The sequence below is a fragment of the Piliocolobus tephrosceles genome, chromosome 1, assembly GCF_002776525.5.
Source record: "Piliocolobus tephrosceles isolate RC106 chromosome 1, ASM277652v3, whole genome shotgun sequence".
Taxonomy (NCBI): Eukaryota; Metazoa; Chordata; class Mammalia; order Primates; family Cercopithecidae; genus Piliocolobus; species Piliocolobus tephrosceles.
Window position 1 is genome coordinate 85,524,277 of NC_045434.1, and position 206,018 is coordinate 85,730,294.

Below are 206,018 nucleotides of genomic sequence, written 5' to 3' on the forward strand. Positions count from 1 at the left end.
CCCAAAAAAAAAAAAAAAAAAAAAAAAAGAAAAGAAAATAGATTGCAGTGGGGCAAGAGAGGATATGCCCTAATATGAGCAAGAGATGATGTTGGCTTGGACAAAGGAGGTAGCTGACAATGAAGGTAGGGAGAAATACGATGTGGGAGTAAAATTCCCTAACATATTATCTGTATTTGTTTTTTGTTTTCCTATGATTGTACTTTTTCGTTATATTAACCTTGCTTTTCCCTTCATCTTTCTCAGTGATTTACAACTATAACATGGCTTATGATGTATGAGGGGTGGGAGCAGAGGCATGGCTGGAACAGTATGGAAAAGCAACTCCCTAAAGGAGTCTGTATGTTATATTTATTCATTTCATCCAACAGATACTTACTGAGCTCTTACCATATGGTAGGCATCAGTCTACATACAGGGGTACAGTGGTTAAAGACAAACAAGTCTCTGTTCCTCTGGAACTTACCTTGTAATGGGATGAGATAAATATAAATAAACAATAAATTAAAATATCAGATACTGGTAAGTGTTATGCAGGAAATTAAGACAGGGTTATGGAGTAGAGAGTAACTGATTCAGTGCTTTAGATTTAGGGATAAGGGAAGGCCTCTCCGAACAGGTGATATTTAAGCTCATACCTGACGAGCAAGAAAGAACTAGCTATGTGAGGATTTTGGAGGGAGAATATTCCAGGTAGAGGGAATAGGTAGTGCAAAGGTCCTAAGGCAAGAACAAGCATGATGAAATTAAAATGTAGAAAGAAACCAACATGGTTGGCGCGTAATGATTGAAGGAAAGAATGATACAAGGTAAAGTTAGAGGGGTAGGGACCAGATGTTGAGTCCTGTAAGCCTCTCTAAGGTATTTATATTTTATTATGAATGTGATAGGAAGAAAACCATGACAAGCTGTGTTTTTTTTGTTTGTTTGTTTATTTGTTTTTCTTTTTTTTTTTGAGATGGAGTCTTGCTCTGTTGCCCAGGCTGGAGTGCAATGGTACAATCTCAGCTTACTGCAACCTCCACCTCCCAGGTTCAAGCAATTCTCCTACCTCAGCCTCCTGAGTAGCTGGGATTACAGGCACGTGCCACCACGCCTGGCTAATGTTTGTATTTTGGTAGAGACAGGGTTTCACCACGTTGGTCAGGCTGGTCTCGAACTCCTGACCTCATGGTCTGCCTGCCTCGGCCTCCCAAAGTGCTGGAATTATAGGCGTGAGCCACCGCGCCTGGTCAACCATGGAGAGTTTTAAGAAGGGAAGTAATGATGTGATTTATGTTTATGCTAGCTACTATATGAAAATAGATTGTTGGGGGTGGGGCAAGAATGGCCACAGTGAGACCAGTTAAAACACTAAAGCAGAAGTCCAGACAAGAGATGTTAGTGGCTTAGAGTATGGCGGTGGGGTGTGATAGAGAGATGTGGTTGGATTCAGGATATACTTTGAAGGTAGATCAAGTTATTGAGTACAGACCACCGTTGTCAGATTGGATTGCAAATAAAAAACATGGATTTTTTTACTGAAGAAATTTATAATTTAACACATTTGGCAAGTAAACCCCTGGGCCACTTTTTTTTTTTTAAAGAAATAGGGATTGGATTTAGATCACCTTTAATATGTTTGAGTCTCTGAAACAACTGAAATTTGTTCTTTCAAAACAAGTTTGCCTTGTTATAGGTCAAGTAGAGAGAGAGTGTGTGTGTGTGAGTGTGTGTGTGTGTGTGTGTTGCCAAGTGGAAAATGAAGTTTGAGATTGACCTTGGAAGATTTCATGATGCTCATGAAGTTTAAAACAGGATCTTAAGGCGCACATAAACATGTATTAGTTATAGAATGGTGGGAGGACTGTGTTTCTTCATTTTTATTGGGACATAATTGACAAATATAAATTATATATATTTAAGGAGTTACAGCTCGATGTTTGTACATGTATGTTGTGACGTGATCACCACAGTCAAGCTAATTAACATATCCATCATCTCGCATAATTACCTCTTTTCTTTTATGGTAAGAACACTTAAGATCTACCCTCCTGGCAAATTTCAAGTATACAATACAGTATTGTTAACTATAGTCGCAATGTTGTACATTAGATCTCCAGAACTTATTCATCTTGCATAACTGAAACTTGTACACTTTGACCAGTATCTTCCCATTTCCCCCACTCCCCAACCCCTGGCAACCCCCATTCTATTCTGTGCCTCTGTGAGTTAGCCTTTTTTTTTTTGATATGGAATCTTTCTTTGTTGCCCAGGCTGGAGTGCAGTGGTGAGATCTAGGCTCACTGTAACCTCTGCTTCCTGGGTTCAGGCAATTCTCATGCCTCAGCCTCCCAAGTAACTGGGATTACAGGCACTGGCCACCATACCTGGCCAATTTTTGTATTTTTATTAGGGACGGGATTTTGCCATGTTGACCAGACTGGTCTCAAACTCCTGACCTCAGGTAATCCACCTGCATCGGCCTCCCAAAGCGCTGGGATTACAGGCATGAGCCACCACACCCGGCCTTATTTTAGCTTCCACCTATAAGTGAGATTATGCAGTATTTGTGTTTCTGTGTCTGGCTTGTTTTGCTTAGCATAGTGTCCTCAAGGGAGGACATTTCTGATAGGGGTAATAGCATTCACTTTACTTCTGATGATCTAGTGTGTAATCTCTTTGTGCCACAGGAAAAGACAATGTTAAAATGTGATATTGGATATGTTAAGTAGGTATCCATGCCCTTACTGACCCTTTTGCTCTGTGTATCAGGTACTATTTGTTTTCCCTCATCATGAATTTGAGCCGTGATGCTTATGAGATTCGCCTACTGATGGAGCAAGAGTCTTCAGCTTGTAGCCGGCGACTGAAAGGTTCCGGAGGAGGAGTCCCCGGAGGAAGTGAAACTGGGGGACTTGGGGGACCAGGGACTCCAGGAGGAGGTCTGCCCCAGCTGGCTCTGAAACTTCGGCTGCAAGTCCTGCTCCTGGCTCGAGTTCTTAGAGGTCATCCCCCACTTCTGCTAGATGTGGTCAGAAATGCCTGTGATCTCTTCATTCCACTGGACAAATTAGGCCTCTGGCGCTGTGGCCCTGGGATTGTGGGGCTTTGTGGCCTCGTGTCCTCCATCCTGTCTATTCTCACCCTAATCTATCCCTGGCTACGACTCAAGCCCTGACCTTCTAGTACAGGATAAGGAGGGGACCTGAATTGGTGAGATGGAATCTTAGATCGTCCCCCATGTACCAGCCTCATTCGAATTCTACTCTTTGGTTAAAGTTAGAAATTCAGAGATTTAGGGGTGGAGGAAGAGCTTTGGGGAAGATGAGGTAAGGAAAGGTGACTTGTGAAGTTAATAGGATGTGTCTAATTTCTAGATGTGCCTGAGCTTCTGTTCTTTTCCTCTGTCTTTGTCTGTGTCTCTCTTGAATGTATTTACTTTGTGTCTGTTATGTCTATTTAAGGTTCTGTGTCTATGCATCTCTCTCTCTCTTTCTTTTTTTAACCTTCTCATTCTTCTATCCAGGGATTTAATCAGCAGAATTACTTTTTGGTAGGGGAGGTATAAGGTTTGGTCTGTAAGGTTCTAACTGCCTTCTTTTTTCTCACAGAGGTGGCTTATGGCAGATTTTTCCTCCTTCAGACTCCAAACATAATTTTTAATACTATGTGCCAGTGGACTCTTCCCTCATATCTCTGCACCACAAGTGGTTGGATGTTTCCTCTTCCTCCCTCATGTCTACCTCACCAGCCTCGCTCATGATTTGGCCCTTATCCTTCCTTGTACACGTACCTTCAGATTTCTGCTTACACTTTGATTTCAGAGCTTTATTCCCTAGTCTGTTCCCTAGTGTAGCATCTTGCTGTAAATCTTGTACAATGATTCTGTGTAAATAGCTGTGGCCTATGCCAATAATGAAGAGCAAGCCTTTCAGGTAAGCAAATTAAAGTTCAGTTTGCTCATCAACATTTAGTCTGGTCCCTCATTTTTTGGTCATTTGAGGCCCCTATTCCTGTCACTGTGGTTTGGGTTTTTCTTGGGATTAGCCACTAATGTCACCCACATTATTTTTATTGAGCACCTACAGTATGTAAAGCAAAATACTAAGTGGGCATCCAGAAATCTAAGAACCTCCACACTCCCAACTTTTAAGAAGTTTATAACCTAGCTGAGGAGTTGGGGTGGCAGAGGGGTGGTCTAATACTAAAGTTATTGTCCTGGCTCCACAAAACACATCTCATACCAGTTGATATATAATCCCTCTAAGAAGCAGAATGCCATATGACAGCATAGGCTAAGAGCCAAGAACAGAACTCAGTGGTGTGGGGCTGGTAAGGATTTGGAGCTGTGTCTTCACATGTTGGGACTCCCCTGGGTGGGTAGAGAAAATGATACCACTGCTGTCAGCTCTTTCATTTTCCATATTCCAGGTTGAGATAAATAAGGTTAGGAAGTAAAAAGAATCTATCGGCCAGGTGTGGTGGCTCACGCTGGTAATCCCAGCACTTTGGGAGGCCGAGGCAGGTGGATCACTTAAGGTCAGGAGTTCAAGACCAGCCTGGCCAACATGGTGAAACCCCGCCTCTACTAAAAATACAAAAATTAGCCAGGCATGGTGGCATGTGCCTGTAGTCCTAGCTACCTGGGAGGCTGAGGCATGAGAAATGCTTGAACCCAGGAGACAGAGGTTGCAGTGAGCCAAGATTGCGCCACTGCATTCCACCCTGGGTGATAGAGTGAGACTCTGCCTTAACAAAGAAAAAAAAAGAATCTGAACCTATCTCCTATCCCCCGGCCAGGTGCAGTGGCTCACTTTGGGAGACTGAGGTGGGAGGATTCCTTGAGTTCAGGAGTTCAAGACCAGCTTGGGTAACATGGTGAAACCCTGTCTGTATTCTCAATATAAATACTTTGTCTAAAAACTTTTAGATAAAAGTTTAAGATTCTTTTCTTATAAAAGAAGAATCCATCTCCCACTCCTGTTCCAAATTTGAGGAAAGCATTATTAACCTGGCAACAACAAACAGTAGAAAAAAAGAAATAGCAGAAATGGACCAAAAAAATATTCTCTGGATATAGAGATGAGGCCTCCAGGGGGCAGCACCAAGGCAGAGAAATAGACTAAGATGGCTCAGTTCTTTCCTTGGTCTGGGGCTCCCCACAGTTCCCCACCGTCACTCCTCCCATTCCTTCCAACTTTATTTTTAGCTGCCATTGGGAGGGGGCAGGATGGGAGGGAAAGTAAAGAAAACAGAAAAGGAGAGGGACAGACAGAGGCCAGAGGACTTCTCATACCGGACAGAAACCGATCAGGCATGGAACTCCCCCTCATCACTCAGCTGTTCTTGCCCCTGGTGTTCCTGACAGGTGAGGGAAGTTAACTTCTTGGTTTCTGGTGGGAATGGAAGATACATAGATCGTTTGCAATTGGGACCATTAGAGTTAAAATTCTTTGGGATTTAGGAAGCGAACACTGGTTCTACATTTCTTGTGATGTGTGTCTGTGTCCTTGTGCATTTTTAGGCCCTCACATATGACTGTTTCAATATTGAGACTGGCAGGGGCTAAAGCTGCCTAGGACCTTGTGTAAGATTTGTATCTAATAATAATCATTATAATTATTATTTTTTAAAGATAGGGTCTTACTTTGTTGCCTAGGCTGGACTGCAGTGGTACAACCATAGCTCAGTAGTCGGGACCACTAGGTGCGCGCCACCACACCCAGCTAATTTTTTTTTTTTTTTTTTTTTTTTGAGACAGGGTCTCACTCTGTCACTCAAGCTAGAGTGCAGTGGCATGATCATGGCTCACTCTAGCCTCAACCTCCCAGACTGAGGTGATCCTCCCACCTTGGCCTCCCGAGCAGCTGAGACTATAGGAATGTGCTATCACGCCTGGCTAATTTTTTTTTTGTAGAGACAGAGTTTTGCCATGTTGGCCAGGCTGGTCTTTAACTCCTGGACTCAAGCAATCCGCCCCCCACAGCCACCGAGAGTGCTGGGATTATAGGCATGAGCCAGCATGCTTGGCTGAGATTTGTATCTAAATATATAAAATCTTCATCCTAAGCCCTATAGGAGTAAGGAGACAAAAAAGAAATGTGATGTGACTTTCCATGTGGCTAGTCTGATTCCTATTATCCCCTCCCTAACTTCTTACCCTTGGTGGTCCCTGGGGCCTGAGGCATAACTGACTAACTATGTGGTCAGAACTCTGGGTTTATCTAACCAATGAGCTGCAGTTTCTAGTCATACAGCCCTGCCAGTTTTCTGGATGCAGAACTGCTCACATACAAAACACCTTTCTGAAAATGAGCATGGTTTGGGATAAAGCTATAGCCATTGGTAATGGTGGGGGGTAGCCTGAGAGGGGTTGCTTAGAAGTACAGAGCAAGACATAGTTGAGGAAAGGACCATGGGAAGGACAAGAGGCCTGGAATTTTTCCTTGGCAGTGCCCTGTAATCATTGTTTCCTAAAATACCAGCTCTGATTTTAAAGGCATTGGGGTCAAAAGAGAAGATCAGCCAGGGTCGGCCACCTTTAGAGTGGGCTAAAGGCTGAGGAAACCATGGAGGTCGGTGGTGGGGGATGGGGGGTGCAGTTGGGAGAGTAGATGAGTTAAAAAGGAGGCAGGTTGTGGGAAACTTCAGGGTGATGGGACCCTTGGCAAGGATGGATGGCAAACTATGTGTGTGGGCAGGCGGGTGGCCCCACCCAGTTAATTACCACTGAGATTGCCAAGGCTGGAATCAACCAGAGACCTAGACATTGGAAAAAGACACTGAGAGTGTGACAATGACACTGAGAGTCAGGAAGAGATAGAGAAGGCGAGAGCCAGACATGTGGTGCTTCTTAGCTTCCTTTCATTCCCCCTATGTTGGGGAGAATTGGAAGCAATGGTTGTTCTGGGGATACAGAAAGGCCCTCTCCCTCTTTTGACCCTCACAGTTTGTTGAGGAGTGTGTGGGGGAGGAATGTTGTGGAAAAGAGTAACTTGACCTTTTCAGACATGTCTGTGAATGAAATTTCAGAGGTGGGAATGGAAATACAGCTGTACATCAGCATGGCAGAGGGCCACAGGTTAGGCATCTGGACACAAACACAGGAAGGGGATCATCTTTGCCTGGGGCTCTGAGCACAAGACACTGAGAGAGGCCAGAAAAGCTTATGAGTGAAAAGGCAGGCAGAAAGACTGAGATTAAGATGCTCCCTCATAGCTTCTCTCTGGCTGTGCCTCTAGCCATTCACTACTTCATGCTAACCTTATGATCCTGGCCCCACAGGTCTCTGCTCCCCCTTTAACCTGGATGAACATCACCCACGCCTATTCCCAGGGCCACCAGAAGCTGAATTTGGATACAGTGTCTTACAACATATTGGGGGTGGACAGCGATGGTGAGGAAGAAACTGGAGTGCCAGCGGACTGGGACTGCAGTAGAGCTAACAAAGGGGAGGCAAGATAGATGGGACTCTAAACTAATCTGGCCTTTTGAAAGTGGCTGGGGCTCTAAACTTGCCACCTCCATGCTCTTTCCCTTTGGCCTATGTCAAGGGTCATGTTCGCCCTATGATTATATTCACATCCTCTTCCCAGGATGCTGGTGGGCGCCCCCTGGGATGGGCCTTCAGGCGACCGGAGGGGGGATGTTTATCGCTGCCCTGTAGGGGGGGCCCACGATGCCCCATGTGCCAAGAGCCACTTAGGTAAGAAGATGCCTGACCCTTCTCCTAAACCCTGACCTTGATACTCTAGAAGCTTCAACTCCCTATACCTCAGCTTTTTCACCCCTAAAATCCACATACTCCCTGTCCCCAATCTGATACCAATCCCTGCTCATTCTCCTCCAAAATCATATGAATTCAAGCACCCCATCTATGACACCATGATCTCATTCTCTTCTACCTCCTTCCAACCAGGTGACTACCAACTGGGAAATTCATCTCATCCTGCTGTGAATATGCACCTGGGGATGTCTCTGTTAGAGACAGATGGTGATGGGGGATTCATGGTGAGCTAAGGCAAGGGTGGTGGCAGTGTCTCTGAAGGTCCATAATAGAAAAAAGAGCAGTGTGGTAAGGGAAAATGGTCTGTGTGGAGGGGCCAAGAAGTTAAAAACCTAGAAAGCAAGGTAGGTAATGTCAGGGGGTGGTCTTCATGCCTCCTTCAACTGGGAGCATGTTCTGAGGGTGCCCTCCCAAGCCCGGGAGTAACTATTTTCCCCATCCCCAGGCCTGTGCCCCTCTCTGGTCTCGTGCTTGTGGCAGCTCTGTCTTCAGTTCTGGGATATGTGCCCGTGTGGATGCTTCATTCCGGCCTCAGGGAAGCCTGGCACCCACAGCCCAACGTGAGCCAGAGGAAGGCTGAGTACTTGGTTCCCAGAAGGGGATACTGGGTGGGAAAAAGATGGGGCAAAGGGGTATGATGCCTGGCAGAGGGCCTGCATGGCTGTCCTCATCGTTACCTAATATGCTTGCAAAAGCTCCATGTTTCCTGACAGATTAGAATTCAGACTCCTGGCCAGGTATGGTGGCTCATACCTGTAATCCCAGCACTTTGGGTGGCCAAGGTGGGCAGATCACTTGAGGTCAGGAGTTCAAGACCAGCCTGGCCAACATGGTGAAATCCCATCTCTACTAAAAAAGTACAAAAATTGCCAGGTGTGGTGGCTCATGCCTGTAATCCCAGCACTTTAGGAGGCCGAGGCGGGCAGATCATGAAGTCAAGAGATTGAGACCATTCTGGCCAACATGGTGAAACCCCATCTCTACTAAAAATACAAAAATTAGCTGGGCGTAGTGGTGAGCGCCTGTAGTCCCAAGCTATTCGGGAAGTGGAGGCAGGAGAATCGCTTGATCTAGGGAGGCGGAGGTTGCAGTGAGCCGAGATCGTGCCACTGCACTCCAGTTCTGGTGACAGAGTGAGACTCTGTCTCAAAAAAAAAAAAAAAAAGAAAAAAAAAACACAAAAGTTAGCCGGGCGTGGTGGTGCATGCCTGTAATCTCAGCTACTCGGGAGGCTAAGGCAGGAGAATCTTGCTTCAACCCAGGAGGTGGAGGTTGCAGTGAGCCAAGATTGTGCCACTGTACTCTAGCCTGGGTGACAGAGTAAGCAAGACACCATCTCAAAAATAATAATAATAATAACTCGGACTCCTTATCAGGAGTCCATGATCTGGCCTGGCACAGTGGCTCATGCCTGTAATCCCAACATTTTGGGAGGCCAAGGCAGGAGGATTGCTTGAGGTCTGGAGGTTTGAGACCAGCCTGGGCAACATAGACCCCATCTCTACAATAATAAAAAAATTAGCCAGGCATGGTGGTGCATGCCTGTGGTCCCAGCTACTCAGGAGGCCAAGGTGGGAAGATCGTTTGAGCCCAGGAGGTCGAGGCTGCAGTGAGCCATGATTATGCCACTACACTCCAGCCTCGTCGACAGAGTGAGACTCTGTCTCAAAAACAAACAAAATGTTCTCTACCCAAATGCCTCTCCTAATATTCTCTTCTCCTTAAATATTTTCAGTCTTTACTATCTTCTTAGTTGCTACCATGTTTCATTCCCCACCATCAGAACCAATCTGCTTTTGTTCCCCCACTGTACAGAGTCATGCTATGTTCCTACCTAGCATTTAATTCCTTCTTGTTTTTTAGAGCATTGTGTATATAAATTATATATGTATATAAATGTATATATGTGTGTGTTTATATACCTATATATGTATATATACACACATATACATTTATATATATACTTACATATACACAATTACTAAAGATTACTAAAGGAATCTTTTATTAATTTCTACACTTACACAGAGCCTGGCACAATACCTTCTTTGCATGTAAGAAGTGCCTTATAAATGTCTAAATTGAATGTGTCCTCCTGTGACCTCTTTCCTTTGTTGCCCCCAGCTCAATGTCTTCTACCTCAGTTTTCCCCTTCCTTCTAGGCTGCCCAACATACATGGATGTTGTCATCGTCTTGGATGGCTCCAACAGCATCTACCCCTGGTCTGAAGTTCAGACCTTCCTACGAAGACTGGTAGGGAAACTGTTTATTGACCCGGAACAGATACAGGTAAGAGAAGGCAATATGAGCTGGGTGCAGTTGCTTGTGGCACCTACTCAAGAGGTGGAGGTGGAAGGATCCCTTGAGGCCAGGAGTTCAAGACTAGCCTGGGCAATATAGTGAGACCTCATCTCTAAAAATATGAAAAAAAAAAAAAATTAGCCAGGCATGGTGGCATGCACCTGCAGTCCCAGCTACTCAGGAGGCTGAGATAAGAGATCAATTGAGCCCATGAGTTTGAGGCTGCAGTGAGCTTTCATCACACAGCTGCACTCCAGCCTGGGTGAAAGAGTGAGACCCCATTTCTTAGAGAGAGAAAAGCAATATGGATGGGCTTGGAAGGGGAGAGACAGAGAGAGAGGGGATAAATGTAGGTGTTGTCTTCAGTAGTATCCAGGTGTTCATCTCTCCTCTTCTTACATACTTTCTTCTTCCTCCTCTCCCCCGATCTCACATACATACATTTCATTTGAATGCGCTTTATTCCCAGGTGGGACTGGTACAGTATGGGGAGAGCCCTGTACATGAGTGGTCCCTGGGAGATTTCCGAACGAAGGAAGAAGTGGTGAGAGCAGCAAAGAACCTCAGTCGGCGGGAGGGACGAGAAACAAAGACTGCCCAAGCAATAATGGTGGCCTGGTGAGGCACTGGGAAGAGAGGTGTGGGACGCTAGAGCAATGAAGCCTTAGAAGAGTTAGGGCAGGGCTGGGTGCGGTGGCTCATGCCTGTAATCCCAGCACTTTGGGAGGCTGAGGCGGGCAGATCACCTGAGGTCGGGAGTTTGAGACCAGCCTGACCAACGTGGAGAAACCCCATCTCTACTAAAAATACAAAATTAGCCAGGCATGGTGGCACATGCCTGTAATCCCAGCTACTCAGGAGGCTGAGGCAGGAGACTCTCTTGAACCCGGGAGGTGGAGGTTGCGGTGAGCCGAGATCACGCCATTGCACTCCAGCCTGGGCAATAAAAGCAAAACTCCATCTCAAAAACAAAATAAAATAAAGAAATAAAATAAAACTTTCCCTTTAAAAAAGAAAAAAAAAAAAAACAAGAAGGAGAAGTTAGGGCAGGTTTGGAGTGCAGTGTATATATCCCAAGATGTCCTGCATACTTTCTTTGTATGTACACTAATAGTACACAGAGGAAGGCTAAGTGGGCTGTCATTGCACTCCCTCTCACTACATTTCTACAAAGTGTCTATGTCTGTGTCTTTCCATATTTCACAGACAGAAGTATCTTTCTATCCCTCCACTCCAACAGTGATCCTGGCCCACAGGTTCTCCACTACTGATGTCCTAGCCCACATTCCAAACATGATCCAAAACTCATCTCTAGGGGCACAGTGGTAAAATTGAAACAAAACAAAACAACTTATGTCTCGGAGGAGTCCCTGCCCAGACCATTCTCTTCTATTCTATATTTCCTTAGTATTTATCCTCCCAAATATAATATTTGTTGAATGAATCTGAGTGTATGAATGTTGTACTTATTTAGATTGATAAGCTACTCTGTATGTTCTATGACATTCAAACATTTGAGCTCTCATTCCATGCCATCTCCATGTTAAATACTCAAGGAATGGCCTAAAAGACAAGATGCCTGACCTCAGTGAAGTGCTGATGTTAAATCCTGTGTGTGTGTGTGTGTGTGTGTGTGTGTCTGCATTCATCTGATCACACCTCACTCCTTTCTCTTCTCAGCACAGAAGGGTTCAGTCAGTCCCATGGGGGCCGACCCGAGGCTGCCAGGCTACTGGTGGTTGTCACTGATGGAGAGTCCCATGATGGAGAGGAGCTTCCTGCAGCACTAAAGACCTGTGAGGCTGGAAGAGTGACACGCTATGGGATTGCAGTGAGAATTCACCCTGGATCTGGAAGAGTTGGGGGGTCACAGGGGGCAGTGTCTTGTGAACTGTCCAAGGACTGGGAACTTGAGGAAAACAAGGGCATTAACTACTTCCCAGACTTCAGCCTCATCATGTTAGTTGGCTGTGTTCTGTGCCAACTCTAACGCCTCATTCCTTGATCTTATGACCTCTTAGGTCCTTGGTCACTACCTCCGGCGGCAGCGAGATCCCAGCTCTTTCCTGAGAGAAATTAGAACTATTGCCAGTGATCCAGATGAGCGATTCTTCTTCAATGTCACAGATGAGGCTGCTCTGACTGACATTGTGGATGCACTAGGAGATCGGATTTTTGGCCTCGAAGGTGAGGATTACTCTGGAGAAATGGACAGAGCAGGAGAAGTTCTGGAGTGTAGGTGGGGCTCTGGAGTGAGTTCAGTAGGTAAAAGGGGAAACTGTCTTCCCCTGATATTGTCTCAATATTTTCTCACGACTAAGGGTCCCATGCAGAAAATGAAAGCTCCTTTGGGCTGGAAATGTCTCAGATTGGTTTCTCCACTCATCGGCTAAAGGTTGGACAGATTGACCCCTTCATGACTTCTCCCATTCTCTGACTCAGATAACTTCAACCACAGGGCCCTCCAGATTCCTCCTTTAACCAGCCTCCATGCTGACCTTCCCGTGCCTTTCCAACTGAGCCCAGCAGACCCTCAGTGATCTTTTCACTCCTGGAATGTTTTTTTCCCTTTATTCCCCACTGTCTTCTCAGTGACTCCATCTGCTTCTGTCCCACAGGATGGGATTCTCTTTGGGATGGTGGGGGCCTATGACTGGGGGGGCTCTGTGCTATGGCTTGAAGGAGGTCACCACCTTTTCCCCCCACGAATGGCTCTGGAAGACGAGTTCCCCTCTGCACTGCAGAACCATGCAGCCTACCTGGGTGAGTAGCAGAGAGTTGCAGAGGACTTGCAGCGTAGGGGAGGAAATACATCCCTAGTTGGGGGGGTATGAAATACTCCCTCTTAACTCATGAGGTTTCTCATTGACCTCTTGCTACTTCCCTTGGGACCTCCCGCTGTGCCTTTAGGGAACCCCCTACTCTGGACCCCATCTTCTTTTCCTTTACTACTCTGTTACTTTGCTCACTTCTAGGTTACTCTGTTTCTTCCATGCTTTTGCGGGGTGGACGCCGCCTGTTTCTCTCTGGGGCTCCTCGATTTAGACATCGAGGAAAAGTCATCGCCTTCCAGCTTAAGAAAGATGGGGCTATGAGGGTTGCCCAGAGCCTCCAGGGGGAGCAGGTAGGGCATCCAAGGAAGGGTGGGACCTTTGGATTCCCAGGGACCTCCGGGCTGTTGGGGAGGAGTGTAAAGTGGGTAAGAGGGAGGCCTGCAAAGTCTGTGCGGAATTCTGGTTGGCAGAGTCTGTCAGGGATGTAAGGAGCAGACTGGCAGGCTGGTGAGTGCTTCCCACTGAGTCCACTTGTCTACAGTCACCTTCCCTTTTCTCTGGGGTCATCATCACCCACCATTCCCCAGATTGGTTCATACTTTGGCAGTGAGCTCTGCCCATTGGATACAGATAGGGATGGAACAACTGATGTCTTACTTGTGGCTGCTCCCATGTTCCTGGGACCCCAGAACAAGGAAACGGGACGTGTTTATGTGTATCTGGTGGGCCAGGTGAGACTTGCTGGGACCCCCTGCCCTGGACTTGCGTTGTGGGGGTGAGGGAGGAAAGGAGGAAGGGTGCACATATTTGAGGGTTTGCTGAGAGGTTGGGGCTGCTGGATTAGCATCTTCTATCTTCTCTCCTCCACCAGCAGTCCTTGCTGACCCTCCAAGGAACACTTCAGCCAGAACCCCCGCAGGATGCTCGGTTTGGCTTTGCCATGGGTGCTCTTCCTGATCTGAACCAAGATGGTTTTGCTGATGTGGCTGTGGGGGCACCTCTGGAGGATGGGCACCAGGGAGCACTGTACCTGTACCATGGAACCCAGAGTGGAGTTAGGCCCCATCCTGCCCAGGTCAGGAGTACCCAAATAAAGCAGGGGCATGGTTGTAGGAAGAGGAGTAGGGGGATGCTCTTTGCTTGTCAATAGTGCCCTTGGCTTGAGACCCAAACTGAACAAGTGCTTTTATTAGTAGGCAAAAACATAAGGCAGCAGGGTAGAATTCAGGTTGCTGAACTAAGAACTCCTGAACACAGGCAAGTTTCTCTTATTCCCAGGACTCATGGGAGGATTATAAAGAGCAAGGCATGGCCGGGCGTGGTGGCTCACGTCTGTAATCCCAGCACTTTGGGAGGCCGAGGCAGGCGGATCACCTGAGGTCGGGAGTTGGAGACCAGCCTGGCCAGCATGATGAAACTCTGCTAAAAATACAAAAAGTTAGCTGGGCCTGGTGGCGCATGCTTATAATCCCAGCTACTTGGGAGGCTGGGGCAGGAGAATCGCTTGAACCTGGGAGGCGGAGGTTGCAGTGAGCCAAGATCACACCATTGCACTCCAGCCTGGGCAACAAGAGTGAAACTCCATCTCAAAAAAAATAAAAAATAAAAATAAATAAATAAATAAAATAAAGTAAAAATAAAGGAAGAGCAAGGCAGGAGGCCTGAGAAACTAGGTGTATGGGTCCCTGCCTTAGTCTCCTCTCTCTTCCTCTCAGAGGATTGCTGCTGCCTCCATGCCACATGCCCTCAGCTACTTTGGCCGAAGTGTGGATGGCCGGCTAGATCTGGATGGAGATGATCTGGTCGATGTGGCTGTGGGTGCCCAGGGGGCAGCCATCCTGCTCAGGTGAGGGGTCCCAGCTCAGGTAGCAGTGGACAGCGTAGCATAGCTGTTAAAGGCAAGGGCCTTAAAGTCACAGATTGAGATTTGGGTTTCTTGGTCAACTTACTCTGTGCCTCCATTCCTAGTTTAAAAAATGACAGTAGTAATAGTACCTACCTTATAGGTTTATTGTGAGGGTTAAATGAGATAATCCATATAATGATTTTAACACAGTGCCTAGCATATAAGTGCTTATTGACGTGAATCTAGGGCCGGGTACAGTGGCTCACACCTGTAATCCCAGCACTTTGGGAGGCCAAGGTAGGAGGATCATTTGAGGCCAGGAGTTCAAGACCAGCCTGGCCAACATGGTGAAACCCTGTCTCTACTAAAAATACAAAAAATTATCTGAGCATGGTGGTGGGCGCCGGTAATCCCAGCTACTCGGGAGGCTAAGGCAGGAGAATCGCTTGAACCCAGGAGGCAGAGGTTGCAGTGAGCTGAGATCGCCCCACTGCACTCCAGCCTGGGCCACAGAGTGAGCTCCATCTCAAAAAAAAAAAGATCAATGACGTGAATCTATTATCTTACTTCCGTCAGAGGGCTCCGGGGGAGGGTGACATATGCATTCAGCCCCTCCTTCTTTGTTTTGACCATGGGGAAGCAAACATTGGGCTTACACTTCTCAAGGGCTTACCTCCTACTGATAGAATTTCTTTTCCACACTGTTCCCAGCTCCCGGCCCATTGTCCACCTGGCCCCATCACTGGAGGTGACCCCACAGGCCATCAGTGTGGTTCAGAGGGACTGTAGGCGGCGAGGCCAGGAGGCAGTCTGTCTGACTGCAGCCCTCTGCTTCCAAGTGACCTCCCGTACTCCTGGTCGCTGGGATCGCCGATTCTGTGAGTGACTAAAGCGCATCACAGGCAACTCTCAATTCCTTGCCTGCCTTCCTCACTAGACCCCTTTCCACCCTCACTCTTGCCTCCTTCATTCAGACATGAGGTTCACAGCATCACTGGATGAATGGACGGCTGGGGCACGTGCAGCATTTGATGGCTCTGGCCAGAGGCTGTCCCCTCGGAGGCTCCGACTCAGTGTGGGGAATGTCACTTGTGAGCAGCTACACTTCCATGTGCTGGTAAGGAGAGGGCAGGAACTGAGAATGAAGAGAAGTCTGGGTCAGAGGAGGACTTTCAGCTGGATCAGCAAGAAAGCCAAAGCTGGGAAAATGAGATGACTTAGACTTTGGAGTCAGGGCTGATCTGGGTTTGAATCCTAGCTGTGCCATTTACCACCTATGAATTCTGGCAAGTCCAACCCTCAGTTTTCTTGTCTGCAAAGGGGTGATAATAATAATAACTATATCATAGGAGTTGTATTAAAATTAAATTTAGTAATACAGTTAAGATCTTAGGACAGTGCCCAGCATACAGAAAATGCTTCATAAATGATCACTACAATTATCACATGATCCTTGACTCTGTGACTGTTTTCCTTCAGGATACGTCAGATTACCTCCGGCCTGTGGCCTTTACTGTGACCTTTGCCTTGGACAATACCACAAAGCCAGGGCCTGTGCTGGATGAGGGCTCACCCACCTCTATACAAAAGCTGGTCAGCAGTGCCATGCCCTGCCCCTTGCTCCCAACACTGCCCTCTTTCAAGAGAAAAGGGAGGGAGAAGACATGAGATCATGGTGAAATCTGACCTGGCCTCCTCTAATAAAAATATACCCACTTTTGTCTTTTCACTTTTCCCCTATTCTATTCCTTTCCTCCTTGCTTTCCTCTCAACTCTTAGCCCCTTCCCTTTCTTCCAGGTCCCCTTCTCAAAGGATTGTGGCCCTGACAATGAATGTGTTACAGACCTGGTGCTTCAAGTGAATATGGACATCAGAGGCTCCAGGTTGGATGGACATGTACTGGGCAAACCAGGGTGACCTGAGACAGACTGGAAGGGACTCGAAGGGAGCTGGGGGTAGGGGGTTGTTTCTTACCCATGATAACAAAAGTGAGACTTTTGGCACTCCCCTCCTTCAACTCCTGGTCTCTCCCTCATTCATCATTCCCAGGAAGGCCCCATTTGTGGTTCGAGGTGGCCGGCGGAAAGCGCTGGTATCTGCAACTCTGGAGAACAGGAAGGAAAATGCTTACAATACTAGCCTGAGTCTCATCTTCTCTAGAAACCTCCACCTGGCCAGTCTCACTCCTCAGGTGCCCATGGAGGAGGGGGTGAGGGAGAAGGAAAGAAAGGAGGAGGAAGAAGGTTGGGGTACTGGCCTTAGCTGTGAGGTGTTCTAGAGAATGGCTCAGTGTTTAGAGGCTGTGGGTAGGACAGCAGTTGCAGGCCCAGCTCCAGCTTCCATCTCCATTCCCCTGCCCTCAGAGAGACAGCCCAATAAAGGTGGAATGTGCAGCCCCTTCTACTCATGCCAGGCTCTGCATTGTGGGGCATCCTGTCTTCCAGACTGGAGCCAAGGTGAGTTGGGGTCTAGGATGAAAAGGAGGTTCTAGGAGGGCAGAGGCTGGGATCTGAGGGTCCTGGGACTTCAGGGAAGGAGGCACACAAGGGCTCCTGTTCCTCTGTAGTTGTTCCATGAGGAAGACTCTACCATTACCCCGTGTCCCCTGCCCCTAGGTGACCTTTCTGCTAGAGTTCGAATTTAGCTGCTCCTCTCTCCTGAGCCAAGTCTTTGTGAAGCTGACTGCCAGCAGGTGAGAATGACGGAACTTTCTTCTAGACCTCTCCTCCTACTGAGTCTTGACTGGAGGGGTGGGGAGGAACAACACTGATTCCTCTATTAGCAGAGAAGGGTGTCTTCTGAGGAGGGGTTGAGATGTGAGCCTCTCCCCTCTGACCCTACAGTGACAGCCTGGAGAGAGATGGAACCCTTCAAGATAACACAGCCCAGACCTCAGCCCACATCCAATATGAGCCCCATCTCCTCTTCTCTAGGTAGGCCCAGCTTCTAGGTGAGACCTAGTTCTCTCCTCACACTCATACCCTTATGCTGCTTTCCTCCCTTTCCATGTGCCTCAGTGTTTCCAAAAACCCATGCCCTTGCGGCTGCTCAGTCTTTTTGCCTTGAATCCTATTCATGCTGAACCTTCCCTTTTAAGCATCTTACTTTCCTAGATACAAGGTTTTGCCAGGCCTTGGGCACTGGAGCTGGGATGAGGGGATATGGGATGTAGCCATAACGCTTGCATTGTCTGTGTCATGTTCTACTTCTGTCTTCTGCATGTACCCCCGTCTCTTTATCCATGTGTTGGCCCTGCCTCCTCTGAATCCATGTCTGTGTGCTGATCATGTGCCCCTGTGTCTGTGTCACGGCTGTGACCATGTACTTCCTGACTTGGTGTTCACACAGTGAGTCTACCCTGCACCGCTATGAGGTTCACCCATATGGGACCCTCCCAGTGGGTCCTGGCCCAGAATTCAAAACCACTCTTAGGGTGAGAAGCTGGAGGGGTCTTGGCATGAAGGGGAGGTGGGAGAACGACAGCTTTGTGGGAAAAGGATTGGAAGGGTCTCTCTTGGATTTTAATGGTAGCTAGGGTGAAGGGGAACAGATGAGGAAGGGCCTTCCGTCTCCCACTTCTTACTATTCCCAACCTTCCTCTTAGGTTCAGAACCTAGGCTGCTATGTGGTCAGTGGCCTCATCATCTCAGCCCTCCTTCCAGCTGTGGCCCATGGGGGCAATTACTTCCTATCACTGTCTCAAGTCATCACTAACAATGTGAGTCTGGTCTAGGAGGGCATGGAGTCCTGCTCCCTTGAGCTGGTGGACTCACTGAAGCTGGACACCACACCAGCTCCCTATCTGTTGGGCTGCTACTCTTGGGGCTCCTCTCTCTGGGGGGGGGCTTTCTTTTTACACATGTGGCTTATTTGGGAGAAGAAAAAGGGATTATTAGGGGAAGAACTGCAAGGTGTGGGTATGTTCCAGCTCAGCCTTGAGTGGCTAGCCCCACCTCATCAGGAGGGTCTTTCAAGTTGGATCTTCCCCTAGGCAAGCTGCACAGTGCAGAATCTGACTGAACCCCCAGCACCCCCTGTGCATCCAGAGGAGCTTCAACACACAAACAGACTGGTATGAGTCACAAGGGGGTGTCCGGAGTGGGAATGTAAGTGGAGTTGGGTGCCCTGGACAAGGGGGTAGGATCTGGAGCGGGGAAGAAGGGATCTTTCCACCCCAGGGTCTGATCTGGAGTGGGAATGAAAATGGAGTCAGGTGCCTTGAGACAAGACTGTGTGAACTAGAGGTGGGGAAAGAGGGTCTTTCCACCACAGAGTCCTGATCTGTCTGTCTCTCTCTCTTCTGTTAGAACGGGAGCAATACTCAGTGTCAGGTGGTGAGGTGCCACCTAGGGCAGCTGGCAAAGGGGACCGAGGTCTCTGTTGGACTATTGAGGCTGGTTCACAATGAATTTTTCCGAAGAGTAAGCCTTTCCTTTTCTACTACTCCCCTCTTCTGCTCCTTTCTGGAACTTTAGCATAGGTTTTGGAGGTAGACAGACCCATGTTGAAGTTTGACTTTTGCCTCTTACTAGCTATTTGACCACGAGCAAGTTATTTCATCTCCCTAAGCCTCTTTTTCCTAATCTCTAAAAGGGGAAGATACTACCAATTTCATGGGGTTGTTATAAAGAATAAATGAATAATGAGCTGGACATATGGTGAACACAAGTTATTATCCTTGTATTTTCCTCCACTGACCATTCCTTAGTGCTGTATCAATCAACATTTACAGGATACCTACATTTAATCAGTTAATAATCCATCAAGTGCCTATTATGTAAAAGGCCCTGTATTAGGCTGACACTGAGGAGAATATCTCCAACATTTAGCCCCCATGCCTAACTCATTGTAGGTGCTTAATATATTTTTGCTAAATGAATGAATAATTGATACTACATGCAGGATTTGTATTGGGGAGCGGTGGGAAGTAAGATTGTATAGGCGAGACGGATCTAGATTATGAAAGGCCTTTGAATCTAGGGAGAAATTGAACTTAATATGACAGGTAGTGAGGAGTCAGTGTGAGTTCCTCCTGGGCAGGGAAATGGCATCTTAATTGTAATGGCATTTGGCACTAAGGTTGATGTTGTGCTTTCCCATATCTACCTGGAATAACACAAGATCCCTGGGATGTCATCATATGTTTTAGGGAAGTTAAGTCCAATAAACCATCCTTCTCCAAGTCTCTTTGTCCTTCTTTGGTATCTTTTTTTCATTAGTCTATTCATGCTTTCAACAAAGATTTATTAAGAAACCACTTCATGGCTGGGCGCGGTGGCTCACGCCTGTAATCCCTGCACTTTGGGAGGCCAAGACGGGCAGATCACGAGGTCAGGAGATCGAGACCATCCTGGCTAACACGGTGAAACCCCGTCTCTAATAAAAAATACAAAAAACTAGCCGGGCGAGGTGGTGGGCGCCTGTAGTCCCAGCTACTCGGGAGGCTGAGGCAGGAGAATGGTGTAAACCCGGGAGGCGGAGGTTGCAGTAAGCTGAGATCCGGCCACTGCACTCCAGCCCGGGCGACAGAGCGAGACTCCATCTCAAAAAAAAAAAAAAAAAGAATGCATTTCAGGTAAAGCACCAGATGTACTGATTGTCCTTGGAAAACAAATAGCAGCAGCAGATGTGACCAGGGGTTTTCCATCTATTATCCTTCCTCTCTTTTCCCATTGGTCTTCAGCCTTTTCTTCTAGTCTTGAGAGCCCTTGAGGTTATGTCTCTCGGCCTCAACTTTGCTGTTGGGATTCTAAAGAACTACATCACCTGGTGATGGCTCATTTTAAATGTCTTCCTATCCACTTGTTCCACAGGCCAAGTTCAAGTCCCTGATGGTGGTCAGCACCTTTGAGCTGGGAACCGAGGAGGGCAGTGTCCTACAGCTGACTGAAGCCTCCCGTTGGAGTGAGGTGGGGCTGGAGACCGAGTTTGAGAGCTGTGAAAATAATGATGATGAGTATGGGATAGGGCCACCCGTGGGCTTTTCCAGAATGAAGGCATCTCCGTCAGGTAGCAGGATCCTAGTGTTCCACTGCTGCCATTCCTGCCTTAGTTTCTTTCCTTTAAGTAGAAGGAGGTTATTTCTTCTATTTGGGGGCTGGCTTTGGTATAATGTGGGATGAGACTAGCTGGGTTACAGGATGCATGTAGAAAACTACTCTTCTCTCCATACAGAGCCTTCTGGAGGTGGTTCAGACCCGGCCTATCCTCATCTCCCTGTGGATCCTCATAGGCAGTGTCCTGGGAGGGTTGCTCCTGCTTGCTCTCCTTGTCTTCTGCCTGTGGAAGGTAAGCACTGCTTTAGTGGGGAGTGTGGAGCATGGTGCCCATGAGTTGAAGAATCCTTTTTTTTTTTTTTTTTTTTGAGATGGAGTCTCGCTCTGTCGCCCAGGCTGGAGTGCAGTGGCCGGATCTCAGCTCACTGCAAGCTCCGCCTCCCGGGTTTACGCCATTCTCCTGCCTCAGCCTCCTGAGCAGCTGGGACTACAGGCCCCCCCCCCCACCACGCCCGGCTAGTTTTTTGTATTTTTAGTAGAGATGGGGTTTCACCGTGTTAGCCAGGATGGTCTCGATCTCCTGACCTTGTGATCCGCCCGTCTCGGCCTCCCAAAGTGCTGGGATTACAGGCTTGAGCCACCGCGCCCGGCCGAAGAATCCTTGATTATAGCAGAGAGCACAGGATTTGTGCTGGGCAGCTAAGCAGGCTGTGGATGTCATGCCCAGGTCTCCTTCACTGTACCCCACAAATGTTGGTTAAATTATTCTAAGCCAAATAAAATAAATTTGAATTCCATTTTTGGAAACAGAACAAAAGTGAAGATCTCAGATAAGTCTGAGAGCTACTGGCAAGGTTCCCAGTCTAGGCATTTGGCGATGACGCTTATCTTTTCCTCTACAGCTTGGCTTCTTTGCCCATAAGAAAATCCCTGAGGAAGAAAAAAGAGAAGAGAAGTTGGAACAATGAATGTAGAATAAGGGTCTAGAAAGTCCTCCCTGGCAGCTTCTTCAAGAGACTTGCATAAAAGCGGAGGTTTGGGAGCTCAGATGGGACAAGAAGCCGCCTCTGGACTATCTCCCCAGACCAGCAGCCTGACTTGACTTTTGAGTCCTAGGGATACGGTTGGCTAGAGAAGAGGCTTTACCTCAGACAAGAAGAGCTGGCACCGAAACTAGCCATGCTCCCACCCTCTGCTTCCCTCCTCTTCATGATCCTGGTTCCATAGCCAACTCTGGGGCCTTTCTTTGGGGTCCTTTTATCCCCAGGAACCAATCATTTTTTTGCCTAGGTGCCTGACTCCTTTCAGGTTCCCTCTTAATCTTCCCTCACAGTTTGGAAAGGATGAGAGTTATCTTCCTCGATTCTTCCACCCTCTCACCTTCCTGCCTGTTCCCCACTCCACAGGAGGGAGCTGACGTTGGCTTGAAAGGAGTAAAGTCAACATCTGCTGCTTTCCTGTGGACTCTGGTGATTCATAGAGCCGGATGGGGAGAGTCAACAGGAAAAAAGGAGGGAGGAGGAAAAGCCACAAGAGACATTCTGTACAATTCCAAGGAACAGAGAAGCCTTTAGACAGGCAACTGCCATCCCCCCTGAAACCTGAGACCTGTGGTGCACTCGCCCGCCCTCAGGTGTTGGTGAAACAGAGCTGCCCCCAGGCTTGCTGGGCATAGGCTTCCTGATTCCAAGCCTTTTCTGGGAGCAAAGCCAGGGCCTGGTGCCTGATTTTCTGTAGCCAGGAGCCCTCAGGTGGCTGGAGCTGGAATAGCAGGGAGGACTGGGTGTACCTAGGCAGTATTTTCTCTACTTCTCTCAAGTCTTATACTCACTCTTGAGCCCTCCTTAGGGCCTGCTTAGAAGGCAGACAGAAGAGAGAGTACTGCTGCTTGATGATGGGAAATGCTTTCACTTTACCAGCTTTGGGAAGCAGCAGCCGCATGGGATCTAACGTGAGGGGTCCGCATTAAGAAGCCTTCAAGAGTGGCATGGGACTGTGGGGAGCAAGCCCTTACTTGCTCAGCACTGGTTATACAGCACAAATAGCTCCTAGAAAGATGTTTCTGGGGCAACCCTATAGAACCTTGGTCATGTTTTGCAGGGTTTCTCTGGTGGAATCAGTTTGCCAGCCCTTGCTTGGTGTTTACTGGAAATCTCCAGGTTAATTTCTATCTCTGACCCCTCCCCAACCTACTCCATATTTGGGTCATGGCCAGTAAAGGCAGTTAGAGTCTCATAGACAACTGGGTAACTTATATTTCTTTGTAATCGAGACTTGAGATATCGAAGTCAGTTACTGATCTCCAGAGTGCAGCTCTGAGAGCCTTTTGAAGAATCAGCACTCGTTTAGAGCTGAGAAGAGAGAAGACCTGATTGGGTGGTTGACTAGCAGTCACAGAACCTGTCCTCCCAGGCTGTTCCTGAGGCCTGACCACAGTGTTTATTTTGACATGTCTCTGGCCTTCTGCAGAGGCCCACCCTCATGGGCATTGTCTCTGTTTCCCAGCAGGGTGGACGGTGTATCAGATGGTCAGAACAAATAAAGTTCAGTGTCAAATGCCCTTTGGCTCTATATGTGTTCCCTAGGATATAGACTGCTCAGTAATAGTGAGAGGTAGATACTTGTTTTGCCTGGGACTTTACAGAGTGGAGTCCCTGGAAGGCAAAGTTAAGAAGTATTTTAAATGTTTTCTGTGGCTGTCCCACAGGAGATGTATTCTAGCCTCCTGTAATTCTCACCTGCTTAAGTGACCAGAAAGTATAAAGGTCTGGGAAGCACAGAGGCTTGGATTGAAATCCTGTCTGCCATTTATTAACTATATGGCCTTCAGCAGGTCATAACGTCCCTGAGGCTCAGATAATAATAAGAGGCTGTGTCTTACAGTGGTTAACAATGAAGGCAGATTTGGGTTTAAATCTAGGCTATACAACTTAAAAAGTCCATTTCACCTAGGACAGACATAACTTCTCTAAGTCTTGGCTTTCTCATCTTTAAACCTATTAGGGTCATGAAGACAAAATGAAATAATCCAAGAAAAGTGAGCATTTAGTAAATGCTCAGTAAATGGTAACTATGATTATAAAACTATTTTGTCATAAAATAATCTACCGTATCATGCCTTGTGAGGATTAAGGGAGAAAGTATACTGGAGCACCAGGTGGTGGCGTTCCTGCTCTCTGACCCATCTCCCAGATCATGAAGGTGTGTTTCTTCTATGTGCTATTGTCTCATTCACTAAATCTTGTCCTATGCCTCATCCCCCTTTTTTTTGTTTGAGATGGAGTCCCGCTCTGTCACCCAGGCTGGAGTACAGTGGCATGATCTCAGCTTACTGCAACCTCCGCCTCCTGGGTTCAAGTGATTCTCCTGCCTCAGGCCTCCTGAGTAGCTGGGACTACAGGTGTGCACCACCATGCCCAGCTGATTTTTGGAGACAGGGTTCACCATGTTGACCATGCTGGTTTTTAACTCCTGACCTCACGTGATCTGCCTGCCTCAGCCTCCCAAAGTGCTGGGATTACAGGCGTGAGCCACTGTGCCTGGCCTGCCTCATCCCTTTTGAAATAAGCTCTTTGAGCTCTCTAAGGTGATAATTAGCTGAAGAATTTAAGGTTCTAATGGTAGGGATCAAATCTATTTGATTCCATTAAGCAGGTATCTTCTAGGCTCCTCTTGAGACACCCAGAGTTTTTCCACTATCCTGAGGGAACACGTGCACTTAAGCAATGGCCTTCTAGAGACCCAGTCTCTGCCTCTGTTGCCTAACCCTGAGAATTGTGGCCTGTCTGGCCTATTTGGCCTATTTGGCATGAACACCATTCTCTGTCAACCTGCTAAGTTGTTTTGTGACAGGAAAGAGTTTCCATTGTGACTCTCAGTGCACTTCATACAGGCTGTAACTTTATCAGCCTTTATGGAGCACAGAGTTTCTAGGGCCGAGACTGCAACCATATTATGTTGACAGACTCACCTCTCCTCTTTACCCTCAGTCAGTCCCCAAATGGAGGTGGGTTTCCTTGAGGACTGGTTCATCTAATTCTTACACATATATACATATATATGTATATAGATGTGAGCCACTGTGCCTGACTTCATGTAATTCTTTATCCATATGATTAAGAGAGCACTTTTAATGTATTTTTCCACCTAGAGATACCCCTCCTATCCATCCTCAGCACCAGACTGGGACTTTCTCTAACCCCAATCTTGTTATCCCTTTATTTACAATAGTATTAGTCCTTTGCTTCTTCATTAATGTTTTCATTTATTCATCAGATATCAAGCTCATAATATGTGCTTGGCAATGGCAATAATATAAAACACAACTACCATCAAAGAGTCCAATCTAGTAGCAGAAACAAACATGTAAACAAATAGTGGCAAATACAGGCTGGACGCAGTGGCTCACGCCTGTGATCCCAGCACTTTGGGAGGTCGTGGCAGTTGGATCGCTTGAGTTCAGGAGTTCGAGACCATCTTGGACAACATGGTGAAACCCCATCCTTACCAAAAATACAAAAACAATTAGCTGGGCATGGTGGTACGCACCTGTAGTCCCATCTACTTGGGAGGCTGAGGTGGGAGGATGGCGTGAGCCCAGGAAGTGGAGGTTACAGTGAGCCGGGATCACACCACCACACTCTAGCCTGGGTGACAGAGTAAGACACCATCTCAAAAACAAAAGCAAAAAAAAAAAAAAAAAAAATGGCAAATGCAAAGAGGTGATTGCTATATATCAACAAGTACTAGGAGTATGTCATATAAGAGGCACACTTTCTTGGGCAGTGGGGGTGGCAGGGTTGTAAGGGAAAACTTTATAGAAAAAAGAAATTTGGCCTGGGGGTTATTCTGTGCAGGAAACACGCAAGGGGAGAAGAAAAGACACACACACAATACCTTTAAGGGTAAACAAGCTTTATCCACATAAATGGCAATGCAGATATAATAAGCAAATGGCATAAGCAAATTGATATAATAAGCAAATTATATAATAAGCAAATGATATAATAAACAGATTGATATAATAAGCAAATTGCAATGGGAAGGGGAGAAGGGAAAATATATTTACACTCACCAGACTATGGAGGATTCACCACCAGACTGAGAAGCAACAGCCTGGGCTCCAGGGTCAGCCACTGGTCCATGCACAGACGAGGAGAGGTCTCATGAAGTTTTGGCACAGTCTAGGACCCTACCTCTTTTTGTAACGAGTTGTTTGGCTTGAGGCCCAGTCACAAGGCCCTTGGCAACTGGGCTCAAGAAACACAAAACGTTCAACTTATTTTTGCAATTGTCTATTGTTTTTCAATAACTAACGTATAGGAATAGATTGAAATAGAGATTTCTCCAAAACAGTGCTGGATGAACACCTCAAAAGGGCTCACACAACCTGTTCTGGGACTTGGTGACCATTGTTTCTGTCCACGTTCAATTGAGTTCAAATTTAATATTTAACTTTTCCACCACAGGGATCAAATGTGACAGGAGGCATTCTTGGGAGGATTAATCACCAGCTTCAAAGGGAATTATAAATTAGAACAGTTTGAGGCCTGGCGCTCTGGGAGTTGAGGTGAGGAAAATTGCTTGAGCCCAGGAGTTCAAAACCCATCTGGGCAACATGGTGAAACCCCGTCTCTACCAAATATACGAAAATTAGCTGGGCATGGTGATGTGCACCTGTAGTCCCAGCTACTAAGGAGGCTGAAATGGGAGGATCTCTTGAGCCTAAGAAGTCAAGGCTGCTGCAGTGAACTGTGATCATGTTGTCACACTCCAGCCTGGGTGACAGCGAGACCCTGTCTCAAAACAAATAAAACAAGGCCAGGCATAGTGGCTCACGCCTGTAATCCCAGTACTTTGGGAGGCCAAGGCAGGTGGATCACTTAAGGTCAGGAGTTTGAGACCAGTCTGGCCAACACGGCAAAACCCTGTCTCTACTAAAAACACAAAACTTAGCCGGGTGTGATGGCATGTGCCTGTAATCCCAGCTACTTGTGAGGCTGAGGCAGGAGAATTGCTTGGACCGGGAAGGCAGAGGCTGCAGTGAGTGAGCCACTGCACTTCAGTCTAGGTGGGAGGGTGAGGCTCTGTCTCAAAAAATAAAAAAATAAAATAAAATAAAAAAGAAACAGTTTGAGTGGCTCTTTTGTGTGAAAGTAATGAGAGATGGAACTGGAATAGAGGGCAGTATCATATGACTCCTGAAGAGCCTTGTAAACCACTTAAGAACTTTGGGCTTTACCCTGTAAGTTTTCATATGCATTTTAGTGAGCTCTCTCTGGCGGGGAGAGGAGAAAAGAGAGACAGGAAGACCAATGGGCGGAGACTGATTTCAAGAATTACCAAAAGCCTGAACTTCAAGGGCACTGGAAATAATGAAGACAGTTTTTTGTTTGGTTATTTTTTGTTTCTATGCGGAGGCGGGGGGGGGGGGGGGGGTGGCTTGAAATAAAAGTGCTCTCCTCGCTCTCTGCTCTTTTCTAATTCAGTAGTGCGTTTAAAAATTGAGCCTGGGCCAGGGACAGTGGCGGCTCATGCCTATAATCCCAGCGCTTTGGGAGGCTACAGTGAGGAGAATCGCTTGAGGCCTGGAGTTGAAGAGCAGACTGGATAACACAGCGACACTCCATCTCTTTAAAAAAAAGAAAAAGAAAAAAAAAAATAGCTAGGCGTGGTGGCGCATGTCTGTAGTCTCAGCTACTCGGGAGGCTGGAGTGAGAGGATTCCCTTAAGCCCACTAGTTGGAGGTCATGGTGAGCTATGCTGGCACCATGCACTCCAGCCTGGCCGACAGAGCGACAGTGAGACTCTGTCTCAGAAAAAAAGAAAGAAAAAATAAAATTGGACCTGATCCCCTTTTCTTGGGTTTTGTCCCCCAGGTTACCGTGGGCTGCGCATTATCCGTGATCTGCTTAGCACTACAATCTCCTATTTCCGAACTGCTCTCTTCAAATGCTCTTTTTTGCTTGGGTTTTTGGCAGAGGAATGGGGCGGGGTGGGGCGGGGGGAGTTGGAGGGGGCAGAGGTAACTTCGCCAGTGATTAAATGCAAATACGACAGTCCGTGAGACCGAAGCCCACGTTAGAAGCTGGGACCCTCCAGCCTCTAGCTACAGTTCTCCAAGGGGCGGGGCTGAGGCGGGGCTTGGGGCGGAGGCCCCACCTGGAACTGCGGGTGGGCCGGGGCCGGGGCCGGGCCCGGGAGAAGTCTCAGCCGGAGCCCACCCGGTTCCTTTCCTGATTGAGCAGGTCGGATCCCAGGGCGGGTTCAGATTTGAAGGGCGAGGTTTGAGGCCAAGCCCCCGTCGCAGCCTAAGACTGCGGGCTTTTCGCCTCTGCAGGGGCGGGGTAGGGCAGGGCCAGGGGCGGAGTTTTGAGCCCAGCCCTTGGGTTCTCGCCTCTGATTGAGCCGGGCGGGTTCTGAGGAGTATCTTGGGGCGGGGCACGCTCTGCTTTTTGACAGCTGTCTCTTGCACAGCCGCTGCCAAGTCCGGTGGGTTCGGGAACCTGTGGCCCGGCTCTCTGCGCGTCCCCGTCCCCCGTGGCCTCGACCCCGGCCATGAAGCGTATCTTCTCCTGCTCCAGCTCACAGGTGGCGGTAGGTGCCAAAATATGTGGGAGGATGGGGCTGGGGTCCCAGCTCTGTGGTGACAGAAGTCCTTAGTCCAGTCTCAATGCAGCTTCTAACTTGCCTTCCTCACCTCTGCCCTCCCCAAGGTCCTTTCCCCTGGCCACTTTCTTGTCCTCCTAGCATCTACACCCCCGATTTCTGGTAGGTTTTCTGCAGCTCTGTCCCCTTCCCATGGCCCTGCCCCTACTTCTGTTCTGTCTCCCAGTACCAAACCTTCCCCAAGCATCTTCCCCGGCCCCTGCCTGGCCCCAAGCTCCATTCTACACCACCAAGTCATGTCCCAGAGCCCCATATTTCATCCCTGTCCTATCCCCACAATCTTGCCTTCCCACGTAGCTCTGTCCTTGCTGTTTCCTGTTAGTTCAACAAGCACTCCCAGCCCTGTGCCTTCTGCTAACTCTTTTTCACAATCCCCTCTGTCATTGCTTCCCTCCTGCCCCATGCCACTTTCACTCCCATCTCTCACCAGCACTGCTGTTCCTCAGACATCACTCCAAACCTTTTTCCAATTGATGCTCCCACAAGAGCAACCTTCTGTTCTCCCCTCCAACCTCTGCCCTACTCTGCCCAATGGTCGCCAGTCCCACTTTTCCTCCTGCCTTCTTGCTGTGAGTTAATATTGCAGTCTGGTCAGCCTCACAGGCACTGCCAGAGGATGCACAGTTGCCTGACTGCTCCCCAAGGGACTGGATGAGTTGCCTGCAGAATCCACCCAAGCCAGTTCACTGCAGTATCTGATCATCAGACTGGTTCTTGGGCCAGTCAAGGCTCAAGGCCTTTCTGCCTGCTTTTCCCCAGATTATTCGTTTCCTGAACCCTTGCCCAGTTGTTTAGGAATGGTACTCTGTTTCCTTTGGTTGAGTTGGAGGAAAGTGATGATGAGAGAAGAGGATAGAGCAGACTCAGAGTTCCCAGTAGAAGTCACTCTATTCCCCATGTTCTCCCAGAAAAAAAAAAAAACCATAAGATTATAGAAGGTGGTGGCTTAGGGAGGATATTGCTTCTTCTTCTCTAAAGATCTCTTACAGAGAGCCCCCTTATCTAGAAATGGAATTTTCTGTAGAGGTTGGGGTTATGGCTAATTTAGAAGCAAATTAGCCATACTTGTAGCAATATTGCTTTGTTAACTTGACTTAGTGGTATCGTTCATAAGCAAATATGAGAAACGTTCAATTAGCTCATTCTGCATGGGCAGGTTACAGAATCCTGGAAGCAAGCTATGAGGCAAGAGTATGAATTCTGTTGAGGCCTGTCCTTGTCCCACTTACATTTGCATCTCTACTTAGTTTCCACACATTGATCAACCAATCAAAAGGCATTTACTATTCTACACCCCAGAAACTGAGGCTGCCCAGACTCAGTCTTAACTCATAATGACTTTTTAGAAATTCATATGGCCTCTTTCTTAGTTACTGAAAGTATTCAATGTTGCCTTTCCCTTACAGGTTTGTGCAGTCTGCCTGCTCCTTAGGAATGGGGAAACTATTTCATTCTTTCTGATCCTCCAAACCTTGGGAAAGTACCTCCTTCCCAAGGTGCTGGAGTGAGTGGACTGGCTTTTGGAATTTGGAACCGTCCCTCTGTCCTCCTTGACTCCAGTTGTACAGAGGTTTGACCATAAAGAATGATCACCCATTCTAAACTTTTAGTATAACAAGATCTTACTATAATGAGATTATGGGAAGTAAGTTGGATGGGTTTAGAATTATCTAGCTGGAAAGAAAACTGTTTCTTCAGATAGACTGGAGTCATAGAAAGCTTGCAAATAGGCCAGTTTCAGCTGTAAATTTGTTCCTCATGAAGTTTCCCCATACTTCTCATGATAAATTCCTCCACTGTTTTGGATGGCAAACTACTCTGGAATCATTTGTCAGAGAAGTAGTGTGGCAGTCTTTCTGGCCACTCCAAAAGCCTGGCTTCCCAGTCACACTGGAAGACTGCCTCTACCCATCTGCACTCACACACTTAGGTCCAGGGCCAGAGCCCTGCACCCTCAGTCTGAGTAAGGACTGAAAAAGCGGTGATCACTTTAAAGCTAATCTAAGTTATCCAGTATATAGGAAAATCCACAAACAAAAACCCAACTCCTATAATCCCATTTTATTTTAGTCAAGTAGAGGATATCCTTGCGGGTATCTTACATACGAGCTTACTCTGCCTAGGTAGACCAGAAGTAAACTAGAAGAGAGCTTTAAATAATTGGCATTGGATCATCTGGGCACAGTGGCTCAAGCCTGTAATCCCAGCACTTTGGGAGGCTGAGGCGGATGTAATCACCTGAGGTCAGGAGTTTGGGACCAGCCTGGCCAACATGGCAAAACCCTGTCTCTACTAAAAATACAAAAATTAGGCCGGGCGGGGTGGCTCAAGCCTGTAATCCCAGCACTTTGGGAGGCCGAGACGGGCGGATCACGAGGTCAGGAGATCGAGACCACCCTGGCTAATACGGTGAAACCCCGTCTCTAATAGAAAATACAAAAAACTAGCCGGGCGACGAGGCGGGCGCCTGTAGTCCCAGCTACTCGGGAGGCTGAGACAGGAGAATGGCGTGAACCCGGGAGGCGGAGCTTGCAGTGAGCTGAGATCCGGCCACTGCACTCCAGCCTGGGCGGCAGAGCAAGACTCCGTCTCAAACAAAAACAAAAACAAAAACAAAAACAAAAACAAAAATTAGTTGGGCGTGGTGGCAGGCACCTGTAATCCCAGCTACTTGGTAGGCTGAGGCAGGAAAATTGCTTGAACCCGGGAGGTGGAAGTTGCAGCGAGCCAAGATGGTGCCATTGCACTCCAGCCTAGGTAACAAGAGCAAGATTCCATCTCAAAAAACAAACAAACAAACAAAAAATTGGCACTGTCTACTGCAATTAAAACATTGAGAATTAGGTCTTGGTTCCTCCAGGATAGGCCTTCTGTTTCCGCTCACCTGACCTACAGCAGAAGTCATTCCTTCTCTCTCTACTTGCTGATGTGCTTCCATGTTATAGGTTGCTTATAGATACACTGTCAGAGAGCTAAGGAGAAGGTACATTTACTTCTACAAAAGACCTCTAATCTCACCTATAGAAATACAAAGCTTATACTTATTGAGTCTGCTGATTAATTTGGTGATTGCTCCCTTGAGGCTGTGATGGTAATCTAGTGCCTCCTTTCCAACGTGCTGGGGTAAGCTACAGACATTTGAAATGTCTGTACATTTAAGACATTAATGTCTGTCTTAACATTTGAAAGCATCTCTCTGTCCTTTCCTCCAGCTCTGCAGAGGCTTGGCCATGAAAAATTTCCACCCATTCTAAACTCTACTTAGTATAATGAGATTATAGGAAGTAAATTGGGTGGATTTAGAACTATCTAGCTGGAAAGAAAAGTATCCAGGCCAGGTATGGTGGCTCATGCCTATAATCCCAGCACTTTGGGAGGCTGAGGTGTGGAGGATCACTTGAGCCCAGGAGTTTGGGCAATGCAGTGAGACCCCATCTCTAAAAGACCCCATCTGCAGTGAGGCACTGCAGCCTGGGCAATGCAGTGAGACCCCATCTCTAAAAAAAAAAAATTATCTGGGTGTGGTGGAGCATGCCTGTAGTCCCAGCTACTCAGAAGACTGAGGTGGAAGGATCACCTGAGCCCAGAGGTTCAGGCTGCAGTGAGCTATGATCATGCCACTGCACTTCAGCCTGGGCAACAAAGCAAGACTGTCAAAAAAAGAAAAAAGAAATCAAAAGAAGTGGAAGGAAAAGTATCTATATTGCTAAGAAACATCTTTACCATCTATACAGCTTGACTGTTATTCACTGGCTAATATCAGCAAGATCCCTTCCACTCCCCTGGCTGGAGAATTCTGAGCCCAGGAACATCTAAAATGTGCCTAGGAAGGATGGGGATTGGAAATAACATTGATTGTGCATCTACTATGTGACAGACACAGAGCTAGAGGCCTTATAGGTTGTTATAGTATTAGGAAATTGAGGTTCAGAGATGTTGTCACATGCCTAAATTCACAGAGGCAGGCAGTGTTAAAGTCAAGACTTTAAACAGAGAACTGCAGGTTCAGGTCAGCGGATGGCAGCACCCTGTCGTGTGGTATAGTTCTAGTTTTCTGCTTTCCCGGAGGTGACCTGGTCTCCAAAGGGCATTAGGAAATGCGTTCTTACATGTCAGAGTCTGTTAGTATGTGGAGGAGTCATTTTGCTTATTTTGTCCTTTGAGAGTTAACCTGTTTGGAGACTCCGTGCAAGCAGTAGAGTCTAAGGGTGGGTGGCTTTGCCCTGGAGGCAACTTGAGACTGTTTATCTGGAAATAAGTAAGCCTTTTTCTATAGTTTGTAGTAGTGTGGTCTGGTGGTGAGAGCTAGGATTTGGCATCAGGTGGCCTGGGTTCTTTTTTCGTTTATTTGTTTGTTTGTTTGTTTGTTTGAGACAGAGTCTTGCTCTTGTCACCCAGGCTGGAGTACAATGGCGCGATCTTGGGTCACTGCAACCTCCACTTCCCAGGTTCAAGTGATTCTCCTGCCTTAGCCTCCTGAGTAGCTGGGATTACAGGTGCCGGCCACCACCCCCAGCTAATTTTTTGGACTTTTAGTAGAGATGGGGTTTCACCATGTTGGCCAAGCTGGTCTTGAACTCCTGACCTCAGGTGATTCCACCCATCTCGGCCTCCCAAAGTGTTGTGATTACAGGCGTGAGCCACCACTCCCGGCCGTGGCCTGGATTCTAATTCCAGTTTTGCCACTCTATTTCGTGATCTTGAATGGTTATCTAATCTCAATATACTTCCGTTTCTTCTGTCAAAGAGATGGTATAATAGCCCTAACTACTTTCCAGGGATGTTGAGAGACTAATTGAAATAGCACGTGAAAGGACTGTGAGAAGTTACAACTTCCGTACAGGAGCGTTACCTCAGAATCCATCTACCTTAGATAATTTTATGGTTTGGACATTTAAAGCTTTCCTGTGGTTGATTCACAATTTGCCCTGGCTACGTAAACAGTGCTTGAAAATGAGTTATTGGGCTTCCACAGACCCTATTTTTCTTCACCCCCTTCTATAGCCTCTTGTTAAGATTATACCTTGCCGGGCGCGGTGGCTCAAGCCTGTAATCCCAGCACTTTGGGAGGCCGAGACGGGCGGATCACGAGGTCAGGAGATCGAGACCATCCTGGCTAACATGGTGAAACCCCGTCTCTACTAAAAATACAAAAACTAGCCGGGCGAGGTGGCGGGCGCCTGTAGTCCCAGCTACTCCGGAGGCTGAGGCAGGAGAATGGCGTAAACCCGGGAGGCGGAGCTTGCAGTGAGCTGAGATCCGGCCACTGCACTCCAGCCTGGGCGACAGAGCGAGACTCCGCCTCAAAAAAAAAAAAAAAAAAAAAAAAAAAGATTATACCTTATAAAATGCTATGTGCCACCACCAACCCCCCACTACTTCCTGTTTTGCTACAAGGGTGCCACACATTTGTATGGCTCTTTACAGTTTATAAAGAGATTTTGTGTATATTAGCTTGTTTAATAGTCACAGCATGATGAGATAGTTGTTATTAGTCATATTTTATAGAAGAGGAAACAGGTTAAAGGTGTTTAATGGCTTACTCTAGGTCACATAGCCGAGAATGTAGCTGAACTAGGTCCCAAACTCAGGCCAGCCAATGAAATACTTGTCTGGCACACTTTACATCAGACCACAGATCTTTGCATCTATCTCTTCCTTTTCATTCCCTTCTCTGGACAAAACCAGGCTTTTCTGTACTTTCGGCCCTGGGTGTTTTTACCTAGCTGTCTCTTTCACGCCCTGTAGCACTTCAATTATTGTAATTACCCCACCACCCGCAAAACCCAAGCTGGAATGATAGAACAATGCATGCCCAGGTGTGGCTCTTGTCTAGACAGCTGCTCCCTGCCAGGGAAACTGGGAGGGAGGAGAAGGGGAGCTGCCTTCTTGCTGCTTCCTCAAGCATAGCTAGAAACCTCTTTGCCTTTTGGTTGTTGTTGCCACGGAAAGGGGAAAGACACTCACCAAAGGGCCTAGATATGATATGGGAAAACAGAAACTCTAGTTTCCTCTTTTAATTTTGGGGCCCAAAGCCAATGAAAAGAGATGGAATGGTTAGGTATTGGGACTCCTAGCTGTAACCTGAAGCTCGGTGCCTTGATGTACTTCTCAAACAACTGATGACAAAAAGCAGAGCAGCAGGGGTTCAGGGATGAAGGCCGTGGTGAGAGGCAATGTGAGCCCTCAAGAGTGGTCAGGTTGGTTCCATTTGCTCCAGCAAGACCTAGAGAGCAAAAGGGAAAGGATTGCTTTTAGGTTGGGCACCCAACAACAACTCGAATCGTAATGATGATAAAAGGACATTTGAAATACTATGCATTCAGCTTAAAATACTATGCATTCACTCAAAAGATTTTTAATTCAGTGGTCCAGGGTCCTTCTGGCTCAGGGCTGAAATAATGAGCAATAGTTCTTGGCGGCATATTAGCTGGTTAAGATTTAGCTAGGCCCACCTAAGAAGGACTAAATGATCTAGGATGCGTGACTTGTGGAAAAGAAAAAGGACCTCAGGGATGTTCCTTTTCTCTCATTTGACATCCTAACCATTTGCCTCTTTTCTTTCTCCACACTACCCCCATCCCCTATATTCACACAACTTGTGGCTCTGGACCAGGTGGAGAGATGGAACCGCCGTGATCAGAAGCTGCTGGAGGCAGTGCAGCGGGGAGATGTGGGACGCGTGGCTGCCCTGGCCTCCAGGAAATCTGCCCGACCCACCAAGCTAGACTCAAATGGCCAGTCCCCGTAAGTAAGTCCTCCTGCCCCTGCACCTTACATGTGGCTCCCTTTTGAGGCCCCCACATCCAATATAACATAGGACAAGGGAACGCCTACAGCTTCAGAGCTCTTTTCAATTGTCTTAATCAGCAAGTATATCAATAGTTTTTTGCTACATATAAGTTCTACACAAAGTGCGGAAAGAAAATACTGTTCCTGAGCTCCATCCATCTCTCAACCCAGATTGACACCAGTGACTTGTAAAGTACATAAAAGCCCATTAAACAAACAGAAAATGAATATATACACTAAGTAGAGTATTTCTTCATTGCACAAGTAGGAGGGTGTGTATGCTTGGGAAATTAGAAATGAAGTGGTAGCATAGGAGTCACATGGCTAGAGGGAGTAGTGATTAAGTCAAGGGAAATGTTATCCCTGGTCTCTACCCAAAGCCTTCGAATGTCCAGCCTTCTGATCTGCTCTGACTGACTCTTTCTGTGACCCTTCCACTTGTGCTAAGGGTTCTGTGCTCAGAAAGGCAGGTAATTATGTGTTCCCTAGACATCCCTGCAATAGTCTGAGATTCCTTGAGACCTGTAGCTCTTATTTCTTTCTTGCTTTTGGCACCCTTTATGATTGGAGGGTGTATAGACTTCTCTTTCTCAGAAATTCAAGCTAGGGGAGCTTCTTTTTCTGCTTTTAGGATTGGCTTTGGCGTAGGGAGCATAGCAAGAAGGGCATATCAAGATTCTCCCATTCCTCATCCTTGGTCCCTTTATCCTTCTGCCTCTCGGCCTTGATTCTGGCAGGTTTCATCTGGCAGCCTCCAAAGGACTGACAGAATGTCTGACTCTACTGCTTGCAAATGGGGCTGACATCAACAGCAAGAATGAGGACGGTGAGTGAGCCGGAGCCTGGGCCACGCTGCTTGCTTGCCCCTGGTACAGCAGCAGTCGGCGGCGGTGCTGGGCCCTGCTGGACGTTCCTACTGTGGTGCCTTGCTTCTCTCCTCAGTAAGTTCTGGTCATCATCCCTCCAGGAGTTCCCCTCCCTGTAAGCTGGGCACACCTCACCCCCACTCCCACCTTCATCACAGGTACCAGGCACTTGGGGAACAGGAATTTCTGGCCCTGTGTGGCTGAAAGCTTCTCTCCCTAATCTCTTGATTATCTGTGCGTCTTTTGCCTTCCCTCCCTGTGAGTCATCAGCATGCATGGGGCCACCTACCCTCCTTCTCCCCTTCTTTCTGTTTCCAGGAAGCACTGCCCTGCACTTGGCCACCATCTCCTGCCAGCCACAGTGTGTTAAGGTCCTGCTTCAGGTAAGAGCAGCCCCTTGATACTACTCTTGTGAAGGGAAGAAGTGGTCCCAGAGTTTTCTAACTTCATTTCATACCTAAAAGGAATCGAGCCGGGTGCAGTGGCTCAAGCCTGTAATCCCAGCACTTTGGGAGGCCGAGACGGGCGGATCACGAGGTCAGGAGATCGAGACCATCCTGGCTAACACGGTGAAACCCCGTCTCTAATAAAAAATACAAAAAACTAGCCGGGTGAGGTGGCGGGCGCCTGTAGTCCCCGCTACTCGGGAGGCTGAGGCAGGAGAATGGCGTGAACCCGGGAGGCGGAGCTTGCAGTGAGCTGAGATCCGGCCACCGCACTCCAGCCCGGGTGACTGAGCGAGACTCCGTCTCAAAAAAAAAAAAAAAGGAATCGTTGGCCAAATGTACTCGCCTCATATCCAATAGGAGGGCTGATAATCATTTGTTTGCAAACATTTATTTAACACCTACTATGTATAGGCACTATGTTTGATACTGCCTTTGAGGGCAGGTTATAAAGCAGAGTTGCCAGGAACTATCGATTTTGTCATTAGCAGAGCCACTGCAGAGACTTCCTGCTATGATGAGGGGCAAGAGGAAGGAGGACAGAGATATTCAAATTAAACCAAAGCCCTACTGTCTGTTTCTGAAGAGTTTATAGTCTAGTAGTATAAAGAGAAATATACATGTACAATGACATGTGGATAATTTATAAATGAGTTTCCAAAAGTACAAAAGGCAGTTACCAGCCGGGCGTGGTGGTTCATGCCTGTAATCCCAGACTTTGGGAGACTGAGGCGGACAGATCACAAGATCAAGAGATCGAGATCATCCTGGCTAACACAGTGAAACCCCATCGCCACTAAAAATACACAAGATTAGCCGGGTGTGGTGGCACGTGCCTGTAGTCCCAGCTACTTGGGAGACTGAGGCAGGAGAATCGCTTGAACCTGGGAGGCGGAGCTTGCAGTGATCCAAGATTACACCACTGCACTCCAGCCTGGGCAACAGAGCGATACTCATCTCAACAACAACAACAAAAAGCAGTTATCTTAACCAGCCATCAGGCAAATGGATGTTCTGCTTTTGTTCTTCCTAATCCTTTCCAAGTTTCACATTATGTTTCTAAAGTACCAGCCATGGGGACATTGGGTGTCATTTTCCCTAACACTTTTACTTATCTACCGTCTGATTTTTAACACGTTTACTTATCTACCATCTGATTTTTCTTAGCCCCTTGGTTTAGAAACCAGGGCTGATAATCAACGCTGCCTATCATCAGCAATGAATGAACTGGGCTTGCCTAGTAGACAGCCTTCTCCAAAGTGGACCTCCTGCCCCTCCTCATACTACCATGGAAATTGGTAACCCAATGGGGGTATGGGATGAGGATGTTAACACCAAGCTCCATGCTGCTTCCCTTTGTGGCCATTTGCAGCATGGTGCTAATGAAGATGCTGTGGATGCAGAAAACCGTAGTCCATTGCACTGGGCAGGTGTGTGCAGGGGACTCTTGGGAACAGGGCTGCAGGGACTACAGGGTGGGAAAGGGGAGGTGTGAGGAGGGAAGGGCAGCCAGGGCCAACCAATGAAATGGTTGGAAGGGATATTGGGTTATAGTCTGAGCAGGCTTTGTTCATGCTTCCCCTTAACCCAATCATCTCCTCCCCAGCCTCCTCTGGCTGTGCCTCAAGTGTACTCCTGCTGTGTGACCACGAAGCCTTCTTGGACGTGTTGGATAATGTGAGTGTCAGATGGGCAAGTGGGCAGTGTCCTACACAGGCAACCTGCTGCTCTCTCTGAGCTTGACTGGCCAACTTCCACGACCTAGGGTTGTGTTAGCACCACCCTTCTCTTCCTTCTCCTCCTGCTTCTCCTCTTCTTCCTCACAGAGAGGTTAAGCCTTATCTTCTGGAGAGCTTCTGACCCTCCAAAAGGGAGTGTTTAGACCCAAGATCTGGGCTTTTATTTTTTGTGGAGTGGTATGAGGGGAGGGGAGCCGTTAGGATTGTGTCAAGCCTCTGGCAGTCCCTGGCTCCTCATGAACCCCTTCCTACGATCTGTGCAGGATGGACGTACACCCCTGATGATCGCATCACTGGGTGGGCACACAGCTATCTGCTCACAGCTGCTGCAGAGAGGCGCCCGAGTTAATGTTACAGACAAGAATGACAAGTGAGCCCTCCTCGTTTACCCACCCCAATTCCCATGCCTGACCAATTTAGAAAGAAGCCAGTGGGCAACGTGAGTGTGTATATGTGTGTTGGGGAAGAAGTCAGGTTGGTCTTTGTGTTCTTGGGAACCTCATTCCTTCCCAGTGGAGGTTCTGAAGAACTCTGCCTGCTGTCACTACCGCCTTCATAGATAGATGACCCCGGAAGTAGAATCGATGCTCTGGACCCATTGGCTGAATTTACTGGTTTTCAAATTATCTTTTAAGCAAGAGGATCCTTTTTTCCAATAGAAATTGTATGTAGAATCCCTGTAATCCCAACACTTTGGGAGGCCGAGGCGGGCAGATCACCTGAGGTTGGGAGTTCAAGACCAGCCTGACCAACATGGAGAAACCCAGTCTCTACCAAAAATACAAAATTAGCCAGGTGTGGTGGCACATGCCTGTAATCCCAGCTACTCGGGAGTCTGAGGCAGGATAATCGCTTGAACCTGGGAGGCAGAGGTTGTGGTGAGCCGAGATCGCGCCATTACATTCCAGCCTGGGCAACAAGAGCAAAACTCTGTCTCAAAAAAAAAAAAAGAATCTAGTCTGGTCTAATGTTGGTCTGTTGTTCTCCTGAACCCCCTGAGTGAGAGCTTACCCTATGAGTGGAATGTCTGGAACCAGGACTTCTGGATTCCATGGGGGAAAGTCTATGCTCAGATTTGTCTCAATCCACAGATCGGCTTTGATCCTGGCCTGTGAGAAAGGCAGTGCCGAGGTGGCTGAACTGCTCCTGAGCCACGGAGCAGACGCTGGGGCTGTGGACAGCACAGGGCATGATGCTCTGCACTATGCTCTGCACACACAAGACAAGTCACTGTGGAGGCTGCTACAGCAGGCCCTGAACCGGCGGCGGCGGGGCGGTAAAGCCCTTTTGTAACTTCCAGGTTCTCCTTGATAGCCCTAGAATCAGAGAAGTTTCTTAGAGTCCCATTTGTTTCCATGGAAGTAATCTATCTGACAAATAATTGTCACCTGAGTTGACAGTTTACATATTTATTGCTGCTACTGTGAGAGGACCCTAAATTCCCATCCCAAAAGTATAATCACAAAATTCTTTAATGCAGCCTGGTCTGTCACTGAGGACAACCCTAGCTAGTGTTGTTTCTAGCGTTTATGAGTTGTAATTGTACGTCTATTTGTGTGATTTGTTGGTCACTCTCTCTTTCCTCTACCAGATTGTAATCCGCTTAGGTGACAGGCCATTTCTGTTTTGCTCACCATTGAAGTTCTAGTGCTTATTAAAGTGCTGGACACAGTGACCAGTAAATAAATGAGTGAACAAAATGAATGAGGTGACTCATTTCTGGGAGAGGACACCAAAGTTGCTGGATAGTTAGGGATCCACTAAACAAGATTGGCTTCTAGCACCAGGAAGATGTGTGGTAAGATTGATGACAGAGAGGCCACTTCTCTCAGAAAAAGTCTGAAGATAAGAATGTGGGCTAGAAGTACCTGGAACCTGTCTTCTCTCTCATTTTCCTCATATATTTTCTTATAGGTCAGAGGCTAGTCCAGCACCCAGATCTTGCATCCCAGGTAAGAACCTAAGTGCCTCCCCTTTTGCTTTTGACACACCCCAGGATATCCCACTGTGACTATTCCCAGTTGTCCTTGAGGTGTCAAGACATTTAAGAGAAAACAGGCACTCCTGGGGCTCAGTTTGTTGCCTAGTGGCCACACTTTACTATTCTGTTTCCAACATAGGCCTCTCCATCTGAGCCCCAGGCAGGTTCTCCACCTAAGAGCCCATGGAGAGCAGAGCCTGAAGAGGAGCAAGAGGAAGAGGAGGATGAAGACCCGTGCTCGGAGGAGTGGAGGTGGAAGTATGAAAAGGAGCAGAGGAAAGTTGTTCAGTTGGAGCAGGAGTTGGTGCAAAAGACAGAAGAGTGTAAGGCTCAAGCTGCAGCCTGTCTGAGACTTGAGAACCAGATTCGAGAGCAGGTGCAGGAGCTAGGGCTCTTCCTATCCTGGGAGCCCAGAGTTTCAGGAAGGCAAGGCTCTAGTCTCCGGCCTGGAGGGGATGGCATGGAGCAGGGTTGTCCTATGGACCTGCTGGCTGAGCGTATACAAGAGCTAAAGAAGCAGCAGCAGGCAGCAGCCACAGTAAATCCAGTATTAGCTCTGAAGAAGGCTGAGGACTCAGCCCCAGGAGAGATCCAGTATGAAGTCCATGGTAGGTCCCAACAAGAACAGGGGCCACCCCAGAGCCCAGAGTCTGAGACCATCAGGAAAGCCACAGGACAGCAACTGACTACCAGTGGTGCACAGACCTTTGGCCCTGATCATGCTGACCAGCTGCCTGCTGGCCAGAAGGAGAGTTCCCAGGTTCTGGGAGTTGAACCAGGAGGCACAGTGGCTGAACCAGTGGGCCCAGCAGCCATGAACCAGCTTCTGCTACAACTAAGAGAGGAGCTTGCTGCAGTGTGGCGAGAAAAGGATGCTGCCCGGGGAGCTTTGTCAAGACCGGTCATGGAGGGAGCCCTGGGGACTCCCCGTGCTGAGGCAGCAGCAGCTGCCTGGGAGAAGATGGAGGCCCGACTGGAGCGCGTGCTGGCAAGGCTGGAACGGGCAAAGGCAGGACTACAGGTGAAACCTGAGGTTCCTTCCCAGGAGTCCAGAGACGGAGCCCTAAAGGCAGCCCCAGGGAGCATCAAAGAGGATGAAGAGAAGGAGAAAAGGGTTCCTGGGGCTCGCGGAGAGCCTCTAGGCGCCCCCGGAGGGGAAAAGGCCCTGGGAGGCCTGGCAAAGGGACAGCTGGAGAAGGAGGTGTCAGCACTGAGACTGAGCAACAGTAACTTGGTGGAGGAGTTAGAGGCGTTGGGGCGGGAGCGGCAGAGGTTGCAGAGGGAGCTGCAGTCCCTGAGCCAGCGGCTGCAGCGGGAATTTGTGCCCAAGCCAGAGGCGCAGGTCCAGCTACAGCAGTTGCGGCAGAGTGTGGGGCTGCTGACGGATGAACTGGCCGTGGAGAAGGAGGCCACAGAGAAGCTGCGGAAGCTCCTGGCCGCCCAGAGCAGCGGTCTCCGAGGGCTGTGGGACTGCTTGCCCCCAGACCTAGTGGGCAAGAGGAGTGCACAAAGCAAAGCAGCGGAGCCCCTGGAGGAGCTGCGGGCCTGCATCACCACCCTGGTAGATCGGCACCGGGAGGCCCAGCAGGTGCTAGCTCGGCTGCAAGAAGAAAACCGGCAGTTGCGGGGGTCCTTGTCCCCATGTCGGGAGCCAGGCACCTCCTTAAAGGCCCCAGCATCCCCCCAAGTGGCCGCTCTGGAGCAAGACTTGGGGAAGCTGGAGGAAGAGCTGCGGGCAGTTCAGGCCACGATGAGCGGGAAGAGCCAGGAGATCGGAAAGCTGAAGCAGCTGCTCTACCAAGCCACAGAGGAAGTGGCTGAGCTAAGGGCCCGGGAGGCAGCCAGCCTACGGCAACACGAGAAAACTCGGGGTTCGCTGGTGGCCCAGGCCCAGGCTTGGGGCCAGGAGCTAAAGGCTCTGCTGGAAAAGTATAACACGGCCTGCCGGGAAATGGGCCGGCTGCGGGAGGCGGTGGCCCAGGAGCGCCGCCGGAGCGGGGACCTGGCCGCTAAGGCAGCGGAACAAGAGCGCCAGGCCAGCGAGATGCGGGGGCGCTCCGAGCAGTTTGAGAAAACAGCAGAGCTGCTGAAAGAGAAGATGGAACATCTCATTGGGGCTTGCCGAGACAAGGAGGCCAAGGTGAGCAGCTGAGGTAGCCCTGGGGAGCACTGGGGAAAGTTTCTGTGTATTTGGGAGTTTGCTAACCTGAATCCAGCTACCTTTGTTGCAGCAGTGGGTCAGATCAATACCCCAAACGGAGCACCAGTCCTTTGCAGGGACCACACTGCTATGTTCTGGTGGATCGGAGGGGGTCGGTGAGATTGGAGGTGAGGTAAGGTATAAGTGGAAGAGAGAAGGGGGCTTAGGTACTAAAATTTGGCACGCAGATTCAGAAGCAGTGTGCTCAGGGCTGCCGCCAGTGCAGCACCATCGTTCATTAGCATTTGGACTTGAATTACGTATTAGCCTGGGAAGAGGCCTAATAGCCTGATGGGTTGCTGTGGTTTCACTGAGGTTCTGAGGAGGTGACTCAGGAACTAATGAGTTAAGAAAAGTAGACCCAGGGATAGCTGCTCTTCTCCCCTCCACTTCAGAGTGGATTCTACAAAACGATGTCCATTGGCAAAGAGGACATTGGCCGCAAAAAAGCTTGAGGCCGAGCGTGGTGGCTCACGCCTGTAATCCCAGCACTCTGGATGCCGAGGCGGGCGGATTACCTGAGGTCAGGAGTTCGAGACCAGACTGACCAACATGGTAAAACCCCGTCTCTACTAAAAATGCAAAAATTAGCTGGGCGTGGTGGCACGCACCTATAATCCCAGCTACTCAAGAGGCTGAGGCAGGAGAATCACTTGAACCAGAGAGGCGGAGGTAGCAGTGAGCCGAGACTGCACCACTGCATTCCAGCCTGGGTGACAGAGCGAGACTCCGTCTCAAAAAAGAAAGAAAGAAAGAAAGAAAGAAAGCTTGAAAACCACTATTAGATACCAGAGTTTCCTAACCCTTGCTCTAAATGTGAGTCTACATGTTTCTATGAGACATGTTTTATGATCTCTAAATATCAATTTACACATGGATTCAGTAGTTCCAGACTTACCTGTGAAATGAATGATTTCAGACTTCTTATTAAAACTTGGATACATGGTCAAATTTAGAATGATTAAAAAATATAAAGAGACCGGGCATGGTGGCTCACGTATGTAATCCCAGCACTTTGGGAGGCCGAGGTGGGAGGATCACCTGAGGTCAGGAGTTTGAGACCAGCCTGGCTAACATGGTGAAACCCCATCTCTACTAAAAATACAAAAATTAGCTGGGGTGCTGGCATGTGCCTATAATCCCAGCTACCTAGGAGGCTGAGGCAGGAGAATCACTGGAACCTGGGAGATGGAGGTTGCAGTGAGCCGAGATCGCACCACTGCAGTCCAGTCTGGGCAACAGAGTGAGACTCCTCCTTCTTAAAAAAAAAATTATATATATATAAAAGAATATGTGTTTTCTATAGTTTGGAGTACATAAAAATAGAAGGAATGTTATCCAGAATAGGAATAAGTGCAGGTTGAGGTTAATTAAATAAAGTATTTTTATGTTGCACTGAAGGAGAAGATAAAAGTAGACAATTGGGTAAAAGCAAATATAGTGTCATGGTTAAGAATGTGTTCTCTGGACCGAGGTTGTCTGATCTTGGTCAAGTTATTTAACATCTCTAGTCCTCAGTTTTCTTATCTATAAAATGAGGATAATAAAATGGTTGTGAAGATTACATTAAATAAGAAATTATATTTATTTAAAAGATTTGGAACTCTTGGCCCATGGTAAGTACTCAATAAAAGGTAGCTATCATTATTCCTACTACCACTATTCCTATTACTGCTAGTTACCATTAACAGTGTTTGTGCCTCTGCCTCAATAAGCCACAAGGACTCATCTCCATTTCCCTTAGTGGTCAGTAGCCAGAAGTAGGTTAGGATCCAGAACCAAGTTAAGAGCATGGGCCAAGGAGTCAAAGAGATTGTGGTTCAAATAATGATTTCATCACTTATTAGCTGTGTGATTTTGACAAATTACTTAATTCAGTCTCTTTATCTACAAAATGTAGATAATAATACTTCCCTCAGGCGGAGCATGGTGGCTCATGCCCATAATCCCAGCACCCTGGGAGGCCAAGGTGGATGGATCGCCTAAGCCCAGGAGTTTGACACCAGCCCGGGCAACATGGCAAAACCCCAACTCTACAAAAAAATACAAAAATTAGCTGAGTGTGGTGGCACGTGCCTGTGCCTGCGCTACTCAGGAGGCTGAGGTTGGCTTGAGCCCAGATTTAGAGGTTGCAGTGAGCTGAGATCACATCACTGCACTCCAGCCTGGGTGACAGAGTGAGACTGTGCCTCCAAACACAAAACAGGCTGGGCACAGTGGCTCACGCCTGTAATCCCAGCACTTTAGGAGGCTGAGGTGGGTGGATCACCTGAGGTCAGGAGTTTGAGACCAGCCTGGCCAACATAGCAAAACCCTGTCTCTACTAAAAATACAAAAAATTATCCGAGTGTGGTGGCGCATGCTGCAATCCCAGCTACTTGGGAGGCTGAGGCAGGACAATCACTTGAACCTGGAGGCGGAGGTTGCAGTGAGCAGTGATGGTATCACTGCACTCTAGCCTGGGTGACAGAGCAAGACTCAGTCTAAAAAACAACAAAACAAAACAAACAAACAACCCCCCCACCCAAAAAAGAAACCCAAACTTCCTTCAGAGAAGTATTGTTCCTCTCAGAAGAAAAGTTGTTTATTTTTTTTTTAAGTTTTCAATGTTTTATCGTATTTGATAGCAGCTTTTTTTATTGGTTACAAAACCTAAGCCCATATACAAAATTAGGAACACATTTAGATGCCTCTTTTGAAAGAACGTTTTAGTCTTTTTAAACTGAGTTTAAAAAAAAATAAAAACAATGCAATTTTTAAACACTGTTTTGAAAACTTAAAAGTGCAGCAATGCCGGGCACGGTGGCTCAAGCCTGTAATCCCAGCACTTTGGGAGGCTGAGACGGGCGAATCATGAGGTCAGCAGATTGAGACCATCCTGGCTAACACGGTGAAACCCCGTCTATACTAAAAAATACAAAAAACTAGCCGGGTGAGGTGGCGGGCGCCTGTAGTCCCAGCTACTCGGGAGGCTGAGGCAGGAGAATGGCGTGAACCCGGGAGGCGGAGCTTGCAGTGAGCTGAGATCTGGCCACTGCACTCCAGCCTGGGCGACAGAGAGAGACTCCGTCTCAAAAAAAAAAAAAAAAAAAAAAAAAAAAAAAAAAAAAAGTGCAGCAATATACTTAGTTTCCTTTATCTAAGAAATGGTTCAATTCCAATTCAAAACTGGTCAGGTCACAAATTGAATCAAGGAAATGCATACAAATGTCTGCACTACTTGATGCTAATTTTCACTTAAATGTTAGTCTGCACTTTAAAACATGAGAGGAAATAGGAATCATCACAGCAGAGGCCCAATTTTAATCATAATGTCTGCAAATTGTAAAAGGTAACTGTCAATTAAGTAAAAGTCCAGAAGAAACTATACTGGAAGGTGTACAGTTCACAATATCAAGAAGATTTGGACTTTTAAGAGTTTCACTGAAGTTTGTGACCTTAATTAGCTTTTACATTGTTATTCTTACTTTTAGTGAACACCATGCAGAAGGAAAGCTGTTTTGAGTGTTAAATGAGACAATTTGTGTAAAATTGGCACATATTAAATACTCAGTAAAAGGAAGCTGACCTTGACCCTGGGTGGTGTTTGTGGGAGAAATGCCTTGAGCCTCATTGGTTGCCTCTTTCCTCTTGGCCTCAGATCAAGGAGTTGTTGAAGAAGCTGGAGCAACTCTCAGAAGAGGTTCTAGCAATTCGGGGAGAAAATGCTCGCCTTGCCCTGCAGCTGCAGGTATGTTTTGGCTGTCAGGGATGGTGCTGGAGAAGAATGTCGGCAGTGAAAGTGATGTATATGTGGGAGATATTCTAGGAATTACAGAGGCCTGGCTAGGCAGTGGTCCAGGATGGGCCAGTGATGGGCCAAGGAGCCCACCTGGTACTGCTGACCACTTCATTGTGTTGCTCCTCATGCTTGGGTGAGGGTGGACATGTGACTTCCCATTGATGTTCATTCCCAGGATTCCCAAAAGAACAATGAAGAGATCATCTCCACCTACAGGAATCATCTACTGAATGCTGCTCGGGTGAGCATGGTGGAGTTTTGAGGGACGTATAGACATAAAGCTGAGTACAGGGTATTGCATTTAGGGTCCCTCTCTCTTCTCCAGGGTCCCTGTACATACTTGCCATTTCTCAGAAAGCCAGATCCAGTGCCAGGTCTCTGATCTCATTTGGTAGATCAAGAGAGGTTGTGCATGAATGTGAGAAGGAGAGGTGTTTCCCCCTCCATTTCAATTCCCTGGCCTATAGTAAGGACTTTTCCTGTCCCCGATACCCTGTCTCAGTCTCCTCCTGGAGCCACTTAGTCCTAAACAGGGAAGAAGAGGTTGGTGTCTTGCTCCTTTGTTAAGAATAATAACTACAAAGAATGGAACACCTATTGTGTACCCGGTGCTTTGCTTCATATTCGTGGTTGTAGTCCTCACAGCAATCCTGAAAAGTAGACATCATTATCTTCCTTTTCTGTTCTTCATCTCCTTTTCTTCCTTTCCTGCCATCTACAGGGCTACATGGAACATGAAGTGTACAATATCCTGCTGCGAATCCTTAGCATGCAAGAGGAGTGAGGCAGCCTCACTGTGTGCCCTCAGGGATACGAGATTCTCTGTTGTGAGTTGTGGGTTAAGGGTGACGAGGGAAGGAGCTTGGGAGAAAGGGCTTGGGAAAGGAGGTGTATGGAATGAAATTGGTCCCTTTTGCCCCTGTGGTAGCTGACACTGGGGAGCCCTTTGGGCCATAGAGCATTTGAGGTGACTGAGAAGACAGAACATGGAGAATCACTGGGTGGAGTCAGGAATCAGTGAGCAGGTGGACTAAGGGGGCTGACTTATGAGATGGAGACTGAAAAGAGGGGTTGGGTCTGGATTAGGGAGATGCCAGTAAAAGATGAGTGATGGTTGGATAGTGGTACAAAGTTGTTCCTTAGGGCAGGACTCTACAAAATCCAGAATCTCTTCACTTTGATAACATTCATTCAAAGAACAGTCATCCCCCAAACCTCCCCCCACCCCAATGCAGATAGTCCCCTTCTCTAGTCCAGATAGATGAGGGTCCCTTTTCGCATACTGACATGAATGGGAGGAGACTGAGGATATGGAAGTGTGTGCATTTCATCCTTTAATTTCTTCTTTCAGGGAATAAGAAACGCTGCTTGACAGACGCTTCATCAGGCTGTGGTGGGTGGGGGTGTTGGCCACTAGGAAATGATATGGGCAGGGCTTCACCTGCCATTACAGACTTCAGATCTGAGAACCTGGACCCTGGAATCAGCATGGATGAGACCAGAGGAGGTGTGGATGGAAATAAGCTGTATGGAAAATAAAGCATGAGGAGGGAATGGGGCTGAGTGTAATTTTTTTTTTTCTAAAGGGGACTGGGGAAAGGAATACCTTTCATCCCTTTATTCTTTTTTTTTCCTGGAAAAAATATTAACAATATGTCTTTATTCTTAAAAACATTTTTTTACAAATAGATATATTTTTGAGGCAGAGTCTTGCTCTGTCGCCCAGGCTGGAGTGCAGTGGCACGATCTCAGCTCACTACAACCTCTGCCTCCTGGGCTCAAGTGATTCTTGTGCCTCAGCCTCCCAAGTAGCTGGGATTACAGGCGTGTGCCACCATGCCCGGGATACAAGTAGATTTCGTTTTTTATTTTACAAATAGACTTTATTTTTTAGAGCAGTTTTAGGTTCGCAACAAAATTAAGCAGAAGGTACAGAGATGTTCATATATCCTCTGCCCCCATACAGGCACTGCCTCCCCCATTGTCAACATCCCTCACTAGAGTGGTGTATTTGTTACAATTGATGAACCTACACTGACACTTTATTATCATTCAGAGTTCATAGTTTACATTAGGGTTCACTCTTGGTGTTATAGAGTCTATTGGTTTGGACACATTTATATTGAAATGTATCCATCATTATATTATCTTTTTTTGTTTTTGTTTGTTTTTTTTTTTTTTTTGAGGCAGGGTCTCACTCTTGCCCAGGCTGGAGTGCAGTGGTATGATCATAGCTCACTGCAGCCTCAACTTCCTGGGCTCCAATAATCCTTCAACTTCAGCCTCCCAAGCAGCTGGGACTACAGGCGAGCACCACCACACCTGGCTGATTTTTTTGTACATTTAATAGAGGCCAAGTTTTGCCATGTTGCCCAGGCTGGTCTCAAACTCCTGGGTTCAAGCGATCCACCTGCCCCAGCTTCCCAAAGTGCTGGGGATTACAGGCATGAGCCACTGTGCCTGGTCATCTCTATATTATCACACAGAGTAGTTTCGCTGCCGTAAGAATCCTCTGTGCTCTGCTCATCTCCCCATCGCTGCTAACCCCTGGCAACCACTGATCTTTTTCCCGTCTCCAGTTGTGATTAGTTGGAATTATACAGTATGTATCCTTTTCAGATTGGTTTCTTTGACTTAGTAATATACATTTAAATTTCCTCCATGTCTTTCCATGGCTTGATAACTCACTTATTTTTAGTACTGAATAATATTCCATTGTCTGAATGTGTCACAATTTATTTATCCATTCACCTACTGAAGGACATCTTGATTGTTTCCCAGCTTTGGCAATTTTTTTTTTTTTTTGGCAGAGTCTCACTCTATCACCCAGGCTGGAGTGCAGTGGCACGGTCTCAGCTCACTGCAACCTCCGCCTCCTGGGTTCAGGCGATTCTCATGCCTCAGCCTCTTGAGTAGCTGGGATTACAAGTGCATGCCACCACACCCAGCTAATTTTTTTGTATTTTTGGCAGAGACGGGGTTTCACCATGTTGGCCAAGCTGGTCTTGAACTCCTGATCTCAGGTGATCCACCCACCTCTGCCTCCCAAAATGCTAGGATTACAGGATTGAGCCACCATGCCTGGCCTTGGCAATTATTTGTTTTTGAGTGAAATTCACAAATGGCCCTATAAGTCACAACTTTTAAACTTTTTGATCCCTAGTAAGAAATAAAAAAAAAAATTTTGAGACAGAGTCTCAATCTGTCACCCAGGCTGGAGTGCAGTGGCATGATCTCAGTTCACGGCATCCTCTGCCTCCTGGGTTCAAGCTATTCTCATGCCTCAGCCTCCTGAGTAGCTGGAATTATAGGCGTGCGCCACCATGCGTGACTAATTTTTGTACTTTTTGAAGACACAGAGTTTTGCCATGTTGGCCAGGCTAGTCTCAAACTCCTGGCCTCAAGTGATCCTCCTCCCTAAGTATTGGGATTACAGGTATGAGCCACTGCATCTGGCCAAGAAATACACTTTGTATCTTGTGTATACATACCTCAAATAATACTTTACTATTTCTCTTCTATTCTTTGCTAATATACTCCATCAAAATGCATCCACTAATGGATGAAGACCCATGGTTTGAAAAATAGCCCTTAGTGAAAATGGGGTTTGACACTCTTCCTTTCCTCTTTCTCAAATCTGCCACAACTCTAATCTTTTTTCTTTGCCTTGGGACTACTGAATCCATGATTTTTTTTTTTTTTTTTTTTAAAGGGGAGATTGAGAGACCTGGATTTTCTTCAAGATATGCTATCTAAAATATTTTACCAAGTGTTAAACAATGTGTCTATATTTGACACACATGGTCTCACTGTTCTGTGTCCCAGGTTACAAAAGGGATGAAAAGTCTGATTCCTGGGTAGAAGATGAAGGGATACCCAAGTTTCATTTTTGCCTGTGATTCCTTTCTCAGACTGAAAAAAATATATCTATCTCTCTTGGCCACTTCCCCTGGGTCTCCTCCCCTTCCTGCCCTTCCACCAGCCAGGCTGCTAGGTGAAAATGAGGCAGTGAATTCCTCTAAAATCTGGAATTGCAGTTTGGTGGCCCACACGCTGATCCCTCCCCATTCCTTCTCTCAGTCCACCCTCTGCTGGGTTACACTGGGTCAGACAGCAGCAGTTTTGGCAGTAAAGAGGCTGGGTTGAGAAAAAAGAGTGGGGAGGGGCTGCCACGGAAGACAGGGGGCTCCAATAAGGGCTGCAGAGGAGGCTCCAGAGTTTGGCCAAGGGTGAAAAAGAGCATCTGAGATATCCGGATCAGATCTTAAAGAAAGTGCAGAGGTTTTATGTGGATAAGCACGGGACTGCTTTAAGGCCAGGAAAATGGAAAAAGGAGGGATTGATGGAGAAAGGGAGAAGAGGTGCAGCTATCAAAAAAAGATCATCAAAAGGGTCTCAGTCATTTCTATTAAGGGGAACAGAACCTCTCCTTGCCTTCCTGCTCTCAATTACCCACGCATATTAAAGGACTATTACATTTCTTGTTATATATGATGTGTGGGGTGGGGAGAATTAAGAAACTATAGAGAGAAGGGTCCAGAAAGGGGGAGATCACTGGGCTAAACTCAAGAATGAGTCAGGAAGCAGCTTTGGTAATGGAAGCCAGGCCTTTGGCTTCCTCTGGGGCTCCTGGAAACTGATCCCAGGATGGGCTGAGCTATGGGAGTGGTGAGCGATGTTTATGTTAACACAGAAGTAGAAACTTCCTTAGCCCCTGGTTTTCCCAATCTCCCTCCCCAAAACTCCACAAACTGTTACCTCAACAGCCCTAGTCTTAAAATTTTTCTTGAGTTCATAATTTTTTCCCCAAAGTAGCTCTAATCCTAATGTTCTCTTTATTCCTCCTGGGCTCTGTAACAGGACTTAGTAGGGACTTACGATTCCTGCTTCATCTCCCCACCCTATTCCCCAGGCTTCAGATGTAGGAGTATGTGGGTGAAAGTAGGTGAAACCTGGTTGACCATGATTGGGTTCAGACTATGTTTTTGAATGCCTTCAATCTGGAACTTTGCTTCTGATTCACAGTTTCCCTCCTTTGGTAACATTAACTTATTAAACAGATATTTAAGGAGTCTACTATTTGTCAGGCACTGGGAATAGTGTAGAGGCAGCACAGAAAACTTTCTTATCCTTTTGGAGCTTGCATGCAGGATAAGATTCAGGTGTCCCAGTTCCATCATCCTGTAGGGATGCTAGAACTCATAACCTCAAATTAACTTTTTTCCAATTTATTTTTTCTGTCTTTCAATAACTTTGCTAACCTCAAATTAATTATTATTATTATTTTTTAGATGAATTCTTGCTCTGTCACCCAGGCTGGAGTACAGTGGTGTGATCTCGGCTTACTGTGACCTCTGCGTCCCTGGTTCAAGTGATTCTCCCACCTTAGCCTCCCACGTAGCTGGGACTACAGGCATGCGCCACCACGCCTGGCTAAGTTTTGTATTTTTAGTAGAGATGGGGTTTCACCATGTTGGCCAGCCTGGTCTTGAACTCCTGACCTCAAGTGATCCGCCTGCCTTGGCTTCCCAAAGTGTTGGGATTACAGGCCTGAGCCACCATGCCTGGCCTTCAAATTAACTTTTTTGTTTGTTTGTTTGGTTGGTTGGTTGTTTTTTGACACAGAGTCTTGCTCTGTTGCCAGGCTGGAGTGCAGTGACACGATCTCAGCTCACTGCAACCTCTGCCTCCCGGGTTCAAGTGATTCCCCTGCCTCAGCCTCCCAAGTAGCTGGGATTAAAGGCACGTGCCACCACGCCCGGCTAATTGTATTTTAGTGGAGACAGGGTTTCACCATGTTGGCCAAAATGGTCTTGATCTCCCAGCCTCGTGATCCGCCCGCCTTGGCCTCCCAAAGTGCTGGGATTATAGGCGTGAGCCACCGCACCTGGCCCAAATTAACTTTTAAAGGAGATTCCTCCTTCATGAAATCACTAGAACTCAAGGTGAGGTTTTCTCTTAAATGTTTACAGCTTTGTTTTATTAATTTATTTAGAGACGGAGTCTTGGTTTGTCACCCGGCTGGAGTGCAGTGGTGCAATCTCGGCTCACTGCAACCTCCGCCTCCTGGGTTCAAGCGATTCTCCTGCCTAGCCTCCTGAGTAGCTGAAATTACAGGCATGTGCCACCACGCCCGGCTAATTTTTTTGTATTTTTAGCAGAGACAGGGTTTCTCCATGTTGGTCAGGCTAGTCTCGAACTCCCCACCTCAGGTGATCCGCCCACCTCAGCCTCCCAAAGTGCTGGGATTACAGGCGTGAGCCACCACGCCCAGCATTTACAGCTTTATTGACGTACAATTGATATATGCCAATATGTCTCTCCATGTAAAATGCATATATTTGAAGTACACAATTTGATGTTTTCATATGTATATACACCCGTAAAACCATTACACAATCAAGATAATGAACATATCCATCACTTCCCAAAGGTCCCCGCTTTGTCTCTTTTTAATTATCCTCCCTACCTTTCTGACTCTGCAACTACTGAAAATTCCCAGAAATACAAACTCTAGTAACTTTTGATCTAGAGGACTGAACAGAACAACAGCAAAAAAGATCTCAGGACCTGATGAAGACTCAGGTGTTGGAGGGGAGCAGCTGGAATTTAGAATTAGTTGAGTCTAAGTTTAGCCTGAAGCGCTCACCAATTTGGGTAGCAAAGCAGCACGGAAAGAACCTGAGTGTTAGGAGAGGGTGGCATCTTCCCTAGGGACAAAAACCACAAAGTCATTGGACCTAGTTCCAGTTCAACAGGTGCCTGGGAATATTGGTAGGCTGGAACCTTCAATCTTTGGCCTGGGTAGGGTCTTAGGAGGAGGATTATACTGAAGGCTTAAGCTAAATAAAAGGCTTCTTCCTATTTATCAAAGCACCTTTTTTGGTATGCTGATTATAGGTTTAACATGTCTTGTCCCTGCTGCTAGACTGTGAACTCCTGCAAGGCTTTTATGTCCTCAGCACCTAATGATCCCTGATAAGCACTCAAATATTTATTGAACAAATATGCAGCCAACTATAAAATGCTGTGAGTTTCTCAGTATGTAGTAAGGGTACATTTCCCTTAAGTTGGTATTTTCTGGGGCAGGCATGGCGGCTCACGCCTGTAATCCCAGCACTTTGGGAGGCCGAGGCAAGGCGGACGGATCACAAGGTCAGGAGTTTGAGACCAGCCTGACCAATATGGTGAAACCCTGTCTCTACTAAAAATACAAAATTAGCCGGGAGTGGTGACGCAGGCCTGTAATCTCAGCCATTCGGGAGGCTGAGGCAGGAGAATTGCTTGAACCCGGGACGCGGAGGTTATAGTGAGCCAAGTTGCGCCACTGCACCCCAGCCTGGGTGACAGAGTAAGACTCCGTCTCAACATAAATAAATAAATAAATAAATAAATAGGTATTTCCATGGCAACAGAAACAGATTTAATCTGGGGCCTGCATGTGAGTGATCAGCATGGTTGGGATGGGGCCTCTGGAGGGTCCAAGGCTTTGGAGGAAGGAGAGTGAGTAGGTAGTTCAGAGAGGGACAGAAAGATCCCTTTTGTTGGCAAGAAAACCCCTCTGTTCATCTTCAGCTACACCAAAGGTATGGGGGCTCTGCTGGAGGTATTGTGCACGGGTATCTGGAGTAGTTATGTTAGGTACACTTTAGATTCAGTAGCCCAGGCTTTGCCCTAGGGAGAGACAGTTGTCATTTCAAGGAAGACTGCTTTATACGGTCAGACACCTGGTTCACACGGCCTTAGCAGCCGCGTGCCACCACCCCAATCCCACACATAAGCGTGAGGGGTCATAGAGGTAGTGAGAATGATGGGATCCAAGAATCTCATCTCTCCAGATCCACTCATACCAGGAGTTAATCGCTCCAGCGCCGGGCTCTGAGTCCCTCCCTTTCTCGCCCGAGCTCCGCCTCCCTTCCCTCTCGGCGGTCCTGGCGGTCTTCCCGCGGAGGAGGCGGCCCCAGCCCGAGGCTAGGCCGGGCGGAGCTCCGGCCCGGGCGGAGCCGTGGCCGCCGCGTCCGGCCGCTGGACCGAACTTCTGCCGTGCGGACAGCAGGAGCGGCGCCGAGCCCCATGCCCCCACCTCTCCAGCCCGCCCTCTGAGCCTCCCGAACCCTCTCTCCATTTCCCACAACTGTGCTGGTAAGTCCCGCTCCCCGCACCAAACTTTTTTTGCTGCTGAGTTTGAGTCCTACGATCGGACCACGAGCTGCATTGTAGTTGGTGTGGGGGGGAGGAGGAGAGGGTGAATTGAGCATAGCTGTCTTGAACTGAATGCCGACTCCACGGCTTCCCTAAGACGGATCAGCGCTCGCCCATTTCCCGAGTTGGAAGACCTCTCGATTTTAGTTGCTTAAACTTATGTAGAGATGGAGATGAGGGTTTGCGCTCCAACTTCGCTACCCCCTCCCCCATTTCTCTGAGCTCTAGCAGTTCCCGATACTTTCCCTCCATCTTTCAAGTATCTTTGGCTCCCTAAAGGCTTGTCCCCTCCCAACTCTGCCGTGGCAAAGCCCCCCTCCACCAGGCACTTCGGGCCCGCCTCCTCTTCGTTGCCCTAGGGGACCCCGCGATCTTGGGGGCCATAAACTCCCTCCGGGGCTACGCGTCCTGCCAACCGGCCGCAGACGTGTAGCTGCTGGGTCCGCTGTGGAGGGAGGGGCTCAGGCTGGGGCTAGTCCGAAGCCCGGCGGGCGGGGCTGGGAAGGGGAGGTATAGGGGGCCGGACGGGGCGGAGCAGGCGGCATTTGCGGCCGGCGCCGGGGTGGAGAGTTGTGCGCCGGTCCCTGGGCCTGAGCTCCGGCTCCGGCTAGGGCGCCTGCGATGTCTCAAGATGGCGGAGCTGGGCGAATTAAAGGTACCGGCCCCCTCCCCCATCCCCATCTGGACTGATTCCGGCGGTACGCCGTGTCCGGGAAGCGACCGAGACTGGGTGCCGGGGCTCGGGTGGGCGCCGACGACGTGGCAGGCACGGGCTGCTGAGGATGGGAAAGAAGTGGCTGAGAGCGAGGAAGGGGCTGCGGCGGGGCTCCGGGGGCGGGGCTGCGGGGCAGATGTAGGGGTGGGGCCGAGGGGAATTGCAGCTGTTGGGGGCTGAGGCGCAGGGGGCGGGGACGAAGGGTAGAAGTCGGATTTACTAGTAGGGGCAGTTGTTGGGGTAGGGCCAGGGGGAAAAGCTGCTATAGAGGCACTGGGGGCTAGTCGATCGAGGCCAAGAGATGCGACAGTAGGGGGCAGATGCAGGGATGGGACCGCGGGGCAGATGTAGGGGAGGCTCCGGGGAAAAGGCAGCTGAAAGGGTAGGGTCTTTGGGGCTACTCTCGGGATCCGAGCTTTGGGAAATACCAGTAGGCGGCTGAGATGCAGGGGGCGGGGCTGTGCGGGCCGATACCTCGAGGGGTGGGGCAGAAGCATCCTGGAGGCTTCAGAGGAAGGTCCTGCCTTAGTGAATCGCGGTGTTTGGGCAGAGGCAGAGGCATGTGAAACTATGGGATAGAAAGGAGGGGAGTTATAGGGAAAGCTAATGGAAAAAATAAGACAGGACAGAGGAGATAAAGATGGGGAGAAAGAGGAGCAAGTTTCTCATCACATTCCACAAAAGGGGTCCAAGACAAAGCCTCCTGTGAGAATAATTGTGTAGGGCTAGCAAGCCCTGCCCATGACAGGATCTCCTAGAGAGTCACAGAAGGGAGTCCTCCCTCTAAGGAGAGCGCTCCCCTCCTTCTGCCACACAGAGTTTGGAGGGTGACCACGTCTGAGGACATCTCATAGAACCTTAAACCACCGAGTTCATCTCCATGCCTCCTGGTTTTCTTCTGCCCTTTGAAATGGAGCTATGGTCCTGGGCAGTCTGGAGGTCTAGCCACTGGGCCCAGCTACCTTCAGGGAATTTGCAATTCTGTGCCCTGACTCAGAGGCTTTTCCTTCATCCATCCAGGGTCTCTGTTTAGAGCTCTGCCCTCTCCTCTTCCACCCATGTAGAGGGGCTGTGGGTTGTACAGGAGTATTATTTTCTCTATGTAGGAGAGATGCCAGATAATGGTTCCTGGCAGACAGAGTAAACAGGCAGGATACTTGGACTCAGTGAATCACTGTTAATCTCCTCAACCTAAGTTTTGGTCCTGTTTCCCTTCCAGAAAAATAGGACTAAGTTGTGGGGAGGGGGCGGTTATATAAATGATTCCAAGAAAGGATCCAGGAGAGTAATGAGCATTGAACCCTGACCTGAAAACCCTGGCCCACAGAAGCTTCAGAGGCTTGGGGGAAATAGCCGAGGAATTAAGGTGGTTTGGAGGGGTGGGCTGAAGGGCACAATCCTCCAGCCACCTGGCCCCTTTCTTCCCCATGGGGCTGTCTGGCTTGAATCCTCTTGTCTCTCCCTCCTTCTCCCTGTCTCCTATCTTCCCAGGAGGCTGGGATGAGTTTGAGAGTCTGAGAAAGGGCAAGAGAGGAGATAAGCAGCTTAAAGGAGAGTCCAGACTAGAGGCAGGGATGGAGGCGGAAGGCTATATGAACTTGGAGGTGTGTCTGAGGGTGGCTTGCTGTCTGCCATTCCCTGCCCCACTCTGGCCACTTGCAGGCCTGGGGAGATAGACAGTGTTGCTCAAGCTTGGGGTGGGCGGGGGTTGGTGATGATGCTGACCTGATGGTTGCTAAAGTGGGACTGAGATGTCCCTTTGGATAGGTTGACTACCTGGCAGTAATCCACTAGCTGCGAAGCATCATCTTTCCCATTAGTGCTGGAGGGAAAAAGGCACTGCCCACCTGGTAGCTCAGCCCATGTCTTGGCAGGGCAGGCCTGTGCAAGGGAGGATTCTCAAGCTTCTCTGTTCTTCTCCACAGCACATGGTGATGAGTTTCCGGGTGTCTGAGCTCCAGGTGCTTCTTGGCTTTGCTGGCCGGAACAAGAGTGGGCGGAAGCACGAGCTCCTGGCCAAGGCCCTGCACCTCCTGAAGTCCAGCTGTGCCCCGAGCGTCCAGATGAAGATCAAAGAGCTTTACCGACGACGCTTTCCCCGGAAGACCCTGGGGCCCTCTGATCTCTCCCTTCTCTCTTTGCCCCCTGGCACCTCTCCTGTAGGCTCCCCTGGTCCTCTAGCTCCCATTCCCCCAACCCTCTTGGCCCCTGGCACCCTGCTGGGCCCCAAGCGTGAGGTGGACATGCACCCCCCTCTGCCCCAGCCTGTGCACCCTGATGTCACCATGAAACCGTTGCCCTTCTATGAAGTCTACGGGGAGCTCATCCGGCCCACCACCCTTGGTATGGCTCTTTGTGGTCCCTTAGTCTTCTGGACTCCCTACCTGTTCCCTAAACATTTCTTAGGCTTTAGTCCTATGGGATCAGCGACCTGGGATGGGGGTGATTTCTGTGGCTGCCTGTGCATGGGCTTGGAATAACTGCCCCTTTCTGTCCTCAGCATCCACTTCTAGCCAGCGGTTTGAGGAAGCGCACTTTACCTTTGCCCTCACACCCCAGCAAGTGCAGCAGATTCTTACATCCAGGTACATCTCTTCCAGTCTTCCTCCCTCATCCCTGGGGGATTACCCCTGGACTCTGCTTTCTGACTTTCTTCTCTTCTGCCCTGCGCTTTTCCCTATCCATCCTCCTGTACCTACTTGTCTCTCATTCTTTTGTGTGTCTCTTCTCTATCCTCCGGACATCTAACTTTCAGCCTCTCTGTGCGTTCCCCTCTGGGGGCTACATGCTGACATCTCTTCGTCTCCCTCCTTGTTACAGAGAGGTTCTGCCAGGAGCCAAATGTGATTATACCATACAGGTGCAGCTAAGGTGAGTTCATCCTCCTTATGCTGGGTACCCATTAGGGGTAGGAGTGAAGTAGGAGTATGACAGGTACCCTTACAAGATGTCCCTGCTCTGCCACTGCCTACAGCAGCTCTGGGACTCTTGTTGGATGCTGAGGGCTACAGACATCTATGACTGATTTTCTGGGGTTCCCTGTCTCTCTGCCAGATTTCAGCTAAAGAAATTTCTTCCCAGTCTTTCTTCCTTTCTCATCTCTTACCAGGTTCTGTCTCTGTGAGACCAGCTGCCCCCAGGAAGATTATTTTCCCCCCAACCTCTTTGTCAAGGTCAATGGGAAACTGTGCCCCCTGCCGGTAAATGCTCTCCCCTTCTTCTGTCAGTAATCCCTTACTGTTTCAGTTCATAAATATTAACTACAAACCTGTTCTGAAAGAGGTGTGCCTAGCACAGTGCGTGGCACATAGTAGGTGCTCAGTTTACTGACTGAATCAATATCATCTCAAGAGTATTAATATAGGGCTGAACAAAGGTTCTGTGAGAACTCGGAGGAGAACATTATTAGTTCAACCCGAGATTTAAGAAAGACTTTTTTTTTTTTTTTTTGAAACAGAGGGCTTGCTCTGTCACCCAGGCTGGAGTGCAGTGGCGCGATATTGGCTCACTGCAACCACTGCCTCCTGAGTTCAAGTGATTCTCTTGCCTCAGCCTCCCAAGTAGCTGGGATTACAGGTGCCCGCCACCCTGCCCGGCTAATTTTTATATTTTTAGTAGAGACGGGGTTTTACCATGTTAGCCAGGCTGGTCTCGAACTCCTGACCTTAGGTGATCTGCCCACCTCAGCTTCCTAAAGTGCTGGGATTACAGGCGTGAGCCACTGCACCTGGCCAGAAAGACTTATAAGTCATGACCCCAGAGCTGAGAGCTGGAAAAGGTGAGGCATCCTTATTCCTCCTCCTCAGGGACTCAGTGAGTGGGTTCCTTTTTTCTCCCCAGGAGTGAACCCCACACACAGCCCGAGACAGTGCTCCAGTTTTGTGAGCCACTGAATGGGCCTCCATCCCCTTGGTCAGTGAGTGAGGGAGTTGGCCTTCCCTCCAGTGAGTGAATAACCCGAGACAAGATATCCTTCGTTGAAAGAGCAGAGCCCCTTCCCAGAGCCACTTCTCCACTGACCGGTCCCTCCCTTCTCCAGGGTTACCTTCCCCCAACCAAGAATGGGGCTGAGCCCAAGAGGCCCAGCCGCCCCATCAACATCACACCTCTGGCTCGACTCTCAGCCACTGTTCCCAACACCATTGTGGTCAATTGGTCATCTGAGTTCGGACGGGTGAGCACAGCTAAAGCAGGGTGCCTGGAAAAGCCTGCTGAGGGTGAAGGGGAACCATCTCGTGTCCTGGGTTGGGGAAGCATTTTTTTCTTTATGGGTCTGTCTCTGGTCCTCATGGAACAAAAGTGGGCAGTGGTGGTATGAGAAGCAGAGGCTAATTGTCTACCCGCTACCTCCAAGTAGAATTACTCCTTGTCTGTGTACCTGGTGAGGCAGTTGACTGCAGGAACCCTTCTACAAAAACTTCGAGCAAAGGGTATCCGGAACCCAGACCACTCGCGGGCACTGAGTGAGTAACGTCTTTCCTCTCTTCCCGACCTGATCTGGATCCAAGTCTTCCTGGCCCTCCAGTCTTCATAATTAAACCCATACCTCTTTTTTGACAACTTATTTCCCTTCTCACATGAACCGCATCCCTCCCCGCTACCCCTGACCAGTCTTCCAGTCTTTATAGTTGAAGTTGGACCACTCCCAGGCAGTGAGTGACACCCTTGCATTTCCATTTATGTATCTGCTTTGCACCTCACAGTCCCTAACTCCAGCCGTGCTAGATTATGGGCTCTCTGGACTGGAAAGAATCTTAGGGATCCTCTAATCTAACCCTCACATGATGCTTCAACTCCTCCACATCATCTCTAACATAGCCACAGTGTCACCCAGCTATGTTTAAGCATCTTCAGGGATGGGAAAATCCCCTACACCCAGCCTTTATCATCCATATCCCAGACCACTCCATGTGACGTCCCACTGGCCCCCAAAGACGCTCCACCCAGCACCCTCTCAGCCAGAGCCATCTGTTCCTGGCCTTACCAGCTCCTGGGCTTCCTCCAGCCTTGCTGACCCCATGGCTCTGGCCTCACTTTTGTTTCAGTCAAGGAGAAATTGACTGCTGACCCTGACAGTGAGGTGGCCACTACGAGTCTCCGGGTGTCACTCATGTGCCCGGTGGGTAAAAGGGGAGAAGGGAACAGGGTGGGAAGGGAGTTGGGTTTAGCCTGTGGACTTTGATGAGGGTTCCTAGGAATACTGGAGTGAAGTTTTCTGGGATGAAACCAGAGTGGAGCCTCTGACAAGAGAAATTGCTTCTCCTCAGCTAGGGAAGATGCGCCTCACTGTCCCTTGTCGTGCCCTCACCTGCGCCCACCTGCAGAGCTTCGATGCTGCCCTTTATCTACAGATGAATGAGAAGAAGCCTACGTGGACATGTCCTGTGTGTGACAAGAAGGCTCCCTATGAATCTCTTATCATTGATGGGTAGGGCCATTTTGCTTCCTCTTACCTAGGACATCCACTAGGACCCTCTTTTCTTTGTTATTTCTTTTTCTTTTTTTTTTTTTTTTTTTGAGATGGAGTCTTACTCTGTTGCTCAGGCTGGAGTGCAGTGGTGCAATCTCGGCTCACTGCAACCTCCACCTCCTGGGTTCAGGTGATTCTCCTGCCTCAGCCTCCTGAGTAGCTGGGATTACAGGTGCGTGCCACCACGGCTGGCTAATTTTTGTATCTTTAGTAGAGACGGGGTTTCACCATGTTGGCCAGGCTGGTCTTGAACTCCTGACCTCAGGTGATCCGCCCACCTCGGCCTCCCAAAGTGCTGGGATTACAGGTGTGAGACACCATGCCCAGTCTATATTTCTTTTTTAGCCACCACCTCCTTTAGGGTTTTTAATTTATATGGCTTACTTCTCCTCACATGAACCCCAGTTCTCACCGTATCTATCTCTTTTGCCAATGTGTGTGTGTGTGTGTGTGTGTGTGTGTGTGTGTAGGTGCGCGTGTGTGGAGTGGGAGAGCAATATTAAGGACTTAGTATATACAAGGCATCTTGCTGAGTACTTTAAATGAGTTATCTCTGAATCCTCACAATAACCCTATGGACTGGGTGCAGTGGCTCACATTTGTAATTCCAACACTGGAAGGCCGACATGGGAAGATCATTTGAGGCTAGGAGTCTGAGACCAGCCTGGGCAACATAGTAAGACCCTCTCTCTATAAAAAATTAAGAAAGTTAGCCAGGCATGGTATAATAGCTCATGACTGTAGTCTTAGCTGCTCAGGAGGCTGAAGGGGGAGGAAGGTTTGAACCCAGGAGTTTGAGGCTGTAATGAGCTATGACTGCATTACTGCACCCCAGCCTGGGCAACAGATTGAGACCCTGTCTCGAAAAAAGAAAGAATCCTATGATTGGCTAGTGACACTCAGCCAGAAAAAAAAAAAAAGAAAACAAAAACCCTATGAGATAGGTAGTATCATTACACATGAGGAAACTGAGGCCGAGAGAGATCGAATCTTGCTGAAGGTTATATTGTTAAGTGGCAGAGCCGGTGTACTGAACTGTCATAGTATATCACCTGTAACAACTACCTGACTTCCCACTGAGCTTTGCAGTAAGGTTCTTTTGAGGGCCTGGAAGTTCTGATCTTTTGATCTTGCTAGTCTTAACCCCTTTTCGGAATCTACATTATGGTTCTTGTTCCCAGTACCCCCCGACAGTTTTTTTTGTGTTTGTTTATTTGTCTGTTTTTGAGACAGGGTCTTGTTCTGTTGCCAGACTGGAGTATAGTCGCACAATCATAGCTCACTGCAGCCTCGACCTCCTGGCCCCAAGTGATCCTCCCATCTTGGCCTCCCAAAGTGCTGGGATTGCAGGCATGAGCTACCATGCCTGGCCCAGGCTGGAGTGGTATGGCACAGTCTTATGATCTCGACTCACTGCAACCTCTGCCTCCCGGGTTCAAGCAATTCTCCTGCCTGAGCCTCCCAAGTAGCTGGGATGACAGGCATGTGCTGCCACATCCGACTAATTTTGTATTTTCGGTAGAGATGGGATTTCACCATGTTGGCCAGGCTGGTCTCGAACTCCTGACCTCAGGTGATCCACCTGCCTCGACCTTTGAAAGTGTGATTACAGGCGTGAGCCACAGTGCCGGCCTCTCGTTTTTCGCTGTTTTTTTTTTTTTTTTAGGCAGAGCCTTGCTCTCTGTTGCCCAAGGTGGAGAACAGTGGTGTGATCTAGCCTTACTGCAACCTCTGCCTCCCGGGTTCAAGCGATTCTCGTGCCTCAGCCTCCCAAGTAGCTGGGATTATAGGCATGTGCCACCACACCTGGCTAATTTTTGTATTTTTAGTAGAGATGAGGTTTCACCATGTTGGCCAGGCTGGTCTTGAACTCCAAGCCTCATGTGATTCACCTGTCTCTACCTCCCAAAGTGCTGGGATTACAGGCGTGAGTCGCTTCACCCGGCCTCAGATTGTATTTATTTTAAAACCTGTTACTTAGTTTGCAAAGCTCTTTTACATACCTTCTGTTATTTGATTCCAACAACTCAGATAGGTCCAGTAGGATGGATAATGTCCTTATTTTACAGATGAGGAAACTGAGGTACAGGAAGGTGAGTTATAGAACTCTCTGGCTACTGTTCCGCTCATCTCCCAGCCCCATGAATTTTCATCTCTCTCCTCCCCCAGTTTATTTATGGAGATTCTTAGTTCCTGTTCAGATTGTGATGAGATCCAATTCATGGAAGATGGATCCTGGTGCCCAATGAAACCCAAGAAGGAGGCATCTGAGGTTTGCCCCCCGCCAGGGTATGGGCTGGATGGTGAGTGACCCCCTGTTCCCCAGCTAAGCTAAATCTTGGATGGCCTCTTCTCTGAGACATAGTCTTCGTAATATCCGCAGGCCTCCAGTACAGCCCAGTCCAGGAGGGAAATCCATCGGAGAATAAGAAGAAGATCGAAGTTATTGACTTGACAATAGAAAGTTCATCAGATGAGGAGGATCTGCCCCCTACCAAGAAGCACTGTTCTGTCACCTCAGCTGCCATCCCGGCCCTACCTGGAAGCAAAGGGTATGAGAAAATAGGCTGAATCTACAGCAAAAGGGACAGGGGAAGAAGTCAGGAATGCTTTCTGATCATTGGACAAAGCCTGGGGCAAGAGAAATGTGGAGGGGACAGAGAGGGAACCTGGGGACCTGAGCTGGGTGAGGGCATCTGTGGTTTGCTGGCTGCCTCAGCTCTTCTCTACCCACAGAGTCCTGACGTCTGGCCACCAGCCATCCTCGGTGCTAAGGAGCCCTGCCATGGGTGCGTTGGGTGGGGATTTCCTGTCCAGTCTCCCACTACACGAGTACCCACCTGCCTTCCCGCTGGGAGCCGATATCCAAGGTATGACGTGGATCATAAGATGGACCCTGCACTGCCACACCCTCCCCAGAGCTACATCAGAACCCCTGTTCCTTCTTAAAGCTTCCTGCTTCTCCTGCAAGGGGCCACGGTCCACAGTGCTTTGTCTTTTGGTGGTAAAGGGGTCAGATAGGAGGTTGATTTTGATTTTTCTTTTCTTGCCAGGTTTAGATTTATTTTCATTTCTTCAGACAGAGAGTCAGGTAAGTGGTTCTTTCTTCAGAAAGTCTCAGATCTCTGAAGTTTCCTTTCTAGGCACTGATGGGACCCCTCCCTCTCTTATGATCTCTGGGGATGTAAATCTGCTTTTCTGTGAGGGCAGTGGGGTGTAGGTAGCTTATTACCCTCCTCAGCCCCACTGGTAGTTCCTGAGATTCCTACTTAGGCCTCCTTCCTAGATCCCCTGTTACTATTCTGCCCCGGCCTAGTCACCCCCACCCCCGTGTGCACTTAGAGCACCATGCCTGCTCTAACCGGACATTCCACACATTTCAGACACCCACAAAGCTAAGAACCTAGCAAGTTGGAGGAGCTCGCTCAAGGCAGGGAAAGGGGAAGGGTGTGGGGAAGTAGGGGAAAGAGGGAGAGGCTCTCTCTTTTCTCAGAGAATACCTTGGGATCCACAGGGGTTGATTGCCCCCATACGGCATTTCTGAGATGAGTGACTGGGAGGTGGGGAAGTCAGCATGAGATCTTAAACTATGTCCTTGATTATTCCTAGCACTATGGCCCCTCCGTCATCACCTCACTAGATGAACAGGATGCCCTTGGCCACTTCTTCCAGTACCGAGGGACCCCTTCTCACTTTCTGGGCCCACTGGCCCCCACGTTGGGGAGCTCCCACCGCAGTGCCACTCCGGCGCCCCCTCCTGGCCGTGTCAGCAGCATTGTGGCCCCTGGGGGGGCCTTGAGGGAGGGGCATGGAGGACCCCTACCCTCAGGTCCTCCTTTGACTGGCTGTCGGTCAGACATCATTTCCCTGGACTGAGTTCCTTGGAGTATGGAAACTTCACTGTCCCCCAACACTGAGCAAGTGTGCTGTGGAGTCCCAGCCCCAGCAACTCTGATCCCTCTGCTGGCTCTGGCCACGGGCCGGCCAGACCTTCACAGATGCCTACTTTTGGCTTCATCTCCGCCTGACAAGGCCAGCACCCAAAGGGTTAATATTTAACCTCTTTTTAAGGACATTGGGGTTTGTTTTTGGAAATGTTCTTTAGATGGTGGCACATTCCTTTGGGTATGTTAACCTAGGCAGTGGGAGGTAAATGGGATGGGATGTGAGCTGGGAGAAGGGCTGAACCCTCAGCCTCAACTGTGTCTAGAGCCTCTTGGGAAAGGGGCACCTCTCGAACCCCAAATGCTCTCTCTTCTTATCCCCCAAACCCATGGCTCTATTTCTTCTTCACATCCATTGTCTCTTCATGTCCATTCCATTCCCTTCCTTTCGGCCACACAGACAGGTGGAAAAACTGAGACAGGCAGTTTCAGAGATGGACAGAGAACTTTATTTTGGATTGTGGATGTGGATTTTTTTGTACATAAATAAGAAAAACCAAAATACTCCAAAGATGACTTCCCCTGCCTCCTACTCCAATATGAAAGAGGAGGATGTACGGCCTTAGCCATGATCCCCCAGTGGTTTGGGAGTCAGGCCCGGCCTATTGCTTGGGTCTCTCTCTATTTATATATTTAAGTTCACAGTGTTTCTTATTCCGCCCTAAGCTTCTAGAGGCTCATGGCCCTGTGGTTAGGCCTGGCTCATTCTGCACCTTTCCAGGGAGGTGGGAGGACCCTGTGCCCTCCTTCCCAATCCTCTTTTTCAGGCTCGTCCAAGGCCTGGGACCTATGTTGTAATTTTACTTTTTATTCCTAAAGTTGTAGTGAAGCTCTCACCCATAATAAAGGTTGTGAATGTTCTGTGAGTGTCACGGAGACGGGCTAGGGAGGGGATTTTACACTTCACTTTCCAGACCCCTGGTTTGGGGGAAGAGGGTCCATGTTCCATTCTTCCTTTGCTGGCCCTGGGTCCAGGTGAGCTGCACTTTTACACGGTGGGGGTGTTCCATGGAGGAAATCCCAGCGAGGCTGTCCTTCCTTCCTTTCCCGCATGCCTGTAAAAACTGGACCATTCCAGCCCAGTACTGTGGAGCTCTCCAGTCCTTTTTCACTTTTACCTGCCCAGATGTTGCAGCCAGAGCCTGAGGGCAAACTTGGTTCCAGTGCTGACTCTCTCTTTGCCCTCTGCCATGGTTGGGATCATCCGCAGCAGGGTGGACATGGGCAGGACCAGAGGTCGGGCTCTTCCATCCTCTTCTAGTTCCAGTGCACTGCATAGTGACAACTCCTGTTGGGGCTGTGCTTTGTAGCTTACAGAGAACTTACATGTATGTGAGGTTCCCGAATCCTCCCAACTACCACAGGAGGTGGTGGGTGTTGATCTCATTTGCAGAAAGGAAACAGGTTCAAGGAGGGTTAAATGACTTGCCCCTCTGTTAGAACTGACACTTAGACCTTCAGTGCTAGCCAGTTAGAGCACGAATCCTTGGGGTTTGATGGTCAGTGTCTTAGATCTCATGGACCTTCTTAATTATCACCTGACCCACTCTCTTTAAATCTCCCCACACCACCAAATTCCATCCTGAGGAGAGGATAGATGCTGTACTTCTCAACATGAATACGCTGGTGTATTAGAGGCTGAGGGAGAAGCTCTTACTTACAGGACAGAGGGTGGTAGGTCCTGGGGGAGAAGTCTGGGTGTCTCTGTCCCATCCTCTGTGGCAGCCACTGCAGCAGCTACATCTGGTGTCAGCCACATAAGGGCGCTCACCTCACTTGGGTTTGGTTGGATCCGGGCCTGGGGTCAGACATGATGACCCCTCAGTCATTGCCTCTCCCTGGGATGCCTGTTCGTGATCAAAACCTACCTGCAGTTTTCATGGAGGAAGGCAGGCGCGAGGGGAAAGGGTATTGCATGTTCTTGGTTATCTCTGACCACCACCCCCCTCCCCCAACCCCTGCCGCCCAGCTCCCAGTCACAGGCAGAACCAGGTTGCTTGGGCTCCCCTGAGCCCTGTTTCCTTCCCTCACTGCCAGCCCTACCTGCAGCTGCTGCTGTGATTCCTGGGAGATCACGAGTAGATACAGAACAATGTGATGGTATTTGGGTAAACCCCAGCTCAGCCTAGGAGGGTAGGCAGACTAGGAAAAGAAAACAGCAAAAGTGAGAACTTTCTGTCACTTTTTTCCTTTTTTTTTTTTTGAGACGGAGTCTCGCTCTGTCGCCCAGGCTGGAGTGCAGTGGCGCAATCTCGGCTCACTGCAAGCTCCGTCTCCCAGGTTCACGCCATTCTCCTGCCTCAGCCTCCCGAGTAGCTGGGACTACAGGTGCCCGCCACCTCGCCCAGCTAGTTTTTTGTATTTTTTATTAGAGACGGGGTTTCACCGTGTTAGCCAGGATGGTCTCGATCTCCTGACCTCGTGATCCGCCCATCTTGGCCTCCCAAAGTGCTGGGATTACAGGCTTGAGCCACCACGCCCGGCCTCCTTTTTTTTTTTTAGACGGAGTTTCGCTCTTGTCACCCAGGCTGGCGTGCAATAGCGTTATCTTGGCTCACTGCAACCTCTGCCTCTTGGGTTCAAGCGATTCTCCAGCTTCAGCCTCCAGAGTAGCTGGGATTACAGGCACCTGCCACCACGCCCAGCTAATTTTTGTATTTTTAGTAGAGACAGAGTTTTGCCATGTTGTCCAGGCTGGTCTCGAACTTCTGACCTCACGTGATCCGCCCACCACCTCGGCCTCCCAAAGTGCTGGGATTAGAGGTGTTAGCCACCACACCTGGCCCTTTCTGTCACTTTTTGAGACTTTGTTAATACAGCTTTAGGGTGAAACAAAATGGTGGCCAAAAGCTGAGGGCATGGATGGTATGGATGACACACTAGGGACATGGGTGAGGGTTGTGGATTTGGGGACTCCAGCCCACTTACGTGCTACTGTTTCCCTTGTAGCCAAGGCAGGTAGGGGCTGATCTATGGACTTTGGTGGGTAGTTGTTGAGGTCTGTTGGTTAAATATGGAGGGGCTTCTCCCAGCTCCTTGTCTCACCTCCCATAAACCCAGAGGGACCCAAGAGAACTGGCCCTGGGGCAGGTGTAGTCCACACTCTTCCCAAAGTTCTCGAAGCCCTCCGTCCAGCAGCTGGGAGTCAGAGAGGACACATCAGATTGGCCAGTGCCTGATTCCTCCAAGTCCTTCTGCTTGCCCCTCCCTCAGCCCACACCCAAGGTGGTCCTAGGCTTGAGTCTGGTGGCTCAGGTTGGATCAGCTGACTGGTTACCTCCTCCTCAAGTTCCACGTGCTCACCTGCAACAACAGCGGGGCCAATAGGTGAATGGTGGTGGTCTTGACCGGGGACCGCCCGCTCACTGTTGACATTTCTCTCCCGTCCAGTGGACACGGAGTTGCAGTCACTTGTGGCTATGAAGATGCCACATTTTGGGGCCCACTTTATCCTTTTGAGACTGGGGAAAACATTGTTGCGGGGAAAGGGCAAATTTCTTTTTTGTACGTGGGGCCTTGTCCCCAGAATACTCACCCGGGGGTACCCAGAGGTTGGGGGAAATGCTGAGGGTGCGTGCCCTTCTGGTCAGCAAGACGGCCTTGTCGCTGGACTGCAGAATGATGGCCACACCCAGGTCCACACCTCGATCTGTGGGCAGCTCAGCCCCAGGAACCCTGGGCCGCTCGTCCAGGGCTGCAAAAGGGCAGAAAGGGGGTCGCTGGCAGAAGGAATCCAGCTGGGTTAAGGCTTCAGAAGTGGGGCGGCACTGGGTGGGCGTGACTTTCAAAAATGGGGCTACCCCGCGCGTTGGAGGCGGGGTCCTCGCCGCCAGTTCCCACCCGATTTCAGTCCCAGTCTTCGGCCCTTCACTGCCCCCCCCGCTCTGGGGCCCCTTTCTGCTGACCTGGAGCGGAAGCCTAGCGGAGGCGCCTGGGAAGGGCCTGCTCGAGAGGACAAGCCGTCCTCGCTTCAAGCTGCAGTGAATGGGCCACGGCCCGAGCCCTGGCCCGGCTCCCAGGAGGCCACACACACTCCGTGCGAAGCTCACCGACTCCGGACGCCCGGACAGGAGCAGCTGTACCCGCGCCGCGGCCATAACGCGACTCGGGGGTCACTGCGGCCCGCCTGGCGCCCTCTGGTGGTCTAGCGACGCTTCCCCTTGGAGCGTTCCGCGGGGTCGGAAGGTAGCGGGGTTTCTGAAAGTCCCCGGGAAATCCGGGCACATCTTTTGAGGATGACCCATGGGTATAATATTAAACTACAAAGAATACCTCTAAATGCTCAGCTCCTATTTCCTTCCTATCTTCTCTGTTTAGGACAATGACCCCCAGACCGACTGACTTCAGGACTCACATGTTACTTCCTACCAGCCCTAAGCTGAACTGTAAGCACCCGCTACAGCACTGTGCACACCTGTTACAGCAGGCATCACTTTGAATTCATTATCTCCAAGCGAAACACGCCAAATAACATTTTCGATACCACTTCTCCTTCTTTCACTTCACCCAAATGGCAACCAAGTATGCAGATGATATCTCCTTAAACTTCCTCAAACCCATGTTCTCTCCAGCCTTCATTCATTGCCCTAGTTTAAGCCTTCCTCATATTTTGCCTGAAATATTATTGCAAGTCTCCAAATAGTCTTGCCCCTACTAGTTCATTCTCTACAGTGCTGCCAGAGTGATGTTTCGTTTTGAGAGTCTCGCACCACTGCCCAGACTGGAGTGCACTGGCGTGATCCCAGCTCACTGCAACCTCCATCTCCTGGGTTGAAGCGATTCTGGTGCTTTAGCTTCCCAAGTAGCTGGGATTACAGGGCGCCCACCACAACACCTGGCTTTTTTTCTTTTTTTGAGATGGAGTCTTGCTCTGTCACCCAGGCTGGAATGCAGTGGCGCGATCTCGGCTCACTGCAACCTCCACCTCCCTGGTTCAAGCGAGTCTCCTGCCTCAGCCTCCTGAGTAGCTGGGATTACAGGTGCACACTACCATACCTGGCTAATTTTTAAATTTTTTGTAAAGATGAAATCTCACTATGTTGCCCAGGCTGTTCTTGAACTCCTGGCTTCAGTTGATCCTCCCTGAGGATCAACTGTGTTGGGATTATAGGATTGAGCCACCATCAAAATTATTCTTTTAGCTGTTTTGAAATGTACAGTAAATTAATAACTATGCCACTCTGCTGATCTATCCAACACTAGGTCTTATTTCTTCAAACTGTATTATCTGTGCCCACTAATCAACCTCTCTTCATCCTCCCCCTCCTTCCTAGCTTCTGGTAATACCAATCTATTCTCTATTTTCTTGAGATCCACGTTTTTAGCTCCCATGTGAGAGAGAACATGCAATATTTGTTTCTGTGCTTGGTTTATTTTACTTCACATAATGACCTCTAACTCCATCCATGTTGCTGCTAATGACAGGATTTCATTCATTCTTCTGGCTGAATAATAGATACATTTTCTTTAGCCTTTTATCTATTGATGGGCACTTAGGTTGATTCCATGTTTTGGCTATCGTGAATAGTGCTGCAATAAACATGGGAGTGCAGGTATCTTTTTGATATATTGATTTCTTTCCTTTTGGAGAGAGATATATACCCAGTAGTGGAATTGCTGGAGGATACAGATCTATTTTTAGTTTTTTGAGGAACCTCTGTAGTCTTCCATGGTGGCTGTACCAATTTACATTCCCAATAGTGTACCAGGCAGGGCTCTCCTTTTTCCACATCCTCACTAGCATTCATTCTTTCTGCTTGGTAAAAGTAACTAATTGGGGTGAGATGATATCTCAGTGTGATTTTGATTTCCGTTTCTCTGATTAGTGTTGAACATTTTTTGATATATCTGTTGGCCATTTGTAGATCTTCTTTTGAAAATACCTATTCAGATCTTTTGGCTATTTTTAAGTTGGATTATTTGTTCTTTTTGCTATTGTTTGAGCTCCTTGTGTATTCTGGTTATTAATCCCTTGTTAAGATAGTTTGCAAATAAAGCATCCTCATCTTTCAAACTATACATTGTCACTTTCTCTGTGTTCCCTTTCCTGCCTGACCCTTTTCCCTTTCTGGCCTCTCTGTACATAGTGTTTACTCTTCTACTGTGGCACCTCCAATACTTCCTGGTACTTATGTACTTGTCTCTTCCTACTAGACGGTATGCTCAAAATTTATTCATCTTTATACCTCCAAGGCTTACGCCAGTACTTAGCACAAAACAGGTGCTTAGAAAATGATGGTAATTGGCTTGAGGGCAGAGATGGTGTCTTATCTCTTTGTATGTTGTGTTTAGTATGGTGGCTGGCAATTGTTTGGCACTCAAGTGTTTAAAGAATTAGAAAACACATTGGTGAGACCAAACTGAAAATATTATAAAACAACATTTAACTGTTTTAAATGAATTAAAGCTGCTGGGACAAATTATATCCACGATACTGAGAGAGACAATTTAGCATTGCCAGTTTTAAGGAACCATGAAGAAGAGGAAGGCACTCATTTACTGTATGCTTATCATATGCCAGGCATTGGGCTAGCTGTTCTACGTAGTTTCAGATGTGTTAGAAGCCTGGAGCTGGCAAATGTGGCTTTAGTCCACAGATTCTAGTGTGACGGCTTGGGACAATCCACCTGCTAACCCTCAAAATAACTTTTTCTTCTACTCTGTGATAGTCTTTCACATTCCCTACAGTGTGTGTGTGTTAGAAATTAGTTCATCAGCCTGGCAACACAGGGAGGCCCCGTCTCTACAAAAAAAAAAAAAAAAAGAAAACATTAGCCAGGTATGTGTGGTGCATGCCTATAGTCCCAGCTGCTCCAGAGGCTGACATGCAAGGACGCTTGAGCTCAGGAGGTCCAGGTTGCAGGGAGCTGTGATTGCACTATTATACCCCAGCCTGGGTGACAGAGTGAGATCCTGTCTCAACAACAAATTTTCTGTCTTACCTTATCTATCTATCTCAACAAAATAAAGAACAGGCATAGACATTTGAAAATAAAATTAACTTCTTAGGAAGAAGTTTCCTACTGCCAGGGATGGTAACCATAGGTGTGGGTAACTTCTTTATGGATACAGATGCATCTGATAGATGATTAATCCTGTTGATTTAAGGTTCTTCCCAGTGCCAAGATTTGATGAGGGGAAATTATAGCAATGGATCTAAATATGCCAAATTCTTTCAGGTGTATCCTGGGCTGCAGGGGATAGAGAGGGGGGTTTAGCTGAAGAATCTGCAACTTATCCCACTGCAAATAATGCATCCAGGCACTTCCTTTATTTTGCTTTCCATCCCCCGCCAGATCTTTTGAGGAAGATGCTTCTTCTGGATCACTGTCTCTTCGTGGTGCACTCAATGTAAGACTCCAGCAGGAAGATGGTTTCGTCCACCTGGATCTCACTGGCATCCAACCTGAGTGAAAAAGTAAAAGCATTTACCTAGACTGAATGTTCATTAGCATATTTAAGATTAGAGGCTAGGGTGGGTGTGGCCATGGATAACTGCTTGGTTACCCCTGAGAGTGGATGGAAAGAAAGCAGGAGAACCAGTAGATCATTTTGCCATTTACCAAGCATCTTTTATGTGCCAGACACCACGGAAACTGCTAAGAATGCAAAATACAGAGCCTCTGTCCCGGGGGAGGGTAGTCTTAATTGTTGTGGGATACAAAATCACAACACAAAAGTTGGTTGTTTTTGTATAACACTAGCAATGAACAATCCAAAAATGAAATAAGCAACCACTAACCTAGCATCCAAAAAAATACTTAGAAAGGCCAGATTTTTTTTTTTTTTTTTTTTTTTTATTATACTTTAAGTTCTAGGGTACATGTGCATAACGTGCAGGTTTGTTACATATGTATACTTGTGCTATGTTGGTGTGCTGCACCCATCAACTCGTCAGCACCCATCAGTTCATCATTTATATCAGGTATAACTCCCCAATGCAATCCCTCCCCCCTCCCCCCTAGAAAGGCCAGATTTGAGACACATTACTGAAGTAAAATTAAGCCAGTGCAGTGGCACTTGCCTGTAGTCCCAGCTACTTGGGAGGCTGAGCAGGAAGACTGTTTGAACCTAGGAGTTCAAGGCCAGTCTGGGTAACACAGCCAAAATCCCCTCTTAAAAAAAATTTACCAGTACTTGATGAACAAGAGAGTGTATATGGTGATGGCGAAGAAGCTGAGAACATCTTCAGAACTGCTAGTTTACAAAAATAGGTGGATTACATTCTGTTCAGTTAGCTGGAGAAGACAGTGAGTTTAGGTTTGCTCGTGCTAAGGTGGAGGGTTACAGATGTCAAAATGGATTTTCTGGATAGTATTTTGAAATGTAGGTCTGAAGTTTGTGATGCTTACTTGTTGACATTACGTTTCAGGGTCTCTAGCTGCTGACGTTCAGGAGCTGTGATCATCTCCTCTATTTCTTGTAACTGTGCTTCCTCTGCACCTGTAGCCTGCATAGATGCAATGATGGCTTCTACCCTCTGAGACTTTTCTAGTAGACGCCTGTCAAACAAACACAACTCTGAAACATGTTCCCTAACCTGGGAGATTCTCTTACCACGTATGTCTGAGGCACAGCCCACCACCCTTTTACCATTTTCCTGGTCAAAGTAGATAATGTTACCTTCTAAGGACATTTTCTAGAAACTTATTGGGAAATATAACTTTACTCCTGAAATTCTTACTGCCTCTCATTTGCACTTAAAGTTTGGTGCGTTTGTACATTTCTCATAAATTTAATCTGAAAAATTATTTCACTGGGAGCATGTTAGAAAAGTGTAGACTAATGCATGATTTATACTAATCTAAGCCAATGATTCAATACAAGTAGACTGGTTGCTATCTCTGTTGGTTCCTATTTCTCAAAAAAAAATTTTTTTTTGAGATGGAACGTCACTCTGTTGCCCAGGCTGGAGTGCAGTGGCATGATGTTGGCTCACTGCAAGCTCCACTCACTGGTTTAAGTGATTCTCCTGCCTTAGCCTCCTAAGTAGCTAGGACTATAGGTGCCCGCCACCACGCCCAGCTAATTTTTGTATTTTTAGTGAAGACAGGGTTTCACCATGTTGGCCAGGTTGGTCTCAAACTCCTGACCTCAAGTGATCCACCTGCCTCAGCCTCTTAAACAGGCGTGAGCCACCCTGCCAGGCCCAGCATCTATTAGTTCCTATTTCTAGAGGAAATTCCCCCCTTAGGCCCTTGACTTTGAAAAATGTAAATAACTCAGCTGAAAATGTTACTTACTTATTCTCTTTGGTTTCAAATTGCCTCCTTTCTATCAGGTTGGCTATGCTCTGAGGAAAGAGAAGACAGACCAAGGAATGTACATAGTTCTATTTCAGCAGCTCAGGGCGAAGTGGGCATATGAGGGGGACTTGTCCATGTGGAGTTACCTTATAGCACCTGTGCAACAACATTCGGGCAGCTGACAGGATGTTCACAGTATATAAATAGAAGGTCCTGGATGGGGCATGGTCTGGTGTTTTGGGAATTTCCTATTTGTCCAATAGAAAGAAAAATAACAGAAATTATACTGTTTTAGAACTGGCAAAGTACACACTCATTCCACCTGGAGTTACTCAGCCCTCTTTTTTACTTACACTTTCCTGTTTCCTAGTCATTCAGTACCTATGTTTATTTATTTATTTGTTTAGAGACTGGGTTTTGCTCTGTTACCTAGGATGGAGTGCGGTGGCGTGATATCGGCTTACTGCAACTTCTACCTCTGGCTCAAGCAATCCTCCCACCTCAGCCTCCCGAGTAGCCAGAACTACAGGCATGCACCACCATGTTCGGCTACTTTTTTAATTTTTTGGGGGTGGGGGGAGACATGGTCTCACTATATTGCCCAGGCTGGTCTTGAATTCCTGGGCTCAAATGAGCAGCCTGCCTTGGCTTCCCAAAGTGCTGAGATTACAGTTGTGCTCGACCCAGTCTCTGTGGTTTATGTCATAATTAGTCAAATGGAGAGCTGGGCTTCCCTGTTTTTTTATATGACTGTCAGCATCCTGAGCTGGGGAAGAAAGGGAAGGCAACTAACATTTACTGAGCAACTCTATGTGCCAGGTAAATTCTATTTGATCTTCACAGAAAACCATATTATTATTATTTTTGAGATGGAGTCTTGCTCTTTTGCCCAGGCTGGAGTGCAGTAGTGCAATCTTGGCTCACTGTAACCTCTGCCTCCTGGGTTCGAGCAATTCTCCTTCCTGTCTCCTGAGTAGCTGGGATTACAGACACACGCCACCATACCCAGCTAATTTTTGTATTTTTAGTACAGACAGGGTTTCACCAGGTTGGCCAGGCTGGTCTTGAACTCCTGACCTCAAGTGATCCGTCCACCGAGGCCTCCCAAAGTGCTGGGATTACAGGAATAAGCCACCGTGCCTGGCAACCATATTATTTTTATTATCACCATCCATCACTGTTTTATAGATGGGAAAAATGTAACTTGCTTAATGTAACTGGGTAAAGCAGAGCTCTAATCTGACTCCAAAATCCATTCTATTTACTCATAGGGTCTACTACATAGCCCTGCAGACTCAGTTAGATGTGTTGATAAATTTAAACTATTACAGAATTAAGGCTTAAGGAAGGACAGAAATAGAAGAGAAAAAAACAGGCAGGATGGGTTTGGGGTGACGTCCTGGCTGTGCCTCTTTTTTTTTTGAGACAGAGTCTCACTCTGTCACTCAGGCTGGAGTGCAGTGGCTCGATCTCGGCTCACTGCAACCTCCCCCTCTCGGGTTCAAAAGATTCTCCTTCCTGCCTCAGCCTCCCGAATAGCTGGGATTATAGGCGCATGCCACCAGTCCCAGCTAATGGTTTTGTATTTTAGTAGAGACGGAGTTATACCATGTTGGCCAGGCTGGTCTCGAACTCCTGACTTCAAGTGATCTGCCCACCTTGGCCTCCCAAAGTGCTGGGATTACAGGCGTGAGTCACTGTGCTGGGCTGCCTCTTTCTTACTAGGGCAGTTAAGGCCCCACATTATCCTCCAAGTGCTTGCTCCGTCTCTGTGAATCATGTTTTTCTGTCTCAGAGCTGGATACAGAGTTTGCTTGGGGGTTCAGTATGTTTCCCTAAGAAGTTTCTCTCACCCTAGGCCAGCATTGCTGGTTGGCAATTATTACACCCTTAGTTGGTTACCTGAAGTGACATGAAATTTTCTGAGAGCATCTTATATAGCATATCCTTTGCCTCCTTTGCAGGAATCATTGCAAAGTCTTCCACTTGCTTCTGCTCTAGGTGTTTCTTCTGCAAAACTAGACGGAATATTCTAGCACAGCGAGACCCAAATCTGGAAAGGAATGAAGAAAGCAAATGGCACGCTAACATAGAAGATTAGCTTTAGTTCCCAGTCATAGATGGGGTCGTTGTTCTATTCCATGTGTGGAGCCAGGACCAGAAAGGAACAGTTATCAGAAAATTATTCTACAGCTCCATAGGCTGGTGATGGTAAGGCATCACCAACTGATGTTAATTATAAGGCAGTCACCAACTGCTAACTCATTTGAGTGCCACAGTTCCTACATTTGTAAAGCAAAGGCTTTAGGGAGGCTGGTTAATTGGAATTAAACAGTAGGTTATTTTAGGGTAAAGAGCAGTATTAATGCGATCCATAGGAGTCCAGTGAAAAAATGGGGCAAAGTGTGCCAAGGTGTGGTTATACTGGTTGCTTACATAATGATCAAATTACTTCATTGGGGACAGGAAGTATGTGATCCCAAACCCAGTGTCCCCCTTACCTCTCCTGTACGACAGACTCCAGAGTGGCTGTGGCTAGGGATGCTAATGCCTTATGGAGGTCTTTACGTAGAGAATTAAGGTCACTCAGTAATGTTTTGGCCTAGTTATTGTGATCTGAGTTTTACGCCTAAGTTTCTAATTTATAATTAAATTTTAAAGCTATTTTGCTTTTCATGTTATAATTTATGGTTTCAGTTACGGTACATAAATATTCCAAAACTTTAATACAAGTGTTTAAGTAAGGGTTTTGCTTAACTACAATTTGGCTGATTGAAAGTCCTTTTTACTTCTTTTTTTTGAGACAGGGTCTCACTCTGTCACACAGGTTGGAGTACGGTGGTATCATCTCAGCAGCAACCCCTGTCTCCTGGGCTCAAGCGATCCTCCCACCTCAGCCTCCTGAGGAGCTGGACTACAAGCATGCATCATTACATCTGGCTAGTTTTTGTATTTTTTGTAGAGATGAGGTTTTGCCATGTTGCTTAGCTGATCTTGAACTCCTGGGTTTATGCAATTCGCCTGCCTCAGCCTCCCAAAGTCCTAGGATTACAGGTGTGAGCCACTATGCCTGGCTTCTTTTTACTTCTTTATCATCAATGCAGTTCACTGGAAATTAATAGAAAAATTTATTTAACAATTACTTCAATTTTCTAACTTATTTAGTGTAATAAACATTACCAAATCTTTCTTTCCTAAGGCACCATTCTGATTTATAGGTCAGGCTGCCTGACTCTAAGGAAATAACTGGTAAGGATACTGATGACATACATTCCTCCACCACTGTCGCCAGACTTTCCAACAAACTCTAGCTATTAAGAAAAAGAGAGAGTGTTAACTGAATGGAAAGTCCAGTGATTCTGTTTCCAATGGAACAAATCTGACCAAAAGTCTGCAGCAGGTAGCCCTCCCATCAAATGATGTGGAGAAATTGTCTGGGCTGGCTAGGTAGAGAATAACTCTACAGGAGAATGATACTAGATATCAGTGCAGAAGTAAATTATCAACAGTACAGACTAAAGAAAAAAGAAAAAAAGCAAAAACAGACTTACCGGATCATCTGCCAGCAGAGTGAGATACTGATCAAGAACTTGCTTAGAGATGTTATAGCCTACAGGTAGGGATCTGAAGATCTATGGAGCAAAAGACACTTAAAATGAGTGTGGGAACTTAGAACTCCTGACTTTACTGAAATAAAGATGTTTTAGGCTGGGCGCAGTGGCTAACACCTATAATCCCAGCACTTTGGGAGGCTGAGGCAGGTGGATCACTTTGGGTCAAGAGTTGGAGAGCCTGACCAACATGGTGAAACCCTGTCTCTAGTAAAAATACAGAATTAGCTGGACGTGGTGGTGCGTGCCTGTAATCCCAGCTATTTGGGAGGCTGAGGCAGGAGAATCGCTTGAACCTGGAAGGCAGAGGTTGCAGTGAGCCGAGATTGTGCCATTGCACTCTAGCCTGGGCTACAAGGGCGAAACTCCGTCTCAAAAAAAAAAAAAAGTTTCAATTTTATCACAAAACTGTCCAAAAATATTCATAGCAGGATTGTTTGTAAGAGTAAAAAACTAGAAACACCCAAATGACCAGTACTGAGGAGTACACTAAAATACAGCATGGCCATTAAGTGGAATATGATACGGTCATTATGAAGAGTGAGACAAATCTATAGAAACTGACATGAAAAGTTTTACATACACTGTCATATAAAAAAACAAGTTATAGAACAATATGAATAGGTTGGGTGCGGTGGATCACGCCTTTGTAACCCCAGCGCTTTGAGAGGCTGAGGTGGGCGGATCACTTGAGGTCAGGAGTTCGAGACCAGCCTGGCCAACATAGTGAAACCCTGTCTCTACTAAAAATACAAAATTTAGCCTGGTGTGGTGGTGTGTGTCTGTGATCCCAGCTACTCGGGAGGATGAGCAGGAGAATGCCTTGAACCCAGGAGACGGAGGTTGCAGTGAGCTGAGATCATGCTACTGTTCTCTGGCCTGGGTGAAAGAATGAGACTCTGTCACAAAAAAATGAAAGAAAAAAAAAAAAAGCCAAGCCAGTATGAATAGTCTCATTTTGGGGTTAAACAATACATACACCCACACATATGTTAGAGTATGCAAGGTCTGAATAAAGATATATATCAAACTTTTTTTTTTGAGACAGAGTCTCACTCTGTCTCCCAAGCTGGAATGCAGTGGTGCGATCTCAGCTCTCTGCAACCTCCCACTCCTGGGTTCAAGTGATTCTCTAGCCTCAGCCTCCCAAGTAGCTGGGACTACAGGCGCCCACCACCATGCCCGTCTAATTTCTGTATTTTTAGTAGAGATGAGTTTTCACCATGTTGGACTACACTGGTCTTGAACTCCTCAAGTGATCTGCCCACCTCAGCCTCCCAAAGTGCTGGAATTATATGTGTGAGGTGCTGCATCCGGCCTTTTTTTTTTTTTTTTTTTTGAGATAGGGTTTTGCTCTGTTGTTTAAGCTGTAGTGCAGTGGCATGATCACAGTTCACTGCAACCTCAAACTCCTGGGGTCAAGCAATCCTCCTGCCTCAGCCTCTCGAATAGCTGTGACTATAGGCATGTGGCACCACACCCAACTAATTTTTTTAAAAAAATTTTTTGTAGAGACGGGGGTCTGGTCTTGCCATGTTGCCCAGGTTGGTCTTGAACTCCTGGCCTCAAGGGATCCTTCTGCCTCAACCTCCCAAAGTTCTAGGATTACAAGTGTGAGTTATTGCACCTGGCTGTAGGATTTTAAAATAAACAATATAAAAATATAGGAATATTTAAGTAAATATAGTCATGCACCACAAAACATTTTAGTCAACAATGGACCGTGTACAGCTATGGTCCCATAAGATTATACTGGAGCTGAAAAATTCCCACTGTTTTGTGATTTCGTAGCTGTTGTAACATCATTGCACAATGCCGCTGTGAAACACATTACTCACGTTTGTGGTGAGGCTGGAGTGCAGTGGCATGATCTTGGCTCACTGCAACCTCTGCCTCCTGGGTTCAAGCGAAACTCCTGCCTCAGCCTCCTGAGTAGCTGGGACCACAGGTGCACGCCACCATGCCTGGCTAATTGTTTTTTTCTTTCGTATTTTAGTAGATGGGTTTCACCATGTTGCCCAGGCTGGTCTCGAACTCCTGAGCTCCAGCAATCCACCAGCCTCGGCCTCCCAAAGTGCTAGGATTACAGGCATGAGCCACCCCGCCCAGCCTGTTACTGTTTTTAATAAATACAGTGTAGCCTAAGTATGTAGACCTTCACATTCACATTTGCCATTCATTCACTGACTCCCCCAGGGCAACTTTTAGTCCTGAAAGCTCCATTCATGTTAAGTGCACTAAAGAGGTGTAGTTTTTTAATTTTTCATACCATATTTTTACTGTACCTTTTCTGTGGTTTAGATGTTTAGATACACAGATGCCACTGCATTACAACAGCCTACAGTATTCAGTACAGTAACATGCTGTACAGGTTTACAGCCTAGAAGCCATAGGCTATCCCGTATGGTCTTAGATGTGCTATAGGCTACACCATCTAGGTTCATGTAAGTACACCCTACGATGTTCACACAATGATGAAATCTCCTGACGACACATTTCTCAGAATGTATCCCTGTTGTTAAGTGGTGCATGACTGTATTACTATGAAACTAATATAAATAACACATATTGGATATATTAGATATCGGTATTTTAAATACAAGGGGTCAAATAATGTCCTGAATGCCAAGGCTCTCAGAATCCAAATCGTGGATTCTTAAAATGATTAGGAATAGGCTGTACTTGACGAACAGATACTTTGACTAAGTGAATAGTGTAGATTTTTAAAAGCTGGATCCTAAGAGACCAAACATTTCAGTGCTCACCACTTGAAGATAATCCCTGCTCCACATCAAACAAAACACCCTTCTCTATCAAGGCTCAGACCTCAACCCAAACCCAGGATCTGTGTATAATAAACGTTGTTAATACCCAAGAATCTGTCAGAAAGTTAGCGCAAGAACACGAAACTCACCTCATTGGAAGACAATGGCTGGGTGAAGGGAGCACTAGAGGAAGTGGTAATCTCACTCATTCGGAGCATGGTTCGCACAATCTCGCTGCTTGTCTGTTTGAAAAGTAAACTAGAATTCAGAAATCACAGTGCTGCTCCCGGCTCTCTGTGCCAATGGCCATATCTGACAAATAAGTAAATGTCCCTGATGACCAATGACAGACCCACTTAGGTATTACCTGGTCCATCCGGTTAGCGACTGCACTCACAATGGCTTGGTCACGGAAGTGTTGGTGGAATCTGTCAAGGTTGGCCTGCCAATAAATCCCATCATCTGGAATGGGCTGAGGAAGAGAAAAGATTTAGAGAGAAACATTTAGATATAATGTAAAGTTTTCTGGTGAGGAGCTTGGATTTAATGGTTCACCGTTTCTTTTCCTACACAGTAACAACTAAATTGGTTGGAGAAAAATCATTCAGTCATGTAGATTGGTGTCTAGACAAATCCCAACTTCAAACAGGTTCTCTAAGCTCATCTCGAATCTTTCTCTCCCTATTTTATTATTTTACTTTTTTTTTTGAGATGGAGTTTTGCTCTTGTCACCCAGACTGGAGTGCAGTGGCGTGATCTTGGCTCACTGGAACCTCTGCCTCTTGGGTTCAAGCGATTCTCCTGCCTCAGCCTACCAAGTAGCTGGGATTACAGGCAACCACCACTGAGCTAGGCTAATTTTTGTATTTTTAGTAGAGTTGGGGTTTTACAATGTTGGCTAGGCTGGTCTCGAACTCCTGACCTCAGGTGATCTGCCTGCCTCGGACTCCCAAAGTGCTGGGATTACAGGCGTGAGCCACCATGACCGGCCTTTCTCTCCCTATTTTAACTCTTCTCCATTACCCTCAAGTCTCCAACTTGACCCTTCTTCCTTCTCACTCCTGGCAGATGACTTTGCCTCTGATTTCACAGAGAAAATAGAAGCCACTAAGCCAGAAATTACTCAGCTCTGTGCACATCCTCACCACATTTCTTTCTTTTTTGTTCTTAACTCATATTTTCACTCACTTTTATCACAGCTGAAAAATGTTCCTTTTACCTAAGGTTAATGCCCATATTGGTATTCCAGATCTTACTCTCTCATTCATTCTTGGGGATCCAGCTCTATTTTACCCTGTCCTCTAACATCTTCAGGCTTTCCTTCTCTACTGCCTTCTTATCAGCCTTTACCCTGTCCAAGTCTCTTTTACTCTCGAATTCTCCTTCAACCCTATGCCTTCTCTTCTTTTCCTTACTGTCACAGGCAAGCTTCTCAAACAGTTGGCCATCCCAGCTGTTATCTTTATCTAGATTTACTTAACCCGTTTCCACCATTGTACTGAAATGTCAATTGTCACTTGCATTCCAGTGAAATTCCACAATTGTCCTTGAGGACTCTATGTTGTTAAGTTCAAATAATACTTTCCACTTCTGATCTTATTTAACCTTTTGGAAGCATATGACATGGTTGGACATTTTTTCCTTCTTAAAACTATGTGGCTCCTTGGATTTTATGACACCATTTTTTTTTTTCTTTTTAAAGACAGGGCAGGGTCTTTGTCACCCAGGCTGGAGTGCAGTGGTGTGATCATAGCTCACTGCAGCCTTGACCTCCTTGGGCTCAGGTGATCCTCTCACCTCAGCCTCCCGAGTAGCTGGGACCACAGGTGTGTGCCACCATGCTTGGGTAATTTTTGTATTTTTTGTAGAGACAGGGTCTCACCATGTTGCTCAGGATGGTCTCAAACTCCTAGGCTCAAGTGATCCGCCAGCCTTGCCCTTCCAAATTGTTAGGATTACAGGTGTGAGCCACTGGGCCTGGCTGACACCATTTTTTCTTGGTGCTACTTTGAACCTTTCTGGCCACCTTTCCTCAGTCTCCACAGATTTCTCTTTCAGATCCCACCTGTAATACTAGTGTTTTGTCAGGGTTCTGTCCATACCTTTCTTTTCTTTTTATTCTACACGCTCTACTTGGGTAATTTTATCTGCTCTCCAGGCTTCAACTACTGGTGCATTTCCAAATATGTCACTCTATCCTAGAACCCTCTCTCTCTTTTTTTGAGACGGAGTTTTGCTCTTTCGCCCAGGCTGGAGTGAAGTGGCACAATCTCGGCTCACTGCAACCTTCACCCTCCAGGTTCAAGCGATTCTCCTGCCTCAGCTTCCTGAGTAGCTGGGATTACAGGCCTGTGCCACCACGCCTGGCTAATTTTTGTATTTTTAGTAGAGATGGGGTTTCGCCATGTTGGCTAGGCTGGTCTTGAATTCCTGACCTCAGGTCATCCACTCGCCTCGGCCTCCCAAAGTGCTAGGATTACAGGCATGAGCCACCGCACCTGGCCTATCCTAGAACCCTCCATTACGCTTCAGATGCATAGACTCAGCTGCCTATTTGACACTGTCACCTTTTCTCCAAACTGTTCTGTTTTGTAAGTTTTCAGGTAACTGCATTATAACCATCCCAATTTTTTTTTTTTTTTTTTTTTTTTTGAGACAGGGTCTTGCTCTGTTGCCCAAGCTGTAGTGCAGTGGCACAATTGTGGCTCACTGCAGCCTTGACTTCCTGGGCTCAAGTGATCCTCCCACCTCAGCCCCTGAGTAGCTGGGACTACAAGCATGTGCCACCAGGTCTGGTGGATTTTTTTTTTTCTGGTAGAGATCGGGTCTATGTTGTCCAGGCTGGTCTCAAACTCCTGGGCTCAAGTGGTTCTTCTGCGTCAGCCTCCCAAAATGCTGGGATTACAGGTGAGAGCCACTGTGCCTAAACAATTTCTTTATTTCTCTCTCTCTTTTTTTTTTTTGGAGATGGAGTCTCACTCTGTCACCCAGGATGGAGTTCAGTGGCGCGATCTCAGTTCACTGCAACCTCTGCCTCCCAGGTTCAGGCCATTATCTTGCTGCAGACTCCCAAGTAGCTGTGATTACAGGCACCCACCACCATGGCCAGCTAATTTTTGTATTTTTAGTAGAGACGGGGTTTCACCATGTTGACCAGGCTGGTCTCGAGCTCTGACCTCAGGTGATCCACCTGCCTCGGCCTCCCAAAGTGCTGGGATTACAGACGTGAGTCACTGTGCTTTGCCGGCCAACCCAATTTCTTAAGCTACAAACTTGGGTATCACCCCTAGTCCCTTGCTGTCCATATCTACCATCCCATTACCAAGTTCTATCTATTCTTTATAGTTATCAGATATCTACTTTTCTCTCTCCTATCATTACCTTATTTCAGACTCTAAATCTTGGCCCATCTGGATTACTACAATAGCCTCCTAACTGGTTTTTCTTTTTTCTTTTTTTTCCCTTTAAAACATAGCACACACTACAAAAGGAGTAACTGGGTTTTCTCCTTCTAATTTTGTTTTGCATCATTCTTCCCATTTCTTAGAGTAGTGCTTTTTTTTTTTTTTTTTTAAACTGTTTTGGGTCACAGTTCCTTTGAAGAATGTAATGAAAGGTATGGAGAGCTTCACTGAAAAATGCACATAAGTACAAGCAGACTCTCTGAAATCCATGCATGGAGTAGTACAGGTTCGGAACTGCTATGCTATAATAATCTTTCTAACATATAAATCCAGTTACTTCATTTCCCTGCTTAAAATCCATCAATGGCTCTCCCTTGTCTTCAGGATAAAGTCCACACCTCTTAGACAAACATGTACACAAATAATAAATAATTCCAGTTATAAATATAAATGCTGTGAAGTATATGAAATGAGAAATGTGGTAGGGACCAGTGTAGGAGAGGACAATGGTGCTTGAAGTCTGAAAAGAGCATTTAAGACAGAAATGATACAGAGACCACTACATGAAGATCTGGGGACAAACATTTGAAGCCGGAGGCATGATAAGGGCCAAAGTCTAAAGACTAGAAAGAGTTTGACATGTTTAAGAGATAGAAAGTCAGCAGGGAGAACACAGTGAGCAAGACGGAGATGAGGCAGAGGTGAGGTTGAAGAGCCCTGTCTCCAACAGATCATATGAAGACCTAGATCATATAAGGCTTCCTAGCCCGTATCTTGGATTTCTTCTAAGAGTAAAGGAAAGCTATTAAAGGAGTTTAATCAGTGGATGTATTGTTTTGTTTTGAACTTAGAAAGTCATTTTGGCTACTCAGTAGGTAAGAATGCAGCTAAGGAGATCATTAATGAAAGGGTTAGGAAAGAGTTGATGAGAGATGGCAGATAAAAGATGAGAAATGGTTGGATTTGAGGTAATTTTGGAAACTGGGCTGATATGTTTTACTGTGAGATTAGAGGGATCCAAGGATTTTGGCCTAAGCAGAAATGGTGGTGTCCTAGGTGGCTGGCCTAGGTGGTAGTGTCTTTTACTAAGATGAGGAATCAATTACTCTGTTTTGGCCACACTAAGTTTGAGATGCTTACTGACATCTTTATAGGCATGCTAAGAAGGCACTGAATATTAGTTCAGGCCTATGTATAGTTTTTAGACCCATTTTTCACCACTGGTCCCTATAGTTTTTTAGGTTCTTGCTATATTGAGCAACCTAAACTTTTTCTAGGCCCCTTTTTACATAAGCTGTTACCTCTGTTCAATGAAAGAATTAAGGCTCAGAAGGGAGACAGTAATAGTTCCTTCTTTGTTAGTCTATTTCTAATATTTAATGAGGTTCATAATCCTACTGCTTCTTAGCTCAGGAAGCTTTAAGCTCTCTTGGGGCTTGTTATCTGAGTGCTCTTTCTGGCCTGCTTCAGGGTGAGGACTTCTAATCAAGAAGCCCCATTACCTCCTTGTTATCTGTAGTATGTTTTGGTCTCTTGGCCTTGGGTTCCCCAGCAGCATCTTCATCAGATGATCTGCGCCTTTTACCTTTTCCTGCCAAACAAACAATTGAACACTTAGACTGTATCTCATACGATGACAGCAAATGACCAAATATGAGAGCAGGTGTCTTTCATTCCAAAGACATCTGTAGCTGCCTCTAGATCAGAGTTGCTTAGGGGTCTGAAGAGCTATAAGAAACTCAAGTAAAGGATGAAATAATCTGAAACTCAACATGTTCAAAAAGAAGCTTATAGTCTTTCTCCTCCAATACTCTCTTTCATGGCCAATGTTATCACCATCCTCCCACATGTGCAAGTCAGACACACAAATGTCATTCTTAATACTTGTCTCCTTCACCCTCTGTTTCATTTTCCACCAGTCTGTCAACATTTACCTTTGCCCCATTCTCCCATCCTTTCTGTAGACAAAAAATCTTTTAAAAGTATAAATTAGATCATGTCATTTCCTTAAAAATCCTTTAGTGGTTTTCCTTTGCTCTTAGCATAAAGAACAAATGCTCTATAAGGTCTTACTTGATTTAGTCCCTGCCTGTCTCCCATGCAAGTACTAAGCAGGTCGATCCTGATTAGCTTCTGATATCAGACCCCTGCCTATCTATGTCTCTAACCTTATCTCATGCCTCTTTTGCTTTGCTTACAATGCCTTAGCTATACTGACATTCTCTCATTCCCTCAAATGCTTTTTTTTTTTTCTTTTTTGAGACGGAGTCTTGCTCTGTTACCCAGGCTGGAGTGCGACAGAGCTGGAGTGCAATGGCATGATCTCAGATCTTGGCTCACTGCAAGCTCTGCCTCCTGGGTTCATGCCATTCTCCTGCCTCAGCCTCCAGAGTAGCTGGGACTACAGCACCCGCCACCATGCCCGGCTAATTTTTGTAATTTTTTTTTTTTAGAGACAGGGTTTCACTGTGTTAGCCAGGATGGTCTTGATCTCCTGACCTCGTGACCCGCCTACCCCAGCCTCCCAAAGTGCTGGGATTACAGGCGTGAGCCACCGTGCCTGGTCTACAAAATGCTGTTTTTTTTTTTTTTTTTTTTTTTACTACATACTATTCCCTTTGCCAAAAATGCTTTTCCTCTGTTACCTCACTGTTAGCTTCCACTTTAAATCTTAGCTCAAATGTCACCTTCTCAAAGAAACATGAGGCCTAAACTCCCAGATGAATCCCGTCCCTCAGTATGTATTTTCCTCTTTTTTTCTGAGATGGTCTCACTCTGTCGCCCAGGCTGGAGTGCAGTGGCACAGTCTTGGCTCACTGCAACCTCTGTCTCCTGGGTTCAAGCAATTCTCCTGCCCCAGCCTTCCGAGTAGCTGGGATTACAGGCGTACACCACCATAACTGGCTAATTTTTACAATTTTAGTAGACATGGGGTTTCACCATGTTGCCCAGGCTGGTCTGGAACTCCTGGCCTTATGCAATTCGCCTGCCTCAGTCTCCCGAAGTCTCCATTATATATTTTCATAACACCTCATACTTTACCTTCATGGTACTTATCACAGTTTAAATATATATTGATGTGATTTTCTGATTAATGTATGTGTCATAATACTATGACAGTTCCTTCATAGGAATATTTCCTTCATAGTACTTATCACCGTTTAATGATATATCGATGTGATTTTCTGATTAATGTATGTCTCCTAAAGCCCCATGACAGAGACCATGATTTTTTCATTGTTATACACCACGATGTTTGACACATAGCAAATGTTCAGACTGATTGGTAAATCTGATTTACCAATGGTAAATGTTCAACTGATTCATACATTTGACAATCAATCAAGAAGAATCCACAATTAAGGCAAGTCACAGTTCCAGGGGTTAAAATTCCTTACCTATCAAGCTCAGCTTAGGAACCAGGTACATGTCCTTTTCATTAATGACAAGTGTGGGGGCAGGTGGTGGTGGCCCAGGGTCTGAATTCTCAGTGGTAGGTACTGAGGGGCAGCGTTGTACAAAGTGTGTGTCTGCCAGTCGTACAAATGTGTTTGATACTTCAGCATAGTCCATGGTCTTGCCATCTGTATAAGAGGAGGAAAAAGGCAGATGAGACGGCCTAAGATAGCTCAGGGTCCATTCCTGTAGCCAGCTGATCTATGCTTTTGTTAACAACTATGGATATAGTACTGACCCTCCATGGTCTCTGTGAGCCGGTCTGCCACCTTCTTCACAACAGCTGACATTGTCAGTTTGCCATTCAACAGAAGCTCCTCAACGATCAGTTCTCCAGTGTCACTGTACAGAGTTTTGGTAGTATAGATGTACCGGGGATATCTAAGCATTCGCAATACCCGGCTGCACTGGGCTTCATACTCCACCACACCACGTTTGTGCACTTGATAACTCACCAGGTTATGTTGGATGAGAACACACAGGGCTTTTTTCACCTAGATGGGACATAAAGAGAAGAGAGGAAAGACCTGAAGATATAGCTCATTACTGCTGGGAATTTTTTGTCCAACAACTTACTAAGCATCAGAAAATGGCTAGATAATTTCTGCACTTATTTCCTCTCTCCATTGGAGTAGCTAATAAGAATCAGACATCAATACAATAAATCAGGAAGATTCTTTGCTATATTTACTCTGATCCTTATCTTTCAAAACACAATTTACTGTCATCATTCTCATTCCTTAAAGGCAGTACTGAGATTAACAGACCTATTGTGAATAAATGAGGTATGGCATGGGAAGAGCAAAGATTTGCCTAAAAGCTGTGATGAACTAGGAACACTTTGAGAAACAAAATGTAGATGCCTAAGTCCTATCCTTTTCTTCCCCAAATAACATTGTTCTGCTCCCAGGGCAAGTTTTCTTCATTTTTCCTTTTCTGGGGTGAGAAGAACAATATTCAAAGGTGGGTGAGATAAATCAGTGAAATTAGAGAAAATTAATGTCATTTAGACATACCTGATCCAGTGATGTTCCTGTGTCATGGGCAATTACTCTTAGTGGCTGGCTGCCGGTTCTTATCAGATGGACTCCAATTTTTCCTACAATCTCTCCAAAATGCTCTTGCAGCAACAAAGAACACAGCTTAATTTCTGCTTGAGTCATGGTACTGGGGAGTCTGAGAGCTAGAGAAAAAACACCAAAACGGTACAATGGAAAGTCTTTCATGCTGGAAGCAGAGCTGCTGAGTGTAAATTCATGTATTCTTTATGGAGGGCAATTTGACAATACGTATCAAAAAGCCTTAAAAATCTTGCATATGTTTGAAACAACAATTTCTTTTCGGATATTGTGTCCAAAGAAAGAATAAAAAGCTAATAATAATAAATTCATTAGTCCTCTTTATAATACAGACTTACTGGAAACAATCTAACGTCTAACAATAAATGATAGCATAACCATACAATGGCATACTACGCCAACAAAGTTATTTAGTACCATATGTATTCCTGTAGAAGAAAATTATTCATAATAGGCCAGCGCTGTGGCTCATGCCTGCAATCCCAGCACTTTGGGAGGCCAAGGTGGGCGTATCACGAGGTCAGGAGTTTGAGAACAGCCTGGCCAACATAGTGAACTCCTTCTATACTAAAAATACAAAAAAAATTTAGCTGGGCGTGGTGGTGGGCGCCTGTAATCCCAGCTACTTGGGAGGCTGAGGCAGGAGAATCGCTTGAAGCCAGGAGACGGAGGTTGCAGTGAGCCGAGATCGCGCCACCGCACTCCAACCCGGGCGACAGTGCGAGACTCCGTCTCCAAAAAAAGAAACCCCCCCCCAAAAAAAAGAAGAAAATTATTCATAATATATTAAGTGACAGAAGCTGAAAAAATATAAAAATTCAATTATTGTAAAAAGAAAAATGTATGCATAGAAAAAGACTATGCATCAAATATACCTCTATGGGATTATGCATGATTCTGATTTTCTTTAAAGATTGGGAGTAGATGATTTTGCAGTCTGTCACAGACCTTAGTTTCTACACTTCATTGCTTGGAAAAATTAAGGTCACTGTTCACAGCCCGGTGGAAGTGACCAGGCAGTGTTATTCTTAGTTCATAAAGGAAATGATAATTTCGAAAAAGAAATTTAGGCGGTAAAGGACTGCTTCTCAACAGGGTGTGTCAAATAGGAGATGAGGTTACGTTGTTTGCAGGACAGTATTCAATTCTCAAACTTCTACTCCTTGACAAAGTTGACACAATCAGAAACGGACGTAGTTTATTACACGATTACTTTCTTATTACAAATTGCTACCAAGCATTACTTATTTCTTCCAATTCCTAAGAAGCCTCAGTATCACCAGAGACCTATTTCGTCCATCCGCGTATCTTTGGAGAAGCATTCCCAGATCCCTTGCCATCCTCGGAAAGGACTTCCAAGACGCTTGGCTCCTAGCTCTACACTCCCTTTACACAGGTTCCCATTCCGGATTTGGTCTCTTGGTCCAGTCAGTGTTGCCACGTTCAGACAGCATTTTCCACTAACCTCAGGATCAGCGCAGTTCAGAGGCACCAACCCCAACGCTGCTGAGCTTCCCGCGACGCCTTCCTGCGGCTCCCTCAGGCCTTCTGAGCGGAAGTTGAGCCCACCGCCCTTTCAAGGAAGAGGACGGCCACCGAAGAGGACGCGGAAAGGCAAAAAGCGCGTGCCGCTCTACCCCAGAGTTTCGGCGACTTCCGGGGACGCTCTTTCTTTCTTCTCGCTGGAAGGCTGGAGGACCAGCGAGGGGCTGTTTGTGGAGCCGGCGGGCGGGCGGTTTGCTTCTCCTTCCTGCGCTTATTTGGTGCTGGGAGGCGGGCCGCAGGGTTGCTGTTGGCGCCGCCGCCTCTCTGGGTCTGGCCGACTCACGTGACCGACGCGGGCTCTGAAGCGGTGGGCCGCACCGAGGCGGCGGTGGCTACTGCAGCCCGGGAGGTAGCGGCCTGGCGAGGGACGGGCCGGCTGCCCTCTAGGACGGCCGCGGCGGAGGACAAAAATGGCGGAGGCTTCGGCAGCCGGGGCGGATTCGGGCGCCGCTGTAGCCGCCCACCGGTTTTTCTGCCACTTTTGCAAGGGCGAGGTCTGCCCCAAACTACCGGTAAGAGCCCCCGTGTTCTCTGTACTTGGGAACCTCATAGATTCCTGGCCCCGATGTCCCAGAACTGGGTCTGGAGCTTTCCGCACACCCTTGACTCCCCGGACATCGGTCTGCCGAATACCTGCTGCCCACTTTTCCAGCCACTGGTCCTAAACCCTGGACGTCACGGCTCCGGCCCCGTACCTCCTGCCTACCTCTTAATTCATCCTGGGCTGCTTCACCTGATCTCACCTCTTTACCTCCCCTGTCCTTATTATTATTATTTTTTTCTTAGCAAGTTTCCCTCTGATAACTCTCCCCTCAATTTTCTTGCATTCTTTTATACCTGGTCTTTTCCCCACGATGACCTCCCCCCATACTCCTGTGGCTTCTCACCTTGCTCTACGTTCTTTTCCACTTTTCACTCCCCCCGCCCCCGCCACCTCCCTTGTCAGTGAAGCAAAATACCGGATTGCTGAGGATTGTCCCTATTCGGTTTTCTCTGGGGAAGGAAGGAAGCACAGAAAGGGGGTTGGATGGTATCTGTGAGGCGAAAAGGAGGATTTTGCTCTTCAGTGGTTTCCAGGGTCCTTGTGAAAGTGAAAATAGCAGCGTACTAATGACTTGCAGGACGGCCTGCACTCCTATCACTATTGAAGGAAATGGCTTTAGGAAGAAGGCAGGACGTACTGTTTCAACTTCGTTTATTTTAGTTGTCATGTTGCCAGTGTCTTTAATACTATTGTTCCGCCCCTCGCCCTGTCCTTTTCTTCACTTAAGAAAAAGAGCCGGGACAGAATGTTGGGGTTGCTTCCTCTGACATGAAATTGGTTTTCACGAGTTTCTGCCAGACTGTTATCTCCTTGAGAGGCAGTGCTGTGGTTGTGAAGAAAGCACTTTTGTAGGTCAGGCGCAGTGGCTCAGGTCTGTAATCCCAGTACTTTGGGGGACGAGGCAGGAGGATTGCTTGAGGCCAGGAGTTTGAGACCAGCCTGGGCAACACAGTGAGACTCCTCTCTACAAAAAACAAACAACACTTATGCAGCTTATTAGCCAGCACTAGCATCACAAACCCAGAAGCTGTTTTGGGTTGGGTTGTAGCTACTACGAGGAGCTCCCCCAGGGTGAATGTCAGTCCTGTCTTTAGCCAACTGTCTTCATGGTTGTTCCGTTCCTTAGAAGTGTCCAGGTTCAGTCTTACCATAGAGTGGCAACGTAATTTATGTTTATATTTATGGTGTCTCAGATACAGTGTAGGAGGAAGCCTTCTAAAGTGAGTCTGTATATCTTATTTCTTAGAAACAAATGGAGTCCAGTGAATAAGTGCTTAAAGGATGTTTTATGGTCTTCTCTCACTCAAAAGTTTTGTTTAAGGCATTATGATATATTCTATCCTCTCTACTTGCCTCACCCCCAACGTTGGAGTCATAGTTGCATATAAATGCACTTAGCTTTTTTTTTTTTTTCCTTTGAGACAGTCTCCCTCTATCACCCAGGAGCATGATTTTGGCTGACTGCAACCTCTACCTGCTGGGTTCAAGCGAGTCTCCTGCCTCAGCCTCCAGGTAGCTGGGACTATAGGCACGTGACCACTACACCCTGGCTAATTTTTGTATTTTTAGTAGAGACGGAATTTCACCTTGTTGGCCAAGCTGGTCTCAAACTCTTGACCTCAAGTGATCCGCCTGGCTCGGGCTCCCAAAGTGCTGAGATTACAGGCGTGAGCCACCACTCCCCGCCTAAATGCTAGTTTTGCTTGCTGATTTTGCTGTGTGTTTATGGTTTTCTTTTTTCTTTTTTGGCCATATTTCAGTGCTGGGAAGAGCAGGTGGCTAGTTTTTTTCCAGCCAACATCAGAGCCTGCAGAACTCTTTTACCATAGAGAGGGAGTCTGGAATTCAGCCAGTATGTGTGTGACTGACCAGTGGTGTGTTGTTGAATGTGATGCCTTGTTGAATATTGCAATCTTAGCTTTTTTGATCTTTAAGTTGCTGTTCACTATTTTGCCTTTAAGAGTGAGAAGTTGGCCAGGCGTGGTGGCTCACGCCTGCAATCCCAACACTTTGGAAGTCCAAGGCAGGCAGATCACTTGAGCTCAGGAGTTCGAGACATGCCTGGGCAACATGGAGAAACCCCATCTGTACCAAAAAATAAAAAAATCTGCTGTGTGTGGTGGCATGCATCTGTAGTCCCAGCTATTCAGGAGGCTGAGGTAGGAGGATTGCCTGACCCCAGGAGGTGGAAGTTAGAGTGAACTGAGATTGCACCATTGCACTCCAGCCTGGGCAACAGAGTGAGATCCTGTCTCAAAAAAAAAAAGAGAAGACAGTCTAAATTTCCACAATTGATTATATATTTTCTTCTCACCTTTAAGTCCTTACTTCAAAGGGATACTTTTAAAGGCTGAGTAGGTGTTTTTCTAAGCCTTACTTAATGCCTGGAGAAGTTTCTTGATCTTTTTGGTCTGATATATTATTTGTCATGTCTGATTTGTAAATTGAGGCCTAACACAATTGAATATAACCAGATTCTTCCTAAATATATCCAAGGTTCTCTACTGAGTGTCCTGGAGGTGATACGGAGCGATATGTGGTTCCTGACCTTAAGGATCTTACAGCTTTTGGGGAAAAACAAGGCAAACATGGAAAAAGTAACAACGTAAAGGGGTGAGGATGTGTGCTTCAGAATACAGAGAGGGGGATTTCATAGCATTGATGCAGCCAGTGGGATTTAAATTGAGTTTTGAGGGATAGGTACATTTCAGATTGAGAATTCCAAAGACTGTGAGGTAGCAAAAGGAAGGGGGGGTGATGAAGAGGGGAGAAGCATTTAATAAATCATGTTTTTTTCACAACTAAAAGTTGTGTACTGTATTTTTTGTAGTGTACAGTATGATTTGATATATGTATACGTGGAATGGTTAAATCAAGCTATTTAACATGCATTACCTCACATATTTATTTTTGTGTGGTGAGAACACTTAAATTCTACTGTCTTAGCAATTTTCAATTATACAGTATATTCTCTCCTTTTTTTTTTTTTTTTTTTTTTTTTTGAGACAGAGTCTCGCTCTGTCGCCAGCCTGGAGTGCAGTGGTGCGATCTCGACTCACTGCAACCTCTGCCTCCTGGGTTTAAGCAATTCTCCTGCCTCAGCCTCCTGAGTGGTGGAGACTACAGGCACATGCCACCATGCCCAGCTCATTTTTGTATTTTTAGTAGAGATGGGGTTTCACCATGTTGACCAGGATGGTCTCCATCTCGACCTCGTGATACGCCCACCTCGGCCTCCCAAAGTGGTGGGATTACGGGTGTGAGCCATCGCACCCGGCCTCCTTTTTTATTTTTAAATAGAGACAGAATTTATTCTGTTTTGTTGCCCAGGCTGTTCTTGAATTCGTGGGCTCAATCTATCCTCCCACTATAGCCTCCTGAGTATTAGTAGATAGGTGGGTTCCACCATGCTTCGCTAATTTTTTTTCTTTTTTGTAGAGATGGGATTTTGCCATGTTGCCCCGGCGGGTCTCAAATTCCTGAGCTTAAGCAATCTGCCTGCCTCAGCCTCCCAAAGTGCTGGGGTTACAGGCATGAGCCATTGCGGCTGGCCTGATATGTGGGTTTTTGTTTTTAATTCTGTTTATGTGATGAATCACATTTATTGATTTACGTATGTTGAACCAACCTTGCACCCCAGGAGTAAAGACTACTTGATTGTGGTGGATTAGCTTTTTATTTTTATTTTATTTTATTTTATTTTTGAGACAGAGTCTCACTCTGTCGCCCAGGCTGGAGTGCAGTGGCGCTATCTCGGCTCACTGCAAGCTCCGCCTCCCAGGTTCACACCATTCTCCCACCTCAGCCTCCTGAGTAGCTGGGACTACAGGCACCTGCCACCATGCCTGGCTAATTTTTTGTATTTTTAGTAGAGATGGGGTTTCACCGTGTTAGCCAGGATGGTCTCGATCTCCTGACCATGTGGATCCACCCGGCTCGGCCTCCCAAAATGCTGGGATTACAGGCGTGAGCCACTGTGCCTGGCCGCTTTTTATTTACTTATTTATTTATTTATTTATATATTTGAGACAGAGTCTCGCTCTGTAGTCCAGGCTGGAGTGCAGTGGAACTAGCTCAGCTCATTGCAACCTCTGCCTCGTGGGTTCAAGTGATTCTCGTGCCTCAGCCTCCCAGGTACCTGGGATTACAGGTTTGCACCACTAGACCTGGCTAATTTTTGTACTTTCAGTAGAGATGGGGTTTCCCCATGTTGGCCGGGTTGGCCTTGAAGTCCTGACCTCAAGTGATCTGCCTGACTTGGCCCTGCAAAGTGCTGAGATAACAGATGTGAGCCACCACACTGGCCTGCATTAGCTTTTTAATGTGCTGCTGGTTCGGTTTGTTAGTATTTTATTTAGGATTTTTGTGTCTGTGTTCATCAGGGATATTGGCCTGGAGTTTTTTTCTTTTTTCATTGTGTCTTTGCCAGGTTTTGGCATCAGAATGCTGCTGGCCTCATAGAATGGGTTAGGGAAGAGTCCCTCCTTGATTTTTTGGAATAATTTCAGTAGAATTGGTACCAGCTCTTCTTCGTGTGTCTGGTAGAATTTGGCTGTGAGTCCATCTGGTCCAGGGCCTTTTCTGGTTGGTAAGTTTTTATTTTTCATTATTTTTTGAGACAGGGTCTCACTGTGTTGCCCATACTGGAATTCAGTGGCATGATCACAGCTCTCTGCAGCCTCGACTTCCCAGACTCAGATGATCCTACCACCTTAGCCTCATGAGTAGCTGGGCCTAGAGGTATGTGCTGCCACACCTGGCTCATTTTCTGTTTTGTTTTGTTTTGTTTTTTGTTTTTGAGAGAGAAGATTTCTTCATGTTGCCCAGACTGGTCTCTCCTGGGCTCAAGTGATCTGCCTGCCTTTGTCTCCCAAAGTGCTGGGATTGTAGGCATGAGCCATGGCCCTGGCCAGGTTTTTTATTACTGATTCAATTTTGGAACTCATCATTGGTCTGTTCAGAATTTCAGTTTCTTCCTGGTTCAGTCTTGTGGGGTTGTATGTTTGCAGGAATTTATCTGGAATTTTGGGTTTTCTAGTTTGTGTGCATAGAGGTGTTTGTAATAGTCTCTGAGGGTTTTTTGTATTTCTGTGGAATTGGTGGTAATGTCAGTTTTGTCATTTCTGATTGTGTTTATTTAGATCTCTCTTTATTAATCTAGCTAGGGATCTATCAATTTTGTTTATCATTTGAAAGAACCAACTTTTGGTTTCGTTTATCATTTATTTGTATGGATTTTCACATCTCAATTTCATTCAGTTCAGCACTGATTTTGGTTATTCTGCTGGCTTTGGGATTGGTTTGTTCTTGTTTTTCTAGTTTCTCTTGGTGTGATGTTAGGTTGTTAATTTGAGATCTTTCTAGCTTTTTGATGTCAGTGTTTAGTGCTATAAACTTTTCTCTTAATACTGCTTTAACTGTGTCCTGGTGATTCTGGTATGCTGTATCTGTGTTTTCATTAATTTCAGAGAACTTTCTGATTTCTCCCTTAATTTCAGTTTTTACTCAAAAGTCATTCGGGAGCAAGTTGTTTCATTTCCGTGTAATTGTATAGTTTTGAGAGACCTTTTTAGTATTGATTTCTATTTTAATTGTGCTGTGGTCCAAGAGTGTGGTTGGTATGATTTTGGTTTTTTTTGCCTACGCACTTCTCAAAAGAAGACATATATGTGGCCCAATAAGCATATGAAAAAATGCTCAACATCGCTAATCGTCAGACAAATGCAAACCAAAACCACAGTGAGATGCCATCTCACACCAGTCAGAGTAGCTATTATTAGAAAGTCAAAAATAACAGTTGTTGGCAAGGTTGTGGAGTAAAGGGAATGCTTATACACTGCAGGTGAGAATGTAAATTAGTTCAGCCACTGTGGAAGGCAGTTTGATTTCCCAAAGAACTTAAAACAGAACTACCATTCTGCCCAGCAATCCATTACTGGGTTATATACCCAAAGGAATATAAATCGTTTTACCAAAAAGGCACATGTACTTGTATGTTTATTGTGGCACTATTCACAAGAGCAAAGACATGGAATCAACCTAGATGCCCATCAGTGGTGGACTTAATAAAGAAAATGTGGTACACATATACCATGGGATACTATGCAGCTGTTTAAAAAAAACCAAAACCGAAATCATGTCCTTTGCAGCAACATGGATGCAGCTGGAGGTCATTATCCTAAGTGAATTAAAGCAGGAACAGAAAGCCAAGTACCACGTGTTCTCACTTATAAGTGGGAGCTAACATTGAGTACACATGGGCACAAACATGGACACGAGGGCTTACTTGAGGTGGTGAGGGTAAGAGGAGGATGAGGGTCAAAAAACTATCTGTCTTGTACTATGCTCAGTTGCTGGGTGACAAAATCTGTACACCAAATTCCAGTGACGTATGTTTATCCATGTAACAAATGTACATATGTACCCCCAAACCTAAAATCCAAGAAAGATGTATAGAAAACAAAGAGCAAAATGAAGGACATAAAACCTAAAAACCATTTATAGTCAATATATAAAAAGGCTTAATACCCCAGTCAAAATCAGATATGGATAAATTTTATGAAAACAAAGTAAACAAAGAAGGTACTGACTCTTGTGATAGTTGCATACCAAGAACCATCACTTACTGGGGCATGCTGTGGCTCACACCTGTTATACCGGCACTTTGGGAACCCAAGGCAGGAGAGGATTGCTTGAGCCCAGGAGTTTGGTACTAGCCTGGGCAACAAAGTGAGACCCTATCTCTACAAAAATACAATGGTGCAAATCTCGGCTCACTGCAACCTCTGCCTCCCGGGTTTTCAAGCAATTCTAGGTTTCTTCACCCATTCAATGGGAAGGACTGTTTCAGAGCCATGATTGTGTTCAATGGGACTAGGTTGCAAGGTTTAATCACTCTTCTTTTTAAAATTTTATTATTTTATTACTTCATCTTTTTTTTTTAAAGCCACATGTAGACTGAATTCATTTAATTTCATAAAATAACACTCCTTACTGCTAATCCTGATCAATTCTAGCTTTGTGTGTCTTTGGGTTGGATCCACCCAGATAAGAGGACAAAAGAGGGCAGGGCATGGTGACTAGCACCTGTAATCCCAGCATTTTGGGAGGCCAAGGTGGGCAGATCACCTGAGGTCAGGAGTTCGAGACCAGTGTGGCCAACATGGTGAAATCCCGTCTCTACTAAAAATACAAAACTTAGCCTCATGTGGTGGTGGGCGCCTCTAATCTAAGCAATTTAGTGATTTGAGCTGGGCTCGGGAGACTGAGGCAGGAGAATTTCCCTCTTTCACCCTGGCTGGAGTGCAGTGGCACGATCTCGGCTCCTCCACCTTACAATTTCAAGCGATTCTCCTGCCTCAGCCTCCCAAGTAGCTGGGATTACAGGTGCCTGGCACTGCGCCCAGCTAATTTTTGTATTTTTAGTAGAGACGGGGGTTTCACCATGTTGGCCAGGCTGGATTTCTTCATAGCCTAATGAATAATAAAGGAGATAGCCTAGAGCAGTGCTTTTCAATTTCAGGTAGTTTTGTTTCCCAGGGAACATTTGGCAAAGTCTGTAGACAATTTTTTTTTCTCACTTTGTTGCCCAGGTTGGAGTGTGGTGGTGTGATCACCGGCTGGCTGCAGCTTCTACCTCCTGGGCTCGAGCAATCCTCCCACCTCAGCCTCCCAAGTAGCTGTACCACCATACCACCACCCCCGGCTAATTATTTAATTTTTTGTAGAGACAGAGTCTCACTGTGTTGCCTAGGCTGATGTCAAACTCCTGGCCTCAAGCAGTCCTGCTTGGGCCTCCAAAGTATTGGGATTGTAGGCGTGAGCCACCACACCCAGCCTGTAGACATTTTTGATTTTCATAACTGGGGGTTGTGAGGAGGGCTGCTACTGTTGTCCAGTGGGTAGAGGCCAGAGATGCTGCTGAACATGCTACAGTGCACAGGATAGCCCCCTCAAAGAATTATATTGGGCCCAAAAAGTTAAGAGGACTGAGGTTGAGAAACCCTGGGATAGCTAGAGGGATAGTCAGTGTCATCTTGTGCTAATGGTGTTTAAGGTTTGTTTTGGTGTAGGTTTGATTTTTAATTTTGGGATCCCATTGAATTTTCAGTAAGATAATTGAGACCATATAATTTTAGGCAAAACACTGATGGGAGAGATTGTTTAGAACAGGAACTAGGGTTCAGTTAGTGGCTGCAATTCCATTATAGCCATATCAGTTGGAGTCACTTTCTCTCTTTGGAGTTACTGAGACCAGAGGAATTGGATTACTCGTCTCAAGTTACGTACTGTAAGGCCGACTTCTAAAAGAAAACTATCCACATGTTTTGTCAGTTGGGAATTAATTGAGACAGTAACACTGCATGTAATTTAGTAAGACAGCTGGAAATCCCAGTTTGAAAACAAAATGGAAACAGACAACAAGCCTAACTTTTAGTTTTCCTTTCTGTGTTTCTCTTACAACTCTCAGAAGTTTCATGAGCTCTGGAAATTTTGTGTTTAACCTTTTAGTTTCTTCGAATTCTTGGTTGAGGGGGTATATTGGAGTTATTAATCTTTGTTCTAAAATTCTTCAGGTGCTTCTAACTGAGTCATCTGACCCTCTCAGTTTACCTAAGTATATCCCACTGTAAAATAATACTTAGGTGCACGTATTGGAAGCTTGAATGAGGAATCTATCTGTATAATCCTAATTGAAAGGCAGTGTAAGAATGATGAGCAATCCTTATTTGCGGAGAAATAGGGCCATTACCGTATTGGAAACGTTTTGGTTGTTGTAGTTTCACACACAGAAGTTTAGGTGCTGAAAAATTTTTCTTTTTAAAAAATTTTTTTCTTCAATTATTTGCAATTCAGAGTTTCTCTGAGGTCCCCAGAAGCATGTATATCAGTTAGAAGTAGGCCAGGTATGGTGGCTCTTGCCTGTAATCCCAGCACTTTGGGAGGCTGAGGGGGGTGGATCACTTGAGCTCAGGAGTTTAAGACCAGCCTGGGTGATATGGCAAAACCCCATCTCTTGAAGAAAAAGACAGAAGTGAGTTGGCTCTAGTGATTTCTAAACCAGGCATACTTTTCTTGTATGATAAGTAGACTGTTGGTGACTCTTTCCCCAAAACAGACCAGTTTTTTTTTTTTGAGACCTAGAGCCTCACTCTGGTGCCCAGGCTGGAGTGCAGTGGTGCGATCTTGGCTCACGGCAACCTCCGCCTCCCATGTTCAAGCAATTCTGGTGCCTCGACCTCCCGAGTAGCTGGGATTATGGGTGTGCGCCACCACACCTGGCTAATTTTGTATTTTTAGTAGAGGCAGGGTTTCACTATGTTGGCCAGGCTGGTCTCAAACTCCTGACCTCAAGTGATGATCTGCCTGCCTCGGCTTTCCAAAGTTCTGGGATTACAGGCGTGAGCCACCACGCCTGGCCAGACCAGTTAGTTTTATCTTCCTTGAAAATCTGTTAAGACAGATTAATCTGTCTCCTTGACAATTTGAGCAAGTGTCACAGGAAACTTCTTAGTAGACAAGGTAATGTTTACCTCGTTGCCACTCACTTTGATGTTGTATAGATTTGAATAGACTTTTAAGTCATAGTGCCATCTTCCAGAGTTTCATTTTGCTTACGTTTCACCATGCTTAGAATTTACATTCTCAAAAGAAAGAACAATTATAGTTACATGCTCTTTCTTACCTTTTGCTGGATTAACTGAGACCTGCAGGCGTCCTACAGTGATGCTGATCTTCTAGCCCGTTAGTTCTCAGACCTCTCAGATCCAGTGCCCTCTTTTTATAAGTATTTTGAAATACTCTCTTAAATGAAATCCACAGGTAATACAACTTTTCGACATATGTGTGTGTGTGTGTGTGTGTGTGTATATATATATATATATATATTTTTTTTTGAGACAGAATCTCTGTCAACCAGGCTGTGCTGCAGTGGTGTGATCTTGGCTCACTGCATCCTCTGCCTCCAGGGTGCTTCAAGCGATGCTCGTGCCTTAGCCTTCCGAGTAGCTGAGATTACAAGTGTGCATCACCACACCTGGCTAAATTTTTTTGTATTATTATTTATTCTTTGTAGAGACAGGGTTTCACCATGTTGGCCAGGCTGGTCTCGAACTCCTGGCCTCAAGTGATCCGCCCACCTCGGCCTTCCAAACTACTGGGGTTACAGGCGTGAGCCACCACGCCCGGCCCTACATATATAATTTAAAAAATTATCTTGCGGTAAGATGAAGGATAAATAGAAAACATTTCTGACAGATTCGCTTGACATGACAGCTGCCTGAGTAGACTGCTGTAAGGGTATTTGCAACTTAAATACCAGGAGAAGCAAACCAGTACAGTGAACAGTTCTTTGCAAATGTACAAATAAAACTCAAATATAGCTTCTTTCTTTCTTCTCCTTCTCCTTCTCCTCCTCCTCCTCCTCCTCCTCCTCCTCCTCCTCCTCCTCCTCCTCCCTTCTCCTTCCTTCTTCTTCTTCTTCTTCTTCCTCCTCCTCCTCCTCCTCTTCCTCTTCCTCTTCTTCTTCTTCTTTTTTTTTTTTTGGTACAGATGGGGTCTCACTTAGTTGCCCAGGCTGGTTTTGAATTAGGCTCAAGCTGTCCTCCTCCTTGGCCTCCCAAAGTGCTGTGATTACAAACGTGAGCCACTGTATCTGCCCCAAAGTACACTTTTCTCTTACTTTATTTAACAGTTGCTTTTCTGGACATTCAGTACGTATTAAAATTATGGACTGGGCACGGTGGCTTACGTCTGTAATCCCAGCACTTTGGGATGCCAAGGCAGATGATCACTTGAGCCCAGGAGTTGGAGACTAGCCTGAGCAACATGGTAAAACTCTGTCTCTTCAAAAAAAAAATTTTTTTTTTTTTGAGACAGAGTCTTGCTCTGTCACCCAGGCTGGAGTGCAGTGGCCGGATCTCAGCTCACTGCAAGCTCTGTCTCCTGGGTTTACGCCATTCTCCTGCCTCAGCCTCCCGAGTAGCTGGGACTACAGACGTCCGCCACCTCGCCCGGCTAGTTTTTTTTTTTTTTTGTAGTTTTTAGTAGAGACGGGGTTTCACCATGTTAGCCAGGATGGTCTCGATCTCCTGACCTCGTGATCCGCCCGTCTCGGCCTTCCAAAGTGCTGGGATTACAGGCTTGAGCCACTGCGCCCGGCCAAAAAAATTTTTTAAAAATTAGCTGGGAGTGGTGGCACATGCCTGAAGTCCCAGCTACCTGGGAGGCTGAGGTGGGAGGATTACCTGAGCCCAGGAGGTCAAGGCTGTAGTGAACCGTGATCACACCGCTGCATTCCAGCCTGGGTGACAGAGTGAGACCCTGTCTCAAAAAATAAATAAATCAGTAAAATTATGCGGAAGGATTTGGTGCCTTATATGTAGAATGGAATTAGGTTCTAGGCTTTGGTAATTATACAAATTTTAAAAATCCAGTTAACTATTCATAAGGAAGTTTGAGAATAAAGACATTTTTTCTTTGTGCCAGACTTGCCTATGCTTTCCTGGCCTCTGCCAATTGAATGTCAGTAACACTTTTTTTTTTCTTCAACTTTTATTTTAAGTCCCAGGGCACATGTGCAGGATGTGCAGGTTTTGTTGTGTAGGTAAATGTGTGCCATGGTGGTTGGCTGCACAGATCAACTCATCACCTAGGTATGAAGCCCGGCATCCATTAGCTATTCTTCCTGAGGCTCCCCTCACAGGTCCCAGTGTGTGTTGTTCCCCACCATGTGTCCATGTGTTCTTATCATTTAGCTCCTACTTACAAATGAGAATATGTGATGTGTGGTTTTCTGTTCCTATGTTAGTTTGCTGAGGATAATGGCTTCCAGCTCCATCCACATCCCTGCAAAGTAATCACTTGTTCCTTTTTATGGCTGCATAGTATTCCATGGTGTATATGTACCACATTTTCTTTATCCAGCCTCTCATTGATGGGCATTTGGATTGATTCCATGTCTCTGCTATTGTGAATAGTGAGAAGCACTTCTTAACTGCTGTGACAACCAAAGCACTTCCATAGATGTCCCAAATGTCCCCTAGATGATTGTATTGTCCTCATTAAGAATGACCTTAATGAGGTCATAACATCATACAGGAAAACATTTTTCTGTTTTATCATTCACTCTTGTCTTTTTTTCTTGCTTATTATTCACTACTTTAGCACAGTCTTTTAGTCTAAAAGACAAAGATTTACTTGGCCTTTAGACAATTCCTATATGTCTTCAAATTTCTTATATCCTCACCACTCTTATTATTGATGTTTTCTTTTTCATCAGTGTTAGGACAGTGCCTTGGTACATAGTAGATATTCAATTAGTATTTGTTTAATGAAGGAAACTTAATTGTAGGCTTTTTCTTCATGCAGCTTTCTTCTTTTTGTACCTGTTGAAAATGATGGAGGTACTAGTGTTCATAAAAACTTTGAAAACAGGCTGGGCGCCGTGGCTCACGCCTGTAATCTAAGCCCTTTGGGAGGCTGAGGCAGACGGATCACTCGAGGTCAGGAGTTCAAGACCAGCCTGACCAACATGGTGAAACCCCATCTCTACTAAAAATACAAAATTAGCCGGGCGTGGTGGTGCATGCCTGTAATCTCAGCTACGCAGGAGGCTGAGGCAGGAGAATTGCTTGAACCTGGGAGGTGGAGGTTGCAGCGAGCCGAGGTTGCAGTGAGCCAAGATTGTACTACTGCACTCCAGCCTGGGCAACAAGAGCAAAACTCTGTCTCCAAAAATAAAATAAAATAAAATAAAATAAATAAAAAATAAAAAAATTAGCTGGGTCTAGGTGCAGTGGCTCACATCTGTAATCCCAGCACTTTGGGAGGCTGAAGTGGGCAGATCACCTGAGGTCGGGAGTTTGAGACCAGCCTGGCCAACATAGTGAAACCTGTCTCTACTAAAAATACAAAAATTAGCTGGGTGTGGTGGCACACGCCTGTAATCCCAGCTACTCGGGAGACTGAGGGAGGATAATTGGTTGAACTCAGGAGGTGGAGGTTGTAGTGAGCTGAGATTGCACCACTGCACTCCAGCTCTGTCTCAAAAAAAAAAAAAAAAAAAAAAACAGTCCTTGAAAACAAAGCAACAAAGCACAGACCTGTGGACTGATGACTGAAGGGTTGGCTCAAAGCAGCAGTTTGATGGACCACTTACCATTTGTTAGTGGCCAATAGAGTGGAGCCTCTTGTGGAATATGGCTTTATTTCTGCATGTGAGAGCTTATAAGTAGAGGAGTCATCCCATAATTGCATGCCTTTCAGATAAACAGCTGATGGGCTTTGTAGGCAGAGTTACTTCATTAGTCATTAATAGCTGAATTTGTTGAATGAAAGCTTCTTTAGAGGATCTTCTCTAAGTACTAATGTGAGGTACTTTTACTCTCAAACTTATTAAACTGTTGGTTCCCTGATTTTGAATTTATGATGCCAATTGTTAGATCCTGATCTTGTAATATGGTCACTGCTAAATGTTTACAGGTATTAGTGTACCTAGTAGAGAAAAGTTAGGTTGAGGAATAGAAATTTTTGTATCTTAGCTTCATCGGTTTGAAAAAAAAGTAGTTATTTGGATTGCTGATACAGTGCAAAAACTATTTATAAATGGTACATTTACTTTTTAATAACATGTAAAAGGCAAACAGCAAATAATTTTCACTGCTAGTCTTGATTTGTATGTTTTAGATTAAAGAGTTGTTGAAATTATAATAAAAAAACAAATAATGGTTGGGCAAAGGACATAAATAGACATTTCTCAATAGAAGGCATATAAATGGCCAGCAGGTATATGAAACATCACTAATCATCAGAGAAGTGTAAACCAAAACCAGAATGAGATATCATTATACCCCAGTTAGAATGGCCATTATTAAAAAGACAAAAATAACAGATGCTGACGAGAATGTGGAAGAAAGGGAACTCTTAAACACTGTTGATGAGAATGTAAATTAGTGTAGTCACTGTGGAAAACAGAGTGGATATTTTTCAAAAAAACTAAAAACTACCATACAATCCAGCAATCTCACTACTGGGTATTTATCCAGAAGAAAAGAAATCAGTGTATCAAAGGGATACTTGCACTTCCATGTTCATTGTATTACTATTCACAGTAGCAAAGATGGAATCAGAGTATCCATCAATGGATGAATGGATAAAGAAAATGTGGTGTATATATATATGCAACAGAATACTATTTGGCCATAAGAAAGGATGAAGTCATGCCATTTGTAGCAACATGGAACTGGAGGTTATAATGTTAAGTGAAATAAGCCAGGCACAGAAAGACAGATATTGCATGTTCTCACTCATATGTGGGAGCTAAAAAAGTTGATTTCATGCAGGTAGAGAATGGAATGATATCTAAGGCTGGAAGGGTGTGTGAAGGTAGAGGGTGTGAGGTATGTGGATAAAGAGAGGTTGATTAATGGGTATGAACAAATAAGATAGAAGGAATAAGTTCTGATGTTTGATAGCAGAGTAGAATGACTAAAGTTAACAACAATGTGTATTTCAAAATAGCTAGATGAGAGGATTTCAGATGTTCCCAGCACATAGAAATGATAAATATTCAAGGTGATGGATGCCCTAAATACCCTGACTTGAGATGCGTGTACCAAAATATCACATGTACCCCATGAATATTTACAGATACCTGTAGCAATAAAAAAGTGGTTGAAAGTAATAAGTGAGAATCATAAAAATGTTTAATTTCCTGAATTTTTCAACCTTAGTTTACTGATCACTAAAATTGTTGGTTTATTATTCTCTATCAAGTGCAGGTGCTGATTGAATGGATAGGGAGAAGTTGTTTTAATATTATATTAGCATCTTGTTTTAATATGCAATCAGTATTAGATGGACAGATTCAGAGTTCCTAAGGTTTCTAATAAGATTAGCAGTATAATATAGGTCTATCTTGTCCTGTAACACTAGTGCTGTAAAAGGTTTCCAGAAGTATGTCTATTTCTATTCCTGAGTGATTGATTCTGGATATTTTCTTTGAGGACACACACATATACTCTATTTGTGAAGTACAGCACTTTGAATTTAGTTTGTATTTGATAATATTAAAATAACAGGCACTAGATTATGCAACAGTAACAGCAGTCCATTTTTATTTATTCGGTAACTGTATTGGTACCTTCTATATTCCAGGAGCTGTTCTAGGTACTTAGTCCATTTTGTGTTGCTTATAAAGGAATCACTGAAGCTGGGTAACTTAAAAGAGGTTTACGGCTGGGCGCAGTGGCGCATCACTGTAATCCCAGCTGCTCAGGAGACTGAGGCAGGAGAATTGCTTGAACCCAGGAGGTGGAGGTTGCCGTGAGCTGAGATCCTGCCACTGCGCTCCAGCCTGGGCAACAGAAGGAGACTCTGTCTCAACAAAAAATAAACAAATAAAAGAAGTTTACTTAGCTCATTACTCTGCAGACAGTACAAGAAGCTTTGCACCAGCATCTGCTTCTGGTGGGACCTCAGGAAGCTTGCAGTCATAGTGGAAGGCCAAGGGGAAGCAGGTATTCCACAAGGCAAGAGAGCAAGCAAGAGAGAAAGGGGAGGGGTACCACACTCTTTTAAATAACCACATCACTCATTCCTATAAGGACTGCACCAAGACATTCATGAGGGATCTGTGTCCATGACCTAAATACCTCCTACTAGGCCCTACCTCCAACATTGGGGATCAAATTTCAACATGAGATTTAGAAGGGACACGTATCCAAACTGTATCAGCTATATTGAGGAAGAAGTAAGGAGATTAATAAAATGTTGAGAAAAATGGGTAGTAAAATGAGGATTTAAATATTTTCTCCTCCTTTGGCTTTCTTTAAATTTAATATTTATTTATCTATTTTATTTTTTCGAGATGGAGTCTCTCTCTGTTGCCCAGGCTGGAGTGCAGTGGCACGATCTCAGCTCACTGAAACCTCTGCCTCCCGGGTTCAAAGATTCTCCTGCTTCAGCTTCCCGAGCAGCTGGGACTACAGGCATGTGCCACAATGCCCAGCTAATTTTTGTATTTTAGTAGAGATGGGGTTTCACCCTGTTGGCCAGGCTGGTCTTGAACTCCTGACCTCAAGTGATCCACCCGTCTCGGCCTCCCAAAGTGCTGAGATTATAGTCGTGAGCCACTGTGCCTAGACTTAAATTTCATATTTCATTTAAACATTATATTAATGTAGCTATCTCTGGATTAGAGCAAATGCCTTTTTGCCCATTTTAGATCTGAGATGTTGTTGTTGTAAGCTGTAAAACTAACAACTAGCCCTCATTTTGCAACTGTTGTCAGCCCTTTTTATAGCTGATTTTGTTTATTTTAATTATATATAAATAAAATATAATACTATGGGAAAAAATGTTTTATTTTAGCTGTTAAATTATTGAACCTTTCAGGGTGTTCATTTTCCTTGTCTGTAAAATGAGATAGTTGTGTTTATTCCTGCTAGCTACGGTTTAGTGATTTGAGCTTTGGCATATTTTTGGATTTTGTGTAAGGAAATTTTCTTCTGAGTTTTTCCACATAGATCATGTGGGAGCCACTGACATACTAGGATTTAGATTTTACTCCTGAAATAATCTGCTTCATGAGTTATAAACTATTATATTAGTACATATTTTATCTTATAATGATGAACAGTTTTGAAAATGTTAGGATGGAGGACATAATGCAAAGCAATGTCAAAGTTTTCCTTTTATAAATCAAACCAATAATGCTGGTAATGTTGACTAAATAAATTAAAACTTCATTTTTTTTTTTTTTTTTTTTTTTTTTTTTTTGAAGACTTGGGATTCAGTAACAGGTAAACTTGGCCTGGGATAATTTTTGTTTTTAGAACTGTTTTATGAATATTCTTTGTTTTGCTTTGAGGTTGCATTTACGTTGCTTTTGTTCTTAAAGTTCTATTCAGTTGACTAATTGTTTTCTTAATCCAATAGTCAGTGGCTACTGTTAACAACCAGTTTGTATGTGATCTTTCCAGACTTGAATATTCCTGCCGTGAATTGAATTAGATCATACTTGTGAAGTTCTCTTATGTCATTGATGGAAAGTCAGTGCTAGAATTCCAAGTATTACTTTTATTTTGATGAAGAGTTTTCAGTCAGAAGCTCTGATTGCTCTGTGGGTACATGGTAAAATAGTACTTTTCAAAGTGAAATGATGGTGATAGTAGATGGTTATTTAAAAAAAATATTTGTACTTGGCAAAATAAAAAAGCTGGCAATACATGCGGGTTTCCAGTTTTTTAATTTAAAAATCGAACTGCTTTATGGGAACCAAAAGTGTGGAAATCAGTAGTCTAGGTCAGTGTTTCTCAAACTGTGTGCCAGGAGATTTAATAGGAGTTCAGAATTATGGTAAAATATTGCATACCAAATTGTTTCCCTATCTCCATCCCTCCACTTCCCCTTTTGTGACACAGAATGGCATATTAATGGTTCTGAAAAATCATTCATTAAAGCAGCATGTTTGATATTTAGTTCAGGCTTTTCTAAATCTAGTTTTTTTCCCCCCCTTAACCACTGGTTAATATCTTGTGAAACATGGTTTGAGAAATATTCCATATCCAAATCACTCAGAATAATTTATTAGAATCTACAGTTTGTTGAGAATTTAGTATATTCCAGGTACTATCTCATTTAGATGAAGTAAGCTACCCAATCTCACACAACTGGTTGGTTATTCCGTGATTCCAGTCCAATTGTGTGTGTGTGTGTGTGTGTGTGTGCGCGCGCGCGCGCATGCATGCATTTAAGATGGACAACATGATGTTTTGAAGTGCACATACATAGAAATGATTACCAGTCCGGCTTTGTTTTGCTTCACATTCATTACTCTAACCACTTACGCTGTTGTGAAGCATTGCTCAGTTCTCATTTCGAGGCTAAGTACCTAAGACTAGGATATTCAGAAGTTCATTTTATATGCCTTTTGACTTCCCTAACTACTAGAATATGGTTAAGGGAAGTATGATTTTATCAGACCATACACTTTGTAGGTGATTTTAGTGACTTTTATTTAATTCCAGGTTATTTTTCTTTCTACATAATGCTTGGAATATACAGCTTAGAATTTTTGCTGAGTGAATGAATGTTGTCACTTTGTGAAAGAAGATTCTGTCGGCCTAAGCTAAAAGCAAGAAAATACGTTTTCTAAACGATTGTGGTACACATCAGAGCTAAACATCTATACTGTTTGGCTCAATTTATCATTTTATATTTATGCCACTGGGTTGTTTCCTTTCTTGCTGCCTTTAGTGTGAGCAAGCCAAAAACACTATAAATCTTTTCTGCTATATTATGTTGTCTGAGGTTAACATTTTCTCTGGTAATTCTTGTAGTCCCGTGTGTTTTTTCCATAGAAAATTTGGCTTCTTGACCATCTGATCAAGCTTGTATCAAGTAACACTTTGTCTTGTGACCTGATTTTCTGCTTTGGTACACAATAAGCTAAAGAAGCTTGGTTGATTATGCACTCCTGTTTGGAATCTGTAATGTCAGTGTTCAATCATGACCTGAATTAAGTAACAAAATGATAAAGGTGGCTGGGTGCGCTGGCTCACGCCTGTAATCCCAACACTTTGGGAGGCTGAGGCAGGTGGATCACTTGAGGTCAGGAGTTCAACACCAGCCTGACCAATGTGGTGAAACCCATTGGTCTACTAAAAATATAAAAATTAGCTGGGCGTGATGGCGGGCACCTGTATTCCCACCTACTGGGAAGTTGAGGTGGGAGAATTGCTTCAGCCTGGGAGGCGGAGGTTGCAGTGAACCGAGATCGCGCCACTGCATTCCAGCCTGGGCAATAGAGTGAGACTCCATCTCAAAAAAAAAAAAAAAAAGATAAAGGTTGTGAATGTGAATGTTACTATTCTTAGGGGTGAGACCATAAATAAATCAAGGTAGTTTTATTGGCCTGGAACTGAATCACAGCTCTTCAAACAGTATTTAAATTGTATAGGTATCCTTGTGTAACACTGAAACTGTGGCCTGTTTTCCTTTTTAGTAAACTGCTTTTCCTTATTAATAGCCAAGAGAACAATTGCTTACAACTCCTTGAGCTCAGAGAACTAATTTCAAAATGTTTAGACTGGAAACTTTCTCTTTCTTGTAATGAATGAGAGGTATGTCTTCCTTATTTTCTTGAAGGAGAGTTGAGAGAAAGAGGTCAGTGAGGACAGTATTTGTACTTTAGAAAGAGATTTTCACAGAGACCTTGAAGATAATGGTGGAACTGGGAACGGAACTCAGAAGTTCTGTTGTCTTTATTTTGGGGTTCATTTGATGCTTTTGAAAAGGGAGGAGGACGTATAACCTGGCTTGAAAAGGGAACCAGTCTCTAGAAAAAAGCAGGGTCTTTGACCTAGTGATGAGACTTAGCATCAGATTAAAAGTACAGTGGGTACTGGCCTAGAAGCTGTGATGTGTAGCAAACATTTTGTGTTCTTAATCCTTCTAATTAGGAATATCTGACTGTCTTGCCATGCCATACTGAAAGAGAATATAAACAATAGAATGTGACTAACTTAATATTGTGACTGTCAGACTAGACAGAAAATGGGCTTTTTTTTTTTTGACACTTTAATCACCATTGGAACTTCTGTTTTAGATGAAATAAACACTTTGAGTTGATAATGAAGAGGTAGAAAAACATAGCTGTGAAATTAGGAAATAAGTAGTAAGTCTTTGTATTACATTTGATGCACTGAATATGTATTGGATACAAACTTGTATAGGGTTCAGGAATATGTAAATTTCACATTATGTGACCTGATATAAATAGGTCTGAATTCGTAGCTCCTTGTCCTCTAAGATGTCACATATTGTGATAACTAATCCTTTGAAATACTGGAGGCAAAAGAAAATAATGCATTAAAACCACCCTTTTCCTTTCCTTCCTATATTTCTAGTGCTTTGTGTCCTCTTGGCCTGTTCTTTTTGTTGTTGTCGTTGTTGTTGTTGTTTGTTGAGACAGAGTCTTGTTCTGTCGCCCAGGCTGGAGTGCAGTGGTGCGATCACAGCTCACTGCAAGCTCCGCCTACTAGGTTTACGCCATTCTCCTGCCCCAGCCTCCCGAGTAGCTGGGACTACAGACGCCTGCCACCACGCCTGGCTAATTTTTTTTTTTTTTTTTTTTTTTTTTGCATTTTTAGTAGAGAAGGAGTTTTAACATGTTAGCCAGGTTGGTCTCGATTTCCTGACCCCATGATCCTCCCGCCTCAGCCTCCCAAAGTGCTGGGATTACAGGCATGAGCCACTGGGCCGGGCCGGCCTATTCTTTTATGTGGGTCAGCATCAGGGCTAAGCTATGCTTAGGGAGTTGTTCTTGATTCAGAACTTGCTACTGAGTATCTTCACTAGAGTTGTTTACAGTAATCTTTTAGATCGAGGGGGAAGGCAACTTAGTTTGCTGGAAACAATTTCCAGTGATTCTAGGTAAGTAACTTTGGTTTTTTGTTATGCTTTTCTTTTACAGATGGGATGACAGAAATGACTCGGCCGGGCGTGGTCGCTCATGCCTGTAATCCCAGCACTTTGGGAGGCTGACATGGGAGGATTGCTTGAGCTCAGGAGTTGGAGACTAGCTTGGGCAACATGGCAAAACATCTCTACAAAAAATTACAAAAATTAGCTGAGCGTAATGGTACATGCCTGTAGTCCCAGCTACTGGGGGGCTGAGGTGGGAGAATTTCTGGAGCCTGGGAGGCAGAGGTTGCAGTGAGCCGAGATCGTGCCATTGCACTCCAGCCTGGGCAACAGAGCGAGACCCTGTCTTAGTTGAAAAAAAAAGAAAGAAATTAGTTACTGAATTTTGAGGGGTAAGATTTTTTGACTGTATACATTGGAAATATTTTGGGGAGAGGTTTGTTGCGAAGACTTGACATATTAATATGTAAGTGTAGGATTTCCATAGTGCCTGACATATAACTGGCATTTGATTCATTATTATTCTTGATTTAGTGTTCCTTTAAAAGCATAGTTCTTTTCTTTTCTTTTTTTTTTTTTTTTTGACATGGAATCTCACTCTTTGGCTCACGGCAACCTCTGCCTCCTGGGTTCAAGCAGTTCTCCTGCCTCAGCCTTCAGAGTAGCTGGGATTACAGGCATGTGCCAACATGCCTGGCTAATTTTTGTATTTTTGGTAGAGACGGGGTTTTGCCATGTTGAGCCAGGCTCAAACTCCTGGCCTCGAGTGATCCTCCCTCGGCCTTCCAAAGTGCTGAGATTATAGGCGTGAGACACTGTGCCTGGCCTAAAAGCATAGTTATTTTCAATCAACATGGTGTAATGAAAAGAAGATGGAATTTTGGATTTAAGAAAGACCAAGGTTTAAAGCGCCTTTTCTTCTTTTCCTTTTTTTTTTTTTTTGAGACGGAGTCTTGCTCTGCGCTCCGTGCTGTGCCCAGGCTGGAGTGCAGTGGTGCAATCTTGGCTCACTGAAAGCGCCACCTCCCAGATTCACGTCACTCTCCTGACTCAGCCTCTGGAGTAGCTGGGACTACAGGCTTCCACCACCATGCCCAGCTAATTTTTATGTATTTTTAGTAGAGATGGGGTTTCCCCGTGTTAGCCAGGGTGTTCTCAATCTCCTGACCTTGGGATCCACCCACCTCAGCCTCCCAAAGGGCTGGGATTATAGGCATGAGCCACCACGCCTGGCTTAAAGCTCCTTTTCATCCCTTGGGCTATGTTCTGGTTTTCTATTATTGCCTAACAAGTCTATCCAAAATGTAGTGGCTTAACACAATAACTTATTATTATCTCATGTTTCTGTGGATTGACAGGGTTCAGCTGGACACTTCTCCCCTTAAGGTCTTTCATGTGGTTGTGGTCAGATGGTACCTGGAGATGGGGCCATCTGAAGACTCTGCCCTAGGCTGGATCTAAGATGGTTTTTTCCTTTTACTTGTCTGATGTCTCTGTGCTCTTTGAGATGGCCTGTCTATATCAGAGTAGCCTAAACTTATGTGGCTACTCAGGGTTCCAAGAGTTAGGAAGTAGAAGTTGCCAGGCAGTTAAGGGCTTTGGAACTGGCACAGTATTGTATCAAAGAAGTCACAGGGCCTCCCAGATTCAAGGGGCTTGAGAAATAGACTCCATGTCTTTAAAGGGAGTGGGAAGGTCACATTGCAGAAGAATATATGGGCTGAGAGATCTTATTAGGGCTGTCTCTGGAAGGTCATCTGGGCACAAGCAATTTTTTTCTTTCATTTTTTTGTCTGTAAAATAGCAGTAACAATATTTACCTCACAGAGTGGTTAAGTGGAATAGCACAGTGTCAAGCACAAAATGTGTTTAGTAAATATAAGTAGACTTCCCCCCTTAATTCTAACGTAACAAATTACTTCTGATCTTCTACTTTAAATGGCCACAAGTTTGCTCAGTATATGGTTTGGTTAACTGTTTCTTGACCCAACTATGTTTCTCAGACTGTTGTAACTTAACAACAAAACAAACTTTATCATGGAAGATTTCAGACACATCAAAGTAAAGAGAATACCACATTAACAGAATAAAGGACGATAACTGTATGATCATCTCAAGTGATGCAGAAAAAGCATTTGACAGATCCAGCACCCTTTCATGATAAAAACACTCAACAAACTAGAAATAGAAGGAAACTCAGCATATCAAAGTGCATTTATGAAAAGCCCACAGTGGCCTGGGCATATTGGCTTATGCCTGTAATTCCAGCACTCTGGGAGGCCAAGGTGGGAGGATTGCTTGAGTCCAGGAGTTTGAGACCAGCCTGGGCAACGAAGTGAGACCTATTCTCTGCAAAAAATAAACACAATTAGTCAGGCATGGTGATGTATGCCTATAGTCCTAGCTACGTTGGAGGCTTTTGTAGGAGGATTGGTTGAGCCTGCAGTGAGCCAAGATTGTACCACTGCATTTCAGTCTGGGCAACAGAGCAAAACCCTTCCCACCCTCACCCACCCCTCAACCCGACAAAAAAAAAAGCCCACAGTGAACATCTTATTCAGTGATAAAAGACCGAAAGCTTTCTCCCTGACATCAGGAACATGGCAAACATGCCCATTCTTGCCACCACTATTTCAACATAGTGTTAAGAGTCCTGACCAGAGCCAATTTAGGCAAGAAAAAGAACTTAAAAGCACCCAAATTAGAAAGGAAGAAGTAAAATTATCTTTGTTCACAGATGATATGATCTTATTTGTTGAAAACCCTGAGGCCCGTCGCAGTGGCTCATGCCTGTAATCCCAGCACTTTGGGAGGCCGAGGCAGGTGGATCACGAGGTCAAGAGATCGAGACCATCCTGGCCAATGTGGTGAAACCCCGTCTTTACTAAAAATACAAAAATTAGCTGGGCATGATGGCAGGCACTTGTAGTCCCAGCTACTCGGGAGGCTGAGGCAGGAGAATGGTATGAACCTGGGAGGCAGAGCTTGCAGCGAGCCGAGATCGCATCACTTCACCACCAGCCTGGGTGGCAGAGCGAGACTCCGTTTCAAAAAAAACAAACAAAAAACAAAACAAAATATAAATACTGCTGAAAAGAATTCAGGAGCTTACAAGTAAATAGAAAGACATCCTGTGTTCATGGATTGGAAGACTTAATATTGTTAGGATATGAATTCTGCCCAAAGTGATCTACGGATTCAACAGAATACCTATCAAAATCCCAACAGCATTTTTTTTGCAAATAAAAGTTTCATCCCAAAATTAATTTGGAATCTCAAGGTACCCCAATAGCCAAAACAGTTTTGAAAAAGAAGAACAAAGCTGGAGGACTCAAACTTTCTGATTTCAAACTATATTACTAAGCTATGGTAATAAAACTAGTGTGGTACTGGCATAACAACAGACATATAGACAATGGAATAGAGACTCCAGAAATAAACCCTTGCATATGTGGTCAGATGATCTTGGACAGGGGTGCCAGAACCACTCTGTGGAGCAAGGACAGTCTCTTCAACAAATAGTGTTGGGAAAACTGGACTTCCACATGCAAAACAAAAAGTTGGACTCATATTTTACGCTATATATAAAAATTAACCCAAAGTGGATTAAAGACCTAAACATAAGACCTAAAACTGTAAAACTCCTAAAAGAAAACTTAGGGGAAAGGCTTTATGACTTTGGATTTGGCAGTGAATTCTTGCATATGACACCATAAGCACAGGCAACAAAAGCAAAAATAGACAAATGGGACTGTATAAAACTTAAAAACTATGGTGCATCAATGAACACAATCAACTTGAAAAGGCAACCTGTGGAATGGGAGAAAATGTTTGTAAATTGTGTATCTGTTAAAGTATTAATGTCCAGAATGTAGAAAGGACAACAACTCAACAACAAAAGATCAAATATACAGATTAAAAAATAGGCAAATGACTTGAATAGTCATTTATCCAAAGATAATAAACCAGTGGTCAAGACGCATTTGAAAAGATGTTCAACATCACTAATCATCAGAGAGATCAAAACCACAATGAGATATCACCTCACACCCATTAGGATGCCTTCTATTAAAAAACAACAGGGAATTATGAGTGTTAGTGAAGATTACGAGAAATTGGAACCATTCTTGTGCACTATTAGTGGGACTGTAAAATGGTGCAACTGTGATGGAAATCAGCATGACAGTTCCTCAAAAAAATTAAAAATAGAATTACCATGTAATCCAGCAAACTCACTTCTGGATTTGTATCTAGAAGTATTCAATGCAGGGCCTCAGAGATATTTTCACACCTATGCTAATAGCAGTACATTCAGGATAGCTATGAGGTGAAAACAACCCAGATGTCCTTCATGAATAAATAAAATATGGTATATACACACAATGGAATATTATTTAGCCTTAAAAAGGAAATAAATCCTGTCACACGCTACAGTGTGGGTGAACCTTGAGGATATTAAATGAAATAAATTAGTCAAAAAAAGACAAATACTGTATGCTTTCACTTACGTTAGGTATTATTACTGAAACACCAGGGGTGTATTCTAGGTCATGCTGCTTGCTGCACAGAAAGCTAGTCACTGAGACAATGAGTATTGCCAGGGAAGGAGGTTTTAATTGGGTGCTGTAGCTGAGATGACGGGAACTCAGTCTCAAATCCATCTCCCAGGCTGACTAAAATTAAGGCCTTATATAGCAGGGAAGAACTGTAACTACATGTAGGAAAACAGGAATTTGGGAGAGATAAGGAAGAGAAGTTGGTCAACAGGAAGCAGGAGGTCACTTAGGCAATCATGATGGATTGAAGGGTCTGAGGTTTCATTATTTAGATGCAGTGACCTGGTAAGTTTCAGTTCCTTGATATCATCTGGGAGACCTGATGGTTTCCTGAGAAAGGAACTCAGATAAGACAAATGTAAGTTTTTCATGTTTTAAGACTGGGAGGGTCAATTTCTGTTTTTTTCAAAAGGAACTATAATCGTCAGTTCTGTGGGACAGTTGGGTTGTTGGTGTCATTATCAAAAATTATAAATTCATAGAAACAGAGGTAGAATGGTGGTTACCAGGGAATGAAGTGGAGAAATGGGTTGTTGTTGTTTAATGGGTATAGAGTTTCAGTTTTGCAAGATGAGAAGATTCTGGAGATATTTCACAGCAATGTGAATATACTTAACACTTCTGTTACACTTAAAAATGGTTAATGTGGGCCGAGTGTGGTGGCTCATGCCTGTAATCCCAGTATTTTGGGAGGCTGAGGCAGGCAGATTCCTTGAGCTTAGGAGTTCAAGACCAGCCTGGGCAACATGGTGAAACCTCATGTCTACAAAAAATACAAAAATTAGCCGGGTGCAGTGGCATGCACCTGTAGTCTCAGGAAGCGGAAGTTACAATGAGTTGAGATCATGCCTCTGCACTCCAGCTTGGGTGACAGAGGGAGACCCTATCTCAGAAAAAAAAAAAAAAGGTTAAGATGGCAAATTTTTATGTATTTTCTACCACAAAATGTGTAGACAGAATAATATAACAACTCTATATGTATACAGTTTCAACAATTATCAGCTTATAACCAATCTCATTTCTGTCCTCATCTAAAACCTTGTCTGTTGATTCGTTTGAAGCAATTGATAGAGTTTTTGAGCTCTTAGAGTGAAGGGGTGGACCCTTAACATAGCTGGAAATCATGGGAAAGCTAGTGACTTGTGTGAATCCAGAAGAAAAGTGGTACTAGTAAGTGGAGTGATATGAAGCCTTTATAAGGAAAATCTAGAAACAGGAAATATAATAACTTTAGAGTATCATTTTGGGGTTTCCAGGTATCTAAGAGGCAGATTAAAGAAACGGAAGTGAAATAGTTTTCTGAGACCAGACTTTGTTCTGAAATCAGACTACTAAAGTATGTAAGATACAAATGTGCATTTTTTTACTTAGATAATTAGAGAATGAAGATCTTGTATATTCTAAAACGTTCTCTGTTGTTCCTGTAATGTTGATTGCAGGAGGATAGTCCAGGTTGTGAGGTTTATAATTAGCTAGTTTTATCAAGAATAATTAACAGAGCATTTGGGAAGAGTTTTGGCTTTCCCTGAAATCAAAATATAACTATTTAGAAAGCTTTGATTGTTGCTTATAGATGGAAGGAGTACTTGTCAGTTCCAAATGACAGGAAGAACCATAGAGCACTTCTACAGTTTGATTTATATCTCTGAAGTGTCATGTTCCTGTGAAGGAGCTGTAGTGGTTGACAGCCTGGTTCCTAGAACTGAGAGGTGAAGCCAGCTGAGCTTCTGGATTGGGTGGGGACTTGGAGGACTTTTGTGTCTAGGGAAAGCATTGTAAATGCACCAGTCAGCGCTCTGTGTCTAGCTAAAGGATTGTAAACACACCAATCAACACAGTAAAAAGGTACCAATCAGCAGTCTATAAAATGGACCAATCAGCGCTCTGTAAAATGAACCAGTCAGCTCTCTATAAAGTGAACCAATCAAGCGGGATGTGGGTGGGCACAAATAAGGGAATAAAAGCAGGCCATCCTCAGCCCACTGCAGCAACCCGCTCTGGTCGCCTTCCAAGCTGTGGAAGGTTTGTTCTTCCGCTCCTGACAGTAAATCTTGTTGCTGCTCACTCTTTGGGGCCGCACTACCTTTATGAGCTGAAACACTCACCTGGAGGGTCTGTGGCTTCATTCCTGAAGCCAGGGAACCCACGAATCCACCGGGAGGAACAACTCCAGAGGCGCAGCCTTGGAGAGCCGCGACACTTCCTGCGAAGGTCTGCGACTTCACTCCTGAAGTCTGCGAGACCACGAACCAAACGGAAGGAATAAACTCTGGACACATCTGAAGGAACAAACTCCAGACACACCAACTTTAAGAAGTGTAACACTCACCGCCAGGGTCCGCGGCTTCATTCCTGAAGTCAGTGAGACCAAGAACCCACCGGAAGGAATACATTCCGGACACAGAACCGTGACTGGGATCACGTGAAGTGACCATGTGAAGTGGGGACTTAACGTGATCCCGATCCGAGATGACACCACTGCACTCCAGTCTGGGCGACAGAGTGAGACTCTGTTTCCAAAGAAAAAAAAAAAGAGATTAGATGTCTCTTGCCATGCAGAAAGTTAGGGAAATAGTGTTCTAGTTACAGGAAGCTTTTAGGCAGTGCTGAGCTTGATAAGTTCGAAGAATCAAAAGAAGGCTAGTTTGTGGCTAGAACACACTGAGGGAAGGGAGAGGTGGGTAGTTTAGAATGAGATTGTCAAGTTGAGCACAGACCAGCCTTGTAAATCGTGTTAAAGAATTTAATTTTAAGTGTTTTTGTAAATAATTGAAAGATTTTAAGCTGGGTAGTGACGTGGTCTGTTTTATGCTTTTAAAAAGATGGTTCTTTTTTGATTTTAGGTTGGAAAGGACTAAATGAGAAGCAGGACACGACTTAAGAGGGAAGATATTCAGGCTGGGCGTGGTGGCCCACACCTGTAATTCCAGCACTTTGGGAGGCTGAGGCAGGCGGATCACTTGAGATTAGGAGTTCGAGACTAGCATGGCCAACGTGGCGAAACACCGTCTCTATTAAAATACAAAAATTAGCCGGCTGTGGTGGCACATGCCTGTAATCCCAGCCACTCTGGAGGCTGAGGTGGGAGAATTGCTTGAACCCACGAGGCAAAGATTGCAGTGAGCCAAGATGGTGCCACTGCACTCCAGTCTGAATGACAGAGCAAGACTTCATCTCAAAAAAAAAAAAAAAAAAGGAAAAAGAAAGAGGGGAAGATATTTAGTGCCCAGAGCCAGTACTGAATTGGGTTAAGGTAGCAGCAGCGGCAGCGGCACAAGGAGTATGTGGATTTGGGAAATGTGTTTGTGTTTGGAGTACCAGGATTTGGTGGTGAGAGGTGAAAGAGAGGCGTTAGGAATGACCCTTGGGTTTCTAGTATGTGCAAACTGGTATGCCACGTCTCTAGAGGGTGTGTGTGTGTAAGAGAGAAAAAGCATGTGAGAGAGCATACGTAGAAGAGTGAGTGAGTCTGGAATTCAGAAGACTGGCCTGGGATAGAGATATACATTTGGGGGGAGTTAGCATATAGAGATACTTAAAGCAATAGGAATGAGTGAGAGAGGGAGAGAGAAGAGGGCCTAGCACTGTGATTTCATTTTGCTATTGACTCTTTTTTTGAATTTCATTTTAGACATTAGAATAGATAAGGTTAGCTTTCCAAAATCAGTCTCATTTGCATTCAGCATTCAGATACACTTGTGTGTGTATGTGTATATATGTGTGTGTGTGTGTGTGTGTGTGTATTTTTTGGATACAGGGTCTCACTCTGTCACCCAGACTGTAGTGCAGCACCATCACAGCTCACTGCAGCCTCAACCTCCTGGGCTCAAGCGATCCTTTGGCCTCAGCCTCCCAAGTAACTGGGACTACAGCCATGTGCCACCATGCCTGGCTAATGTTTAAATTTTTGTAGAGACGGGGTCTCACTATGTTGCCCAGGCTGGTCTCAAACTCCTGAGCTCTAGCAGTCCTCACGCCTCAGCCTCCCAAGGTGTTAGGATTATAGGTGTGAGCCACTACGCCTGACCAGATAAATTTCCTAATGGGAGAGAAAGGGATGGAGTTGCAGCTTTCTGGGAGGGTAGGGGATGAAGGAGTAGAGGAGGACTCAGGGATTTATGTGGTCCTCAGATTACTTTATTTCTGGAGTAGTTTACAGTATGCGAGTTGTGAATGTGTCTCATCCTTCATGTGTGTAGTGGAGAAAAAAGGTTGAGTTTCTGATCCTCAGGGTAAAGTTGATATTAATAATTATCTAAAGTTTTCTACATTCTGACCCCTATCTGCCTGTCTGCATATCCACATTCATACCACTCCCTTCCAACTTCCATGCATGCTGTTTTCTATCATCATGGTCCTAAACCTATTATTTCCTTTTTCATTGGACAAATATTTTAGGTCTCTATTTCAGTCAGAGCTTTCCCTAGTTCTCCCAGGCAAACTCTGTATTTGTTTCTGTTTCCAGTTTTCATTGATTATAGCAATTATTGTATTAGATTCTCTGTTTCTTGGTTTGACTGTCTCCTCAAGAAACTAATCTTTTTGACATGAGGGATTTTTTTTTTTTTCCTTTTTAAAAAGCACTTGAGGGCCAGGCATGATGGGTTATGCCTGTAATCCCAGCACTTTGGGAGGATCACTTGAGCACAGGAGTTTGAGGCTTCCATGAGCCGTGATTGTGCCACTGCACACCACTCTTCATGACAGAATGAGACCCCATCTCTTTAGAAAAAAAGCATTTGAGTGTTTGAATTGCCATCCTGTCTGTCTTTGAAGAGTCAAATACAGCTTACATCATCTTCAGGTAAAACAAAATTTAGGGTTCAGAAACTATAGGGCATAAGAAAATAGTTGAACTGGGCACAGTATCTCATGCCTGTAATTCCAGCACTTTGGGAGGCCAAGGTGGGCAGATTGCTTGAGCTCAGGAGTTCTTCCACACCAGCCTGGACAACGTGGCGAGACCTTATCTCTTCCAAAAGTACAAATAGCTGGCCATGGTGTGTGCCTGTGGTGCCAGCTGAGACCGCGAGGATTGCCTGAGCCCTGGAAGTCAAGGCTGCAGTGAGCCAAAATTGTGCCACTGCATTCCAGCCTGGGCAACAGAGTGAGATCCTGTCTCAAAAATAAATAAATAAATAGGAAAGAAAATGGTTGAAAATGTCTTTCCTGTGCCTTTGGAGTCCAGGATGAGGTTAAAAAAAAAATGTTTCCCAGATATATTTTCATAGGTAGTTAAAATATACTTTAAAAAATTATTATAATGCAGTTTCTAAAGTGTATTCTTGTCCCCAACGCTTGATACGATTTAAAATAAAGATTTATTATTGAAGGAAATAGAAATTGACTTAATGGAATTGTTTTGGTTATTTGAATTATCATTTCTGTAGGGTATTTGAGAATGTTAGGTTTTATTTGGAATCATTGATGAACAGAAGATAGATTAGAATAGAAATATTGTACTACTTCATTGTTCCTAGTCTACAAATTGATTTATACTGTTACTCAGTTTATGTCTCTCTCTCTTTTTTTTTTTTTGAGATTAAGTTTCGCTTTTGTTGCCAAGGCTGCAGTGCAATGGCGCAATCTTGGCTCACTGCAACCTCCGCCTCCCGGGTTCAAGTGATTGTCCTGCCTTAGCCTCCTGAGTAGCTGGGATTACAGGCATGTGCCACCACAGCTAATTTTGTAATTTTTTTTTTTTTTTAAAGTAGAGATGGAGTTTCTCCATGTTGGTTAGGCTGATCTCAAATTCCCGACCTCAGGTGATCCACCTGCCTGGCCTCCCAAAGTGCTGGAATTACAGGCATGAGCCATCATGCCTGGCCCAATTTATTTATGTCTCTTGTATGTATAGTAAAAAGTGGCAGTCTCTTTCTTTACATAGTAAAAAGTAGCAGTTTCTTACTTTTTTTTTTGAGACAGAGTCTGGATCTGTCGCCTAGGCTGGAGTGCAACAGCACTATCTGGTCTCACTGTAACCTCTGCCTCCTGGGTTCAAGCAGTTCTCCTGCCTCAGCCTCCCAAGTAACTGGGACTACAGGCACACGCCACCACGCCCCAGCTAATTTTACATTTTTAGTAGAGATGGAGTTTCACCCTGTTGGCCAGGGTGGTTTTGAACTCCTGACCTCAAGTGATCTGTCCACCTTGGCCTCCCAAAGTGTTAGGATTACAGGTGTGAGCCACGGCGCCCGGCCTAAAAGTAGCGGTTTGTATACCTGTCATTATCATAATATTTTACTGCTTTGATATATGTATATATATAGTGGAGCTTTTTTGTTAGATTTTTAAAGAAAATTAGATGATGAATTCATTCTAATTAAAAAAACCTAAATTTTAGGCCAGGAGGGGTGGCTCGTGCCTGTAATCCCACCACTTTAGGAGGCCAAGGTGGGCAGATCACCTGAGGTTAGGAGTTCGAGACCAGCCTGACCAACATGGTAGTACCCCGTCTCTACTAAAAATACAAAATTACCTTGGCATGGTGGTGGGTGCCTATAATCCCAGCTACTTGGGAGGCTGAGGCAGGAGAATGGCTTGAACCTGGGAGGTGGAGATGGCAGTGAGCTAAGACCGTGCCATTGCACTCAAGCCTGGGCAACAAGAACAAAACTCCGTCTTTAAAAAAAAAATAAAAATAGGCTGGGCGCAGTGGCTTACACCTATAATCTCAGCACTTTGGGAGGCTGAGGCAGGGGGATCACCTGAGGTCGGGAGTTCAAGACCAGCCTGACCAACATGGAGAAACCCCGTCTCTAATTTCTTTTTTTTTGTTGTTGTTGTTTTTTTTTTTGAGACGGAGTCTCACTCTGTCACCCAGGCTGGAGTGCAGTGGCCGGATCTCAGCTCACTGCAACCTCCGCCTCCCGAGTTTATGCCATTCTCCTGCCTCAGCCTCCCGAGTAGCTGGGACTACAGGCGCCCGCCACCTCGCCCGGCTAGTTTTTTGTATTTTTTAGTAGAGACGGGGTTTCACCGTGTTAGCCAGGATGGTCTTGATCTCCTGACCTCGTGATCCGCCCGTCTCGGCCTCCCAAAGTGCTGGGATTACAGGCTTGAGCCACCGCGCCCGGCCCCATCTCTAGTTTCTACTAAAAATACAAAACTAGCCGGGCGTGGTGGTGGTGCATGCCTGTAATCCCAGCTACTTGGGAGGCTGAGGCAGAAGAATTGCTTGAACCTGGGAGGCAGAGGTTGTGGTGAGCCAAGATCCCACCATTGCACTCCAGCCTGGGCAACAAGAGCGAAACTCTGTCTCAAAATAAATAAATAAATAAATAACCTAAATTTTAAAATAAAGAAAAAATCTTTGGCACTCTACCTTTCAGCTGTCGGTGGAAACCACTTAGGTAGCTATGAAGCAATTCTGCAAATATTTTATGGAATTCTGTATTTGCCAGAGTATAATAGAAAAAACTAGGCTGGTACTGGACTGGGCGCCGTTGCTCATGCCTGTAATCTCAGCACTTTGGGAGGCCGAGACGGGTGGATCACCTGAGGCCAGGAGTTTGAGACCAGCCTGACCAACGTAGTGAAACCCCGTCTCTACTGAAAATACAAAAATTAGCCAGGAGCCTGTAATCCCAGCCACTCGGGAGGCTGAGGCAGGAGAATCACTTGAACCCAGGAGGTGGAGGTTGCAGTGAGCTGAGATCACGCCATTGCATTGCACTCTAGCTCCTGAGCTCCTGGGCAAGAGAATAAGACTCCATCTCAAAAAAAAAAGGCTGAGTATGGTGGCTCACACCTGTAACCCCACCACTTTGGGAGGCCTAGGCAGGTGGATCAGCTGAGGTCAGGAGTTCGAGACTAGCCTGACCAACATGGAAAAACCTCATCTCTACTAAAAATACAAAATTAGCCGAGCGTGTTTGTGCATGCCTGTAATCCCAGCTACTCGGGAGGCTGAGGCAGGAGAATCATTTGAACCCAGGAGGTGGAGGTTGCTGTGAGCCAAGATCATGCCATTGCACACTCCAGCCTGGGCAACAAAAACAAAACTGTCTCAAAAAAAAAAAAAAAAAGAAAAAGAAGAAACTAGGCTGGGCTCAGTGGCTTATGCCTGTAATTCCAGCATTTTGGGAGGTTGAGGCAGGAAGATCAGGAGTTTGAGATCAGCTTGGGCAACATAGCAAGACCTCATCCTCTACAAAAAATAAAAAAAATTAGTCAAGCATGTTGGCATATGCCTGTGGTCCTAGCTACTCTGGAGGCTGAGGCAGGAGGATCTCTTGAACCTGGGAGATCAAGGTTGCAGTGAACCATGATCATACCACTGCAGTCCAGCCTGGGTGACAGATCACAAAAGAAAAAAGAAAATACTACTCGAGTCAGCAAGTACATACAGCATTTCAGAGCCTCAGCTTGTATACTGCATGTTATTCTGAAACTACAGATCTCACTTAACTTTCTAATTTTTGTTTCTTCCTTTCTTTTATAGGAATATATTTGTCCCAGATGTGAATCAGGCTTTATTGAAGAAGTGACAGATGATTCCAGGTATTGTACAAGCTCATGAATAAGTCAGACATTATATTATCAAAACTATTTTCTCTCAGCGTGGACTGAGTAAATTGAATTTGTTTTGTAACTTACACTCTACAGAGAGAGTGAGAGTGAGAGAGAGAGAGAAAGAGAGTGTCAGTGAGTGCGTGAGCTTGCACAAGAGAGGGCAGAAGAATGAGAGAGAAAAAAATGGGAAAATTTGGAAAGTAATAAGATAGCAGATGTGGTGATATGCACTGCTTCTGATTGTATGTGGCATTCTATGTACAACTGTACACATGTCAGAGTAAATCTGGTAAGTTTTCATTTATTATCTGAGACTTGGGGGCTTATCTTAGATTATTAGTTGGTTTTTAGTGACCACTCTGATGCCTGAAGGTAAACTGCTGTTGTACCTCTTTGGTGGGTTAGGGAGTGACTTCTGACATAGATACCTAATCAGGTAAACATTCTGTTCTAGCCAGGGAAGCTGATTGTTCCTCTACTTTGAGGAAGCCTTGAGTCTCTTGTTCTTATTAAGATTATTTGGCCGGTGTGGTGGCTCATGCCTGTAATCCCAACACTTTGGGAGGTCGAGGTGGGTGGATCACCTGAGGTCAGGAGCTCGAGACCAGCCTGGTAGCCTGGTCAACATGGTGAAACCACATCTCCTCTAAAAATACAAAAATTAGCTGGGTATAGTGGCGGGTGCCTATAATCCCAGCTACTTGAGAGGCTGAGGCAGGAGAATCACTTGAAACCGGGAGGCGGAGGTTGCAGTGAGCCAAGACTCCAGCCTGGGCAATGAGAGCAAAACTGTGTCTCAAAAAAAGAAAAAAAAAAGATTATTGCTGTCAAACTTAGGTCATCTTTCCAGTGTAATATTAATATATGGGTTTGCAATGCTTGGAATTTGTTCTTATTGGCCTTAGTAAAGGTATACGGCTGATAAAAAGGGGAAATATTTTTGGAAGTGACTTACATATTCTTTTTGTGTTTATGTGAACAAAACTATGAAATGTGTTTTCTTGTTTTTTTTTTTTGAGACAGAGTCTTGCTCTGTTGCCAGGCTGGAGTGCAGTGGTTCGATCTCGGCTCACTGCAACCTCTCCCTCCCGGGTTCAAATGATTCTTGGGCCTCAGTCTGCCCAGTAGCTGGGACTACAGGTGTCTGCCACTGTGCCCTGCTAATTTTTTTTGTATTTTTAGTAGAGACAGAGTTTTGCTGTGTTGGCCAGGCTGATCTCGAACTCCTGGCCTCAAGTGATTCGTCTGTCTTGGCCTCTCAAAGTGGTGGGATTACAGGCATGAGCCACTGTGCCCAACCTAAAATCTTTTTTTTTTTTTTTTTGGGACGGAGTCTCACTCTACTGCCCAGGTTGGAGTGCAACAGCACGATCTTGACTCACTGCAACCTCTGCCTCCCAGGTTCAAGTGATTCTCCTGCCTCAGCCTCCCAAGTAGCTGGGATTATAGGCACCCGCCACCACGCTTGGCTAATTTTTGTATTTTTAGTAGAGATGAGGTTTCACCATGTTTGCCAGGCTGGTCTTGAAGTCCTGACCTTGTGATCTGCCCGCCTCAGCCTCCCAAAGTGTTGGGATTACAGGTGTGAGCCACTGCACCTGGCCTAACCTAAAATTTTAATAAATTTTAAAATAGCATTGATAGGATGGCCTCTTTTGGTAAACACAATGGCACATTTGTTCTTTTGGGGCTATTTGGTTAAACATTGGTCTGAAAATTGAAGAAATACCGACTGGTCAAAAAGAATCTGTAATCTGAAGCATCTTAATCTTAGAGTGACTTGGGGGATTTTAATGGCAGTAGGTAATTCCTTTACTGTTACTGTTGGCAGAATCTAAAGTTGAAGGTCCCTTCCACAACCAGGAAAAACTACACATTTTACAGTATGTACTATTAGTTTTACTTTACTAATGATTGGTGATTATATGTGTAAAAAAGCTGAAGCTTCTGGGGTAATATGTGGCATGGGATCTATTTTGATACAGTTAAATATCATCTTGGTTTTAAATAGTACAATACCAACACTAAACCTTTAAGATTAGCATGACTGCAAAATTAGCAGTTTTGTGTGGATGGCATGCTAACTTGGGATAGCTTTTTGTTTGTGCCATTATAATTGCATCAAATACTTATTTCAGGCACTTATGCTCTGCATGTGCTAAATAAAGGATATATTGGTTGTGGGGGAACAATTAATGGGCTTATTTTTTGCCAAGTTTTCAAGTAGTAACCCTGGTTTCTTTAGGCAGATAGTACTTTTATGCAAATATGGTTATAAATGAGAATGAATAACTGTAAGATGAATCTTTGTCTAGCAGGGAACTATGGATTCTGTGATTTTTGTTCTTAATTCTTTTATGTGTCTTCGTAGATCAAATGTTGTCTTATATAGGTGCTATTGGTAGCAATTTACTCAAATACAAAGACTGGGTGTTTTGAAAGAGATTAATGTTTTACATGAAAGAAGAAATCTTTTTCTTAGAATCCTTGTTTTAGAGGCAGTATGGTATTTCCTTCTATAAAGTTCATAAATATTTGCTGATTTAAATATTTAGCAATTGCATTGGTAAGTAGTGGAAGGGTAAAAACCAGTAAGAGGAGGTCCTCGCATGTAAATATTAGATGATGGGCTCCATCTGCTCTTAAACTTCCATGTAGAGGAGCACATTGTAAGTTTTCTTAAGCTTTGTAACATTTCTCAGAACAACGTGGTGGTTTCTATTATCCCTTCTCTATGATTAGCTCTATTACTCTTAAAATGTAAAGGAATTGTAAGGAAAGCGAACGGTGAGGTAGCTTCAGGGAGAGCAGAACTCCAGAAGATAAGAGTTGCAGTTTCAATTACCAAGGATATTTGAATCCTTGAAACTGTGTAGTAAAGGCAGGAAGGAAGAGTCCTGGAAACCTGTCTGGGCTTGAGCAATCAAATGGATACATAGCCACTCAACTTAGTTTTTTATGGTATGTGGTAGTTCAATTAGCTGTTTATTTAACATAGATGTACAAGTACTTTTGGGCTTGTTATACATTTGGAGTGATTTTTACAAAAGTGGTTTTCTGAAATTAATAGAGGTATTAAATGGTTTCTAATCATGGAATAAGGCTTGAGAATGATTGCATAAAGAATGGCATTAGCTTTGCTTTTTCACTTTGGGTTTCAGACTAACTAGGGTGTGTTTGTTTCCTCAGTGAGCTCAGCACAATGCCTGGATTGGTATTGTAATCCTACAGATGAAAACTATTTGTAGTAGTTTGTGAACTTATCATTGGGGTGAGTGTTTGTATGTTTGTGTGCTTAAGTGTGTCTCTTGAGGTAAAAGTGGTATCCAGCAGTTCCTGTGATTCTTTCCATTCCCCCTTCCCGTATGTGTTAGCTTGTTTTCTTTGTTCTTTGCAAATTTCATGGGGACAATGGGATTTAATATTTCTCTCCACTCTTCAGGGTCTTTGGGAATAGATAGTTATTTTATCATTTTCACATGTGATTAATTCAACAACTTTTATTTTTGAGTATCAATATAGGATATTGACATTGCAGGGTTTTTAAAGATGATAGTACTGTGTAATGTCTGACACTTCATTAATGAACACTCTACGTTTATTTGAGAGGCATTAATAAATTGCAGTCTTTACCTCCTGAATTTATATTGATGAAGGAGGCAAATGGGTTGAAATGGATGCAGCAAATCCTAGATATTTATAATGCAAGGTAGGTTTTAGAATCAAAGTGAGAGTGCAGAGGGGTGTGGAAGAGTCTTATTTGGTTGGTGAGTACAGAAAGGCTTGATGGAGGAGGTAGCATTTGAGATGGATCCTGAAAGGTGGGTAGGGGGAGAAATGTTTATTGAATCCTTTTATAATGTTTTAAATACAGTACCAGGCCCCTTACGTTACTACATTTAATCATTCCTAAGAAATATTAACTATTGTAGCTGCACATGTTTTGTTCATCTGGTGGTTGAATGATTTTTTAGTGAAACATTTTGTTTTGTTAGTGTTTTTTGAGGATAAATGTTTTTCTTTTGAGAGGTCAAATCTGAATTGCATTGCTGGCTGTGGGTCCTTCTTCCTTGTCTATGGTGACTTCTCCAGTTTTTCACTGGATTTAGCCTTGAAAATCACTTGATTTTGTGGTTTATGATACTTCTCATAGATTAATTTACATGACAGTTATTCATAATTTCCTTTATAGGTGTTGTGTTGGGATGAGTTATTTTTCCTTATTGGGCTTTGTTCTCATTATGCCATTCTATATTTAGCTTCTGGGAGGGGAGCTTGTTCCTGGGAATAGAATCACCACTCATTCCTTTTCTCTTTAGTTTTTTAGGTGGTGGCGGCAGTCGGATAGACAATAGCACAACAACACATTTTGCAGAGGTAAGTTTTCCTTTAGCTATAGGAATTCTTTAAGAAGTGGTTAGGTGTTAAAATCATGGCAGATACTAATTTTCCAGTGTGGCAAAACATCAGAGTTTAACTGAATGTATAAGAAAAAATGTGGGCCAGAGTAACCCTTGGGAAGATTTGTATTTTCAGTAACTGGGGCTTGAGCATGTTACCTTTGATAAACCCTTGATTAGGAGAAAGTAATAGCCTCAAACTGTATTCTTTTAAACTGGTAGTGTTTTTAATTCTTGTTTTCTACTTTGTTATTGTACATACAGTGTGAGAATAAAAAGGTTGTGCTGTTTTTGAAATAACAGTGTTGCAGACTCTGCTTTAGTGGTGTGACAACCAGGTAAAGTGCAGGCCAGGATGAGTTGTCGAAGTCACAATGAAATAGTCTTCAGCCTTGTACAGAGGTACTGGTTTCCAGGGTTTACCTTTAGTCAGCACAGTCGTTTGGTGTAGATTAAGGATATATTTACTTGCCTTTCAGATCCCAAGATGGGGTCTGTAAATAATTTCTATGTCTTCTTATAATGTGGCGTCCATATTTTTTGCGAAAAATAAATCTTAACTGTGATTTGAAAATAGGATATTAGTCTTCATTCTTTTTTTTTTTTTTTTTGAGACAGAGTCTTGCTCTGTCACCCAGACGGGAGTGCAGTGGCCGGATCTCAGCTCACTGCAAGCTTCGCCTCCCGGGTTTACGCCATTCTCCTGCCTCAGCCTCCCGAGTAGCTGGGACTACAGGCGCCCGCTACCTTGCCCGGCTAGATTTTTGTATTTTTTAGTAGAGACAGGGTTTCACCGTGTTAGCCAGGATGGTCTCGATCTCCTGACCTCGTGATCCGCCCGTCTCGGCCTCCCAAAGTGCTGGGATTACGGGCCTGAGCCACCGTGCCCGGCCTGGTCTTCATTCTTGAATACCATTTTATATCAAATCCAGAATAATTTTCTTTTTTCACTTTGTCCATTGACCTAAAGTCTCTTTAGTTGTCTTTTTTTAAAAAAAGAAACCATTGTAACTATTTTTAAGTGTATAATTCAGTGGCATTAATACTCTCTGTTTTTAATCATTTAGAGACTACAGCCCAGAAGGTACAAACCTGCCAGCCTACAAAAAACACTGATGTTTTTCTTTTGCTTGTTTGTATGTGTACCCTATATTGCCATACACCTGTTTGCTCTAGAAAGCTGACAGATGCTAAAAGTAAGAAATAAGTTAAATCCCATAATCAGGATTTCTTTGTTTTAGGATCACATTAGCTTTTTCCAGAGATAGCTGAAGTGCCTAGAGAGATAGCAAAATATTTCACTGTTTGGTATGTAAATTGAAATTGTACTAGTAGTATATTTGAAAAGTGATATTTAAGAAGAAGCCTGTAAAACCGTAAGCTTCTTTCCCTTGTTATTTGAAAATTATTTTAAGACCTGTGTACCCCACATTTTGATGTTGTTAGGTTTATCAATATTGTGTGGGTAATGGTCCAGTTCTATTTAGGGTGGTTTTTCTGCTTATGGTCTGTACTACTTCTTAATATCCAGTATTAAGAGTTTTGGTTAACTCTGAACTGCCCAGATTGATTAGAGTGATTCCAGACAGATCATGTTTTGAAGTTCCATTTTTATTTTCTCATTTTAATGAATTGAAAAACGTTATTTAAAATGTATTCTGGGCCAGGCACGGTGACTCACGCCTGTAATCCCAACACTTTGGGGGCTGAGGTGAGCAGATCACCTGAGGGCTGGAGTTTGAGACCAGCATAGTCAACATGGTGAAACCCCATCTCTACTAAAAATACAATAAATTAGCTGGCATGGTGGCATGCGCCTGTAATCCTAGCTACGTGGGAGGCTGAGACACACGAGAATTGCTTGAACCTGGGAGGCAGAGGTTGCAGTGAGTCAAGATTGCACCACTGCATTCCAGCCTGGGTGACAGAGCGAGACTCCATCTCAAAAAAATAAAATAAAATAAAATGTATTCTGTTTGCCAGTCCTGGAAGCCTTTATGATTTCAGTATTCTTTTCCCTTGTGTGTGCTATTTGTGATAACACAGATTGTCACTTACTGATTATGCATATGCAGAAGAAGAAATTTCATTTGATTTTTCTTTAGTGTTCTCTTTTAGGTAATGGAAATAGATTGGTCTGCCAATTTTGTAGATATGACTCACCAGGAAGAGATGCATTGAGTAAGAAGAAAAATAAATATATGTAGTCAGTTTCCTAACTTTAGTAATGCTAAATCCGACACTGATGGCATGAGTTATTCTTCAGGTGTTAAAGTAATTTTGCTGATTCATAGCTTGTAACTTCGTGTTCTTTAGATGTTGCCAGGGATTTTTAAAAAATTAGCTAAGAAGTGTGTGTGTGTGTGCGCGTTTGTGTATGTGTGTATGTGTTTAAGAGATGGGGCCTTACTGTGTTGCCCAGGCTGGACTTGAACTTCTGAGCTTAAGTGATCCTCCCACCTCAGGTTCCCTAGTAGCTGGGATTACAGGCAGGTGTCACTGTGCCTGACTAAAAGTATATATTGAATGTTTCATACATAGCACTCTCCTAGAAATAGGGCCAGGAAGTAAATGTCACAGTTGCCTTGCCTGAAAGGAACTTAAAATTTAGTTGTGGAGCAAGTGAAACACTTAAGAAAACAGGGAAGGCTGGGTGTGGTGGCTCATGCCTGTAATCCCAGCACTTTGGGAGGCCAAGGCAGGTGGATCACCTGAGGTAAGGAGTTTGAGACCAGCCTGGCCAACATGGTGAAACCCTGTCTCTACTAAAAAATACAAAAAAATTAGCCAGGCATGGTGGTGGGCACCTGTAATTCCAGCTACTCAGGAGGCTGAGGCAGGAGAATCGCTTGAACCCAGGAGGCGGAGGTTGCAGTGAGCGGAGATTGCACCACTGCACTCCAGCCTGGGCAATAAGAGCGAAACTCTGTCTCCAAAAAAAAAAAAAAAAAGTGTACAGAGTATAATAAATTTATTGTGGGGTATATGTGATTAAGAACACAGCCTCCGGAACCAGATTGCCTGAGCTCAAATCCTGTGTCTGCCACTTATTGGCTGTGTAACCTGGGCAAAAGTTACTTAGAATCTCTCAGTGCCTCTCTTGTTTTCCTTGTCTGTAAATTGGGGGAAATAATCATCCTTTCCTCATAGGGATGTTATGAGGATTAAATTGAGTTAATACATGCTAGGTGTATAGACCCCAGTGTGCCTGCCATCTAGTGAGTGCTTGATACATTTTAGCCATTGTTAAGACTTCAAAGAGAAGGTAAAACTTGCACTGGAGACTTGAAGAGTAGGTGGAATTTAGATAAGCAAAGATGTGAAAATTATCTCAAAATAGTATTCATAAGCTGTAAGGTTTTATGCTTATGTCCCTGAAGAAAAAACAGAAATAAAATTATATATAGAAACTAAAGTTGTTTTTCTTTTCCCTGTTTTAGTTGGTAATTTCAGCAAAGACTTATGCTCAGATTTGCTCTATTTTTCTTTAGCCGGAGCTACTTGTACAATGAGGTGGTTATTTTCTATAAGTAACATTTACTGATAGCTGAATTCTTAAAATACTGACTGTATTAGAAGAGGCTCATTCCAAGAAAATTTCTGACAAAATCAGTATTGACTTTAAAAAAAAAAAATGAGACTGGGCTGGGAGATAAGAGACTAATGGGATAGTGAGAAGGTAGAGGGGAGGGTTGCCAGTTACATGGGAGCAATGTTTGAATAATGTATGAGGGCCAGTGGAGAGTGAATCTGAAAATGTTGCTAGCAATTTGTAGAGAGAAGACATTGCTATCCTAAGCTCCTGATGGTAATCTGGAAAGTGAGCCCTATAGCTACCTGAAGGTTTCATTGATTACTTGCACTTCTGACCATGACCTGGTGCCTGTGGGTCATCTAATCTTAGAGTCTCAGCTTACCTGAATGGATCACTTCAGTGCAAGAGTGGCTCTGGCGGCTGCCTCAGATTAGGAGAAAATAAGATACATGGCTTTCTGGAAAAAAGAGCTCTCAGGTATGCACAAGAGGGCAGGGTGCTCTGAACTATCTGATTTATATGTATTTAAATAAAATTTGTTTTTGTTACATAAGCAGCATTATAGTGGCAGTAAAAAAAATTAAAAATATATATCTTTAGTTTCACAATTTTTTTTTTTTAAGACAGAGTCTCACTCTGTTGTCCAGGCTGGAGTGCAGTGGTGCAATCTTGGCTCACTGCAACCTCCGCCTTCTGGGTTCAAGTGATTCTCCTGCCTCAGCCTCCTGAGTAGCTGGGGCCACAGGTGTGTGTCACCACGCCTCGCTCATTTTTTGTGTTTTTAGTAGAGACGGGGTTTCACCGTGTTAGCCAGGATGGTCCCAATCTCCTGACCTCGTGATCCGCCCGCCTTGGCCTCCCAAAGTGCTGGGATTACAGGCGTGAGCCACCGCGCCCATTAGAGTTTCACTCTTCTAAGAGCTCCCTTTTTCCATATATTTCCTTTCAGATTTTGTCCTAAGGCATAGATACTGAAAAATAACCTTAAGCTTTTTTGTTTTTGTTTTTTTGAGATGGAGTCTCGCTCTGTTGCCCAGGCTGGAGTGCAGTGGCATGATCTCGGCTTACTGCAACCTCTGCCTCCTGGATTTGAGTGATTCTCTCACCTCAGCCTCCTGAGCAGCTTAGATTACAGGCCCCCGCCACCAAGCCTGGCTAATTTTTGTATTTTTAGTATTTTACCAGGTAAAATAATTTATAATTTTTGTAATTTTGTATTTTACCAAGTTGGCCAGGCTCGTCTGGAACTCCTGACCTCAGGTGATCCTCCCGTCTTGGCCTCACAGAGTGCTGGGATTATAGGCATGAGCCACCGTGCCTGGGCCTAAGCTTTTTTAAAAATGAGAAATATCTGCAGGGTGTGCAGATCACATGAGGTCAGGAGTTCCAGACCAGCCTGACCACTGTGGTGAAACCCCACTATCTTTACTAAAAATAAAAAAAAAAAACCTGGGTGTGGTGGTGGGCGCCTGTAATCGCAGCTATTTGGGAAGCTGAGGCAGGAGGATCACTTGAACCCAGGAGACGGAGGTTGCAATGAGTTGAGATCGCACTACCACACTCTAACCTGAGCAACAGAGCAAGACTCTGTCTCAAAAAAAAAAAAAAGAGATATCCCATATTCTCATTACTTGATTATAGCTTTATGCATTTTTTAGCATACTTCTCATTTCTCATATGCATACCTCATAACTGTTTGGGTTGCTGTCATAAGAGTATATCGTATTTCTGCCTCTAAAAATTTACTTGGTGTTATGTCATAAACCTTTTACTTGTCACTCTATAGTTAATAGAATTATAGCTGGACATGGTGGCTCACGCTTGTAATCCTAGCACTTTGGGAGGGTGGAGGCAGGCGTATCGCTTGAGCCCAGGAGTTCAAGACCGGCCTGGGCAACATGGTAAAACCCTGTCTCTACAAAAATAAAAATAAAAAGTTAGCCAGGTGTAGTGGCATATGCCTGTAGTCCCAGCTACTGGAGAGGCGGCAGTGGGAGAGTCTCTTGAGCCTGGGAGGCAGAGGTTGCAGTGAGCTGAGATTGTGCCACTGTACCCCAGCCTGGGTGTCAGAGTGAGACCCTGTCTCCAAAAAAAAAAAAAAAAAATTTAGGACTTCATGTTCTTTAATGGCTATGCTATATTTATTAAACTATTTATCCTGTGTTAGGCATTTCTAGTTACATATGATGGTTGATCATTGATCATACTTCTTCTGCCTAAGTCTACAACATACTGAGAAATAAAACATAGAACACCAGACAGATGGATATAAAAATTTAATTTTTATTCAGCTGAATTGGAACACAAAGTTGAACTGTGGCCAAATGGACATCCTAAGTTTATACAGGATGACCTACCTGAGAATTAGAGTCTGCAGAGCAGGCACACATAATCAGAACCTCTTATTTTGCATTTGTGCAACTTCACTTGCTGGAGAAATGTGAAATCATTAGAGATTAGACTTTGCCATTCATTAATCAGCTACATCATTCCTCTGTTGAAGAGTACATACAATACGATGCCCTTTACATAAAATTCTAAAAAACGCATACCACAGAAAGATCAGGGGTTGCTTGGGGGTGGGGAGGGGCAGGAGGGAAGGATTATAAAGGCACACGAGGAAACATTTCGGAGTGATGAGTATCTTCCTTACTTTGCTTTAATGTTTTCACAAAATCGCCTGTGAACTTTTTCGAGATTACATTTCTAAGGTTAATAATTATAAAATTATTTACTCTTAATTGACTCATCTTTATAGACTCTAATATTATTTTTTGAGATATAATTCATATACTATGTAATTCACCCTGTTAAAGTATACAACTAAGTGGTTTTAGTATATTCACAGAGTTGTACAACCATTACCACTGATTTAGAACTTTTTCATCATCCTCAAAAGAATCCCCATACACCTTAGTAGTCACTACATACTTCTCCACAGTTCTCTCAGCCCTAGGCGACCACCAATCTATTTTCTGTCTCTATGGATTTGCATATATAGGATATTTGTTATAAATGAAATCATGTAATATGTGAACCTTCGTGACTGACTCTTTTCTACTTAGCATACTGTTTTCAGGATTCATCCATGCTGTAGCATGTATCAGTACTTCATTCGTTTTTATGGCTGCATAATATTACATTGTATGGATATTCCACATTTTATTTATTCTTCATCAGTTGATGGACATTTAGGTTGTTTACACTTTTTGCCTGTTATGAATAATAATGCTGCTCTGAATATTTTTGTACAAGTTTTTGTGTGATCATATGTTTTTAATTTTCTTGGTTATATAACTAGGAGTGAAATTGCTGGGGCATTTGGTAACTGTTTACATTTTTGAGGAGCAGACCATAATATTTAAAGAAGTGCTGATGTGATCATGGTTAGTGTAGAGCAAGTTCTGCTAAATGGAAGATATTGTCTATCCTGTTTTTTATTTTGAATGTGTAAGTAGTTCACCCCAAATATTTTCAGAAATATTTCAGAAATATTGTCATTGTACTTATATTCAGAGTAATGTTTTCAGGTTTTCTTTTTTTTTTTTTTTTTTTTTTTTTGAGGCGGAGTCTCGCTCTGTCGCCCGGACTGGAGTGCAGTGGCCGGATCTCAGCTCACTGCAAGCTCTGCCTCCCGGGTTTATGCCATTCTCCTGCCTCAGCCTCCGGAGTAGCTGGGACTACAGGCGCCCGCCACCTCGCCCGGCTAGTTTTTTTGTATTTTTAGTAGAGACGGGGTTTCACCATGTTAGCCAGGATGGTCTCGATCTCCTGACCTCGTGATCCGCCCGTCTCGGCCTCCCAAAGTGCTGGGATTACAGGCTTGAGCCACCGCGCCCGGCTGTTTTCAGGTTTTCAAGGCAAAACTTGTCAAACTCTCTGTGATTCTTTAGACTATTTTAGCAAAACTCTATGATAGTGTTCCCTATTAGTTTTTACTTATGTAAGCTGTGTCCTAAATACCCAGTTTTGTTGTATGAGCTTTTCTTTTTTTTCTTTTATGCTTATCTAAGTCTACTCAGAGACAAATGACCTGAAGCTATTTTTATCCTTAGTGCTGATTTGGTATAAATTTGTGAGGTGTGCTCTGCTGTCCTGTGTTCTTTGGTCAGGGTACACTATTATTTTGAGATTAAAATAGGCCACAAATACATTGACTGTTACTAATTTGCACTTTCTGTACAAGTTGAAAAATGCCTCATTATGATGTTGAAGCTGTTTTTAAGCATGGATCCTTTAGAAATTTTATATATTATTAGGTGTGGCATCTAGAAGTATGTTAGTATCAAAGCAGATTATTATGAACTTGGTGCTTGACTTTTCTTCCAGTCAAGATTTTAAATATTTTATTTTTAAGTTATAATGAAACTAATGGTTACTTTGAGAGTTGTTTTCTGTGAGCAAATGTTGTGGAATCGTATATAGTAAGGGAATCATAGATTTCTTCTTGTAATTCACCTTAGTGAGATAGATGATTGAGAACATGGAGGAGTCTGCTCGTACTTTTTCACTTATTGAAGACAAGTATAGTTTTAGGTTTTTAAATCTTGCTTTTACTTTGGAATTTTGGGTCAAGAAAATTCTTGTGTTCTAGACAATTTTTCAGACTAGAAACCAGTGATCTCTAATAGATGAAGACTGTAACTAGAAAGTAAAGGGAAATAAGGCAGATTTGATAAGAAGTGCAAGTGGCAGTTAAAAATGAAAAGATGTTTTATGTCACCAGTATTTAGAGAAATTTTTTTTTTTTTTTTTTTTTTTTTGAGACAGAGTTTCACTCTTGTTGCCCAGGCTGGAGTGCAATGGCGTGATCTTAGCTCACTGCAACCTCTGCCTCCCAGGTTCAAGCAATTCTCCTGCCTCAGTTTCCCAAGTAGCTGGGATTACAGGCATGCTCCACCACGCCCAGCTAACTTTTTGTATTTTTAGTAGAGATGGAGTTTCACTGTGTTAAGCTGGTGTTAAACTCCTCACATCAGGTGATCCACCTGCCTCAGCCTCCCAAAGTGCTGGGATTACAGATGTGAGCCACTGTGCCTGTCCGAGAAATCTAATTGATGTTCTTACTCTGCATATTACTTTTTGTTCTTCAGCTTATGTATTGAAATTTTTAAAACTTTTAAAACATGTTGGTCAGGCTGGGTGCGGTGGCTCATGCCTGTAATTGCAGTGTTCTGGGAGGCCAAGGTGGGTGCATCACCTGAGGTCAGGAGTTCAAGACCAGCCTGGCCAACATGGTGAAACCCCCGTCTCTATTGAAAATACAAAAATTAGTCGGGCACGGTGGCAGACACCTGTAATCCCAGCTACTCGGGAGGCTGAGGCAGGAGAATGGCTTGCACCTGGGAGGCGGAGAATGCAGTGAGCCAAGATTGTGCTACTGCACTCTAGCCTGGGCGACAGAGCGAGACTCCTTCTCAAAAAAAAAAAAAAAAAGTTGGTCAGTGTAGGGGTAAATGTAAGCTTTTATATTCTGGTAGGAGTCTAAATTGGTACAAAACTTTTATCATTATATATTGTTATAACTATTCTATTATTATTGTTAATTTCTTACTATGCCTAAGTTATAAATTGTTATAAGTTATAAATTAAACTTTACCATAGGTATGTATGTATATGAAAAAACATAGCATATAATTAGGATTCTGTATAGCTCACTGTAACCTCGACCTCATGAGCTTGAGCTCAGGATCCTGGATTCAAGTGATCCTCCCCATTCAGCCTCCTGAGTAGCTGGGACTTCAGGTGCATGCTACCACACTCACCTAATGTTTAAATTTTTTGTAGAGACAGGATCTCACTATGTTGCCCAGACTGTTCTTGAACTTCTGAGCTCAAGTGATCCTCCTGTCTTGGCCTCCCAAAGTGCTAGGATTACAGGCATAAGCCACTGTGCCCAGCCTGTTTTTGGATTTTCTATGTACACAAATTATTAGAATTATTAAGAGTTCAGCGTATTTTCTGTATACTAAGATCAGTATACAAAAATCAGTTGCATTTCTGTTACCAGGAATTAACTATTAAAATACAGAATTTTAAAAAAAGATACTAAGGCAATTAGAAAGTCAGTTCAATGGGAAAATGGACAAAAGACATGAAAGAAGAGAAGACATAAAAGAGAAAGAATAGAGATTTAAAACTGATTTAGTTGAAATAACTGATGAGTGCTGAAAAAGTAAACTCTGTGTGATTTAACAAGAATATGTTTTAAATTTAAGAAATAAATGTGGCTGGGTGCCATGGCTCACGCCTGTAATCCCAGCACTTTGGGAGGCCGAGGTGGGCGGATTACTTGAGGTCAGGAGTTTGAGACTAGCCTGGCCAACATGGTGAAACCCATCTCTACTGAAAATATGAAAAATTAGCTGGGCATGGTGGCACATGCCTGTAATCCCAGCTTCTCAGGAGGCTGAGGCAGGAGAATGGATTGAACCTAGGAGGTGGAGTTTACAGTGAACCGAGATCGTGCCACTGCACCCCGGCCTGGGCGACAGAGCAAGACTCAGTCTCAAAAAGGAAAAAAAAAAAAAAGAAAGAAATTTTTGGATTTCTAAAACATCAAAAAAAAAAAAAAAGAAAAAAAAGAAAAAGGGTGGTGGGGGCAGCAGGGAAGAGAAGACATAGGAATGGCTGGTAAATATTACGTGACAGGATATTTAGCCTTATTAGTATATTAGTATCAGGGAAAGCAAACTAAAACCACAGTGGCAGGGTGATGTCAGTGAAAATGGCAGAGTAGGAGCTTCTGGGGGTCATCCCTCTGCAGAAACACCAAACACCTTGACAAAAAAGTCAGAATCAAGCTTATCGAAATTCTGGAAAGATAGTCAAAGGTTTACAGTAGCCAAGCAAATACTTCGCCAGAAGAAAGGGCACTGAAACAAGATAAGAGATCTTTGTAGCATTTTAGCTTACCCTAGCCTCACCTCCCTTCCTGGTATGGCTGCAGTCTTGAAGATGAGAGCCTGTATTCCCCGTGCTGGTGCCTGATTCCAGAGAGTGAACCCTCTTCCTCCTAAGGGGTTGGTTGTGTGTACTGTTTTGTCCTTTCCCCAAAGGACTGCCACTAGGGGCAAAAATCAACCAACCAACCAACCAGCCAACCAACCAACCAACCAAACAAACAAACAAAAAACCAGGGCAAACAATAAGATATTGAAAGCCTGAGAGGAAAAGCTGTAGAGTGAGTTTTTGTGGAGGAATAGGAGCTTTGAAAAGCTATTGTGAATGAGAAACTGGAAAGCCAAGTGCACAGCTCAGGGCAGTATGCATGCTCAGAAAAGACCTGAGGCCATTAGCTTTCACCTTGGCTTATCTTTAGGTTCAGCACAAGCCGGAAGTGAATATTAAGGCCGATTTATAAAGGCCCTGGCTAAGTTTTAAAGGAGTGCCCCAGCAGCTAATCATCAAAGACCTGGCGAGCATTTTACTTTTCTTTTTCTTTTTTTGGGACAGAGTTTTACTCTTGTTGCCCAGGCTGGAGTGCAATGGCACGATCTCGGCTCACCACCACCTCCGTCTCCCAGGTTCAAGCGATTCTCCTGCCTCAGCCTCCCTAGTAGCTGGGATTATAGGCATGTGCCGCCATGCCCGGCTAATTTTGTATTTTTAGTAGAGACGGGGTTTCTCCATGGTGGTCAGGCTGGTCTTGAACTCCCAACCTCAGGTGATCCACCCGCCTCGGCCTCCCAAAGTGCTGGGATTACAGGTGTGAGCCACCGCGCCTGGGCGTCTTTTTCTTTTTTGTTTCTTTTTTTTTTCTCTTTGGTTTATTTGTTTGTTTTGAAATGTGGTCTTGCTGTGTTGCTCAGGTTAATCTTGAACTCGTTAACTCAAGCGATCCTTCCACCTCAGCTTCATGAGTAGCCAGAATTATAGGCACATACCACTGCACCCATCTCTTTTTGTTTTTGTTTTATTTTTTACACATTATAAATGTTCAGTTTTTTAAAAAAAAAATTATGAAGCATGTGAAGAATCTAGAAAATATGCCTCATTCACAAGAAAAAAATGAACAGAAACTACCCCGAGGAAGCACTAATACTAGAATTACTAGACAAAAACTTTAAATCAGCTGTCTTAAGTATACTCAAAGAGCTTAGAGGACACCATGGACAAAGAACTAAAGGGATTCAAGATAATAACATCTCAACAAATAGAGAATATCAATAAAGAGATAGAAGTTTTTAAAAGCAAGGAAATAAATTTTGGGGCTGAAGATTACAATAATTGAAATGAAAATTCACTAGGGGAGCTGAACAAAAGATATGAGCAGACAGAAGAATCAGTGAACTTGAAGATAGGTCCACTGAAATTATACAGTTTGAAGAGCACACATTTAAAAGATTGAAGAAAAATGAACAGAGCCCAAGAGATGTGTGGGATACCAACATATGTATCATGGTAAGGAGAGGGAGGAAGGTGCAGAAAACATGTTTAAGAAATAATTGCCAAAACCATTTCAAATTTGACAAGACATGAATATACACATCCAGGAAGCTCAGCTAACACCCAAGAAGGATAAACTCAAAAGACATCCATACAAGACAAGACACATTATAATTAAAATTTCAAAAGCCAGAAATAAAGAAAGAATCTTGGAAGCAGCAAGAGAGAAGCAACTTGTAACATATAAGAGATTTTAAATAAGATGAATTTCTGTTGATTTCTTAGCAGAAACCATGGAGGCTAGAATTCAGTGAAATGACATTTTTTAGGTGATGAAAGACTTGCCAATCAATAATTCTAAATCTGGCAAAACTATCTTTCAGGAATTAAGGAGAAATCATGACATACCCAGATAAACAATAGCTGAGGAGGCTTCATTATTAATAGACCTGCCCTGTAAGAAATGCTAAAAGAAGTCTTCAGGCTCACCACAGATCTATTAAATTTTCTTTTTGACATGGGACCAAAACATATGCATTTTAATTAAACATTTGTAATTTTTCTTACACAGCAAAACCAAAAATCCCACATTGGAAAATCATTTTCTATTCACCAGATTGTTAAAAACTTCAAAAAAAAAAAAAAGTCCTGTGATATCAAGTGCTTGCCAGGATGTAGCACAATAGAAACTCTTAAACACTTGGTGGGTGTGTAAATTGCTACAACCAGTTTGGAAAACAATTTGTCGCTACCCAGTAAAGTTGAAGATGTATGGATCATGTAATAGTTGTACAGACCAAAAACATAAAAACTCTTGTACCTCTGCAGCAGCAGACACATCCAGTAATATTCACAGTGGCCATTTGTAATATAAAAAACTGTAAACAATCCAGGTGTTTATTGATTGATTTTTCTAACACGTGACTTATTTCTGGTCTTTACTAGCTTTGGGGCCATTTGGATCACACGATGTTTTTTCAAGATTTTAGACCATTTCTAAGTGGCAATCCACTGGACCAAGATAATAGAGCCAATGAAAGGGGTCACCAGACTCACACTGACTTCTGGGGAGCAAGGCCTCCACGGTTACCATTGGGTCGGAGATACAGATCTCGAGGAAGTTCTCGTCCTGACAGATCTCCAGCTATTGAAGGGTGAGTTGTTGTTTTTAAAGTTATTTTTAAGGTAGTTTCAGTGAAGGACAAATTGGTGTAATCTAATCTTTATAAGGGTCTCATACTTACTACCTTTGCGGACAAGATGAACGTAAGTAGAAAGGATGAAAGTGAAGCTAAATTGAATGTTAGTACTCACCTGATGATGAACTAGAGAGTGAGAAATGTTATACGTTTCTGATTAACGTTTTTATTAATGTCTTAGATTAATATATAGACGATATGTATCTCAGTCCATTTTGTGTAGCTATAACAGAATGCCTGAGACTGGGTGATTTATAAAGAACAGAGATTCATTTCTTATATTTCTGGAGGCTGGGAAGGCCAAGGTTGAGGGATATACGTCTGGCGAGGGCCTTCTTGCTGTGTCATTCCATGTTTGAAGGCAGAAGGGCAAGAGAGCATGCATGAGCAAGAAAGAAAGGTGCCAGACTCATCCTTTTATTAGGAACTCACTCCACAATAACTAATCCACTTCTGAGATGAAGGCATTTAATCCACTCATGGGAGATTCATCTCTTAAAGTCTCTACCTTTCAACACTGCTCCATTGGGGATTAAGTTTCCAACACATGAATTTTTGAGGAGGGTACATTCAAACTATAGCCGTATATTTATCAAAATTTCAAAAGGGTATCAAATATATTAGGCATTAGGATTAAATATTTCAACAGATTGGAACAGTGGACTTAACATGAAATTGAATCAAGTATCTGCTTTTTGTGAAGAAAGGAAAAAAATGTAATAGGATAAATATGAAGTCTTGTGACTGTAAAAACATTCATGTAATACATGTTTGTTGAGTGTCTTTTTTGTATGGGGCACTGTACTGGACAGTAGGAGCACAATGATGAGTCAAATAGATGGTTTTGCTCATGGATCTCATTTAGTTGGAATAATAAACGTTAATTTTATTAAGTGTACCATATGTAGAGTACTGTGCGTCATGCTTTATCTGCTTTATGTTGTTTAATTTGTGTGAAGTAATAGGTGCTATTGCTGTTTTCATTTTATAAAATAATTAACTGAGTCTCAGAGAAATAAGGTAACAGCCATTGGTGGATCTAAGACTTGAATCTAGGGCTTTATGAATCTAGTGCAGCACTGTCTCATATGGTAGCTGCTAGCCACATGTAGCTATATGTTTACATTTAAGTTAACCAAAAGTTAATAAAACTCAGAATTCAAAGACCTCAATCCCAAATAGCTATATTTTGAGTGCCCATTGGCCACATGTAGCTAATAGTTACCGTATTTGACAGAACATATTATAGAAAATTTCCATTATCTTAGAAAGTTCTGTCGAACAGTGCTGTTCTAGAGCCTACACTCCCCGTCTCCCCCAGCACACACTTTCTAGGCTTTATTAACATTTTACTATACTTGCTTTATTACGTATCTATCCATCTAGCTCTCCATTAGTTCATCTTATGTTTTGTGCATTTCAAAGTTAGTTGCAGACATCGCTTCATGGAACAAATACAGGATATGGGAAATCTGATTTAATGAGATTGTCTAGGACAAAAATCAGTGAAGTCTTACATTGTTTTAATAGCTTATGGCACCCAGAGTTAAAGCTACTATATCCTGTGCCAGTTAAACTGTGTGTAGATTACTTTCCCTTTTCTACCTGTTTTGAGATTTGAGATCCCATTATTGAGTTTCTCACCTACGGTTCGTCTAAACTTTTACCTCCTGTGCATCTTTTTTTTTTTTTCCTCCATTCCACCCACTAAATGGCCAATTTTGGAGAAGTGCTGTGATTCACTTTTCCTTGCTCCTTTACTAGTGGATGGTTCAGTACTGCTTCAGAAAAGTCACATAAATGTTCCCAGTCGTACCCCTGCAGATAGTAAGGTGCATTTAATCTCCACTAGATTTCATGCTTTTGATTAGGCTTTTGTTTTGCATTCCCTCAACAGATATTTTAATTTTCACTAAATTTCATTCTTCAAATTTTCTATCCAATAGCTGATTCTCAGAAGCTGATTTATATTCCCCTTTATGAAAATTGGAGCCTTGGGCATGAACTGCCCAAATCCCTGTGCCCAGCTTCTCTGTATCAACATTCATTTCTCCTTCCAACCTCCTGAGATGAGGTGTCCTTTGTTTTTTTCTTTTCAAGGCAAGCCTATCAGCCCATGTTCTGACCCATTCTCTAGCTGTTTTGTCTGGGATTTTGTATCATCCATCTTCTTCTTCCTGCTTTCTTTCCCAGTTAATGCCCCTTGGCCACTGTTTTACTCTTTAGCTCTGTGTTTTTCAGTCCTGGCTGTACATCATTGTCACTGAGGATATCTTTTGATCTGGTACCTGGACTCCATCCCCAGGGACTGTGATTTTATTAGTCTGGGTGAAACCAGGCATTGGTAATTTTAAAAAGCTCCTAAAGTTATTCTTATTGTAGCCAGAATTGAGAATTACTGTTCCAGTTACTGCCTAGTAATCTTTTTCCTTTCCTGTTCAATCAAATTTCTTAAGAGTTGTTTGTGTTTACTTTTTTATCTTTCATTATTCTTCTACCTGCTGTAGTCTGGCCCTCCTTTCACTAAAATCCCTGGTGACTTTCTATTAATAATTGCAGACCCAGTGGATACTTTAAAATCCTTATTGTATAGGTCTAGTTCACTGAATTCAACCCTTTTAATCTTTTTTCTTCCCCCTTGAAATTACTTTTTTTTCTTCTTCTTCTTTCTTTCTTTATTTTGCAATAGAGTCTTGCTCTGTTGCCCAGGCTGGAGTACAGTGGTGTGATCGTAGCTCACTGAGCCTCAAACTTCTGGGTTCACACAATCCTCCTGCCTTAGCCTCCCAAGTAGCTTGGATTACAGGCATGTACCACCATGCCTGTAATGCTTGGCCAACTTTAAAATTTTTTTTGTAAAGATGAGGTCTCGCTATGTTGCCCAGGCTGGTCTCAAACTTCTGGGAGGATTGCTTGAGTCCAGGAATTTAAGATCACCCTGGGCAACATGGCAAGCCCTCATCTTTACAAAAAATGAAAAATCAGCTGAGCATGGTGGCATGTGCCTGTAGTCCTAGCTACTCCACAGGATGAGTGGGAGGATCGCTTGAGCCTGGGAGGTTGTGGCTGCTCTGAGCAGTGATTGCGCCACTGCACTCCAGCCTGTGCAACAGAAGTGAGTCCTTGTCTTATCTCACAAAAAAAAAAAAAAAGAGGCTCTTCTTGCTCCAAGATTTAAAATTTAATTTTTATATTTTCTTAATGCTTTTTATGGTTATGTTAGAACTCTTTTTGCTTACAAGTGATAGAAATTCAATTTAATATAACTTAAGAAAAAACTTACTGGCGGCCAGGCGCGGTTGCTCATGCCTGTAATCCCAGCACTTTGGGAGGCCGAGGTGGGCAGATCACTTGAGGCCAGTTCAAGACCAGCGTGGCCAACATGGCAAAACCCCATCTCTACTAAAAATTAAAAAAATTTAGCTGGGCATGGTGGCACATGCCTGCAATCCCAGCTACTTGGGAGGCTAAGGCAGGAGAATCGCTTGAACCTGGGAGGTGGAGGTTGTAGTAAGCCGAGATTGCTCCAACCTGGGTGACAGAGCACAACTCTGTCTCAAAAAAACTCAAAAAACTAGAATGTATTGGCTCACATAGCTCAAATGGTTGTTAGCTATATCAGACCCAGCATCTCCCTATTATAACAATTGTATTGTGATGCCCTCTACTATTCTGATTAGAAATTCATTGATAATATAAGCTGTAAAACATAATAAAAACACACACACACACACACACACACACATATATATATAGTTCTCCAATTAATATAAAGGAGAAATAAAAATAATATATGAATATATGTGTTTTAATGTATAAATGTCTAGCCATAACTATTATGGGAGACAAAATGAATAGTTAGGTGCTTGTTTCTGTATATAGAATCATTAAGATGATAGCTACAAATGCAGACAGTCCAAGAGGATTATATTTTACAGTTCATCTGCCACAAGCATTGTTGGTACAATGTTATGACTTTTCAAAATGGTGAAGAACTCTTAGGAAGTTTCTGGGGTTTGTGCAGAAGCATAAACTTCCATCAGCATAAACTTCACAATAGTTACATCCCTGGAAAATTCAGTATATATTAAAACCAAATGGAAAATAATTTGTGTTTATGTGTAGAATGGAGCTGGATTTAGTTTCAGTTAATTATAGGTAGTTTGTCACCAAATGAATGTCCAGGCAGAATGTTCAGAATATGCAGGTTGGCGGACAGTTCTTTATTGGGCCTGGCTGTCCTCCTGTTTATTGCAGGGTAGCTAGCACTCATTTTTCCTGCTTAGTAAATGTGAATGGTACCTACCATTTATTGTGACTAGCAAAACTGCTCCCTTGGATTTCTAAATCACTTCCTAGGAGTGACATTGAGAAGCACTGATGTAAATTAGAAGTCTATAGGTGGATCTAGATGGTCAGTCAATGTGTTATGTTCATCTGTCTATCATTCTTTCTCTCTCAAATCTGCTTTCCTGTGTTATCATGATGGCTCTGTCTTTGTGAAATGAAAGATAACTGGTGGTGGCTCCAAGTTTACAGGAATTATGGAGGATTCCTCCTAGAGGATATGTCCATCTGTCAACTTTTTTTTCTTTTTTTTTGAGACAGCCTTGCTCTGTTGCCCAGGCTGAAGTGCAGTGGTGTGGCCTCAGCTCACTGCAACCTCTGCCTCCCAGATCCAAGCAATTCTTGTGCCTCACCCTCCTGAGTAGCTGGAATTAGAGTCTCATGCCACCATGCCTAGCTATTTTTTTTTTGTATTTTTAAGAGAGATGGGGTTTCACCATGTTGGCCAGGCTGGTCTTGAACTCCTGACCTCAAGTGATCCACCCATGGCCTCCCAAAGTACTGAGATTACAGGCGTACCCATCCATCGACTTTTGTGGAAGGTTTCTGGCCCTGATTGGGCGTTATGCCCAAATCTCTGGTGGGTGGGGAGTATTTTTGTGTATTTTTGAGTTAAAGATCTAATCTCCCTCATATGCGTATCCAGTTATTTACAGCATAATATATAGCATATCTGATTTGAAATGTCACCTTTATTATGTATACATTTTCATACTTACCTTTCTCTTTCTGGATTCTCTGTTATGTGCTGTAGATCTTTATTTTTGTATTCTATTCATGTACCATTCTGGTGTACGTACTACGATTTTATACTGTGATCTGAAAACTGGTAGAGAAGGTCCACCTCATTATTGTTCTTTTCTTAAAAAAAAAAATTCTTAGTTTGTTTGCAAGTTTATTAATGCTTTGCTTGTGTTTACCCTTCCAAATGGATTTTAGATGCAGTTTTTCAATCTCTGCCCCTTTTCCCATCCCATTAGGATTTTGATTGGAAGTGCATTGAATTTATATATTAATTTGGGGACAGTTGGTACTTTGAGTTTTTTTTTCTTTTCTTTTCTTTTTTCAAAAACAGGAACATTTTAATGTTTACAATTTAATAAATCTCTTCATTGCAGACATGTATGGCTGTTTGGTAGTATTCAGAAACATCACAGTAATGGCAGTTTTTTCAGTTGGTGTGTAGTCCTGGATAATTATATATGAAATTGCTGTCAAACCAGTAAGACTGCATTTATACATCCATCATTTTCAGGATTGTTGGTAACCTGGGCATATTTTTCCCAAATAACTTTGCCTCCTTGTGTCACAAGGCCCAATTTGCTCACATTTACCTCGGTGACAGTACCTTTGGTAATAACACCCAAAGTTGTATACAGTGGGGATGAGGGATTCTTCTTTACACCAAATATTGGTAGGCAAAAGGTGGCTTTCAGTTCAGGATGTGTTACATGGGCTTTCTTGAAATGCAAGCCCATTGGCCTGATAAATCTTTCATATTTAGGTGGTTTTCTTGTAAAGCCATCTCCAACAAAGCACACTTTAGTAACCATCCTCTTCCATGCTTTCTTCTTTCTCTTTCCTGTTCGAATAACTTTTAATACTTCTGTTTTTCCCTGGGCACGTACTTTAGGCAGAGGGACTTCCCAATTTCCCGCCTTCTCTTTTCGTTTCTGTTTAATCATACTGGAAAGTACTTTAGCTCGAGATTGTCCCTCTCTGTCCAGCAGATAGGCAGGTACTGCTCCCTGTGGAGTCTTTTCATCATTCTTTTGTTTGGTGTTTCTCTTTTCATGCATCTTGATAGTCTTTTTCATTTGTATTTTTTCAGCATGGTACTGTTTATGGTAAAGCTTAGCCTTCAGACCAGTCATTTTCTTTGCCTTCTTTGAACATTCATGAGCCTCTCGACTTTCCTTCTTTCTCTTTTTCTCATGGTAATCCAAATGGTATCCATAGCTTTTATGGTGTAATTCAATATGTTTGGTCTGTGGCATGGTGATGGCCGCAGAACCGCCAGAAGCAGCCCCTGGGGTGCGAAAACGCTCTCAATTTTCAGGTCTCAAAGACCCACAAGCCCACACCACGCAGGCCGGGACAGGAAAGGCTTTTTTGTTTTTTTGAGACAAAGTCTCGCTCTGTTGCCCAGGCTGGAGTGCAGTGGTGTGATCTCGGCTCAGTGCAACCTCTGCCTCCCAATTCAAGCATTTTTTCCTGCCTCAGCCTCCCAAGTAGCTGGGATTACAGGTGTCCGCCACCACACCTGGCTAATTTTTGTATTTTTGATAGAGACAGGGTTTCGCCGTGTTGACCAAACTGGTCTCGAACTCTTGACCTCAGGTGATCTGCCTGCCTCGGCCTCCCAAAGTGCTGGGTTTACAGGCTTGAGCCACCGTGCCCAGCCTGTACGTTTTAGTAATATTGAAACTTCTCAGACCTATGGCTCATGGTCTCAGTTTATTTGGTTCTTTTTTCTTCTTCCTCTATCTTCCTCTTCCTTCTTCCTTCTTCTTCTTCCTTTCTCCTTCTTCTTCCTCCTGCATTCTTCTTCCTCCTTCCTCTTTCATTCTTCCTCATTCTTCCTCCTCTTCCTTCTTCCTCCTCCTTCCTTTCTTTTTCCTCCTTCCTTTTTCTTCCTCCCTTTTCTTCTTTCTCCTTCCCTCTTCCATCTTCTTCTTCCTTCTCTTTTCTTCCTCTTCCTTCTTTTTCCTTCTTGCTTCTTCTCCCTTCTTTCTTTTTAAAAATAGACTTTTTAAGAGCAGTTTTAGGTTCACAGCCAATTGAGTAGAAGATACAGGGCACTTTTCATCATTCAGTCAAGTTTCATAGTTTGATTTAACTATTTATTTATTTATTTATTTATTTTTGAGACGGAGTCTCGCTCTGTCGCCCAGGCTGGAGTGCAGTGGCTGGATCTCAGCTCACTGCAAGCTCTGCCTTCTGGGTTTATGCCATTCTCCTGCCTCAGCCTCCCGAGTAGCTGGGACTACAGACGCCCGCCACCTCGCCCGGCTAGTTTTTTGTATTTTGTAGTAGAGACGGAGTTTCACCGTGATAGCCAGGATAGTCTTGATCTCCTGACCTCGTGATCTGCCCGTCTCGGCCTCCCAAAGTGCTGGGATTACAGGCTTGAGCCACCGTGCCCGGCTGGTTTAACTTTTTAACTGATTATTGTTGGCAAACTTTTTGTTACCCTTCATCTTGTTACTTAATTGAATTCTCTTATTAATTGTAATAGTTCTTCATTTTATTCTCTTTAGTTTTCTAGTTAGCACTCATATCATCCTCAAATATTGATTGTGTTTCTCTTTCCAATGTTTATACTTCTTATTTTTCTTATCTGTTATATTGACTATATTACCAAAACAAAGTTGTTTAATATAGGCATCATTGTGTTTTTCCTGACTTCAGTGAGAATGAATTAGTGTTTCTTTGTTAAACATGTTTGCTTTTGGTTCCTAATATATGCACTATCACACTAAGAAAGTTTAATTTTATTCATAATTTATTAGGGGCTTTTAATTAAGAATGACTAATGATTTTGTCACATGCCCTTTGCAGTCCTGTCAAAATGACCTTAGAGTTTTTCTCCCTTAAACAGTTAATGCATTTTATTAACAGGTATGTTTTCTAGTGTTTCTATTCAAGCTGCTTTGTCAGGGAGCACTAATCTCTCTTTTTTAGGGGTCGGAGGTTGGGGAAATAGGGTCTCACTTTGTTGCCCAGGCTAGAATGCAGTAGCAAGATCATGTTTCACTACAGCTTCAAACTCGGTGGGCTCAAGCAATCCTCCCATTTCAGCCTACGAACTAGGTAGGACTACAGGCATGTACTACTACACCTGGCTAATTTTTCAATTTTTGGTAGAGACTAAGTTGCTAAGGCTGGAGTCTCTTAATACATTATTGGAGTTGATTTGTTCCTTATCTTTTTTTTTTTTTTAAAGGATCTTTACATTTATTCAAAAGAGGGTGAGTCTCTCTATCAAGTTTTGGTGTCAGGATTATATTAGTTGCGTAAAAAGAACTGGGAAAACTTGCTGTATTCTTATGCTTGGAGATAGTTTAAATAACACAGGAATTACCTATTATTTAAAGGTGTAATACAAGTTACCTGTAATTCCATCTGGACCTGGTATCTTTTGAGAACTAGATCTATTACAGTCTTTTCAGTTACTTCTGGGGTTAATAGTGTAGGGTAGTGTTTTATTTATCTCTGTATTCTCAGCTTCTAGCACAGTATCAGTTTTATAGTGGCTACTAAACGTGTTTGTTTTAAATAAGTGGATAATTGTAATTATGTATCTAAAAAGTATAAAAAAATATAAATTAGTAGTAGTAATAGCTAAGAGTACGTGCCAGAAACTAGTCTAAATGCTTTACAGGTATTCATTTGTTTAATCCTCACTATAACCCTGTGAAGAAGGTATTGTGAATATCTCCATTTTACCAGAGAAACTGAGGCACAGAGAGTTTAGGTAAATTGTCTAAGAGTATAAAGGCAGTTAAATATTGGAGCCAGGATAGTGCAAAAATGAAAGTGTTTATATTTGGTGAGATTTTTAACTGTTATACTGAAGAATTTTAGTATAACTGTTTAGTATAAGTCAAAAATTTAAAATTAAGTAGCCTTCTCACTTATTTTTTAACCAAAGAATTAAGCATTTCCCTAATTTTCTCAGAAACTTTCCTTCCAAGGCACCAGTATATCAGTGAATAGAACTTGAAAATTTTCAATTCAGTTTCTTTTCTGTTTTCTTTCATAGAAGTATAAATAAACACAGTATATCTTTGGGGCCTATTACTATACCTACTTAGCAGGCCTGCCCAGATTGTTCCATATGGTTGTTACTTTACAGTAATTGTCATTATGATGCCACTGTATGTTTTGAAAGTACAATTTCATGTTTTACAAATTTTAAAAAATTGATTAAACTTTAACATGGCTTCTTCCTGATAACAGTTTTGTCCTCTTGCTTTGAGAAGGAACATATGGGCATTCCATTTATGGTTTCCATGGGCTACATCTCAGTTTCCTGTTCATTTTACTGGTTTCACTGTAAACAGAGTACTTTGTATTTAATGGCTGGCTGCGGTGGCTCACATCTATAATCCCAGCACTTTGGGAGGCCGAGGTGGGTGGATCACTTGAGGTCAGGAGTTCCAGACCAGCCTGACCAATATGATGAAATCCCATCTCTACTAAAAATCCAAAAATTAACGAGGCATGGTAGTGGTTGCCTGTTATCCCAGCTACTCAGGAGGCTGAGGCAGGAGAATCACTTGCAGTGAGCCAAGATCGCACCACTGTACTCCAGCCTGGGCAACAGAGCAAGACTCCATTTCAAGAAAAAGAGTACTTTGTATTTAAGAAATCAGGTATCAGAGATTAGCCTTTGTGGGATTATTAGTGTGTTCCTCACACCAACTTAATAAGTTTCCCTGAAATGAGATCCATTTTCTTTGACTTTTTCATTGGCATGAGTAAAAGTTTTTTAGTAACACAAAGACAGGGAAATCTCACATTGTTCATTCATTCTGCAAATATTTATTCAGTGTCCCTAAAGTATGTGCTTTATCCTCTAATCTGCAGCTTTTGAATAATAGTTAATTAGGTCGTGAATAGACTAGCTCATCTTATCTGACTTTAAGTGCATCTGACCTGTGTCAGAAGATTAATTTATACATTTATAACTGAGGGTATTCTGTTTCAGTGACTCCAAAACTCACTTGTTTGTTAGCATACTGTTTGTGAATTTCTCAGATATCAAGAAATCAAAAGCAATCAGATGGTGGTTTGGTACATATAGAATCAGCAAGGAAATTGCATGATCTTTAAGAGAAACTCCATTCAGGTTGTGATAAATGCTAAGGAATTACTCATATTTCACTTCAAATAATTTTTTAGGACAGTAAAGTATTAATGCTTGTTAGGTTTTTTTTCCTTTGTATTGGGTCAACACCAGCACATTCATATTTTCCAGACAAGTAATAGAGATTACCACCCATTAGTCTGCACTTACTACATTAAAACCCATCTTTATTTTATTTTGTTGTTTTTGTTTTGTTTTGTTTTGTTTTTTTGAGAGGGAGTCTCACTCTGTCTCCCAGGTTGCAGTGCAGTGGTATGATCTCAGCTCACTGCAACCTCTGCCTCCCAGATTCAAGCAATTCTCCTGCCTCAGCCTCCCGAGTAGCTGGGACTACAGGCATGAGCCACAATGCTTGGATAATTTTTTTGTATTTTTAGTAAAGACAGGGTTTTGCCATGTTGGCCAGGCTGGTCTCGAAGTCCTGACCTCAAGTGATCCTCCTGCTTCAGCCTTCCAAGGTGTTGGGATTACAGGCATAAGCCACTGCGCCCAGCCCCATTTTTATTTTGTTGTGCTTTACTCTTTTGGTTCTTTGTTACATTTTAGCCTGGTGGTTTAGTCTCCTTCCTGGGTATATAAAGGAAGCCTCTTTGATTTTAGTTAGCAGTAAGCTGTTTCCGATTCGCTTTGTAGGGTACATTACTTCTAAGAAGCTGTCCCACCTAAATAATACGTTCTTTTTAAAATTTATTATTTTTATTTTCGATTCAGGGGGTACATGTACAGATTTGGTTTTAATTTTTTAATTTTTTAAAATTTGCTTTCCTGGTAACTCACAGAACAGCAGGTTTATTACACAGGTATATTGTGTGATGCTGGGGTTTGGGCTTATAATGATCCCATGATCTAAGCAGTGAACATAGTACCTATAGGTAGTTTCTCAACCTTTGCCCTTCTCCCTCCCTCTCCCATTTTGTGATCTCCAGTGTTTATTATTCCTTACTTTGTGTCCCTGTGTACCCAATGTTTAGTTCCCATGTATAAGTAAGAACATGTGGTATTTCTGTTTTCTGCATTAACTTGCTTATTAGGCTACTGACCTCCAACTATATCCATGTTGCTGCAAAGTACATGATTTTGTTCTTTTTTATGGCTGTGTAAAGAATATGTTTTAAGATTTCCTACCTAGAGAATATGTGCTTCTGAAGTTAACCCTAGGTTCTTGGACCATGGTTTTCTGACCACTATCACATCTCAGATTTTGAGAACTGACTTTTTTTGGTTGTTAACTTTTTTTTTTCTTATTAAAAAAAAATTTTTTTTTTGGTATGGAATAAAAAGACAACCTTATCCAGAAATAGCCATAGTTACACCTTGATGTATAATCTTGTAGACCTTTTTAAATACATATATATGATAATTACATCTATATAATTGAAATTAAATTGATTATACTACACATATTTTATAAGATTTTTTAACTTAATAGATTGTATATATCTTTCAAGATACATTTGATTGGGGCCTATATTAGTCTGTTTTCACAAGGCTGATAAAGACATGCCTGAGACTGGGAAGAAAAAGAGGTTTATTTGGACTTCACAGTTTCACATGGCTGAGAAGGCCTCAGAATCATGGTGGGAGGCTAAAGGCACTTCTAACATGGCGGCAACCTAACCATGTCATTCAGCCCCTGGCCCCTCCAAATCTCATATCCTCACATTTCAAAACCAGTCATGCATTCCCATAAGTCCCCCCAAGTCTTAATTAATTTAGGTATTAATGCAAAAGTCCAAAGTCAAAAGTCTCATCTGAGATAAAGCAAGTCCCTTCCGCCTGTGAGCCTATAAAATCAAAAGCAAGCTAGTTACTTCCTAGATACAGTGAGGTACAGGTATTTGGTAAATATAGCCATTCCAAGTGGGAGAAATTGGCTAAAACAAAGGGGTTACAGGCTCCATGCATGTCTGAAACCCAGCGGGGCAAATTTTGAAGCTCCAAAATCATCTTTGAGTCCAAGTCTCACATCCAGGTCATGCTGAGGCAAAAGGTGGGTTCTCGTGGTCTTGGGCAGCTCTACCCCTGTGACTTTGCGGGATACAACCTCCCTCCTTGCTGCTTTTCACTGTCTGGTGTTGAGCGTCTGTGGCTCATGGTGCAAGCTGTCGGTGGGTCTACCATTCTGGGATCTGGAAGATGGTGGCCCTCTTCTCACAGCTCCTCTATGCAGTTCCCTAGTAGGGACTCTGTGTGGGGGCTCCCACGCCACATTTTCCTTCCGCACTGCCCTAGCAGAGGTTCTCCATGAGGGCCCCGCCCCTGCAGCAAACTTTTGCCTGGGCATCCAGGTGTTTCCATACATCTTCTGAAATCTAGGTGGAGGTTCCTAAACCTCAATTCTTGTCTTCAGTGCACTCGCAGGCTCAACACCACAGGGAAGCTGCCAAGGCTTTGGGCTTGCACCCTCTGAAGCCACAACCCAAGCTCTATGTTGGCCCCTTTCAGCCATGGCTGGAGCAACTGAGACACAGGGCATCAAGTCCCTAGGCTGCACATAGCACGGGGACCCTGGGCCCAGCCCATGAAACCACTTTTTCCTCCCGGGCCTCTGGGCCTGTGATGGGAGGGGCTGCCGTGAAGGTCTCTGACAGGGCCTGGAGACATTTTCCCTGTGGTCCTGGGTATTAACATTAGGCGCCTTGCTACTTATGCAAATTTCTGCAGCTGGCTTCAATTTCCCCTTAAAAAATGGGTTTTCCTTTTCTATCACATAGGGATCAAATTTTCCAAATTTTTATGCTCTGCTTCCCTTATAAAACTGGTTAACAGCACCCAAGTTACCTCTTGAATGCTTTACTGCTAGAAATTTCTTCTGCCAGATATCCTAAATCATCTCTCTCAAGTTCAAAGTTCCACAAATCTGTCGGGCAGGGGCAAAATGCTGCCAGTCTCTTCGCTAAAACATACCAAGAGTCACCTTTGCTCCAGTTCCCAACAAGTTCCTTATCTCCATTCTGAGACCACCTCAGCCTGGACCTTATTGTCCACATCACTATTAGCATTTTGGGCAAAGCCATTGAGCAAGTCTCTAGGAAGTTCCAGACTTTCCCACATTTTCCTGTCTTCTTCTGAGCCCTCCAAACTGTTCCAACCTCTGCCTGTTACCCAGTTCCAAAGTCACTTCTACATTTTTGGGTATCTTTTAGCAATGCCCCACTCCTGGCACCAATTTACTATATTGATCCTTTTTCATGCTGCTGATAAAGACATACCCAAGACTGGGAAGAAAAAGCTTTAATTGGACTTACAGTTCCACATGGCTGGGAAGACCTCAGAATCATGGTGGGAGATGAAAGGGACTTCTTACATGGTGGCGGCAAGAGAAATGAGGAAGAAGCAAAAGCAGAAACCCCTGATAAACCCATCAGATCTCATGAGACTTATTCACTATCATGAGAATAGCATGGGAAAGATCAGCCTCCATGATTCAATTACCTCCCCCTGGGTCTCTCCCACAGCATGTAGGAATTCTGGGAGATACAATTCAAGTTGAGATTTGGGTGGAGACACAGCCAAACCATATCAGAGCCCATCTAGGGGAGGTTTCTTAATTAATTAATTTTTTCCTGGGCTCAAGTGATCCTCCCATCTCAGCTTCCTAAGCGTCTGGGACCACAGGTGTGCAGCACTAGGCCCATCTCTAATTTTAACATTTTTTTTGTAGAGATGGGGTCTCCTTATGTTGTCCAGGCTGGTCTTGTATTCCCATCTTGGCCTCCCAATGTGCTGGGATTACGGGTGTGAGCCAGTTTGCCTGGCCCCATAAGAGGTCTCTTAATTTATTCAACAGACATTGTGTATTACTATGTGCCAGATGTTGGGCATACAGTAGTCAATAAATAGTCAAGAATGACTGCCTTTGTGGAGCTTAAGTGCTAATGGGGAGAGACAGACAATCAAAATAAACAGAATGTTAAGCAGTAGTAAGTGCTATGGTGGAAGAAAAGCAGGGATGGGAGATAGGGAATATGGTGGAAGTGAAGTTTTAAAAAGAGCATGATCAGCAAAAGTCTTATTGAGAAAGTATCTGAATAGACACCAAGGAAGTGTAGGGATGTACAAACAAGGAGAGACCAATGTAGGGCAGAGAAGGTGAGGGGAATGGTAGGAGAAATTGATGGGAGTAGGAATGGGGAGGTGGGTATTAGATTATATGAAGCCTGGTTGGCAATTATAAGAGCTTCTATTCCAGTGGAGAATTTAGGTGTCATTTATATCTTGAAATGATTGCTGTAACTGCTGTGCTGAAAATAAAATGGGGGGCTGCAAGGTGTGCGGGGCAAAGACACAGCAGAGAAACTATTTAAGAGGCTATTGCGTTCATATAAGCTAGAGATATCAGTGGTTTGGGTGAGAGTAGTGAAAAATGGTTTGGTTTCAGATGGAGTTTGGCAATATTCATGATAGGATTTACTGACAGATTGGATATGGGGTGTAACAGAAAGAAGAGTTATGACATCAAGGTTTTTGGCCTGAAAACAAGAAAAATGGAGCCACCATCTGCTGACATGGGGAACATTAGGAGGAGTAAGTTTGGAGGAAAATATTTAACAGTTAATTCAGTTTGGGACATAGTAAGTTTGAGGTGCTTATTACACAAGTGGAAATATTGAGTAGGCAGAGGTCTTGGCTGGAGATAAAATTTGGAAGTTGTGGCCTATATATGGTATTTAAAATTATAAAGCTGGATAAAATGGTCAAAGAAGTCAAGATAGGAGATAGTAGAGCTCAGAGAATGGAGGCCTGGGCCTTCCAAACTTAGAAGTTTGGAAGATAATAAGCAAAGGAAACTAGCCTGGGAAGTACGAGGAAAACCTAGAGAGAGTACAGCTCTGGAAACTATGTGAAGACTCTTACCTGGTTTTAGTATGTGACTTCCCTTCCAGACCCAGTGGGTTGATTTTTCTCTTCTGTAAGTTTCTAAAATTAAATGTATACACTATCTTTCTTCCCTCCACATCTTCCCAGACATTTAGCTTTAACAAGAAAAGATTTTTTTTTTTTAATAAACAAAATTCATTGTAAATACTCTATGAACTATTGTTCTCCGAGCAACAGCTCATATGCATTGGGGCCACCCTGAGCAGTCTCTGTTAACTGCTGCAAAAATATGGGACTAACATCTGACTTCCAGAGAGTAAGAAGCCAAGAAAGAGGAATCATCGGCTCATCAGCTGCTAGTGAATTGTTCCTCGTAATTCCAAGCGTTCCTGTAGGATTGACTTTTAACAGCTTCAAGAACTAGGCTATCTCTCACACTTGATTATTACCATTTACTTATTGATCAGTTTAAGCATGTGATAATTTGCCCTTCTTGTCACTGGTAAATAGGTGGGTATATATTAGTTACCTATTGCTGTGTAACACATTACCCCAGAATTTAACAGCTTATGACAATATTTATTATCTCACTATTTTTGAGGGTCAGGAATTTGGGAGCAGTTTAGCTAGGTGGTTCTGGTGAAGGGCTTCATGAGGTTATAATCAACATGTCAGCTGTGGCTGCAGTCATCCGAACACTTAACTGGACCTGGAAGATCCACTTCCAAGATGGCTCACTCACATGACTGTTGGCAGGAGGCCTTAGTTCCTCACCATCTGGGCCTCTCCATAGGGCTCCTTGAATGTCCCTATTACTTGGCAGCTAGCTTCTCTTGGAGTTATTGATCCAAGAGAATGATAGAGGAAGAAGGAAAAAAAACCCATAATGCCTTTTTATATCCTAATTTTGGAAGTCAAACACTGTCATTTCTGCTGCATTTTGTCTGTAAGAGGTGAATCAGTAAGTCTAGCCCACATTCAAGGAGAAGAGAATTAGCTCCACCTCTAAAGAATTCATGGATGTATTTTAAAATCACCAGTTTGCCCTCTAGCCACAAATTATTTACACTTCTTCCTCCCAAGAGCTATCAAAAAAGTTTCCTTCTGTAGCATCAGCTTGAAATACAGGTAGCTGTCCTTTAACTAGGTCCAAGTGTGAGTGTGGCTTCTTGGGTGTAGTTCCTCAGGCACAGTTCCTTTTGCTATGAAGACCTGTAAACTAAAGAGACAAGTTATCTACCTATCACACACCCAACATGCAGTGATGTGGACAGGCAGTGATTCTGAACAGGTATAAAGATTTCCTCTTCCAAAAGGGAAAAATGACGGCACAAAGAAATTGCTGGTTCATAGCAATTCCGATAGTTGTCTAGACAAATGTCAGAAGTTCCTTGACTAGGACTTCTGCTTCTACCCGGGAGTTCTTCTCTGTGACTCTGGAATCCACCTTGTTAGTCATCCTTTCTTTTCCATTAAAAATAGTTCATATTTGTAGCTGCATAGCTTTCTTAGCATGCTTCTTGCCGGTAGAAATTTGAGGGCCCAGAGACCTGTTTTCATTTTGTACTGTCTTTCCACCTTTCAGTTTAAGCTGTCAGTGTTTCTTTTTAAAACTTCGAGTATCCTGGGAACCTCACTGGGATTCATGCCATTAGGCAAAAGCCACGTCCACCAATCTCTTCTAATTAGGCTTTTTCCACCTTGGGTTTCTGCTGGGATTGCTGAGGGATACCACTTGTAGTGGGTAGAATTGTGTCCCGCAAAAAGCTGTATTCAAGTCCTAACCCTGATAAGGTCACTGTGAATATGACCTTATTTGGAAATAAGGTCTTTACAGATGTAGTCAAGTTATAATAAGATCACACTGGATCAGGAAGGGCCTTAATCCAACGGTTGATAGTCTTATAAGGAGAGAAATTTGCTGGGTGCGGTGGCTTACTCCTGTAATCTCAGCACTTTGGGAGGCCGAGGTGGGAGGATCACCTGAGGTCAGGAGTTCGAGACCAGCCTGGCCAATGTGGTAAAACCCCATGTCTACTAAAAATACAAAAATTAGCCAGGTGTGGTGGCCCATGCCTGTAATCCCAGCTACTCAGGAGGCTGAGGCATGAGAATCGCTTAAACCTTGAGGCAGAGGTTGCAGTGAGCCAAGATCGCACCTACTGCACTACAGCCTGGGCGAGAGTGAGACTCTGCCTCAAAAAAAAAAAAAAAAAGAGGAAGCTAGAAATTTGGACATGAACACAGAAGACAAAGAGAAGAAAGCCGTGTGATAACAGAGGCAGAGACTGGGGGGACATAACGTCTACAAATCAAGGAATGGCAGAGATTTCTGCCAACCATCACCAGAAGCCGGGAAAGAGTCATGGAAATAATCTCCCTGAGAACTTTCTGAAAGAACTAACCCTACTGACACCCTCCAAATCAGTGAGCAAATAAATTCCTTTTGTTTTAAGCTACCCAGTTTGTGGTGGTTTGTTATAGCAGTAACACCCTTAAACTTCTTAGTCCAATTTTCTGACTGAATGATTCTTTAGGTACTATTTTAGATCTTTCTGAGGTTGTGGGGTTTTTTTTTTTTTGAGGCAGAGTCGTACTCTGTCACCCAGACTGGAGTGCAGTGGTGCAATCTCAGCCCACTGCAACATCTGCCTCGGGGTTCAAGTGATTCTCATGTTTCGGCCTCCTGAGTAGCTGGCATTAGAGGTGTGCGCCACCATGCCCAGCTAATTTTTGTATTTTTAGTAGAGATGGGTTTCTCCATGTTGGCCAGGCTGGTCTCAAATTCCTGGCCTCAAGTGATCCTCTTGCCTTGATCTCCCAAAGTGCTGGGATTGTAGGTGTGAGCCACTGCGCCCAGCCCTTTCTGAGGTCTTAACAAAGAATTGTTGTAGTCTGATCTTTGGCTTCATTTGAAATCAGTCTTTTGGCAGTGTCTTGGATTTAATCTTTGTTTGAAATCCATTTCTTAATTTTAGTGTCATTTACTAATCTGGAGATGCTGGAAATTCTCAGAATTACATAATTCTGTCCTTTTTGTTTAACTGACTGTCCTTCCTTTAATTTATCCCTCTTTTGCACGTTATGCACATGTACCCTAGAACTTAAAGTATAATAAAAAAATAAATAAATAATAATAATAATAATAAAATAAGCAACAAGAAGCCAGGAGGTACTTTCAAAAGTAGAAATCTCTTTAGCTAGATTATCAACCAGTTTGTGGACCGCAACATCTACTTTCCATGTTATGGTAAGGCAACAGCTTTGCCAGTATATAACAAGGATCCTTTTCCCTCCAGTTTCTAATAAGATTTTTTTGCCTTTTCTTAATCTCTCACCTTTAACTTCCTCAAAGGCCATAGTGCTTCTGTTTTTTTTCAAGGCTCTTCAAACTTCACTGATGCTCTCCTCAAAGTCCTTTTAACTTCTGCCCCACTGCTGGTTCCAAAGATACTCTTACGTTTTAGGTCTTTATTATGTTAGCACGTGTATCCAGATATCAAAATTTGTATGTTACCTATTGCCATATAACAAATTATCTCAGAGTTTAGTGGCTTAAAACAAACAAATATTTATTATCTCACAGATTCACTGGGTCAGGAACAGGTTCAGTTGGGAGTAGCGTCGCTGAGTGATTCTGGCCCAGGATTTCATGAGCTTACAGTCAAGACGTTGGCCACTGCTGCAGTATAGGGGTGACTAGGCTTTACACATATTCTGGCAGGTTTGTTCTGGCTGGTGGCAGGAGTACTCAGTTCCTCATCACATGGACCTTTCTATAGGACTGCTTGATATGGCACTCTCCCAGAGAAAGTGATTGATCCAACAGAAGTACAAGGAGGAAGCACTACGCGCTCCCCCCCCCACCTTTTTTTCTTGAGGCAAAGTCTCACTGTGTCACGCATGCTAGAATGCAATGGCATGATCTTGGCTCAGTGCAACCTCCACCTCCCATGTTCAAGTGATTCTCCTGCCTCATCCTCCTGAGTAGCTGAGACTATAGGCATGTGCCGCTATGCCTAGCTAATTTTTGTATTTTTAGTGGAGATGGAGTCATGTTGGCCAGGCTGGTCTCGAACTCCTGACCTCAAGTGATCCACCCACCTCGAAGTGCTGGGATTACAGGCATGAGCCACCACACCTGGCCATTTCTCCCGCTTTGTTACCTTGTCTTGGAAGTCACAGGTGATCAATTCTGCCATATTCTATTGTTAAGTGAGTCACTAAGTCCAGCCCACACTGAAGGGAAGATTATCAAATAATTTTTGGATATATTTTTAAAACAACACGAAGCATTCTTTAAAAAAGCCAATGAATTCATAGAAGCAGAGAGTAGAAAGGTAGTTACCAGGAGCTGTGGGGCAGAGGGGGTGGATTAGAAAGATGTTGAAGGATACAAAATTTCAGTTAAAAGTTCAAGAGATATGTTGTACAACATGGTGGCTGTAGTTAATAACAATGTTTTCAGCCAGGTGCAATGGCTCATGCCTATAATCCCAGCACTTAGGGAGGCCAAGGCAGGCAGATTACTTGACAGCCCGGCTAATATGGTGAAACCCCATCTCTACTAAAAATACAAGAATTCGCTGGGCATGGTGGTGTGCATCTGTAATCCCAGCTACTTGGGAGGCTGAAGCACAAGAATTGCTTGAACCTGGGGGACAGAGTTTGCAGTGAGCTGAGATGGTGCCACTGTACTCCAGCCTGGGTGACAGAGCAAGACTTCATCTCAAAAAAAAAACAAAAAAACAAAAAACAGTGTTTTGTACATTTGGAAATTGCTAAGAGAGTAGATTTTAAGTGTTATTGTTGTAAATAAGTTTGTGAGGTAATGCATATGTTGATAGTTTGATGTAGTCATTCCACAATGCTTACATATTTCAAAATATGTTCTATACCATAATATATATAATTTTTATCAGTTAAAAATAAATAATGAAAAATAATACAAAAAGGCAAGCAAACAAACGGAATAGTGCAGTTAGCTGCTGTTGAACTTTAGTAGCAGGGAAAGTCTAATGTTGGCTACTGCCATTGTTACATTAATTGGCCTAATAAGTAAAGTGGGAACCAGGGACTTAAAATTGCGTATCATTGCTGGTCTCAGTGGCTCACACCTGTAATCCTAGCAGTTTGGGAGGCCGAGGTCAGGAGTTCAAGATCAACTTTGTCAACATGGTAAAACCCTGTCTCTACTAAATCTACTAAATATACAAAAAATTAGCCGGGTGTGGTGGCAGGTGCCTGTAATCCCAGCTGCTCGGGAGGCTAAGGCAGGAGAATTGCCTGAACCCGGGAGGCAGAGGTTGCAGTGAGCCGAGATCACGTCATTGCACTCCATCCTGGACGGCAGAGCGAGACTCTGTCTCAAAAAAGAAAAAAAAATTACATATCATCCAGAACACAGAAGATCTAGGGGAACAATTTCTTCAGATTTTTCTTTTGCTGAGGCATCACTCCAATATCTCTTTGGGTAGCAAAGACTCATTCGTATAAAGAACTGTGTACCTGTGCCATCTTAAGTATTCAGAGAGACAAATGCTAAGCATGTGTGTGTTTATATGTATTTGTGTTATAATCATCTGAAACAACCTTAAAATAGAATTATTGCTTGAACTGTTATTTTGAAGGACCCATTAAATGATATCTTATTCAGAAACCCAATGTGTACAACATACAAAAATGGAACTACCCTTGTTAAAGGGAGGTGGGTCCAGAATTCCACTGGCTCGGCATCCCTTTTAACCCTTCCTTATGTTGGTGTCAGATATACAAGGAACATAGTTTGAAAAACTATACCATACCATCAGATCCCTTTCCAGCTTAATTCAGAAAAATCTATTAATCTATAAGATAGCAGAGTTCAGGAAGATAGCCATAATAGCAAAATAGCACACCGCCGTGTGGCAGGCTGATTTCTGATGCTGTCTCTTGTGTAATAGCCAATGAAAAACCATTTTGGTTTAGGGAAGTAGTTGGTAATTAGGCAGCCATGGATATCTGTAGAGTACTTTCATTAGTCTGTTGTCTTACCTAATCTTTTTTTCTCTAACAGAATACTACAACACATCTTTGCAGGATTCTTTGCAAATTCTGCCATTCCTGGATCTCCACACCCTTTTTCCTGGTAGGTAACTAATTGCTTTCTATCTTATTCTATTGGAGTGACATCATTTTAGGTGCTGTCATTTCTGTGCAGTAGAGAAAAAGAGCTACATAGGCCAGGCATGGTGGCTCACGCCCATAATCGCATTCCAGCACTTTGGGAGGCTGAGGCTGGCAGATCACGAGGTCAGGAGATCGAGACCATCCTGGCTAACATGGTGAAACCCCATCTCTACCAAAAATACAAAAAATTAGCCAGGCGTGGTGGCACGCACCTGTAGTCCAGTTACTTGGAGGCTGAGGCAGGAGAATCACTTGAACCTGGGAGACGGAGGTTGCAGTGAGCTGAGATCGCGCCACTGTACTCCAGCCTGGGCAACAGAACGAGACTCCATCTCAAAAAAACAAAACAAAACAAAAAAACTGCATAGGTGAGTATGTAGATGTAACTGGAGGCTGCTAGACTGCCATTATCTGCTAAGCCCAAACTTAATCAGAACTTTTATTTTTTTATTATTCAGGCTCAGGAAGGCTGTTCTGTTCCCCCAGAATGTTTTGGTTGCTAGAAATGTCTTGATCCCTTTTATATTCAGGTCTGAGAGTTGTGTTGATGCAGGGAATGAGATGGTCCCTGCCAGGCTTGGTATCTGATTTGTGGGTTCCCCAGTAGACTACACAGGAATATTTACCTTAAGAATTTCTGAAGTTGAAAACATTATGCTGAACTTTATTTTTTTCAAAGCAAGAGGATTTGTCAGAAGAAACAATAGGCTGTAATTCAGTATCAGAGTGACACTTATGTATGATAGGGAATAAAGATGGAATTTCTTCTTGTCAGAGAAATTATTTGCCGCTTCTGACTGTGGCCCAGAAGGTTTCTTTGCTCAAAGGAACCTCAGTCCCTTTAGGACCTCTGTCATCCACTAGTCTGGACCTCTGCTGGTAGTGTACCAGGAGCTCTGCGGGGGGAAAAAAAAGGTGTTGCCAAGTCCCTTTTGTAATTGCTCTAAGTTGTGATTCAGAGAGACTGCTATGGCTGCTTCTCTACTTGAAAGCTCCTTATTGTCCAGAACTGTGGGGGCGGCCTCTTATAATGAGGGATGTTTGCTGTAGATTTTGACCAGTCATGAAGGGAAAACTCTCCTTAAAAAGCAGCTCCATCTGTGTTTAATATAAGTGGGCACAGAAAAGACAAATTTTTGAAACCAACAGGCAATGAGTCACTCTTTTTGTTCTGGCATGTCATGTGGTACTTTAGGTAGCTTCACATTTTATGTTCTAGTTAAGTAAAATTCCTAGAGAATGAGATACTATCTCTGGATAGTTTGTTTGATCTTGAAAATATACAGAATTCTTTGCCTCTTGATCCTTGAGGACTAGTGACTTTCCAGCTCTGAGAGAGAACAGGATCCCTCTGCCACTTTTTTTCTGTGGTGTAAGGCAGAGCCTGGTCACTCCATCTAATGCTGTCTGTCTCATCTCATGTATAGGAGCGGGATGCTGCACTCCAACCCTGGGGACTATGCCTGGGGTCAGACAGGGCTTGATGCCATTGTAACCCAGGTGAGGAGCTGCCTTTTGAGGGTGTCTGTTCAGTGTGTCTCATGGTTCCATAGGCTTCCTGCTTTCCTTCTGCTACTTTCTGAAATGGCAGTCACTCTGCTTTCTCTAATATTTTGAGCTTTGGGGTTTCCATTTTACTAAAGGGATGAATGATTTATGGGGTAAGCTCAGCATCCATGCACTTCCTAGGTCCGAGGGAATTTCTAGAAGATGGTTTCATCTCCATAGGAAGAAAAGACTTCTATAAAAAATAGTATTTTGTATTTTTGGTCTTTCTTGTTCAGTCCAATAAGGATTCTGTTGACAAGTATTTCACAAAAAAAAGGATTTCCTCACATGTTGAAGCAGGGATTTCTGCTAGATGGAGCAAAGTAGGGGAAGGAAGCAGAGAAAAAGGTATTCCCATGCCATGTATAATTGCTTCCACTTGTTTATGTTCATTTTAATTTGATTGGTTTTTCATTTCCCTTGTGGATTTCTGAGACTAGAAAGCATGTCCTTTATATTCAGTCTTCTTATAGGCAGTAATTTACCTATTTCTTGGCTTACATTATGCTGCTTTTCATATTCTCGCTTTTTTCTTATTCCAGCAGAATGAAGCTTTTGGACCAGTTACATATTAACTTTTTATTAAGCTGTAGTTTTATTCATGACATCACAACCCTTTTGCTGCCCCTGAAGTTGCTTTATACCCAGAGGTGGGCCTTGCAATCATGGGTTTGTCTGTAGGCTTATGCAATGTCACTCTGAAATTGTAAAGCAATTATGAGTGTTCTGGCAGCAGGAAAGGGGAAACCCAAGCCTCTCAGAGCCTAGCAGAAGTAAGAGTAACTAACATACCTAATGTCTGCGCTGTTGGTTCTCAGCTGGAGCAGCTCCCTCTCCAAGTATATTGAGATGTCTGCCACTTCATCTTTTTCTTTCTCTTTTTTTGTAGCTTTTAGGACAACTGGAAAACACAGGCCCTCCCCCAGCTGACAAGGAAAAGATCACATCTCTTCCAACAGTGACAGTAACTCAGGAACAAGTTGGTAGGTTCATTTTTATACTTATTCTGTCATCTTCTGATCTCTGTTCAAAATCCCAGTATCTTCTGACAAGTGAAAAGTTTAAAAAGCGAACAAAATAAAAAAACAAAAAAGATAAATAAGAAAAAAAATCCCAATACCTTCCTATATTAAGGACCTTTAAGTGAAGCTATGGCCCTCTAAAATTCTTACCTGGGTGCCAAATCTGGAAAGTTCTACCCCTTTATTAGGTTAGTCAGTAGGTGTTTCCTAAGCAATTATGTCTCTTTTTTAGGTGCCATTGGGAATAAAGAGGTACAAAGATAGATAAGACTTGATTCTTAAGTTGAAGAAAAACTCATCAAATGATTAAAAACTGTGTTGGACACATGATACATTGGGGAAAGGAGAAGAGAAAAAAATAGGAGACTGGAAATTTGTTTCAGATCTACTTTGTGTCAGGTACAGTTAGGTATATTAGTCATAGATATTACTTTATTTGTAAGCACTGGAGGAATTTAGTGACAAGGGACAACATTCTGGACTGGGAGTTTCTGTTCCCATCAGTTCGGGTTTAGAGTTAGAGATTTCAAAGACAAGGTGGGCCATCTTAGGTCATTCTATTTAAGGAAAAGTATGAACTAATATACATGGTGTGTGAGTCAGGTAAAGTGGTCTTTAGGGAAGATTAGTCTAGGGGCAGTGTGTAGCACATTGGAAGCGAGATAGCACAAACAGGGATTTTGGAGTCTGTCGCAGCAGTCCAGGTGAGGTTCAGGTGATGGTGACAATACTAACAGAAAGGAAAGGGTAGATTCAGAAGATCATTTTGGAGAAAGGCTTTCCTCACTGATTGCGTAATGGGATGAAGGAGGGGAAAGTCAAAGATAATTCTGAGATTTTACAGCTTTGTAACTGTAAACATGGTGCTGATATCGTAAGGGCTGGGGAAATAGTGAATGGGCCCTGGTTTGGGTAAGGAGATGAGGTGATGTTTTACATTTTTAATTCGTTGATTTTTGAGGTGCCAGCTGAGAATCCAAGTGAAGAGGAGCTGGGGATTGCTATGGAGCTGGTTTGAGGGAAAATTAAGTTGTAGCAAAGTATAGGATATATTTGGAGAGTTAAGATCGTGGAATCTGGGATACTAGCTGGGAGGCTGTTGCAGCAGACTAGGCATGAGGAGTAAAATAATTAAGGCTAAGGTGGTAAGAATGGAGAGTAAGGAGTAAATCGGTTAAGTAGTAGTACTGCCCCAAATGCCTTATCTGCTGTTGGTTCATGGAGCATATCCCAGCCACTAGGCATGTAGACTAGCTGACAGTATTAGCCAAATTTGGGAAACTCAAAACTTGCTGCTTGGAATTCCCAATATAGTTGGTGACTGTTGCTTCTCAGAGAAGAGGGTTTTCTGTCTCTTGATTTGGTGACCTGAGCTAGACTTCAACTTTGCAGTTCTGCAGCACCACTTCTGGTATAGCTTTTCTGGTATAGCTTCTGGTATTTTTTTTTCTTTTCTGGTATAGCTTTTATTAACAATTTTTTTTTTTTTTTTGAGACAGAGTTGCTCTGTTGTCCAGGCTGGAGTGCAGTGGCGTGAATTGGCTCACCGCAACCTCTGCCTCCCGGGTTCAAGCAATTCTCTGCCTCAGCCTCCCAAGTAGCTGGGATTACAGGTGCCCACCATCACACCCAGCTAATCTCTGTATTTTTAGTAGAGACAGGGTTTTTACCATCTTGGCCAGGCTGGTCTTGAACCTCTGACCTCGTGATCCACCCGCCTTCACCCTCATTAACAATTTTTACAGAGGACTTTAGGGTAGCCACACTGAAATATAGAGTGCTTTATCCCATGCTGAAAAGAGCATGGTGAAAGTGGCAAGTGGCTTGAGACACTGAACTGCTAAGGTTGCTGAGATGAATCCCTTGGCTATAGTGGAAAGATTGACAGTGGAAACTGACTGCCAGAGGGCTGTCACACATTTGGGAAGAAGTTTTTCCGTTTTACTGAACAGATCATCTAAGCCCCAGTTTATTTCTTCCAACTCTTTACATCAAAAAATAGGCCTTGTATAGTTCCTACGTAGGCCTTTTTGGAGTAGGCCCCATTCGTCATTCCTCCTTTTCATGTCTCCATCTACTACACCTTTACCCTCGTTTTGAAATAAATTCATGCGTCTTAGCTGCCTGCTACTTGGGTGTACATTTTCTTTTGTCTCTTGTGACTTTATGCATTCATAGGGTTGGTAGAGACATTGGGTTAGTTTTGTCTTCCTTCCTTTTGCTTGTTTACTTTAAAAGGCATTACTTTCTTCAACAGATATGGGTTTAGAGTGTCCAGTATGCAAAGAAGATTACACAGTTGAAGAGGAAGTCCGGCAGTTACCTTGCAATCACTTCTTTCACAGCAGTTGTATTGTGCCATGGCTGGAACTGGTGAGTATGACAAGTCATGGCTTCTTGAGGGGATGATTCAGAGTAAAGATATAGTCAACAGTTCCTCGAGATCCAAGTAGATCAGATTTTATCCCATAAATCCCTGGGTAACTCTGGTACTGTTATTTGTTTGGAACTTTTCTGACCAAGGATTGCAAACTATGTTCTACAGGTCATTGTTTCCTGCCACCTGTTACTGTAAATAACATTTTATTGGAACATAGCTGTGTTCATTTGTTTATAGATTGTGGCAACTTTTGTGCTACATCAGCAGAGTTGATTAGTCGTGTGCTACATCAGCAGAGTTGATTAGACTGTAGTGTGGCCTGCAAAGCCTAAAATATTTATTTTCTGTCCTTTTATGTATTTATTTTGAGATAGAGTCCCGCTCTGTCACCCAGACTGGAGTGTAGTGGCATGATCTCAGCTCACTGAAACCTCCACCTCCTGGGTTCAAGTGATTCTTGTGCCTCAGTCTCTCAGAGTAGCTAGGATTACAGGCATGCACCACCATGCCCAGCCAATTTTTGTGTTTTTAGTAGAGACAGGGTTTCGCCATGTTGGCCAGGCTGATCTCAAACTCCTGCCCTCAAGTGATCCGCCTGCCTCGGCCTCCCAAAGTATTGGGATCACAGGTGTGAGCCAGTGCACCCGGCCAATTTTCCCATCCCTTTAAACAAAAAGTTTGCTGACCTCTGCTCTAGACCATATGGGAAGTAATGGGCAGTTACCCTCTTGTCATAGATCACTTACTGTTTCTGGTTATTTCTGTTTGGTGGTATGTGTTAGCTGTTATTAACTTGCTGGCCTAGAATTGTGCTTGTCAGTTCTGCTTAAAGTTCTGTTTGGGAGATATCCTGGTATCACACCTTAGAGGCCAGTGCATGCTGTATGAGGATGCATTCCCTATTGTTTTTCTATTCCAAGTTGTAATTTTTGATGTGACAATTCTCAGGGTTATTTAAGTGTGCAGTACTCCCAGCTTCTCAGGCCAGGATCTTCACATAGACTAATATTTTTCTGTTTCAGCATGACACATGTCCTGTATGTAGGAAGAGCTTAAATGGTGAGGACTCTACTCGGCAAAGCCAGAGCTCTGAGGCCTCTGCAAGCAACAGATTTAGCAATGACAGTCAGTTACATGACCGATGGACTTTCTGAAGCTAAAGACCACACCTGAATCTGGGCTGTGGTAATCTTACCATAGCTGTAAATTGTATCAAAACAAAAAATTAGTAGATGGATTTAGGAATCATGTAAGAAACTCAACACATAATATTAATGCAATGAATGTTTTTCTTCTCTAAATTTAAAGTTAGTATCTACAGATGGAATTGTGTCTACAACCAAATGCCTCTTATCCCTGAATTCAGAGTGATAATTTTATAAGTGTGAAACTTACTTATGTAGGGCTCCCCCTACCTGAATAGAATTAATTCCTTAAAGTCTAGTTAGGGTCCTGCTATCTGTCATGTTGCCTTGTAATGGGTGTTTCCACCTCCTTCTCCAACCTCTACCCCACCATTAGTGTATTTTACTATAAAAACAGTGGAACCACGGCCCTAAAGTCCTGCTGATATAAAGTCCTTTTGTCTTAATTGTATTAAAAAAAAAAAAAAAAACTACTCTTGCTCACATTAGCTATGAGGCGAGGTCAAATTCAGGAATCTAAGACTAATGATTTTGTTTAGTCTTGATCCCCAGAGAGCAAATCAAAGAAAAATTACAGCGAGAAGAGAAAAGTGGTTCATCATTGTGTGCTTTGGTTTTCTTAATTTTTGTTTGTTTTTTTGAGACAGAGTCTTGCTCTGTTGCCTAGGCTGGAATGCAGTGGCGCGATCTCGGCTCACTGCAACCTCTGCCTCCCAAGTTCAAGCGATTCTCCTGCCTCAGCCTCCTGAGTAGCTGGGACTACAGGCACTTGTCACCATGCCCAGCTAATTTTTTGTATTTTTAGTAGAGATTGGGGTTTCACCATGTTAGCCAAGATGGTCTCAATCTCCTGACCTTGTGCTCTGCCCACCTCAGCCTCCCAAAGTGCTGGCATTACAGGTGTGAGCCACTGTGCCTGGCGTCTTACTTTAATTTTTAAAGACTACTTCAGTTGATGTAGTTTCCCCAGAAACCTACATAACATATATTGGGAGCCTTATGTTGGTAGGAATCTGATTCCCATTCCTTTTTGGGAATGAGTTGGGCAGCATACAGGCACAGAAAGACAGATGTTTGAGATCTTTGCCTCTGAGATTTTAAAAAATGATTCCTGCCAGGTGCGGTGGTTCACGCCTGTAATCTCAGCACTTTGGGAGGCCGAGGCAGGCGGATCACAAGGTTAAGAGATCGAGACCAGCCTGACCAACATGGAGAAACCCTGTCTCTACTAAAAATACAAAATTAGCTGGCCGTGGTGACGCATGCCTGTAGTCCCAGCTACTCAGGAGGCTGAGGCAGGCCAATCACTTGAACCCGGGAGGTGGAGGTTGCGGTGAGCCATGATCACACCATCTCACTCTAGTCGGGGCAGCAAGAATGAAACTCCATCTAAAAAAAAAAGAAAGAAAGAAATCCCCAACTCACTGATTTTTTTTTTTTTTTTTCTGTCAGCTAGGCTGGAGCACAGTGACACAATCTCAGCTCACCACAGCCTCGACCTCCCAGGCTCAAGTGATCCTCCCACCTCAGCCTCCCAAGTGGCTGGGACTACAGGCATGTGCCACCATGCCTGGGTACCATGCCTGGGTAATTTTTGTATTTTTGTAGAGATAGGGTTTTGCCTTGTTGCCCAGGCTGGTCTCAAACTCCTGGGCTCAAGTGATCTGCCTGCCTCAACCTCTCAAAGTGCTCAACTCATTGTTTACTGTCTTTTTTCCTAGTAATCTTAAAATAATTTGCCTCACAGAAATAGAGGCAGTGAGCGTCTGCAGCCAGTTCACTGTTTTTGGTAATTCATTGGTCTTCAGGAGTTAAGATTTTACATTGTCACATTTTAATTTTTAAGCCTATTTTTCATCTCTGAAACTTTCCTTTTCTGCTTGGTTCTCTGGCTATACTTGGACTCAGACTGATCAGTGTGATCATGTCCAAAACAGCTTAGCCTGGGAGAGGTAGGCCTTATTTTTTCAGCCTAGTAGCGTCCCATGCACATGCTCTTTGTAGCATTCAAGTGTTTAACATTGAATACAGTAAGATCAAGAATGTTGTTGAAACTTCAAGGTCTCAAAAGGAAATGATGGGGACATAGAACAACTATTGGTGTACCAAAAAAAAGGTACAGAGGGGCACCATTTGTGTTGTCACATCAGCCTTGTATAGTTTAGAATGATCAGAACAAAAACACCACTCTTTAGTGGGTCTCTTTCTTGGCTAGGAGTCTTTCCTCAGTTTTGGTTGACTATCATACACTGATTTGTGGGTGACAGAAGGGGGCTAGAGATACTTTTTTCTGTACTTTGGTAGAGGATGAAGGAGTCAGGGAGGGAAAAGAAAAAGTGAGAGAGTGGCCTGCTGAAATAATAGCCTGCCTCTAAAAGTTGTGACCAGAAAGTATGATTCATTTGGGCCCAGAGGGAATAAAATATGTTTTTTCATATACCTCCTGTATTACACCTCTGTAGTGATTATTATTTGGGGAATGAGACCTACTTACTGTGTGTAGCCCCTGAAATGTAGCTTGAGAATACACATTAGTTTTGAACTGGGGAGGAGGATGGAAGGAAATTAGAGGTGTATTATGAATATTTGGCTACTACTTAGATGGAGGAAGGCTGTGTTGAACTTGGGACACATTGCAGTTTTCAAGTACACAATATCAGTTGTCTCAGAAAAGTTATGACAGCCTGGACATACTTATCTGCTTGTCAGTGTCTGGAGATGCCAGGAAAGGCAGTTGTAGTTTTACTTACAGCTACAGAACCAGTGCCTAGAGAACTAGAAAGGATCTGAGTAGCTTTACAAAGGGTGGAAACAAAGTGCTGGATAGGGATCTACCTTTTTTACGCAGTATAGCAAACAGCATCAGACTAAGTTATATGAAATTTTCTTCACTTTTTTTGCTCTGATGGATAGAGGACGTGAGACTCATTTTGCTGTTTCCCAGACTGTCCCTCTTAATGAATCTGTTGTGTTTCTTCTTATAATGGGAGGCACCTCAGATGTCCATGTTAATTTGTGTTGAGGAGTTAGGGTTTTTCAGGAATTTATTCTTATTCTTTTTTTTCTTTTTTTGAGATGGAGTCTCGCTCTGTCGCCCAGGCGGGAGTGCAGTGGCCAGATCTCGGCTCACTGCAAGCTCCGCCTCCCGGGTTTACACCATTCTCCTGCCTCAGCCTCCCGAGTAGCCTGGACTACAGGCGCCCGCCACCTCGCCCTGCTAGTTTTTTTTTTGTATTTTTTAGTAGAGACGGGGTTTCACCGTGTTAGCCAGGATGGTCTTGATCTCCTGACCTCGTGATCCGACCGTCTCGGCCTCCCAAAGTGCTGGGATTACAGGCTTGAGCCACTGCGCCCGGCCTTTATTCTTATTCTTATTTCTTATTTATTTATTTATTTATTTTGAGATGGAGTCTCGCTGTGTCGCCTAGGCTGGAGTGCAGTGGCACAATCTCAGCTTGCTGCAACCTCTGCCTCCTGGGTTTCAGTGATTCTTCTGCCTTCACCTCCCTAGCAGCTGGGATTACAGGCACCTGCCACCACACCCAACTAATTTTTTATGTTTAGTAGAGACAGGATTTTACCATGTTGGCAGGCTGGTCTTGAACTCTAGATCTAGACCTCAGGTGATCTGCCTGCTGTGGCTTCCCAAAGTGCTGGGATTACAGGCGGGAGCCACCATGCCCAGCCTGAGATGTATTATAAGGAATTGGTTCACACAATTAAGGAGTTTGAGAAATCCCAAGATCTGCAGTGGGCCAGCTAGAGATCCAGGAGAGCTGATGGTGTAGTTCCAGTCTGAAAGCCAGCTTTTGGAGACCCCAGAAGAGCTGATGTTTCCATTCCAGTTCAAAGGCAGGAAAAGACTGAGGTCTTAGTTCAAGCAGTCAGGCAGGAGGACTTCTCCCTTACTTATTCCATTCAGACCTTCAACTGATTGGATGAGGGCCACTTACATTAGGGAGGGCCATGTGCTGTATTCAGTCTGTTGATTGAAATGTTAGTCTCATCCAAAAACACCCTCACAGACACACCCAGAGTACTGTATGACCAAATATCTGGGCATCATGTGGCCTAGTCAAATTGACACGTAAGATTAACCATCACAACGAGGAAAAACAGAAATGATGCATGTATACCGAGTGCTCCTCATCCCACTTAGGTTTCACCAGGTTAATAATGTGTCTCTCTGAGAAGTGGTTCATCATGTTGGCCAGGCTGATCTCAAACTCCTGACCTCAGGTGACCCACCCACCTCAGCCTCCCAAAGTGCTGGGATTACAGGCCTGAGCCAGCGCGCCCAGCTGACAGGTGCTTCTTAAATGTTTTCTTTAAGTGGGAATTGGTTCTCAACTTAGAAGGAAAATTGGAGGGGAAGAACTTGTTTTTTCTCCAACCAGTCTCTGATTAAATAGTTGTTGGGAAGAACTCCTTGCTTATGTCTTTGTATTGCACATTTTTATGTATGTATATATGTGTAAATATAGATACTTATATACATGTATATGCACATTTCACAATAGAGGAAGAAGGGATATGGTATGCACTGAGGTAAAGTGAGCAGAGATACAGAAGAGGGCTGGAGCCTCACAGTCTGATTCTCTCATTGTACATAACTGTTAGGATCTTTGTTTCCCTGAGTTCTCTGGTATGTTGGCTTGGGCTGGTACCCTGTTATGCTCTGTGATGAAGGGATTCCCTGGAGGTAAAAACCTAATCATTTCCAAAGGTTGGGAATAAAAGACTTTGAGGAAAGGGTGTTCATCATCCATTGCTTCTATATTATAATCAGTTGAACTATAATACAGTTATCTATTGCTTTTTTTTTTTTATTTTTCTGACAAATTATTGACACCAAATGGAATAATTCATGACCTGCATGCTTCAGCTTCTTTCTTCCTGGTTTCCAGGTGCTATTCCCTCAAGAAATACAAATTAAATATATCCGTCTTAATAAATCAGGAGGGAAGCATAGTCTGAGTCTGTTTTAAATGACATCAACAAAACAGCTTTGGGACTTAAGAAGTGGAAGACAGATTTTTATTTTTTTGAGACACAATCTTACTCTTTCACCTAGGCTGGAGTGCAGTGGCATGATCTCAGCCCTCTGCAACCTCCCCGCCCCTGGGTTCAAGCGATTCTCTTGCCTCAGCCTCCCAAGTAGCTGGGATTACAGGCACATGCCACCATGCCCAGCTAATTTTTGTATTTTTAGTAGAGACGGGGTTTTGCCATGTTGCCCAGGCTGGTCTCGAACTCCCAACTGCAAGTGATCACCCACCTCGGCGTCCCAAAGTGCTGGGATTACAGGCATGAGCCACCATGCCCAGGTGAGGAGACAGATTTTAAGAGAAGGAGCAGGGCTGGTATCTGAATAGGTATTTGGATGTTAGGGGGAAACCCTTTTTGGCCTCTGTGGTAGAGAGATTGGAAGATAAAGGTGCTGTTTACAAGAATAATCCATCGGAGCTCTGGGGATTGAGGGTGACTTACAGAATAGAATACTCTTGCTGAGAATTTCCCGAATGAATCTCATTTATGTTCTGTCGCAGTAAGATGGAGGAAAACTTTGGTGGGGTAAGCATCACAAGTGGCTGTCCTGTAGGGGGAAATCCTAGCCTGCAATAATGTCAGTGTCTCAGTATTCAGCCGGGGAGCACTGCGCTGCTTCAGGGGTTTAAAATAGAATGCATAGAATACAATGTGTACAACCAGAGATGCTTTCCAGGATCAAAATAGAGCCCTTGTCTGATCCAAATGACATTGTAAGGTTTTGATCTCATACGTGCCACAGACAAGTGCATTATAGGCATTCAACTTTAAGGTTTTTTTTTTTTTTTTTTTTTTTTTTTTTTTGAGGCGGAGTCTCACTCTGTCGCCCGGGCTGGAGTGCAGTGGCCGGATCTCAGCTCACTGCAAGCTCCACCTCCCGGGTTTACGCCATTCTCCTGCCTCAGCCTCCCGAGTAGCTGGGAGTACAGGCGCCCGCCACCTCGCCCGGCTAGGTTTTTGTATTTTTTAGTAGAGACGGGGTTTCACCGTGTTAGCCAGGATGGCCTCGATCTCCTGACCTCGTGATCCGCCCGTCTCAGCCTCCCAAAGTGCTGGGATTACAGGCTTGAGCCACCGCGCCCGGCCAACTTTAAGGTTTTATACATGTAAACTTTATGTTTTCCTGCCAAACTACATTTGGTGTCCACAGAAGTGTAGTTTGAATGTTGCCCCTTCTTCCTCTTTCAATCAGAACACTTAGATCTGTGAATCATAGGATGTAAGCTTGTGGTTCTTTACCTTTTCTAATAAGAAATAGTTTTCAAGGTCCAAAAATTATTAGGTTCTTGGCTGGGCATGGTGGCTCGTGCCTGTAATCTCAGCACTTTGGGAGGCTGAGGCAGGCAGATCACTTGAGGTCAGGAGTTCGAGACCAGCCTGGGCAACACAGTGAAACCCCATGTCTACTAAAAATACAAAACTTAGCCAGATGTGGTGGCACGCACCTGTAGTCCCAGCTACTCGGGAGACTGAGGAGGGAGAATCGCCTGAATCCAGGAGGCAGAGGTTGTAGTGAGCCAAGATTGTGCCACTGCACTCCAGGGCGACGGAGACCCTGTCTCAAAACAAAAACCCCCAAATTATTAGATTCCCTTCCAACAACGTGATAGCCATATTATTAGTATTTTTGATTAAAGAATATGTAACAAAAAGCTGCTATGATTTCAGTAATGCTTTTAAGTCAATGTATCTTTTTTTTTTTTTTTTTTGAGAGTCTCGCTCTGTCGCCCAGGCTGGAGTGCAGTGGCTGGATCTCAGCTCACTGCAAGCTCTGCCTCCCGGGTTCATGCCATTCTCCTGCCTCAGCCTCCCAAGTAGCTGGGACTACAGGCGCCCGCCACCGCGCCCGGCTAGTTTTTTGTATTTTTTAGTAGAGACAGGGTTTCACCGTGTTAGCCAGGATGGTCTCGATCTCCTGACCTTGTGATCCGCCTCGGCCTCCCAAAGTGCTGGGATTACAAGCTTGAGCCACCACGCCCGGCCTAAGTCAATGTATCTTTATTAGTCACACCAGAATTTACATCCAATTGAAATATAGTATATACAAATACTTGAAAGATACTTATTCAGGCTGAAGGTTATGCTATATAGATTCCTTCTAATAACCTCATGGCCTCACAGAAGTTCAAAACCCATGGTTGTGAATCGCTCATGTAGACTGGGACTAAGATGTGTGTCCAGAAAACTACCTGTTATGCATGGAAATTTGTAGGCTTATTTGAAGTCAGTTTATCAACACATTTTGAAAACCAAGACACAAGTATTTTAAATTTCTGTTTAACCAAGTATTGAGAGATAAGCAGAGTAAATAAACTCTTAAGAAGCAAAACGCAGTTGGTATGTACAAAGTATGATTGCTTTGTGTGTATTCTGCTTAGTTCGAGTCAGAGCTAGTAATCTAATGCTCTTAAATGTCTTCATAAACTTGGGCAGTGATCATGTTTCCTTTCTGTGATTATGTGTCACAGATTTTTATATGTGGACTATAATTAGTGTAGTACAATGGCTGAAACCTTTCCTACAGTTGGATATATCTTCTTTCTGAGACTTCCAATGATTGTATAATGTTGAGTAGCTCCAGAAGATTCTTTGAATAGTAAAAACAAAAGACATCTCTACCCATGTGAGCTTATTATCTAGTTAGTTAGAAACACAGAACTAACATACATAAAACAGGTAGAGAAAGATTAAGATGAATGTGATATAATGGAGAAAGCTTTGGAGACTTTGGAGCCAGAATTCAAATGGCTCTAGGTTCCAAATCCAGACTCTCATTTGATTCTCAGAACAGTCCTGTAAACAGAAGATACAGTTGGCAGTATCCCTTTTTACAGATAGGTAAACAGAAATAGCATCTCAAAACCTCATTTGCACCGGACGTGGTGGCTCACGCCTGTAATCCCAGCACTTTGGGAGGCTGAGGCGGGCGGATCACTTGAGGTCAGGAGTTTGAGACCAGCCTGGCCAACATGGTGAAACCCCATCTCTACTAAAAACACAAAAATTAACCACGCCTGGTGGTGCATGCCTGTAATCCCAGCTGCTTGGGAGGCTGAGGCAGGAGAATTGCTTGAACCCGGGAGGTGGAGGTTGCAGTGAGCCAAGATCGTGCCACTGTACTCCAGCCTGGGCAACAGAGTGAGACTCCTGTCTCAAAAAAAAAAAAAAAATTCATTTGCCCAGTGACAAATAGCTGGTATGTTGCAGAGCCAGAATTTGAATCCAGGTCTTTTTGACTCTATGGCTGATTCTTTTATCTCCATAGGATACAAAATCTAAAATCCTTAGTTTGAGGTTCAAGACTATCGCTAATAAGGGTCTTACTCGTCTACTTCAGCCATATCTCTCTCCGTTCCCACAAACCTTAGCTCCCACATTTGGCAGGTCCTTGCCAAGGAGCACAGGTAAAGTGTCTCTTTCCTTTTAATGGCTCACCATGGAGCTATAGCTAAATTTCTGTGCTCTTACCCCTTTATTCATGTAGTTCCTCCTATCAGGAATGTCCTGCCCACTCTCTGCTTAACTATGACAATAGGTCATCTGTCCAAAGAGAAAGAAGAGAGTTCGTGGATTTAGAAGAAAAGAAAAGACTGCACATACTGCTATGGGCATTTATTTAAAAAGAGAAATGACCAAAGAGGTTAACAAGTGTTTAGTTGAAGCTGGGCAGTTGTAGTCTGTGGTGCTCCTGGTCTGCACAGATCTTCCTCTTCCTCCAGCAGTGCTGTGTGGATGTTGTTGAATGTTGAGGTCTGTCTGCATTTCCTCATTTTCATGCCAAGTCCGTCACTGGGTTTGGCTTTTTCCTTTCTGTCCTACCTATCTTTGCTTGTTTTCTCTGTCTTTCCTTTACAGTGTTAAATAAAAAATTACTCCCCCAAAATTTGGTGTTCTCATTTTGACTTATTTTACTATGTTGAGGAGGAGGGAGGAAAAGTTGTTCTGGGGTACAAAAACGCACATATTTATCCAATATTTGAGGACTATACCAGCCACTTTGGTGAAAACTCTTCTGTTTATTTACTGGAGCTTAGGAGGGAAGAAGGCAGGTTTGCTCTGATGGTGAGCAGCGAAGTCAAGGATCACACTGATTTGCCCCAGCTTGTATTTCCACAGATTCTTGGTATATTTAGCATCTCTTCCCCATGCCCTGTTGCTTTCTTCTCTGTGCCTGTTGTAATGAGAACCATACTAAGCTAGAGTCAGACTAGTCCATCGTGCTGTAGCTTTTTAAAAAAGTTTCTTTTGGCACAAGGCTTACAAAGCTGTAGAAAGAAAAAGAAAGTTTGTATTACTGCCTTATGACTTAGAATAGCAACAGAATACCTGATATAATGAAGTCTGACCTGTCCTGAGATGTGTGTTTGATAGGCCTTCATGACTGTAAAGGGATTGGAAAAGGAAAGTGGGAACTATTTTATGTATTGCACATTACTAAATTAGGGTTGTAATCTTGAGCAAATCTGATTCTGGTGGGAGTGGGAAGGGGGCTAGTCTTTAATCGCTCCTTGCTGGAAGGGACAATCAAAGAAGCAATAGATGCCACTCAAAAAGTTGAAGGTAGGTTTTCCATGTATAGCTCTGAATTGTTGGCATAGTGATAAGACAAGGATATTCACTGAAATTAGCTTCATGAGCTGAGGCACAGAGATCCAGGAAACTCCCTCCTCCTTTTCCCCACATGTAAGCATGATAACTTGATCTATGTGGTGTTTCTGGACCTGAAAAAGCATGTATACTGTTCTACTGAATACTACCTCTTTCCATAATTCTACTAAGCCTTGAGTTGGGGGAGAAGGATAAAGAAAAGAAAGCTTCTAAGTAGTGTATATTTTCTCGTTTAATCAAATATTGAGCTTTGGTTTTTTCCTTTGGTTAACTTTAAAGCTACTTGAATTGAATACAGGAGAAAACAAAAAATTGGATTCAAAAGCTCATTCTCTTCACCTGAGTGGAAAAGGAAAAAAAGTCGAGATTTTTTTTTTTTTTTCTCTAGGATGACTTGGGAATCAGAGATAGTAACTGGTAGTAGGTTGTATGGCTCGACTCAATTTACCCTTTAGAATTTTTATTCTAAAATAAAATGTATTTTACTGGTTACAGTAGCCTAACCAAGGGAGTTTAAAGTCAATAAAAAATTATGTCTAAATGGTCAGACTGTTTTATATTCATGTTTCCTCCTGAAAACTGGCATAGGCTTAAATTTGGAAGATCCTTATCAAGGATTACGGATAAGGTCTGTTTTCTTTTTGAAATCTGTGTTTTCTTTTGATGACTTGCAGATAAGGGACTGGAATAGGGAATATTTAGGTGGTCCTGTTTCTGGAAAGGGGAGGAGTCAATCTCAGAATGAATGGGGTGGTAAGGGAGGTAAGAGGTGCTTTGCATATAGTAGGTCATTACTGAGTGTAAGGTTTTAGAGTGAGAAGAATCTGTATTAATTGCTGTGACAGGCAACATTTAACTCTTTTTTGTCTTTGAGAAAATGTCTCAGTCTGGCACCCAGGCTGGAGTACAGTGGCATGAACATGGCTTACTGCAACCTGAACCAACCTGGGCTCAGGTGATCCTCGTGCCTTAGCCTGGGATTACAGGTGTGTGTGCCACCACGTGTGACAAATTTTTTATTTATTTGTATAGATGGGGTTTCGCCGTGTTGCCAGGCTGGCCTCAAACTCCTAGGCTCAAGGGATCTGCCTGCCTCAGCCTCCCAACGTGCTGGGATTACAGGTGTGAGCCACCGCACCAGGCCCTATTTAACTTCCTTGTGTTGTTTCCTGATGAGTAACCAGGGGATGTTTGCTTGCAAGGGTTGTATAAGGTTAGAATCATCATGTGTAAAGCATCTGATTCATCATACAGGTTCTTTAAAAATTTATTAAGAGCGTGTTATATGTGTGGGACTTTTTGTTGGGGTAAAGAAGATGAAGTCCTTACATATATAGAGCTTACATTCTGATGCCACTCAAAACGGTGGTATTGATTTGAGGAATGCCCAAATAAAATGGAGTTAAGAATGCCAAGGACGGCCGGGCGCGGTGGCTCAAGCCTGTAATCCCAGCACTTTGGGAGGCCGAGACGGGCAGATCACGAGGTCAGGAGATCGAGACCATCCCGGCTAACATGGTGAAAGCCCATCTCTACTAAAAAATACAAAAAACTAGCCGGGCGAGGTGGCGGGCGGCTGAGGCAGGAGAATGGCGTAAACCCGGGAGGCGGAGCTTGCAGTGAGCCGAGATCCGGCCACTGCACTCCAGCCCGGAAGACAGAGCGAGACTCCGTCTCAAAAAAAAAAAAAAAAGAATGCCAAGGACAGGCAAAAACCTGAATCTGGTGCTTATTATGCAAAAACAATGACAAATTATTGGAAGTTTCACTTTTATTATCTAATAGGGAAAACGCCAATCCATATTGGTAAATGGTTTTCAGAAGACTCGGCTACATGTGTTTAATATACTCAATCTGGCCATCAGCCTTTGCTGGGGAGCTGCAATGTTCAAAAACCCGTCTCCAGGCCGGGCACGGTGGCTCACGCCTGTAATCCCAGCACTTTGGGAGGCCGAGGCGGGCGGATCATGAGGTCAGGAGATCGAGACCATGGTGAAAACCCCATCTCTACTAAAAAATACAAAAAAAAATTAGCCGGGCGCGGTGGCGGGCGCCTGTAGTCCCAGCTGCTTGGGAGGCTGAGGCAGGAGAATGGCGTGAACCTGGGAGGCAGAGCTTGTAGTGACCCGAGACTGTGCCACTGCACTCCAGCCTGGGTGACAGAGCTAGACTCCATCTGAAAAAAACAAAAAAAAAACCATCTCCAAACCAAGTCTGTCTCTCGTTCTTCCTCCAATAGTCAAAAATCTGTTGCTTCAACTTGTAGTTCTGTGTTCACACAGCAAGTAGAGGTGGTTGTACTAACTTGCCTCTCTCACAGGCCTTCTTTCCTAATAAGTCTTACCTCCTACCCTTTGGAAAGTCTGACTTATCTGTCTTCCTCCTTAGTGCCTTTGGATCAGTGAAACTGGTTTGAACTTTCCTATGGATAACCAGGGCTTGAGTAACATTTTCCTCTCCCTCTGGACTTCCTTTCCAACCTTCTCCTGGAGAATAACCAAGATGGCAGAAATACAATAGCACCCTCATTGCTTGGGGTGCTTATGGCTCTTTTGGACATACCTTGAAGGACCACGAGGCTGGTGACCAGCATTACCCAGACCTTTTCTTGAAGGAAGCCTGAACTGAGAGTGCCTTCACTATGGCTGAACTCAAGGTGTTGTCTTTGTTTCAGTCCCGTCACTGTGTAGTTCCCTGTCTCTGGTTCAAAAGAGAATCACAGATCACGGGAGGGTTTCAGAAATCATCAGTACCTCCTTTTGCATCATCTCATAACATCTCTTTTATGATCGCCAAGGATTCCTCCCGCCGTAATTTGTTGCCCAAATGAGTATCTTTAACATTGTGGGTAATGATGATGTACTTAAGCAGCCATAAATAGAATCTCCTGTGTGTCAGACACTGGGGATGCAGATAGACCTTAAAGTAATTCTAAAGTTTTGCCACAGAGATAGCTGAAACAGCTTCGTTACCTTGGACTTGGGTATCCCCAAATAGCCCCATTTTCTAGAGTGGGTCAAGCAATTTAGCATCAGTTAAAATCTTGCCCTTTGGAATAGATCTGGGGTTTTTTTGTTTGTTTGTTTTGGTTTTTGTTTTTTGAGACAGGGTCTTGCTCTGTCATCCAGGCTAGAGTGCAGTGGCGTGATCATGGCTCACTGCAGCCTCAAGCCTCGAGCCCAATCGATCCTCCCACCTCAGCTTCCCTAGTAGGTGGGACTACAGGCTTGTGCCACCACACCCAGCCAATTTTTGTATTTTTTGTAGAGACAGGTTTTCACTATGTTGCTCAGGCTGGTCTCGAACTCCTGGGTTCAGGTGATGCACCTGCCTTGGCCTCCCTAAGTGCTGGGGTTACAGGCATGAGACACCGCACCTGGCCTAGATCTGGATTTTTATCCGTCATATACTAGTTGGATAAACGTAAATTATCTTCAAGCTTGAGTTATCACAGCACAATAGCTCAAAAGACCATGCAGATTAAATAATATAATATCACTTAGCACAATGCCTGGCCCACAGTAAGTAAATGGCAGACACTGTTTTTTATTTTATTATTATTATTATTTTATTTTTTTTTTTTTGAGACAGTCTCGCTCTGTGGCCCAGCCTGGAGTGCAGTGGCCGGATCTCAGCTCACTGCAAGCTCTGCCTCCCGGGTTTACACCATTCTCCTGCCTCAGCCTCCTGAGTAGCTGGGACTACAGGTGCCCGCCACCTCACCCGGCTAGTTTTTTGTATTTTTTTAGTAGAGACGGGGTTTCACCGTGTTAGCCAGGATGGTCTCGATCTCCTGACCTCGTGATCCGACCGTCTCGGCCTCCCAAAGTGCTGGGATTACAGGCTTGAGCCACCGCGCCTGGCCATTTTATTATTTTTTTGAGACAGAGTCTGGCTCTGTCACCCAGGCTGGAGTGCAGTGGCACAATCTCAGCTCACAGAAACCTCTGCCTCCTGGATTCAAGTGATTCTTTTGCCTCAGCCTCCCAAGTAGCTGGGGTTACAGGCACGTGCCACCACACCCGGCTAATTTTTGTGTTTTTAGTAGAGATGGGATTTCACCGTGTCAGCCATGCTTGTCTCAAATTTCTGATCTCAAGTGATCTGCCTGCCTCAGCCTCCCAAAGTGCTGGGATTACAGGCATGAGCCACCCCACCCAGCTGACATTGTTTATTATCTGTTACCTGTCTCCTCTTCACCAGTTTTACTTTCCAAAATGCACCTAATTTCCACATTTGGGGAACCATCTAGATGTGCTGACTCTAATACTTAAATATGCTGAGAAGATGAGAAAAGCATTCTTTCTTAGGGAGAATCTTCACAACCAAAACAATGTATTAGGAGAACAGGAATTTTAGGTTATAAGGAGCAAGGACTGTGTTGTACCTCAGTCTGTTCTCCAAGGCTTAGCACTGGGCGTGGGATGCACAATACGTATTTGTTGGATGAATGAAAGAGGAGTATCTGCTAGTGCAGTTTAACTGAAGCAATGTATTCACATAAATACAATGAAATGCTATAGAGTCTGTAGTGCCAGCCTACAGTAATTTAGACTTCATCCCATAGACTGAGAAGCCATTAAAACTTTGAGTGGTGTGGCATGTACCAATTAGCATTTTGGAAAGACAAGCTGGTGGCAGTATGTAGAATGGATTGGAGGCAGAAACAGTATTTAGAGTTGCTGGACCATTTATTAGGCAACAGCTCAGTGCTAGGCCCTGTGGTAGGTGTGGGAGATACAAAGGTGAGTAGGGTACAGTTGCTGAACTCAGGGGACTCACTAGTTAGGAGACTATTGGAATATGTTAAGTGTGAGGTGATGAAGACCTGAAAAACACCTTTGGAAGGAAAGGAATAACAAAGTACTGCTGTGTGGAAGAATAGTAGTACTTAGGAACTCTGAATTGGGGGTTAAGAAAAAAGGAGGAACCGAAGGTGACTTCAGTCATGAACAGAAACAGGGTCTCGGGAGGATAGCTTTGATACTGAGTTTGAGGAAATGGTGGGGCGTCTAGGAGGTAGGAGTACAGTTGTTAGTTTAAACTAAACTGTATTTAATTTTAAACTAAACTGTATTAATTTAACTGTTAGTTAAACGTTTAATTAAAACTTAGAAAAGAGGTTCGAACTGGAGAAGTGGATTTGATGGTCAATTGCATTGAGATGCTGGTTTAAATCATGGGTAGATGAGAACTGGGGAGAGAGAGTAAAGAGATGAGGTTGAAGTGATGAGAAGTGAGTCTTGGGGAATGAATACTCATGTTTGAGAAGTGAGAAGAGGAAGTAGAGAAGACAAAAGAACAGCCAGGCTGGTAGAGAACCATTGGAGTACAGTCACAGAAACCACTAGAGATGACAGTTTGATGAAGGAGGGAATAGTCAGAAGTGCTGAATGCTGTAGCTAGGTCAGACAGGAAGACACCAGGAAGCAAGGAAGAAAGTCAATCAAACTAAACAAGTTGAACATTTGAATTAACTAGGAACCAGAGGAGATGATTAAAAACATTTGTTCAAAGGCTCTGGGCCAGTTTTTCATGGGGGGAGGGTGGTGGTAAGTGGGTAATTTATACTTATTTTTCTTTAAAAGTAAGATAGACCAGGCACGGTGGCTCACACCTGTAATCCCAGTACTTTGGGAGGCTAAGGCGGACAGATCACCTGAGGTCAGGAGTTTAAGACCAGCCTGGCCAACATGGCAAAACCCCACCTCAACTAAAAATACAAAAAAATTAGCCAAGGGTGGTGGCGTGTGCCAGCTATTTGGGAGGCTGAGGCAAGAGAATCCCTTGAACCTGGGAGTGAGCCAAGATCGTGCCACTGCTCTCCAGCTTGGGCCACAGAGTGAGAGTCCATCTCAAAAAAAAAAAAGTAAGGTAGTTGTAAGTTCTTAGAGAATAATAGCAGTGCCCTTTTATCCTCCTAGGCTTATTGTCTGAGACAACCACTGCCAACTCTTCAAGATGTCTTATATTCCTAAATAATATGCTCATATTGCTGCTTCCTAGTGATAAAATGTAGACATTTTCTATTGGCTTTCTGCTATAGTAGATGAAGGTTATACTTTTACCCATTTTCCTTGTCTGCATTCTTGCAACAATAATTGTATCACAAATTTTATTTAAATTAGTCATGTTTACATAATTTGGATTTTAATTTGGATTTTTTGCAGAATCAAGTTGTGTGCTATGTTTCTTTTGTAAAATGTAGTTTTTTCTAGAGCCTGATTTTATTTTATTTTTTTACTGGCAGAGTTTTCCCTATCCATTTCTTTAATCCTTTTATCGGGTCTTTAATGGGCCTTTAGAAAGATGATCTGTCAATTCCATTTTTACCTCCTAGAGATTTCCCTTCCAGAGTCTTCTTTCTCTTACTCTCTTCTGGACTAACTGCCCTTTTTTAATTCTAGAATTTCCTTTTTTTTTTCTTTTCCACTTGAGATGGTGTCTCCCTATGTTGCCCAGGCTTTTCTCTAACTCCTGGGCTCAAGTGATCCTCCCACCTTGGCCTCCAAAAGTGCTGGGATTACAGGCATGAGCCACTGTGTCCAGCTTAGAATTTCCTTTTCCCTGTTAGATTCCTTGTTTCCTGTATCTTATTTTATCTCCTTTATGGATTCACTTTCTTGTTTGACTGAAGCACATCCTCTGGTAGCTTCTTTGAAAAGATCACATGGAAGGCAAATTTTTTTGAGTCGTTGTGTCTCGTGATAGTATCTTTTTTCTTTCCTTACATTTGGTTTATAATTTGGCTGAATATATAATTCAAGGTAAACTTTTTTTTTTTTTAAACGGAGTCTCGCTCTGTCGCCCATGCTGGAATGCAGTGACACAATCACGACTCACTGCAACCTCCACCTCCCGGGTTCAAGCGATTCTTCTGCCTCAGCCTCCCAAGTAGCTGGGACTACAGGCGTGCGCCACCATGCTCGGCTAATTTTGTTTTTTGTATTTTTAGTAGAGATGGGGTTTCACCATATTGGCCAGGCTGCTCTCAAACTCCTGACCTCATGATCCGCCTGCCTCGGCTTCCCTAAGTGCTGGGATTACAGGCGTGAGCCACAGAGCCCAGCCAGGTAAACTTTTTTTTTTTTTTCACAGAATTGTGGAGGCTTGCTCTGTTGTCTGGGAATATAGGAACACAGACACTTTCTGTTGGGCACAATTTGACTGAAGGAAGCCACATAAAGCTGGGGCTGGAGTGGCCATATTTAGGACATGCCAAAGTAGTAATGGAGCAGGGGGAGCATGCACAGAGTGAAAAAGACAGATGCAGAAGCCAGAGGCGTTGCTGCCTCAGAGTTTGAAATGGTAACTGTTTTGCGTCCTGTCCCCTTTCTAGTTTCTGATTCCAGGAGCTAGAGCTCATGAGGGCCAGCTGTACTTTTTGCTTTATTTTTTCCTCCTTTAATCTATGGTACCTTGAATGGGTTTCTGTTTCTTCCACCTAAATGCTCCTTAAGACAGATACTCATATTATCTCAAACCTAATCTCTTTGTCTGCCTGAATTTAGAAATATAGCCACATTTCTGGGAGAGTTCTGAATTGGGAATCAGGAGACCTAATTTATTTCTTTTTTTCTTTTCTTTTTTTTTTTTTTTGAGACGGAGTTTCACACTAGTTGCCCAAGCTAGAGTGCAATGGTGCGATCTCAGCTAACTGCAACCTCTGCCTCCCACGTTCAAGCGATTCTCCTGCCTCAGCCTCCCGAGTAGCTGAGATTACAGGCATGCACCACCACACCCGGCTAATTTTGTATTTTTAGTAGAGATGGGGTTTCTCCATGTTGGCTAGGCTGGTCTTGAACTCCCGACTTCAGGTGATCCTCCCACCTCAGCCTCCCAAAGTGCTGGGATTACAGGCGTAAGCCACCGTGCCTGGCCACGAGGCCTAATTTCTGTCTGTTTTTACTTTCGCCGGTCAGTGAGTAGCATTGGACAAATCTCTTCAACCCCTGTGTCACCATCTCCCTGTCAATAAAAATGCGATGGCCACCCCAGTAAGAGTTTTAAAATTAAAGAAAAAAATGAGTTTATATTTGTATGTGCATGTTGAAGAAAGGCAGCATCTGCCAATGGGAATGCTGGAAAAGGATTGAGGAAGAAGGAAATTGCCTATCCAGGACCCGAACCATCTGGTTACATCATCAGCTGTCAACCCTGCTTAGTGTCCCACCTGGTGGCATTAGGGGCATTAGAGACTCACCTGTGACTAGAAGGGAGAAGAAATGGCCCTGAAGGCGGATGCCTGACTTCTGGCTTGTGGCACAACACTGGTAGGTCCCACTGTGCGACGGTGTGACTTGGCTTATGGTGAACACTAACTGAGATGATATTTCACCAACACCATCTATCCCAGGATACCTTTTAAGTCTCAGCTGTTTTAAACTGGTCTTAGGAAAACAGTCTCCAGACCTGTCCTTGCACAAAAACACTACCAACCCCTCAGCCTCTTCTTTCTTATGCCACACAGTGCAGATTAAGTTTAGTCGTGTTCCTTCCTGGGAAGCTGAGCTGGTGATGTTAATGCATCCTGGAATGGAAAGGGAAGAATTACCCAGAGGTCAGGTAGCGTTCTTTGAATTTCACCATTACTGCTCCTTATCACCAGAAGTCTTCAAGGAAGGACTGAAGCAGAACCTGGCAGCAGTGCTGGCAGACAGGAAATACAAATTACAGCTCTATCGATGTCTGTGTGACTGTAAGCAAGTTACCTAACTCCTTGGGCAGTAGTTTATTCATCTGGAAAATGAAAATTAAGGGACTAAATAATATGCTCAAAGCATCCATTCCAGTCATAGGTTTATCTGTTCCTCCACTTAACAAATATGTTTAGGTATTCACCCTGCCAAGCCCTGCTGGGGCAATGATGACTAGGACATGAGCCCCACTGTCAGACCTTTTTTTCCTAGCCATTAGATGACCGGGGATTTTTAATTAAAAAAACATTTTTTTTAAACAAAGTCTTGCTCTGTGACCCAGGCTGGAGTGCAGTGGCATCATCCTAACTCACTGCACCTTTGAACTCCTGGGCTCAGGCAATCCTCCTGCTTCCACCTTCCGAATAGCTAACACTACAGGTGTGCACCACTATGCCTGGCTAATATTTTGTGTTGTAGAGACAGATTCTCACTATGTTGTCCAGGCTGGTCTTGAACTCCAGGCATCAAGCGACTTTCCTGCCTCTGCCTCCCAAACTGCTGGGATTACAGGCATGAACCACCGTGCCTGGCCGCTCTCAGAGTTTAAAGCCTAATGTAAAAACAGATTAGCAAAAAATTACAATTTAATTCCACAGTTATTATAACTGAGGAATCTTAGAGATTCCTGAGTCTGAAGAATCAGGAAAACTTCACAGTGAATTTAGTGCTGGAGCTGAGACTTGAAGGATGAGTGAAAGTTTTTCTAAGAAATACAGGATGAGAGAGACCACAGAAATACCGGAGATGATTAAAAACAGCCACTGTGTGGAAATGGAGTGAGAATGGACTGGAGAAACAGACTAATTATTGAGGGACCATTGGTAGCCAAAGACCATGACTCTGATGGTGCCAATCTGCCGACTGGATGATTTTCCCTGTAAGTAATCTATAACCTGGATACAGAAGTGGAGAAAATAGTTGGGTTAACCCAGGATGTTTCGGCTCAATGGGTGTCTCTGACCTAATATTCCAGTGCGTTGGCCCTGCCACCTTTGTACTACCCCTCACTCTCCTCAAACTTCACTTCCTTCTGTAGTTTATATTTTGTAGTCCATTACTATAATCTCTCCCTTATATCCACCCTCAGCTCCCTTAGCTTTACTCCCGCTATGATGGATCCTTGCAAAACCCCAACCTTGGTTACATCCAGCTCTCTGCTAAAAACTCATCAGGCAGATGCTGAGGCTGCCAGCCCCACTCCCTTGGCAGCTTGATCCCCTGTGACTTGCTTTTCCTTGTAAGACTCCTCTTGGTATACACAGTAAACTAAATCACTCACATGAAAATGGTGAAGAGGCAGAGATGGAGGCTTCCCCCTACATATTAAATGCAATTCTTTTATAAGAGTAAGAGATATGGGTCTTACAAGATCTGTATCTGAGGGAGACTTGCAATCCCAGCCATTGATTAACTCCAAAATGGTTTATATTTTATTTCTACTTTCCAGCTGGAACTTCTATAGGGTCTCTATTAGAGTGCTTTTCTAGATATCAAATCCTCAGTATAGCCGTAGAGACAGGTGTTACTGTTCCCGTTTTATGAATACACAAATTGAGGCACAGAGTGGTTAAACTAGCTGCTGAAGTTAATGAAGTTTACAGTATCTGGATCTCAAACCTGGATTTCATAAATTTATAGTATATAGGAACCTAAAGGAATCTTAGGTTGAGGCACAGATTACCAGGCTCTTTGAAACACGTGGCAGAGGCAGAATGTCTGATAGAGAGGCAGTAGTATCAGTTCTAACAAAAAAGAAAAAGACACCGTATTTTTTACCCTTTCCTTAATGTCAAGAATAGTGAGTCAGCCGGGCTCCTGAGGACCACCTGAGGTCAGGCCGGAGTTGGAGACCAGCCTGACCAATATGGTGAAACCCCGTCTCTACTAAAAATACAAAAATTAGCCGAGTGTGGTGGCATATGCCTGTAGTCCCAGCTACTCAGGAAGCTGAGCCAGGAGAATTGCTTGAACCCGGGAGGCGGAGGTTGCAGTGAGCCGAGATCGCACCATTTCCAGCCTGGGTGACAGAGTGAGACTCCCTCAAAAAAAAAAGAGTGAGTCTTTTGTTTCCCCATCAGAGAAAATCATGGGATCCAGCCCTTCCCACAAGCCCAGGATCCTCCCCATGGCCGTCTCTGCTCTAGGGCCTATCCTCACCACCAGACTGGATGTCCACAATTGCCAGCAGGATGGCCAGGGCACAGCAGCCTCTGCCAGGTTCCATCAGCATCCTGCACGCTGTCAGCAGGCCCAGGAACTTGAAGCAAATGTTGGCTCTGCTGGTATCCTTGGCTTCAGTCTCCTGAAAGCACAGGGGGACCCACTAGACAAAGCCTTCCAGGGCTCCAAGACCATCTCCCCATCCCAGGCACTAGCTTTGATTGGCTAGAGTATGATGGAGGTAGAGGAGGGCTTGGGCATGAGAGTCCAACTGGCTGGGAATTGAGGTGGTAAACCAAGTGAGATATACTGGGAGGGCGGGGAAGGGAGAGACGTAGGGAGACACTAAAGGCTGTTTTCTCATATATATATATATGTTTTTTTTTTAAGTTAAATTGGATTGCTGGGTCAAAGAATATGAGGATTAAAACTTTTTTCTACTATAAACAGATTGCTCTCCAAAAAGACTGTTGAGAATCAGATGTTCACCAAGAATGCTTAATAGTGTACATTTCCTTATGCCCTTGCCAGCTCTGGGTATTATCTGTACTTTAAAATGTTTGCCAATCTGATAGATGAAAAATTAAATCTGTTTTATGTTGCATTTCCATGATTAGTGAGGTTGAGGGTCTTTTCATATGCTTATTGGTCATCAGTATTCCCTTGTCTATGAATTGTGTGTTCATATTCTTTATATTTCTTAACTCAACTGTTAGGAACTTTCTCTATATTAGAGATATTAACCCATCTGCCATTTCTTTAGGCAAATACTTTCTCCCAATTTGTTGTTTGTCTCTTCTGTTTATGATGCTTTTTTTCACAAGGAAAATTTACATTGTATGTAATTAAATACAACATATCTAATCATATTTTCCTTTAAGTTGTCTGGGTTTCCTGCATTGTTTAGGAAAGTTTCCCTCCAATTGAGGCTATAATTTTCTTTCAACATTTTTATGTTTTGCTTTTTATAGTTATGCCTTCTAATCCTGGCTAAGAAAAATTACCCCTGTTTCAAAATAAACAAACTGAAGAAAAACGAACACCTGAATTTCATCAATAGGGAAATGGTTTAGTAAGTTTCAATTAATCTATGCAATAAAATATTATATATACTAAAAGAATGAGATACTTCTATAAATATGGGCCTGGAGGGATATTCATGATATATCATTAGGTCAAAAAGGGCAAATTGCAATTATGTATATAAACTAAATGTATTTTTATTTTAAAAAATCCTCTCTGTGTGTATATGTTTTAAAAATATAAAGTTTTGTAGTTTATAACTTTTGAATAGGTAATTACATTCACAGCATTTAAAATTCAAAAGGGGAAAACAAGAATTTTTCTATAAATTTATTTTTCTGATTTTTATAGTCGGCTTGCCTAGTCTTGCCCTTCCTACTGTGTGTACCACCAAGAAAAAGTCCTATTGGTATTTTAAAATTGGGATATGTTCAATTTATATTTTAACTTAGGGAGAACTGAATTTGTTGTGACACTGATTGTTTTGATCCGAAAATGTGATATTCATTTTTCAAATATATGTGTCTCAGGTATGTATAGAAGTTTTCTTCATAAAGTCCTTGTCCATTTCTTAGCTAAGTTTGTTTCTTGAGTAATTCATATTCCTTTTCACTATTGAAAATGTCATCTTTTACCCATTATATCTTTTTTTTTTAAATATACTTTAAGTTCTAGGGTACATGTGCACCTTGTGCAGGTTTGTTACTTAGGTATAAATGTGCCATGTTGGTTTGCTGCACCTATCAACTTGTCATTTACATTAGGTGTTTCTCCTAATGCTATCCCTCCCCCAGCCCTCACCCCCCAACTGGCCCCGGTGTGTGATGTTCCCCGCCCTGTGTCCATGTGTTCTCATTGTTCAATTCCCATTCATGAGTGAGAACATGCAGTGTTTGGTTTTCTGTCCTTGTGAAGTTTGCTTAGAATGATGGTTTCCAGCTTCATCTATGTCCTTGCAAAGGACATTAACTCATCCTTTTTTATGGCTGCATAGTATTCCATGGTGTATATGTGCCACATTTTCTTAATCCAGTCTATCATTGATGGACATTTGGGTTGGTTCCCAGTCTTTGCTATTGTGAATAGTACTGCAATAAACATACGTGTGCATCTTTATCATAGAATGATTTATAATCCTTTGGGTATATGGCCAGTAATGAGATTGCTGGGTCAAATGGTATTTCTAGTTCTAGATCCTTGAGGAATCCCCACACTGTCTTCCACAATGGGTGAACTAATTTACACTCCCATCAACAGTGTAAAAGCATTCCTATTTCTCCATGTCCTCTCCAGCATCTGTTGTTTCCACTCATTGTATCTTTTAACTTGTTTTTTCAGTGTCTTTATATCATTCATTATATCTTTTAATTTTTCATTGTTCATATATGAAAGGCTATTTTTTTTACTAGATATTAATTTCATATCCAGCTCCCCTCCCTTAATTCTATCATTTTTCGGTTGATTCTCTTGGATTTTCCAGTCATGCAATCATATTATGTGTAAATAATGATAATTACTTCTTTTTCTGTTTTATATCTCTGATTTCTTTCTTCTAATTGTGTTGGTTAATGTCTCCAGAAAAAATATTAAATAATAATGATAATAATGAATCTGTGTCTTTTTTCTAAGTTTAATGGGGGATGCTTAAATGTTTCCTTTTTAAGTATTATAGTAGCTTTGAGAATGAGATGTATTTCATTATGTTAAGGAATATACATTTATTTCTATTTCATTAAGAGTTTTAAAATGTCAAGGATGGATGTGAATGTTTTATTAATTGCCTTTAAATATCAACTAAAATGATATTATTTTTCTTTAAGATATATTAAGATGGTGATCTACATTAATAGATTTCCTAAAATTGATACATCTTTGCAGTCCCAGACAAACAAACAAAAACTGAAACCATTTGGTCATAGTATGTTATTCTTTTCTTTTGAGACAGAGTCTCACTCAGTCGCCCAGGCTGGAGTGCAATGGCACGATCTCGGCTTACTGCAACCTCCACCTCCCAGGTTCAAGCGATTCTCCTGCCTCAGCCTCCCGAGTACCTGGGATTACAGGCACCTGCCACTGCACTCGCCTAATTTTTGTATTTTTGGTACAGGTGCGGTTTCACCATCTTGGCCAGGGTGATCTTGAACTCCTGACCTCATGATCCACCCACCTTGGCCTCTCAACGTGCTGGGATTACAGGCGTGAACCACCACGCCCAGCCTAGTATGTTATTCGTTTCATATGCCGCGGTATTCTGTTTTATAATATTTTATTTAAATTTTTAAAAATGAAAAGGCCCAGGTGTGGTGGCTCATGCCTATAATCCCAACACTTTGGGAGGCTGAGGTGGGAGGATCGCTTGAGCCCAGGAGTTTGAGACCAGCCTGGGCAACAAGGTGAGACCCTGTCTTTACAAAAAATACAAAAATTAGCCAGGTGTGGTGGTGCGTACCTGTAGTCCCAGCTTCTCAAGAGGCTGAGGTGGGAGGAGCCCAGGAGTTCACGGATGCAGTGAGGAATGATCCTCACTGCACTCTGGCCTGGTTGACAGTGAGACCCTGTCTCAAGAAAACCAAAAACAAAAATTACACACACACAAAAATTAACCAGTCCTACAAGATATTAAAAATATAACACACCATGACAAATGGAATGAGGTTTTGTTTTTAGAAATTTTTGGATGATTTAATATTAGGAAATTATTAATTAACATACTACTGGATCAGGCCGGGCGCGGTGGCTCAAGCCTGTAATCCCAGCACTTTGGGAGGCCGAGACGGGCGGATTACAATGTTAGGAGATCGAGACCATCCTAGCTAACACGGTGAAACCCCGTCTCTACTAAAAAATACAAAAACCTAGCCGGGCGAGGTGGCGGGCGCCTGTAGTCCCAGCTACTCGGGAGGCTGAGGCAGGAGAATGGCGTAAACCTGGGAGGCGGAGCTTGCAGTGAGCTGAGATCCGGCCACTGCACTCCAGCCTGGGCGACAGAGCGAGACTCCGTCTCAAAAAAAAAAAAACATACTACTGGATCAAAAAAGAAAGCCAATATTGCCTTCTGATAAAGTCTTACATTAATTCCCACTAAAATCATAAGTAAAATGGTAATGGATGAATACTATTCAATATAATGGAGAAATGTATATCTCAGATAAAATTTCAGCATCATATTTAATGGTAAAATATAGGATAATTTAAGGCAGAGATGCTTCCTATTATTTCTGTTATTTTACATTGTTCTGGAAGTGTTTGCCATTACATTTAGACAAGAAAATAAAGCAAAAGGTATAAATATTGGAAGTCTTAAGGCAAATTTATTACTATTTATATGTGATATAACTTACATCCGGAAAACCCAAGAAACTTAATTAAGAATTATTAAAAACAATAAAAGATAGAGTATCTGAATAGGCAGTTCACAAAAGAGGAAATGGAATAAAAAGTTTTTTGGCTTTACAAGTATTCAGGGAAGTACAAATTAAAAATTCAGAGTTCAGAATTTCAGAATTACCACCTGTTAAATGAACAAAAATTTAAAAGATTGATAAATCAAATTTTGGTAAGGGTAAGAAGAAATAGGTGCAATCATTCACTCTAGGTCGAACTATATATTGTTATGGAGCTTTGGGGGAACATTTCAAATGCACATACCCTGTCCCTTAGGCTATAGCTTACAGAAATAAAAGCATGAGTGTGCTAGTATATATGTACAAGGATATTCACTGCAGCATTGTTTATAATACCAAAAAAATAGAAACAGCTGAAGGCCAGGTGTGTAGCTCACACCTGTAATACCAGCACTTTGGGAGACTGAGGCGTGCGGATCACCTGAGGTCAGGAGTTTGAGACCAGCCTGGCCCACATGAAACCTGGCTCTACTGAAAATGCAAAAATTAGCTGGGCATCATGGCAGGTGCCTGTGATCCCAGCTACTCAGGAAGCTGAGGCAGGATAATTGCTTGAACCTGGGAGGCAGAGATTGCAGTAGCCAAGATCACACTACTGCATTCCAGCCTGGGCAACAGAGCAAAACTTCGTCGCCCTCCTGCCCCCACAAAAAAAGGAAACAGGTGAAGACCCACCGGTAAGAATGGTTGAATAAATTATTGCAGATCCACAGAATAGAATGTTAGGTAATTATAATTTGTATAAAATAAAACTAAATTAGTGTATATAAATATAATTTAAGGTATTAATACATAAGATTATTAATTTTCCTAGATATAATTATTAGAAAATATGGTAGAAGAAAAAGTTCCATTCATTATAGCAACCAAAAAAAAAACCCATGAAATGTCCAGAAAAATGTAACAACATTCGAATAAGACTCATAGGATTAAAAACTATACAGTACTATTAAGAAACATAAAAGAAAATCTAAGTAGAGACGATCGTTAATTTTGTCTGTACTTATCTGTACATTTGTCACAATCCTAATAAAAAATCCTAATAAAACATCCCAGCAGCGGCTCATGGTATGACCCCAATGTCCTTTCCCCTAGCCTTGACCTCTTCTTGCTCCCTCTCCTGTGTTATCCTACCTTCATGCTATACCAGAATGTCCTGGTGACTCTTGAAACATGGAATATTTAGTGACAAAGCATCATTTGATTCAAAGAGGAAGATAAAGAAGGATTGCAATTATTCATTCAACCCAGAATTATGGTTAAAAAGCCTAGACTCTAGAGCCAGAGTGTTTGTGTTCAAATCCTGGTCCGAAAGCTTAATAGTTGCATGACTTGGTCAAGTTTCTTAGGCTCCTAGGCCAGGCACTATGCTCAGCCTTTAGTAAATAGACATATTTCAGAAACACGGAGCATCTATAATGCGTCAGGCACCATGGGGCACAGAGAGATCACTAACACAGCAGAGGCAAAGACGTTTTAGTGGTTAAGTGGTCTCTAGAGTCAGACCAGCATGTTTGAGATCTGGCTTTGACACTTACTCTCTGTGTAATATTGGGCAAGTTTCTTAACCTCTCTGAAAATGAGTTTACTGACCTATAAAATGGTGACAAAATATTTTCTTCCTAGGGTTGTGAGGGTCAAATGAGGTAACCTGTGTAAACTACTTAGCATAATGCCTGGCAGAGAGTAAGGGCTCAATAAATGATAGCTATGATTATTTTTATGCTTTCGTATATTGGAATCAATGGACAGTGTTCCAGGGACATCTACCTACAAGACTGTGTTTAGTCCTTATAAAACACTAAGCCATTATTATTTTTTAAAATTTATTATTTGCACGAAGCATGTAGAGGCTTGGAGAAGCCTAGCGACGTGCTTAAAATCATAGCTCCTAAGTTGGGGAGCAGGATTCTAACCCAAGTTACGAGAGTCTTTCTCTTGGAGTCCTCTTTGTCCCTCTCCTCACAGCCACTCATCCATTCACGAACAGCTGTAACACAAGAACGACTGTACTAAGAACAGTAATAAGGTTATAAAGTGTCAAGGGGCAGGAAAGGAGAAATTCTGGATGAGCGATGTGGAAAGGCTGCAAGATGGCAATGGAGTTAGGCCTTCGTAGATGTTTGTGGGCTTTGGGGAGCTGGTGCCTGAAGAATACGGTGGGTGAATTAAGGTGGGGAGTGGGCTGAGGAGATCGGGCTTCCTTCCAGTCCTGGCTCCGCACTACGTAGCCATGGAATGTTGACAAGGTCGTGTCCCTTCTCTAGGCGTGTTTCCTAAGGGACTGGTGCAGCGGGATGGGAGGGGCGCAGGGTAGGGACCGCTTCCAAGGAGACAGAGGACAGGCAGAGAGGCTCGGAGGGGCTGATGCAGCCGGTCACTCCGCTGGAGTGGCCACGCTTCGCGGTGCCTAGGGCTCAGTTGAAGAAGAGCGTGTAAGTCTGTTGTGGGCCACTCACCAGCGCTGGGGGGAGGCGGGGTCTGAGCAAGGATGCTCTGGGAAGTGACCTTGGTGCCCGGGAGGGGAGCACCCTGGTGTGATGCAGGTTGCGCAGCGCGGAGCCGGCGGCGCTGATTCCGCACTCTGGCTGCTAGAGGGCGCTGCCTTCCAGCCAAAGCCGAGTGACCCCAGCCTGCCCTGCGTTGGTCACTCCAGCCATGGACCCATCCAGCGAGCATGGGGGCTAGACAGGGAAAGCCGAAACTAGGAGGGGAGTTGAGGGGGTGCAAAGTTGGGACTGGTGGGTCCTGGGGACGCAGCATGTACTAGAGCGGCACCTGGCCCTCAATAGGGGGAGAGCGGGTGGTCGTGAAAAGTCTGGGAGTTTTCCGGGCCCACTACACGCCAGGGGCGTGTCTCCCCTCTTAAAACGTTGTGAGCCCCAGCGCGGGCAGGGGGGAGGGTGCCCGTGCAGTTGGCATCCTCACCTTTGATCTTCCCCGGGGCTCCCGAGCTGCGCTCGTGGCCCCAGAGCCCGGGGCCTGTCTCAGGCAGCAGCTCACAGACTGCGGGAAACTCTCCCCTCCCGCACCCTCGGAGGGGTCGTGGAGTCTCGTAGGCTCCTGGGTTCAATTTCGATCTTTGTGTGACCTGTGGCACATTGCTGGACCTCGCTCAGTCTCACATTCCTCTTGTGTTTAAAGCTCCCTCATAGGAATGTAGTGACGGTTAGATGACACATAAAGCTTTGCCAGAGGTCTTCTGGGGAGGGTGGGGACAAGATGGCAAGAAAGAGACTCCATTTCCTCTGTCACCGGAGCCCGGATCTAACCTCTTAGAGGAGCTGGAAGGTCAGCTCTGAGCTCCACAAATACCTCTGAATACGGATCTCCCACAACACTGAAAAAGATGCCCAGAAAGATCTCGTTTGCTGCTGTGAAAGGGTTTCTTTTTCTATCTCCACAACCCCAGCTGCCTTAAAGTAGAACCAGACTTGTTAGTAAACACAGGTTTGGGCTGGGGGGCCCTTGAAGCTCTTGTCTGAGATTTCGGGCTTCCTGCTCAACACACCAAAGCAGGCGCCTGACGTAAAGGGGCCATGGACCTCTTTGGTGGTCTGGGAAGGTATATGGAGTCCCTCCTCAGAATAACATTTAAAAATTAATAAGATACACGGGATAATAAAGCGAACAAATGATGACAAGACAATTGTCAAAACATGAGAAGAATGTGTGATAGAGCAGTACACATGCTTCTTTAGATCTGGCATCAGGCTAATAAGTGTTGTAATTCCGTAGTAGTGCTGAGCGTTAATGTCATTTGGAGAAATCTATAACAACTGTAATGAGATTTGAAAATAATTGTGTTTTCTATTGATGGCAAATTCTATTGTGGTTCATTGTCTATATTCATAACTGAAGCAAGTGCTAACTTTCAATTGAAGATTAGTGAAAATAAAGATGTATTTTTCCCCAAAATTCACAAATCCCATGAACGAATCTATTCATGGCCCTCCAAGAGGTCCACGACGTGAACCACCTAGGACGTGAACTTCCCCTAGAGGTGCCTCACAGCGCCAGCTCCAAGCCCCGTGGCGCCTCCGGCTTGTCTCAGCCCGGGCCTTGAAGAGCTCCAGCAGAACGCTGATCTAAACTTTGGTAACTTTCCTCTGGTAATTTGAGGAATTCCTCCATTTGAGGAATGTCAGAATGGGGCCAGGATCCCTGAATGGCCATGGAAGAAGAGCGAGCATGCTGGTCTGGCAGGCAGAAATAACCTTCTCCCCAGGGTCCAGAGGACAGAGGACATTTCCCTCCAAAAGGCAGGTTTCTCAGGGACCTCATGGGAAGCCTGTGCTCGCCTGAGCAGTTCTGTCAACCATCCCGTCCCTCCACCTGGACCCCAGGTCCCCAACAGATCATTTTACCTCAAGACAGAAGTTCTTCTTTCTTGCTCTCAGGCCGGGGGCTCACGGTGAAATGGCCTTCAGTCCTCAGATTGTTCTTGCATCTTGTTAAAACCCCATCTCTCCAGTTTCGTCATTGCTCACACTTTCATAGCTGTTCTATTCAGTCTTTGAAAACCACAGGATGGGTCGTTAAGCAGTCAGAGATCTTCCTCCACCCCCACTGTGCATTTTTTTCTCCTTTCTCTCCTGCAGCTGGTCCTCCATCTCCTTCTCCTTTCCTCTCCCTTGTTTTGTCTTTTTGGTGTTAGAAATAGACTAGGGTGCTGAGGGGGCTGAGAAAAACCACCTCTTAAAATTCTTTTCTTTCCCCCGGGGAACAAAGATTTTGTGTTTCTAATTCATAATAAGGAAAGGACTGACGATAGAATAACTAGAAGATAAAAGGACAGAATGTCCTCTCAAGTATAAAGAAAGGTACCAAGTCTTCTCCTGAGAGTAGGTTTTGGTTAGAAGTAGGACAGAGAACACAGCTGCTCCAGGCTGAAAGGGAAGAAGGGCAGGGAGCTGTCAAGAAGGCTTGAGCGAGGGTGGTGGTGAGCAGGGGAGGCAACGAGTAGGGGCACCAAAATGGTCCTGATGTGGGGGGGGAAGGATGAATGACTGACCTTAACTTCCCACCCATTTTTTTTCTTTTTTTTCTTTTGTTTATTTATTTATTTTATTTATTTTTAAATTTGAGACAGGATCTTACTGTCACCAAGGCTAGAGTGCAGTGGGGCAATCATAGCTCACTGCAACATCCACCTCCTGTGCTCAAGTGATCTTCCCACCTCAGCCCCTCCAAGCAGCTAGGACCACAGGTGTACACCACTACACCTGGATAACTTTTTATTGATCGATTGATTGATTGATTGATGTAGAGATGGAGTCTCGCTGTGTCACACAGGCTGGAGTACAGTGGCGTGATCTCAGCTCACTGTAACCTCCGCCTCCTGGGCTCAAGTGATGCTCCTACCTCAACCTTACGAGTAGCTGGGATTATGAGCACCTGCCACCATGCCGGACTAATTTTTGTATTTTTAGTAGAGACAGAGTTTCATCATGTTGGCCAGGCTGGTCTCGAACTCCTGACCTCAAGTGATCCATCCACCTGCCTTGGCCTCCCAAAGTGCTGGGATTACAGGCGTGAGCCACCACGCTTGGTTGATAACTTTAAAAATTATTTGTTTGGATGAGGTCTCCCTATGCTGCCCCGCCTGCTCTTGAACTCCTGGGCTCAAACAATCCTCTGGCCTTGGCCTCCCAAAGTGCTAGGATGACAGGCCTGAACCACCATGCCCAGCTTCACATCCATTTCTATTCTGTTCTATTCTTCCTTGGTCAGTGATGGCTTGGGAGATTACGATTGTTCCTAAATTCTAGGGTTGTGCCCTTAGATGGCAGGAGCATTAGTCTGAGAATCAGAAACATTGGGCTCTAAGTCTTGCAAGGCTGGGCCAGGCCCTGTGCCAAAGGGCACAGCACACCAGGAAGCCCCATGGTTCTGGGGGAACACCTGTCATGGTTGACACCCAGTGCCAGGCTACGCAGGAATTCAAGGGTGCAGCGAGGGTGGGGGAAATTTTTTCATGACTAGTCTAGAGCCTCTCTTTTCCTTGTTATTCCTGTTATTGTAGTACTCTGTGGTCCTAAAAACAGTAGGGTGCTCTGGGGTTTGAGAACTCCCAGATCGCTCCACTGAAGCCATCGTCAGATGAGACAGGTATTAGAAATATTTCTTCACTCCAAGCTGGGCATGGTGGCTCCCACCTGTAATCCCAGCACTTTGGGAGGCCAAGGCGGGCAGATCATGAGGTCAGGAGATCGAGACCATCCTGGCTAACACAGTGAAACCTGTCTCTACTAAAAATACAAAAATTATCTGGGTGTGGTGGCTGGCGCCTGTAGTCCCAGCTACTTGGGAGGCTGAGGCAGGAAAATGGCGTGAACCCGGCAGGCAGAGCTTGCAGTGAACTGAGATCGCGCCACTGCACTCCAGCGTGGGTGACAGAGCGAGACTGCGTCTCTAAAAATAAAGAAAAAGAAAAAGAAAAAAAAGAAATACTTCTTCACTCCATCAAAGTGTTAGCTTTCACTGCAGAATGAGTCCATTCTGGGAGCCTGGGGGTTGGGAACCCACGTTGGGAAGAGGAGTGTCTCACCACCATCCTGGTCACAGGACCAGTCCGCCACAGCCCACAGGATACCAGGTCCCACAGGTATGAACTGCTAAACTGGGCCTGGTTTCTGTTATCCCAGTATCCTTATTTGCTGTCGCTATGACAGTGTTCAAACAGATGACCTCTCTGCTCTCTCAACTGGAGACTTCTCCCTCCTTGGGTCCATGGGATCCTTCCAAAGGTTGGCTCTGAGAGCATTCAGCATTCCTTATCATCGAGGAGCTGTAAAACAGTGATTATTAGCAACATGAAGAGAAGTTAAAGGCAACCAGGGTTGCGGGTGAGTGAGGTTGAGGCCCCTTTCGTACTAGTTTACACACATATATTCATACTGGTTATTGCAAAAAACCTCAAAGTTCTGCAGAGACCTCGGGGCTCAAAAGTGAATTGCAGCGTACTTCCTTTTCACCAGCCATGTAGTGTCTGTCCATCCTGCAAACAGTTGCATGCACAGTTTTCTGCAAATGTTACTTTTGGTCACTTCTCACAAAGTTATCGTGTGCCAGGCCCTGTGGGGTTGTCGATGACTGAATGGGGCCTGCTCTCAAGGCGAGCACACTGTTGAGAGAGGCCTGCATCCCTGTGAGATGAAACAGAATGCACCAAGAGCTATAAGTACCCCAGAAGTGAGAGAGAACCCAGGAAGCGGGGGAGGTTGGGAGGAAGAAAAGGAGACTGCCCTGTGGGCGCAGACAGTGTTAGGCACTCTGTGTGGACAATGTGGCATTTAAATTGAGCTTTGAAAGAAGGCAGGATTTCAAAAGGCAGGGGTAGAGGAACAGTATGAACCAGTAAGGAGCAGGGACATGTGGGGCTGGCTTGGAAGTCAGTGAAACAATGAGGTGGCTGAAATCTAGGCTGCCTCCTGGTCATCCACAGCCTCCCAAATCTGTATCCTGTGGGCCTTTGAATATCTTTTTTTTTTTTTTTTTTGAGATGGAGTCTCGCTCTGTCGCACGGGCTGGAGTGCAGTGGCCGGATCTCAGCTCACTGCAAGCTCCGCCTCCCGGGTTTACGCCATTCTCCTGCCTTAGCCTCCCAAGTAGCTGGGACTACAGGCGCCAGCCACCTCGCCCGGCTAGCTTTTTGTATTTTTTAGTAGAGACGGGGTTTCACTGTGTTAGCCAGGATGGTCTCGATCTCCTGACCTCGTGATCCGCCCGTCTCGGCCTCCCAAAGTGCTGGGATTACAGGCTTGAGCCACCACGCCCGGCAGGCCTTTGAATATCTTGAAAACAATCTATTAGTTGCTAAATTGTGTAACTGGACACAATTTAGCAACTGATAGATTGTTTTCAAGATACCAATAGCAAGTGCTCAACATTAAGAAAAAGAAAACCTGAGTGGACATTGAATTGTATTTCCATCTTACTTCTGTAGAATTAAGGGGTTTTGGAAGCAGAAGACTGCAGCAGTCTTCTAGTCCCTGGAAACGTGCAGACACTTGCATGCCAGTGGTTCCCAAACTTGAGCGTGTATTAACATCACCAGGAGGGCATCTTGGAACAATTCGGATGGCTGGGCCCAGCTGCAGAGTCTCTGATTCAGGGTCTCAGGGCAGGGGTAGGGGTGGTCCAAGAAGTTGTATCCCTAACAAGTTCCCTGGTGCTATTGCTGCTGTAATGCTCCTTGCAAACTCTTCAGGGTAATACCTCTTGCATCCTCTGCTTGAATCGCTCTACTGTTCTGCAGCTCACCACCACCCAAAGTATCCACGCAATATCCCTTGTGGAATACTTCCGGTAAAATTCTTCCTTGTGCCGCTGTCAGTCCTGCCTGCCTTTAACTTTCAGTGAAGTCTGCTGAGGGCCCCACATGGGAAATGTCTGTGGATGGCAGGCCAATCTCAGGCACATGCGGCAGACTGCCTGGATTTACATCCTGACTCCACCACTTACCATGTGACCTTGGATAAGTCATTCACCTTTACGGTATGTTCTTCAACCATGGAATGGGGATAACAATGTCACAGAACTGCTGTTTAGAGTAAATGAGAAAAGTGTGTAAAACAATTGACATGGTGCTTGGCATATGCTAAGTACTCAGGTGTGGGCTAGTATCATTACCTAGTGTTCTTTCTTTTTTTTTTTTGAGACAGTCTCACTCTGTTGCCCAGGCTGGAATGCAGTGGCACAATCTTGGCTCACTGCAGCCTCCATCTCCTGGGTTCAAGTGATTCTTGGGCCTCAGCCTCCCAAGCAGCTGGGATTGCAGCCACCCACCACCACGCCCGACTAATTTTTTGTATTTTTTTTAGTAGAGAAGAGGTTTCACCATATTGGTCAGGCTGTTCTCAAACTCCTGACTTTAGGCGATCCACCTGCCTCAGCCTCCCAAAGTGCTGGGATTATAGGCATGAGCCACTGCGCCTGGCCAGCATTGCCTACTTTTCCTTTCTACTCTGGAGTCTATCAAATCTCCGAAGAAAGTTAATCATCCTAATGTTTCTCCTTTCTGGGCTAAATATCCCCAGCTCCTGCAATTATTTCTTATAATTATTTCAATGCTTTCATGGTTCCAATATTTTGTTTGTCCTTTCCACTCTTCTCTGAACAGAGTCCAGTTTGTCAGTCTCCCTTGTCAGGTGCATAGCTCAGACCTGCCACCTGCCTCGGCTTAGTCCAAGTCTCGTGTGTTCACTGCAGCCAAAGGTAACTTTAGCTTTGTAGCTATTTCCACATTTCACTGGACTGTATTAGACTTCCAGGCCATGAAGGTGCCAGAGGCTACACCTGCACGTAGACAGTAGAGCTCATTCTCCTTCACATTTCCCCTTGTTGCTTAGCATGTGTGAGTTTGGTGAGCGTGGGTGAGGGAGAATAACTCTGACCTTGGCCCAGTTCAGGGCCTACTGCCCCAGTAGCTGTGAGGAAGCACAATCGAGGCTCCAGGGGCTGGTGTGAGGCCCAGCCTCTCCCCCAGAGAAGGGTGAACTGACACCTAGCACAGCCAACAGTTTTCTGGAAGGAAACCAAGCCTCAGAGCCAGAGGCACATACAGCAAAGTTATGTAGGCATTTCAGGCCTGCCCCAGCCACTGTCATTGCTGGCCTTTTGCCCAGAATCCTTGGTGATAGAATAATGATAGAATATGGAGAGGGAGTCAGGGCTGTTTTTTCGTTTTGTTTTGTTTTGGTTTTTTTTTTTTTTTTTTTTGAGATGGGAGTCTCACTCTGTCGCCCAGGCTGGAGGGCAGTGGCACAATCTCGGCTCACTGCAAGCTCTGCCTCCCGGGTTCAAGTGATTCTCCTGCCTCTACCTCCTGAATAGCTGGGACTACAGGCACGCACCACCATGCCCAGCTAATTTTTGTATTTTTGGTAGAGACAGGGTTTTGCCATGTTAGCCAGGCTGGTCTTGAACTCCTGACCTCAGGTGATCCACCTGCCTTGGCCTCCCGAAGTGCTGGGATTACAGGCATGAGCCACCGCGCCTGGCCTCAGGGCTGTTTTATTGTGGGGACAGAGGTGGCAGCTTCAGGGGTTTGGGTATCAAGATGACACGGCAGGCCCTGGAGAAAGTGTCTCTCTCAGCCTCCATTCTAATTTCCAGTCTGTAGTGAATGGCTCACCGGGTACTCTTGAGTTCTGTCTTTTAAAACAGAAGGCACACAAAAATGTGCCCAAATTACTTTGGTGTCCTGAAGAGCCTGTCTTGTCCCTCTCCGGTCATAGAAGACACCAAGTTCCTTTACGGCCAGGCCTCCTCCTGAGGGAGACCAGGCCTGTGGCACTGCTGGCTCAAACACTGCCACGGGCTCTGCGTGCCCATTTCTACAGGGACAGCGCGAGTCTCTCCAGGACACACCAGCCTCACGGCAGAAATGGCTGCAGTCACGGCTCTGTCTGTACCGTGGGGTGGTTCCCCCTCACCCACCCCCACGAAGCTACACTCTGCTGTGTGAATGCCTAGGGGAATGTGACTTTCCCCATCGCAGGCCCCACGGCCTGCTGGATGCCATGGTGACAGGGTGTGGCCTGCAACTGCAGGTCCCCCATCCTCTTTGGCTCATCATCTCCGAGAGCTGCCTGCAAGCCACACTATGTGAATCCCAGTGCAGGGCTCCTCTGAAAGGCACCTGTGAAGCTGTCTTTAGCTGAAGAAGTTGGGGAAACTGGTCTCCCACACTTGGCAATGCCTGTTCTTTCTCAACCTTCCCTCAGGCACGAAGAGTCCCAGGCCTTGATCCCTCATTCTTCCATCAAGGATTTAACATTTACCCTCCCTGGCATTTTCAGTTGACCCAGAGGAAATTAATAGGTAGTACTTAGCAAAGGGTGCTTAGCAAAAAAATACTCTGCTGAGTGGAATTGCAGGCACGTCTACAGTTGTCTGGAGGCACAGAGGCTGCACTCTACCCTACGGCAAACCGGATGGGGCCATCCTCATGCTGACTTGGGCTTCGGAGGAGAAAAGGTACTTTCTTCCATGGATAATAAAGACAAGCATTGGTTAGGTGTGGTGGCTCATGCCTGCAATCCCAGTACTCTGGGAGGTTGAGGTGGGTGGATCACTTGAGGTCAGGAGTTCAAATTCAGCCTGGCTAACATAGTGAACCCCTGTCTCTACTGAAAATACAAAAATTAGCTAGGCGTGGTAGAGCACACTTGGAATCCCGCTTGGGAGGCTGAGGCAGGAGGATCATTTGAACCCAGGAGGCAGAGGTTGCAGTGAGCTGAGATTGTGCCACTGCACTCCAGCCTGGGTGACAGAGCGAGACTACATTTCCAAAAAATAAGACAAGCATTGCTTTTTCCTTGGCAAGAATTTGCTTTTTTTTTTTTGAAACAGAGTTTCGCTCTTTCACTCTGTTGCCCAGGCTGGAGTGCAGTGGCGCAACCTCGGCTCACTGCAACCTCCGCCTCCTGGGTTCAAGTGATTCTCCTGCCTCAGCCTTCCGAGTAGCTGGGACTACAGGTGCCCACCACCACGCCCGGCTCATTTTTTGTACTTTTAGTAGAGACGGGGTTTCACCATGTTGGTCAGGCTGGTCTTGAACTCCTGATCTCAAGTGATCCAACTGCCTCGGCCTCCCAAAGTGCAGGGATTACAGGTGTGAGCCACCGCGCCGGGCATCCTGTCAAGAATTCTAAGCAACAGAGAAAACAGGATGGGCACAATTAGTTTACTCTCCAAGCTAGAATGTCAGGGGGCACTGGAACCATTCTGGGAGAAGCAATACTTTGAGGTGCAATGTCTTTTTTTTTTCTGAGACAGAGTCTCATTCTCTTGCCCAGGCTGGAGTGCAATGGCACGATCTCAGCTTATTGCAACCTCCACCTCCCGGGTTCAAGCAATTCTTCTGCCTCAGCCTCCCAGGTAGCTAGGATTACAGGCACCTGCCACCACGCCTGGATGAATTTTTTTTTTTTGTATTTTTAGCAGAGACAGGGTTTTGCCATTTTGGCCAGGTTGGTCTCGATCTCCTGACCTCAGGTGATCTACCTACCTTGGCCTCCCAAAGTGCGGGGATTACAGGCGTGAGCCACTGCGCCTGGCAGGGATGTCTTTTTTCTTTTTCTTTTTTTTTTGAGACGGAGTCTCGCTTTGTTGCCCAGGCTGGAATGCAGTGGTGCGATCTCGGCTCACCGCAACCTCTGCCTCCTGGGTTCAAGCAATTCTTCTGCCTCAGCCTCCCTAGTAGTTGGGATTACAGGCATGCGCCACCACGCCTGGCTAATTTTATACTTTTAGTAGAGACAGGGTTTTTCCATGTTGGCCAGGCTGATCTTGAACTCCCAACCTCAGGTGATCCGCCTGCCTTGGCCTCCCAAAGTGTTGGGATTACAGGTGTGAGCCACCGTGCCTGGCCGAGGGATGTCTTTTAAATCAAGCTACAGACTTGGGCCACTAGGCTGTTCATGGTTCCTGCTTCTTTCTCACTGACCCTTTACCTCTGGATGGGATGGTCCCCAGAGGGATGAGGTCAGGCTAAGGCTGTGGCCTTGAGATCCCTGACACTTTTCTTGCTCTTCTCCTGTTCCCCATTCTGGACCGTTGGGGGCTCTTGAGGGTCTGGCTTTTTTTTTTTTTTTTTTTTTTTTTG

At 44.4% G+C, this 206,018-nt stretch overlaps 7 protein-coding genes and 1 pseudogene across 19 annotated transcripts in view; 4 read left to right on the plus strand and 4 right to left on the minus strand.

Annotated features, from left to right (window-relative positions):
* Positions 1–23,245, plus strand: part of ITGA10 (integrin subunit alpha 10) — a 27,298-nt gene extending 4,053 nt beyond the window's left edge. The window contains exons 4-33 of one of the 4 annotated variants that reach the window (XM_031935942.1): positions 2,755–2,987; positions 7,267–7,378; positions 7,578–7,687; positions 7,901–7,992; positions 8,214–8,328; positions 9,931–10,058; positions 10,540–10,688; positions 11,751–11,901; positions 12,092–12,257; positions 12,392–12,465; positions 12,689–12,833; positions 13,046–13,194; positions 13,432–13,575; positions 13,719–13,919; positions 14,560–14,690; positions 15,402–15,568; positions 15,665–15,807; positions 16,170–16,283; positions 16,489–16,574; positions 16,741–16,882; positions 17,055–17,147; positions 17,307–17,383; positions 17,535–17,624; positions 18,040–18,124; positions 18,296–18,409; positions 18,683–18,763; positions 18,999–19,112; positions 20,505–20,600; positions 20,866–20,979; positions 21,590–23,245. In XM_031935942.1, coding sequence (XP_031791802.1) covers positions 2,755–2,987; positions 7,267–7,378; positions 7,578–7,687; positions 7,901–7,992; positions 8,214–8,328; positions 9,931–10,058; positions 10,540–10,688; positions 11,751–11,901; positions 12,092–12,257; positions 12,392–12,465; positions 12,689–12,833; positions 13,046–13,194; positions 13,432–13,575; positions 13,719–13,919; positions 14,560–14,690; positions 15,402–15,568; positions 15,665–15,807; positions 16,170–16,283; positions 16,489–16,574; positions 16,741–16,882; positions 17,055–17,147; positions 17,307–17,383; positions 17,535–17,624; positions 18,040–18,124; positions 18,296–18,409; positions 18,683–18,763; positions 18,999–19,112; positions 20,505–20,600; positions 20,866–20,979; positions 21,590–21,655 — 3,682 coding nt within the window. In that variant the 3' untranslated portion in view covers positions 21,656–23,245. Of the gene's footprint in view, positions 1–2,754; positions 2,988–4,820; positions 5,351–7,266; positions 7,379–7,577; positions 7,688–7,900; positions 7,993–8,213; positions 8,329–9,930; positions 10,059–10,539; positions 10,689–11,750; positions 11,902–12,091; positions 12,258–12,391; positions 12,466–12,688; positions 12,834–13,045; positions 13,195–13,431; positions 13,576–13,715; positions 13,920–14,559; positions 14,691–15,401; positions 15,569–15,664; positions 15,808–16,169; positions 16,284–16,488; positions 16,575–16,740; positions 16,883–17,054; positions 17,148–17,306; positions 17,384–17,534; positions 17,625–18,039; positions 18,125–18,295; positions 18,410–18,682; positions 18,764–18,998; positions 19,113–20,504; positions 20,601–20,865; positions 20,980–21,589 lie in introns of those variants that run through there. The other 3 variants (XM_023198633.2, XM_023198634.1, XR_002728274.2) reach the window with 3 other exon arrangements.
* A 4,891-nt stretch (positions 23,246–28,136) lies between these two features.
* ANKRD35 (ankyrin repeat domain 35) lies at positions 28,137–47,714 on the plus strand. The gene is made up of 14 exons (XM_023198654.1): positions 28,137–28,283; positions 34,972–35,102; positions 35,885–35,973; positions 36,332–36,396; positions 37,832–37,889; positions 38,066–38,136; positions 38,462–38,568; positions 39,290–39,474; positions 40,113–40,150; positions 40,319–42,319; positions 46,020–46,109; positions 46,336–46,401; positions 46,882–46,987; positions 47,512–47,714. The coding sequence occupies exons 1-13, from the start codon at positions 28,245–28,247 to the stop codon at positions 46,942–46,944; spliced, it is 3,003 nt and encodes a 1,000-aa protein (XP_023054422.1). The 5' UTR covers positions 28,137–28,244; the 3' UTR covers positions 46,945–46,987; positions 47,512–47,714.
* Positions 47,715–54,113: 6,399 nt separating this feature from the next.
* Positions 54,114–65,352, plus strand: PIAS3 (protein inhibitor of activated STAT 3). 3 transcript variants are annotated; one of them, XM_023198647.1, is made up of 14 exons: positions 54,114–54,302; positions 57,003–57,420; positions 57,578–57,662; positions 57,898–57,948; positions 58,187–58,277; positions 59,117–59,251; positions 59,435–59,540; positions 60,123–60,196; positions 60,345–60,505; positions 62,717–62,850; positions 62,931–63,099; positions 63,284–63,417; positions 63,601–63,638; positions 64,157–64,537. In XM_023198647.1, the coding sequence occupies exons 2-14, from the start codon at positions 57,006–57,008 to the stop codon at positions 64,421–64,423; spliced, it is 1,860 nt and encodes a 619-aa protein (XP_023054415.1). In that variant the 5' UTR covers positions 54,114–54,302; positions 57,003–57,005; the 3' UTR covers positions 64,424–64,537. The 3 variants fall into 3 exon arrangements, with proteins under 3 accessions (XP_023054415.1, XP_023054414.1, XP_023054413.1); XM_023198646.1 differs by lacking the exon at positions 54,114–54,302 and adding an exon at positions 54,909–55,017 and having other exon boundaries at positions 64,157–65,352; XM_023198645.1 differs by lacking the exon at positions 54,114–54,302 and adding an exon at positions 56,561–56,681 and having other exon boundaries at positions 64,157–65,352.
* Positions 64,918–69,327, minus strand: NUDT17 (nudix hydrolase 17). Its single transcript, XM_023198653.1, has 7 exons — positions 68,027–69,327; positions 67,769–67,794; positions 67,537–67,629; positions 66,535–66,633; positions 66,153–66,289; positions 65,611–65,762; positions 64,918–65,498 (listed from the first exon to the last, which is right to left on the minus strand). The coding sequence occupies exons 1-7, from the start codon at positions 68,586–68,588 to the stop codon at positions 65,395–65,397; spliced, it is 1,173 nt and encodes a 390-aa protein (XP_023054421.1). The 5' UTR covers positions 68,589–69,327; the 3' UTR covers positions 64,918–65,394.
* Positions 69,328–69,842: 515 nt separating this feature from the next.
* On the minus strand, positions 69,843–90,415 carry POLR3C (RNA polymerase III subunit C). The gene is made up of 15 exons (XM_023198648.2): positions 89,517–90,415; positions 87,989–88,155; positions 87,211–87,466; positions 86,915–87,100; positions 85,019–85,107; positions 80,480–80,584; positions 80,262–80,354; positions 77,288–77,368; positions 76,996–77,047; positions 76,238–76,298; positions 75,639–75,789; positions 73,883–73,984; positions 73,734–73,783; positions 72,843–72,992; positions 69,843–71,896 (listed from the first exon to the last, which is right to left on the minus strand). Exons 2-15 carry the CDS (start codon positions 88,133–88,135, stop codon positions 71,815–71,817), a joined length of 1,605 nt encoding a protein of 534 aa, XP_023054416.1. The 5' UTR covers positions 88,136–88,155; positions 89,517–90,415; the 3' UTR covers positions 69,843–71,814.
* RNF115 (ring finger protein 115) lies at positions 89,639–169,058 on the plus strand. 3 transcript variants are annotated; one of them, XM_023198651.3, is made up of 11 exons: positions 89,639–90,108; positions 94,763–94,880; positions 123,567–123,625; positions 125,469–125,520; positions 127,957–128,014; positions 140,906–141,114; positions 162,255–162,326; positions 163,795–163,867; positions 164,805–164,898; positions 167,195–167,310; positions 168,340–169,058. In XM_023198651.3, the coding sequence occupies exons 3-11, from the start codon at positions 123,616–123,618 to the stop codon at positions 168,469–168,471; spliced, it is 816 nt and encodes a 271-aa protein (XP_023054419.1). In that variant the 5' UTR covers positions 89,639–90,108; positions 94,763–94,880; positions 123,567–123,615; the 3' UTR covers positions 168,472–169,058. The 3 variants fall into 3 exon arrangements, with proteins under 3 accessions (XP_023054419.1, XP_023054418.1, XP_023054417.1); XM_023198650.2 differs by lacking the exon at positions 94,763–94,880; XM_023198649.2 differs by lacking the exons at positions 94,763–94,880; positions 125,469–125,520 and having other exon boundaries at positions 89,641–90,108.
* Positions 146,585–147,614, minus strand: LOC111531399 (annotated as a pseudogene). Its single transcript, XR_002728277.1, has one exon. The product of XR_002728277.1 is annotated as a ribosome biogenesis protein NSA2 homolog pseudogene (transcript).
* Positions 169,059–177,108: 8,050 nt separating the features above from the next.
* On the minus strand, positions 177,109–197,921 carry CD160 (CD160 molecule). 5 transcript variants are annotated; one of them, XM_026451723.2, is made up of 6 exons: positions 197,773–197,921; positions 192,451–192,556; positions 188,976–189,120; positions 186,323–186,649; positions 180,682–180,819; positions 177,109–177,682 (listed from the first exon to the last, which is right to left on the minus strand). In XM_026451723.2, exons 3-6 carry the CDS (start codon positions 189,046–189,048, stop codon positions 177,594–177,596), a joined length of 627 nt encoding a protein of 208 aa, XP_026307508.1. In that variant the 5' UTR covers positions 189,049–189,120; positions 192,451–192,556; positions 197,773–197,921; the 3' UTR covers positions 177,109–177,593. The 5 variants fall into 5 exon arrangements, with proteins under 5 accessions (XP_026307508.1, XP_026307509.1, XP_031791810.1 ...); XM_026451724.2 differs by having other exon boundaries at positions 177,109–177,776; XM_023198659.3 differs by lacking the exon at positions 177,109–177,682 and having other exon boundaries at positions 180,341–180,819.
* Between the last annotated feature and the right edge of the window lie 8,097 nt (positions 197,922–206,018).

Bases quoted from the DNA above. Each gene is read 5' to 3' on its own strand.
- ANKRD35 (XM_023198654.1), top strand. From the start codon at position 28,245: ATGAAGCGTATCTTCTCCTGCTCCAGCTCACAGGTGGCG. The intron at 40,151-40,318 runs GTAAGAACCTAA...TTTCCAACATAG, and splicing joins ACCCAGATCTTGCATCCCAG to GCCTCTCCATCTGAGCCCCA. The intron at 42,320-46,019 runs GTGAGCAGCTGA...TCTTGGCCTCAG, and splicing joins GCCGAGACAAGGAGGCCAAG to ATCAAGGAGTTGTTGAAGAA.
- PIAS3 (XM_023198645.1), top strand. From the start codon at position 56,652: ATGGAGGCGGAAGGCTATATGAACTTGGAG. The intron at 59,541-60,122 runs GTGAGTAACGTC...CTTTTGTTTCAG, and splicing joins AGACCACTCGCGGGCACTGA to TCAAGGAGAAATTGACTGCT. The intron at 60,506-62,716 runs GTAGGGCCATTT...CTCCTCCCCCAG, and splicing joins GAATCTCTTATCATTGATGG to TTTATTTATGGAGATTCTTA.
- NUDT17 (XM_023198653.1), bottom strand. From the start codon at position 68,588: ATGGCCGCGGCGCGGGTACAGCTGCTCCTGTCCGGGCGTCCGGAGTCG. The intron at 66,634-67,536 runs GTGAGACAAGGA...TTCTTTTCCTAG, and splicing joins TCCCTCTGGGTTTATGGGAG to TCTGCCTACCCTCCTAGGCT. The intron at 65,763-66,152 runs GTAAGTAAGAGC...GTCACTATGCAG, and splicing joins GACCTACCACCCTCTGTCCT to TGCACTGGAACTAGAAGAGG.
- POLR3C (XM_023198648.2), bottom strand. From the start codon at position 88,135: ATGACTCAAGCAGAAATTAAGCTGTGTTCTTTGTTGCTGCAAGAGCAT. The intron at 87,101-87,210 runs GTCAGTACTATA...CCTCTTATACAG, and splicing joins GCTCACAGAGACCATGGAGG to ATGGCAAGACCATGGACTAT. The intron at 76,299-76,995 runs GTATCCTTACCA...CTCTACGTAAAG, and splicing joins TGGAGGAATGTATGTCATCA to ACCTCCATAAGGCATTAGCA.
- RNF115 (XM_023198649.2), top strand. From the start codon at position 90,007: ATGGCGGAGGCTTCGGCAGCCGGGGCGGATTCGGGCGCCGCTGTAGCC. The intron at 90,109-123,566 runs GTAAGAGCCCCC...TTTCTTTTATAG, and splicing joins AGGTCTGCCCCAAACTACCG to GAATATATTTGTCCCAGATG. The intron at 123,626-127,956 runs GTATTGTACAAG...TTTTCTCTTTAG, and splicing joins GAAGTGACAGATGATTCCAG to TTTTTTAGGTGGTGGCGGCA.
- CD160 (XM_031935950.1), bottom strand. From the start codon at position 189,048: ATGCTGATGGAACCTGGCAGAGGCTGCTGTGCCCTGGCCATCCTGCTG. The intron at 186,650-188,975 runs GTGAGGATAGGC...TTTCCATTCCAG, and splicing joins TGTGGACATCCAGTCTGGTG to GATGCATTAACATCACCAGC. The intron at 180,820-186,322 runs GTGAGTCTCTAA...CTTTTGAACCAG, and splicing joins CTTCTCCCTTCTAGTCACAG to AGACAGGGAACTACACAGTG.